We start from the raw sequence: 288,358 nt of genomic DNA, 5'->3' as shown, positions 1-288,358 counted from the left end.
AATAAAGAAAGAAAGAAAGAAAGAAAGAAAGAAAGAAAGAAAGAAAGAAAGAAAGAAAGAAAGAAAGAAAGAAAGAAAGAAAGAAAGAAAGAAAGAAAGAAAATATATTTATTTAGTACTACACAAATACACCACATACACAGAAAAACAATTTACATATACTTACTCTAATAACACAAACACAGATAGTACACAAAAAAATTAAAAATAGAAAAGAAACATACAAAAAATACAAAAGAAACTAATAAAGAATGCCTAGCCAGTCTGTGTTGGTGGTGCATCAGCGCAGCGCCAAAAAGGCCTCGAGCTCAGCATATGCTACACGTACATAAATGTACGTGCAGCGCTGATTTTCAGCAGGGACCCTTTACGTGACTCTTCAGCAGGGACCCTTTACGTGACTCAATGACGTAAGATGTGCAATACAATCAGCTCAAACCTGGAAGCGTTCCTTACACAGCGAGCCCCAAGAGAAACGGAAGTGCTGGCCAGAGCTCAACTTGCTGGCCACCGACAGAGAAGAACTGAACGCTAGTGTCGGTGGCCAGAAAGTTGAGCTCTGGCCAGCACTTCTCTTTCGCTTGGAGCTCGCTGTATATGGAACGCTTCTAGGTATGAGGTCATCACCCATGAATAGGTGCGTAATAGGTACATTATTTTAATAATAAACATCATTATGCAAACAGTTTTCAGGTATCGCAGTGTGTAAACGGCGCTGCCTGCATCTCGTGCTAGATGGCTATTAATCTTCGCACCTGCAAGTCACGTGTCTATTAGCTAATAACCCTCCTTTTGCTTTGCCGATGTCAGGAAAGTAACTTTATTGTGTCCCTATTTTTGGCTCAAAGTATATCGATTTATATCGACCTATTTTTTTTGCTTTCATTTTGTTTGAGGATTCATAATAGATATGTACCTACTTGCTTATAAATATAATATGAGATCAGAATATTTGCATAATACATACATACAATTTGTGTTACGAGTAGCTTCTAGGATTTTGCTACGTTTGGACCTATTTTATTGCAGCAAGGCCTTTTGAGGTCTTTTGTACTTGACCATTGCATTTTACAATCATTCTTTTCATAAAGCAATTAATTAATAAATTATAATAAAGTCAATTAGTAACTTAAAAGACTAATGAGTAATTATATCTTTAAACTATGTATATTATACGAAAAGAATTCATGTTCAGTGGTCAAGCCTTCTTTTATGTGTCAGTAAATCCAGTAGAGACATAATATGGGCTTGGAACTTGGTAGATAAATCTCAATATAAGGTGGAGAGTAGTTTTATAGCGGTCCCTTAGACCTCGGATTATCCGTAAAAGTTGGTAAGCTAATACATAAATTAAACTTGCAGCTTTTATACTTTCTTGGAGATGCCATATCGCAGAAAGTGGACTTAAGCTGTGGCGTGGACTAGGTGCAGTTTATTATATACATTTGGTGATTTTTTGTATGAATTTGATCGACTATCATGTACCTAAGTACTTTTGTCAGTTTATCTTTGTCGTCTGCTCACATTGAGTAAGAAGGGTCACCGAGTCCGTGTTGATCTACAATTATACCTACTTACAATAAAATATTAAAAATTATATTGCAAAGTAAGAATAAGCACAATAGGCGGCCTCATCTCTAAAAACTATCACTTCCAGACAACCATTGGGTTCTACGCTTCTCTCATAAAATGAAACGGCAAACATTTTGAAAGGAAGTCAAACAGCCATTTTCTTAAGGCAAAAGAAAAGAAATAACATTTGCGCCAGGAACTCTGGAGCGTTTTAATTAACATCTTACTTATTCAGCGATCCCAAACTTAGGTCATTCAGCAACTTAGGAATCTTGAACTGGTATAAAAAATATCATGATTTTGACCCTTTCCATTTAGATTTGTACTTACAAAATACTACTTAATAAAATACTTTTAAATAGCTTAGCTAGGCACGCGAGCCATTATTTTACTATATACACTCATATTTTTTAAATGTGACACCCTGGTATTACCTCAAAGTAAATACGTCTTAAAATAACCAAGATGATTAATGTATCTTCCTAAAATGTACAAACCCTAATTTAACGAGAAAGCTCGGTACAGTGCCAAGATTTTCATACACGATTTTGACAATGACAAATTATATTTCCAATTTCCAACGAGAACTTCAAAACAAAAAAACTAAGTACCTAGTATTCTATTCTTTTCTATTCTCTGTGGGGGTGTCAGTACCTGCACCTGGCTCTCTCGAGTGGAACCTTTGTGCATATCCCCAAGGTCTAAACTGCCTTCCTAAGCTTGGACCATTTCCTACCACGCTGGTCCATTGCGGGTTGGTGGGTTCACATATCTCGATTTAGCACATCTAGTGCTAAATCGAGATATGCAGGTTTCCTCACGATGTTTTCCCACACCGTTATAACGATGGTATACAATGTACTTAAATTCAAAGAACTCATTGGTAGATATCAGCGCCGCCGACAGGATTCGAACCCGCATCTCTGGCGTGAGAAGCGGGCGCTTACCGAACTGAGCTACCACCCTTGCTAAATAAATATCTTTATATAATATAAATACCTGGTAATAACTAGATATAAAAAAATATTTTGTACAAAACTTGTCTCATACTAATATCATATAGGTGGCCGATACCCATTAGCCCATTACCCATTACAGCCTATATCTAGCTTGGGGTCGGACGGCCGTTGTGAGATATATGTCCCCACATATTATTTTATTATTATAAAGAGGCTGGATTTGGAAGGCTGAGGACAGAGTGTTAAGGCGCTGATGATGAAATTAATTTGTTATTATGCTACTGACTTTATCTGTGTGGGAGATTATTTGTTAAAACAATACAATCCTTTCCTGTTTGTTATCAGCATGGAAGTAATACCTAAGTACGTTGTACGTAAGTACTATTACTTCCATGGTAATAAGTACTACCGTAGTACTTATTACTTCTATGGTTATCAGTATAGGTGTGTAATCATGTGTTTAGCACATAAACGCCACCCCCTTCATACTCAAGCCATCCCCAGTGGATTTTGATTCGATGTCTTTATTATTCAGAGATGCGTAATTAATAATAAAACTTAAAATTATCTATGGTTAAAAAGTCAAAATTATGTTTTTTAATAGAAAAAAAAACGCATGTTTACTTTTGGAAGGAAAAAAATGATGGGGAAAATCATGGGAAAATCAAATTATTAAAACAATAATGATAACGTACACAAGATGCCACTCTCGGCAAATTTCCGCAGAGGTAAATATTGTACCACTCCAATAATTGTTACCTAAGTTTACTTAAATTACCTTGTTCTATTGAATTGTAAACGATCATCGACCAATCGTGTAGAAACCTATACCTACCACCTATCGAAAATTAGATTGGTATTATTTAGGGCAAGGCACAGAGGGAGTACATTAGTACAAGGCACTCACTCACGCCTTGTACTAATGTACTCCCTTGCGGGGTAGGCAGAGGTGCATTGCTGCACCCACTTTTCGCCAGAGTGTTATGTTAGTCCCAATGTAATAGGGGGCGGGCCTATTGCCATTTTACGGGCACATCCAAGACCTGAGAACAAATATCTGTGTTTAAACAAATATCTGCCCCAGCCGGGAATCGAACCCGGGACCATCGGCTCAGTAGTCAGGGTCACTAACCACTACGCCATTCGGTCGTCATAATTTTCTGAATATCCATAGTCAAGTACTTAAGCGCTTTCAGCTTTACCGCCTCAGGTACTACTGTCGGGGAATCGACTGTGCGTTCCACTTTAAAGCTTAGAACCGTTGCACAGTAATCCACAGTACAATTATCCTCTCTATCATTTTAAAATCAGACAATCATAGCTGTCCCTAATTATACCTTTTAGTATAAAAAATATATTACTTGTCCTCATGCAAATACCAAAGTATCTCTTTTGATCGAAATTCAAAGTCTACCGCGGCTTAACTGAACAAATATACCACAGTAAACATAGCATGTCCCATTAATCCCGGATAACGCGTCGACACCCACACTTGGTATGTCGATTAGGGTGGATTTACACTGAAAATGTAAATTTAAGCCGACTTATACACATACGCGCTTATCACGACGCATAATTGTAACTTACGACGCAGATACCCCGCATTGTAGAGGGGAGTGAATGAAAATTAGTAGGTTTGTGCGGTAATGTACGATTTGTGTAAAATTTACAGATTTATGTAGTTCACTATAATAAATGAGTATGGAATACATGCTGATGATATGCAAATTTTATCGCCACACTGTATTTAACTTAACACTGCATTAACGGTAACGTGCGACAGTAAATTGTTATAATGATAATACTTGCATAATTACAGAGCATATACGTACATACTTTAACTTATATTATATGCACTTAATTAAAATTTCATTGAATGATATGCTTACAAAATACATAATGCGTTTTATAATGCTATCTACTGACTTTGCCCTTGTGCATGTGTATGATTTAAACCCGTTTAAATTTAATAAAATAAAGTTGACATAGCAAAACTTAGATGGCTAATCCCAAAAATAGATTACCAGCGACTTAAAAAACCAAAAACAAAATTATCATCTTCTATTAACAGCCCACGATTATTAATGTCCCACAGAAATGCTGGCAGCTTTGAAATCAGCCAAGAAGAATAAAGATGAAGATGACACTGCAAGTGACATGAGCAGCCAACAGTCAAGCGTAGACCCTGACCCCGCCACCACCACCTCACCTGGGGTCAAGGCCAGGCCTGTCACCTCACACAGGAGACTGGGGGTCAAGCCTGAACCACTGGAGGAAACCCACGATGAGAAGAAAAAAGAAGAAACCAAAGTTAGCTCGCCGAAGTGAACTAGATTAATCTGCTTAGTCATTGGGAAGTAATAAAGGCTGAACTGTTTTTTTTTTGTTTGAATTAATATTCTGCTTATATGAAATACTTAAGTACTTTCCTATTTTGATGTAGCAGCTATAACGTAAAGTTCATTTTATAAATAAGCAAGCTAGGGACAAATAGGGTTGTCAATTTATAACTAATTACAAAACAGAAAGTAGACAACCATTTCACCCCAATTTGGACTAAAAACTTCATTAGGCAAAATGAGCTTTATTTATTGTCACCGGGATTAAATAAATTTAACCCGCTTGGTTACTCAAACCTCTCTAATTACTGTGTAGTTCGAAATCCGTATTCTGAGTTATTGTTTGAAATCTAATTCATTGTTTATTGTTCTTCGTGCAAATGATCTATTCCAATAGGTAGGTATAGTGCCACAAACTTATCTGTTCCGGTGAGAGCGAACTAAATTGGTCCATATAATCTATGTCAATATGAAATTCATTTAGTAAGTAATGAGGTATGGACCAATTTAGTTCGCTCTCACCGGAACAGATAAGTTTGTGGCACTATACCTATAATCCCGCGTTGCAGAAAGGAACTGTCAAAACAAGGCATCAATACTACATTAACATAAAGTTCCTTTCTGCAGCTCTGCGTAAGTAGGTATGTAACAAAACCAAGATAGCCACATAGCTAAGAAATATGTATAATTATGCATTTAGTTAGAACCATTTAGTCATCAAAATTATAGAAGGATAACGCTACGGTCGTACATAAGTAAGATTCGTCTCATAATCGCTGAGCTCATTGAAATAGTTCTCCGGTTGATCACTAAGGGGTTGTATTGAAATTGATCGTGGCTGGGGCGGGCGGGCTGGCGCCACGCCAACACTCGTCTCTTGATAAACATAACGCTGTGGGACACTGAGTGAACGAAGGTTTAGTTCATTTATCGCAGGCAAGTTATCGATGATTATAAGTAAAGTGAAAGTTGACCATTGGCCGGTTGAGTAAAATTCGTAAATGGTAAAGTAGGCATGGGAAGCAGGAATGCGTTAACAAATTCATGTTTGGGCATAAGATGGGCATACATGAATACATAGTTACATAGGAAAATTTTACCGTTCGTGACCGTGACATGAATTTGAATTAAAAAGTTATGGGAGACCTATAGGCCTGCTATAAGCAAATGTCAAAAAAACTTTATTCACAAACGATCTAAGATTTAAGGTTTTTTCATGAATAAGACCGTAGTGTCTAGCACTATTCATGTAAAGGGGTAACAAAGTCGTCATGAAACTCATGATGAAACATCCAATATTACGTCAACATTCCTAAGCTTTGTTGGTGAGTGCTATCAGTGTGCAACATCTTTACGTGAACTTGAACTTACAATTTGTGTCGTCGCAGGACTCGTTAGTCAATATTTATTAGGCAAAATAGTTTTCTTTGGTTTCTTGCAAGGATAAATGAGTTTTAAAACAACATAACAATAAATTGTATTGGTCGGTCTTGAGGATTGTTTTGTTTGCTTTTTTTGGTAGCGACAAGGGACTAACTCGAATAGCTTTAGATAATTGTACACCTAAGGGTAAGTCTAGATGAAAGAAAACTATATTATTATTTAAGAAACGAAATAAAAACTAAGCTGTATTACCTAATATAATGGCTACTGATTCTTTACAAAGTTCTATAGGTAAGTTCTTGAAATTTTAGAACCGTATATATGTAATAATAATAATAGTGGGGACATCTTACACACAGCCATCCGACCTCAAACTATGCTGAGCCTGTAATATGGGTAACGGACAGCAGAGCTGATACCCATATATCCTACACAGATACAGTATATTAACACCCAAGACCCGTATACAAATATCTGGACGGGACTTACGGCATAGCCGTCCGGGTCACTAACTACAACACCATTTCAGTCGTTATACTTAGATATTTTTTCTTCACTATCTATGAGAAAGCTTTCATTTGAAACTTGAGCCGCAGACTTCACTAGACTTTATCAATTAAAGAGCATCAGTTTTCTCATAACAAAGGGATATTGGAGAAGCACTCCGTTCTAGCTGCATTTTCCCGCCGCCATCAATAACTCACTATCTACGCGGCATGTTCTAGAGATTTCTCGATTTACACTTTGTTCTAGAGAGGAAAAATATGCTTTGTGAATAACTATCGAAGTTTACAGTTTCACGTTTCAGTGCTGTTTTGTTATGTGTGAAATAGTAGTGGTTTTAGGTACGTGTTATTTGCAATCATGTTCTGGGTTTAAGACTTGAGATACCTACATATTAGTATACTAGCATTAAAGATAAATAGTTAGGATGGAATTTTAGTTTTAAGAAGGTTATTTTTATTTTATTGCTACAATACAGCGAGTTATCAACTATTACTATTAAAATAACAAAATGCTATGAGTATTAATTAATACAGGGTAACACACCAACTTTATGTAACATAATCAGGATGCTATAGTACATAGGTACTAAAAACTATCAGGAACTTATTAAATTGGTTTCAATCAAGTACGTACGATACATAAAAAAGGTTGGTAAGTAAATTTTAGATTTTAGAAATACTTACTCGATTTAACCGTAACACGAGGTTTGTTCTAATTGCTAATTAACTCTACATAATAAAGGTACAGAACTGCAGATAAAATATATTTATTTTATTGGTCAAGCTTTTCCAAAATCTATTCCTTACACTAAGGTCTTTGTTATTAGTCCGGAATAAGATCAATGTTTGTCCGCTAGGGAGCCAATTTGGGGAAATAACATCTTTCGGGACATGGACACAATGTGAGAATGGAGACAATGCATCGGCAAAACCTCTTAACAAGGTAGTCGTAAAAAATAACAAGCTGTCTCTCGCAGGCGCGTTATTAAGAAATTGGTACCTATTATTGGATGTTATTATGGATGGTATCTCTACGAAAAAGAAAAACGTAAGTATCCTGTGGGTTAATTTTATAAATTAAATGAGTAATGATGAATGGTGTAGACTACACCTTGTAGGAGACCCTTGACTGCTATGCCGAAGAATCCGGGTTCGCGCAGATATTTTTTTGTACTCAAGTCTTGGGTGTTATTATATTATTATTAATTACTAGCTGTTCCCGCGCGCTTCGCTTCGCCTTAAAAAGTTTTCCCGTGGGAATTCCGGGATAAAAAGTAGCCTATGTTCTTTCCCAGGGTCTAAACCATATGTATACCAAATTTCATTCAAATCCGTTCAGTAGTTTTGGCGTGAAAGAGTAACAGACAGACAGACAGACAGACAGACACAGTTACTTTCGCATTTATAATATTAGTTAGGATGTATCCGTCTTGATATATCGGTTGTCCGATCCTCATATTACAGGCTCTCCTACAGGGATCGGATAACCGTTTTCCTACACATAAAAATATAATATTGTTCGATTTATTTGGTAACTAACGGTCTGAATTTGCCATGATGAATATATAAATTAATACAACTACTTACTTTATTTAATTCAAGACGATGCACCCAATTTTCTTTCACCCAATTATATTCTTAATTCAAACTGAATTTCTCAACTGCGATTACGAGGCTGCAGTTTAGTGCAGATTTAGCAGAGCTCTTGCCATATATCCGAGCTTTATAGTTCCTCATTTGACAAATCCTATGATTTAGTTGGAAATTTGTGTGACTTGTGAACTATGTGAGAGGATTTTGCTGCTCGAGGCAGGCGCTTGCGGGTTTCTTAGCGCACAATTTGATTGTGGTGATTTGTGACTTTGTGACTAGGGCATCAAAAACTGGTCTAATTTCAAAAACCCGGGTTTTCGGATGAGAACCAGGGTAACCGGGTTTTTCAGCCGTTTCGTTAAAACTTTCGGTCTTTTTGTTAAAACTTTTAATAAATACAAAAACGTTGTATTCTAATATCGATTTTCTAGTACGAGCAAAATACAGGGTGTTACAAAAAGTATATTTATTTATTTATTTATAATTATGTAGGACTACTATTTATTTTGTTCAAAATAATGCACCTGATTTTCTTTTCTTCAGTTTATTTAGCTATTAATATACTAATACTTTTATTACTTACCCTAAGAAAGATCAAAGTACCTATTTCTTAATTTCAACTTAATTTCTCAACTACGATTCCGAGGCTGCAGTTTAGTGCAGCTTTAGCCATAATATCCAAGCTTTATAGTTCCTCATTTGACAAATCCTATGGTTTAGTTGGAAATTTGTGTGACTTGTGAACTATGTGAAATGATGGAATTATTCGGTGCAGGCGCTTGCGGGTTTCTTAGTTTCTGAGCGAACAATTTGATTGTGGTGATTTGTGACTTTGTGACTGAGCTACGAAAACTGTGTAAGGCGCATGCTGAAATTATGCTCCGTCGCGTGTTTTGAAACTATACAAGGCCAGAACGCAGAGGGTGGGACTGCTCGCGTATATTTTCAAATTAAAATGGTGCCATGATTTACTTGAAAGTATACAAGGCCATTACGCACTAATCGCGTATATTTTCAAGTAAGTTGGACCAAAATTATGGCTTGAAAATATACTGCAGCAGTTACCACTGCGTACTAATCGTGTATATTTTCAAGTGCCAAGCGGCAATGCGAGCACTTGAAACTATACCTACGTGATTAGTTACCAGGTAGCCCTTTTTAATTGTTGCTCTCTCTTTCTTTCATGCGAAATAGTAATAAGTCTATTGCTTTCTAAACATTTCGTCATCATTCCGCACTTGGCATTGTTTTCGTAGCGTGTTTTTTGTTTTTTGTTTACATCGTACAGTTAAAAAGTAAATTGATTTAAATTAAACTGTAGAACTGATAATAGTGAAAATAATCTCAGAATAGGGTGTAGAACCATTCATAAAAGATAATTACGGTGAATTCAAAACTTGATGAAAAATATGTCTGTAATAAGTCTATAGGGTAATACCTACCTGCTACACTCATGAGCAATGAATAAGTCCAAGTAGCAAAAAGTCAACACCAAATTACCCCAATTTTTTAAAACATTTAATTTAGAATTTGATAATCAGGAGCTATCGACACTGGACTTATTTCATTGCTCGTGAGTTTAGTAAGTAGGTATTAATTACTCTTAATTCATATAAATAATAATATATTAGTATTCTTACTTGCAAGTAAGATTGCTATAAATATAAATTTATCAATCAAATACGAGCTTGTTCATCTTTATTTATTAACATTCTATAGGTCATCACGACCCATTACGTTCCCACTGCTGGGGCACGGGTCTCCTTCCAATGAAGGAAGGGATTAGGCCTAATCCACCACGCTGGCCAAGTGGCAACATTCTATAGGTATGACCGGCAGAAGAAGTAAATTGTAGTCATGAAATAGTTAAGTAAATCAGAATGAGCATGTAGGTATAAATTATATGCGACAAGTATGCCAATCAAGCAATGTGCGTAATAGCAATGTATATTTTCAAGAACGATTCAGTAAATCCCAACTTGAAAGTATACGCGATTAGTACGCACAAATCGTGTATATTTTCAAGTAAAATATTATTTTTTTTCACTTGAAACTATACAGTGCTAGTACACTATGGGTGCGTTCTGGCCTTGTATAGTTTCAAAACACGCTGCTCCGTCTGTATCTGGAAAAATGTTGTAGTAAGTACTTTTCTATGAAGTTTGCGTGATGGACTCTTTAAAAATAGGCGGCCTTGCACGAGGGCTATAAGTAAATTTTCATTGCACCAAAAACAAAAAACTTAAAAATAAAAAGTACCTACAAAGAGACGGTCTTCTTGCAATCTCTACCCTTGACTTGATCGAAGTCTCTACCAGACAACCTTTGGATGAAAGAGAGATTAATATTATTTTGTTGATACTCTGATCTCTACCTTTTAATTTTAGGCACCGGCCTATGGCTAAATAGGCAGCATCCCAATTAATTTTATGAATCTAGGGTTCCTTATTTTCTGAGATCTATCTCTGACCATTACTTTTTCTGAGATCTACGCACTCTATGGTCATAAAAAAACATTGACATTACCTACTCTGTGGCTTCAATCAAGTTTGAAGTTTTGAAGTTACATAACATAGAGTAAAGAACACTACGTTTTTGTTACAGACTGTTACATAAATAAGCATAAATAGGATAATAAAATAACTCAGTAAAATAATTATTTTATTATCAAGCCAAATTAACAGAATAAACACTTCGGATTGAAACTTAAATAGACGATTCAATTTAGATCATATCACCTTTGCCAGTCATGACTTCCCCTGAACCCATGTTTGAGAGGCGTCGTCTGCCGAAGCTCATGCCTTGTATGACGAAGAACAGTTTGGAAACCATGAGGAACAAAGCTTTGTTCAATATGACCGTCCTCGATGCCAGGAGTGTCCGGAGGTACTAATAAATAACTAATTTAGAGCAATATTTTACGTATACTGTATTAAATTGTAGGCGCAGACTTATGTGCAGACACTGAATAAAATATTTTCTCTATGTCTTTAATCCATACCAAAGGGGAAATTCAGCATCTGCTATCTTCCCTTTCATTGGTGTATTTTTGTGAGGGTAGAGTTTAGGAGTCGTTCAGGAAACTGCGTGTTTTGACGTCACAGCGCAGTGTGTCTTGCAAGCTCTTGATGGATTATATGATAGTCATCATCATCATAATTATACCTAATCCACAACACGATATAGGCCTTTTCCCAGAGAGTGCCATAACCACACACTCTGTCCTCATCCAGCTACTACCGGCTACCTGTTTAAGGTCGTCAATCCAACGCACTGGACTGGTTGTCCCACACTACCCTTGCCTATTCGTGGTCTCCACTCGAGAACTCGGGGAGTCCTTTAGCTAGATTTTGATTCTATGCATCTTCCAACAAAAATAAATGAAAACTGTAGGATAGGGAATTTTTGTGCTAGATTAAAGGTACTCGGGACTTTGTAGTGTCTGTCCTTAGCCGTTGGTAGTCTTTTCCCCATGGTTTTGAATGACCTTTCACCCGTAGACTAAAGATGCCACTTCACGAATGTCTCATCCTGGAGCTACAGGAGTCTGGCTACACGGAGTCCGCGGCCTATCTCCAAGACCTCATTTACGATAACCTGCAGCTGATGGCCGAAGATGAACTAGGAATTATAACTGACTTAAGACAAAAACATGAATTCTTAGAACATATTTGTGCAGGGCTTCGGAACGCTGAAAAGGAACAGGATAGAGGTGTGTTGGGGCTTTTGCCGTGGTAGTGAACTGAGCGCACACACACACACAAGAGAAGAACAATAAAAATTACGATGATGTAACAGTATATTCTATTCTATTCTCTGTGGGGGCGTAAGTACCTGCGCCTGGCTCTCTCGAGTGGAACCTTTGTGCATATCCCCGAGGTCTAAACTGCCTTCCTAAGCTTGGACCATTTCCCACCGCGCTGGTCCACTGCGGGTTGGTGGGTTCACATATCAAGATTGTGCTAAGCCTAGATATACAGGTTTCATCACGATGTTTTCCTTCACCGTAAGAGCAGTGGTATACATTGAACTTAAATTCAAAGAACTCATTGGTACATATCAGCACCGGGATTCGAACCCGCATCTCATCGTGAGAAGCGGGCGCTTACCCGACCGAGCTACCACCGCTCTTATGATGTTGTAACATTATAATATACTAGCTGTCCCCACGCGCTTCGCTTCGCCTTAAAAAGTTTTCCCGTGGGAATTCCGGGATAAAAAGTAGCCTATGTTCTTTCCCAGGGTCTAGTCCGTATGTATACCAAATTTCATTCAAATCCGTTCAGTAGTTTTGGCGTGAAAGAGTAACAGACAGACAGACAGACAGACACAGTTACTTTCGCATTTATAATATTAGTTAGGATAGGATTAGGATTAGGATGAACGAAAAATACATAATGAACGGATAGGCGGTAGCTTGAAAACGGATGGACCTATTAGAACGCCAATAATTATTGTCAAGAACCTTTGACCTATGTTTCACTTAAAATTGTTTCAAATTGAATGGATCTCTAAGGCCCCCTACGCACAGGCAGGAGGTTTTCTTAGCGCCTAGCGCCTAGCGCCTAGCGCCTAGCGCCTAGCGCCTAACGCCTCTAGCGCCTAGCGAGTCACCCATCGAGTAGCTAAGTACTCGTAAAACAAACGTTCTATAATCTTCGTGAACGGCCGCATTGATGCACGCTACCGACTAGCTAGGCGTAAGCGCGCGAGCAAACCTCCAGCTTGGGCGGACGTAGCCTTAATATATTTTTTTACTATGGTCTCATTATAAGTGCAATCGAACCATTGCAAAGTGGTTTTCCTACTTTGACCAAAAACACATTATTCTCAGGAAACATAAAAGAAGAGTGCTTAGAGTTTTTGAACTTGGGTTTATATTTTGCGGAGCATGGCAAGGGGCTTCTTTGGTTGGCTGAGAAGTTGTTCTTAGTGTCCATAGCAATCGCCAGCAAATACCTTGTCGATGGCGGTCGACAGAAAGCAGTTAATAAGTTTCACTACGCGAAATTTCTTCTGGAGAAGTGTGAGTACTTACATATTATTATTATAGAACTTCGCACTCACGTAGTATTTAGGTACAAAGTCAATTTTACCTCAAAATACAGAGACCACAGTTGGTATACAATTTTATATTATCATACTTGTATATTTTAATGGTAGGTAGGTCAAATCAATCAAATCAAATTGGCAATATATTACGTTCTTTCCGAAATCTACAACCCTTGAGTCATTGAATAAATCTTTATACCAGATTAAACACATTTCCTACTCACTATGTACAGGATGTTGCAAAAAGGGAACACCTTTTGTTCTACGAGTTTTGAAAATTCATGAAAAAATAAAATACCTATTTTCCATAGAAACTTTGTTGGTCACGTCACTTTTTACTATGGAGAACGTTTTTTTTCGCGATTTTCCAAAACACATAGAACAAAAGTTTTTCAAAATGACCCTCTGAGTCAGCCCCTTTCGGCTTAGTATACCCTTTTTGCATCACCCTGTATATGTTCTGTCGAGCTATAGTTCCAGAAGCAGATACAGAGGAAGCATACCAGGTTTTGTCAGAAGTTCGCGATGCATCCAACGGAAAGGTAAATTATGTAATATCTCGTTACTGCTTTTAGATAGATAGATAGATAGATAAATCGTTTATTTGTTCCACTTAAACATAACACATATAAGTAGTTACAACAAATTAGCTTTTAGACAGAACCCTATCAAAATATTATTCAGACGAAGAAGAAGAGAATAGCCACAGGTACTATCGGGGAAATCCATGTTGGCCCGATTTCAAATCAATATCGCTTAGACCCCGTCGTAACAGCCCCACCCCTTCATCGACCTTGTAATAATAACGGCTTCCTTTGTATATACATATATATATTTCTTTTCTATTGTATATTTATTCTATTCTATTCTCTGTGGGGGTGTAAGTACGTACCTGCACCTGGCTCTCTCGATTGGAACCTTTGTGCATATCCCAAAGGTCTAAACTGCCTTCCTAAGCTTGGGCCATTTCCCACCACGCTGGTCCACTGCGGGTTGGTGGGTTCACATATCAAGATTGTGCTAAACCTAGATATGCAGGTTTCCTCTCGATGTTTTAGGCCTTCACCGTAAGAGCGATGGCATACATTGTACTTAAGTGAAAAGAACTCATTGGTACATGTCAGGGCCGGGATTCGAACCCGCATCTCTGGCGTGAAAAGCGGGCGCTGACCCGACTGAGCTACCACCGCTCATAACAATGTAAATACATATTTTTCTACAATCGACCTTACCGCATGCACTAAAAGACTTATTTCACCTAGACAGTGAAACAGCGCTTATCAAAAATATAAGCGCTGTTTTACCGGGCCATTTTTCGTGCGTTGTTGGTGTATCTTGGACGGCTGACTGGTGTAGTGGTTAGTGACCCTGACTGCTATGCCGAAGGTCCCGGGTTCGATTCCCGGCTGGGGCAGATATTTGTTTAAAGACATATATTTGCACTCGGGTCTTGGGTATTGATATTTATATTTAGTATGTATCTATCTATGTATTTGTGTAGATATATCAGCTGTCCGACACCCATAACACAGGTTCTACCTAGCTTGAGGTCAGATGGCCGTGTGTGAGATGTCCCCACATATTTATTTATTTATTATCTCGGATATATAATTATGATCGAAGTTTTTTGGTTTTGTTTTTGTGTTGTAAATAGACTAGCTCTGAAAATACTCTTTTTATTTTTGTCGTTGGTCACGTGTGTGTGTGGATGCGGCAGGTAGCAGGCTGCAAGCGGTTCTAACCTTTAAGGTAAGCCACCGGAACATTCCCCGATAGTACCTATCTGAAAATAATAAAAAAATAGATCATTATTTACAGAAATGGCAATTATACGAGGCAACACCTGGTGAGGCCGCGCCTACCAATAAGATAACAGTGTTTATTGCGACAGCCAATCAGCTACTGAATGTGCTGCTGCATGAAGCAAGGAAATTAAGGACAACCGACGTCGCTAAAGCAGAGAGGTTATGTCGCTTGGCCGAGAGGAGGGCTACTGACAGTATGAGTATAATTTTGGTATCCTTAGGGCCAGTTTCACATTGTGTGAGTAATAGCTACCTATGGTATAAAGACAATGCTGTGACATGAAGCCATTCTGCAGCGGCCGTTACACGGGTAGAGTCGACGTCGATAAACTCGTTGATGCCGTATCCATGGCGAATCCTGATATACAGTGATGTTTATCTACGTCGATAACGAACCCGTGTAGCGGCAGCAGACATTGAGAAACAGGTCCTTACGCTGTGTCTGTTTACATCCTTTAATTGTACAATTCCTAAATAACATCGTATTGTGCAGTTAAAAACTTCACACTGTTTCCTGAAAAGACTTTATATAAAACCTAAAATAGGTATATAATGTTTTACTCATTTGCACTTGGACTAATGCCTTAGTACTATATTTGTATAAGTAAATAAGGTCAATAGCGATGTACCCTGAATAATCATGAATGTATTGTTTTCTAATACGCTGAGACTATTACATTTACATGAATTTGCTGAAACTTAGCTACTTGTGTGTTTATTTTTATGAGTAGCAAGAAATGACTGGAGTACAAATTGTTCGATCATTAATTTAATGACTGGAGAATGATCGAGGACCTATAATTTTTTATGAATTAAATAGAATATAAGTAAATAAATATAACAATATTTTTTGTTCAGCTGGAAAAGATGAAAAAATATCTGAAGCCATACTTGAAATGGGCATATGCCAGTTAAAGATGAACAGCTTAAACAATGCTCAGAAATCATTCGAGAAGTCTTTACAGATTAATACAAATATTCATAATATCGAAGGTATCTGTGACGCGAGAATGCATCTAGCTGCAGTTTTACAAAAGTAAGTATGGTGGGACTTTATTAATGATCGAGTAATAGGTTTCCCAATCATTTCAGAAGTAAACGATTTTTGACCATTTGCGCAAGTATGAGTAACATTATAATAACAATTAATCAATGCCCATACCTACATTCCACAGGTCAGTTCACCTTTGTTATGTGAGTGATTTAACATTCATGTCCAAATTAAAATTGTAATCGTGTCATATTATGAGTTTATGAGTAAAAAGAGCAGGAAGTAAAAGTTAAAAATAATGGTAGGTATTATTACGCAATAAGTCGTCACTAAAAATATTTTAATGAAGAATTATTGGATTATGTGTTTGTATTGAAATATTTTTACTCACATTATCACCATCATCACCAGTATGCGTCTATTCTGCTCTATATACATAATTGCGTTACTATTAAACATGTCCTCTCCGATTCACGGATCTCTAAGAAAAATAAAAAAATCCTTGTCGAATTCCAAATTCAAATTGGACTTGTCAGGTGTTCTTACTACCTATATCCAAATCTAACTCCACAACCAAACCATCTTTCCCAGGTTAGGAGACCACGAGGCGGCAGCAGAAATGTTGACAGAGATGGGAGCACTAGCGTGGGAGCACCACATGAGGAGGCACCTGGGCACCGCGCTGCACCTCCTCGGAGAGTTGCATCTGAAGAGTGGAAGACCAGAGCTGGGCACCCAACACTTGGGGGAAGCCTTCAACTGCTTCATGGGAAAGGGATTTGAACAAAGCTACTGTCCTTGTGTTAGTATTATTTGTTGTGATTTTCTATTAGGGTTAGAGGAGTCATAGTTGGGCTTCTTGAATAGGCGTAAATAGTAGGGTGGTAGACAAGTCAAAAAGAGAACAGAAAAATATTATGTCTGCTTATGACTACGCTCGCTATGTAACTACTGCATACAATGGTCCAGGAAGAGCGGGGTCTCGTTATACAGATATTTTGAACATAATAATTCTGTTATAAATATATAGACTAAGTTACTGAAAATAAAAAGTACGATATGCATCTAATCTTGTTTAAGATATATATTTACATAGGCACTCTCGTAATTTTATTAGGATGGCAGTGAAGATCCTCTAGCCAGAATGACCGACCTCAACGTGGTTTACAAACAAGAAGCGGAACAAGCCAGACTGATGATGGCCGTTTCAGCTGGTACATTTCACGTTGTCATTATAAGCAATCCTTATTACCTAATATAATAATAATAAATAATAATAATATGTGGGGACATCTCACACACGGCCATCCGACCCCAAGCTAGGTAGAGCCTGTAATATGGGTATAGGACAGCTGATATATCTACATACATAGATAGATACATATCCTTACTAATATTATAAATGCGAAAGTAACTGTGTCTGTCTGTCTGTCTGTCTGTCTGTCTGTCTGTCTGTCTGTCTGTTACTCTTTCACGCCAAAACTACTGAACGGATTTGAATGAAATTTGGTATACATACGGTCTAGACCCTGGAAAAGAACATAGGCTACTTTTTATCCCGGAATTCCCACGGGAAAACTTTTTAAGGCGAAGCGAAGCGCGCGGGAACAGCTAGTTAAATATAAATATCAAAACCCAAGACCCGAGTCCAAATATCTCTGTCTTGAAACTAATATCTGCCCCAGCCGGGAATCGAACCCGGGACCTTCGCCATAGCAGTCAGGGTCACTACCCACTATACCAGTCGGCTGTCTATATGATATAATGTATACTGCCACAAACTTATCTGTTCCGGTGACAGCTCACGTAAATGTGTAATATTTCTTCATTCTATAAGATTTTAAGATTGCCTATAGTAGTAATTCGCCCTTGCGGTATTAATAAACCCATCTAATCCTTAACAATATATAATTCATTAGTAAGTAATGAGATATGGATCAATTTAGTTCGCTCTCACCGGAACAGATAAGTTTGTGGAACTGTATCTATGCTATTCTGTGAAGGGGTATTAGTTCCTAAAGCTGGATCTCTCGAATGAAACCTTTACGCATGCCCCCTTGAGGTCTAGACTCACTTTCTAAACTTTGACCATTTCCCATCACCACTGGCACATACTGTGTACGGGTTGTTACGCGTAGGTTTTATAGATGTGTAGGTTTCATCAGTACTTTTTGCATCATCAAATGAGAACGACGGTATGAATTGTAGTCACAGGTAGGTGCCTATTATCATTATAACACTTTATTGTATACAAAATACATACTTAGATATTATGACACTGGATTTGAACCCACGTCTCTTTGTGAAAAGCGAATGCATTATCGTTGAGCTACCACCACTCTTACTCTTAACCAATGAGCTTTCACCTTAAATCAAAAGAAGGATGTTATAAGTTTACGTTTCGTCAGTTAACGTTTCAGTATTTTGGTGTATCTGTCTGTGGAAAACAAACTCCCAAACGGCCGAGTGTTATTTTATCAAAATCGGCTTAGCTTATCAAAAGTTAAGCGGCTTTTAGGATTGAATATCGGGTTTTTTCGAACGTTGGTTAGGTTAAATGCAATGTTGTTTAATGATGCTTGACCGGTGCAGGCCAGGAGTTGATGTCGTCGTACTTCGCACTGATTCGCGAGGCTGGCTCGTGCAGCGTTGCCAGGATGCAAGTCATCGAGTGGAAGCTGAACCGCCGCCGGTGGACGGAGCCGAATGAGAAGCATAACTTGATCCCGTGCCCGTGCCCGAAGCATCAACGCACTGCTATGGATGTTTTGGAGTATTTATTGCTTTTATTTTTGAGTAGTACATGGCTTTTATATTATGAGTGAACCAAAAGTTGCAACTAACTGTACTTCTTCCTGAAAGGCATTCAGTGCCTTTTCGTCTATGTTGGAGAAACCTGTGTTCTATAATTTTACACAATTATCATGCCTTTGTATTAATAGAGTAACATGTTTTATTATTATTTTAGAAAAAGCATTAAAAAGACAACAAAAACTGTAAGCCTAGGTTTAACGGGTGTTTAAACAGCAGATTGTCTACAGAACTTTTATGTGGTACATACTAGCTACTGAAGAATATGATTTTTAAGTGTGTGATTTTATATTTTGATCTTTGCAGTTATTATCTCAAACTCAAAGGAAAGGAAGAAGAAACACAGGATTTACAAAACCCTTCGTCATCTCGTGACTTAAAACTTTAGAAAATATCTAGCTTATATTTATTTATCTACCTATGTATTATTTCAATTCTTATTTACCCATCTAATAATAAAATAATGATGTTCGGTTAAATTAAAGATAAATAGTTTAATTTGCCAATCTTTATTAGGTCATTAATGATATTAATTTAGGTTTTAAGAGAACTATTTACATAAAGTACCTACATTTGCGTTGATCTAAGCTAGCTTAGCCCAGCGCCTCACTCCGAGCGGTCATGGAAACTCTACCACCAACTATTAAAAACATCCTCCTTACGAATAAAACAAGTATGTAACAATAATTTAGTCAGTACAAACTGGTATCACAAGAAATGTTATCAACTATTAACTAGAAGATCTGTAAGAATGTGCACAATTGTTACAGTTAAAGGTTGAAAGTTAACTTAAATGTATTGTGTTGTTAGCATGCTTTGGCTGTTCGCTTGCGGGGTTGCAGTTTGACCTTGAAGCCTTCTGCGCGCTTGAGAATGATGTCGGCCTGCAGTTTGAAGTCGGACTCCTTCAGGTCTGACTGCACTCGGAAGTTCCTCAGGATGGTGGACAGGATGATCTTCAGCTTCAGCATGGCGTATTTGCGACCTGTAGAGAAAGTGCGTTTTAGATAAGTACACAAGTAAATGTGATAATAGTCAGCCTGCATTCTTCTAGATCATTTGTAAAAAACCTTCCCAGTAATTTTTTTTTATGGTTCAATCTTTTATGGTTCTAAAACACACACACACACACACACGCACTCACGCCTTGTACTAATGTACTCCCTTGCGGGGTAGGCAGAGGTGCATTGCTGCATTTTATGGTTCTAAAACGTCTCGTTAAAACATCTTCTTGGAAACCTTTTAATTAATGGTCTTATAATAATAGCTTGACGTGGATGGAATTTAAATAAGGTTCTATATTCCTCAGTTGCTTACCAACACAGCTCCTGGGTCCGGCGGAGAAGGGCACGAAGGCGTAGTAGTGGCGGTTGGCGGAGCGCTCGGGCAGGAAGTTGTCGGGGTCGAACTTGTTGGCGTTGGGGTACACGTCCTCGCGCCGGTGCAGCTTGTACGTCGCGATCACCACCGTGGCTCCCGCTGGCACCTTCTTGCCGTTCGATGCTGGGGGACACAAAGGGAGTTGTTGAATAGACTGGATGGATACATCACAGTAACACAATCAGTAGAGCCAGGTGTGGTCACTTACGCAGAGTAATGTCATTCTTGATGTGACGGGCAATGATGGGCACTGGCGGGTACATCCTGAGGGTCTCCATGAGGCAACGCTCCAAGTATTTCATCTCAAGGGTGTCCTGGAAGGTGGCGGGGCGGTCTGAGTCTCCGAAGATCTGGTCCAACTCCTCGATAACCTTGTCTTGGATGTCCTGGTGGACGCCCATCATGGAGAGGAAGAAACTGCTGCCGGCGGCGGTGGTGTCGTGACCCTCGAACATGATGGTGTCGACTTGTTCCTTGATCTCTTCATCGGAGATGACGACGCCGCTCTGGGAGCTCTCGAGGAGCAGGTCCAAGAAGGCGAGACGCTTCTTCTGGCCAACGTCGTTGTCGTCAACGTCCAAGTCGTCCTTGAGACCGGCGGACTGACCGAAAGACAGACCCTCGACGGAGGTGGTGGTCTTAGTGTAAGTTTCCTCAGAGGTGGACACATCGTGCTCGGGCAGGATCGGGGTCTTCTTGCCTGATTTGAACTCCTCCTTCTTCTTCTTGATAACCTGAAGTAAAAGTCACATATTATAGAACGGTTCAATAGGTAACACTCATAATATTTGTCAAAATTAATCAGTTAGAAGTATGTATTTACCCTCTTGGTCAGGGAGTGGATGGTGTCGAGCAGCTTGGTCTGGTTCTGGGCGTACTTGGTGAAGTTGAAGATGAGTTCAGGTCGCAGCCAGATCTTGGTCTGCCTCAAGTGGAGGATGTCACACATCTTCATGACGGCCATAGCGTAGTCGAAACCGCTCTGTCCTTGTGTGCTCTTGCTCACTCCCATGGCGGTTTCTGGGAAAGGAGATGCGTTTTTTAAATCCCTGGATAACATTAAGCAACTTGTAGTAAGAGGCTATTAGTTTTTATCGAAATGAAATCAGTTGTGAAATTAAATGCATAATAGAATGGCCCGCTGCTTGATATCATAGAAGGTGAACATTATCAATTATAGGCAGGTACGTGCGTTCATGGTGGGCCACCATGTATAGCCACGAGGAAAATAAAAACAAATGAGTCATTGTTTTTGAGAATGTGAAGTACAGAGATTGTAGAATGTTCGTATGGCCGTCGATACATGATTACTTTAAACGACACACTGTTAGCATAATAGCGATTGTTATGTTTATTGCTATAAATAGTCATTAGACTGCCGGTCTATATAATTTTCGAATATCAACAAATCATCTCAAGTGTGTTACGTTATTGCAAATGACTATTATTATGTGATATATGATTACATGGCACGTTTGGTAGTGCGTGCTGCGACATCGGTTTAGAGCAGCTATAAAGTACATACATAAAACTTCATCATAACTGATTGCAGCATAATGTGCTTAGTTGCGTAGGCAGCCGATAAGTAATAGATCATCATCATTTCATATCAGAGTTTATCACCTAATCTGGTAGTTGCATTAGCAGGTTGGAAATATCAACAGGACGGTTTGAGTTTAGCTGATAATAATTACTTAAAGGTCAGTTGCGAAAGGTGAATAATTTAGGGCTATTTGCGTGAAGAGCACGGAGAGGTTTCCGGCGTGTCACCTGCGACTCGCCTACGTGACGACGTCGCTAAATCGCGTTTTATTCCACTTTGCTTTTAGCAAACTCTCCTCTTATGATTTCCGACGAGGCCGCATAAGCTAATCCGTTTTATGACAGCGCCTTAGCACCCCCGATTTTATAGACAAACTTGAAGTATTTCTGCACATTATGCCCAAGGTCGAGGAAAAACTTCATCAGACTACATTTACACTCTCGTTGTAACTAGTTCGGCGTCTTATGTCTTTTTTTTCTGAAATAAAGTTTTAAGTGGCATCGTATGCACTGTTTTAATAAGAACCTCCTATCCGCGTAATCATTTTATAAATTCTGAATAATATTACAGATTTAGGAAACGATGTCTCACACCATTAATGAGGCACTTAGCACTTCTTTAACAATAATATAAAATATTTTATTGATATCCATTTTGAAAGTATGGACTGTTAAGTTAAATTGTATGATAATTTAACTTTAACTTGTTTACAGTTAAATTAAAATATTCACAAGTTACCGTAACTTACTTATTTACCTAGACTTTGTACTTTAAAGGTTGGAAAAGTTTGACCCGTAACAAATTTTCCCTCGCCTAGCATCGTATAATTAGACTGCATTGAAAAATAACTTACTAATCGATACAACACAAAGTAACTGCTCTAATGGAACCGCCACTTGTTAATGATTGCATATATTATTTAAGTACCTACTAACTCTTCTAGCGTACTCCTGAAAAGTAAGTAACCTAAGTATGTATATAGAAATAATACTAATAGCACTTTGGATCGCTGGGTTTACGAACTTAGAGATAATGCAGACCGAACATAACCCATCTTGCGGCGGTTGTATCATCAGCCTTTGTAACCTTAAGTCCAATTTTTGCCTGATGTCTCTTATACCATATAAAAAGGGTATTAGTATCCAGTCTCACTGCCAGACTCCGTAATTCTACAACCGAGTATGATGTTACAGCACTTACCCAGCTTATGAGGAAGGCCGGGGACCGAGTATTGTGACGCTCCTTGGAAGAGGCCTATGTGCAGCAGTGGATGATTATTGGCTGATGATGATGTTACAGCACTTACCCAGCAAGATCTCGACGGTGCACTCGCTCATGTAGTCGTGGCAGTCGAAGTCGGCGGTCTCCTTCTTCAGCTTGTCGACGACGGCGCGGGAGTTGGCGTTGAACAGGTCGATGAAGCTCTTCAGCACGTTCAAGTGGAAAGTGGGCGCGATCAGCTTGCGGTGGGAACGCCATTTCTGACCTGAAACAAATGAAAGTTTAGTCCAGAGTCGTGGGGGCTAGTCTTGTTTGATGAAATACGAGTTATGAAGAAATCGGAAGAAGCTTCGTTAGCATGGCAGCGCACCGAATCTTCCTATTTTATCAAGCAAGAGTGACCCTGCATAAACGCATCCTACATATACAGTAAGATAACAATCCAATGACGCATGAAGGAGATTGGAAGCTCAAGATTCGCAAAAAAACATAATAAATAAAACTAAAGAACCTTGAACACGTTTAACCTAAACTGGTTTAGTGGTTTTGATTCAAATAGGCTCAAACTTTTCCATAAAAGTCATCGACCTTACACAAATAGCTCGCTGAATTAATAAACACTTTTATTTTTATAGTTACTGACCAGTGCTGATGAGGAGACCGTTTCCTAGCCAGGGCTTGAAGAACCTGTAGTCTTCGGCCTTGTCGATGTGGACGTGGCTGCTGAGAATCAGCTCCACATCGCGAGGGTCGTACAGGAACACCAGCAGGCGGGGTCCGATCCATAGCTTCACCACTGACTCCTTGTCGTAGGGGTTCGACTTGGCGACCACGTTTTGGAAGATATCTGCGGATTGGGGAAATGTTTAGCGAGTGTTTTAACAATCTGCTGACTGATTTTTATCACGAATATTATTCTATTCTAGAATAGAATAGTAAATTACTTTATTGAACATATAAATACTTATAGACTAGAAACAGGCAGCCTTATCGCTTACAGACATATCTTACAGGCAACCTTTTGTCCAAAAATGTACTTTTACAGACTGGGGTACTACGTAAAGCGTAACTGAAAATTCAGAATAGTTTTAGTAAGTTCCCTCACCGTGAGAGCCACCGGTGAACTCGAGTGCGTTTCCAATGAGTGGCCAGCCGGGGGGGCCGCTGAGCTTCTCCGCCAGCTCGTACATGTGGCGGCGGGACATGCGCCAGTACGCGTACCACAGGATCGTGGCGGGCACCAGCAGCATGTAGAACAGGCTGGTGGCAGCCCACGTGCTGCTCGCGGCAACAGACTCGGCCGCTGTATAACTCATCTTGAGTTTTTTCGGTACCTGCAAAAAAAGAAAACGTTCGTAATTTGAATCGAGGGGACAACAATCTCGGCGGCAGAAGAAAAAAACAAAACGTTCCATTTTTAAATTGTAAAAGGACAACAATCTGGCCGGTTATAGAAACAGCTATTTATGAAGAAATCTTGTTGCAGCCGATAAAAGGTCTTGAATTCGATTCATCAGGAAGAATTGGAAGGAAAACCGCAATTACTTAGTTCTGATCTAGTTAGCGAAACTTCCGTGTATAGGCCCTTCAAATTAGTTAGACCTTATGGAGTGCTAGTGTTTGTAATTGCTTCTGCGGTATGTTTTTAGTATTCACGGAGAACGAGTCAATAACTGTCGCATGATATTATAAAAGCAGGCATAATGAGTGTTAGTTAGCATTATTCCGAGGAATCAAGTTTCTGCGGAGTTGCACATGTTGCGACATTCGCGATAAATTTTATTTAACTAAAGGCCGAAAAGATGGTTCATGTCAACGTTAAGGATAATGGTGTCGGGTGACATTATTGTTTTGCAATGACACAGAATGAGTATGGCAATACCTTGAACTTGAAACAGGTTTGTATTTCTTGGGATTTAAATTGTAATTTTATTTGTATATTAAGTAGTGCATTAAAATTGTTATTTATTTAACATCATTTCTGCATAAGTATTTAATTATTTAAATTTGCGTCAATTATAATCGCAATTTAATGTTACGTGCATTGATAGCTCAGTAGAGAGGACAATGATTATTATGAAGAAGGCTCAAGTTGAAGGAAGAAAACTTGAAAAGTCTTTTCGGGACTACAGACGTGTGTGTACATAATATTAAAACTAATATTAGAATTTCAAACATAAGGAATCGTAACTAAAGGCACGTAATTACTTATAAACTTGTGATAAAGTCTATAGGGTGTAGCTAATGTGTTATACTAAGCCCAAAGGGGCTGACGCATGAGATCATCCTGAATAACTTTTGTTCTACAACTTATGAAAATTCGCATATTATTTTTTTTGCTTTTCCATAGAAACTTTGTTGGTGCTTTTTAACCAAAAGTAGTTCAGAATGACCTCCTGAGCGTCAGTCTTTCGGCTTAGTATTCTACTTTTGCAACAGTCTGTATGAGAGTGATCGGATTATTTTTTGCAGAGGTGTATATTTTTAGCGTACCTTAATTTAATTTTATAACCGCATCTTTGTTATTTTTAACATTTGTGTGTTAGTTAACGTATAGGTATAATAATATGTTGTGAATATAATTTAAGTATATTAAGAGTTTTATTAGGTGATGAACAGGATTATTTTTCGTAATGATTATTATTCAATGAATTAATATTCAATGAAGAAATTGTAGGTAGATAATCGAAGTACTTACATCAATCAATGATAAATTAGGAAATATTATTATAAGGAAATCTAATAGTAATGAAATTAATTAACAACGTAATAATGACGGATCTGTAAAATGAAATAGGAAAAACTGGTAAGGATATCTTGAGATAATTGATTTTAGATAATAGTATGTTTCAGATAGTTAAAAGGTGGGAAAATTTGGGAAAAATTGTTTTTATAGCACTTTGGGATAATGTGATAGTTTTTATCATGTTTATAATATTAGTATACTATGTAAACCCTAATAATTTCACCTGATGATTATGTCACAAAAAATAACATAATTAAATTGCATAAAATCATCACATCTAACTTACTCTAAAATATAATTTTACTTAAAAATAAAATGCTGATTATATTTTATATATTTAGTGTTAACTTTTTTTTATAAACCCTCAAAATAATAATCGCTACCTATCCTGTTTCCCTTAATTCTAAAACACTTCACTAAATCACTATAATTACCTTATATTGGTCGGAACTCCTATTCTGGGTACAACACGTATAACACAGGGTATGTCTATATGTCGTGTGATCCCCAAGGGATGCCGTTCGAGTCTTGAAGTCGACTATTTACGAAACTCCCGCGCAGCTGTCTATATACAATACTGTGACGTCACGCGGGCCGCGATACTACGTGCGTACTCATCCATACTAAATTCTAATCAGTTTTTACGCAAATGACAATTAGAGTATTGATCGGCTACACGGATATAGGTTATAAGCCGTTTAATTTGAGGCTTTTTAGGTCAAATTTAGAATACTTAGTAGATAGAACGCCTCCTAAACATTCTCTACATTTGAGAGAATAAGTTTGTCAAAAAAAAATGTATTTTTTAGTTATTCTGACCCTAAATAACTTTACTAGTAGACTATCCTGACTCCCTGAAGGCCTACAGTTCTTACTCACTAGATACTTACAGGCAGGACTCGTAACAGAACTTTATTGCTTGAAGGCTTTAAGCCTAGTGAGCCAACTGCATTAGAACTGGAGTATTTTTTCTACGTACAATCTTTTTAGTATTGTAACCTACCTATATACCTATACTTACATCTACATAATTATGTAGGTACGCTACGTAAACAATGACTCCCATAAAGTTTTTATTAGAATGCGGCTAAGTGGAACTACCCTGTTCATCGAATGGTACCTATCGTAATAAATTGTTGATTCGTATCGATGGTTGGGGAGGGCTAAACCCTCGGTACATAAACAAACTGAATTCATGACTTTGAGTACAGCAACTAACCACAAAGTGAGAATTTAAAAACATTTACTGCACTTTCTTTGTGCATTAGAACATATTATTATTATTAATATTAGGAGCGGTGGTGGCGTAATGGATAAGGCCTCCTCCTCTCAATCGAGAGGCCGTATAGATTCAAATCCTGGCCTGTACCAATGAATTCTATCAATTGGGTTTTCAATTAAGGAGTTTAAGTAAATAATACGACGTGCTCTTACGGTGATGGAAAACATAGTGAGGAAACCTGCACATCTAGATTCTAGATGTGTATCCTAAGCGCATTGTACTTATCCCACCTACTTAAGTCCAAATGTGCTGCGAAAAGTGGGTGACTCGCTTGTGAGCCACCTCTGACTACCCCTTCGGGATTACAATCGTGAGTGCATATATGTATATAAATGTATTAATATTATAAAGAAATCCTAAAAACTGTATTTTCTGAACTATACAGGGTGTTAACTTGATTGCGTTGGAGCGGGAAATGGTAGATACAGCTGATGATACTGAACACGATAAGACATTAAAAAACGTATTTTATTTGCTTTAAGCTGACCAAAATAAACCATTTTTATTTGGTTCATTTTAAAATTTCATAGTCACCCTATTCATGTTTAGGTACGTTTGACAGAATGACCATGAACTTGAAAGCCAAGGTCAAGGCCAAAAAATCAAAGCCAAGGTCAATAAAAAAGTATGCGTGCATCAGCACCACACTTGGAGCCACATCGTCAAGGTACCTACCGAGATTTTGGGTACTCAAAGTACCCAATCCATTGTAGACATTTCATTTTACTCCATAAGTATCACTTTATTGATACACAATAATTATCTTTTATGAATACAGAACAGTTTCATTTTATGCCTCATAACATAGGTCACACGTATTCACAGCACAGCACAACATAAAACGAGATGAGGAACAAGGCTTGGTAATCAAAAGATAGAATTGTAGGTACCTTTTCCCTTTTAGGTAATAATTGTAAAAAATGATTGTAAACAAGTAAACAACAATGACTGACTATGGACTGACTGACAGACTAGATCCACAGAGAAGGTAATGACTATCATAAATAAATACTCGATGGTTATGATAGGCAAGATTGTTATTATTCTACTGGTATTCAAAGTGAGGCCATACTTATTATGAGGATTTCCGTACTATTCGTCATCAAAGACGTCTCAATCGCAAGTAAACAACACAAATCGAGATGAGCGAGTGTAAACCAATTCGTCATTGAAGTAGACCCTGTTATCATCCTGTTATGCATTGTGGTCTTTTATGTTTAGCTGTGTACAGACAGGCCAAACGAACGCCAACGAACGGGTTTTGTTGACCTTCGTTGCTCAATCTGCCCCTGTATTATGTATAAATGTCCATCGGTGGGCGTTCGTTGGGCCGGTCTGTACGCATCTTTAGGTAATAAAAGAAAAATAAAACGTGGTGAGTATCAAGGGTGAATACTAAACGCTTACCTTATTCTGAGTAAAAAGTTTTATTGTTCTGAGCTCCTAGAAAGTCATAAATTATATTCTGTACGATCTATGAAACTTTATGCACATCAGCTGTTTAATTGTTGATTAGTATGTCATTAATCACCATGAATAATTTCAATTTTATTTAATAATTGTTATTACCTACTGTGTAATTAATTACAATCATAGTTACATCAAATAAATTATGAAAAGTGAAGTTGATAACAAATTTAACGTGTGTGTTTTTTTGCAATCGAATGTCTCATTGGTTATGTGTTTGTGTAGGGTGACCATGTTTTTGATTAAGGCAAAACTTTCCACTTTACTTTAGACTTTAAACATAAATATTCGAGATTATGATGTTTTTTTTCTTAGAAACGTGCTTGGTTAGACTAACACTAACCCCCATTTCCCGCTCCAACGCATTCTAGTTAACACCCTGTATAAGTACCTATTTGCAATAGCAAAGGTCCTAAAAACTCCTGTATTGGCTGTCATGTTTAATTCAGGATATGACACGGACAGTGCATTTGAACCTCATTGGTATTAGAGTTTGACCCTCTTTTATATTAGATACTCTTTTATATTGGATATTATTATACGGTGTACCTGCACCAAGTCTCGGGTTTCATTCCTGACTACGAACGATATTTTGTCTTACGCTGAGTTGCATAAAGGAACTTTAATCTAATTGACAGTAGGTACACAGACAGAAAGAGACATACATAGATTTAATGCGGACATTAGCTTAAAGTTCCTTTCTGCATCTTACTTACTTACTTAGTACTAAAATAAACCAACACGTCACTGGTGAACTGTAAGTGCAGCAATACACCTTTGCAAACCCCGCGGGGTATAGAGCATTAGGAGAAGTCCTGATGGTTTATTAATTTATTATATTTGTAAAAATAAATAGGTTAATAAGTCAGTGCCTGCAAATAGGCCTGTATCCCGAACTACCTGCATATTTTGAAGTTTTTTATGTTTTATAACCGTATGCGGTGGTGGCGTAATGAATAAAGCCTCGTACTCTCAATCGAGAGGCTGTGAGTTCAAATCCTGGCCTGTACCAATGAATTCTTTCAATTGTGTTTTCAATTAAGGAGTTTAAGTACAATAATACCACGTGCTCTTACGGTGGTGAAAACCTGCACATCTAGATTCTAGATGTGTATCCTAAGTGCATTGTACTTATTCCAAAACGGCGATAAGGTTCGCATAGATACCTATTATACTTATATAATATTATAACCGTAATCATTTACTTATTCTGTCATATGGATAAACTCGTGTCTTGTGTCATTGACCTCGGATTGCAACGTTTCATTTATTTATGTTATTGTTTGGGATGTTCTGTAAGAATGAACTTGATATTTAAATAAGCTAATTTGACATTTCCTGTATGTTTTGACTAAATGCATTATAGTAAAACACAGCTTGTAAGTTTATATTTAACATGTCCTATATTTATGTAGTTGTAACAAAATAGGATAACATTAAATTTTTCCCGAAAGCTTTGTAGGTAAACCAGGTTATAAACACATTACCTATTCCCATATAAAACCTGTGTCAAATTATTTATAGACTTTACACCTAGCTATTAAAATTTTAAAATAACTCTTTCTTAGCGAATGCTGACGTCATTCATTGTAGGTTAGGTATAATTAGCACTAGATAATCATCGTCCACATCTAGAGAAATGCCTCTCTTATTGAGCCAACTGTCCTCATGAAACATCTACCGACTAAAATAATATAGCAGCAGGCTTGAGGCTTGAGGTAGGCCCATGCTCCGTATATTAGACGGGTATCAATATGATTTATTTGGCAAAAATATGACCATTTAACTTGTTCATTGTCACTTTAACAATTTAAACGAGTTGTGATTCATAATATTAAGTATCCTATGGCAGATTGAGAGGTTAACCCTAAGCTTAGGTACTAATAATTTTAATTCTATGTACATAGATACTTACTCAAATTCGCAGCCTGTATGGTTAAGGGTTATCTTGTACAATTTAGCGCATCTCCACTTCAACGACTTATGACTTATGACATGGTATTATTAGATATATCATGTGATATATTTCTTTACATGGAATATATGATCGGTTATGCTTATGAATTTATGATGTTATTACGTATTTTTTTTCTGTTTGCGTGTTCTACGTAATTCTGTTTACGTTATTACAATACCATACCAGTAAATATACTTAGTAGGGAAAGAAGATAGGACAAAAATAGCAAAAACCGTCACCAACTGACTCAACCTACTCTAACTGGCTAATCCATTCACTACGGTGACAACTCTAGACGTGCTATAGCATCTCCTGTTTGTCACCGACATGCTCAACAATCAAGAAGAAGTATTATATTTTTTGCAACATCCTGTATTATATTAGAAGCTGTGAGACAGAAATAGCGGCCTGTTATGTGGGTGAGATGTCCCTAAGCAGAGGCAGGCTATGTTTGGAGTTTGGCATTTTAAAATTAAACCGGTTTACTAAAAACAGATCGATTTTTGTGTGCATTTAAAAATAGGTACCTAAATTTATTTTTTTAGGACGTCAACCTTTTCACGTTTAATTGTGACCCACTGCTATTGTACGTCATGATTAAAAGGTGCCTACAGTACGTGATATATTTGACATCAGGGATATCAATCATTGTGATAATTTAAATCAATGATTTGATGATGAATTAACGAAATAATTTCTTCCTGGTTGATATTTGACCAGCCAGGTAGTTTAGACTTTAGACCTAGGGGATATTCACAAAGGTTCCATTCGAAAGAGCTTGGTGCCAGGTACTTACACCCCCACAGAGATTACAATAGAATAGATTGGATAGATTGGATTGGATTGTATTCAATGTGACCAAGCAATATGAGCAGGAGAAGATGAGTAGTACGATCAGGTGCAAAGAAACCTGACCCCCCTCTCATACAAACAATGCTTCTGAGGGGGTCAGGTTTATCTGCCCCTTACCTAAATTGCAAGTTCAGCGTGGGAAACCCGCCCGCCCGCTGGTCCGACGAACTTAGACTAGTAGCTGGAAAAGGCTGGATAAGGAAAGCCAAGTACATAGTGCTGTGGCGCTCATTTTGTTAGAGGCTTATGTCCAGCAGTGGATGAACACGGGCTGATGATGATGAAAACATATCCAAAGTGATTTTAATAAAAATATACGTCCTACTTAAAGATCTTTGATTACAACTTTAATTTGATAAATCTGGCATCCCTATTTTACAGAAAATGTAAAACTACATGAAGTGTGAACTACCTACATAATAAAAGTCCCAATTTTAGAATCATTTCTTTATTCTCGTGGCTTATGCACGTATACTAACATGTTTATTTGGAGTTATTTTACAATTGGATTCAATAATACGTCAGCGAGTGTCAAAGGTCTCGGAATTAATTAATTGTAATCGAGTAAGCACTTACTTCAACGAAAATGACCGTTTTGTGATAGTTTATACGCAGAACATTGGCAATGACAATGCTAATATAAATGAATTATTCGATTATGTAAATGTAATTGGACTGTATAAAGGTGTAACGTTACGGATTAGAATCAATAGGCATGTGCAGCGCGTGGTCATCAATGTGAATTTCTCACTCAATGAAGAAATCTTAATAATATAATATATGTATATGCTTATGTAGATTCGGTTTAGGCTAAAAACTTGGCACTGCTTGTACCTACTTATAAGATTTATAGAATTCATAGAACTAATTGTCAGTTTACAAAAGGTCATCGTGATACCAGACATAGAACAACGCGGACTCGATGCCTACCAGAAATTCGACTCTTTCCGTTAATTAAAGACAAAATAAATTCTGTTTGTATCACAATGACGATGACGCTTGCAAGCCTCTAGTGAACTCATAAGTTCGTTTGAACTACGAATTTAGGGGTAAATATAAACAACGCTGGCAAATTATCACTTTGCCTCAAATGCCATGCCTGTAAATACACTCTATTAACACTAAGCTTACTTCCTAATTTCGTCTCGCACATATATATTATACAGTTTAAACTGTTTTTTTTGTGGTAATACAGTTAAAGTTGACACTCAGTAGCAATTTAGTTTACCTTACGTTACATCCGTAATCTCGTTAACCGGCCAAAGCCTTTAAAACTCGTATTGCATTGCAATGACGTATGTGTATGAGTTGCATGCGAGTTAAGGAATATTCCTCTCGTTACAAATAGGTTAGTTTTTTTATTGCAAAAGTAAAGCACTTAAGTGAGTACCTACCTACGTCATGTGCGTCGATAATATTGTGTGTGCTGAGTGGGAAATTTACCAGTTACCAGAGCGGTAGCGAGCTCCATTTTGTTTGATATATACCATATTACGGATCTTGTGACATAATACTTAATTAGGTAGGTGTAACTTTGTTATAGCGCATAGTAATCAAATGCAATGCGCTTGTTGGAATTGAATTTCAATAATGATAAATTTCATAACAAACAAAATGTTTCTAGGGACCATAAAAATACTTAAGTAAATAAAAATTATAAAATTGCTGAACTGGACATCAAGTCCAAGATAAAAGAGACTTGGTCTTGAGACTGACTTGACAGACAGATGAACAGAAGGTTGGACAGACAACAAAGTGATCCTACTTCAATAGGAAAAACGCAACCCTCTTAGGGCAAAAGCCGTAAAAAAAATTGTTTGAAAATCATAAATGGCTTCAGGCAGTTTTCCAGTAGTTGCTAGATCAGGAAAGCTGCTGGTATCTATGGAAGTGGGTGGACGATTAAATAAATAATAGTATTCCAAGAATCTATAAAAAGCTACAAAAGCTGTTTATGTCCTAAAACGGTGAATCCTTTTAACCACGTTACATAATGTAAACAATAATTACTTAATTAAGAAATTTGCTTTTGACTAAAGCAAATAATGCGTTTTTTTACATGCAGAAATATGGACATCGGCGAAGTCACTAACCCTGCTATGGAAACTGGAAACATCTTTGCAAGGGGTTTTCCAGATACCATTAGAGACTACTGACGTCATCCTTCATAGAACTAGGGTGGCCGACATTGCTTTCAAAGTAGGTATGTGAGCTAGGTGTAGGTTTTCCCTTTCTCGCCATCATCTCAATAAATAGAAATATTGAAAATCACCCCTAAAGTGGTAGTAGGTATACTTGACACATCTAATTTGATAGGCTACAATTAGCTTCGACCTCTTCCTTTACTAAGGCTTTAATGTATTTATTTGTATTAAGCTTTAAAAAAAAACTAATTACTAATTGCTTTTCGTAAACTAGAGTGAGCCCCAAGCGACGTGCTTTGCATTTCACTATTTATTTTCCCCGCGCCTGCTTTTTATTGCCGCACCACCACTTGCAGTTTTATCTGTGTTTTGGTACTGAGACGGAGGTGACAGTTAGTGGCTGATGACAGGTATGCCTTGGTGAGTTGGTGAGGTCTTCCTCCACCAACAGAAGACTTTAGGTTACATTTGGTCAAAAATACAATTTTAATTATTTAAATTTAACAGCCTACCACTATTCATAAAGGAGTTTGTATCTTAACTTGTTAACCTATTCGCATGTAAAATTAGTTAAACAACCAGTTTTTTAATGGTACATTTGAACTAACCAGAATTTGATATACATTTTGGGATATACAGGGTGTTGCAAAAATGGGTTACTAAACCCAGACTCATCGCGTCATGTCATCCCGATCAACAACTTTTTTTCAACGACGATTAGAAATTCGCGAAAAAAAGTGGTTAAGTATAATTATATACCACTGATTCATTGATTTACTTCATCTTCCTCAACGAGAAACCACATCAAATACTGCCACTAACGAGTACCGATTGTGCAGACACATCATGTAAGGAGTCAAAGCAAAAGCCAACTATAGGACGAAAATAAGTTGTTGACCAAAAGTTATGGAAATTTTCTGCCAGTTTATTATGTCAGGATCGCTGATAGCTAGCAGTTTATACGTGATATAAATTATTATTAAACCAGTCAAACCCATGGAAATAATAATATTAATGGTCAACCCGTACCTATTTAACATTAAGTAGGTATATATAGTTTATTTTCCACTATCTCACAGTAGGTATACCTGCCTCAAGATTTGTTGAGGTGCAAAGGCATAATACCTACCTATTATTTGATATAATCGTAGAGAGATTTATAAAGAAAAAATATATCTAAGTAGAAGGTATAAGCAATACCTCAACTCTCTATTTGATCGCAGGTTTTATAATATTTTCTATTTATTATATTGATATAAATGAAGTTGGTCAAACAAAATACACTGGAAGTAAGATTTTACCTCACTGCATATCCTAATTATATCAAAACTCATATTTCAAGTAAGTGTGTAGCTAGGTACCTCTATGTATTTATTTACAGGATCATCATCAAAACAAGCTTTATTGTGGCAAATAGTGAGCAGCATTTTCCGACATAGCTGCCTCTACCTATATCTAAAATGTATTATCAAATCAATACCTCTATATTATTATTAATTTATCATACTGTTCATAAATAGCATCGGTCTAAATATAACTCACCGATCAAAACAAAAACATGCTAATGCAAAAAAGCTTTGGTATTTTCCCCTCGATTTAAATAAGTATATATTGCTTATACAGCTTATACTAAAGTAAGTTTGTATTACGAATTGCTTAACTTAACGGTAACATTCTTTATTAGGAGCAAAGTTTATTTGCAAAGAGAAAGAATTCTTTAAATAGGGCCAAAATCTGGTTTTATGCACGTGACGTGTGGCTGATGTTGTGTTTGTGACGCACGAGAACTTGTTTTTAGAGAATCAAAATAATAAACAGCTAAAACTGTGGCAAAGTGCAAGTCACACTAGCCCATGAAGGATTCCGCACACATTTTATGCTAGGGATGTAGGAGATAATTAAGAACGCCATGGTCGCGAGGTGAGTGAGATAGGTCAAGTCTCAAGTTAATTCTTGCGTGTAACAAATACATTTGGCATACCTAGTCATTAAAATAACGCTGGTGACTAAAGAAATAATTTAAAAGAAATACCCATAGACATGCCGACAATTAGAGTAAGATAGCATGAGTCTGTGCGCCATTTATGTAAAAATATAGTTTCTTTGTAAGATCATATTATCAAATAAACGTGAGATTTCGATTATATTGTAGGCGTGATATTTGGTTGAAGGAAAACAAAGTCCGCTACATATTGGTTCATTGGTAGCCTAGTCTAAGGTTTGTTTTCGTAATTTAGATACGTAACCCTAAACACCGTGATTAATGCAGGAGATAAGTGGTTCAGTATGTTTTGCAAGGAAATTATGTTTATAAAGCTTTAAGCTTAAAAACATAAAAAATGGCACAATAGTGGTGTAATTTTTACCTGCTATAAATAGATAAAGTGGTCAAGACATGTTTTAATTGAAAATTTACACGGCAAGTACTATTTCATTGCCAAGGTACGTGTGTACAAAGTACCTAGGTCTGATGACCTTGCGACTTAATGAACCAAAGACCAGATTCTCAATAGGGCATTAGATTATTTATCCATTTCCACGTGTCTTTTCGGAATATTGATGTGGCGTACTTAGCTAATAAAGAAGGTTATTCACTGTCTTACATAGGTAAAGGTAATACGTATGCATATTCTATTCTATTCTATTCTATTCTCTGTGGGGGTGTCAGTACCTGCACCTGGCTCTCTCGAATGGAACCTTTGTGCATATCCCCAAGGTCTAAACTGCCTTCCTAAGCTTGGACCATTTCCCACCACGCTGGTCCACTGCGGGTTGGTGGGTTCACATATCTAGATGTGCTAAATCTAGATATGCAGGTTTCCTCACGATGTTTTCCTTCACCGTAAGAGCGATGGTATACATTGTACTTAAATTCAGAAAAGAACTCATTGGTACATGTCAGCGCCGGGATTCGAACCCGCATCTCTGGCGTGAGAAGCGGGCGCTTACCCGACTGAGCTACCACCGCTTCGTATGCATATTAATGCTGTCTTGTGATCCTTCAGTTATCTTACCCTAATACTGACCATTTGGCATCTATTGGTAAATTATAATTATGTTAAGGGCTGGATGAGAGGAAAAAAGGTCATAGTTTCAAAGGTGTTCGCTGCAGAGAAATAATGCATAGGACCTAGATAGGTACTATACCTACATCAGTTTTGATATAACGTATAAGGGACGTAAGTATATGACCGAAGGACCTTTCAAAACCATATAAAAAGGTTCGCCACCTGATAGAATCAGACACTTCAATTCCACCTCTGCCATCCAAGTAGGAATCCTAAGAGATTATCTGGAACGCTATTTTTGTATGTGTATAAGTTTAAATGCGTTGTGCCTTTTGTAACCATAGAATCGTGGCCAACGTTATCAAAACAAAAGTTTTTACCATAAGCTTGCCATAAGCCCATAAGCTGTGTGTATTGTCAAATACATAAATAAATATACGTCATTTTAAGTTAGCTTTTATAGAACTCAAAAATATTTTTGGGAGAAAGTAAAATTTCAGTTACAGTTATGAGAAAAAGTAAATCGCATGTTATTTCCACGCTTTACCAAAATAAGCTTAATCACAAACAATCTCAAGCGAGTTCACTGGATTCCGCCCGTCCCATTCAAGAAGGAAATACAAATGCAATCAAAGCAAATGTAGTATCTAAATCAACTCCTCTAGAGCAGGACCCTTTGAAAGCACTTTGGAGTCCTCTTGATGTGGAAAATAAATCATGTATAAAGAAATTCAAACAAAAGAAAGAAAAACCCAAAATCGAAGCTATAACGCAAGTCACCTCGGAAACTGAAATAAGTCGTTTTGTCGAAATTTCCAAATATTTCTCTAGTCCGTTGAAAAAGACTGCATCCTACCTGTGTGAGAACATTCTAGTAACTTATCCCAACCACCATGTGGTGTCGTACGTTCGAGGTGAAACATCAGCACAACATATGAAATTCGCCAATTTAACCCTCGAGCCAGTCTACATAAAGTTGTACAAAGTAATACCAGAAATGGAACAAATTAAATTTACTAACCTGACCATATCTCGGTGCAAAAGAATCCCTCCAGGATTATCTCTTAATGTTGGCTTTATTTATCATGATGGTAAGGGTAAAAACACCAAAAATGGAGAAGAAACCAAAATGGTATTTGTGGCATCCAAAAAATCTTTGACCCCATGTTACCAGATTTGTGAAATAAATATTGAAATACTGCCTTCTCTTACAACAAAAAATAGGCAGTATGTACCTAGTTAAAAAGGTACTGTAAGTCCTTGGTACTGCATACTAGGGAGGGAAATGTGGGCATTTTCCAAATTTACATATTATTATTTAACAATAATAAAGTGTTTTTGTTTTTCCTCATCAATTCGTAACTTTACGTACAGACTGGGGCCATGAAACCTGACTCCAGAGTGAAAAACGCCTAGGTAAAGCAGCGTACAGACCGGACCAACGAACGCCAACGAACGGGTTTCGTTGACCTTCGTTGCTGCAATCTGCCCTGTATTATGTATGATAAATATCCATCGTTGGGCGTTCGTTGGCCGTTCGTTGGGCCGGTCTGTACGCAGCTTAAGACGATCCCGCGCTCCCAGCAACGATGGTGTACTTACCTATGTTTATGTATAAGTAATACTTATTTACTAACATAATATTATTTAGAAATACTTAAGGAACTATATGTAATATGTACTCAACCTACACATACTACTAAAACGATACCATAAGATAGCCTACATTACGATCTAAACGGAAGCACTAGGTCATTGAAAGGAAAACTCGTGGGCAAATAGGTACCATTATTGTTTCCTTTGAATGCGAATGCGCCAAACAGTGACTCTTATTGAGCAGTACGTAGATACGAATTTCCATTAATTTCATTAAGTACATACTACATACATATACTTATAAATAATATTTGAATATCTAACTGTGCAGCAGTTACAATTATAATTTATTTAGTTGTTTTCTGGAAAATAACAAGTTAGTCGCTGTGATCATCGTCGAAGTTTAAGATAAATATTATTTTAAGTAGTTGGGCCGCATCTTCAATGAGCCCTAATCGGCCAATGCTGGATAAAAGTCTCTCCCAAAGAATACCTGTCTGTCCTCGGCCTTCCTCATCCAGAGTTTTTCATTAGTTTGAAAGATTCAGCGATGGGCCTACGAGTATTTCTGACATAATCAGATAGCTTTACCTACCTGCTTCATGGTCACAACAACCACAAAGGCTGCTAAATAGTAAAAACATAGAGTGGCAATGTCTTGGCAAAAATAACAAGGACACGAGGACCTTTTTTAATGTCATAAAATATGGTCAAGTTCTTACTTGCGTCATACAGTAGGCTTGATTAAGCCCTGAATAATAAAGCTACAAAAACATAAATAACCACTACACAGTAACAAGTGAATTAATGAAATAGTGTACCTAGTTATAAAAAATACGATAAAAAACTGAATTTCTTGGTAACGCCATCTCTGGGTTTCTTGCCGCACTGCTTAGCTTGGTAACCGTTATTTAGAGAATCGTACACTTTGTTTATTATGACTTCAACCTAAAGCTTACTGTTTACGAAGAGCACGTAGTACTACAAAACATATAAAGAGGGCGTTAAAACATTTTTTTTAATAGATACAAAAATACTCTAATAGGTAGTAATAATTCTTTATGGCACTTTATGTTATACTGGAAACTCTATAACTATTATTATAACTATTCTATTACCGAATTTTTCTTCATTATTTAACGGTTCCTGTTTGTGCAACATGGCGTTCGGACTTGGATTCCCCGGTGGGCCAAGCTAGTAAGTATAGGTGCCTATACTAGCAAGTAGGTACCAACGATAGTTAAGTTTCTGTATTTTCCTAAGTTCTGCGTTTAAAATAATATTTATTTCTAATAAGTAAGTAGTTACCTAATCACAACACACGATCTATTACATACATTAAATCTTTTAGACCTGAAAAAGTCACCGTCAGAACAACCATAGGATGCACATTTCTATCATGAATTCATTGTGGGTAACCTCCACCTTCCTAGGTACCTATGATGGCTATGATTGGATGCTTTTCTCGGAAGCCAGTAATTGTCAAGGACGGAAATATCCAGTGGCCCCAAGGTCGTTGCCCCGAGGTTTGAGGGGCCGCAGGTTGTTTGGCAAACATTCGCGCTCCGTGTACCGTTAGCCTTATGTGGGACACGCGTAATGCTAGCCAATGAGCAATCAGCACACAGTGACACGCTCATGTCATAGCTATTTTTATGTGATTTATATACATTTTGGTGGTCATAATACCCAGACTATTAAAATTGGTAGCAGCGTTTTGAGTGTTCCACTCATCACCAAGTAACATAAGTACCTACCTACTTCTCTAATGAGAAGCTTATAAATCACAGTAAGTACTTACTTTTTCTCCACCCATCTGCCAAGCATGGAGACTATGGCATAGTTCCGCATAAACTTCCAGATATAGAGGAAGGATGATAATGGAGAAGTGGAAAACTTATTACCTACCTAATTTTTGCGATCATATTTTATCAAGTTTAAGGCAACACTTTCTACCTATGGAATACCCACATCTACTCAAACATTCATGAATGGTAGGAATATTCCTATCAAATTCCCCGCTGCCTCGTCCAATCACAACTCTTTCACACCCATTCATTTCCTCCTCAGCTACTAGTGAAACAGTTGTCATTGTTTCACCCTTCATTCTCACAGTACAACATCGCAGGTGTATTGTGCTGTGTGAAGTTCATCGGAGCATGCCCTTGTGTTCACTCTGCTAACATCACGATAAATTAGCCTAGTTAGAGTTTCCTTGGAGTTTTGTTACCTATGGCATATGAATATCTTGAGGAAAAACTGGCTTCCGGTAACTGTCTTTCGTGGCTTTAAAAGATTGTATGTGTGACTATAGTACTACCCCCAGACCACGGTTGAGTAGTTGAATTAGCATTCACAACACTGAATCGCAAGAAGAAAGATAGCCAGAATACCTACGTTAACTGCAAGCTTTCCTCAACAGTACCACCGGAAAAATCATGTTTATAATTTCAGTTTATTATAACAACTTTTAAGTTGCTTGTAAGTAAGCTTTTTTCTTATTACTCAACATTTACCCCGACAACACCCTAACCCTGTCCATGAAGCTTCACCTTTTCAGAGCTGACTAGCAATCGCAAAGCCGTTGCTACGACCATAGACTAAGTCGCGATGAGACTTTGTATCAGCGGCCCGCGTGACGTGGGCATGAACCGTAGTCTCCGGGAGCTTTCCATCTCGCGTCCAGGATAACGGGACCAGCCCTTCGGTTTCGAATGCCTTTCGTTTTCGAGCCCCGACTCCAGTTCGTCCGTTGCGTCACCGCACCAGTAATCGAGTTTTAGAAATTGAAATTTAGCGCGCTGAGACGACTTGTCTCCGTCCTTTTGAAGAATTTCTAGGACTCTGCTCATACATGCGGTACATTTGTCTCGCATGACTTTTAATAAGTGATCAAGAGAATATAGTAAGCCACAATAACGTGTTTGTACCAAGGTATGACTCTATTGTTTATTAACTTTTGTGTAAATTTGAATTGCCAAAAATATTGAAATATTTGTGCCCGGAACTTTTTGAGTAACGAAATTACAGCATCATTTTTAATTTTCAGATTTATTTAAACAATTATTTAAAAGCTGATGAAAACATCTGAAACGCAAGTGCTTATGTTCCTTGCTGCAGCATGCTGCCAATACCATATACATTATCAGATCTGTGCCATCATTAGAAATTTACAACGAAGTGCGGTGGTGGTACGGTAGCAAACCCTCTGAATTCAGAATTCTTCATACCTAGGTACCAGCAGTGTTATCCCCAAAGCTGTTCTTAAATACACCGGTTTCGTATCAGATGCAAAAAGTCCACAGATTCCGGTTTCAAAAATGGGTGGAATTTAAATCCTTTGCAAATTTTGTCCTGCGATAATGTCGACGAACCACGCTTTGCATTTCAAATGTATGGTTTGCAATACAAAGATAAAATGAAGAATTAATTAATTGCTGGGGTTATTATGTTTCCCACAGACGTTCATGGTATTCATATAGGTATCAAGAGTGTTTGGATTACATAGTTTCAATTTGAGTAAACGTACTGAAACTAGTGTTGGTAGGTTGTTTTATAATATTTAAGTACTGCAAAACCATAAATTACCATATTCCATACTTTCAAATATGTTTAATTTAAGGAGGTACTTCGTTAACCCATAACAGGTTACGAAAGTCCATGAAAATAACGAGATCAATTTTATTTTCGTAATTAATATCAAGCAATAGGAATCGTGCAATTCCAAGTTGCTCACCGGGTGACACATTGTCTACATTTCCTCTCACGAGAATCTTTTTCCGTCGGAAAAATAACCGCTCTAAGCGCTAAACAAACAAACAAGTAGCGGTAAAGTTAACCCTTAAAAAACTTTAGCGTCACACGCGCTGAGCTTGCTTCTTGGGCGCCATTTTCCGCCTGCCTTCGTGCTGCTGCGAAAATATTCCGGGAGTGAGCGAAACAGAATGAGTAGACCACGGGAGTGAAAGAGAGAGGTGCTAGGCTGGTGCGGAGGTCAGGGAACCACAAGTGGGTCGGCTTCATCCTTAGCGAGTCTCAGCGGCGCAGCACTGGCTGTTGAACTTGGACGCGATCATCGGAAAAAACACGGTTTTCAAATTTAGAACACAGTTTGACGTCTCATTCTTCTTGTTATTGAGTTTGCAAACATTGACTTTGGTATTTTACAAGTTGTTATTTGAATGATTTGAAGCTGTTTCACCACTTTGATATTTTACTCGAAAGTAGAGCTTGAAAATCATACTTTCAAGCAGGAAAATATGGAAATATAAATTTCCACAGAGCTATTTTAGTTTACGTTAATTTTACAATTTATTTAATACATTTACGTAATATTTTCATGTCGTTGTAGTTCTCTATAGCTAACATGAAAATATATCCAAATATTACACAAAAAAAACTGAAACATATTTTATAATAGCAGTGAGAAGTAGGCAAGGACTTCGTAAGAAAAATCCTGTGGAAAAATCTAATATAAAATACAATCCTAACTATGCAATAAAATAACATTAAACTTTTATACACGCAACAATTTTACCAACATGAAGCTAAAATGTATCAAAAAGAAGCCCAAGTACCAACTGGACCAGTGGACTGTCAAAAAGAGTTGAAATTCAAGTCTCGGTGGAGAATGTGGGATGACGCAACGTCCGCCACAGCCGGGGACCAGCGGTCATTTCTCTTTGGCCAACTTACGGGTTACGTGCGAAGAGCCGAGGGTTACTCTACACTGACGAAAAAGGAACGAACGAGAGGTATCGTGCAATCGGCTCGTTTAATACAACGAGATAAGAGCCGCGCGGCAGTGCTTCGAAACTTAGTTTTTCGTCATAGAGTAACCCTTCTGGACCTCTCTAGGGGGCCAGTGGCACTGGCAATAGTTGTGGGGCTTTTGGATATATATAAACCTATGTTTATATTTATATTTTAAATAAGAAATGATTCAGTACTTAGTAAAGGGTCTTAATTATTGTTAATAGCACCTTAGACCAATAATGTATTTATTTAGATAGCATATTGGTATTGGTGGTGAGATGAAACTTTGTAATTTTTATTTGTAGTGTAAAAGGCTATCTACTATCAAAATACTGTAAAAAAAATTGGTGTTGTAATTATGCAATTTTTCTTCTGCATCAGGCATAATATTGTATTAGAGAAATAAGGTAGTTTCCATGGTATTTAAATAAAAAATCCATTTAACTAGAGTGCGTATTTTAGATAATATAAAAGTAGCAAACACTTATTACACTCCGAAAGCGGTATAGGTTCTGTATATCTAGCAGCCATTAGTAACGGTATGTGTGTTATTTTCATGTTTCCAATTATTTGAGTGGACTGTCCCTTTCCGTAAGTAACACAATGTCGCCGCGGGTTACATTTTATGACCAAAACGGGATTGTTTAAGGCGTCCTAAAGAAATATAACATTTTGTGCACCAATAATTTACCCGACCTATGAAATAGAAAGTGCAGCCTTTAAAACGAAAGTTAGCTTTTGTTAAAAGAAACACTGTTTTGAATGGTTTTATGAGTAATTGTTACAAAACAAATAGATTGTATTGTTATTTGCTCTTTCGAATACTTACCTACCAATTCGTTATGGAAATATTCTGCCTTCTGTTTTCAGCTCAAAACTTTGAACAACAATAGATGACTAAACTGCATAAATTTATTTAATATGTCTCCTGTTTTCATAATTCAGTAAGACCATGGACTATTAAAAGATCTAGAATGTAAATAAAAGTAATTTTAAATCCAAATGTATTAACTAGCTATTTACAGTTATATTATTTTGTTTTGCAAAACCTAGTTGTTCTGTTAAGGTTGAATGTAAATTAGTAGGGAACTTACATTTGCATCTATTAATGCGTTCTGGTTTCTTCTTATGGGTTCGTAACATATTCAATTTTATACATGAAAGAACTTCATGTTTATTGACCCTTTTGTCCGCATATCATTTTATCAAGTGAAGTACAAATTTATAGAATTAGGACTAAATACATAAATTGAGATTTTGCGGTCACTATGTAGATACAATTTATCGATCTATAAAAATTCTAGAGGTTAAAATCACATACGCAATATTCCATTAAATAATGTGATTCTGACAAAGCTATTATTTTGAATTAGTTCGGTTAGACGATTTGGGACTTTTTTCATTGGTACAATGGTTGTCATTAGGTTGAACTTAAAACGGTTTGAGTTTTTTTTGTATGTCACACACCATTTTCTTCTTATACCTATTGGGCTCAAATAATGCAGACACAATATTATGTCGAATTTGACATTGAAATTAACGTATCTAACATAACTTCCTTACTTATTTATCTCTTCTAGCTCGGTGTTCCAATTGGGGTTAGTGGTGACGGCTCTGTCGCTGGTTCTGACGACATCGTGCGTGTGCGCAGGCGCATGCCGTGCGTACAACCGCTGCATGCACATCTGAAATGCAATGAGGCCTCCATCTACATCCACATTACAAATCATATCGCGGCACGGACAAACAACATAGTGTTTCCACGAATATTCCTGTTTTACAGAAAATTTTAATGATGACGACGTTCTATTAAACAATTAAACTCCTTGTTTATCATTTGGAATATCGTCGAATCATGATGAATCAAATTTCACGCAGGATTCCGTACATATAAATATTATAAAGACTTAATAAAGTCACGCAGTCCTTAGAATCATAGAAGTAAGTACCTAGAATAAGTAAAAGTCAGACCAATCATGTAAGTACTTTACATGAACATCATCTGGATTTTTCCACCCTGTATGAATCATATTAAGAGTAAGTCTGTTACATCTATTATGTATTCCGTGTTATATTTGGTTCTAGGGCAGCATGATGAAAGTAACTCAACTTGCTGTGGTTATCTCATAAATATATATGCGCCATTTTGGATTTGTCACGTTCGAATTTATGAGCATTCTCACAGAAACTAATCAAAATTCACACTGAAATCACTGCCAAATGCTAGTAGGTACTTAATACTAGCTTTAATAAAAGTAACGTAGAAATATATACACAATCTAAAAAATATCCACAGACATTTGTTGGATCAAAATAATACCAAAGATCAAGGAGGAGTTTGCTACATTTTAGGTAGCCATTTAGTATTATAAAAAAATATATTATTATATGTACTTACATAATGTAGCAAGTGAGAAGTGGCTGACCTATGTTGGTATTTATATAATATTAGTCAAGTAAAATAAAAGACTTGTTAAAAGCAGAATAATTACAGCATAAAGTAAACCATACATACGATAATTTATAAGATTCTAATGTCACGTTTTTGGTAATGCTAGCAACGTGAGATATTTTTGAATAATGTTTTGAAAAAAGGATTACCTATGCTGTCCTATTTCGGTAAGCGAATGGCATTATCCTACATCCACGTTATACCATGGTCAAATGCATACTGTTTCAAATCTATGAAAGCTACACCATTTTCTTCTTATAAGCGTACCCGTGGTCACCTTAGGAAAAGGTTAAGCCAGTCCATAAATATAGCGTCATTTGCTGCCAGCTTGGGGGCCATCTCCACAGGCGAGGAAATCGCGAAGATACTATCGTCGTCGTGCCACGCATGATCGTCGATCGTCTACAACTCTCCAACATAGGGCAAAAATTACTTCGCATCCTCAATGTCAATTCAAACATGTTAGTATAGACGACAAATACGACATGTCCAAAGGTTCAGATGAAGATGTCTTTACATAGGAGCATTGATATCAATAATAACCAAATTTTCCACACACACACACACACACACTTGCCCACCCTGATGACATCCACTTCTCACGCTATAATGGATGCAGGGCACGCCACCGTGGATGCCAGGGACGGCGCAATATCGAATCCATAAGTAACAGTGCGTCTTGTATTTGCCAAAATCGTGAGACTGACATGAGTCTTAAGTTGAGTAAGTATTATGTGATGTGTTTAAATAGATGACCGTGCGGTGTTCGTGAATGGTTTCAGTTTTTATCAAAAATCCATTACTGATATAAAAAATCTTGAGTCGAGCCATGGTGATCCACCTTCATCAACAACTACCCAAGACCTAGATAATTCTGAATACTATCTAAAGGTATGTATAGTAAAAAAAAATTACTTGTAATGTTCGTTGCCGAAAAAATTGCTATGTAGGTACTGGTACCTAGTCCGTTAAAAGATATATAAAAATAACCGACTTTTTCTTTTTATATTTTATAATTTATGTTGAAGGATAATTTTTAAAATTGTACATTTATCTATATAGCACATTTTACATACAGCATGTCCTGGAACTCTTAACAGTCCTGAAATATTTCCCAGGTTGCAAAGATAAATGATGAATGCCGAAGGTTCCATCAAAATGGCCGTCTCTAGTATACCATTAGACGTCGTAAAATCATCTGAATTATTGAGAGCTGTCGGACATCCTGAACCACTCAACTAAGTTTCTTTGCAGGTAGGTACAAGTTCACAAAATGTCTATATCAAGTTACTATGAGCTATACCAGTATACCTCAACTGGCTTCTTCCATATTCAATGAGTTCATTGATCTTTAGCATAAATATTTTTGGAACAAAATCTCTTATGGTTTTCAAATCAGTTGGATGAATGTGCAAATGTAGTTTGTACCTAAAAATGCTTTTTAACTGGTACATTTGTAAACTTAATTACCTTGGTACTTATCTTATTTTTTTTGTAATGGAGGCTATTATATTTATAATGTAAGTAATATTTAAATATGGTATCAGTTTAGTAAAAGATATTTATAATTTTTAGGACAGGTATATTCATAGAGTATTCTAAAATGATACATACAGTATACATTATGCACACACGACTGTAATCCCTGAAGGGGTAGTCAGAGGTGGCTCACAAGCGAGCCACCCACTTTTCGCAGCACATTTGTACTCACGTGATAGGTTGCGAATCATATCGCCGTTTTGGGATATATTCTCTACATAAATATTCTAAAATGATATGTTTAATCTATAGGTAGGTACACTTATGTAGTTATTGCTAAACACTGCATGGAATTATTAAGTAATTTACAGTTCTCTCCCCAGTTTGATAGAACTGCAGCTGTCCATAGATGCGGAAGGTTTAAATTAAGGTTAAGATCCTGTACTCATAAGGCCACAACTATGTCGCAGTCATCGCCCGTACTGCATCAGTCTTTAGCTCCATCCTATTTTAGAATTAGCGTTATATTCCACGTAATCTCGAGTTAGATCGATCCCGTTGGCTCGTGAAACACATTGAACACGGCAAAGAGGGTGGTAAAAGGTTTGTTTCAGTATTTCACAACATGGTAATCTTTGCATGAATTTACCTAAAAAAAAAATATTACTTAAGTAGTTGCTAGCTTCCCTTTCCCCTTTGTCCAAAAGTAAAGTTTGACCCAATGGGTTAAATAAAAATGCTAGCTGATACAATAGTAGCCTATATTAGTTGTTAGTATTAAGTATACCTAAGTATATCAAAAGCCGTCAGCCTTTATGGAGCCGCAATATTCTCCAATGTATAAATTTTCTGATTCGAGTAGATTCCTGATAATTAGGTACGGTACGCTAAATTGGGACTATTATACAAGAAATGTAGTCGACAAAACAGTATTTAAATAAACAGCACCTTTGCCAATGGGGTAACTGCAGTGTTTACTGTACCGGGCATCCCGTGGAGCGACGGTGCACAGGACGACGTGAAGCGACGGCGACATGTCGTTGCCGCCTCGTAAACCTGAAGGAGCCACGACACTAACACGACACCGACACGGCACCGACACGTAGATGACACGACACGAGGTAACGACGCGATTAATCGCACAATGCTGGCAGCTAAATTATACCCCATACCCCGTTCGAATTTCAAAATTCGTCACTGCGTTCCGTGTGGAATGTGTAATTGGTCAGTAGATGTGAGATATTAATGGTCTGTGTGTTTATCTCTGGAACTATGTGCGAATGCGCGTGATATGAATGCCTAGCAAGTTTACCTACTACAAGTACTTAAGTAAAACCAATTTCCATAAAGTTCCTAGGAGTATATTTTTCGAATACTTTAATAATTAATCTTGTGTAATGTATTTTATTTACATACACAGATAATATTTAGATAGAATAGATATATAGAATATTCTTTATTTGCACACACACATGAAATAAACTTTCATGATTTCATTCTAAAGTCCAGGCCATGCAAATATTACTATGAAATCTTGGGGGGTATATGTACCTTAATACACCTAACAAACAATATAGCTATAAATAACCCAGGTTTTCATGCTGTCAACAGTTATAAATAGCTAAATCTATTCTCTATAAATCGAATCTTTTAGCAGCCTCAATAAGTATCTCCATATTCCACCGACTAATTTAACTCAAACAGCATAAAAACAAATAATAATAATAAAAGGCCTACGCAACTCAATAACCCACCACAAAACTGTGACAATACCAACATCGATGAGCCGTGGATGTAACAGGAGGGTTACTCTATACTGACGAAAAACTAACGAACGAGTGCTGTCGTGCAATCAGCACGTTTCTTACAACGAGATAGAGTCATGGACTCGTAGCTCGCGCAACAGCGCTCCTAAACTTAGTATTTCTTCATATAGAGTGACCCCGCAGGCCGGCCTAGCGGTAACGCGTTATGTCATGGCGGCCTTGTCTGCTGACGTTACGTTGCGTTGCCAACAACACAACGGTTATCGGAACCGTTGCTGCCTCGCTGCCACTCTTGCCGCATTGTCAAGGTCACTTCTGCTTATGCAACAACTTTTATGGGTTATGCGAATAATTATGTTATTATTTATGTGGGTTTGTTGTTTAACAGCTTAACAGATTTTACGGATCATGTATTCTGCAGATCTTTGAGTGTCATTTATATTTAGTTTATTAGGGTTACCTTATTATAAATAAGTACTTAATCAATTTTAATTGCATCAGGTATTCATCATTGTCATCAATCCCCCTCTGCTCACCATGAATTCTGCATTGGGGCGCCACATAATTCAGACTTCGCTCTTTTCACCCAGCCACTGCTTGCTAGGCTACCCTAAGTACACGCTTGTCTTAATTTTCATCCGTCGAAAGTCTCATACTCTCTGAAATCTTTAACTTTCAGATTCAAGGTTATCGATAACCTTCGTTCTCTGACGGATGACCTTATTGTTGATATGAATCGGTTTACCGACCATGTCGTTCCATTGCTAATAATTATGAATCTGATTTATGTCCATTTTCTACCAAGGGATCTTGGTAGATTCTGAGATTACAGCTATTTTGTAAATTGTATGAAAGTAATAATTTACGGAGGTTTTCACTATCCCACCTTGCAGGTATGTATTATCATCTAATTGACATCAAATACCATTATCTTATTTAGTATAATTAGTCCTCAATTCATCAGTATCAGGTACCGTAGACTCGTGATTAATGAATTTGTCTATCTATCCTGTAAACTAGTAATCTAATCCAGGTAATCCAGCTGTAACTAGGATTACTAAGTTAGCTCAGATCGTTAGTCTAGCTAGAGTCTTGTCAATGTTACGAGTATGTCTTTATTAATAACGTAGAGTCTGATTGAGTCTCCGGCTTGTTTAAATTACATTGGTTCTTTCATTGGACGACCGAATGACGTACTTATAGTGTTTAGTGACCTTGACTACTGAGCCGAAGGTCCCGGGTTTGATTCCCGGCTGGGGCAGATGTTTGTTTAAACACAGATATTTGTTCTCGGGTCTTGGATGTGCCCGTAAAATGGCTATGGGCCCGCCCCCTATTACATTGGACTAATATAACACTGGCGGAAAGTGGGCGCAGCAATGCACCTCTGCCTACCCCGCAAGGGAGTACATTAGTACAAGGTGTGAGTGTTTGTTTTTTTTCTTTCTTCATCGTCTGTGTGATTATGAGTCATTAAAATGTAAGAATGGAAGATTTACTGAAATACAATGTCATGTATGGAGCGAGCTGGCGAGCACTGAAAAAGTTCCACGTACAAAAAGCCGACACCAATTGGCCTCAATTTTTTAAAACATTTAAGTAATACTCTGATGCGATGTTAAATGTGCATCAATATGCACTCACGTGCAAAGAAACAGTTCCACTTACAAAATTCCGACACTGCATGGCCTCCATATTTTTATACATTTAATAGGAAATATATGAACAACATGTTTACGTTTTTATTTTAGTTGGTAATATTCTCGTGAGCCTTTAAATTTTACTTCAATATTCTAGCCTTTCCCGCTTAGGAATAACTTGGTGATATTCTGACTGTAACTTTTTCATTTTCATTGCCCATCAGAGTATATTGCAGACGGCTTCATAAAGCTCGTCATCTTCCTTTAGGAGTAATTTTGGTTCTATGTCATTGGTATGTTTTCAGACAAAGTATTTTATAGTATATAGCAAGTACAATAGACAGGATATTGCAAAATGGGTATACTAAGCCGAAACTTACATGTGCAGCAGTTTTTTTTTTCGCGAATTGGAATTCTGATTTCATTTTCGGGCTAAGATAATAATAATATGACATGGTGCACATGTAGATTTCGGCTTAGTATACCCTTTTTGCTACACCCTGTATATGTATATAACACCAAAAATTACGTAATATCTTCTACCTCAATTAATATGCATAATATTTTGAACTACAGCAGCTTGTTTTAGCTGTCAGTTTGTGACTGTACCTAATTATAGCCTTTTAACAAAGAGCCCATTAGGACCAAGTGACCAAGGTAATACATTTTTGTTTGTGCCACCTACACACTCGCGTCACGTCCAATGAGAACAAAAAATAAATAATAGTATGTTTGAGCTCAAAAAAAGGCTTTGTTTGTACCCATCTCATGTCCGTGAGTCATTCTTTAAAATGTTTTTGCAGTACCTAGGTTCTTAGTACTACCTAGGTCTTCCTTCTAATCCTCTAACGAATGCATCGATTGAACCGTCTTAAATAATTTGTTGATATTTATTTTCGTTTTCGTGACTTTATTGATGGACTCTAGCTGAGTAAAAATATGTTTGCTACATATTTCTAGATATTATATAACTACAGCTATCGGCAATGTATGAAATCAGATATTTATGGTATATTCTTTATTCCTGGTACACTTTACCTTTTACATCTAAATATCCTTCCACCCAAAGGTTGTCTGGAAGAAATCGCTTTAAGCGATTAGACCGCCATTTGTACATATGTGTTAGATTAAGTTTTGTAATGTTGTCCATATTTTTGTGGGCAAATAAAGAATATCTTATCTTATCTTAACTTATTATATGGTATGCATCCGTATCCACAAAATGCCCGTCATTATAAGTATTTTCCGAACTTAGGAATGTAGGTAGTGGATTATAAATTGCAGACATAATATGGTCAATGACCCCACCAATCTCGAAACCAAAAAGATGGCGTCATTAAGTACCCAATAAAATGATGCTATTTAGGTAGTCTATGACTGAAATAAAACGCATTTACCTAAATAGCTCGTTTTTATCTTAGGTAGATTCAGGGATATTTTATTTGTAAACTGCCAAAGTTAACTCAATGTGCTGTCAGCATAATAGATAATTATATTTTCGTCTCCCAGCGCAAAGCATTTAATTTGTCCACTGACGGGTGACTTTAAAAAACGTGATTACAATAAACCTACGATTGCACTATCAAATCCACTGGAAGTCTATAAATACAATATTCTCTACCTCACTATTATTGTCATGTTTACTATAATAAAATTGTGATTATGTCATTCTTATTACATAAGAATTACTTACGTAGTGCTTCCGACAGAAGTCATATAATATGAGCTATTCTAACAGTACTAGGCACGCGATGCACATTATTAGAAACGTATTCTGATTCACTCAATAGATTCTGTTACGATAGTCTCTAGCGTACTAGACTAGGTACTTAGTAGATACTGCTTTGCCGAAAGAAGGCCAATTCATAGCATAACTAAATAACATAGAGATTTGGTTGCCATTTGTAATTCGGATTCAGACTACTGTATGCCCTTTGAATTTGCTAAAAATTTGTCCAAGAGTTTCAGCGAACAGAGATCGAACTCTCCATAATTGAATCTTAGATTGAACATAGGATATTAAAAACAGATGACATACTGCAATAGGATCACTGAGATATTTAGAATAGATCGCTACAATCAGCCATTTCCATCAGCACACAGGCCTTGACCGTGACTTGCGCCGGCGCAGCGATGCACCTTGTTGCACACTGTTGCACACTGTTGCACACTAGTGCACACTATTACACACTTATTATAGTAACCACACAATGTAACCGATTCTGAAGGCGCCAATTTTAGCACTGTCACAACGTATTCTTTATTCAAAATTCGAGTTTATAACTGGATAAATCTCATTTTTCAGTTACAAAATGTTTCATCAATTCAAAGCATTTTATTTCAAACTTAAATTCGACGCTTCTTCTTCTTGACCTATACGGTGTCGGGAATGCAGTGTCATCTATTGCCTTTTTTAAAGTGTAGTAGAGTACATCTTAATAGTTAGTATATCCTGTATAAACGTCTAATAACATACTTCGAAACTAGTGTTGAAGACATTAACATATTTTTATCAGTGTTTGCTGTGGATAACCAAGTACTAAACCTAACTTACCGTAGCTATAGCTATATTATTATTCACTTTGAATATTGGAGTCCTTGTTACAAGTATGTAGTAAGTATTTAGTAGAAGTAATTTATTACCCTACAATATCCACGAAACACATGTATTTTATTTTGAAAAACCAAAGCAATCCAATCTCGCTCATACATCAAGACCGGCCACGCAACCAATTAAAAGCGTTGAAACAAAGAGGCTTTTAACTTTAATAAGCCTTGTACATGTTTTATTAACAACATCTGTAGAGACGGTAACTAGCCCGGTAAGTACCAGTTTTTATTTGACCAAGAGGGCTGCAGGGCTAAAACCTATGATAATGTCGTGAAGATACGTATATCGTATATGGCAACGTAAGGTGCGTTTAGTCATAGATATTGGGGCTTAAAAACTGAGAGCTAATAAGACTAAGTACTTACCTACTTACTAGAAACTAAAAAAAAATTAAGTCACAATAGTGTTTCGGGAAATGCCAGCAGTACTACTTGGCGGGCTAGCACGGGGTGCAATTAAGACGTGACAAAAGTTCTCCGTAGCGTTCGCTCTTGAGGCTGCGCGATGTGAGTGAGCGCGATGCAAAACTTTTGTCACGTCTTAATTGTGCCTCGTGCTAGCCATTCTGAACTCAAACCCCCTTTATCACAATTATTCATGTTAAAATGTGAATACGTTGTTTCATTATTGTTCCTGCCTTGTCCTTTATCATATGAAATCCATCTACCTTATCGTGACATGTGACATCGTTGTGAGCGTGGACCGGTCGTATCTTGCAGGCCCCTCGCAAGGAACGGGTAGGTCCACTTGAGGAATGGACGTTGCAATAAAAATGTTACAGGCTTGAATGTCGCATCCGCTATGCAGTGTTTAAGAGACAGGTTGCGCTCGAGACATCTTGTTTTGATTCGGTGAACTGTAAACGTGTTTGAAGAGTCATTTTTGACATATTTTAGAGGTTGTGAGCAAAAGAGATTAAGAAGTAACCCCCGAATATTACTAGTCCCACGTTTAGTGCCAATTTCACCATTCTCGGTTATCTAACCGACAGGGATTGATTTATAAATTAAACGTCATCTCCATACAAAATTCATGACAGATGTGTCAAAAGTTAACATTACTCCCTGGTTATGCTCTAACAGAGAATGGTGAAATTGGCACTTAGTAATGATAACACTGTTTAAAATTTGATTCTTTCCTTAGACGGTCAGTATAAACACGTGTAGCATCCAGCCAGATGAAAAATGTATTATGTCTGATTAGTCTCAGCTCAGATGAACTGCAATTTAAATGGTCCAAATTGCACTGTTTACTTATGGTCTGCTAAGCGACCGCAGCCATGTTTTATGTTACTTTCGTGCGCGAGCGCTTAACCCCGCGTCTGTGACTAATCGGTCAAACTTTTATAGTTTAGGTCAAGTTTCAGATGCACACCTTTGCTATTGACAAAATATACGGTAGAAAGCTAATAATAAACATTAAAGATATGTTAAATTCTAATCTGAGCATCAGACCAGCATCTTATGTAAGTACCTTCGAATACATCTGAAAAATGAGCATTACGAGATATCAACAAGAGTTTACAAACATAACTTTACAATAAAACTGTAATTCCATCATCTCATCAGCCAAAGAGCACTTGTCACCTCGTGGTGCGGAAACGTCAACGAACCTATTTCGTCATCCAGCCAGCAGCAGCCAACCCTCGGAACGAAACAGTCACGAGAGGAGCTAACGAGACGGGGTCTTCGACCTTTCTGCACGGAGACGGAACTAAGTGCTAAATTCACCACAAACCACCTCACACCTTCTCGCTGGAGCGAGTCACCCGCACTTTCGGGACACGTGGGTTTTCATGTGTCACAAATGGTTAGTTGTAAATTGTAATAGCTAGGTAAATAAAGTGCGGAATACTTATGACCACTGAATGGAAATTGGGGTTTCTATGTGACGTGTATGCATGTGTTTACCTGTTTGTGGTACTTACAATGATACTGAACCTCTTACTTTCATAAAGGACCTGAAGCCAGAGATGAGATAGAGAGAGATACATATTGTAATTAGTAAAAATAATTGAAAAGTGCCCTCAAGTGTTGCTCGGGGGTTCGTAACCTCAGCTTGACTCATTGATATTGATTGATATCAAATAATTCCTCATTAAAATACTCCTTTCCTTTAAAACATAAATTTTCCTGACACCATCCAACAAAATCTTTTGTGGGAAACTTTAAAATGACATCACGGCCAAACAGGTTGTTTTTAAGTATGCGTGTACAAAAACCTGTGATGGTCTATACGAGTGAATGTGAGGTCAATACTCTGCGAAGTAGGTCAGCCATGGGCCCTAAGGCGTGGATATTGAACAAATTAATGATAACATTTAAATTCACATTTTATTTTAAGAAATTATGTGTGAGTGGAAAGTTAGGTTATTTTGCTGGAAGCTAAAGAAGGAGGGCAACGTGGTTGACATATCTCTGGCAACAGCAGATATCAAAAAGCTTCGAATTTAATCGCAGATAACAACCTAAATTGAAGATAATACCTAAAGAATCATTTTGTATTGTGCATAAACATACATAAGTATACTAGCACCTGTTACAAAATTCCCATTCAACATTTCAAAAGGAAACTCCTACACGTCAGAACAATCAGCCAGAAAGTTTTGGGTTTTTTTAACCGCAAATTTCATAACTCTTCTACAGAAGTCTCAGTGGCGTATTTGCAAGTGTATGAGAGGAGGTCAACATTCTGCCAGTAGGCCACCTGCGAGCTGGCAAATAACCAATCGCGGGGCCCTAAGTGAATTTGTCACCATTTTCTTTCTGCGAATTCCCATTATTTAGTCCTCATTGGAACCTCTTCTGTATTCTTGGCGCCTTGTTCTTGATTGTCACTTGAGATTTCAGTGTATGCAAAGACTATATAATTATGAGTGTATGTATGTGTTTGGTTTGTATTATTGTTGGTGTTGTGTTTTTCAATGACCTATTTAATAAAATCTTATGTAACCTTAGACCCGCTTGCTAGGATGCCTGTCTGACTTTTAGTCTCAGGGATAAATGTATAAAGATAACTCAATGTCATTTTCGTCAGAGTATTCATCCAATTCACATTAGCGAATGCCTGATTTAGGCTGTAACTAACATAGTATGGTGAAAGTGGGCCTGAACCTGAGTATTCTCTTGCACCATTGAAAACTATTCGATCTATAAAAAAAAAACATCAAGATGAGTTGTGTAGATTTATAGATCTAAGTATACATAAATAAACGTGAGAAGTGATTTTGTTTTATTATACTATCTCTATATTATAGTGATGAAATGAAAATGTTTATCTAATGTTACCCAAACAAAAGGATGCAGCAAGTAGAATCTGTGAAAACTATTATTCAGACACGCCTTTTTCTGAAATATAACATTATATTTAAAATAAGTTCATTGTTGTACTCATGGTACCTTGCTTACAAGTTACCATGCTATGCTATCACTTGTTATTATGCTACCGCGAAAAATTATGCTAAATATTAACTATGCCTGCTACAAAATTGTAGAAGGCAATTTATAAGAGTAAAGTCGGAGTAGAGTATCGCGGGAGGCCCCGAGACGAGAGGTGGTAGAGGACAAGAGGGGTCGTTCACCCCGACTGCCGACGACAACATAACGTAGAGCGGGCGTAAAATATTAAAAATATTACTACCTATCAAGTCTGCTAAATTGCTAATAGATAAACCAACACAAAAAAGTAATAAGTAGTTCTATTTTTAAGTTCGTAACGAAGAATTATTTCGACTATAACCGATGAGGCTTGCGAGATCTGCAGATCACGCCCAATGGATTTGATGTTCGATACATGATATTTAAGTATCTTTCTTTAGGAATTCTGTGTTACAAGCATTCAAGCCTATAAGGAGTGAAAATGTTTTTCAAACCAATGTAATTCGCGACAAAAACAATGAGCTTTCGCACCCAGTAGAGGTTGAAGAATAATTTGACCCAGCTTTGTCGAGCCAATGAATTTTAAACCCGCGTACAGGAACCTACTAGGTTCTTAGCTTAAATTCTATAAATTATCATGACACATCCATACATTTATACCGTCGCCAAAGCACTTGTTCGCTAGCAAAGGACGGAGCTAGCTCGCGGAAATGTTGCCAGACACAAAAACCATCATTAAAATAGCGCGCTGAGGCATTCGCTCCCAATCGATTCTGGCATTTTTCACGCCGCTCTGCCTTCACCGCCACTGCATCACTGTGCGAGCTATTTCATCATGACCATCGAAACAAATGCCTACGGTTATGTGATATGGAACATACAGTTATTGTTACTTCTGATTAAAGTGCGAATCAAGAATAAGTAATCAAGTTCTCAATAAATAAACCCATAATTTATAGCTGTTATTTTGTAGTGTCAATAGCATTTAAATAATCTGCGCTGTAAATAAACATAACCTATGTTATTTTACCCATAACTTTTACTCTCCTACCGATCGAACTCATCAAACAGTGTAGTTAGTATTTGTGAGGTAATTAAGGCTAGTTCAATACTTAAAGAGTCGTTTAACGTTTAACCATTATAACATGCTGTATACCTTTGTGAGTAGTTGGTCGTAGGAGGTACATAATTATTGACAGGGTTTGAACATAAATAATAGCATGCAATAGATGGAGGCAGATGCTTATAAATTATGAACGAACGACATAGAGCCACAACATAACCTATTATTTTTATATCACTGTCGTTCTGTTTATTTTATAAATTTATTATTAAACTAGTATATGCAGATACTAAACCGTTTTAACAACATAACCAATAACTTATATCATCATCATCATCATCAGGTCCTGGGATCCCTAATCAGGGACATAGGGCTCAAAGTGTAGCTTTCCACTCTGCCCCCCTACTCTTGAAAGGCAATTTATTGCGACTGTCTTGCGTTCTCAACATTTAAAAAATCATAACTTCTTCTTCTATTCAAATTCGATTTTACAAAACCACTGACCGGTCCTGTGCCACGCCTTTGACTTCGAAAAGGTAACTTATATACCAAACAAAAAAGCTTTTAGCAACGAATCCAACTACTCTACAAAGTTGTAATGAAATAGTGTAAGCGAGCGGTGGAAATGATGGAATTTTTCTATTTCATTTGTTCTCACGGATATTATCCACACTAAAACGCTTCAAGTTATAAAATACTACGTACAAAGTTGCCGTTTCTTTACTTGATGCGTACTACGTTTATTAATAATATTTATGGTACTATTACATTATCGTAAACGTGTATCCTTATATAAAGGAATAAGGTAGTGCCTCTATATTATGTATGACGGTGGATATATAAGAATATTAAATTATTATCTTTTTCACTTCGTATACCCTCTATCTATACCTATACAATTACAGATAGTATATATTGCATAAGTGGCTTAAAGTCTAGAATAGTAGTCCAGGAAGATATTTATTTAGGTTTCCATACATAAATGCATTCATATCTTGACGACTGTAATCCCCGAAGTAGTCAGAGGTGACTCGAAAGCGAGCCACCAGCTTTTCTTTGTACATTTTTACTCATATCACGAGCCATACATTATATCGACGTTATAGGTTTCAGTAGTTTTTTTTCACTTCATACACATTTACAATAATAATAGTTTACTTTATAATAGATCTTTGAAATGTTGGACTTTATGCAATATATTATGCACCTTGAGATACCATGTGCGAAATGCACAAGGCCCGAAGCCTGTAGGTCAACTATTTCATCTGGACATGGTACTAGCAAAAACATACTTTATTGTCTAGAAGATAAAGGTATTCCTAAACCACATAAATTCAAGTTCGTTGGCATTCACGCAATGTGTCTTGTCAATTGCGAAAATGTTCACAAATAGTTAAGTTTTGCCTATGAATAGCTTTATACACCTTTCGTGGACAATTCATTGTTATAAATGCTTACCTTCTAGATTTTTCTTAATATTCATAATAATTTTGATGGATCATCTTTAGGGTACCTTAGTTTGGTAAAAATCGCTACATATCTTTAGATTGTTAGCGTTACTATGTACTTACATATCTGCAATGAGACAGTGTTTACTGCTTGATGGTCCATAGCCATTTAACCTTACAGAATTAGGTTGGTAAGCTATTATTATAAGCCTTATCTTATTAGCGATCTCATATACGTTTTTGTACGCCCTGGCGTGTACTTTTACTGTCTAATAAAATGATAAAATCAAAAAATAAATAAATTTATCACAACGGAACCCACATCGAAAGCTATTGCTTATTCCAGCAAGCAGCCGCAAACATAAAAGCTCAGTAGAATCGCTACAATTTTCTGTTGAGGTTTGTAACATAATGCAATAAAATCATTTACTTTCCTTCATTCAATTGTCAGATTGCAAGTCATGTGGCGTGCGTTTGCACAAACACTTCAAAGGGTAATACGCATGTGCAGTAACGACAGATGTCAAACGTAAGTAAACTGATTGTCAGGTAATTTGGGTGCATTTGCAAATGCTGCGTATTGTGATTTGAAAGAAGCCTTATTATTATTATTTGTTAGTTTATAAAGACTTCTCTGATAGTCTGATAAAGGTGTATTAAACCAACTTAGTATGAATCTGAAACACAAATTGATGGTCCCACCCGGGAATCGAACCCAGGACCTCTGGGTCATGAAGCGAAGCTTCTACCACTAGACCACAGAGGCAGTTAGGTTCTAAGTTTGGTTAGGACATAGAAGGCTGATCACCTGTTGTCCGAAATAGTGAAACGATCCATGCTGTCGGATGGGCATGTAAAGCAGTCGGTCCTGCGCCTAGCTCTCTCCAGTCGTGTCGGTCAATCCGTCCCATTGGGTTATGAGAGTGATGGAACAGAGAGTGCTCCTGTGTACTGCGCACACACTTGGGCACTATAATCTACTCCTGCGTAGATGGCTGATCTCAATTGAGATTGGCCGCCGTAGTCGAAATTCGGCTAGGAGGACATTATTATATTATGAATCTGAAACGATCACTAGAAGCTTTCTGTAAACTTGTGTTATTTATTGTACCTACCAAAATTATCGCTGACTACCTACCTACTCTTTCGGAGATTATAGTCGCTACTAAGTGTGACACGTTCAGTAAAAAAATTGTTTTAAGTATTACTATATTTATCTATTTATTAGATGCAATACGTACCTACTAAAAAGACGCTAAGTACTTAGAATCTGTTCATCTAAATAAATAAATAAATAAAATAAATAAAAATCGTTTATTTCAGACAATGAGGTCCATATAAGTATAAAATCAGTCATTAATTATAAATCTTACATTAAATACTTAAAACAATTTAAAAAGAAATCAAATAATATAATATTGAATACTTAGATTAAAATTAATATATTAAATTAAACCAAATAAAATAAATTACATAAATTAAATTAAATTAAATTGAAATCAGACTAGTCTCTTAAAAGATCATATGACCCTCCTCACCAAGCACTTCCACAGGGAGGACGTCAGGTCATCAGCCACTGTTTTCAGAATGCTGTTGTGACTGTCCCGCACTCTGTTGATCAGGGATACTGTTTTTTTCCGAATGATGGCGTGGAAGCCATCCGTTTGGTATTCGGCAAACATCCCCGATGCACTGCAGAAGCGAGGCAGTCCCAGCAGCATTCTAAAGATGTTATTGTATTGGATACGCAGGATATCCAGCGATCTTTTAGTATGGTCTACCCACAGACTCCCGGTGTAGAAACTCTGGCAATACGCCTTAAACAGGGTTAGCTTAACCTCTTCACTACACCGGTAGAATCTGCGGACAAGCATGTTACCCCTGATCGCTAGAGCCCTACGTTCCCTCTCAATATCAGCATCGTCTTTAAGGTCCTCGGCAATGACGTGACCCAGATATTTGAATTTGTTCACCCTTTTTATACTTTTGCCATTCAAAGTGATATAAGGTGAACTATCCTGGCACTTACCGGGGGCCCCAAAGACGATGTACTCACACTTTCTTACATTGTAAGCGAGGCCATGTTCTGCAGCATATCTCTCACAAATTGCCAAGAGCTCTCGAAGACCACCCACAGTTGGGCTCAGCAGCACCATGTCATCCGCGTAGCTTAGGTTATTCACGCTTACGCCCCCTATACTACAGCCAACTCGGGTGCCGCTCAGCCCAACAATGAGGTCGTTAACATATACGTTGAAGAGCTTGGGAGACGTCAACCCCCCTTGCCTCACCCCGCAATCCAACACATATGGCTCCGAGAGGGAGCCAGCCCACCTCACATAGTTTGACTGACTAGAGTACCAGTACTGAAACATACTTATGATTTCCACCGGCACCCCCCTGTCACCTAGCTTACCCCACAGCACGTCATATGAAACTAAGTCAAACGCTTTGGAGAGGTCCAGGAAACAGGCGTATACCGGTGTACTTCGTTTTGTGTAGTACTGAACAGCATGCTTGAGACTTAATATCGCGCTTTCAGTGGAAAGTCCAGATCTGAACCCAAATTGCGCGTCATGTAAGTTCAGGTGTTTTTGAAGGCAAGAATCAAGCAAGCCGTCCAGTACCTTAGCAACAATCGTTGCCAGTGAGATGGGCCGGTAGTTCCCTCTGTCCGAGATATCCCCCGTTCTGTTTTTTACTATGGGCACAACTATGGTCTTCGTCAGGTCCTCTGGCAAATATGAGTGACTGATGCACATAGTAAAAAGCAAAGCGAGTACTCTCGGCAAGTGTACACCAGCATACTTGAGGTGTTCCACACTGAGTCCATCGTGTCCAGGGGATTTACCACCTGTCATTTTCCTAAGGACATCTGTGACCTGTCCAGCAGTAAAATGAGTGAAAGTTTTCTCCTTCCCCACACGGACAGACTCAGCGGGCACTTGCGAGGGCGAGAGACCAAGGAGAGACTGCACTTTAAAGTGAGTCCTAAACATGTTAGCAATGGCAGTAGGCTCATTTTTACCATCTACACACGCTGCGAGGCCAGGCTTAGCTTCTTGCTTCCCAGTAGCTTTCCAAAATTTGCCAAAATTTTTATTGGTCCTGTGTTTAGCCAAAATATCCATTTTCAGTTGGTCTTGGTTATTTTGACACCACTTTAACCGACTTTTAAAAACCTTTCGAGCCTGGCTCATCTCATCAAATACAACGCCACTGGTCGGTCTTTTACATAATACCCAGGTTTCGAAACTCAACCTGGCCTCCGCGTGTGCAGTGTGAACGTGCTTGTTCCAGCCGCACAAATGTCTGCCTTTCCTACTCCCACTGACACGCTCACCACTCGACTCTACGGCCGCGACACAGAGTATAGAGCTTATGTCGCTGTATAATTTGTCCAAGACATGCCTATGTTCAGCCAAGTTGCAGAGTCCACGGCTGCACTCCGTAAATTCAGTTGGAAAATCAATGTCCCGTAGTCTGGAGTTACATAGTTGGCGGTATTTTGTAATCTGGGACTCATCTCTCTCACGCCAAATTACTGAGCTGTGGAAGCCGCCGTCTGACTGGATTTTAGGCCTAACCATCCTAAAATCACACTTGGCAAATATAGGCAAATGGTCAGAGACAAAAACATTCTCCACAATACCTACATCTGTAATGGTTTGCCAAGCTGAGATGGACACTACAAAATGGTCCAGCCACCGTCTACATCCATGGGCCTCACTCACAAATGTATAGCTACCGGAGTCGATACCGAGTTTTTCAATGTCAGCACAAACCCAAGACTGATCACCACAGAAGTCTGACAGCTCCCTGTGGAACGGTTCGTGAGGGTGGGCATTGAAGTCACCTAAAACAAATACTGTCTCAATGTTATCGCTTTCAATTATAGCGTTTATTTTCGCCAGCAACTCAGTGTATAAGGGCAAATTATCTGACGAGTCGGTAGGCATATAAACGGTTACAACAACAATAGACCGCTCGCCAATTGTCGCTCTGATTGCCGCCAGGCGAACACTACTACATTCCAACACAGTTATGCTGTCGAAAATACCTTTTCGCCAGAGAATGGCCACACCCCCATGAGGTCTTCCAACCAGCAAGCCGGCTGACGTATCCACAGCCGACTTCCCAGTATAATCAAATTCATTTGATATAGTACCTAAAAGCGGCAGATCATGGGGAAATAACCAATGCTCCTGAAGAGCCACCAAATCAAAATTCTTACATAGATCTCGTACGTCATCCATTAATCTCTTTACAGATTTACAATTAAAACTTACTAAACTAAAGCATTCATTAAAATTAGAATTATAATTGTAATTAAGATTCATTATTATTAAAATATTAATTAGCTTTTACTACCTACATCCTCTGGTTTTGCATTATTATAATTACTAAAACGGACAAATCTTCTGAATATAATGCCATTTGGCCAAAAATTATCATTTAAAAACAAGTCAAGTTTACTTTTACAAACATACAGCTTGTAGGCATTATATTTTTTAACCTTCTTCATATTTATTAATTTTAGCGATACAGTTTCATTGGTTTTGTCCTTTATATAGCATACAATATCGTTTTCCGACGTCTCTTTACTAACGTTTGAGATTAACAGAGATTAACTAAAAAGCAAGTTCTCAGAATATGTGATTTGGCATTTAATTTCAGAAAAAAGTAAGTGACCACAAGCAAAAAGAATAAATAAAGTGAGTGTTTACAAGCTCCAGGAACAACCTGGTTATATTTAATAGAGATAATTTGATGTTATGTTTCGTTCCATCCGGTAAAGTAAAAATTATGACTAAGCAGATGTTTATAGCGATAATTTACGAAAAGTGGACATCTTTTGGTTCAAATAAGAACACGCTGGTATTAGTTTTTTTATTACATACCAAGTACTTATATCTGTTTTAACAAAAAAAAATAACCTGAGATTTTTTCAAAGTCAAAGCTTATGGCTACAAAGCGACTACTGCTTAACCATTACTCTAATGCTCTAACCACTGCAAATTTAGTAGAGTAATAAGGTAATGTTTTTAAATACGTAATTATATACGTAAACGAACTATGTATCTAAAATCACAATTTTAGTATTAAAATTGCGGTTTAAGTTTTTTATATTCTATTTACAATAACGAAAAGGTTAAACTTTTACGTGATTATTATTCTAACTTCAATATACAAAACTTGAACTTCCGACGCCAAGCAACGCGTTGAATTCTTTAATATGACACAATTATTCAACAGAACAGTCACGCATAATTTTATTTCAAATTTTACCGCTCGGTGAACCTAATTTCAATTAATATTTTTCTTAACAAGTAGATGTCTAGAGCCTACCGTTTGAGCGGCACATATAATATTGGACAAAAAAGTATAGTCAAAATGACAAAAAAAATTGGGGCCGTTGCTACCCCATAATCCTTTTCTCTTGCGTGGGAATCACGGCAGATGCGGTAACTGCCTGCGAAGGCTTTTTTTTCTATCCTTGCCGTGTAAGAGCACCATGTTTTTCGTTAAACATCGGGAATTTGTCTTGTTCATCTGGTTAGTTCGTCACTGATTCGAATTGCTCTTAATTATAAACTGATACTAAGTATGTACTTGATTTTTTTATACTTTTTTTTCAAGTGATTTATGAGCTGAAAAAGCCAAGATTATTATGTTATATACCTAGTTAATATTTACATTTATCATTTGTATCAAATCCATACTTAATTTGATAAATACCTACGTAGGAAGTAGTAGTAATCCATAACAACTTTCATTTATTTTTTACGGCGTAAAAATATGGACACTGTACCAAATAAATTTGAATCAATAACATAACAAAAAGGTTCAAACGTATCTACTGCTACTCATGTTTTCCCAAATATTAATATATTACATTACTCACTACTACTCGTTTTTGCTCGCAATAAGGGTTAAACGACATCCGGTGAATTGGATATTTGTGAGATTCCGTAGAACAAGAAATTCGCAAGGTTTTATATTTTGCCATTGTCGTACTCTTACATTTCTTTCACTATGAAGGAAGTTATTTTATGTCATTTTTTCAATCAGTTTGGAAGTATCACAGTCGATTCTATTTTTTTTTTAGTAGGTATAGAACACTTCTTCACTTAGGTTCTATTGTAGCTTTAATACAGGGTAGAAATTAATCATTGAACTTTCTGTAATCAGCAATGTATCCGACATACTGAGCTACTATCAATAACAATAGGGATTTACTCTGAAACCGCTAGTGAAATAAAGAGCTGTTATATGAAAGACCACCTTGTTCATTCCTAGCTAATTGTATATTTTGTATATTCACATCATAAAAACAGATATGGCATAACGGTCATGTCAAAAAAGGCGGCTTTTTTCAGAAGAAGTTTAAAACAAACATACCGAAAGAATGGGAAGAAAGTAAGTCTCTTTGAAGATAAAAGTTCAAGTTTTCTCTGTAAATAAACAAAGGGTTACCTTCTGTAACTTTATTATATATAGTTAACTAGTTAAGAAATAGGTGAAGGTAACTGTTTTCAAACACATTTCAACCCCATTGTTATACAAGAGATAAGACTCTACGAAGTTAAGTCTCTCTCTACCTGTGAGCATGTACTTTAGGTAAAGATTTATTTTGCTTGCTCATATTTTTACTATGTAAATCAACACGCGTATAACCTTATTTTCATTAAAAAAAACGAATCAAAGTTAACGCATAAAATTAAATATAAAAACACACTCATTGATAGATCCGAGGCTCTTCCGGTGAGATCCGGACGGATGAAAAAAAAACAAAGAATAAAGGCAGATGGCGCCAAAAGTTTGGGCGGAAATCGAAAGGGATTTTTTTAAATGTACTTTTTGCGTTTGATTGATATAAAAACAGTGTGAGAAACTTGGGAACAAAAAAGTGAAAGTCACAATATGGCTTATATTTAGGTATACTTATTGATTTTTTATGATTAATTTATTTTTTCAAAAATATATACATATTTAAAGTTTCATTTTAGGGATCGGTAACCATAAATAATCTACGGGATCCGTTTTCAAAACCTCAACTGCCGGTCTACATCTGTCAGTGAACTGCAGGTCTCAATAAAAGCATAAAGTACCTAAGTAACTATTTACGAACTATGGCGCATATGTAGCTTAATATAGAAGCGCGGCTAGCCTTTTAACAGTTTTAAGCACGTTTCGCAGAGCAGAATTTATTAATGACGTCTAATTACAATCCCAATTAAATCACCTATAATATAAAAATAAAAAAGACCCGAATATAGGTACAGTGCCAATGACTAAACTTTAAATCGCATTGAAAACTTTACCACTTTACCCTTTGCATCGCAATATACTTCCACCCAAAGGTTGCCTGGAAGAAATCGCTTTATGTGATAAGGCCGCCATTTGTACATATGTGTGAGATTAGGTTTTTGTCATTTTTGTCCATGTTTTTGTGTACAAATAAAGAATATCTATTCTATTCTATTGAAAAATAAAAGTGCTGTTCATATTGTATAGTTATGAGATATTTTTCAGATAAAAATACATACATATTATTGATAATTACCGCATGTAATCAAAACTAACTCGCCACTCTATAATAAACTATACATACATACTTAAAAAACTAACAAGCAAACAAGATTACACCTTAAATGATCTAGTAAAGTATTAAAGTGGCTATTACTTTGATTAAATTGCCTACTTCATTCCCAAGAATCTCGGTGGGACATCTGTCGTGTTTTTTAAGACATAATTTAATATGGTTTCCCAAAGTTTAACGATCTTAACTTTATGGGACCTAATTTTACTACAAAAAAATTTTGAATACGCTAATAGGGCTAACACGCGATCAAGGTACTTACAAGTGTATTGTGAAAGTTGTACCTGACATACCCTTGGGTAAGTTAAGTATGTATAGGATTAAGTATTTTAGAAGTAGTACCTATATTCGCAGCCGTTATTAAGTTTTAGACAAAATGGAAAACTCTTTAAGGAGATATTGCAAAGTTGGTTATAGTAAGCCGAAAGTAAGAGTCTTGGAGGGTCATCCTTAAAGACATTTGGTCTACAAATTTTGTAAACTCCTGAAAAATCTGCATTTTCCATTTTTGGCTTACTATAACCTTTTTTTAACAACCTGTGTCCTTCTAATATAATATATTTTATATAAATTCACGTGCAATGAAAACGTACCACCTGCCAATGGAGTTCTTGTATATGGAACTTTATCACAACTTTTGTATTTCCATACATATAGATAGATACATAGATTACGTCTCTAAACTTATATATGTAGGTATCATCAGATACATACCAGGAGTACATAGATGAGGGTAAGTGGTTGCAATACGGCACGGCACCGTGGGAGCGCGCCGCAGGTGCACGGCCGCTTCCTACCAGGAGCGCAGGACAGATGCACCTCATGTAGACCGGGACAAGTGTAGAGGTGACGAGATGTTTCATTAGTCAGCTAGATTGTTGTGATTTCAAAATAATTTTGTTCATTGTTTCTAGTAGGTGTATAATTCATTAGCATTTTTTATGTACTGATTTCAATCTTATATTTGTTGGTGTCGGTCGAGATAATATGTACATTGTATATCCCTTTATAGATGGCAAATACATAGTATAACTTTGTATAACGCTATTAAGCTAGAACGTATATCTTTAATTACTTATATGTGTACAGAAATCATCAAAAGGAGTTGAAGAGTCATCGCGAGCAATTGAGACTGATGATTCATAAAAAATATATGTCGTTTTTTTATAGTTTCTTTATATTACATACTCAATTTTTATTTCAGCAAATCAAATAAGTATAAAAATTATGTCTTATAGAATCAATGCTCTATGGGTATGATTGCACTTGAAGCTTTTTGCCACTACGATCGTTAGAAGGCTCGATACTAGTTGTTATTGTTTTATTTCAAATTCACCCTTTATGGACATAAAAACTACACGTATATAATTAGCATGGTGCTTGGAAAATGTAACTATATAGACATCTGAAGGCATAAACCCTTCAGAAGGCATGATAAAAATAGAAGTTGTCTGAGTTTACGTAAATTTATCAATACATATTACATGTGTACAGGGGATATGCCCCTGTATTATTCAATGATAAAATCTATTTTGGTTCAAGTAGGATTATTTTAGTCAAAATACAGAATTTTAATCTTATCTTACTATGTTCGCCTTGACAATAATGAAGTGATTATTTTATTCATGTAGGTCCAACAATATTAATTAAACTTTAGTTTATTTCTAGAATTACTTTCAATTACGGAACTCTCAACCCATTTAAAAAAAAACAATTCCGCCAAAAAAAGCTGGCTGCAAATAACCAGAAAGCGAAATTTAAAAAACGATATCAGCGAAACCCCTTCGCCACCTGTAGGACCGACCTTTTTCAATAAAACCTTTTTTCTGATGGCAACAGATTAGATAGCACAAGGTGCAAAAGACACAGAACACCTTATTACAACCCTTCCTCAGGCGATGTCTTCACTGAGAGCCGAAAACAAAGCAAATCAATACGTATCCGTTAAAAGCGTTTGAATATTATGGCACAGTTACAGTAACATAAAGTAGCGACATCATAGCATGTTTTGTAAAAATAAGTATTGAAATAGTCAGTATATCAATCTGGCTTCACATAGACTGTTGCAAGTATATGGTTTTTGGAAAGTATATTAAAAGCATTGACTTATACATATTACAAATATATTTGATTAAAAGTAGAAGAATATCGGGTACCTAGGTAATTTACCAATGTCCTTATGCTGAGGCTATAAAAGACATGTATAAGGATCCTGTACCAACGAACTTTACTGGACTAAGTTACCAACCTACACCGTTTTATACTGTGATGATGGTCCTCACAAGCCATTCCTGACCTACCCTCAGCTGCTCCTCGTCGACCCATATGTTACTAAAATATAGGTCAATTAGATGCCACACCCTCAAGCTATTATAACACTTATACTGTTCAGTTGAAGGGTTCTTTTCACCTGCGAGGCAGATTAGAATTCTAAACACGAGATTGGACAGTGGTAATGAATCTTCTAATACATGGCAACTGATTTGTATTATTTTATGGTAGGAAATTGGTGACAGGTGCCCGTGTTTCTACCCCGTCATTTGTTAAAACGCATCTAAATTGAGGATCGCATACAGAGTCATTATCCTGGTATTAACAATGAAAGTGGTTTGATTTTTGATGATTAATGTTCGCCAGAATGACTTCATTTTGTGAGTTGCAGCGGTTTAGTTTTTATAATATCTTCGTCAAAAGAAATATGTAATTTGAAGAAGTATTCCTCTATCCGTGATAACTTTGATTAGATATTATTTTCCGTCATTATGTTAATCTAATTAATTATAGCTTTGCGTCTGTAGTTTTTAGAACATCGAAATAATGACAATATTAATCGTGTTATTATTATAATTCTCGTATTTGTCCAATGTTAAGTAATATCGAGTCATCTTATAGAATCACTTATATGATCTTATAACACAAAACTAACAGTAAAATTAGCAGAAAACAGGGGCACACGCGGTCGCAATTATCATTTTAAGGTTCTATATTGAGAATTACCCACGATTAGAGCAATGATTCTTCAACAATGGGGATTCCCACGTCATAATGAGGTAATATCACATCAGATTCTTTTAGACAATACACAAGTAATAGAAAAATGCCACGCTTTATTCCCTAAGGCTTTATTGTTAAAAGGTTCAGTCGGAACAGGTGATTTATCAACTAGATAGATTGTGCCGTGTAGAGTAGGGACGTGACTTTGTCATGTCTACAATGAGTGTAATGTTTGCTCCTTATGGAACTTAAAGATAATATTAAGCTTTAACTTTAAGTGCTCTACTTAAAAAATCCAATTCCAATCGGTTTATAGATTTTTTCCTGTCTAACCTACAAATGCGTTTGGTCGTCCATTCTAAAAACGTAAATAATATTTTATCTCCGGATTATGGTAATGGTTGCAGCGTGAGTTGCCACTCCATTCCCAACTTAGTAATTCTGGACTAATACCAAGTTTCAGTACAATACGAATATACCTCAGGCTATCTGCTGCAACAGACCGCAGAGTTGTTTGAAATAACAGAATGTACCTAACTATCTATAGATACTTATTTGTTTCATTATTGTAATCTTGTTTGGCAGTGTCAAACAATAGGGCTCGTCTAGGGTTTGTGACAGTAGTGAAAGTATTGACCAATAGCGTTTTTCGCTAACAGGGTGTGAGTGGCAGACGATACAAAGTGGAATTGAAATGACACCTACACACAAGCACCACCAGGGGAGGCCTTTTAAAGTACCTACACCCAATAATTAACAATCGCTTAGGCTCGGTTACAAACTTCAGTTGTATCTATCTAAGCATGAACTTTACATCTACTCAACGATAATTCAGCCAATCACAGCACTGCATTCCATATTCAAACTCTACTTATCAAACGCTCTCACACATTTGATACTGTAAGATGCAAACGATTACATATCCAATCGGCTCTTATTATTAGGTCCGGCAACCCAACCTATATCACAACAAAACGCATTTGATAAAGTAGAAATGAAGGTAGGAACCATTGAGAAATATTTTCCTAAGGCTACGGAACCCCGATTTATTTTCTGCACAAACTTAGTGCAAATAAAGTTACACATTGTTATCAGCTATAAGTCTGAGTACCGGATGTTTCTCGGTAAATAACTGGGCGCTGGGACCCGCGATTGCTGAGTTCAGTGTCAAGTTCATTGAGTTTCTTGTTATGATGTGCAGAGTTTACCGTTCCTTCCACGTAATATGGGAAACCTAGGCATTGCGACTTGCGAGATAGACAGCAAAAATTGTTATTGTATTTCTGTAGGGGGTTTTAATTGATAAATAATGAACTGAAATATGTCTGAGTATTTACGATTTTACGATGACGACAATTTAATTATAAAATTTACTCATAGATTGACGTTCGTCAGACTGAAGTGTTGAAACTATATGATTGTAATTATTTTCAATGAAAATATATTTGTGTCTAAGTAGGTAGTTTGTAAAAAAATATCCAGCATAAGAAATCCTTACTAATCCTTACTTCCTTACTAATATTATAAACGCGAAAGTAACTGTGTCTGTCTGTCTGTTACTCTTTCACGCCAAAACTACCGAACCGATTTAAATGAAATTTAGTATACATACGGTCTAGACCCTGGGAAAAAACATATGCTACTTTTTATCCCGGAATTTCCACGGGAAAACTTTTTAAGGCGAAGCGAAGTGCTCGGGAATAGCTAGTTATTTATAAAGCGCATAGTTCAAAAATTCTAGCGTTCCATTGCGATGGACCAAACAGATAACGATTTTTTCCACATTTAATTTCCCACATTTTTTGTGACAATTAAGGTATAAATTAGAGATAACTAACAAGGTACCTATTACCTATTAATTAATTCAATACATTACTAATATCAACCTTAATAATTACCTACTTATCTTTACATACACTAGAAAAAGCCTTGGGCTCAGTTCAACTGTAAAAAGCAATCCAGCAAAAAATGCTCGCCAATCTCATCAAATTGCCGGTTAGCCATATGGTAGCGACTGCAATTTCCAGGCTGATAGAACAGAAACAGTTCTGCAATCACAATTACACAGTATTCGCATAATAGTAGTTGGCGACAACGTAACCGCGCCGTAATGGCGGCGGCGGCGGCGGCGCGCGCGCAGTCTTCCGTGATTGCGCAGAGCAGACGCGGCCAGTGGGCAAGCGGATCTGGGTTATTGTAGGCAGGAAGGATGAATAATAGCGATAGTTTGATGAATACACAACTGTTTTATTTATTTTACTTATTCTTGGTGTCCTCCGTGTCATAGATAATTATATCATACGCTTTGCAAGTAAAAATGTTAGCTAGAGGAGACGGTACGGGTGGCGTCTACTTCGGAAATGAAACTGGCCAATCGATATATGTAACATCTGAAAGTATGGCACTGTGTCCTTACGGATATTTTATATGCTTTATGTATCCAAAGTCCCAATCTTCCGAGACTGAAGTATACTATGGTTTTCCTTTCGAAAATCAAAGACTAGATAGGTACCTAAAATACCTACGCGAACGCAGTGCCACCAGTCACAAATTCTCCAACTGTGAAATATCCAACATCCACAATCCAGAACCTTCTTCGGCCTTGATACATCACCCACTACACTGCAGCGTACTCTGTGTTGATAGTGAACTTGTGTTTTTTCGCGGCGCAGGCGCACCGTTAGCTTGCGCTACATTCCGCGGTTGCCGCGCTCCGCCGCGCGGTGGCGACACCGTCGGTGCGGCCATCCGGTGCAGGCAATCTTCGATCGTTTTTGTTTCCTGGATTGCTGCTGTTCCATTTTTGTAGACAGGTTGGTGTTCGGGTTGCTGTAAGGGGCTTTAAGTTTTTATTTTTACCTACTGGAAAAAAAACATGAAGTACCTACTCGTATTAAGTAATCACAGAAAGCTGAGGTGAGGTGAGGTGAGGAGCTCTTTGAAGTCATATTGCTTTTCTAACCATCTTTTAAAAAATATCTTTCAGGCAGATGAATAGGTCTTAGATTGGTAAGAAAAACCAATTAAGTATGTAGGTAGGTAATATGCGTGGCGTAAGTAGTTTCATTTTCACTTGTAATCAACCTGTAAACCTCCCAAATAACTAGCCAAAAACACGGCAATTTACTGCGCATAGAAACAAAAAATAGAACGGAAAATAATACAAGCGTTCTAAGCTTGAAGGCTGGCGCGCAAGTTCATCGACCCCCATTGCCAATGTCAGCCATCTTGTTCCGCAGTCGCTTACGCTCTTCACGTAAGACTTGTAATGGCTTGCGCAAGTGTGCGTGCATAATGCTCGTTTTTCTATGCCTCCGATTCCATGTATGCGGCATAGAATCAGCCGATTGATAGGTAGCTGATGTATGTGCGGAGGTAGATAGGTACATGGAGGTAGGTAGGTACTTCCACAACCAGTTCTGTCGCCGAGTGTTTTTATTACTACCTATACCTTCTCAGGCTAGATGGCGTTAGTGCCGCACTTACAGATGATTTTCCGTTGTTGAAGATTGTGGAAGCTTTTCCGACGAATTAAATAAGTTTTAGTTCGCGTAGTTTTTATGACGTTTTGGAATTACCCATTTGGATACATAGATACGGTGTTGGATTATTGCAATAGACTGACGTTGTACTTACGACTTCCGAGCCCAGAGCTTTAATTGTCTCGGGAAACGCCTTTTAGTGGTTCTCTCACGGTTGCTGGTAGTTACAATAAAATATAAAAACTTTTCAGGTTCTAGGTACATCAATTAACAGTATTCTTGTAAAGTAATTATTCATTCTTATTACATATTAGTTAGATAAATGATATGTACAGGATGTTGCAAAAAGGTATACCCTTAAAACCGAACCCTACAATTCCTACACCTGCAGCATGGTATATCTAAGCCCGAAACATGCTGCACATGTAGGTTTCGGCTTAGTATACCCTTTTTGCAACACTCTGTAGACGTAAACAACGCGAAGCTAGCACTGAAACATGAAAAACGTTTCACCGGGTATTTTGGTTAGTGTAATGTAAGCTGAATGGAGGTTAATGTTAAGTTTCGTAAGAAAAGATTAACAAAAGTTTTTTTCATGACGCCTTCCTGCACGATGCGGGCAGACGATAGTTACCTACATAAAGTGGCTTGGCTAGACTTTAGATAAAAAATAACAGAGTGCTGAGTTTTTTTTAGGTAAGCACATAAGTCACGTACCTAGTTAGCTAGACGTTCTTGGCTATTCATAATAAGTTGTCTAGTTTGTCTCGTATTATCTCTTATCTAAGTCTACGCTCGCTCAATGCATTATACAGGCTGTCTATGAAAGTATGGGTCCACCAAAGTAGGGTGATGGTGAATATAATTATCAGAAACAATTGTTCTATAAAAAAAAATATGCTACGTTACGTTTGATCCATATGTACAAGTAATTGATATCCTATTATTGGAAACCATTAACGTCCCAAAATCTATCATTTACACCCTACAAAAAGCCACCATATTAAACACATGCCGCATCACCAGAAAATTCCTCACAACCTCCGTCATTTCATCCCAAAATTAGGCCCTCCTCACTTGGCTTACGCCCGTGAGATAGGGAATAAACCTCCAAAAGGAGTGAAAATATAAAACATATAATAATAATAATAATATATTATATGATAATAACTAACCTACTATATAATAATGATTGCTCACGTACCTATCTTTGTACCTACTTACCAGTAGATATAACAGGAAGGTTTATCTTTGACATAGTAATCAATTGTTCAGCCGCCCACAGCGGGGCGGGCCCAACCAGACACCGGACCGACATCGACACCGAAAACTCAAAAATAGACACAGATATAATAGCCAGCCCACTGTGCAGAGACAAGAAATTAATTATTGTCTTCTACTCGACCATAATAATTCATGTTAGGTAGGTATAATTTGGAATAAGATGGTTAGTTTGAGGTTCTATTGTATTAATAATTATTTCATCATGATCATCACTAACCCGTAATTTTACACTGTACACATAATGGCTATCTTAAAAGTAAATAGTAGTTGTATCTTAATATTATTATTTGCTTTTAAAGAACTATTATTACTATGGCCAGATTAATAGAGCACTAAAGGGGCCAAAGGTAAAAACGATATGACCCAATTTTAGCTCAGTTCTCAGAAAAAATACAAGTAAGTACCTAGATACCTATCTACCATTGATCATGAAACAAAAAACTGCTCAAAATAGCGCAAGCTTCAGCCAATAGCAACCTATGGCCTCGACTCTAGACCTTCACCGAAATGGTACGTGGGGTCGATGCCCCTCATTGTTCCAAGTATCCTATTTATTTATCACGAATTATATTATTTCCGCGTTGGCAACACTGGGGCGCTCAATTTAACACGATTTATGATCTGCTCGAGTTACATGCACAAATTATGCCGGATTGGTGTTGAAAATTGCTTACCGATTAAGGTTTATAATAATATGTAAGTAGAATACCTATATGTAATTGTAAGAGACAACAATATCGTCTAGGTAAGAAAAAAATATACCAATTTACACAACACTACACATACTATTTGACACGAAATGAAAATGTTCCCATTAAAGCAACTATCCCAAACCGACCAAATAATAATATATCTCCTAAAAAAACCTCCGTAACGGCCTCAACGTATTTCTTTTCATACTGTAGGTACATTCATGCACCTACACTGTAAGGCTCGCACACACCTACACCTCACCTGTAGAGATTCACCCCCGAGATCAAAGCTTTATGAAAGACCTTAGGGGGTGTGCACAATGGAGAAATGCTGTGGGACCGTGGGAACCGCATCCGTTCAATACATGTCGTACGTTCAATAAATGAATGAATGAATCAACGGTCGACACCTGTATTATATGTATGGATATGGGAGGGTAAAGATGTGGTCATTTGTAATTCGATATGTTTTTTTTATCAGTTAATTGTATTGTAATTTGTAATGGCTATGGCGTGTAAATTTTAATAATTTACGCAAACGGAAATGTTTACGTGTACATCTATCAACTGGACGTATCTTGTAATTATTTAATTCATCACAGTGTAACCGCTCCATATATTTATTTGCACTGGGATGCTGGTATTTGCAGTTTGAGTCAACCATGCAGTGATGTGGCGCTATTCCTTTCGAGATAACAATGTCCAGCAGTAGTCGAGCAAGGGCAGATTCTGATAATGATGATGATAACCAAAACCCCTTTACATTTTGAATAAATCATTCAAAAACGTGACCACTTAAAAATCGATAAATTTGTTAAAGAAATCAAGGTGTTCAGAAGAAAAAAAAGTTTATAATGAGGCTTATTAAAATTTATCTGAAGCAACACGTGATACAAAAGGTTTTTTTTTTCCAAATTAGAAAGTTAAACGTTTTGAATTTTAAAATATGGACTTATTTGAATCTTTACAGATTATAATCATCCATGATGATGTCACAGGAGCTGTGCTGTAAGTTATGTGCTAGACTTATGAAATCTTGTAAAAAAATGTTTTTGAAAAGTCCTCCAATGGCTCCAATATAAATTTTCATTTATTTATTCCTATGCTAAAATGTAGGTACCTACTTGTCTTAGCGTTGTTGTATTCATATCTTATGTTCAATTTAATACTTACTTCCCTCAATGAAAATTTTAGAGCTGGCCCTATAATGACACTATAATGGGGGGTTGATGATAGGGCCCAAGGCAGTCATAGGCTAACAAATACAAGTACCCAATCTGTCGATATAATCGATAATAATTTCCACGGTGATAAACCCTAACCTAGCTCTAGCTTTTGATACCGACTCTATATGAAAAATAAGTACTTACCTATGTTGGTCACATTCATAGGTAGCTATAAAAGTTAATTTATTCTAAATATCGTATACAAAAACATACTAAATCAAGCTTCATATTGTCTTCACATTTATGTATTTTTTTATGTATTAAACTAATACAATACAGAGATAGTCGGCACCGCCTACTTTATGTTTATCAATAATTTGGTAATCAAGAATAGATCATAGATTCTTCGACAATCCCTAAATATATTTCTCAATTAAAAAACAACACAAACACTTGAGAATCACAAGTGACTACGAGAGGAAATCCGACTGTGTTTAGAATCAAATTCATTTGCCTCGCTCTTCCGTCTGCGACCATTCGATCGCAGTTTTTCCGACGTTCAAATTTTGCCGGCTTACATCACACCGTACTCCAACCCAATCGAATCCCTTAGTACAAGCGTCATGGTTTATTTTCGTTTGTCGATCCAGGTTAGATAATACGTATTGCGTGGCTGAGGTTAGGTATTGCGCGTAGAATACAGTGAGGCCGGGGCGGGTCGTTGGCTCGGGACACGTGATCGGAGGTACCGTTAGCACCCACACCACCGCTCTGACACATACAGAGGAAAATCTGTGCGAGGTAGCGTCGGAAAAAAAAGTTCGGAAGTGTGGAAAAGCTCATGGTTTCTGTGACATTTATTAAAATAGATATCAATTTTTATACGAATAATAATTATGTTCTAATAAGTGCATTTTTTACCATTATAAATAATATACCTATAATAATATACTAGTCTTTTTTAACTTATAAACAAGCAATCAATATACCTAATCAAAACTATGATTTTTTTATTTCTCCATCCATATTAATTGGTTAAATTAAATTAAAATTTATATCAGCCTTATAAGGTTGTCTGTACATGAAATAACATTATATCAGTTTATTTGCGACTCTACATTGCAATCCATAAAGTTCAAAACATTTTCAAATATATTCAATGTTGTGTATTATTTCAAACGCAAACACATGCCAGTGGTCATTACATTGTAATACTTATGGGTTGACTATACATCTCTTGTTTATGAGTATCCTTGGGTGACCGACATTTCATATTCAGGGTTAGTAGTTATACATTAATTCAAACATAACACATAGCGCACACGACAAAATAACCAATGGCGCGTATACATCAATATTAACTATGTTTTTTCAATAGTTTTAAGACCTCAGTTATAATTATATTAAGGTGCACCAAGTAAATATTAAATATTACATACATTTAGTAAACTTTTCGAGAAAAAACTTTCTTAGTCCCGGTCTCCCGTTGAATTCTTTTGTAAGGAGCTTTAAAATTATGTAAATTGCATATCACAAAATCCGTACATGCATATTCATGTTGTTATAAAATATTTTATGGTTGCTTTTCGGACTTCACAACTTTGTTTTCTGCTTAATGGAAGAAGAATTTTGGGATGTTATAAAAAAAAAAACAAATAAATTGTATTATTATTTTAAACATAAAATACTTACTGCAGACCTATCTACTTTGTTTTACTATCTCTTTATATCTACATATAATAAATAAATAGGTATATAAACATTCAAAATTAAAGTTTCCTAGATATTACATGTAAAATCTTTACCCTCCTCCTTCGGCAGTCGGGTAAAAATGATAAATCGAAGCCCACGAAATCTATTTTTATGTAGAGGCAAGAAGGCAGCAGGAAAATTCATACCATCATAAAACTGCGAAGATTTAAGGCCCATGGATAATTGGATGATTAAATTCTATTACTTATCGAAGTTCGCATTCATAAATCAAGTTTAATGTTCGACATATTTATCGCAATAATTCAGAAACAGTTTCGTTATTTATAATGATATTGAGTTTTTTTTTCATATTTATCCTACATTATATATCAAAATTCAAAATATTAACTTTAGCTTAAATATAATAGATAGGTGCTTACTTAAATTCTTTAGTATATTTGACCCCTCTTTGATCATAAATATCCTTACACCCTAAGTTTGTCTTGAAAAAATCGCTTTAAGCGATAAGGCCGCCATTTTTGTACATATGTGGTAGTATTTAAGTTATGTAAGTTTATTTTATGTGAGTGTGCAAACAAAGAATATTCTTTCTCTCTTAAAATATTAACTCATGAGATACAGGGGGTGTCATAGACGTATAGTATTTTTTTTATAATATTGACCAGTTATTGCTGCGTATAAAAAACGTAATGACATACTCTGTATTTCTTACAAAATAAAAAAGCTGGTTCTACTTAATATACCTACCGTCCCCTTGATAATTACTTAAACTCTTGCAGTATAGTTTGCACATAAAAATATACAAAATAGTATGTTTTTGTCTATTATAACTAGTATAAAACAATGTCGTTCGACATTACAGTCTCCAAACTCACCGAATCCTCCTAACTGATGATAATTTGGCTAATAAATAACTAGAATACATTAGTATTATTAATAAAATATGCTTAATAATATATTAAATATATTTAATAATTAATAAAAAAGCATTATATAGTTAAAAGATTCGTGATTCACGAGCAAGCGGCCAAAATACAAGCCGGCCTCTTCGGTGGCCCCATTTTTTGCAACAAACAACTTGAGAGGGCGTTACCCTCTTTATATCGGACGAAAACACCTAGGCTCCAAGTGAGAGGCAAAACAATGTGTGAGAAAAACTTTAATTTGGATGATATAAAAGGTGAGCTTTTAATGCTATGGAATTAAAAAAGTTAAGATTAATTTTGGCTTTAATTACAGAGTGTTGCATTAATGGAATTGTACTTAATATGAGATGAGGTAAAATTCATAATTCTGGACCTGATATTCTGTCCATAATTATTATATTATTTGCAACACTTTACTTAACTTTCTTGTTATTAGATAATGGTACGTATTAGTGGCTAGATGATATTGAGGGAAAAATATGCTACGGATACCTAATAGGTAGAGATGGAAAAAAAAACTGTTTTTTTTACACGTTATTCGCGTAAACTACAAGAAAGGTAATATCGCGTCAGCAAATAAAATCTGTCTGAAGAAATAGTGGAATGGACCAAGTCTATTCTCCCATACCCAGAGCCTTACCCTAGACATTGGCACAAACCACGACGTAGAAAGGTTGTCGCCGGTCATCGGCCTCCCCTCCCGCGCCCCACCGGCCTCTTTCCAACACTACCCGACCAGTTTAAACCACCACCTCCACTTCCACAGCTCAACCAACAAGCGACCACCACAACTTGGCAAACTTATCTATTGCCGACGAGAATGAACGTGGCACGGGCTCTATTCGAATTCTAAATTTGAATTTGACGTTGTGGGTCTCAGTTAAGTGGGCCTTTTAATGCTAATCGCCGCTGTGACCGCATTCGGATTCAATTACATACTCTTAGCTTGTACATTACAATGTTTTTTACACTTCTTTATATATTCATAGTTGTTTTATAATTATTATAACATAGGAGTAATTGATTGGTTAGTAAGATATGTATAATGAAAATATTTTCTGTGTATGTTCAATTCTTCATGTCAATTCATACATAGATAGATATGCCTCGAAAAATATCCCTACCGTGACGGCAATAATCGATTATTGCACAATATCGCTTATAATTGTTGATAATTGTTGCCTCGTCGGATGCGCTCCAGTTGTGTGCGATTAAAAGTTTTTACGAGAACCAAGCTTTACAGTTATAAGAGTCGAGTTATTACAAAACGATTTTGTTACGATTATGATTACGTCGTCCGATGAATTTCGTTGCGGGCGGACGTGTTTTGTGCTGATTATCTCAAAATTATCATAAGTGCCAAAATAATTAATATCTAAGTGACCACAATTACCGGGGCAAACAATTCATTTTCCCGTGTCAATCGGCGAAACAAGCTCTAAACATCTCAGCGGGCGGCAGCGGCCAGCGGGCTGCTCTTCACCCCCTCGGGTGAAAGAGGCAGTTGCTATTTTTGATCTCCCTCATACACGGCGTACCGGAGCTCGGAGCGGCAAATCGTAAGCACCTTATTTTCTAAGCAATAAGACATATCAACAAATCAATATGATGAGCCGTACTCCGCCATATGAACCATGCCTACAGCACGCTCAATCGCAGCCCAATCTTGCGCATACAGAGCACCCTGAACTAGCAGATGAATATGTTAAAAGTTCACAACTAATAACAGTGAGAAAAAGAAAACAACCGGAATGCTGTGATGTTGGTCAATCCTTATCTCTGTTTCGAACAGAAATGATGGATTCTTTCAAGGAGTTTTTTAAATCTCAAAATGACAGCTTAAGTAAACTTTGTGATAATGTTGCCATCATACGGAACGAAATCAGCGAGATTAAAATAGCAAACGAAACGTTGTCTCAAGAACAGAACAACATTAAAGCTGAAATCACGGACCTAAAAAAACAGTCGGAGTTAAACGAAAGTAAGATTTTATCCCTAGAAACTGATTTACAACTACTTAAGAAACCAGTTCTATCTTCATTACCATCCATAAATCAAAAAAACTATGAAGGACTAGTAAGTGAATGTCAGGACAGACTACAGAGGGAAAAAAATATATTGGTTACGGGAATTAACGAACCGAAGAACGAGGACTCTGCTAGCAGGCGATCAAGAGACAAAATCGAAGTCATGGCACTCATTAGAACTATATTTGCCGACTGCCCAGAGCCTACATTGGTTCATCGTATTGGTAAATATTCTGCTGATAAAATTCGACCACTGAAAGTTCACTTTGATTCAAATACTACTGCTAAGAACATACTACGCCAAAAAAACAAGCTGGGACCAAAAAACAAAATTTTTTCGGACCAAACACCTGGACAGCGACGTTATTTTAATGAAGTAAAGGATGAACTGAAAGTACGTCAAGCAGGCGGTGAAGAGCATCTTATAATAAAGTACATAAAAGGAATACCCACAATCACTAAAGAAGTTCCAAAAAACTCCAACTGAATGCAAGCAGCAACGTTACATCAGGTACCACCGAAGAAGATGCCACTATTACCTATAAAATATTCGATGACTATCAAAGCGTCACAACTTGTTCTTCGTCCTTAAGACTGTTTTATGCTAATGTTCGTAGTATAGTAAAACCTGGTAAATTAGACGAGTTAAAATGTATTCTAAAGTCCATTCCAAGTACTGTTCATATAATATTGCTTACTGAAACTTGGATTAAATCACAGGCTGACGTAATATCATCAGAAATAGAAAACTATCATCATTATTATAATTTCAGAAATGATCGTATAGGTGGCGGTGTATCAATATATGTACACAATAGTTTGAATCACAACCTAATAGAAGATCATTACGTAGGAGGCAATAACTATTTGTGGATTCACCTTCAAAAATACTGTATAGATATAGGGGTAGTATATAAACCGGGGGATACCAAGCCCAACGAATTTTTAGAAGTATACGAAAATCAATTACAGAAGACAAAAAGGGCACTTATCTTTGGAGACTTTAACTTTGATTTGCTAAAACCAGACAAAACTACAATAAAATATAAAGAAATATTAAAAGGGGCCGGATTTAAAATACTAAATAAAATCGATAAGCTATACTGTACACGAGATTCGACATCATGTAAAACAATCCTTGATCACTCATGTTCTAACCTTAAAAATGAAAAGTTCTTATTTTCTATTATAGATTCCCCATTAGCAGATCACAAACAAATCTATTTGGAACTTAAAAAGTTCGTAAATGAAAAAAGACAAAAACTTCAATACAGTGCTATTGACTACAGTAAATTGTTTAAAAGCGTGGAGTCATCAATAAATACATTAGAATCAGAAAATTATGAAGACCTGAACAATTACATAAAGGATAAAATATGTGAAAATAAAGTCGAAAAAATTAAATATTTAAATCAACCGCAAGACGACTGGATAGACAAAACAATTATGAATGGCATTCGTGAAAGAAACGAGCTATGGCGAAAACTAAAACAATACCCAAAGAATACTAATCTTCACACAGATTTTATAAATAAAAGAAATTGGTTAAGTAAAACTATTAAAAAAACTAAACACCTATTTTACAAAAAAGCCTTCAACAAATGTATTAATAAACCAAAAAAGATGTGGAGTTTAATAAACGAGTTAACAAAAAATAAACAAAAACGGAATAGCATACCGGCAAAGATCATCGTGGATGGTAAAGAGATAACAAACGAAAAAGAAATATGTGACTGCTTTAATAATTACTTTTCTACGATTGGTTCTACCCTAGCTAATCAAATCCCACCTAAATTTCACAATAACAACATAAATATTATAACTAATGGGTCGACTAACACCACTAAACTAAGCAAAATTGAATTATGTACAACATCAGAAATTAACAAAATTATAGACAAACTAGACCCTAACACAAGTACTGGAATTGATGGCATAAGCGCTAAAAGCATAAAATGTATTAAAAAATTGGTACTAATTAAACTAACTAGGTGTTTAAACAACTGTCTTGAGGAAAGTCGATTCCCTGAATGCATGAAACTAGCAAAAGTAGTTCCTATTTTCAAATCTGGAAATAAGTCAACACCCGGTGATTACCGTCCAGTGTCAGTTTTACCCATGCCATCTAAAATCTTAGAAAGGGTTTTATATAATCGTCTGGAATCACATCTTATTAAAATTAACTTCCTGTCTAACAAACAATACGGTTTCAGACCAAAATCTAATACCCTTTCTGCTACAGTAGACCTCGTCACGGAAATAAAACTTAATATAGATAATAAAAAAATTGCACTGGGTGTTTTTATCGATCTAAAAAAGGCATTCGATACGGTAAGCCACTCAATTTTACTACAAAAACTAAACAGTATTGGCATAGTTGGCAACGCCCATAAAATATTCGAATCATACCTAAATAATCGGCAACAATTAGTTAAATTTGGTTTTGTTGAGAGTGCTTCCCAGCCGGTTGATTTCGGTGTGCCACAGGGATCCATACTGGGACCCTTGTTATTCCTGATATACGTAAATAATATAAACACAATAGGATTACATGGTAAGATCGCCCTATACGCAGACGACACATGCTTATTCTACTTTGGCCACAGCATCCAACAATTAATAACTCAGGCTCAGGAAGACTTAGACAAACTTAATATGTGGTTTCAATACAACCTGCTTACTATTAACGCCTCAAAAACCTGTTACATAATCTTTTCAGCTAAAAACAAAAAAATTCAGGAACATGACGATTTAAAAATTAATGGTGAAATTATTCACAAATCCAATGAGGAAAAATACCTTGGCTTAATACTTGACTCCAAATTAACTTGGAAAACACACATCGATAAGATTAGGAAAAAACTTATTTCACTCATGGGCGCTATGCGTGGAATAGTCGGATGTCTGCCTAAACAAGTAAGGTACACAATTTACAATTCCCTAGTCAAACCGCACCTTGAATATTTGATAGAAATATGGGGCTCAGCATGCAAAACATACCTGAAACAAATACAAATAGCACAAAATAAAATCATTAAAGTCCTATTTCACTACGATTATTTAGAATCAACCTCAAAAATCTACAAGGAAACTAAGCTTATGCACATTAATCAAATATTTACATTTAAAACATGTGTATTAATATATAAAATCTTAAACAAAAGTATTCATTCAAACTTAACCTTAAAAAAACGACAACATAAGTATAACACAAGAAGTGCAAACTTGTTAACCCTAATCAAAACCCGAACAAACTACGGGACAAAAAGTCTGGTCTTTCAGGGAGCGCAGATGTACAATAAACTACCCAAAATAATTAAAGAATCCAAGTCTTTACCTATTTTCAAGAAGCTATTGAAACAACATATTATAACACAAATTAAAACAATCATTAAATAGTAATAGAAAAAATAGTAATAACATATTAATACGATATACCTACCTACTTAATTTACAAGGAACAAACAAGGAAAATAATACTACTCATATGGGTAAATAATAATAACAAAAACAACATAAATAATAATAATAATAATAAAAAAAAAAAAACATGAACAATACGTATTTTTAATCATCATCATCATAATCAGCCAAATAAAAATTATCTCGCATCCCAACATATACTATCCTAAAATGTGCCATAAAAAATCACTAAACGGAGCAGATCACAAATATACTTCACGAACTTAGCCAGCAGTCGGAATCTTTGCTTACTTAATAATAGCCCTTAACACCAAGTATTTAACGAGCAAAATAATTAGTTTTAAAACAAACTACCCACAACCATTGGCCTATTATAACAACTTTTAAAATTATACCTTTTTATATTATTGTATACTAACATATGTATATAAGTACTTATATACTACTAGTTTTAGCTTAACTATAAATAGTAGATAGTACCTACCTACTTACCAAAATTTGTGGCTTCATTACTTTGAATAGATTATTACGATGTTTTAATTATCTGAAGTTGCATTGTATATCGGCATGATTCCGTCAGCCTGTGGGGAATCCATTGGTCGCGTTTTTTAGTAATAAGTATAATTTACTACAGTCAAACTATAAAGTCCTGATATCAAAGAGTGCGATTTTGCTAAGACTTTTTATGATCATCAGTTATTTACTTACTTTTACATACATTTTAAAAATAAAATATGGATTGATTATGGATTTTAACAGATAGTCCTTTAATAAATACCTATAACAGATCGATTAAATACGATCTTAAACGATTAGTTAGGATCCACTTCCGTTTTCACAACTTTGTAGTTGGACTGTAAGTAACAATAAGTATTTAGAATTTTAAGTTCTCATTTTGAGTGAATGTTTTTTATAATGTTCTTATGAGAAATAAAGTACCTTAAACCTTAAACCTTATTATTTTATTTATGAATCACTGAGTGATTCAGGAGGTCGCCCACACTCTTGCACCAGATGCTCTTTTTTGGTGTTCCTGCCATCCAAATGAGAATATCTGTGCAAGGGAGACTCTGGACTATATAATATGTGCTTACTTGAATTAGGTAAAATGTTAATATTTTATATTTACGTATTTTATTTCTATGGGATGATGGCGTCTAAATAATGTAAAGTGCCATACATAATATTATAAAGCAGTAGAAATTCTTATCAGTAAATTACCAAAATAAACTTAAGTTCTAATCTGACCCGGGAATCGTTCTCAGACCCAGAACATAGCGTTAATAGCGTACAGCGCAAGCAGCCTAGGTACAACTTAAGTGTGAATACAAACATGATGTAATAAAGCAGCTATAATAAAAATACGTCACAATATATTTTTACTTCACTTAAATGTAAGCAGTAAGCACCCTATCATTTCCATACCCATACATCATAATAACATAGATTTTCGTAACCAAGTTACAATTCAAAATATATTTCGTTTTCATTGGAGCATTTTTCACAAAGGGTACCGACTTTTATCATACGTCACGCAATGATTCGCCGCTGTACCGTTAGGGGCTATGATCTCTAATTATTGCTGAACTTGTGCAATCATTTTGGGCATAGCAACGTATTAACGCCATTCGCTGGGCAACTTAATTTGGTAGTTGAACTCTCATTTCACACCATTTTCTCTCGTTTGTGTGTTGATTTATGGATATGACTTCATAATAACACAAGCAGTTTGCTTACTCTATATTGACAAAAAACGAACAAATGAGAGTTGTGTGTCTGTTTTTCACTTAAGAGAATGACCCTCCAGAAACTAACTCCAATTGGGTAAGGAAAGAGATCAATATTACAAAGACCTTCCACACACTACAGCAAAATATATACCAAACCAATTATAAACACACGTATTATGTACATTTTCTACAAAAATGAGCATGAAATGATCATGACACTTGCGGTGCTGGGTTATTAACTTGTTCCGATGCAAACACTGTAGTTATCCAGTTTAATGCTAATAATACATGAAACATAAATGTAGGGCAAACTTCCTGCAACATGTGTGGGCGCCCGCATACAAATAAAAGTAAGTTTTCGCTATCTATCGATACATTTTTATGAGTCTACCTATTGATTTTTTCGAGGTTGCCAAGGAAAATCAAGGCAGACATTTCATTCTGTGTCTACAAATGTAACATGTATTTTAGTTTTAAATTTACTTCAAATATGGATTATTTTAATTTACATACCACCCCACCCCTCATTAAAAGAGTTTCATCGTATGAGTGGAGCGTAAAATATGGATCATCCATCGATCTTTACAATTTCAAACAGACTAGCTGTCATAACTTACTCGTAGATATATTACCCTACCCATCCTCCAGAAGGAAATAAAACTGTCATGACACACACACACACACTGGAATCAAATAAAATACCTACAAGATATTTATGTTACGCTAATTACGCTATGCTATCTACAGAATCTATTTGCACTCCAAGTTCCACACTATTTGGAAAGGTTTCTTAATTTCAAAATATCTGTATAAATGCATAACAGAATAATATATTCTATTCTATTCTATTCTATTCTCATAGGGGGTGAAGTTCCTGTACGTGGCTCTCTCGAGTGGAACCTTTGTACATATCCCCTTGATTTCAGCTCAGCCAGCCTAGCTCCCGAGTAAACTGGAGTAGCAGGCCTGGGTGTTGTAATAGCTGAGGTAGGCGCTCTGTTGGTCCAAGAATAGATAATCTTGTTTCTGTAGTAGGTGGACAAGCTAGCAGAATATGTTCAACCGTCTCATCTACTTCCTTACATGTCCTACATAAGGGACTAGTTGAGTTACCTATGGTATATAAGTGTTTATTCACGCAACAATGTCCTGTTATTAATCCTACCATTAATGATATATTACTACGGGACAGGTTGAGTAAGTAGCGTGTAAGTTTATGGTTGTGTGCTACAATAAACGCTTTAGTTTGTCTGCAATCTACACGATTTTTCCACTCCTGATTGTGTTCAGATAGTGTTTTATCGGTGAGACATTGCCTTATTGCCTTTGATGACAAACTAATAAATGGTTCTGGCCCTATTGGTAGGGTATTTGATCCCATTCTTGCTAGTCGGTCAGCCTCGCAATTTCCTATGTTGTCGTTATGACTTTTAATCCATTGTACTGTTACATTATTTGAAATGCTTAGGTTTTCCAGTGTTCTGTGACATTCTAAAATTAATTTAGATTTTGTTACAGTTCTGCCTAAGGCACATAAAATAGCCATACTGTCTGTGTAGAAGCAGATATTGCTATTTTTTGTGTCTTTTATTTGTGTAGCTCCGTCAAGTAGGCTGGCAGCTTCTGCCTGAAAAACAGTAGCTTTGTTCCCGAAGCTGACAGAGTATTGTAAATTAAGTTCCGGGCAGAAGACACCTCCACCGCTGCCCTTCTTGTTCTTGGCTCCGTCAATGTAGATATTGATGTCGTAATTGTTTTCGTCTGATGTGCCACACTGATCTCGCTGGATAGTGTAGCTTCTGTTGAAGATAAACGTCTTTATAGTAGTGTCGCTGCATTCAGTGGACCCGGGAGCCGACAACTTGGCAATGTCAAGTATGCGACTGTGTCCCTGTGCAGTGGTATTCGTTGACCAGAGTCCCAGGTTACTTAGCCTTATCGCCGCCGCTTTAGCTTCCTGCTTGATGATAATATCGAGCGGTGGAAGTCCTAGAATTATTTCTAGGGCTGCTGTTGGGGTTGACTTCATACATCCGGTGATTGAAACGCATGCAAGTCTTTGAAACTGTCGTAGTTTGTTTTTCACAGTGGTGAGGTTTGATCTTTGCCACCACACTACTGCTCCATAGGTTATTATAGGTCTGACCACCGCTGTGTACAGCCATTTGCATAGCTTCGGTTTTAATCCCCATTTAGATCCAACAAGTTTACTAGTTTGATAAAGAGATATTGTTGCTTTACTCAGGGTCTTGTCAATATGCTTAAATAATATAATAATATAATAATACCCAAGAAACATGGCGGCTGATTATAAATATTTCACGTATTTCCCGGGCCCCCGCGGACCGGACGCAGGCGCATGCACTTCCGGTCGCCATTGTGGATCGAAACGTGCTGCGCGGCGCTACACCACCACCAATCTAGACCATTATTTGAAGTAACAATAGGAGCATCAGTTAGCAGTTTGCCTACTGGAAACGCAGACTTAGTTAATTAATTTGTTAGTATTTTGACAGCCAAAATAACCAGCTGGTTTTCGTTAGTTTATAAATAAGCGTCTTTTTACTAATTATCAGTTTCCAGACAGTACAACCTATAATTATTCTAGAATAAATCCTATAATTATTCTTCATGGCTAATGGCTAGACAGAACATAGAAACTCATACATATGTAATGCATATTGTGTGATTACTTCCTCTTAGTTTCATCGTCTCGTGTTCAATGGCATTGTGCTGAAATGTACTAACCAAAATTCACACTAATAATTAGCACTAACATATAGTAGCATGTCTGTACGTTTCCGTTAATGGAAGGACTCCAAAACAAGGGGATATTTGGATCTTAAAATAAAAGAGTCTATAAAAAATCGTGTAACTAAAAAAACAACTAAATTTTATTTGATATTTTAAACTTTAATTGAGTTTTTTATTTCTACCATTTTTATGCCAAGTTAACTAGACTACATGTAGTAGTCCTAAAATAGTGTAGTAGTCATAAATAAAACATATATGTATATATGTTTTATTTATTTGTTGGTGGGAACTTTATTTAAATACTTACATATTTTCTAAAAAAACATAAACTGAAATGGTACCTAAAAATATTTTTTTATATTTTATGTAATATTGTTTATGTATGGGCAATCGGTCATGGCAAAAAAATCTTCTTCTTGAATGAAATTAACACTGGAATACGCTGTTACTAAGATTAGGTTTCCATTTTCCAAAGAACTTTACAAATGGAATAGAAATCAAATGCTGAGTCGAGACTCATAATTATTATACTCAGAAAGTGAATTGATGGAGAGGATGAGATCCAATAACTGCGATAGTTCATTGAACTTCCATAAATCATCACCTTTGTTATAATAAACCCTGTGAGTTCACCGACTTACTGCCAATGACCAATGAGGTGGAAAACTATACCTACAACTGACTAAGGCCCAGTTTCTCACTTTAATAAATCTACCTTAACGTAAACTTAAGATTGACTCTAGGAATATTCTGTTGTGTTCCATCATACACAAGTTCTGCTAACTTTTCGTTATTCATTTATTTATTTGATTACAAAAGGTTACAAAATGTGTTTCGCTTAACATAGTGATTCTCTAGGTTAAAAATTCTCAGGTGTGAACCTAAAATAATAAAAAGTGATCCTTAATAAGTAATGTTCCAAGCCCTCTACATCAAACTTACTCAGTGTGTCCGTTACACCTACGAGCAGACTAGAAATGCAATAATAAAACTCTACCCTGTATTAAGCAGAAAATAATGCACATCAATTTCAAAAGACAAAGGCCAATATTTCAAAACTATTCAATTGATTGGAAAACGCAACGCCATTGACCTACGAACGGAGCAGTAGGTACTTTTAGATTACAAAATATGTCATTAAAATATAAATAAAACAATCACAATTGGTTAAATTTACTGTATATATCGAAATCAACGCATTTGCATCAGTTTGTGACTCAACATTGTATTTACTTACTAGAATAGACTATACGTCTGAGTGTGATTAATTGAATATTTATGACTATGCATTTGGTTTAATGTACCTAATTATAGCTTTAAATTTACTGAATCTGGAAAGAAAGGAGAAAAAAACTATTTATATACATAAGTACACGCAAAAGTCTATTAAGCTGCTGCTATCCATACAGCCTCAACAGTGTTGGTGTATTCTTGATGTATCACCAATTTCGTTAAATAAGAAAATAAAAAACAATGACAACGAATTCATAAGTGCAACTATCAACGGCATTTATTTTAGTATTATGATCTAGAATACTAGAATCGAACGACTAATTTGTATTTTGATTGAAGTTCACTAGATGTTCTGTGACAAAGAGCATGCATATTCATGCGTGTGGCCCAAATACCGGAGCCAAACACTAACAATGCCCTTTTGATTCTTATTGTGTATGTAATAAGAGCTTCATTGACCTATAAGGGTATGTTTACAAGAGGTTGAATAGGAGTAATGTCATAGGACTAATATTACAGCGCCGTGACACACTTTTGCATTATTTGTACCTCTGATTGAACTAGATAATTATATGGCTTGCATCCTTAACATTACACATACATAGTGAAATTATACATAAGTATAATACTTTAACATTTATACAGCCAAAGATATATACACAAACTTTGCGATCAATAAAGTGAATCATTTTTTGTTCGCTTTAGCGGTAGTTTATCATCATCCTTAAAATAAAATATATCTACATTTATTTTCTAACCTGTCTGTTGGCCAAGGTCTCAAAGAAGAAAATACTACCCATTACCTCCTCTATCACCGGAAAGAACACTCTATACACATAACTATAACTGTCTATCAAACTACAGCTCGGCAATACAATAATTAACCATACATTCCCGTATAGAATCAAAGAAGCGTAGTTGCAAAATAAGTGGCTAAAAACTAAGAAGTCAATAATAAAATCAAATTGCCACAGCTGCTCTACAATTGAAAATGACTTGTATTCTCACTAATCTAAAGGTTATTTTATTCGAAATAATTCCTCGGACATCCATTAGACTTGGCGGGTCTCAATGGAGGTAGTAATGACATGACATCTTCAATCCAAGCATGTCTGGAGGACACAGTATATGGTCAGTGATTAGTATAATTTCGGTTCCAAGGCACCAGTAGCTAGAGGGTAAAATTGGTTTTGTATTTTCTGTTCGGCTACTTAATTTACTGATAATTACAAAGTGATAAGTTTCATGAACTAACATACTCTATAATAATATATAAAACATATAGGTACTTTTAATAAATTTTTGATATTAACATTGTTGAAGTTTAATCATGAAACTACGGGGAATTTCTCACTGAATCAATTAGCAGTCTTTAAGTGAAATCCGAAAGGAGTTAACTAAAATACATAATTCAGTGCACAAAACAAAATATGTAATAGAATGCGATGTCAATCTTAAGAACAGAAAAAATGATAATTGAAACATACGATCTCGTATGGTATTACAACGATATTCAGAGCTGCTAATTGGTCAATTAAAATAACATCATTAAGTGTAAAAGCATCCAGCCAATAAAAGTCTAATCACATTTCTTCAGGTGCAGGTGCCAGAGGCTTTTAAAATACACTTTATTAGCTACGACGCAATTTGCAGAGAACACTTGCCAAAAAATCATCATAACAAAATTGCACCTGCAAACGTGGATCACATATATACTGCCAGCCGCCAGAGGCCGCCACAGACTGCTAAATTAACTTTACAACTTCTAAATTACTGCGGAATTTCTAATTTCATTTTAGGAACTACAATTAAGCTGTAAGTAACCCGAGCGTGGAATAACGATACGTCCAGAAATTCAAATTAATGGATATAATAATTAAAAGTTAACAGGCTTTAGAGCAGCTGAGACTTTAATGTGAGGTTTGCTTTAGGTATATTAAATTGTATAAAGTAAAATGCATAAGTTTTGAGTTGCAAAAATAATAATTATGGTTTGCAGCAAATAATAATATATTTTTTAAATGTTTTAACAATACTAAATAATAAAATTGAGTCTTTAGAATTGCTCACTTTCCACCGCTCAGCAATAGCCTGCTAAAAGACAAACGGACTTAGTAGTTCCTAGTAAATTTTTCTCACAGCTGAATCGCTTAGCTTACTTACCTAAGTACCTAAACTATCAGCAAACGAGAGGTCGATCGAACGGTGACCAAAAAACTGTAATTATGTAAGAATTATTTAACGTTTCGTAAAAAAATATGAGACAAAATGACATACCATATAAAATGATATGTATTTTGTAGTTCTTCCTACTTGCTCTATTTAAATTCAATTGCAATGCGATTGTCAACCGCAAATTTCCGCCATTGTTCTGACTTTATTCTGATGGATTGCGTGCCAGAGTACTTCACGAGTTATTTCAGATTACCCCGTAGAATAGGCCGTGTAGGGAGCCAGCCAATCAACGGCTGTTATTGGAAACCGCAATATATCGAATCTAATTCATTTCACGCCACGAAATCATCGTGTACTGACATTATACAGGATGTTCAGTCCTATCCAACCTAATCGTACCAATGCTGAAATCAATCGACATTCAAAACTAAAATTCTCGTAACTTTTGACATAGCTAAGAACATTCGCGGTAACATTATCTATGACCCTAAAAACAAACGAAAATCAATCGTAGGTAGGGTTTAATTGTACACCGATAAAACAATACCGCCTTAGCAAACACCTTCTATATTTTCATTTACATTTATTATACATGTATCATCATTCAAACACCCTATATATAGAAAAATAACTCACTCAGTTTCTGGCACGAGGCACTTGGCTATTGACCGCTGGATTGGTGATCGGTGAGCTAAGATGGATTTTACATACAAATATAATGAATATATTGTGTTAATGTACCTATTCATTTAGTGTTAAATTAAAACTAAGAATACATTATAATACTAACAGCTTAAGAGCACTGTATGTATTATTAAGAAATAAAAATTATAAATAAATGATCAATAAAAAATAAACAATAACTAGTGATAATCTACAATGCGCGCCCGTCTACTTTTGGATTACACACGCCATCATTCACCTAGCCCATTCTGTTTAGGAGTAATTTGGTGCTATGTCACTGGAATTTGTTCATTGCTTTCGAGTGTACTTCTGTCATGGCGCCGAAATTCTGTTACTACATGAAATTTCTCAACAAACCAGCTTCATCTTACTAACTTGAAATTGCAGGATCAGAGGCTAGTAAATAAATATGATAAGGTTCCAAGTCGGTCCCAAGTGAGTCTATCTCTGTATCTACAATGTCGTGAGTAGAACCAGTTCCCAGCGATAGGCAATTTCGTAACATTTCGCCTCAAGAGTCTCGGTCATGGCCGCAGTTAGGGCCCGATTCAACTGAAATCGATAACGGGATTTATGTAGACTCTGATATATTTTGAAAATTGCCACTTTGACGGCTTTTCGTAACTACTCAGTTTTTGTATTAGGTAGGTATTAAGGAAGTATAAGTAGTACCAGTATAAGTAGGACTAGGCCTAAACCCTTCCTTCATTGGAAGGAGACCCGTGCCCCAGCAGTGGGGACGTAATGGGTTGTGATGATGAAGTAGTACCTACCTAGTTCTAGGTCAAGCTCTTTAAAATGTTCACACTTAGAGAATGACATTAGAGGTTAAAATTATTGCTAGAAAGAAAATAACCCAACATTATAATAATATTTGTCACCGACATCGACACGCAAAAAAGGAAACACCAACTTTCTGCAGTCGTATCACAATGTACTCGTAAACTAAAAATAGATATAAGTATAAAATAAACATAATCTATTTTAATTCATTAGTAGTATTAATACACACTATTGTTGCTATATTTACAATACTTAATGATTAATTTATTTATACATCTGCACACTTACGAGTATATGAATAGCTACATCAATAATGTTATGCAAAGAGTACCTATATGAAATCTATTTATAGAACCATGTTATGTGACCTTAAAGTCTCTTCTTTTACGGTATTCACATTCGACATCGAATCAGTCAGTCCTCAGTTCTGAGCATAGTCTGCTAGCAGAAGGGGGGTAGACGAAGGGACAATTCTACTACCTATGTACGTAAAATTTTATGAATAAAATGATAGTTTGCAAACAATAAAATTATTTTTTATTTTTTTATTTTAATTGTTTTGAATTATAATTTTAATTAGTATTGATTATGCTATGCACTTGCCATGTATTATGTTTTCTACAGGGTGTAGCAAAAGTGGCACAAAGAGGATGCTTCTAGGGGTCATCTTGAACAATTTTTGTTCTACGTAAGGTATTTTATACATTCACGAAACTACCAATTTTGGTTATATACTGATATATTATTTTGCCAACTGGAAATTCTGACTTCATTCAAAACCCACTCTGATAAATCTGCATCACAGTAAAGTCACACCGCCGCCCAACAACGCTTATAGCAGAATATAAATCCTGAGAAGGTGCGGTAAGGGAAGGGAAGGGAACGGAAGGGAGGGGAGGGGAGGGGGAGTCGCTCAGCGGAACGATAGATCGTGCCGCGCCGCGGAGCGCGACCGCGACCGCCGCGCGGACTTGCAACAGACATGGCCGGAGACGTCACACTTGCATAGCGAGTCCCGATTGCGACCTACGGGAAGAGGGACATGTTGATGGTTTCACGTTTTTTTAATCATATCCTAGCTAGCACGGACGGGGCACAATTAAGACGTAACAAAAGTTCTCCGTCGCGCTCGCTCTTGAGGCTACGCAATGTGAGTGAGCGCGTTGCAAAATTTTTGTCACGTCTTTATTGCGCCCCGTGCTAGCCCTTCAGGTCTCGTTCATTTGGCACAGCGTTCAAACGAAAAAATGACCAATGATAGATCACAAGCACTCTTGCTATACCTATACCTACTAATAATAGATGCTTCCGGGGTAAGCAGCGGATATTCGGTACGGCGTTAGATACATCCGGTCAACTATTATATTAAATTTAGAGCAAACAACTTTAGGTAGCGTAGTAGTAGTGTTTGTCACCGATACGAAAAGAGTAAATATGAATGCAATAGAATTATAAATCCTCACACTCACTGCCACATGTCGTCCTGATGGATGGGAATTCCTTGAGTAATGATAGAAATGAAGAAAACTCAAGCAGAAGAAACGTTAATAATCGCATTAATAATTATGTTTTACTATACAGATAAATAAAAAGGCATGGATGGAAATAATATATTCGCTCCATCTAAGGCATTGCAGCATTTGTAGCCTTACTGTAGTACCTATAATTACTTGTAATATTTTTCAGAAAGCACAAGCCATTTCAGCATTACTTTATACATTTTGAACGGTGTAAATATAATATTTTCCAAAAAATATGAACTAATTACGTAAGCTACGAATAATTGGATGAAGGTCGTTTCGTAGCCCCTTATAAAGACATCAACGCGCGCACCCGGAAAAGAAAGTTTTGTCCCAAAATTATAATGTAAGTAGATATTATATTAGACCAACAATTATTTTTACAACAATGTTATATAGCTATTTGTCCAACAGTACTTACACATACATAAATGCAATTAAATTTCCTAAATAAAATTATTTCAGACAGTTAGATACAAATCCTAGCTTTATGTTTTTTAGATTATCTTGTTCGATTTGTAGGTATGAATTAATTCAAAATTGATGGCTTTAAAGCCATAAAACGAGTTTGTGTATTAATTATGCATTCTTCAATATATTCAAGTATAAAAACACTCATTAATAGAAGAAGCAGACTGGGAGGCAAGTCCCTACCGACATTTCCATAAGTCAACCCAACTGCAGAGGTCATCGATCTTGTGGTCTATTCCACATTGATAACATTGCAACGAGTACATTAAAACTTAATTGCATAAATGTATTGATAATAGCGTACTCTTTAACTTTACCGTACTTGTGATTACGTCATTGCCAGTTTAGTTAAATAAGTACTTACCTACATGTACCTACTCCATTTTCTAAAGTAAATTATGAAAAAGAAGACAAATGTTTCGGCAGAAATGTACGTACTATATTATTATGAAACTTTCCACCAAAATGTAAAAAATGACAAAGCGAGGTATTAAGGATATCTTGAAATTTCTTAATAGCTTGGTAGAGTTGTTCACCTGGAATTGGTTTCATCAATCAAAACTGTTGGTTAGGTTTTCCACAAATCCAACTTCATCTATTCAAAAACTCACGCTTTCTGAGAGATTTCACCAATGTTATGGTAATTAGTATAGATAAACGGTATTTATAAAAGTTGTTAAAAGAGGAATGACCCTCCATAAGACCAACCAAAAAGACCGGATCTTCAGAGATTTTTTGACATAACCAAATACCAGTATATGTTTAAGCAAATCCAATATTATTTCACAAATGTTATCGCTGTGAGAAGTAGATAGATAGATAGATAATTCTTTATTGCAAACAAACACAGATATTACAATAGAATATGCACAACATAGACGGTACAGATGGCGGCCTTATTACTAAGAGTAATTTCTTCCAGACTACCTCGGAAGTTATGAATTTGTAGAAAAAAAATACATTATTGTAATATAGTAATCATGTTTTACTTACCCATGGTTATGTAGAGTTATATTTATGTATAAACTTTTCATAAAACGCAATCTTGAAACTTTATAGTGGAATTTAAATGAAGTTTTTGATAATCTACCTACATGAGTGTGCTGTAAGTGCTTACATAGCCATAATATGTAAGTACGAACTGGACACTCTTAAAAACTTGTTTCATACTCGTGGATTTTTTATTGGTGTAGGCACTGTACAGTGTAAGTACATGTACATGCTACACCGAAGGTAGGTATATACATATTGCCTTTATGTATGTATGTAATATCTATAGGAAGGTATGAGCTGTGACTTCGCGTCTCCCACCTCGCAAATTTAATCAGCAGACGTTTGCGAAATTATCACCCAAGAACAAAGTTGGCTGTATTCATTGTTTACATACCGGGTACAGGTTTTATTGATTAAAATCAATATTTAAACTTCAATTTATCAAGTACCAAAAATGCGAGTCCTTGCTCGATAAGACACCTGTGGATGTCATCATTATTGTCCAAATCTACCAGACTCCCTTTCGATTTAATTTCACTCGCTAAACTCAGTGGATCCCGCTACATGACCCATACACATTAGGGCAGTGTGCGTTGGTCATACCATAGACATACCTACACAAACATATACAGCGCGGGCACAAATCGTGCAGCATTCCAGCGAGACGGGCAGAGCGAGACGGCAAGCGCTGCTGATGATCGGACCTCCCGCTCTAGCCTCACAATCCTTTCTACCTGTTGCGGTATTACAAAAACCCGGTCCTTAGAGCCGCTACCTTTTACGTGTATTGAATAGGGATTGCGGGAGAATACGGCTCAGCCCATATAAAGTTGGGGCAAGGGGGCTATTATACATGGCGATGCAGACCGATCCTCTCGGAGACTATTCAAGATGGGATGCGGGGGAAAAAACGACGTAAGTATTTATGAGCGTTGATTGCGTAATAGTGACCCGTTTGTTTGGGGAATGAAACGGGAACTTTATGATTGGTTTATTGAACAATATGTAGGTGAGGTACAGCTAATAGAATGATGTGAGAAACCCAAAGAATCAAACCAGATTTGGGGTGTTTTTGGTAGATGAAACCTGTTTTGAAATAACGTGTAACGTGGTTTAGAACTCTACATTGGCAAGCACAAAACATAGCAATAGTAGGTTCCTACATCAGTACATGCTAATTTAAGACACACCTACTTGACATTTGTACGCCCAAATGAAAAACTTAAAGAGTCAAACGCGCAATCTAAAAATCATTTGTAGCGACTCTGAGCGCTCGCGCTTTTTTCGACATCGATCAAGTTGCCATGTCATTACAGCATTTCAAACATCGCATCGTGATTCTATTCCGAGTTGGTAATTCGATTGTATCGCGATAGCACAAAGGCTGGTCGTGACGTGGCTGGCATTCGGCGCGCATGCGCGGCCCGTGATCTTGGCAATGGCGGCTGCCGCGGCTATTGCGGTCGCTGTACTCCGCGCCACCCGCCCCGCGCCCCGCGCCCACACCCGCGCACTCCCTCCCGCGCAACCTTTTGACAACCGGTATCCGTGAATGTGGTCGCATGAGAATTTTCTGACGATCAAATTCACGTAATAACCGCAGAGGTTGTTACCTCAGAATCAAGTTTTAATTAAAATTGACACGGATCGTTGAGTAGGTACAATTCGCGAGAAATACGGCAAAAAGCATTCAAAATCCAGCTATTCTCATAGTTAAATTGGTTGCGCAAAAATGGATTTATTCATGGATCCTAAAAGCTCCACTCTAAAAAAAATCCGTTGTATGGAGTTGACGAGCGATTATATCGCATTGATTAGTGACTCTGACTGACTGCTGTGTGAGTCCCGGGTTCGATCCCCGGCTGGGGCAGACTTTTTTTAAAGGCAAAATACCCATTTATTTTCAGGCCATGAGTGTATGAGCTGTGAGAAATTTTCGACCCGCCTGCCAAACGTGGAGATTACGGAAATAACCCTCTAATCTTAGATTATTTATTTAGTTGTAAGAATAGTCATAATGGCTGTCCATGTAAACCTTAAAAAACATAAACTTACATATTCATGGCTTCAGCAAATCAGCAGTGGACCTCTATCAGTGAGTATTGTAAGGTAAACCAACGCTCTACACTATAATACATCAGGGTAACTGTGGATTCCTTTAAATTTAATTACATGAAATCAAAGCAGGTAATTCAGCTGTATCTATTCCACAAACGGTCTACAAATAGGTATCTTAAAGAGGTTTATCAATGTCAGATTAGTCTGTTGGTAATTTACCAAGATCTGATGGCCCCGATGCTACTGTCTGATACGCTCTTTATAGCAGACATTTTAACAGGTAGGGGGTATTGGAAAATCATTACTGCTCTTAGAATACGGGATTTGCGGAGGTTTGTGATTACGTTTGCTTTGCTTATCTGATTGGGTGGATTGGAACAAGATATTGGATCAATAATAGCGGTTATGCAGTCAATTTAATTAATATCTGTTGGTTTTGCCGTACAAATCTGACTCTATACTGTTGACTTTATGTTTACAGTAGAGATTAAGAACTAAATAATCTAAATCGTAGCTACTTACGTTATGGGACGGCTGAATTTGTTTTGCCATTTTCAATCTAGCACAGTGGCACATAAATGTATAGATTTCCTTACTAAATAATTTTTCATCTTTATGAATATTCTTCAAAGGTATTCTCTACAAGTGTAAGGGTCAGGAAAATGGAAGAGATTCGCTTTATTATACCATGATTTTTGCAGAGAACAGTTATGTACTATGATTAATTCATTATGTAGATAAACTACATAACACGCTCGACTGTAAACCCTACTAATCACCATTAGAAGTTATTTAAGACCATAAAAAACTAAACCGGAACCAATCAGTACATACATTAACATTACGAAGGGTGCATTACTTGTATACGTGACGCAGAAGGAGTAAAACGAAGATGGCGCGTGTCCGAAGAATTGAATAACATCACAGCACGGCTGCCCAAGCAATCAGCCGACCGGTTACAAACATTAATACTATTGCAATTTATTCACCGACTAGTTACGTTACGGGTAATGCCGCCCCATCGCAATCATTTCTGCTAGGACAAAATACTCAGCAAAATTCACCCTTGTTGTAGTGACGCTTGGGTTGTGGGATTCAGTGGTGGTATTGGTAGGTCTGTACCGTTGGGCTATCTGCGATGCTATGCACGTGCGGGGTAGAGACTGATGCTCAGGATGGGACAGGCTGATGTAGACCGAGCTGGATGCGAGCTGCTTTAATTAAGAAGCTTCATGGATTTATCAGATTAGTTAGTTGGGCTTTTAAAGTAAACTTTGTTTTGGTATTCCACACTGGTAGAGGGTAGACTAGAGCGAACGGTGTACGCTAATTGGTAAGAAAATTTTATGGAAATAGTTTTTGATGACTAGATTAATTAACAGGATATAGAAATATATCTTTTTTAAACTTTTTTGAAATACGTGAGTGCCCAATGAATGATATGAACGAATACACAAAAAAATCTTACAACAGCCTACAAAGTCTTCGAATTCTGATTCATTCTTAAACTGCAATATTGCGTGAATTAAGGGTAGTGAATCATATTTTGCTGTTCATCATGAAATGTTATATGACTCATTTTTTCAAAACTTTGAATAATAACGGCCTCAATATCGATAACCGAAAAGTCAAAGAATAATTTTGTTGGAAACCAATAAATACATTGTTTTTAAACCAGTTCTCATAGCATATAGCAATAGCATCAAAACGCATCAACAATTCCCCACAACGCATTCTAAGACCCACTTCTGCCCCACCAGTGGGTTGAACTTGAGTAGCCGAGAACTTGAGGCGGTGAGGCAACGGCGTGGAACGTTGCGCAACTCGCGCCAGATACGGTAACCACGCAAAGAGGTTCCACCGAGAACTCGTGGTTTGTATTTCCAGTCAGTATCGTGGCTTTTTGAGGAAGGAGGTTTAGAGCATGTTTTATTTCCAGCCAGTTTCCTGGCTTTCTGACGACGGAGGCTTAGATATTTTTAGGTTTTTATTGTTTCTTTTAAACGGTGTGATTTCAGGTTTGTTACGGACGTATTCTCAATATTTCTGCTGAAATAATCATCAAACATCTAATTTCATATGAGCTTATTTGAGAGTCTACGGTTTGGTTGAAAATCATTTCATAATCTTAAGAAACAAAGTTACGTTTTACTAAGACTCTATGTCTTAACCCGAGACAGGGGTTCCGCTCATCTGGCATAATCTTTATTGACCAAAACTCATTTCGCATAACTCGTATGGTCTAAACTTTTTTGGCCGAACCATCACTTTGCCAAGACTTATGTGGCATAAGGCTCGTTTCGTCTAAAACTCTTTAGGCACAATCTTTAAACACCTAAGTTTCGTTTGCTCAAATTTATGTTCGTCTATACCTATGTAGGTATAATCTTGTTTCTCCTAATGTTATCTTAATAAATAATATATTAAGAATGTAGTAAATGTACAAATTGTGGTATTTTTCTCCTACATCCCGAAAATCACGATATTGTATGATCAAAAAATCGAAAGTTAACGACCAATATAATTATTACAAACCCCATGAGATCGAAACCTAAAAATAGGTGCGACGACGAGCAAAGCGAGGAGGAGCGTGTTAGGTGCACATGTTCATCAAAACCAAAGCGGAGCGCAGCGAAGCGGAGCGGAGCGTTTTCCAAACAGCGGAAACAATACAAGGCACCAGTTTGCGCTATGTAGGGAGACGCTCCGTCAAAGTTAAAGCCAAACGTATATTATTACTTTGTATAAACCTATGCCATAGCATTATTAGTCTATTCAAGATTTGGCCATACCATTATTGCAGTGCGTCGAGCATGTTCGCCGAGGCGAGGGTGCCCGACTTCTTCGCCATCATGAGGTCCCGGATCGCCTCGTTCTGGCACAGACTGCGCAGCGCTGGGAATGCAATATTAATGAACGTTGCTAATGACTACAGGTGCCCAATCCTTAAACATTGGCTCTCTGTACAGCTGACCGCAAATCGAAAATGACCCTACCTACTTCTCAAGTTTTATTTAGGTAGAAAGCTTTTTATTTTTATATTTTATAGTGTATTTTTAATTTTATAATTTGACCATTTTATTGTATTGTATTTTATTTGTGAATTTGATGTATTTAATTTAATTTTAACTATGGGTATACACCTGCAATAAAGAATTATTATTATGTTGTGTCTTTACCATCTCGGGACCATGGGGTCCCGGACATTTGGAAGGCGTGCATGGGGCCGAAGCCAACATGTAGAGGCCCGTTTGACAACATTATTATTATTATTATTATTAGGCTAAACAATGTTATGCGAAATAACTTTTTACTAAACGAGATTTATGCCATACGATTTTCGGCGTAACGAGACTTTGACCAAACGTTACTATGCAATACGAGATTAGGCAAAAAAATCTTATGCCAAAAAAGGTAGAACCCCGAGACAGACACAAAATGACTTCAACTTCAATCCTTCTCAGGTCTGAGAGAGACCTGAGATTCTCGCAATCTCATTTGGAATTCCAGGTAAAAAAACGTATGAAATATAAGTCACATTAAGTTTATTACCATTTAGTAGTTTAAATTATTCATCAATGCTGGCCACCTATCAATCTCAAACACAAAACATCACATTTACAAGCCTCCATTAAACTTTTGAAAATGCTGATACAAAATTAATTTTCGTGTGCAAAAAACGGCAGTAATTTAAAGATAACTGATTATGTGGAAGACGAACAAAAAACTAAATGAAGAGTTAAACAAGCGACTTTTTGAGAAGCATAAAAATTGCTACCATTTTTTATTACAAGGTTCAAACAACAAATAAAAGTTTTTCGGTAGCTCGCGACTTTGGTTTTATTGTGATGGCCATTTTGGCACTTTATAGACTCGTTAGCTGCATTTCTGACATGGAAGAGATTTATGACCTCTCAAAAGCTTTTAGTTTCTCCTGTTTATGCTGAGAACATTAGTTCTCAACTTGGTGTCGACGGGTTATAAGAGTTAACCAATAACAAACAATATTGCTTTGTAAGCCAAAAAACAAAGATGTTATTTTTAATAGACTTCACTAAATCCCCAAATAAATAAGTAGGAATACGATACAACTAAAGTCCTTCCACGTATACCAACGAATGACTGAACAAGAAAAATAAAACTTTGCCTAATCCGAAACGTAGACGAAAATCTTACTCAGCTAATTCAGCTTAGCTGTAAGTAAGGATCAAGACAAACAACAAAAAATAATGTAACCGTTTCTCAGATCTACGTAAGGTTTTTTGTCCCCTTTGTGAGCAAGTTCTTCGCACAACATAATCTGTTCTTTACAAAGTGACCGGTTAGTTTGCAGATCACCATTGTACTTCGCAAACAATTTAACAGCTCGTTTCTCAATATTCAACATCCTTATTTGTCCGCCTCTTATGTTTATGTTATATTTCGTTAACATAAGACCGCTTGCGAAAACCTTGTTAAAAATGAGTTATTGAATCTTTATAAGTTGTGGGTCGTTTTGTCGCGCCGCCTCAATGCTCGCTCAAGTAACCGCCGGAAGTGTGATTGAAAATGGCTCAGGAAGTTCATTCATTACAGGCAGATTTAGGTGATCAAATCTCCGCTAATGTCCACTTGAAAGCACGTTTACGTGTTCTAGATACGCACTTCCAGGTAGCACGTAAATGTGATTCTTATGAAGCTAAAGCCATAGATAATGAAGCTCATAGAAGAAAATGCAAAACGGCATGGCGTCACCACTGTAACCTGCAATAACCGAAAGGATGCCTTCAAAGCCGCCGGCGCTCCCCTCGCGATAAACTAGACAAAAGATTATAATTTAAACGTCAAAACTATGTCTGCCAACAATGGACACTGTAAACTTTATTGTTCTCACATTGTAACTGGGAATTTTGAAAATATCTCTTCATTTTAGGAAGTTCCGTCTGCCTTGCAGTTGGTGTTGGTTGGTCTTTTGTTTTGCAAATTGAGCCTTTACTCTTGATTGGAAGAATGCCGACAAAATACTTGGGCGGTCCGTACCTGCAATAACGTTTAAACCTAGATACAGATAGATTTGTAGAACATCCGCCCCTTGTCTGGGACAAAAAGGGTCTAAAGATCCGCTGGCTGCGCCTCCCAGTTCTCTGGATATCCTATGAATATTCATACATAGTATGTCTACAGGTCCTTTTTTCATGTTTTCAAAACCCATCCATTTTATTATGAAGTACGTAAATTGATGAAATTGGTATCATAGTATATTAAGACGTTTAAAGTAGCGAAATTATTAGGTTATATGAAATGAGTAAGGTATGCAATTTCAAAAGGATTTGTAGAATCTTCGGGCACGTTGCACTTGCACCCATAAAATATCTCATTGAACAAAATCTTAATTGCAGCAATCACCTTGGACTAGAGCAAACAAAGGATACGGGGAAAGTATTCATCCAACGTCGCCAGGACAATGTCGGTACACGAAACAGCACTTTTACTGGAACCTATATTTGTGTAACTGATGAGCGGTGCGGCGGCGGCGGCGGCGGCGGCGGCGGCGGCGATGCGGCGGCTGTAGCGAGCCGGTCGCGCGGGCGCAGCGGGCGGGGGCGGCGGGGGCGCGGGCGGACCTGTTCCCGCAACGGTGTCGCCGCCACCGCACGCACTCACGCTCAGTCCTCTCGCAGCGGCCAACGGTACCACACGTGCCGCTAGCTGACACGCAGTAAATAAACAACAGCGACCCGGCTTAACTGACCGTGTAGTGATACGATGCTAACAAGTGTTGATGAAGCACCACGGCTTTGGACGGAGTGATAATTAGAGACCGAGTGACAGAGACGAACAGGATCGTGTGAAGTGTAAATAAGCGCCCGAAGATGCCGAAAATCTTCCTGATCAAGAAGCGGCTGCACGAGCAGCAGCTGGGCCTGCAGGAGGGGCAGGAGCTGCTGGGGGCGAAGGCGGACGCGCTCTGCCCCGGCTCGCCGCTGGACGAGCCCCCGCTCGCGCTGCTCTCCAAGCGGGACAAAGACTGCGGTAAGTGCCCCGACCAGCGCCCTCCCGCGAGCCCGCACAAAGCTCCCATTCAAAGTCACAACACCACTTTTTATTCTTAATCTTCGCTGTCATCCTTTTAAATTAACTTTATAACGAAGCTATTCATTGCAATGTCTTCATCGCTCAGTTTGGATGTAGGAGTATGGACCAAGATGAACTCTGCGGTTTTTATGCGCGTCTTCCTTAGGATGTTTTTCGCAGTACTTCTATCTAAATCATTTACTATCTGTGTATCATCTGTCATTACAAAGGTCATTTCATCTAACTAAATATTTAAGTATATGACCGAACATGTTCATTTAGGCAAATTCAACATGTTCAGCAAATACTTCGCCAGGAGAGGAAGGTTTAGCTGAATACCCTTCAAATTTTCCGTCTACCTGGCCGCTAACGTGATCCTAATCTGCGGTTGTCATTGTCGCAGGACAGATCGTATAACGGCTAGCTATACCTATATGGGTCTTGTATCTTGATCTTGACTCGATAAAAGAGCAAAAAAAGTTATTGACATTTGAATAACGGTTATAAAAAGTCTCGGTCCGCGATAATTGACGTCGGGTCGGACAGGACAGAAAAATATTCATTGATATTTTTATTGCAAAACCTTATTGAATGTTTCATCTCACAAGATGACAAATGATCTTGCTATCTTGAATATCATAAATCTCAATGGACGGGTTAAACATATTCGATTGTCAGGATTATGGACAGAACTAAGAAGTAACTTTGATTGCATTTATAAAAATAATAACCGGACGATAGGACTTTTAACGGTCCGTCGCCAGCGCAGGTAGTTGAGCTGTGAATCACAGTAACTGTCAAGTTTTTTCGTTTCTCAGAAATGTTTGCTCTCGACCACATGCTAAAAGAAGTAGTTGTCAATTGTCAGGTCCCAAGTGGTCATGTGTGTGAGGGTCACGTCACGGTCCCAGTTAGGAGCTGGCCGGACGCAGCGCGAGGTGTCAACGCTTGCAGCACAATAGCGCTTCCGCTCACAGCTCGACGTATCGCTTTGTATTTAGGTTAGTCACCGCACACTCGGTACAATTACATCAACTCCAGCGCTCGTCCGAATTAGCATAAGTCATTTTAACACTATGTCAATTAATTGTCTGCTGTTTAATGTTTTATTATTCACCCATTTCCATATTTTTACCGAGTAACGGCTTTAGTACGCTGATGACTAACTCTTTGTTGTGTCACCGGTTCTGTTACGTTGCGCGATTCAAGTTGGAGTTCACTATCGATGCCCTTCCTTTCTTGGTTGCCGACTTGCAACGCGTTAGTTTTAATGTCTTTATAACGCTGGGTAATTAGCATTAAACAATGGCAGTTTAGTGCGGCTTCTTAAGCCCGCATCTGCATGGTAATCAGCAAATATTCGATAACGTAAAGTGCGTTGAAATTATTGCTGGGTGTGCAGGTGAGCCCTTGAGACACCTGTGGCAAAAGGGCACAGGCATGGTGCCTTGAGTCAAGTGAAGGTCACTAGACCCTAACCTGTGAGTGCAAGTGCATGAGGGGAACCTTAGAAGGGGAGCGCATACAAAAGCCCTACAATTTTTGGTGTCCCTGTTGATAAATAGGACAGATATTTTATTCTATTGTGTGCATGTAACACATAAAACATTTAAAAAAGTCACGATCTTGTCATAGTGTTATTATTTAAAGCAAAATATGTATTAAAAGTAAAATTGTAAAATACACGCTAATTAAACAGCCGCGCCATACAAAAGACATCAACGCGTTGTCACGTCAAAAATAAAAGTTCTGGCGTCCGCCCGAAATCATTGTTTTTAAATTATTGATTTTGATATTAATGAGTAAAACCGCATACAAATATTAAACGCGAAATAGAATTGAATGTATAAGTAATTTGGTTGCTAATTATTTTGTCAATTTTAAGTTAATTTTATTTAGGTACTTAATTCACAAATAACTGTACGTTGATGACCGGTTTTCGGACAGTTAAAACTGTTACGAAATGGAATTGGTTTGTTTTGAAGGTTGTAATTTAGATGCGTTTGTTCAAGGCAAACATTATTATAGTTTATTTAGGTACAATGTTATCATCTTATGCAATCTAATCAATTATAGTAGACACCTGGCTAGTTTAATATGCTTAAAATTTCTACCAATGCAGGCTGCTAATTGTTTTGCGGGACCGAGTGGACATCGGCAGCATGATCTGTCAAGTGGCGAGTCAACATGCGGACCCTTGGCCTTAATGCATGCGTCAACATTGCACTCTCATGCGCATCACAATGCACCTGACAAAACGCTCCTCCGACAAACGTTCCACATTTAAACTGCATGCAATAACTTACGCAACTGTGTATTTATTCATGTGTAATAGAAGTATTAGCCTTGTTGCTATGTGTCGCTTGTTAAATAATTATTTTACCGACACGTATTCACGATCATCCATTTTCCTCACTATAAATTACATCAAGGTGTACAAAGTCAAGTATCAAGTTCCTTCATAGGAAATTCAAGTGTGGACTAATATTCTTAGACGGGTTTTTAGTAAATTCCAATCCTATACTGTAGTCTTAAAGTTGAAATTCAACGTGTTTGTTCAGGCTCGCTGATGTTCATCCGCGGACAACCGCAACTGGCTAGTCCATCCAGGTGTGGACTAAAGGTTTTGTGGTTCAAGATGCATTTATTGGTCGTTGATGTAACATAAATTCTTTACAAAAATCAGCCTTACCTAGTAAATTAGATAGCAACAAAACCAATCTGATAATCGATAATGCCATCTTTGGTTACTTTTATTGAAAAACTATACATGTAAGTACAATGTTACAATAACACAACACAAAAGGCACATTTGGCATTGATTGCTATCGCATGTTGCCATTTTTGAACAGTTAAATCTGCATCTTACTTTAGTCAAAAAAACGATCATTCCCCATGTGGCCGCAGACAAGCTATTGTATCTGAATACGTCCATTGTGCTTCTGTTACCTTTTTAACGAAATTTAAACAATTGATGGTCATAAAAAGAAAGAAGATTAAGCTTCACAATAGGCGCAAATCTCTTTCCAGGATTGCTGGCTGGTTGTAATGAAATTATGAGAATTATTTTTCAAATTCAAAATTGGAACGGGCATCTCAGCCGCTGTTAGATAAGAGGTGGCCGTTTTTTGCCGATCCTTGAGTCAAGATGTTCCGCACATGAGGTGGCCGGCTAGCTGTATGCTTCTAGGAATGGCCCTTAGTGCGGCACATGTTGGTACTCGCGGCACCGGTTCCACTGCGACCATGCGGGTCGATCAGCCTGCCATTTAATTTGCTCCACGCCTATTTTAAGACACTACAGCTGCCTACTAACAGTGGACATCAAAGTATTCGTCCCTGCATTATACTTAATTTAATCATTAAGTTTAGATATAATCTTAATTGCAACATTTGTTTGTTTACCCATGGCCTTAGGTTATAAAATACGGCAATTCACGTCACACGCCGCTTCTTAGAATTTGATTTAATTACTGTTGCTGCATTTTCCTAGTATTTTTTAGCCAATAAACATATTATAATATCTTGATGCGGCAGATAAGCAGATGTTGGTGGCCGCAGTAATAATAAATCGGTAAGAAGAAGGGCGTAGTTCATATCATAATTTAAGAGCAACATGGCGACTGTGTAAGGTCACTTCGCCCATTGTGCTGCGTGCCTCCGACTGCAATAAAAGATAATCATTTCGTGTATTTTGGAGCTATTTAATACAGCCTTTAAGATGCCGCCTACATGCTACATGCACACGTATTGTTTGGGACATTTTATATATTTAACGATAAACGTTTAAATGGAGGAAACAAAGCATCACGTAAATTACATTATTAATATCCTAATGTGAATCTTGGCAAAAACTATTCCGTGTTCAACAAGTTTTATAATTGTTATATCGTAGCTTAAAAAAAGATAACATTTCAAGAATATTTCAATTTTTATTTTACATTACATTTACTGTAATTTCAGGCAAATATACTTACCAAAACCAGCATATTTTAAGATGATAAAATATACTTAAATATTAAAAATTATCATAATCATAAAAGTATAAAATATTGTCCATAAATAATTATTTGCTTAGACATAGATAGTATATTGAGAAACACTTTGAGTTATCCTCAAAAATTTGAATAACGGTAACGGTCTTTAACGGATAAACTCGTAATAAAATTCAAGGTAGGTATAGGCGCGGGCACATGAGCGCTCAGACGGACGAGGTTTAATCGCCTACTCAAGATACTGGTTTTTTTAACATCTAGCCAAATTACTTGCCATAGCCTTGAGCACAAATTTGGGGCATTAACCCTTGCCAAATCTAGTTGTGATTCACGACGCGAACACAATAATAATAAAGCATAGTTTTTGCTGGCATTCGCTTTGAGCAAAGTGTTTTTTATTGCGCACCGCGAGCAGCCTTAGAAGCCTTAGCATTCGATTTAGTTTAGAGTAGGAAGCAATTTATTTGTAGACGCGATAACTGAAAACTAAGTTGCAAATTGTTACTTCAATGTCAGTCGAACTCATGTTTATTTATGTAAAACTTGAAGAAAATATGCATGAATTATCTCACCGTTAACAATGCTGCTAGATTATCACTCAGTTTTAGTTTGAGCAAAATTTATAGACGAGTGTATGCAGTGTTAGTTTAAAAATAATTCGTGTATTCAAAACACAAGATGTCCTTGGCGTCGACCTTTTAACCGTCGGTTGTCACCGAGTGTGCTTATCGGTACGGAAAAAAGGCTGCAACGGAAATTTATGTGCTCTTCGCTGGAGCGGTTCTCGGCTGTCTGCTATGTTTTAAATGCTATGGGCGTGCGATAACCCCGCGCGCAAGGACAGGCTAGCGCGCATGCGCACAGCCCGCCCATTCCGGGACCAAACTTATAAGCCGGTTCCATAGAATAAATCAACTATAAAAAACTATAACTAAGCAACAAGCCTCGGGACATTACGTTCTTTGTACGAAAATGTAATTATAACATTGCACTGTGACCATGAATATTCGACATGGATATAAGCTGTAATTAATCATTTCTTATTAGACGCACATTTAGCCAGTGATTAATGTTTGGGTAATTACGGGGAACACACGAGCGCAGCACAGCCGCAAACATCGCCATGAAACGTGTGAGGTTATTATTGCCTTAGTTGACCGTCAAAACATTCAAAACTAGTCTACTGCAGATCAGGGTTAAAAAATACATAAACAAGTATTAATATTTCATAACTCCATTATGCATTTTTTAACCACCGCTTGAAGGCATTGGCTAGCATTCCGTTGTTACGTGCCTCATCATTTATCGAAGTCGCAAGTCTGATATTTAGCGGCTCTTGCCATTGGTAAAATATAATGGCAAAAACCGATTCAAAAGGCGGTCTTTAATGATCAAATAATGAGTCTACCAATTCTGGCATCAAGGTTACCTCAGTATTCGTCGGCAGGAAGCCGCGAGTAACTGAATAGAGATATGAACAGAGTAATTACGGGGCCTTGACTTACCGTTTGAGAAAAAAATACGCTTTTTTGTATGAACTACATCTAAGATTGGGTTTTATGGCAATTATTTTTTAGTTTTGAAAGGACCTTCAGCATACGGTTTAAAATCTGCATTAAATCATGCATATTTTTTTATATGAATTAGAGAAATGCATGTTTTTTGTTGTACCTATTTATTTCATCTTAACGTGATTTTGTTCTGAAAGGGGAAATGTAATAAATTACTTATTCTGCTAAATATACTGGGTACTGGCTAATATCTATGTACCTAATACCTACATAAGAAAAAAATAATCTAACGGTGTTCAAGAAAATTAATTCTGAATCTTTTCCACCTCTATGATGTGCCCTCCATGCTATTTCGACTGGTTGGCGCCAACAGAAATTGATTCATTGTCACCCCGCATCATTGGCTGAATACAAAATAAGACAAGAGTTGTGTCACTAGCTCTTTAAAATTCGATTTTATTCTGTCTTTAAATCGAACGGTGTTCCTTTTTTAAACCGAGAGATCAGACATATCAGTATGAGTCGTTTATTTTATAAAAAAAAAAAAAAAAAAAAACACGCACTCACGCCTTGTACTAATGTACTCCCTTGCGGGGTAGGCAGAGGTGCATTGCTGCACCCACTTTTCGCCAGAGTGTATGTTAGTCCCAATGTAATAGGGGGCGGGCCTATTGCCATTTTACGGGCACATCCAAGACCCGAGAACAAATATCTGTGTTTAAACAAATATCTGCCCCGGCCGGGAATCGAACCCGGGACCATCGGCTCAGTAGTCAGGGTCACTAACCACTACGCCATTCGGTCGTCGTTTATTTTATACGACCAAGTAAAATAATTATCAATCAGATCGAGTCTTTAAAAAAATGGTACACAATTACTTGTATAAATTTAGAGCTTTCAAAATCAAAATCCAAACCCTGAACATTATAAGTCATCTCTACAATAAAGTAGGTATGTTTAACAAATTTTCATGCTTCCATAACATCTACTTCTGTTAAATATACAGTTGGTATAGTTATTTTGATAATAAGACAAAGAATATTTGAACTCACGCATGCCCTTGGTCTAGTAGCATTCACATGGTCAATGGTCACTAACCATAGTTCGTTATTCACTAACACTTCACATTTACCATGGCCTGTTTTTAATGCTACCATTTTCTAACGCACACTTCCTTTTGTATTTTGTTTAATTTGCATAAATTGGGTAATTTTATGTTTATAAACACTTAACTACTAACGCAATTTGTAAAAATAATTATGTTGTTTCATTATATAATAATGTAGTTTTTACTTTATTTTTCATTTTAATACCTTTCACCACTTTTTTTAATTAGTATAATATTTGATAGATATACTTAGGTAGAGGTACTTACGTACATTTAATATTACTACATACTTTAAATAGCTGATTTATTTACTAGGACCTGACACTTTATGCTGCAACATATTTTACCTATACCTTTGTCAATAAGTATATGCATAATATTCCTTTTAAAGATATGTCTTCTCGAGCATAATATCTCACCCTGTATCGATTTGCATCTGTACAAAAAAGGCGTGGACCATATAGGTGCATCTCGCTTAGCATTCCAGGCCTTCTTTGCACATTTTATTCCAAATTCGAAAGGTTCCTAAGTTGGCCGAGTTTTTTTTCTTTTTTCTTATGTAGATAATGGCCAGTTCTGCAAGGCATGCGTGTCTGGCTACACAACTATAATGTTCGTAGTTTTTTTTATCTAAATTCAAAATTAAGAATATGAATATTGTTAAAGTTATTCTCGTATCTAGATACGTGCTGGAACCTTATTACCTAAATGCATGTTGTACTACAGTTAAGTAATGTACTTAATTAAAAATATTGTATACTTCTTCCTACACATTTCAAAAAGCATACGTATACGAGAAATAAACCATACCAACAGTATTTTAACAAGTGTTTCAAGTTTGCCATACGAAAACGACATGCCTCACGTTGACTAAGGTCCATTCGAATTCTAATTCCAAGAAACATTCACTCAAACAGTATTTAAATTTTCAAAAACTGAACATAAAATATTTACGTTACCATAAACTGCAGCTATTACTTAAAGCTTGTCAAAAGAGGTTCGGACGGTGCTCTATGGATAGAGCTGTTCCAAAGCCTGTCTTCACGGTCGGGTGCGCAGACGCATACAATTACTGGCAACACATAAAAAAGAGTCCCAACAATGCAGGCCTCGTCCTTGAGCCCCGAACAAAGACGAGTAAGAGCAAGGAAACTCGTTTAGGGCAGCCTCGCCACTTTCACTCACTACCTACAAAGAATTTCGCTAGATTTCTGCAACTAATGCGTTTTTAGATTTAATTTTAATTCGGAGTTAGGAGATGACCTGAAATGTATTTACTTTGAAGTATTTCATAACATCTAGGATAGCGTTACTAATATTCCTGAAATATACATTCAATAGCAATAATGTATAAGGTTAGCTGAAACCTAATATTTTTGGTATGAATACCTAAGTACTCGTACTTGCACACAGATTCCATTCACGGGGCGGAAGCGACATTGTATGAATAGCTTAAATCAGCCGGCGTCAATGAATGGGTGATTTTATGTGGAGATTAGATCTGACACTTTGTTCGGAACCGCGCCAATTATTGCGGCAACACAAACAAGCATACATACATAATCATATATTATACATAAGTTTATAATTTGTATGTGTGAGTGAGGTGCGGAGGCGAGCATTACCGTTATGGAGGCACATGCCACTGACGTCAACTAGCCTCATACCTCCGACGCCGCTTGAATACGATAATAAAAACCGAGGACAAAATGTTACCATCCAATACTTCATTCAATGTTCTTAGACATATAGGGAGAGAATTTGAATTTTATTTATTTATCGGAACATTTTCTATATTTCAGATCGCGACGTCTTCGGGGAAAGCAATGGCAAAAACACACAGGACAGAAAAACAAGAAGATTCATCTCATCAATCCTCGGAGGCGACATTCCCTATGGCAGCCAACGGGGACACGGCCACATCCTCACACCGGCAGAACGAAAACAGTATTCCCCAGTTGTCACAGAAGATAAGAAGAAAACAGAAAACAAACCCCTCATAAAAGAAGAAAAAGACCTAACAAAATCAGACCCAGTGGTACTCCCCTCGCGAGAGTCCCCCTCCCCCGGCCGCGCGCCCTCCCCCGGCATCGACCACAGCGTGCGATGCCAGAAAGTTTCCGTCATCCAACGAACACCTTCCCAATCACAGTTTGGCAAAAAAGAAGAAGTAAGCATTCCACAGACACTGCCCAGTACAGAGCCAGAACAAGACCAGCCGATCGATTATGTCATAGCCAAAAAGCGCGGAGAGTCGGAAGATGAGGAGATGGAAAAGAAAATCAGAGAACAAAGACGAACAAGCAGCTCCAAAATAGCAAATGGCATCTTAGCCCGACCAGTATTAGTTCTCCGGAATTGTCCGGCGAATAAAGTTCCCGGGATACTTAGTGCGGCAGCCGGGCACGGGCGGTCGACGGGAGGCAGCGGGTCGGGCGGCGGCGCGCAGAGCAGCGGCAGCTCGGGCAGCTACAGCGGCGGCGGTGGCGGCGCGGCGCCCGCGCCCGGTGGCGGTGGCGGCGTAGGTGGCGGCTCCGGCAGCGGCGGGAATGGCCGCGACGGACGCTCCAACTACGGACCCAACAGCCCACCTACTGGCAGTCTACCACCCTTCTACGAAACCCTAGGGCCATCCACGAAAGGAGGCCAAAACGCTTTCAATGCCACCGGCTCATTCTCAAACGAATTCAACCTCATCAATGGATTCAACATGGACTGTGAAAGCAACGAAAACGGCGCCAGTTTTCCTGAACAAAGTAAACAGTATTCTTTAATGCAAAATGCAAATTACGGTTTAGCTCTAAAAGATGAAGATAATATTGATAATTATGATAGTAAAATAGAAAGCCTCGGATCGATGGGGAATTATGGAAGTAGCTTTGACGACTCCATGGTTGTCGACATGGGAGACGGAGACGTGATCGATCAGTTCACGCAGACGCTCACATTCGCGCAAAGTAACGAAGGATTATTAGGAAATTTATCAGACAACGAGGACTTCACAAACCTGCTCAACAACCACGAAGCCATCACCGACTCAGACTTACGAGAGTCATCCTCCATCTCCCCGGACTCGGTCCACAACCCGGTCGACATCGACTCGCTGACCGACCACGTATCTTTAAGTAGACAGTATTACGACACGAAGAATTACTTGGCGTTTGCGAGTCCGGAGCAGAACCCGTCGTTCGCGTTCGGCAAGGAGCGGCCGGACCTGCTGATGCAGCTGAACCCGGCGCTGCTGCAGCACAACGAGGGGCAGATGCAGCAGCTGCAGATCCACGTGCAGCTGCAGCAGCGGCAGCAGATCCTGTCACCCGGGTTCCCCTTCAGCCACGCGCTGGAGCTGGACTCGCCTGGCGCCGCGTCGCTGCCGTCGCCCGGCGGCAACTCCTCGCTCGACGGCAGCTCACACCTCGACAGCTCCGCGCTCAGCCCCGCCGCCGCTGTAAGTCTCAAGAAAACCGTCGATGGCAAAGGCCTTATATTGCAACAAAGGGTAAGCATTACTTGATTTTAAGGCGAAGCTTTGATTCCTCTTTCCTTGTTTATGTCGTTACAAAATGAGTTTGTTGACATTGGAATTGATAATCAAACGGCATTCTTTCGAGACGCTGAGCCTGAATCAACTATGCTTTAACTTACTGCATTTATTCTTGTGTTTTTTCCTAAAGTTCCCAGGACAGCTATAATTGATTTAGCTCAGCTTTAATGGAATAAATATTCATTATTGTGGAATAAACCAATGATAGTTAGCTGTCCTAAGTCTTCGAGTCTAACATAGGTTTTCCTTGTCTACAGCTGGGTCTGCCGGCGGAGCTGCCACTAGAGTTCATCAACGGCGGGCACGGGGTCAAGAACCCGCTGGCCACGGAGGCCAACGCACGGCAACGCGAGGAGGAGAAGAACAAGCAAGTGCTGGTCAGCGAAGACGACCCCTCCAAGTTCGTGTGCCGAGTGTGTTCCAAGAGCTTCACGCTGCAGAGGCTGCTCAACCGACACATGAAGTGCCACTCCGACGTGAAGCGGTACCTCTGCACCTTCTGCGGGAAAGGGTTCAATGACACCTTCGACCTGAAGAGGCACACGAGGACGCACACGGGCGTGCGGCCCTACAAGTGCAACCTCTGCGAGAAGTCCTTCACGCAACGATGCTCGCTCGAGTCCCACTGCCTCAAAGTCCATGGAGTTCAGCACACATACGCGTACAAAGAAAGGAGGACAAAGGTAAGATACATTCAATTTTGATACATTCATTAAAATATTTTATCTTTGAGTTTTTAAACCAGAGTCAAACCATCCATCAATGTACATTATTAGAAGTAGGCACTAACAATACCGTCTGTTCTTGCAGGTGTACGTGTGCGAGGAGTGCGGCCACACCACGTCGGAGCCCGAGGAGCACTACATGCACCTCAAGAAGCAGCACCCCTACTCACCCGCGCTGCTCAAGTTCTACGACAAGCGACACTTCAAGTTCAACAACGCCACGTTCGCCAACCAGCTGCTGGGCCAGCTGCCCATGCCGGTCCACAACTAGCGACCACCGACTGAATAAACATTTAAATTTTGTACTTAATCACGAATTTATTCCGTCCGCTAGTGTAGGCCGCAGTCAACCCCAGTGAACCGCTCCGCTTCGCGATCCAAATTCCCGTTCGATTTCACTTACGTCTTCCAAACTCAAATTTGATGCTCTTTCTTTCAAACAAATGGATTTTTGACTAACGGAACTTTTACATCCTCGTTCCTTTTAAAATACCTTAATTTTTTAACAGTCAATATTCAATATGACGCTGCCTTTACTGAAAGGCATGACTGCAATTAAAAAATCAAAGTATCGGGTATTATGTGCAATCTTGGGTGATGGTACGGGATTATGTTTAAGTTAGCCATAAGTTAGACTAAATTTAGTGTAGATTTAGGGTTATTGATAGTTTTATGGAAAAATGTAGGCTTCATTTCAAATCAGCCTGAAGAGGTGAGTGGTGGAGAGTGCGGTGCTAGATGCGCGAGGCGCTGGCTTGGAATGAAGCGGGAATGAGTCGGATGACACTTCTTGTCCGGTTCATAATATATTATTGTGAGGCAGACGCCTACAACTACTCAACTCCATGTTAGGAAATTACTTTCCTCGATATAGTGATACTAGCTTCTAATTGACTTCTCAAATAAAACAAATGTCACAATTTTATGTACGTACCTAAAATGTTATGTTTGTTCTTTGTACTTATAATTTGATGTCTAAATTTTTTATTTGAATGTGACCCTTCAACGGGCTTTTAAGATGTCGTACCAAGTTTAAATGCATTTCTAGAAATATTTATAATATTTAAATGAAAATAATAATTAATTCGGATTAGTCTGTGAGTGTGTGAGATAGTGTTGTGTAACTGATCTATTTAATGTTCGTTTGTTATATTAATAATATTAAGTCGTTGTAAATCGATATGAACTATGAAGCGCTTCCGAAATATTTAAATGATTAGAAAATTATGAATGCTCACTGTTGGTTCATGGTCTCCTAGGAAGAACCAATATTTGATTGTAAATAGTGTATTTCTAAATTAGTACCTATTGGTAGAAATTCTTCAAAAATATTATTAGAGTTAATTTGGTAGTACCTAATTAGTGTTATGAGATTTTTAAAATGAAGTTGAATTTGTTGAATGTTTTGAACGAATCGGTTTAAGTTAATTTTGATAGAAGTGTTTTATATTGGCTTATCATTATCATATTGGAATGCATAATATTATTGTGATAGCGCAAGCCTCGACTAGGATATAATAAATATCTGTTGCATTTACAAGCATTTGGACTACACTGTAATACTGTACCTTCATAATAATTTAAAAGAAACTTTTGTTACTCTATATTGATAAGCAATATATTATGATTAAAATTAATTTTGTATTTATTCATTTCACCCATTCAATATAAATATACCTACATAGAATCGTGTGGGACCGTCTACAAGTAAATTAAAATATTCTTATTATAGGAAAAAATACTACTTAAAATTACGTTAGACTTCAGTAAATTTTAGCAAAACTATAGGTACGGTGGCCTGCGCCTAAAAGTATACAGGCGGAGTTTTAAAAATAGCGATCCCTGATGATGAAGGGACCAGCTACATCTGTTATAAATCCGGGGACGTGTTGTGTGTGATGTGTGTAGCAGTGGTGTTTATGTGGATGTGCTTGAGCAGCATGTGAGCTTGAAATCGCTATTTTAAAAACTTCGCCTGTATACTTTTAGGCGCAGGCCACCGTACTTCAATTATAAGAAAAGTAGTTTAAGTGTGCTCGGGATGAATTACATTAGACTGACTTCTAAAATCTAGGTATTTTTTTTCTACCAAAGGCATATCGTTTTAGTGCAGTAATGGAATGGTGTTGATCAGGGTAGTAGTGACGTAGGTATCAAAATGTAGGTACTGTAACTTAATTATGTACATTAGTTCGGCGCACCCTGTGCAAACAGCAACTGAAGGTAATCTGACTGGATAATCCTTTCACCTCGGTGACAAACCCTATATCTCGTGTTCGTAAACCGCTGGGACCAATGGGGAAATGCCATAATCAATACATACTTATTATAAAACAAAATCACTTTTTCTGCCCCTTTGTATACAGGGTGGCCCAAAGAGTGACGTCCAAAGGAAAATGTTTGATTCCTTAGGTCAAGGGGTAGCCAAATCACCCCCATGTATGTTCAGCAATTTTTAGTAGTTTAGGAGTTATGATTTTTTTTCCTAATTTTCTACGATAATCGACCTCAGTGGATTAATAATGTTTTTTTTTTTGGATAACTTTTTTAAAGTATTTTTTATTTTTGTGTCATCCTCTTAAATTGTTCTTTTAACCATAAAAGTTTCAGCTTCCTAGCTGTAATGTAAGTTAGTTATTTTTATGTCGAAAGTTCAAATTATATCATCGAGCTAGACTGCTCTGAATTTTCTACTTGAAATTAAAAATTGAAAAGGATATTCTCATGGTCCCTTATTAATTTTAAAAACTCCGCAAGGTTCCAAAATAGCATAAAAATAAAAATAAACTATTGCTTAATCGGGTATTATTTGCAGAAAACAGCCTTCAAAGGTACTTGGGTGGAACTTACCTAATTAGTAAATTGTTTCAGAAAGTTGAAAGATTCCTGTTATGTCATTACTAAGGACTAATTCAGTTAGAAAAAGTATCAAATTAAAGGGAAAATAAAATTATTTACAATTTTTTTTAATTTAAGTTACATTTTTGAATTTAAATTCTTAGTAAAATGTTTAAGTCAGAGTTGTAAGATTTATGAGATAATTGTATTATTAATACTAAGTTAATAAACTCAAATAATTATTTTACACATTTACTCACAATAAATTTTCAAAATGGCGACCTCCCACAGCAATACACAACCTACATCTACGCAAGAAATTTTCTTTAAGTCGACTATACGCTTCTGTGTTTCATTCAGATGTCACTTTTTGACAGATGTCACATTTTTGAGAAAAGTTACTTTTTTGACATGTTTAACTTTTTGACAGATGTCATATTTTTTACATTTGTCACTTTTTTGACTTAAAGAAAATTTCTTGCGTAGATGTAGGTAGTGTATTGCTGTGGGAGGTCGCCATTTTGAAAATTTATTGCGAGTAAATTTGTAAAAGAATTATTTGAGTTTATTTATTTATTATTAATAATACAATTATCTCGTAAATCTTACAACTCAGACAAAAACATTTTACTAAGAATTTACATTCAAAAATGTAACTTAAATAAAAAAAAATAGTAAATAATTTTATTTTCCCTTTAATTTGATACTTTTTCTAACTGAATTAGTCCTTAGTAATGACATAACAGGAATCTTTCAACTTTCTGAAACAATTTACTAATTAGGTAATTTCCACCCAAGTACCTTTGAAGGCTGTTTTCTGCAAATAATACCCCATTAAGCAATAGTTTATTTTTATTTTTATGTTATTTTGGAACCTTGCGGAGTTTTTAAAATTAATAAGGGACCATGAGAATATCTAGTTCAATTTTTAATTTCAAGTTGAAAATTCAGAGCAGTCTAGCTCGATGATATAATTTGAACTTTCGATATAAAAATAACTAACTTACATTACAGCTAGGAAGCTGAAACTTTTATGGTTAAAAGAACAACTTAAGAGGATGATACAAAAATAAAAAATAATTTAAAAAAGTTATTAAAAAAAATAATAAAACATAATTGATCCACTGAGGTCGATTTTCGTAGAAAATTAGTTAAAAAAATCATAACTCCTAAACTACTAAAAATTGCTGAACATACATGGGGGTGATTTGGCTACCCCTTGACCTAAGGAATCAAACATTTTCCTTTGGACGTCACTCTTTGGGCCACCCTGTATATTTAAATCTTGAAAACTACGCAACGAATTTTGATGCGGATTCTTAAATAGAGTGATTCAAGAGGAAGGTTTTTGTATAATCATCACAGTTTTTCTGTAGCGTATTTAGGATCCGCATTGCACCCGTGCGATGCCGGTCAGTAGTAAAGTTGATGAATTAAAACAATTAAAAATATCCCCAAGTTATTACATTACAATAGAATAGAATACGTTTAGTGATCATATTACACCTACGATAAACGTTCATAGCTAGAATATATTCAGCGCCTTCAAAATAAGCTACACTAATGATTATGTTATGTGAAGTCTGAAATGTTTAAAAAATACTCCTGACTAATATGATATATCAATATTCCAAAAAATACACTAGCGGTGGTGCTAAATTAAGGGGCACGTTGCGTGGTCTAATAAAACTGTTGGAACAGGGAGCTCCTGCACTGTACCTATACATAGTATACAAGTTGTTTTAATTACTATAAAATGAACTTATTAGAATTATTATTGATTTTTTAGAATTTCCAACAGTCGTTGAATACGACTTGTTTGGAATCTATAGAACCCGTAACCGTTGGGGTAATCTACAGGTTGTTGCAAAAAGGGTGTACTAAGCCTAAACCTACGTGTGCAGTATGATATAATATATATTAAGTATATAATATAAGCCCGAAAATGAAATCAGAATTCCAAAATTCGCGAAAAAAATAATACTAAAGATATACCATGCTGCACATGTAGGTTTCGGCTTAGTATACATTTCTTGACCACTCAATGAGCAAGGCGAGGACAGAATGTTTAGGCGATCACTAGGAGAAGAAAGTACCTATACCAGGAGACGTGGGTGATGATGTTGATTAACTGTAATAATTAAACATGATACTTACTTATAATTATAATGATACAGTCAAGTACGACATAGTACCTACCTATATACTGTTTATACCTACCTGCATAGTTTTCATACGTACATAGGTACAACGGCTACGAATGCGAATTTCGTAGCGCGTAGCTACGTAGCCCGTAGCGATAGTTTCTTCTTTATTTCCCCAAAAATGCAAATAAAAAAGCGATATCATTGCCTGACATATATTTAAGGCATTCTTCTTTCAAGTACTACATACATGTTGTAACTAATTTCTTAAACATCGTTGTAAGTGATTAACAGCTCGCCCCTTTCGACAACTTTTGATCCACGATAAATTTTATGACAACTTTTGTAACAGTATGTATAATTTTTGGATTAAGTACTTAAATCTTCCTTTTTGTATAAATCATTAAAGAAGAGTTTAGCTTTCATTTACTAATAACTGTAACTAAATAAGTCTGTTCTAGTACGTAAGCTGCAAACTAAGGACAAAATAGAAAAAAAATAACGTAAATCCTTTGTCCTGATTAAAATCCTTTTGGCTTACTATGTGTACCAATTTTGAAACCGCCAGTTAAAATTAAATACAAAATACCAGATATATAAAACCATAAATGGACTCGTCTCTCATCGCCTAGCATCGCGTAGCTCACAACAATGGGAGGTACTCTAAGTACGTATATTAGATCTCAGTTTATCTTTTAATAAAATACCTACCTACCTACTTTAAAAAAATAAAAAGCGTTGACTTCTTATCTAGAATATCATAGACACATAAATTAAATCCGGAGTACTTATCTACAAATCCAGAACAAATTATTATACAAGTCGGTATTCTTTTGTTTTATCCGGTATTGTTAAATTCTATTGACTATACGTACCCACGCTAAGAGCCTATTGAGTAAAAATTTACAAAATTATTGTGATTTGCATGTTTCAAGTGTTTTTCAGTGACATGCCATTGAAAATTAAGAATAACCTTAAAAAAACTGGAGTACCTACCTGACCAGCTACAGTACGTAACGTATCGTTACGTACTAGAAGTGCGTAACACAAATTAATATGAATCTTCGCGATGTAGACTATAAGACTTATTTTCAAACTTACTACAAATAGCTTACCTAGATCTCTTAGTAAGTTTCACTTTGCAAAAAAAAAAAATACGGTTATTTTGAAATCTGGACCACTGAAACAATAAAGAAACATTTTCTTAAACCGTATTTAAGCAGGAGTATTTTTCAAAATATTATCAGTAAGGAGTCGATTTTCCAGAACTTGAGACCTCTTATTTTAAAAATGTCGAACCAAATTCTAGTGTTTTTACTTTTGACTACATTGATAGCTACAGCGGTGAGTATTATTCGTTTTGTTATTTTCAGTAAATATATTTATTTATTTTATACTTTAAGAAGTATATTAATTGTGAAATTGTGTAACATGGTGATTCTTATTGTTATTTTAGGGTTGTAGGTATCCTCAACACTCAAATGTTCAAAGAATTCCTTGGATCATAAATAAAATTTAATTTAATGTGCTTATAGGTTGTTTCACCACTGTTATAACTTTTAAACCTTAGCGCTGTCCTTGTGTTTGTCATCGACTGCCTATTGTAGGCTTGACTCAAAATTTCGCTGGTTAATTACTACGTTACAATCTCGATACTCGATATCTTTAAAACGTTAAAAAGACAATTATAAAAACCAAGAGTATCCTCCTATCGTAGCTTAGTAAACAAGTAATGTATGTGTGTGAAAGTATCAATCTGATTTCAACCTTATAGCAATATACATAATACATATAACATCTAAGTAAGTACCTATTGTACGGTAGCCGTAGCCCGTACAATTATTAGATACACACTACCGTCCAATGCACCTATTCGCAGTACGAAGGACGACAAGATTGAAGTTTTTAACTTGGGAAACTGTCCGCTGGAGGGTTACTCTATACTGACGAAAAACAAATGAACAAGAGCTGTCGTGCAATCGGCACGTTTAATACAACGAGATAGAGTCGTGGCTCACGCAGTTAGAAGCACTACGAAACGAAACTTCGTTTTCCACCTTAGATGATGAACCCTTAGAAATCTCCCCAGCCTTTAGAGTTAGATAAATACTTAAATATTTTTATAAACTAAACACACATTTATATTTTGTTTCAGATTGCTAGACCTGCTGATGATGGTAATACATAATTATGTTCATAAAATAAACCAAATTGATTAAGTAGAGCGCGTAACTATAAATATATTATGTTTTATGACAACTTGATTTACACAAAATAGGTGCAGTATTAAGTAGGTATATTATATCCTTAGTAACTAAGATCATGACTCTTATTTTTCAGTCGAAAAAGACGCAGAAAAACTTAAGGACAAAGTTCCAAAAGACCCAAAAGGCGAAGTAAAACCTGAAGACATGAAAAAACCAGGGGGTCCAGATGCTAGTAAAAATAATATGCTAACTGACGGCCTGCAAAAGATCCGTAAGTAGCTATAAACTTTACTTATTTTTACAGGGTGTCACACGTCATAGTTTATAATAACGTATTGTATCATTATCTTTCCGACGGAGTGGAAGTGGAGTGAATTCTGAAGGCTCAAATGTAAATTTTAGTGCTGTTAAAACCTTAAAACAGTAGTGGAAAATTCGATTGTGTACCTAGTATTCGAAGTTTAAAGTACCTAATAATGGGTTTTTCTCTTTACAGCTATATTTGGCAGTTTTGTGAGTACGGGCACAAAACTAGCCCAGCCGTTATTAGGTAAGAATATACAACACGACATGATACTTTATTATTTAAACTTATAACATTGACTATACAGGATCTTGCAAAAAGGGTAGACTAAGCCGAAACTTACATGTGCAGCATGGTATATCTAAGCCCGAAACTGAAATCAGAATTTCAAAATTTAATTTTCCATTGATACTTTGTTGGTCACGTGACCTTTTACTATGGAGAATGACTTTTTTTTCTCGAATTTTTAACCTTTTTGCAACACCCTGTATAATACTTGGTGAAATTATATCAGTGATGTCGATATACGAAAACATTACAAAAACATCGCTTACATTTTATAGGTACCAAATAATCGGCAATGAATATTTCATACTTTCTCGACGCGACGGTGACAAATTCTAACTAGTGGCACAGAATAATAACTAGTACCTAGTGGCTTGTAATGCTAACTAGTCTAACTAAAATTTGTTACCGAGTCTAGATAAAAAATTGTACGTAAATTTTCATCTTGTTTTAGGTGGTCATTTCTTCTGAGATAAGTCGATGACGACGGCTCCAGAATTACAAGTATAAAGGGTCTGTAACTCTGTATACTTATACTTACTGAAATATAATAATACTTTAGTATTTTTTTTTATAATAAACAATTTTTATTTCATACACTTATTGTTTTATTTAAAAAAAAACCAGCCTAGTGTGAGTTGGACTCGCGCTCTGAGGGTTCCACATAGAAAACAAACTTAACTTTGCAGTTGAAATAATATTTTCCCATACAACGATATACGTCATGGTCAATTCTAAATGTAAGTTTGTGATCACAATAATGACTATTACTCGTAAACTTGTAAAGTCTACTTACCTGAGAAAATTTTTCCTTTTCATTTCGTCATTATGTAGGTACTACATCTGTGAATTTTTTCATATTTTTTGGACGAATCATTTAGCCAGCAAAGGGGGGGGGGGATACTTGAGTCTAACCTAATGTCTAATCTAATGGAATACCCTCCTCTTTTGCTGACTGTACCTACCCTGCAGCGGGTTGGTGTAGGCTGAAAAGGCTCCGCAGGAATCCCTTCTTAATATATTGTAAACGACACACTAAACCACACCACTGTGGTGTCGTTCACATTTCTTTACAGGTACTTGACGACACTGCTACTGACTAGTGATGTAATGAGTTATAATTATCAAAAAACTATTCGGTATGTGTAAATTTTTGACGATTTGTATTAGAACCACATTAACGTGGTGTGTTTACCTGAAAAAATTGCGATCGACACTATACAGTGGTGTCGTTAACCATTCATGGCGGCTACATAGTAGCGGCTACCCGCTAGCTTCACTTCACCTTTTAAAGATTTTATGTGGGCAAATCTGGGATGAAGAGTAGCCTAAGTATAATAGGAGATTTTCAAAAGAAAGTGGAGATGAACACATCACTAGCTTAAAAGACCAGAGGTCCAATCTAATGCTCCTTTGATGATATTCGCCACAGTACCGTTAGATTGGAGTCCGCCGCAGGGTAGAAGACGCAATGGGCGACCAGTAATAACTTAAAGGACATCCATCCTCAGCGACCTCAATTGCGTCAGAATCTCCTGACAGAAGCCAAGGAAATAGTGCAGGAAAGAAACGTCTGGAGAAGAACTGTGGGGCCCCTACGCTCCTCGTGGATTTAGAGGAATAATCTTCAAATAGGTAGGTATTAGTCCAAGATATCAGCTAGCCGCACACCAAATTCCCACATATCAAATCCCTTCAGTAGTTAGGTAATACGTGAGTAAGTTTGTATAGGGGCCGTCCATTATAATCACGTGAGGCTCAAAGGGGGGGGAGGGGGTACGGAAAACCTCACGAAACATCACGGGGGGGAGGGGGGGGTCTCGTTAGACATCACGTGTACACTATTAATTTTTTGTCAAAAACCGCTAGGTATTTCTGAACCGAAATTTTGAACGCTGCAAAAATTTGAACGATTTTTAGTATGACCTTGATTGACTCGCCCGCCGTTGCTAAGCAACAACCGCCCCGAGTCGTTGCAATTTTCTTTATATTTTTTCTAGTCAAAAATAGCCTTTACATAGGTTTCCAAAAAATAGTGATACATGGGGGGGAGGGGGGGTAAGTCCCAAACCTCACCAAATATCCCCAGGGGGGAGGGGGGGTGTCAAAAAATGAGAAAAACGACCTCACGTGATTAATGGACGGCCCCTAACAAACATTAACTAGGTAAATACAGAAAACTGTCGTGTTTATAATATTAGTATGATATTCTATTCTCTGCGGGAGTGTAAGTACCTGGATCTCTCAAATGGAACCTTTATGCTTATCCCCAAGGTCTAAACTGCCTTCCTAAGCTTGAACATTTCCCACCACGATGGTCCACTGCGGATTTGGTGGATTCACATATCTACATTTGTTATGTCTAGATATGCAGGTTTCCCCACGATGTTTTCCATCAACGTAAGGCGCGAAACACACAGAAAAGCAAAGCACACGCCTTAAGCCTTTTCTGTGTAATTCGCGCCTAAGAGCGATGGTATACGGGATTCGGAGCCGCATCTCTGGCGTGATAAGTGGGCGCTAACCCGACTGAGCTACCACCTATCTGTATTTGTAGGGTAGTAGAATTACATAAATAATGCGGATATATATACCTACCTATATAATACACTTTAAAACTTACTGAATTTTTCATTTTGAAAATGGTCACGGTCATAAATTTTGTTTGTCTCTACTGAAGATTTGAGTAACAGAGGCAATTATTTATTTATTCAAATTAATATTGAAACACGCACGCAGGCTGTATTTGAATAACTGAAACATATTTAAAGGCGTCAGTTCCGAAAAATTATCAGTGTTGAAGTTAAGGTTATTGAAATAGTTTCGTTGAAGACATCACAGAGGAAAATTCAAAATGTTGAAGAAAATATTTACTATTGTATTAATCAGTGCATTATTCGTTCAGAATGTAAGTAAATAGATATTTTATTGTTTAAGTTATTGAAATCATAGTATTAGCAAAGTATTGAACTAAAACCAACATTCCTACTTGTGACCCAGAATTTATGACCAACACGGTGTTACAAAAGTGGTAATTATAGTAAGCGGAAATGGTGATTCAGGTCAGGAGGTCATTCTGAACAACTTTTGTTCTACCAATATTGCAAATTCGCGAAAATCGTGACCAAGAAAGTTTATTTAATTTTAAACAGGAAAAAGGTAGGTAAATTATGTTTTTGGTTTTTTTTGAAAGTCATAGAACTATAAGTTGTTCTGAAAGATTCCCTGAGTAAACCTAAACATAAAAAGTAAAAAAACAAAAAGTATTGTTTACAGCTTGGAATTTTATCCGTGCCGTTCCAGTTGCAATGTGCTAGACATACTGAGAAACTTTCATATTGGAAAAATCAAAAAGCGTGAAAAAAACATGTCATTCTATTCTATAATTATTAGGTATAAATAAATCTCGCTCAACCAAATTTTTGTGAGCATCTACGTCTGATATTGATATATGATTATGATTGTGATAAAATTCCACCCTAGGTATATTCTTACCGATATGGTCTCTATCACGGGTTGAAATGAGGTCCAACATTACCGCACTAACGTTTTTCTACTACTGGCGAAGCTCTTGTAGGGCCATTATCAATGATTTTAAGCAATTTTTTTTTTTTTCAGATTTCTGCTGGTGGTAAGTGCCAATGTTTTTCTTACTTAAAGACTGTACAAATTTAACTAAAAGGCTAACACGGGGTCCAAGACCCGCACGTCAAGTCGTGACAAAAATTTGCGTCGCGCTCACTCTCATCGCACAAGTTCGACATTACTTTTGTCACGTCCTGGGCCCCGTGCTAGGCCCTCTGCGCGTTTAGATTCATCACAACATGTAGATGTGTGAACCCACCAACCCAGAATGGACCAGCAATACGCTGGTGCAAAAGTGGTCCAAGTCACAATAAATTGTTCTAATCTGAGTGTTTAATCCTTTCAGCACAGAGATAAAATGTTGTGCTTGTCGCAGAGACGATAAAAAGGAGAAATAAGCGTTGTGGTTTTATATTATGCTACTTAGATTTTAACCGCTCACGTCCGACCCATTGGTAAACCAGACACAATAGATTTTTTACTGTCTCAGATTTCTCGGGATGTGAGGGATTAAGCACAAGGATTACATTCGAGTCAGATAAGTGCACGAACTTAACTTATAGTATACATTAACTTAATTTTTTGAGATGACGCCACGACGGAGGCCGCTACAACAGCTAAGCCGGATGAGACCACGACGCCAAAAGTGACTACACCGCAAGTGACGACACCGGAAGTGACGACACCAAAAGTGACGACACCAAAAACGACACCCGATTCTGGAAAAGGCCTTGGTAAGTATAGTTTTAACCGAGTTCGAAAAAACGAGGTAGGGGAAAAGGGGTAGTAACTGGCCACTTAAGCACCTTGGCCACTTTACGTGTGTGCTCCATCTAAATGCATGATCTGATTTAGGTGATTTATATATCTAATGATTCACTAGATCCTGTTGATTGTTTTTTTGATCAATTTAATAATCAATAAGAACTATTTATTTAAATATCTTTATTTAAATGAAAAGTATCACTTTTGTGTAGTAACTGGCCACAAATTTTAGTAACTGGCCCTCTTAATTTGCAGTAACTGGCCACCTAATATAATTAACTAAAATGACAAGTTTTAACCTTATAACTACTGCAAACATTATAAAAAACCTATTTCAATTAATGTGTTATGACGTAGTTAATGTGTTAACACTTAATAATGAGAAATATCTAATATTTCTTAACAAATAAACAGTTCATCATCATCATCACGTCCCCACCTGCTGGGGCACGGGTTTCCTTACAATGAAGGAAGGATTTTGTAACAAAATTTAATATAAAACAAAAATACTTCTACAATTCAATACTCCTTCAATGTATTTTCACATATTATTATGACAAAAAATAAGTTTCTTATCTATAAATCATCACAAATCTTTATTAACAATCATATTGAATTATTTCAAGTTTATATTAAGTCAAATCCTGAAATCTTAACTTCTTCTTGAACTAATTTTAAGATTGTATAAAATACAACTTGCTACATACTTCGCACGGACACTGAGAGAGGACGAGAAGATGGTGTAACACGAGGTAGAGCTGGGCAAAAAAATAAGGACATCTTAGGGCTATCGGAGAGCGGTAGTAGCTCAGTCGGGTAAGCGCCCGCTTCTCACGCCAGAGATGCGGGTTCGAATCCCGGTGCTGACATGTACCAATTAGTTCTTTTAACAGATTTTAACTTAAGTACAATGTATACCATCACTCTTACGGTGAAGGAAAACATCGTGAGGAAACCTGCATGTCTAGATTTTGCACACCTAGATATGTGAACCCATCAACCCGCAGTGGAATGCCAGCATGGTGGGAAATGGTCCAAGCTTAGAAATACAGTTTAGACCTTGGGGTTATGCACAAAGGTTCCATTCGAGAGAGCCAGGTGCAGGCATTGACACCCCCACACAGACTATAATAGAATAGGGCTATCGGAAATCCTTAGAGGGGGACACGATGACCCTGAAGTCTGGCCACATGCTCTACCATCGGGAGGGTAACCAACTGTTCCAAGGTGGTGTAGGATTTCTTGTCAACAAGATCCTTGTCAACAACGTAGTGGAGATCAGCAGTGTGTCGAATCGGGTAGCGTACCTTGTACTTAAACTAACCGAGAGGGATTCCTTGAAGGTCGTACAGGTATATGCACCAACCTCGACACACTCTGACACAGAAGTCGAAGCAGTATAAGTTACGAAGATATCTCTAGGGCTATCAAGTGTACTGCTAAGACCCAATACACCGTTGTGATGGGGGACTTCAACGCCAAAGTGGGAGTACAAGAATGCAAAGAATTGAGGGTAGGACCCCATGGCTTTAGAAGCAGAAATCGGAGAGGGCAAATTCTTGTTGACTTCCTTGAATGAGACAGACCAGAATGGGCTGTACTTGATGAATTCTTTCTATGAGAAACATCCCCGGAGGAAGTGAACATGGTCAAGCCCCGATGGTGTAGGACGAAAAATGAAATCGACTTCATTATGACTGACAAGCGGCACATATCCAGAGATGCCTCAGTGATTTACACAATATAATTTATACATTTTAAACTGGGAGTAATCACCGACTTCTTGAAGGCACTCTGAATATCAACTTCATGCTGGAGAGAAGACTGATGAAGCAGGCCCTTCGTCCCACGCTGCACCAAATTGAAGTTGGCATGGCAACACCAGCTTCCAAAGAGAACAACAGAGCCGATTCGAATCGCTGCTAACCACTACGGATATTGACGAGAATACAGTCCAAATAGTGAAGGCTGTTTGTGGGCTGGGCCACCATTATTTTGAAGAGATTTTAGCATATATCCTGAAACATAAAATAGATCTCAGTAACTGGCCATGTAGTAACTGGCCACTAGAATACCTATGCCAGTTACTACTAAATATTGAACGATTTTTACAAAATTTATACCACAGAAAATGCTATTTAAAACCAAGGTAATAAGCTGTATTTTAAGTTAATTTACTTGCAAGTAGCAAATTGGGGTAACTGGCATAGGGGGGCCAGTTACTAAAAATACTATAAAACTGGAACCAGTAACTGGCCAAGTCGAAAAATGCAATAAAAAATCAAATTAAGGATTAAATCAGTACAAATTATAATTGCTTACCTCAAAATCTATCGTTGTCACTATTTAAAGTCACTCACAGAAACTGGGGACAAAAAATATCGCCTCTCGAAATAATGTCTTCGCTTAACGTTTTCTTAGCGCACAACCATTTTAAAAGACGCACTGTCGCCGACTATCAGAAAATTGCGGGTATTTTGAAGACCAATCCTTCAAGCGGAATGAGTGTGAACTAAAATGAACGACAACTTACTAGTGGTTAGTGTCAAGCTGTAACAGATGGCGTGCTGTCATCGTATTTCTTATTTTAGGCGAATAAAAAGCTGTGTGGCCAGTTATTGGGGGTGGCCAATTTCACCAATGTTTACCCTACCTATGTGTGTTCAGAGTCCACTATTTATGGTCCGATTTTTATCATATTCTTCTGATGTAGGTATTGGGTTTAGGTCAGGGGTCCCGTTTTGATTCCTAAAATAAATTCCTCCCTCAAGGGTGAGAATAATAAAGGTAAAAATTTGGTATGAAATTTCAATTATGAAATTAAGAACCTTAATCAACGACTCGCCGTCCTAACAAACTGTTGTATGTAGGTATACAGAAGTATCTCGTACCAAATGCTGGAAATTGAGCTCCTATTAATATCTATCCCATTCCCACAATGACAACTTTCTGTCAGTACAGTTGTTTAACTTATCAAAAAATTGTTTAAAAATAGGTATATTATTGTTAAAGTAACTCATTTTTTCATAAGTGTTTTTTTATTCTTAAAATTCTGTTAGCTCATGGTAAAACTGAATTTTTTGTTGTATATAGCTTCATGTACTTAATTAAAACTGCAATCTTTTTAATGTAAACAAAAATCTTACTTGCATTTTGATTTATGTTGAGTGTGTTACACACTGTGTGTAAATCCTTATCTTGTAACTTTATTTACACAAGCATTATGTTCTTAGTGTTAAACATAAACGGTACGTTACGTACGCTACTTTTTATCCCGGAATTCCCACGGGAAAACTTTTTAAGGCGAAGCGAAGCGCGCGGGAACAGCTAGTAATTAAATAAATATGACAGTTAAAGTATTGTGACGCAATGGCCCCGGTTGACTACATGACAGGATTATAATACATACTTACTACGGTTGTCTTGAAAAATCGCTTTAAGCGATAAGACCGCCATTTTTGTACATATGTGTTAGTATTTAAGTTAAGTAGTTAAGTTTATTTTATGTGTGTGTAAAAATAAAGAATATTCTATCTATCTATCTATTTATATATATACTTACTTAATTTGTTTTCAGTTTCAACATGGATGCAAGGGGGGAAGAAAATGGTTGATGATATGGGTATGTTAACTAGCATTAAGCGGAAATATTATACTTAGTGTCGTGAAGCGCGATAAGCAATCGGTTTCATACATTTCGAATAACGTGTCGAGACACGAAACGACGTGCAAATGTCGCAGTCATCTGGTTAAATCTTCTATTTGATTGAATCACTAGCTCGTTCATTGAATGACACTATTCAATTGAATGACTAATGGACAACTCGTCAAGACGTTGAATGTAAACGTTCTACGTCTTCACTGTACGTCATTCAGCAAAGTCGTTGAATGGGATATAGCCGACTTTGTAATGTTTGGTTAAGGTGAACATGAACAGACCAGAGTCAACAAAACACTTTGCTACAAAGCTCTTATCTCACAAATTTACTGAACAATAACAATCAACGTACCTTAATTTTGTTGTTCATAATTATTAGCCAGTTTCACCTCATTTTTTCCTTAAAAGTAGCCGACGGCGGTGTTACAATAGGTAAATTCATGCTGTCACACTATTTTACCAAAAAACGCGCACTTATAAGCTAATAAATTAGCTTATAAGTGCGCGTTTTTGGTAAATCTATACAGATGCTTTTTGTGCAAGCTGTTTGACGCCATATTTGTTTCGGTGACCGCAGTGGGAAAAAATGAAATAAATTTTATCACCTGACTGATTTTATGTCCGCGCATTTCAAACGGCTATGTTCAAGTCCGCTAACTTACGTTAACTAACGTTTCGTGACGCTTGCTCAATCAACGTTCGGCCTAGTTATACAACTGAATAGCGTCATTCAGTGATCGAGCTAGTGATTCATCCAAAAAGGAGATTCAACCAAATGCCTGCGACAAAAATATTATGTGCCTCACCATAATAACTATTATTGAACAAATTATCAGACAAGCTTAAATCGACCTTATTGAAATTTGGAGTAATAACTGTTAAATAAATGCTGCTGTAACTTACAGAACTTATAGAGCCAAATCTCTATGGCGCCATTACTCCCAATAGCACCCATTGATGAAACATATTTATACTGATGTGTAGCCCATGACTACAGTATTTCTTGGTATAAACTTTATTATTATGAGGCATGGGAGAACGAAGATATAGGTGCTGAAATATCAAGTCTTTGTACTTACTGTATTAGATTATGTTTCCCTCGAACTAAGTACTTATGTATAATTATTAAAAGTGGTTTAGAATTTTTAAAGTATTTTTCCCTCATTAAAACACCTTTATCACTGAATAAAAATAGGTTTCGTTAGTGGCTGCAAAGCGGGTCAGATTTGGCCATTCTCTTTTACCAATAGAACAACTTTCTTCAGAAAATTACACTAGCAATATTCGTCCTTTTGAAATGTTATTCTAAATTATTACTTTCTTAACTTTCCAGATAAAGTGGCAGAAGATACAGCGAACAAATGGTTGGGTATGTTTAACATATATATTATTATTATAAGTATACATAGGTACTGAGGTCACTTGGTAGGTATTTATTTTTGCATTGATTGTTGGAGTCGAGTAGGTATAAAATTCGGTTTCAAGGTAAGTAGGTACCGATACCTACTTACTACTTACGTTTTTATTTACTGTATAAACCTACCGGATCCAAACCACTTATCCTGTATTAAAGATGCTATGTGAATGAACCCTTCGGCTCTTTACGGTTAAAGGCAAGGTCAAATAGCCCCGCCAATTGAAAAAAAAAACATAAGCTTTTTTCGCAAAACTAACAGGTTTCATGCTTTTTCAATTTTTAGACAGTACACTTCACTGCAGTTAGTACTCAACTCACATGTTAAAAAGGTTTTTTTCTTTTCAGCACTCTGGGGATAATTAGTGATTAACGACAAAAGGAAGTAACGAGTTCGTCTGTATTTGAAAGTATTAGTAATAAAAATAAATAATAATTACATACTTAATCTATAACTACCTACCTATTCTATCCCGTGTGACCAGACTTTTCGAATGGAACCTTTGTGCATATCCCCATAAGATCTAAACTGTAAACTGCCTTCCCTAGCTTGGACCATTTCCCACCACGTAGTACACTGCGGGTTGATGGACCAGAAGGGCTAGCACAGGGTGCATTTGAGACGTGACAAAAGTTCTCTGTTCTCCGTCAATCTCGCTCTTGAGGCTGCGCGATGTGATGTGAGTGAACGCGATGCAAAACTTTTGTCTTAAATGCGCCCCGTGCCAGCCCTTCAGTGCGTGGAATATTTAATTGTTGCAAAAAGGGTATACTAAGCCGAAACCTACATGTGCAGCATGTAAATTCAAAATTCGCGAAATAAAGTATTCATTTTCCATAGAAACTTTGTTGGTCACGTGACTTTTTTACTATGGAGAAAGTTTTTTTTTCGCGAATTTTGAAATTCTGATTTCAGTTTCTTGCTTAGATATACCATGCTTCACATGCAGGTTTCGGCTTATTATACCTTTTTTGCAACACCCTGTATAATATTATACCTATACATAAACATTTAGTTAAATAACTATACATAATTAATAAAAAGAATAAGTAATATGCAAATTTGTAACTAATTTAAAATCTGATGTATACCTACTTAAGTGTAATAAATGTCTTATATCACAGTGCGTCTATATCATTTTTTTCTTGTTAGGCCCTGTCCGCACAGCGAATATTTCGCCGCCATACAAATTTGCGTTTTTGATTTCACTTCTCGATAGGCGAAAAAACTCGCACTCGCGGCCGAAGCCTTGCAGAAGGCGTCAATAATTGTCTCTTCCATCCAAAGGTTGTCTGGTACAGATTGCTTTAAGCAATAAGACCGCCTTTTTTGTACTATTTTATATATCAACCCATTACGTCCCCACTGCTGGGGCACGGGTCTCCTTCCAATGAAGGAAGGGTTTAGGCCTAGTCCACCACGCTGGCCAAGTGCGGGTTGGTGTACCCCAACACAAGCAAGCTTGTGCTGAGAGAGTTGTCGGGTAAGTGGGCAACCCGACTGTCAGATGTTTTCAAGCCGCCCGAAGAACTCTGACTAGGCTTAACGACTGCTGCCGAAGCAGCAACCGGGACCCACGGCTTAACGTGCCGTCCGAAGCACGGAAGCGTCCAGAAAAGCACCACTTGAAATTGGTCACCCATCCAATGGCTGACCGTGTCAGTTGTTGCTTAACCTCAGCGATCAGTTACGATCACTGAGGCCCGCTCGACTACGGACGCTTCTATATATAAGTTGTGATATTGTAATGTTTTTTTTAATATAATAAATAAATATAATAAAGTATTCTATACTATTCTATTCTATTAATTTGGTGCTATGTCAGTGGTACGTTTTCATTGCTCGCGAGTGTATATTTTTTATTGATTCTTGTAGGTAGTAGGTAAAGGTATTATACAGGTTTAATGTTGGTCCTCTTCATTGCAGGCTGTCCTTTGCAAGGGGACGGTCGATGCTGCAAAAATAATAATTATTGATATTAAGTTGATTATTAAGTTATATTCATCGTTCATTTATACCATGACGTGTAAAAAGTATACATCGTGAACAGGCCATAAATTAAATTTTTGCAGGTCAAGCAGTTGTTGGTGCTAGGTAAAATAAAAGTGCGGACAAGTATACAAAACACATTGTTTATTTACAGAAATATAGCAAAGCCATTCTTTACCTAAAGAGTATGTATACAAGAGTAAAGTTGGGTAGCGATTAGAAAATATTATACAGTGGCAATGGCAATGTATCAACGTATAATTTATAGTTATAAAAAAGGCACTAACTGGTATGTTTCTACATCATGCGTCACAAAATTTTAATAATGTGCGTTAAAACTTGTGCAAACGGGGCCCTGAGTGCGAGTTTTTTCACCGTTTGAGAAGCGGCGAGTAAACGTGAATTGGTATAGGGCGTGAGAGATGCCACTTATCACTTATCGGTAAATAGGTGCAATAGCTCCGCGCCTATAATTTTGCGCTAGGTTTCACAGCTCGATTGGTATTGAAAAACTCACACTAAACCCCCAGATTTCGAGAAACTCGTTAAAAAATATAAGAGCTAAATAAGGACTCCTTTCCTGTCACCGCGCATATTAAAGGGTGCGTTCACACTGCTGGCGGGTGCGACACTAGCGCTACTGTTGCTGGGTTTGCTCACAACCTGCTTAGATAGGGCGTGGTCTCCGTCGCGTGTGGACACACGCTTGTCTTTCGTCATTTGGGCCACCTGAGGAGAGAAACAGTTTTTTATTATGAACTTATTATACTTTGTCAAATATAGCATGAGCCCTATGATAGCAGCTGTCAAATCCACATCCACATGAAACGAGTATATCGAGAACTATCGCCATTTGCCCCCTACGTAGTAAGTACTCGACTTAACGAAAGTACAGCCAACAAAAGCCAATAAGTATGCCCGCTCAGTAAACAGTCACGTGACAGATACACAAGAGGTTTCATCGAAGTCAACTTTATCAACAAACGTGTACTGAGTATGTCTCTCGCACATTTCCGATATTGATAGTGGGCGATGGACCATTCTTAAGGGCGCGGCCAACGATGTTGTTCTTTCGTTCAACACTTTATGGTTAAAAAAGGTATTATAGTTCGGTACGCGTTTGTAAAAATAATAGACTATAGCAGCTACCACGTTAAAACCACCACTCTAAGGGCCACTGCGCATTAGGCAGCCAGGCTGTCGTAGGTAATCCTTATCCTTACTAATATTATAAATGCGAAAGTAACTGTGTCTGTCTGTCTGTCTGTCTGTCTGTTACTCTTTCACGCCAAAACTACTGAACGGATTTGAATGAAATTTGGTATACATACGGTCTAGACCCTGGGAAAGAACATAGGCAACTTTTTATCCCGGAATTCCCACGGGAAAACTTTTTAAGGCGAAGCGAAGCACGCGGGAACAGCTAGTAAAATATAATAAGAATTCGTGGCTGCCTAGTGCGCGGCCGGCCTAATACACTCACGGCTGTAAATCGCGATAAAGTGACGTTAACCTACGTCGATAACTCACCCGTGAAGCGGCAACAGCATCCTAGATATTTCTAAGGACTCGCACGTCTATCTGGCCCTATAAAAATACATCGGAACTACCTAGAAGTCATAGTGATATACGTTGCTCTACACTGTCCCTAAGAGATGGCGGTGGTCGAAGCGGTTGTCGTCTGGACTGTAGCTCTCCGCGTTTGACACCATCGTACCCCCACAGCGACGTGTCCCATGTTACTATTGCTGCGGCCGTGGCACGGGTTTGTTATCGACGTTGATAAAGTCGTTTAATACGCGTTCCTCCAATCACAGCGTAGTGTTTATGGCGAATCGGGATAGTGACGTTTATCTACGTCGATAACGAACCTGTGAAGCGGCAGCTGGTTCCCATGTATTTCTAAGGACGCTTCGTCGAGTTTCGTGTCGCTTATATATAAACACTCACGGCGGCGTCGATGGCCCGGAACTGCCAAGTCCAGTGCACGCGGTACAAGAACGGGCGGTGGTCGAAGCGGTTGTCGTCGGGACTGTAGCTCTCTGCTATGGTGGTACCTACGAGGGATCATACCCCCATAGCGACGAGTCCCAGGTTACTATTGCTGCGGCCGCGGCACGGGTTTGTTATCGACGTCGATAAAGTCGTTTAATACTCGTTCCACGAATCACTGCGTCGTTTTTATGGGGAATTGCGCTAAAGTGACGTTTATCAATGTCGAATCAACCCGTGAAGCGGCAGCTGGTTCCTATTATGTGTATTTCTAAGCCTAATAATCCCATATTTCTCATATAAACACTCACGGCGGTGTCGATGGCCCGGAACTGCCAGGTCCAGTGCACGCGGTACAGGAATGGGCGGTGGTCGAAGCGGTTGTTGTCTGGACTGTAGCTCCCTCTACTATGGTGGTACGAGGGATCATACCCCCATAGCGACGTATCAAATGTTACTATTGCTGCGGTCGCGGCACGGGTTGGTTATCGATGTCGATAAAGTCGTTTAATACGCGTTCCTTCAATCACAGCGCCGTGTTTATGGCGAATCTAAATGGACGTTTATCTACGTCGATAACGAACCCGTGAAGCGGTAGCTGGTTCCTATGCTTCTAAAGCCTAGCCCAAGGCCTAAGTTTAAGCCTAATAATCCCATATTTCACTCACGGCATTGTCGATGGCCCGGAACTGCCAGGTCCAGTGCACGCGGTACAAGAACGGGCGGTGGTCGAAGCGGTTGTCGTCTGGACTGTAGCTCTCCGCGTGGTACGAGGGAGTCAGCACGGTCATCTTGTGCCGGTTGATCGCGTAGCAGCGGAAAAAGTGCTTCACTTTCTCGCCCACCTGTTTGACATATTAAAACAAAATTTAGGAAATACAAGTGGCTTAATAGCAGGGTCCACAACAGACGATACCACGTGATCTGATCGCGTGCGATGGAACGAACGGAGTGGACACGGCTATTGACTTTCATAATGGGAAAGACTTTTACATGTCGTTAGGGAGATAGATTGGCCATTGGATAGTAACATACATAATACTAGGTATATTCTAGGAATTCTGATCATGATAATAATATAATAACAAGATGTCGGCTATCAGCGCATGATCCATAATAAAGCGTCGTTAACACCCTGTTTTTGAGTTTTACAGCCAGCAGCGCCCCCCCCCCCCCGCGTCTCTGCGTGTGCGGGCTACGTGTGGGCACCTCTCGCGGCGTGCAGCGGTCGGCCCAGCGGCGCGCCAGCTGCTGCTGCATGGAGTAGGGGCCGCAGTGGCGCGTCTTCCTCAGCGCGCCGAACACCGCCAGCTCCGCGCACGTCATGCCCATGTCCTGCTCGTCGCTCGCAGCCGTCTGACCCGGTGTCTTAGTGTACAGGGTGTTGTGAATGGTATAGCAAGCTGGAAGGGGGTGTCTTAATATACAGGGTGTTGCTAAATGTAACAGAAAGCAGAAAGGTGGTGTCTTAATATACAGGGTGTTGCAACAGTGGTGTAACAAGCAGAAAGGGGTGTCTTATACAGGGTGTTGCAAAAATGGTATAACAAGTCGAATGGTGGTGTCTTAGTTCGTCATTCTGAACACCCTGTATAAACACCCTTTGAAGACACCCTGTATAAACACCCTGTATAAACATCCTGTATAAACACCATGTATAAACACCATACATAAACATCCTGTATAAACACCCTGTACAAACACCCTGTATAAACCCCCTCCCTCGACCCCCTGTGCAGCCAGCAGCGTCCCCCCCCCCGCGTCTCTGCGTGTGCGGGCTACGTGTGGGCACCTCTCGCGGCGTGCAGCGGTCGGCCCAGCGGCGCGCCAGCTGCTGCTGCATGGAGTAGGGGCCGCAGTGGCGCGTCTTCCTCAGCGCGCCGAACACCGCCAGCTCCGCGCACGTCATGCCCATGTCCTGCTCGTCGCTCGCAGCCGTCTGACCCGGTGTCTTAGTGTACAGGGTGTTGTAATTGGTATAGCAAGCTAAAAGGGGTGTCTTATACAGGATGTTGCTAAAGTGGTATAGTAAGCTGAAAGAGGGTGTCTTAATACACAGGGTGTTTCAAAATTAGTATAACAAGCTGAAAGGGGGGGTGTCTCAGTATACAGGGTGTTACAAAATTGGTATAGCAAGCCGAAAGGTGGTGTCTTAGCTCGTCATTCTGAACACCCTGTATAAACACCGTGTCTGAACACCCTGTATAAACATCCTGTATAAACACCCTGTATATATAAACACCCTGTATAAACCCCCCGTCTCAACCCCCTGTACAGCCAGCAGCGCCCCCCCCCCCGTGTCTCTGCGTGTGCGGGCTACGTGTGGGCACCTCTCGCGGCGTGCAGCGGTCGGCCCAGCGGCGCGCCAGCTGCTGCTGCATGGAGTAGGGGCCGCAGTGGCGCGTCTTCCTCAGCGCGCCGAACACCGCCAGCTCCGCGCACGTCATGCCCATGTCCTGCTCGTCGCTCGCAGCCGTCTGACCCGGTGTCTTAGTGTACAGGGTGTTGTGAATGGTATAGCGAGCTGAAAGAGGGTGTCTTAATATACAGGGTGTTGCAACAGTGGTGTAACAAACAGAAAGGGGGTGTCTTATACAGGTTGTTGCAAAAATGGTACAACAATCTGAAAGGGGGTGTCTTATACAGGGTGTTGCAAAAGTCGTATAGCAAGCCGAAAGGTGGTGTCTTAGTTCGTCATTCTGAACCACCTGTATAAACATCCTGTATAAATATTCTGTATAAACACCCTGTAGAAACATCCTGTATAAACACCCTATATAAACACCCTGTAGAAACATCCTGTATAAACACCCTATATAAACACCCTGTATAAAACACCATGTATAAAACACCCTGTAGAAACACCCTGTATAAACACCCTGTATAAACCCCCCGTCTCAACCCCCTGTACAGCCAGCAGCGCCCCCCCCCCCCCCCCCGTGTCTCTGCGTGTGCGGGCTACGTGTGGGCACCTCTCGCGGCGTGCAGCGGTCGGCCCAGCGGCGCGCCAGCTGCTGCTGCATGGAGTAGGGGCCGCAGTGGCGCGTCTTCCTCAGCGCGCCGAACACCGCCAGCTCCGCGCACGTCATGCCCATGTCCTGCTCGTCGCTCGCAGCCGTCTGACCCGGGGTCTTAGTGTACAGGGTGTTGCAAATGGTATAGCAAGCTGGAAGGGGGTGTCTTAGTATACAGGATGTTGCAATAGTGTTATAGCAAGCTAAAAGGGGTGTCATATACAGGTGTTACAAAAGTGGTATACTAAACCCCATTCTAAACACCCTAAATAATCATCCTGTATAAACACCATAAACATCCTGTATAAACACCATAAACACCCTGTATAAACACCATAAACACCCTGTATAAACTCCATAAACACCCTGTATATATAAACACCCTGTATAAACTCCATAAACACCCTGTATATATAAACACCCTGTATAAACATCTTAAATAAACAACCTGTACAAACACCCTGTATAACCACCCTGTCTCAACCCCCTGTACAGCCAGCAGCGCCCCCCCCCCCCGTGTCTCTGCGTGTGCGGGCTACGTGTGGGCACCTCTCGCGGCGTGCAGCGGTCGGCCCAGCGGCGCGCCAGCTGCTGCTGCATGGAGTAGGGGCCGCAGTGGCGCGTCTTCCTCAGCGCGCCGAACACCGCCAGCTCCGCGCACGTCATGCCCATGTCCTGCTCGTCGCTCTGCAAGCTCTGACCCGGTGTCGCTGTATACAGGGTGTTGTAATTGGTATAGCGAGCTGAAAGGGGGTGTCTTAGTATACAGGGTGTTGCAACAGTGGTGTAACAAGCAGAAAGGGGTTGTCTTATACAGGGTGTTGCAAAAATGATATAACAAGCTGAAAGGAGGTGTCTCATACAGGATGTTGCAAAAGTGGTTTAACGAGCCGAAAGGTGGTGTCTTAGGATGTTGCAATAGTGTCACTGGTATAACAAGCCGAAAGGTGGTGTCTTAATTCGTCATTCTGAGCATCCTGTATAAACACCCTCTGAAGACACCCTGTATAAAACACCCGGTATAAACACACTAAATAAACATCCTGTATAAACACCCTGTATAAACACCCTGTATAAACCCCCTGTCTCAGCCCCCCGTACAGCCAGCAGCGTCCCCCCCCCGTGTCTCTGCGTGTGCGGGCTACGTGTGGGCACCTCTCGCGGCGTGCAGCGGTCGGCCCAGCGGCGCGCCAGCTGCTGCTGCATGGAGTAGGGGCCGCAGTGGCGCGTCTTCCTCAGCGCGCCGAACACCGCCAGCTCCGCGCACGTCATGCCCATGTCCTGCTCGTCGCTCGCAGCCGTCTGACCCGGTGTCTTAGTGTACAGGGTGTTGTGAATGGTATAGCAAGCTGAAAGGGGGTGTCTTAGTATACAGAGTGTTGCAATAGTGTTACAGCAAGTCGAGAGGTGGTGTCTTAGTATACAGGATGTTGCAACAGTGGTGTAACAAGCAGAAAGGTGGTGTCTTAGTTCGGCATTCTGAACACCCTGTATAAATAGTAGTTTCACTATTTCAGCTTACTAAACCCATTTTCAACACGCTGTATAAACCCACTGTATAAACACCCTGTCTCAACACCCTGTATAAACACCCTGTATGGACACCCTGTATAAACACCCTGTATAAACACCCTGTATAAACACCCTGTATAAACACCCTGTATAAACACCCTGTATAAACACCCTGTCTCAACACCCTGTATAAACACCCTGTATAAACACCCTGTATAAACACCCTGTATAGTGTATAAACCCCCTGTCTCAACCCCCCGTACAGCCAGCAGCGCCCCCCCCCCCGCGTCTCTGTATAAACCCCCCGTTCCAACCCCCCGTACAGCCAGCAGCGCCCCCCCCCGCGTCTCTGCGTGTGCGGGCTACGTGTGGGCACCTCTCGCGGCGTGCAGCGGTCGGCCCAGCGGCGCGCCAGCTGCTGCTGCATGGAGTAGGGGCCGCAGTGGCGCGTCTTCCTCAGCGCGCCGAACACCGCCAGCTCCGCGCACGTCATGCCCATGTCCTGCTCGCCGCTCTGCGCCGTCTGACCCGGTGTCGCAGTATACAGGGTGTTGCTAAAGTGGTATAGCGAGCTGAAAGCGGGTGTCTTAATATACAGGGTGTTGTAATTGGTATAGCAAGCTGAAAGGGGGTGTCTTATTATACAGGGTGTTGGTAAAGTGGTGTAGCTAGCTGAAAGGTGGTGTCTTAGTTCGTCATTCTGAACATGCTGTATAAACACCCTGTATAAAACACCCTGTATAAACACTCTATATAAAAACCCTGTATAAAATAAACACCCTGTAGAAACACCCTGTAGAAACACCCTGTATAAACACCCTGTATAAACACCCTGTATAAACATCCTGTATATATAAACACCCTGTATAAACACTCTGTATATATAAACACCCTGTATAAACACCCTGTATAAACACCCTGTCTCAACACCCTGTATATATGAACACCCTGTATAAACACTCTGTATATAATATAAACACCTTGTATAAAATAAACACCCTGTATATATATAAACACCCTGTATAAACCCCATCCCTCAACCCCCTGTACAGCCAGCAGCGCCCCCCCCCGTGTCTCTGCGTGTGCGGGCTACGTGTGGGCACCTCTCGCGGCGTGCAGCGGTCGGCCCAGCGGCGCGCCAGCTGCTGCTGCATGGAGTAGGGGCCGCAGTGGCGCGTCTTCCTCAGCGCGCCGAACACCGCCAGCTCCGCGCACGTCATGCCCATGTCCTGCTCGTCGCTCGCAGCCGTCTGACCCGGTGTCTTAGTATACAGGGCGTTGTGAATGGTATAACAAGCTGAAAGCGGGTGTCTTAGTATACAGGTGTTCCTAAAGTGTTATAGCAACCTAAAAGGAGGTGTCTCAGTATACAGAGTGTTGCAAAGAGATAAAGCAAGCTGAAAGGGGGTGTCTTAATATACAGGATGTTGCTAAAGTGGTATAGCGAGCTGAAAGGGGGTATCTTATACAAGGTGTTGCAAAACTGGTAAAACAAAGGTGGTGTCTTAGTTCGTAATTCTGAACAACCTGTATAAATAACCTGTATCAACACCCTGTATAAACATCCTTTATATATAAACACCCTGTATAAACAACGTGTCTGAACATCCTTTATAAACACCCTGTATAAACACCCTATGGAGACACCCTGTATAACCAGTAGTTTCACTCTTTCAGCTTACTAAAGCCATTCTCAACACCCTCTATAAACACCCTGTATAAACCCTCTGTCTCAACCCCCTGTACAGCCAGCAGCGCCCCCCCCCCGTGTCTCTGCCTGTGCGGGCTACGTGTGGGCACCTCTCGCGGCGTGCAGCGGTCGGCCCAGCGGCGCGCCAGCTGCTGCTGCATGGAGTAGGGGCCGCAGTGGCGCGTCTTCCTCAGCGCGCCGAACACCGCCAGCTCCGCGTAGGTCATGCCCATGTCTTGCTCGTCGGTTTGTGTGATCTGGCCGTCGGTCAGGGGCTCTAGCTCGGCGGTTGGTGGAGCTTGGAGGATCTCGGAGAGGGATGGCAGGAAGAATCTGTGGGGTGAAGATATTAAAGGTAGAGTCTGACATCGATTTGCAATATTTAAGGCTACTAGGTTCTGGGACATGGGTCCTTTAACGATATAGAATCGTTTCATCAATATATTATTTATTTATTTATTTATTTATTTATTTAATACTTTATTGCACAAATATGAGATATACGTGTACAAAAGGTGGACTTAATGCTAAAAGCATTTTCTACCTAGGAGGTACAAGTAAAAAGGTGAAAAGGTGCATATATAGCATCGTATTTATGACAGATCGTGATATAGTGACGTTCATCGTCGTGGATAACAGACCCGTGCAACGAGGAAAGTTAAGAAAATAATTATCTTTCATATTTAAAGGTATTTAGACAGTGCGTACAAATTTCATGCTCCCGAACTTGTCTCATGAGTTTTATTATTATTTTTACACTTTAAAATATGTATTGGAATAGGTTAGGTCTAAGGAATTAGCTTCGGTAATAATTTCCGCTGTCGTAAATAACAATTGTAGTAATTTGGAATAACATCCTAAGATAACAAGTGATTCTGACGCAAGTGGAGGATTCAATAATTCGTACTACGCAGTTTAAATAAGGCTAATCATAATTATATTTCAGCTAAACCAAAATATTATTTATCCTTGAAGACTACCAGCATATAATAGAATAATTATAATATGTACCTAGCTGAGAATTACCTAACTAAACATCCAAAATTCAAAGTCAACTTGAAGATAATTATCAGAACGAACAGAGAAAAAATATTGCCAGCTGCTAATGTGTGGTGTATGGATATTGCGGAACAAGAAACATACTCGTAATTTTTGTATCTTCTTATTAGGGCCAGTTTTTTGATCCCTAGTTAACTCAACCATTGGTCAAAAATGGCTACCATTAGTTAAAAACCAATGACAAAGGAATAAAGAGAAGACCTGGCATAAAAATCGGTACTTAAAAATATATCGTCGTCTCTTTTTAACTTATTGGTGTTATCCTACGTAAAAAAGGACAACAGTAGTTTTGTATTTGCCTAAAATTACAACATTGCGACCGGTCGCCATGTTGATTGACATCCAAACACAAGGTACTTCAGCTGTCAAACAATTTGTTTGTTTACATTTTTCAAGAAAAAGCCGCCATTTTAATTGAAACCAAAGTTTAGGTAGGCGCATTTTTTACGTGAATATGCCATGTCCTCTCTTTATTCCTTTGCCAATGTTAAAAACCAACGAAATTCGTATGCAGGTGTCATGCTTGACACGTGATTTGACTAATGGTTAAAGTTGACTACGGATCAAAAAACTGGGCCTTGGGGTGTCGGTGACCAACGCCAAAGATACGCTACCACAGTCAGAAACATAAACGAACGGTTTAGTTAAGCTTACTACACCGCTATTTAAGTTTCGTCGGGGGTCAAAAAGCGCATAATAATATTATGTACGAAAGTACTCACCTGCTTTTAGCGTACTGTAGGAACGACTTCAAATCAGTCTTGGATATGCCACCGATAGGGTTCACATCTGCACTGGAGCAGTCATATTTGGTCATGTAGCCTCTCAGAGCTTCGTCCACATTGGATGAGCCCAGCACTAGTAGACCTCCCGGCCTGCCTTGAGCCCAGAGCATTAGTTGAGCGAACAGGTATGATAGCACCATGCGTAGACGAGCCTGAGAGAATGAGTTATATGTAATTAGTGAAACCCTCACAATGAATGATTTGAGTGGAGGTAAGGATCATTTCAATCAATATCAATTTGGCATTGTATATAGGTACATGTACACAGCCGCCCTAGGCAGTCAGTAACTAAGAGCTAATCTGACTTCCTCATTCTCTCAAAATTGCAGGGTGGTAAACCCTAGTCCAGCACCAGTGTTTGTCACTGATCGCAGATGCATAGAATTATTCGATGCGTCCAAAAAATATATTCAAGTCTCAAATTGTACTATTGGTGCAGGATTTTTCTAGGAACTTGGATTATAGAGTAGAGGAAATAACATAATTTTTAGGTCAAATCTTAAACAGAAAATAGGAAACATAATTATGCTAATATGTATTAGGTATACCTATTTGTAAAATAATTTTAGTTATGGTTGTTTTCGTTACTGTAACTCTTGTTACAGTTATAGTTACATTATGATAATTTATGTATATGTAAAGGAAGTACGTAAATACTACATAACTACTGAAATATATTATAAATTCACACATTTGGTACCTTCCTGCGTATTTAATACGCAGATTATGGTATACAGTTTGTGGGTATGTATTGTATTAGCATAACATGCGATCTAAATACGCGATCAGTGTTGCCATTAGCGTACATTTTACACATTTGACGTACTATTTTAGCCTCCCATGTGTAATGTGTATATAATTGGTCCATGTAATGTACCATTTAAACTTAACTTCCAATATCATGATTATCATGTGTAAAATCTTTGTTTATGGACTATTTTACGTATTTTTTTTGGAATCGCAGCAAAAAAATTATTAACCACAATTAGTTACGATTTTGATTTTCTTGTATGATTATTTTCTCAACCAATATGATTATTACATGATTACAATGAGTATAAGTATATCATACATAAAACTGCGGGGTACCTACTCTGAAGGTTTTAGGACATTGTAACACTTTTTAAAATGCTATAATAAATATAGGTACGTTTCTCACGACTATGAATGATGGTCATCTCATGGTATTCTTCTTAGCGTGTCGATGTCGGTGACAATAACTAGAAGTGGGCTAACGTTTGCCACCGAAGTAAAAGGATTAGCCAGTCACATAATATTAGTGGGGGAACACTAAACAGTGTCATGAAACTATGTCAAACATTTTCTACGTCATTATAATACAATAAAGAGTCATAACGATTATATTTATAGCAAAAAACTTTTTTTTAATTAGGTATATTAGATCCTTTTGGTATCTTAAGTTTTTGCTGCTATTAAGTATTGTATTAATATTGTTAAGATTCGAGCATTAGATTAAGCATCGAACAGCTGAAGAATCATGATTATAAAGCATGAAAAGCATATTCAAGAATATCCGAGTAAATAAGCCACGAATCAGGCATAGGTTGAACAATTCCGCCATTTTTGATTCAGACTCTGTTCACCAAATATTACCTACATAGTTCATTTATAAACATCTGTGTAAACATTAAATTATCAACAAGTAGACTGTGACTATTAAAAATGATAATTAGCACGTAATAATAATACGTCATTTGTTTAATTGATGTTACTGGATGACAAATATTGCGTGAAAGCATTGTTTTATTTGACGACATTCCTAAAATTTTATTTTATCAAGTGTTCCACAATGTAATTTATTCAAAAGCTATATTAATATTAAAGGATGTTGTAAAAATTGTATCATAAGCCCACAGGGGATGACATCGATGGTTAGCTGAGTTCTAGAAATTTGTGCTAATTATTGCGATTTCTTATACTGAATTCGTCAGGTAAAAATTAGTGATCTTCAAATTTACTTCTATTTGTTGTTATAATTAGCTATACTTATATCCTTAGTAAATGTTCTAGAAAATGATATATCTTCATTCGAAAGCGTGTAGGTACACAGTAATTAACATAGCAGTCACACCAACCTGTATATTCTGAAGAGCTAGATTCTGTCTAGCGCATCCTCCGTTAGCCCTAAATTTGGGCACTAGGCCGGTGACGGCTGTGAATATGCCGATAACCGCACTCACTGCTGTGTCTATGACGATCGAGAAGTGATAACTACCAATCTCACTTGCAAGCTGAAAACAATGATTTTGTATCAGAAATGTAATCTGAAAGTGGTAGTAGGCAGTTGGAGGCAAACTTAGCTTGGATTCGTTCCAGCCCACTCTGGACCGACAACCTTAGGCCTCCCACACATAAACATGATAGGAAGTGGCGTCATGCCACTCTCTCGCTCCCTGAGAGGGAAAAAGTTTTCACGACGCAACGTCGTATCGTGTTTATGTGTATATGCCCTTAGACAGCCGCCCGGTGGAGATTGCACGAGGAAGGCCAAGGGGTTGTGGCAGTCCTTGGGAAAGCCTTATGTCCAGCAATGGATGTTCACAAATTATGAATCATGGTTCAAAATTTAAAATTTACACCCTTTGAGGCAATAGATCAATAAAAACAATAACGCCGATGGTATTTATTCAGCTTGAAACGATTATATTTAAACATCCTTTATTATTTGAATTATTACTTGTAATATCTAACTTCCTTGTCCGAAAATAGACTCTATTGAAACAAGATACATTTTGTAGGTTAAATAAGAATCTAAACTGTTACATGCCTTAGAATAATTAGTACATTTACAAACATAACAATATTATGATGCGTGCCAATGACGTCAAACGCTACTTAGCCACTTAGGCCCGGGTCTCCTATTTACTCCGTAGGTCGCGTCAAGTGTCACCGCCGTAGGCCGCGTCACGATTTTCACTACGTCTATGCGTCAACGTCGGCGTGTGAGGGAGACCGCATCAGTACATTTCTATAGTGAGCATCGTGACGCGGCCCACGGCGTGACGCTGGACGCGACCTACGGCGTAAATAGGAGACCAAGGCCTTAGAAATTACTAACGACGTATGTGTGTTTTTACCTTAAGACTATTGTAAATACTTATTTAAAATACATTATACCTGCATGGCCCTCTGTTTGGTTTCCTGGCTAGAGTTCTCAGTTCCCATGTAACATGTCACTAGCAGTCTATTACAAAGTTCCATTGGATCTTGCGGTGTGTAGTCTGATTGGCATAATATCTTTCTGACGTCGTATAAAACTTGACTTTCTGGAAAAAAGATATTGGTGATGGTGGTTCGTTAAGTAGGCCTAGACCACAGGGGTATAATCGTGACAGTTCTGACATTGCGAAAAAGAGACGCTTAGCTACATTAAGCGTAAGAAAGAAACGTTAAGCTGTAAATGTTTTTTGTCCTTTTTGCTGTGGCGCCTGTTTACGTCAGTTCTCTGTGCCAAACAATGAAACAAATGAAAAATCTGTGCCAAACAAAGGCTGACAGTTACAACAAAATTTTCTAAATGCTATTTATTTTTGATTTGCTAGTGATTTGTGGGTGTTTATTAAGTTTATTAGACTATTATCATCACTTAACGAGTGTGTGACATGGGTGGGTGGATTTTGTTCGGTTGTACAGAGCATATTGAACGAAAACACGATGGAATGATGGATGAGATATATTTTCACATGTAAGTAGATACTATCAAGTTTAACAAGCTTACATTCATCATAGTACTATCTATTGGCTCGATTTTAATATAAAACGATACTAATTTTAATACTGTAAGGTCTTTTAGTATCAGTTTTAAGTAAAAATTACGAGGTACCATATCATAACAAATCACATGGGGTTGCAAGTTATTGAAAATTTATTTTACCCACAAATATTATAGTATGCAAAGAAAATACTAGAAATTGTAACGGACTCTGGTTGGGTTTACAAATGGGGCGCACGAATTCGGTTTTTGTGAAGATTGTATTTTGTAGAAGTCATTCTCCTCTTTCAAATGAGGTGCCTCTCATTGTGAGGAAACGTTCGTTTCTTTTTTTTTCTTCCATGTGTGATTTCTTCTGTATAATATAAAGTTTATTGTATTGATACGAAATACGTGTTTCCTTTAAAAAAAACCCCATCACATATTTGGCCCACGATTATAATGCTCATGCTCATCTATTTATCTCTTTCATAGGTTTCCGACAGAAAAAAAAAATATCAAGAAAATGGATAGACATTACCGGTCGCACAAATTGGGAACCAAGGAAACATACAAAAATTGTGTTCGGCACATTTTGAAGAGGATTGTTTCGATTGGACGAAGACAATGAATTATACAATCCACTCAGTTTGTGTATATTAAATAATTATATTGAAATCAAATAAGTATGAGTAAAGTTTTTTTTCTTATATCGTCGGTTGACAGGAAAAACTCACTAAGGCTGATTTTTCAATATTCAGATAAATGTTATCTGGGTAATACAAACATTGAGAAACATTGAGACGCAACAGGGTATTTCTTAAAAAGAACAAAAAAAAATTATTTTTTTTTAACTTTTTTTTTTATTTTTTTTAATAATGTTATTGGAAAGTGTATTGAAAATAATGATTTTTAATATCTTCAATCAAGCTTAACAGGCTTTGCATGGGGTAGAAAATGAGGTGTGAAAGTATGGTTGTGACAAATTAAATTCCTTGTTTAAAATTCGACTTTATGACTGATGGCGTAAATCTCATTTTCAATATTCCAAATCAAAGTTTTCACAGAAATAAAATTAAAGTTTGTGCCTTCAGAATAACTATATATTTTTTTATTGGGTAGTTATGTCACATCCATGTTCGACATGGATGTGACTTTTTAAAACATGTCACGACCATGGCCTCAGAAAGCTATGGCTGTGACTGACATGGTTGTGACATTTTCGCACCGTGCCTGACATTATTTTAAAATTCGTCATTATTTTTGCAATTTGTTACTTTTATCTGTAAGTACATTGTTTAAGTTTTAAATTACGAAAAACAAACTGACAATACAGTTGAGCTTACCTTATATAACTTGAACACGGTCTGGACAGGTTCAGAGTGTTAATTTATAAAATAAAACATAAAAAAAATTTATTCATTTACACTCCACCATTCATGCCGGCCAAGAAAGGGTAGGTCATACAGTGTTGATATAGCAGAAAAATATATAGTTATAGCAGATACGTGTCGCAAACTTCTACCCTTTTTTCAAGTGTAAATATTTCAAGCCACGGCTGTGACAAAAAAACATCAGACAAACTTTACGAAAGGTTTTGGTTTAAACTTACTTAGCTAAACAACATGAAATATATGTATTGTGATAAGTTAATTGCATATAAAATGATTATATAATGATTTTTTGTCTGAAAAAGCACCAATTAATTCCAGAAAAATATTTTGTTGAGTAATTCGGTGAGCGGACATCGCACGGCTGTGACATTTTGGGGGGGATATTGATATCTATAAATACAAGGCTTATGTATTTTAATGCATAATTAACTTGCCTGTATGATAAAAAATATGATTTACTGTTTTAATTCATACCTAACAACTATGAGTGCTTCCAGCTAGCCGATTCTTACGTAAGACAGTATTTTTTATAAGAATAAGAAATACCCAACAGCATCAAAATTATTTCCCAGCAAAACTTTTGTCTGGCTATTGAAAAATTAGCCTTTAGTGTCTTTTTCCTATCAACCGACGATATACTCAAGTTTTGTTTTTGTTATTATGATAAGTTAAATTTCCCCATATTTAGGTTTTTAGGGTTCCGTAGCCAAAATGGCAAAAACGGAACCCTTATAGTTTCGTCATGTCCGTCTGTCCGTCTGTCCGTCTGTCCGTCTGTCACAGCCGATTTACTCGGAAACTATAAGTACTACAGTGATGAAATTTGATGGGAATATGTGTTGTATGAACCGCTACAAAAATATGACACTAAATAGTAAAAAAAAGAATTGGGGGTGGGGCCCCCCATACATGTAACTGAGGGATGAATTTTTTTTTTTCGATGTACATACCCGTGTGGGGTATCAATGGAAAGGTCTTTTAAAATGATATAAAGTTTTCTAAAAAACATTTTTCTTAAAGTGAACGGTTTTTGAGATATCAGCTCTCAAAGTCGTAAAAAGTATGTCCCCCCCCCTCTATTTTTATAACTACGGGGTATAAAATTCTAAAAAAAATAGAGGTGATGCATGCTAATTAACTCTTTCAACGATTTTTGGTTTGATCAAAGTATCTCTTATAGTTTTTGAGATAGGTTGATTTAACTGTAATTTTGCTGCTACGGAACCCTTTGTGCGCGAGCCCGACTCGCACTTGGCCGGTTTTATTTTTTTGTCGGCAACATCTATGGTTTGAGTGAGAAAGAGAATAGTGCACACGGCGATTGCGAATCTATTTGTAGTTGATCTGAGGCCTAGACAAAAGTAGCAAGAATGGCCATATGTTTTTTTTTTTTTTATAAATACCGGTTGTTTTGAAACTTATTGTAAAAAGAGTAATGTGGCGCCATCTATCGGTCTTACCGTATACTACCTAATTCAAAAACAACCCTAGCAGCTTTCCGTTAAATACTTGCCCGAGTTGCATGGTATTGTTAAACTTTTAGCACCACTGCTCCAGAAAATCCATAGCTTTAATAATTATTAACTGACCTCCTTTCTGTATAGCGTCACATATCTGTGTACACATTGAGAACACGATGCAAGCCGTGCTTGTGGAGTCCACGCCTCCGCTCAGAGGCAGGAAGAAGCCTCCTTGCCCCGACCTTCGTAGGTAGTCCCATAGCCAGCAGGCCGGTCCTGGGGAGTGAAAGCTGCAGTTATAGAAATGAGCACGAGTGTAAAATGTGCTGACATAATTATTCATTCAGGCAACTCTATTTTTGGAAACATTTTGTAATTTGTATCAACAGCCAGGCAGTGCACGAAAGTAGCCTCCCTTAGTGACTTATGTACTGTACCTTATATACCCTGGGCAGTCAGCATGTTCATTACGGTGACCCTTTTAACAAATACTAACAAGCTTAATAGACTCTCAAAAATGTATTTTCAACCTAACAGTTATCCATTATTCTGCAGATATAACCCATTCCCTCTAGCACTCCCACTTTACCACCACAATCATTCCTCCACCCCTTACCAAGTTCAATCTCCTCCTCAGGCGTCAGATACTTCCACTCCATGGGCATTGAGACGGGCATGTTGTAGTCTTCATCATCAGAGAGCGCGAAGTCCACGTTGATCCTCGGGAAGGGCGGGTTGGACGCGGCCAGGTGCGTTCGGGATCTGATGGCGTTGCGATAGGAACGAATGTCTTCTAGGTCTATTGTTGCTGCTATTACTTCCTGGAATTGAAAATGGAAATTGGATTTGTGTTCAATATAACTACCTTCATTAACCTTCAAAACAAATAAATAGGCTTTATGAAAGAAGTCTCTTCGAGTGATGTATCACCTGTTCGCATGTTGCTTATAAAGGATGCGTCTTTCGTAGATTCACATCCGAAAGGAGTCCACATAGCTCGTCATTCAGAACAACTTTTGCTATACCACTAGGGGTATTTAAAGTAATACCCTCACACAAAGTCACTTGAACCACATTTTTTAATAAGAATAACTCTACTTCGTCAAAAACGATGGCATTGTACCTTCTTTAATCAACCACAAACATACCACATCATGCAAGGCGAACTGCAGTCCTCTATTGACAATATTCCCATTCACAGCGACACAAGAACAACCGTTGAAGTAAACTCTTTGTCCGTCGCAGCCTCTTAAGTTACTGAACAGGTAAGCCCCACCACTCTTGAATGTGGCACTCTTGACCAAATCCACTGTGATGTAGGCCTTACGTAGTTCCATGTAGCTTCCTGAGCCGTTTGCTATGATTTCAACACCGTCCAGGCCTAAGGGTATGTGGCGACTGAAAGATAAACAAATTATTGGATAAAATATGTATTAAATTAACTTTCTGTTTATTGTAGTAAGGCCTCAAAACGTGGATTTGTAGCTCTCATAAAAGATCACTCATCAATCAGTCCACTGTAGAATCAACACGTACAGACAGCAAAAGAGAACAACATTTTTTTTTTACAATTTATCGACCCGTCAGTTGATCATAAAATTAAAGTATTAGCGCTCGAAGGGCATAGATCTCCCTTTTGCTGACTGTCTAATAACTTGTTCCATTTCTGTTGGCAACACCAACACAAAGTTATATTTTTAATATTGTTATTTTGTCGTCTGGCAATACTCACTCTCTCTCTACCCACCTACCTACGTGTGTGCATTGTTAATCATCTAATAATTAATAAAAGTGCAGTAAAATACATAATCAGCGTATAATTCAAGCGTATACAGTCCCGCTTCGCAACATGGTCCTTCAGCTTTAAAGGATCCAACGGGGGATACACAATTCACGAGCTGTTGGCAGAACAAATACGGCGCGACGCGCTCACCAACTCGTTCCCGCCACTATTTCTACGGGTCTTCGGTTCGGCGAGTGCGCGATTTCGTGTCGGTCCAGCAAGCCAGTGCATAAAAAACTAGACAGTGCAGTGCGTTAGTGCCGTTACGATCATATAAAGACATCAAATCTGGCAGATTTGACGACGCGACGACTTCGCGCTCATCATCAGGTTCCCGCCATTACGACAGTGAATCGGCGCGAACGCGCTATTTCGTGTCGGTCAGTGGTGTCGGCCAAGTTACGAGGTTCATAGTCTGTGAACGCGACACGTCAAGCAAGCAGGGTGAATATTCTGAGCGCTAGGGACAGCAAGTTCGACAACTAGCGCCAGCGGCGAGCCTTGGAACTACGCGTGGCGGCCAAGCGGCGAACATCGGCGGCCATTCTGACGGTTTACTTTTTTCACTTGTCAAAAATTTTCTCGTTGGATTCAACAACTTTGCGTCGAAGTTAATTTATTAGTTTTTGCGATTTAAATCATTGAAAAAGTAACTTATATTGTGTAAATTTGTTCAGAACTTAAGTATTTGTGTTATAACCAAAGATTTAACTGTGTTCTGTTGTTTGTAAATAAGTAAAAATGGAGAAGTTACAAGAGCTTGTGTCAAGAAGGCGTTACACAAAAGGTAACATAACTAGGCTTTATAACTTTGTTAGCAGTGACGAAGATGTGGCAAACTCCACAACCGAAGCTCTGCTCGTCAAAAAGAATCGTGCTTTGGAATCGTTTTCGAGCTATGAAAAGTGCAATGTCGATATTTTACAACTTGACGAGAAGGACGATGAAGACGTTTCTGTCGTGGAGGAAAGGTTTTTCCACATCTTAGCCACACTTGATGCAGAATGTAACAAACGCAATAGCCAGGAACCAAAGCCTTCAGCTCCATCTGCTCCAATTTCCAAATTAAAACTACCACCTATCAATGTACCTATATTTAGTGGTAAGTTTACTGAGTATATACCATTCATCAACTTGTTCAACTCAGTGATAAATGACAATGAGTCAATAGACTATGTACAAAAATTGTATTATTTGCGTGCATATCTCAGGGATGAGCCCCTGCAACTAATCAAAAACTTACCTTTGACGCACGAAAGTTATAAAAAAGCACTAGGATTGTTAGATGATAGATATAACAATAGATTTAGGATAATTAATGAGCACATTAGCACACTGTTGGATCTGAATCCTCTTACAAAGTCGACAGCAGCAGGTCTAAGAGAGTTTAGTTCAAATGTTGGGCAAGAGCTTGCTGCTTTGACAAACTTAGATCCTAACGTGAAATATTGGAATGCTATAATTTTGTGTATACTTTGCCGCAAATTAGATCTCCTAACATCGAGAGCCTACCAAATGGAGAGAGACACCGCCATGGACCCTACCGTGGAGGACCTGCTCAAGTTTATTGACAAGCAAGCACTGGCATTGGAGAATGTGGGGCCGGCCTGTGGCCAGTCGCAATCACCACGACACACCAGTCAGCAGCAGCACAAGGAGCAGCGTCCAGCATCCACGGGCAAACCGGTAGCGTACACTGCAGCGCAGGAGGCATCATGCTTACTATGTAAGTCAAACCATAAGTTATATCTATGTAAGAGCTTCCAGTTAATGCCTGCCACTAAAAGGGTACAGTTTGCAGAGGAAAAGGGAATATGCAATGTATGTTTAGGTACGCATTCAGGAAAATGCAGGTTCCACTTTAGGTGTGCAGAGTGCAAACAGAAACATCACACTCTGCTACACTGCGATAATGATAAAGTGGAGGGACCGCAGGCCGCTGCGTCACCCGCCTCATTAGCGGCAAATAAAAAAATGACCACTAATAGTGTACTTTTGCCCACAGCACAAGTAAAGCTTCTCGCTCGAGATGGCACAGAGATGACTTTCAAAGCCCTACTAGACAGTGGCTCGCAGCTCTCTTTCATTTCTGAAAGAGCCGTTCAGCTGCTAGATTTAAAGCCCCTGCAGAGTAATATTAATATAGTAGGGATTGTCAACACTCAGGCCAGCGTGAAGCGCTGTGTGCCAGTCGATATACACTCGTTAGTCAATCCATTTAAATTATCGACTACTTGTCATGTAGTCGAAAGGATCACATGTGAGCTGCCACAGAGGAAATTTGATATCTCAGACTTTGTGATACCACCATATGTTAGGCTGGCAGATAAAGACTTTAACATCCCCAGTCAAATCGATTTACTCATGGGAGCGGACTGTTTTTTCCAGGCTATGCTGCCACCGGAGTCGACGATCTACGAGTCTGCAGCGCCGCCTAGCGGAGCGCAGCCCTCGGCGCCAGGTGCCCGGCATCCACAGCTCATCAACACGCAGTTCGGCTATGTAATCGGGGGAAGCCTGCCTACACAAGTCTGCAATAAGGTAGCAGTTTTTAAATGCACATGTGAGTCAGATATTAATGAAAATTTAACGAATTTTTGGAAGAGTGAGTCCGTTCCAGAAATTTATAATGAAAAGTCTTCAGAGCAAGAGCTCTGCGAGTATGTATTTCAAAAGACTGTTCAGTTGAAGGATGATTGTTTTGAGGTTGCTTTGCCCTTGAAACTGCCATTAGAAGATGTAAACGATGCTCTCGGAGATTCATTTCATTTCGCGTTAAAAAGGTTTTTAAACCTCGAAAAGAAATTGCACAAAGATCCCAACCTTTTCATAGAGTATCAGAAGTTTATACACGATTACATAAACTTAAATCACGGGCACTTCGTAGACATTGAGAGCTACCAGCTTAGTAAGGACGCAGTGTACTTTCTGCCGCATCATGCAGTACTCAAGCCTGACAGTAAGACCACTAAGTTGCGTACTGTTTTCGACGCCTCAATGAAAACAAACAAGAAGGTATCGCTTAACGATTTACTGCTAAACGGACCGACCGTACAGAGAGATCTTTTCGACATACTGCTCTTGTTCCGTTTCGGTAACTATACGTTCACTACGGACATAAAACAAATGTTCCGCAACATCCGCGTAATACCTGAGCATACTTCCTTACAGAACATTCTATGGAGAGACAGCCCCGACGAGACCATCAAGTGCATTAGGCTGGATCGAGTAAGCTACGGGCTGAAGAGCTCTAGTTATCTAGCTACGCGGTGTTTGAAAGAACTTGCTATGCATAATGAGCGCGAACTGCCCTTGGCTTCGTTCATTTTAAACAACTGCACGTATGTAGATGATGTACTGTTCTCAAATAGTGATTTAGACTTGATAGTAGAAGCAAAATCACAGCTTCAGCAGTTACTGAAAAAAGGCAGTTTCAAGTTACATAAATGGTCAGCAAATGACAGTAGAATATTAGAAGATATTCCCTCAACTGAACGGCATTTTGACGAGTTAGAATTTCAAAATGACAACTGTAGTATAAAAACCTTAGGTTTACAGTTGATTGTGCATCAGGACAAGTTTAAGATAGTAAGTCCAGAATCATGCGATGCAGATAATATTACGAAACGTGAAATATTGGCGTACATAGGAAAATTCTATGACCCGATGGGTTTTGTAGGACCTATAGTTGTACAGGCTAAGTCTATAATGCAGAAATTATGGTCCAGCAAATCAGACTGGGATTCCACGCCTGACGATAACATTAAATCAGAGTGGACAGAATTCTTATCTAGTCTTGCTAAAATGGATCCGATTTATATAAATAGAAATGTACAGTTCTCTGATTTAGATACAGTTGAACTCATAGGCTTCTCTGATGCATCCAGTTCGACTGCATACGGCTGCCGTGTGTATCTGCGCGTCACCGACAATGAAGGTAATGTACATATGCATTTACTCTGCTCGAAATCCCGCATAAATCCTCTCCAGAATAAAAACCTAACCGTGCCACGCTTAGAATTAAACGCTGCGCTACTCTTGTCTGTGTTGATTGCTAAGGTTACAAACACGCTTAAATTGAAACTAAAGATAAGTAGAATTTACTTGTTCACTGATTCCCAAATCGTGTTGGCTTGGTTACGGACTGAAGTGATGAAGTTGACGGCTTATGTGGCGAACAGAGTGAAAGCTATAACTAACAATACTGCTGACTGTCAATGGCTGTATGTCAACACCAAGGAGAACCCCGCCGATTATATAAGCAGGGGCGTCAGTCCACACGAGCTTAGTGGCTGCGATATGTGGTGGCATGGGCCTCGATTTATGCATGACAGTAAGTACAAGTTTGATGAAAATATAGAGTTACCTGCAGAATTACCTGAGAGCAGAGCCAGCGCAGCGATCTCCTCCAACGTAGGGTCTGCGGCTCGTCCAGTGACCGACATATTGCAAGGTATACACAAATATTCTAGCATCCAAAAAATGGTACGTGTCTTAGCCTATGTGTTAAGATTTATTAATAATTTAAAAGGCAGTAGGGTCTCGCATAACTTTTTGTCGAGTACAGAATTAAACTCTGCGCTAATGTTGCTCATTAAGTATGAACAAGAGTTATATTTTAAAGATGAAATTGAAAGTTTAAAGAAAAATGAATGCGTCAAAGGCTCGTTATTAAATTTGCATCCGTTTCTAGACAACCTAGGTATTTTGCGTGTAGGCGGCAGGTTACACCACGCTAGTATACCGTACGCACAAAAACATCAGGCTATATTACCTAGAGAATCGTACGTCACAGAGTGTTTGGTAAGATCAGAACACGAACGCTTACTACACGCCGGACCTAGGCTGTTATTGTCAAATATAAACCAGAAATACTGGATTACTAACGGCTTATTGTATGTTAAGAAAATTACAAATAAATGTATAAAATGTTTCAGGCAGAAGGCCACAGCTTCCAAGCAGCTGATGGGTTCCTTGCCGGCCGGCAGGGTGACTGCTTTGAGCCGTCCCTTCGAGAAAGTTGGAGTAGATTTCGCAGGACCTATAAATGTAAAGCTCTCGCGCGTAAGACGATCAGTCATAGGTAAAGGCTACATTTGTGTATTTGTTTGTTTTGCCACTAAGGCAATACATCTAGAGCTAGCCTCAGATCTCACAACCGATACCTATCTCGCGTGCCTACGTAGACTAATATCAAGAAGAGGCCTGCCGAAAGAAATCTACTCTGACAATGCTAGCACCTTCAAGGGGGCAAGGAACCAGTTGGTTGAACTTTATAAGTTGTTCTCTTCCAAAGACCACCAAAGTAAAGTTATGCAATTTACAGCTGAAAAAGGGATTGACTTTCATTTTATTCCCAGTCGTTCACCGACGTTCGGAGGCCTTTGGGAGGGTGCTGTAAAAAGTACTAAATACCATTTGCGAAGAGTAGTACAGAGTCACCAACTAACCTATGAACAGTTGAACACTGTGTTAGTAGAGATAGAATGTGTACTTAATTCTAGACCTTTGCTACCAATGTCTTCAAGTGATGTAAATTTATGACTATAGTTATCTGACCCCAGGTCATTTTTTGATAGGAAATGCCCTCACAATGTACCCAGAAAATGATGTAACGAATGTTCCACAAAACAGGTTAAAATTTTGGCAGTTATGTATGCAAATAAAGCAATCATTCTGGAAAATGTGGCACAAACAATATCTCAATGTGTTACAAAATAGACCTAAGTGGTTAAATGTTGCTCCTAATATTAAGATAGGTACATTGGTAATTTTAAAGGAGGATAATGTTCCCTCCATGTTCTGGCCAATGGCTAGAGTGGTAAACACATACCCTGGTCATGACGGCCACGTTAGGGCCGTTGAAGTAAAAACTGCTAATGGGAAAACCCATACTCGATCAATATTAAAAGTGTGTGCTCTTCCTTTAGATGTATAATTGTTATTTTTACTATGTACTTAATGTGTGTTTTCCTTATGTGTAATAATTTAATGTGTTTAGTGTCTTATGTATAGACCGTGCATACCAATAAGTCAATGTCTCTATTGTAACTTAAGTGTAACCTAACTTTAAGCAGTAGGTACAGATTTTAAAAATGGTTTTCATTAACTATTTGTTAGTAAATTATTGTAGGCGGCAGCATGTTGGCAACACCAACACCAACACAAAGTTATATTTTTAATATTGTTATTTTGTCGTCTGGCAATACTCACTCTCTCTCTACCCACCTACCTACGTGTGTGCATTGTTAATCATCTAATAATTAATAAAAGTGCAGTAAAATACATAATCAGCGTATAATTCAAGCGTATACAGTCCCGCTTCGCAATAATTCAGAATTTAATTCAATAGAATCAATTACCTCTGTGGATTCCACAACTCCTCACATATCTCGAAGCCTATGCACGTGTCTCTGGTGGCGATGACCGCGTCTCCGATGGGCACCGTCGTCTGCCCCGTCACCGCCGTGATCATGCGAGGCAGGTAGTAGTCTTCTGTCTGACGCTCCTGGAATTACGGATTAATTATGTAATATTTGTTTGGCAGTCAATTTCCGAAAACCAATAGGTACACGATCGTTAAGACTTATTCTGACTAGCTTTTCCTAAGCCATATCATTACCTAATCAAAGCAATCGGAATAAATACTCCCCCATTTCTGAACAAATTTTGATAACAATATTTCCGTTCAAGTCATTTTAAATACGACAAAACAGTCCGGATCGCAGTTATAGACAGACAAACACACACCGTTAAATTAGTACTAACCTACAATGACGGTTGACCCTAAATAGATGCAGTACTGCACTTCAAAGTCTTAGAGACTACTAGAAGCAAAATACCAAAAAAACTCAAAAAAACAGTAGGTACCAACCTTAGTCCAACAAGAGAACCAGCGCGACTCTCTATAATTCCCGTCCTCACACAGAAACATCTTGGGCCGGATAAGCAAGATCTTCTTATTCAGGAACGCCACTCTGCAGTTGTACGACACGTTTCTGTGCTGGACCGGCATGCCGACGTCTATCAGCATGTCCTTGCAAGTGGGAGACTTGAGCAGTTCAGCTAAGACTTCCCAACTGTGCAGGAATGTGTCTGATTCGTGGAAGTGGTCTTCGCAGCTGTAGCCGCTGTGGAGGTGATAGGGGTTGAGTTAGTTAATGTGCAGATAGATTGGAAGGGCCCTAGTAAACTTGCAAGAATTAGGAATATCTAATAGGCTCATAAACATGCTTCTCTTTTTAACTGCTGAATATAACCGTCTATCAAAGACCACCAAGTGGTCATCGGCTTTTTGCACGCAACCATCGGCTAACTCTCTAAGTTCTATCTAAGTAATGTTTTCTGGTAGAAATTGCTATGAACAATAAGACCGCCTATTTGTACTGTTTTATTTATAATTTTTGTCATTTATGTTATTGGTTCAAATATTGTATTGTTTATCCTACTAATGGGTTCCCCTCATCTCGCATAATCTTTATTGACCAAAACTCATTTCGCATAACTCGTATGGTCTAAACTTTTTTGGCCGAACCATCACTTTGCCAAGACTTATGTGGCATAAGGCTCGTTTCGTCTAAAACTCTTTAGGCACAATCTTTAAACACCTAAGTTTCGTTTGCTCAAATTTAAGTTCGTCTATACCTATGTATAATCTTGTTTCTCCTAATGTTATCTTAATAAATAATATATAGTATGTAGTAAATGTACAAATTGTGGTATTTTTCTCCTACATCCCGAAAATCACGATATTGAATGATTAAAAAATCGAAAGTTAACGAGCAATATAATTATTACAAACCCCATGAGATCGAAACCTAAAGATAGGTGCGACGACGAGCAAAGCGAGGAGGAGCGTGTTAGGTGCACATGTTCATCAAAAGCAAAGCGGAGCGCAGCAAAGCGGAGCGGAGCGTTTTCCAAATAGCGGAAACAATACAAGGCACCAGTTTGCGCTATAGAGAGACGCTCCGTCAAAGTTAAAGCCAAACAAATATTATTACTTTGTATAAACCTATTATTAGGCTACTCAAGATTTGGCCATACCATTATTAGGCTAAACAAATTAGGATAATGCGAAATAACTTTTTACTAATCGAGATTTATGCCATACGATTTTCGGCGAAATGAGACTTTGACCAAACGTTACTATGCAATACGAGATTAGGCAAATAAATCTTAGGCCAAAAAAGGTAGCACCCCTACTAATATTATAAAGGCTTGTAAGTTCGTGAGTTTGTATGTTTGTTACTTCTTCACGTCAAAACGGCTGAACCGATTTTAATGAAATTTGGTATGGAGTTAGCTGACACCCTGGATTAACACATTGGCATTTTTATCGCGGAATTCCTACGGGAAAACTTTTTAACGCGAAGCGAAGCCGGGTGAATAGTTTCTTTACCATATCTCGAGCTCCGGGCCGGTCCGGTACGCGGCGCCCGCCTCCTTGGCCTCCTGCACGGACTGCAGCACGCGGCTCATGTTGCCCTCGAAGTCCAGCGCCCACTGGTTCAGCGTGCACACCGCCACCGTCACCCTGCGACCCATGGCTGGAGTGTTCTGCTAGCCTAGCACGGGGCGCAAGACACGCACGACAAGACGTGACAAAAGTTATCCGTCGCGCTTGCTCTAATAGTCGCGCGATGTGAGTAAGCGCGATGCAATGCATTTGTCACGTTTTGACATGCGCATCTTGCAATCCATGCTATTCTACTGGAAGGGGAGGAATGGTAGTTGCAATTACCACATCTCCAGCTCCGGTCCGGTGTCTTGATATGTCTCGCGACCCGTGCTAGCCCTACTGGAACGGAAGGGATAGTGGTTTCAGTTACCATATCTCGAGCTCCGGGCCGGTCCGGTACGCGGCGCCCGCCTCCTTGGCCTCCTGCACGGACTGCAGCACGCGGCTCATGTTGCCCTCGAAGTCCAGCGCCCACTGGTTCAGCGTGCACACCGCCACCGTCACCCTGCGACCCATGGCTGGAGTGTTCTGCTAGCCTAGCACGGGGCGCAAGACACGCACAACAAACGTGACAAAAGTTATCGATTATCTTGCGACCCATGGCTGCCGGAATGTTCTGCTAGCCTATCACAAGGAGCAAGACCCGGGCGAGAGAGCGCGATGCAAAACTTTTGTCACTTGTTGTCGTGCGCGTCTTGCGCCCTGTGCTACGTGACAAAAGTTTTTCATCGCGCTCGCTCTCGTAGCCTCGCGTTGTGAGTAAACGCGATGCAAAGCTTTTGTCACAAACGCTGATGCAAAGCTAGCTCAACTGAAAGTGGAAGGATAGTGGTTGCAGTTACCATATCTCGAGCTCCGGGCCGGTCCGGTACGCGGCGCCCGCCTCCTTGGCCTCCTGCACGGACTGCAGCACACGGCTCATGTTGCCCTCGAAGTCCAGCGCCCACTGGTTCAGCGTGCACACCGCCACCGTCACCCTGCGACCCATGGCTGGAGTGTTCTGGAAAGGGAGGTTGGAGTTAACAGCCGAAAAGAATAGCATAAGAGTTGATAATTTGTTTTTCTTCACCATAAAGGTTGACTGGATGAAATCGCGTTAAGGCGATAAGTCCGCCTTTGTGTACATAGACTGTGAACTGTAATCATCTGTACCTATTTTGTATGTTTCTATGTGCATGCAGTAAAGTGTTTAAATAAATAAATAAATAGCACAAGTCACAAAATGAGTTTAGTGCCTTTGACTGAACGCAGTTCCTCCTGAAAAATCTTTGATTAAAGAAAGGAGGATTTTTTTCTATTCTAGCTGAAAAATATCGACTGCGTGAGTGCAACGGAAGGAGTAATACATAATTGGTGCATGTAATCTAATAGACGAAAATCCGCACTTGACATTTCCTAATCGAAACGGGTAAAATGGGGACACACAATCTATAGGTATCATTATAAAACGTTTTAGTAAATGGCATGGTCATATCTGAAGATAAACAGTAAGTGGGTACCTACGGGTACAAAATTAGCAACTTTTACACAGAAGCCTACGCAAACTTAATACAAGAAAATATACATTATCTTGGATGTATAAATAAGCTATACAAAGAATCCCACCGTGCATAACGTAAAACAACGCTTCCTTTATATTGGCTGCTATTGGGCATGAAAGCTATCCGAGGCAATATGGAATTTTCCAGCTCTATCGACAAGCGTGTCTTGAATGTGCAGTTTAACTACCGACGGCGGCACCAGACAACAAAAAGATCGTGCCATCGACATCGTCCAGAAACGCAATCGATCCAACCAACCCGTGTCGGGTGGTCATCGCAGCGACTGGCAAATTTGAGTCAAGGAAAGAAGGGGATTCATAAGAAATTACTAACGCATACATACGTCACGCGTAATAACGTATAACGCCCCGATATCACTTTATCGGCCTTCTAATACCTCCGGGCTATCACATATTTCATTGGCTGGCGTTTACATGAAAACAGGATTACCTACCTAGCAGTTGGCAGAAGTTTTATTTGGCACTGAACGTCTAAAACTAACTTCAAAATTGTGTTTTGAACCGCAATAGTTTAGTCAAAATCTTGATTCCTGCGAACTATTAAAAGTTTCGAGGAGAAGACTAATGGAGAGCCTAAAATGAAAGCCGAACTAGAACTCAATTAGAACTTAGAAGGTTACAGCAATTTGTGGTACTTTTAATTGTGGCGTTGAAAGCTGCTAATATACTCAATATCATCATATAGGCAGTTGGCCGCTAGTGCATCAGTCAATTATTGCTTGGTATGATCCCATCGCATGGAATTATTAACTTCATTCGGATTCCACATTATTCCCAAGTGTAGGAATGTTGGGTGGGTCTCATGTAGCTTGAAAGACAAAAAAATTGTATGAAAACAACGTTTTTTCACGCATATTGCAAAGTAATTGCTACAGGTTAAAAAAAATGCAAAGTTTTAATCAAACCTGGCCGAGTCGTTGCCTTCTTGCCTAGGTTCGGTCGATTGGTTTTCTGCATATTGTCTATACACAGAGCTTTTATTAGCCCTACATGCCTATTATAGGAATGAATATTATAGGAACTTATAATGGCGGTGGTTATATAATATATATTATGTTATATTAATAGATTAAGTAGGTTTTCCCTCGATCATCGATGTTTTTCTTCCACAGCGTTTTTCAACCAGTGACCCGCCTGAATTTATCTATATTTGTGTTTTCGTTTTATAAGGAATGCATGACTGAAAGCCTGTTAAATAATCACATAATTGAAGGCTCAAAACGGTTGAATCCCCCCTCCAAACGTTTGTATTTATGAATGTAAAACATGGATGCTCTATTTAAAATTACTGAAATGTAGGTCATGGCACATTTAAAAAACAAAAGAAAGTCTTTAAATTGTTTGGAATGAAACTGGCTAAGAACTACTAAATACTGATATCGATATAATAAAGATTTAAATACCTCTTAACAAGCTTTTTATGGAGAAATCACTTTTTAACCAACACTGAAATATTGATCACACGAAAGTGATGTTGCCTGGGCAACACTATTGAGAATAGATCGCAAAATACATCATTATATGCTGCTCTAATGAGTTAAGTTATTGAATAGACATAATTATTTAGCGCTATGTATTTGTATCTCTGACGTGACGACATTGTAAATGCTAGCAAAACATACATCTAATTTGATAAGATGTCGTTTTATCTACACTCGCGAGCAACCAAATCGACTCAAGCCTTCACGGCGCACATATACATTGATTTTCCTAAAACGATAAATGGTAAATATAAAAGTGATATGTCATTCGAAAGCTGAAGAATTAGGCTTTCAATTAAGATCAATACCATAAAAAAAAACTAAGCGCAGATTTAATGACGCATTTTAATTGCCCGTCAGTGTTAATTACCTCATTAGGAATCCACGCCTTGCGCTACCTGATCCCGCTATAAAACCTTTCCACATCCGGTGTACCTTATCAGTCGCTTGTTGCAAGTTGACCGGTACACATCTCGTTGCATTGTATTCCTTGTTTTCGCAAACCCATGGATACCACACCAGAAGAAGCTGCTCAAGTTGTTGCCTTGCTGCAACAAGGGTTAAGTCAGCGAGCAGTCGCTGCCCAGCTCCACTTGAGCCAGTCTGCTGTATCCCGAGTATACAGACGGTTCCAAGAGACTGGTGCCTTCAATCGAAGACCAAGAACGGGCCGCCACCGCTGCACTTCAGAGAGAGACGACCGCTTCATTGTCTCAACCTCGCTGCGCAATCGACACCTTACGGGCGTTGATGTGCAGCAAGAACTGAGACGTGTACGACAAGTGGCTGTCAGCGAGTGGACAGTGAGAAGACGCTTGAAGGAAGCCAACTTGACACCAAAAAGACCTGCATCAGGCCCCAAATTGACTGCAGGCCACCGACAAGCGCGTCTTCAGTTTGCTCGAGAGCATCTCGATTGGAGCATTGCGCAATGGCGGTCGGTCCTGTTTACTGATGAGTGCAGAGTGTGTCTGCATGGCAGTGACAGGAGAGGCCGGGTCTACCGGCGTCCGGGGGAACGATTTGCCCAATGTTGTTTCGCTGAAACAGTAGCATATGGCGGCGGTTCCTGCATGATGTGGGCTGGTATTTCTCTAGAGGGAAAAACCGCACTTGTTTTCGTGCCTGGAGGCGGCCGAGGAGGCGGGTTAACAGCTGATCGGTACATCACCGACATTCTACTCGGTCATGTTGTGCCCTATGCAGAATTTGTCGGTGAAGACTTCGTGCTAATGCACGACAATGCCCGCTGCCACACGGCACGAGTCAGTCGGCAGTTTCTGAGAGAGAAGGAATTGCGCACGATGGACTGGCCTGCGCTCAGTCCTGACCTGAATCCCATCGAACACTTATGGGACGAGCTCAAAAGAAGAGTTCGGGCCAGGAATCCAGTCCCTGCAAGCGTGGACGAGCTGAAGACAGCTTTATTAGAGGAGTGGGACGGCATTCCTCAGGAAACTGTCAAAAAGTTGATAAGGTCTATGAGAAACAGGCTGCAGGCTGTAATTAGGGCAAGAGGGGGCAATACAAAGTATTGATTTAAATAAATAAATTTTTATCTTAACATTTTTTGTTTAATTTGTATAATACGATACCCATACCCTTTTTTCCTAAATTCCCGTTTTTCCTACAATTGCGTTCAGACATCATTTATTTCAAAAATGATGAATGGATTTCAATAATAATGATATCAAATTAAAGCTGACATCTTAAGCTTTTAAATGACATATCATTTTTATTATTTCTATTCATAATTTTACTTGTATTAATGTATGTTTGCGCCGTCAAGGCTTGAGTCGATTTGGTTGCTCGCGAGTGTACTTTACTACGTACTTGCATTGCATTATGTAAATACATAAATGTGTTAATGTTATGTCTCGTAATTAATCTCATTATTTATTCATTCCACGTATCGAGCCGAAGATGAAAGCGAACTTACAAGTCAATACATTTACTGCCAAACTACAGTAGTGGAGAGGCACTACATAGAAGAAGAAGAGGAATGTAGGGTACCTTCATTTCAGTGTATGCATCTACACTATTCGTGACCTATTCACGTGAACACAACGGCTGCTAATGTCTTACTTGTGATGCGAGTCACCAGGGGTCAACTCTTCATCCACCTACTCACAGTGGACCAGCGTGGTGGAAATAAATCATCCATGCTTAGGCACAGAGTTTCAAACTTATGCAGGTCCAGATGCAGATGACCCACGAAGAGAACATGGCTCAGCCCCTTCGCCGATTACATTCGTATCAGCCTTTTTATTATGTTTGTAGGCAACCCCCCACATAACAAGGCGTGTGTTTTTATGTAACAATTCTAACAACGAATCCCACCAGTCATTGGCCCAAAAACGGAACAATTTGAATAATCACTTTATTCCTGGGCGAGTTGCACATGTAATTTCCTTCATGTTGATGGATAGCTAAAAGAGTGTGGAATCTGTAAGACATTCCACCAACTTAAGTTCTAACCGGCTAATAGCTACAAAATATATTCAACTTTACCAGTGTCTACAGTTGTAAGAAAGGATGTACGCTTAACCCCTCGTAAAAGAGCAAAAGAATCATGTTATAAGCAAGCGACTGAAACTTCAACGCATTAAACAAAGGAAGCCGTTAAAAGGTCTTCAACCTTCTTAAGTCTATGGCTCAACTTTTACGGGCATATTAAAAACTAGGCAAGTTGCAGAGTTGGCATGCGAGGGGCTAAGTTTCATTGGGGGAAGTTTAGTCACTTGCTTGACTGAAAACCTGCCGAAGAGTTCTGTGAAGCCTATTAGTTCACACGGACTATCGTGAAAAGGTGTTACGTAAACTAGTGATGGAATAAATCGGGCTATCAGCAATAGACATTTCTGGGAAAGTGAAAAAAATCTTATCTGTTATTGTGCCTGCTTAAAATTTCATATAATATAATTAACTAAAATAACCCAAATATCGTACTGAAACAATGAGTGAATAATGAAATAATAAAGCTCGCTAAAGCTAAACAATTTAATTTCATCGAAAAAATAAAAAAACTGCCACATAAAAATGAAACGTACAATATTTAGTACCAGCATTCTCACCAAACGTGCATGGTAATAATTGCCATGCAAGCGTCTCGGCACAAACATCCAGGCACACACAGGCACACATAGCGGTCTAGACACGGCATATAGAACCTAGGTATCTAGATTTACTCCACGTGAACGGCCCCGTAGACACACTTGCCTGTGAACGTACTGGGAACACACGGTACCTTTGAAAGCACAGTAATTGTTTCATTTCAATCACATTGATGAGTGTTTTGCAAATTGTGAAGATTGTTATGTGTCTACAAAAGGATAAAGTGATGTGAGAATAACTTCTTAATCAACCCTATATTGTGCTCTACCACAGGCGGGATTTGCCTGGATCCCGTGCAAACAGGCTCTCTATTATGCAAAGACACGGATTATAAGTACCTGCGTACTGCTTATTTAGTCATTCACATTATGGGGTCAGATACGCGTTACTTGGAAACCTGTGCGGACCTCATTGTACTCAACGAAAAGGACATACAAACAGATGATAAAGGTTAGTTTAAATATGTAAGTCTATATAAAATGTAATGCATGCACCGCATCGAATGCATGAAAATATTATAATCTAGCCACTAAATAAATAATATATCTATCTAAATGCTAAAACGGTTGTTTTTTCGTTAAAACAATTAGGCACCTAGGTAATGTGTAATTTGATTAACCCTCTACCTAGTAGTCGGATTAACTTGGCCTCAAATATTAGGTAGCATGTTTCACAATGACCTAGCTAAGTCGAAGAAGCCGACAAAGGCTTATAAATACTTTAGTAAGTCATTGACCGTGACTTGCACTTGAAATGTTTGAACATGATTACTCGATAAGCATTACGCTCCGGAAAAAGTCTTCTAGACGCTAAACGCGGGTTGACTATGAATTGCTAATCTACTTTAACTTGGGCCTAAGGTTCATCGAACTACCTTAGAGTGCGTGACATTCTAGAACCCCATTAAGGAGTAGCGTAACTTGAAACAACGAGCCAGTACCGCGAAATGGAAATAAGATTTCTGCGAACCCTCCCCGGTATCGTCTGACGTCACCGATCAACTGTCGCGGCGGTGCTATAAGCTGACACATCAGTAATCCTCGTAGCCGAATACAATCGACTTGCACGATACCATCAGTTCCATTCTTGCCGTCGCGCAAACCAGTGGGGTAAACGCCGAAATCCACCCACGGTAAACAATACGGAATAAATCGAATCGCCATGGAGACAGCGTGCTTTGTATCACTGATAACCGTGATAAAGGATAAGTAATCCGCGTAAAGAAGCTAGATGTTGCAAACGAAGCCATATCCTAAAATGCTATGGTGGAAACATCTAGACTGTGTTCAAGAGAATCTCATGATGATAGAGAGAGAGGAGCAGAGGAGCAAAGAGTACTCTGAGAATACGACGGTCTCGTTTGCGATCCCCAACGCAAGGGACCCAGTACTGCAGGACAATCTGCTCATAGCTAACATAGAACAAGTGAAAACGTTGCAAGCTTCACTTTTCCCAATATGCAACAAAGGTAAAGATTCGCAAAACGGATCTAGATTCTTCAGTGACTTTCAGAGATTGGGTAAAACTTTTTGTCAGAAGAAAGTATGGATGTATTTAGCTAATTCTTGAAGTCACTTGTTTGGTAGAGATTATAATTCTAAACGTAGAAGGCACATAATTAAATACGTATAATTTTAAAATGAGTTCATCCGTAGTATTATTGATTGATGGTTATTACTTTTTAGACTGTTGAATCGATCGAAGTTGCGTGCTTATCAATGAATCTTAGTACCGCCAAAGTAGGTTTTGGCATACGAAAATTGTGTCTGCACTTGTGTTACGTAAAACTAGAATAGGTATTTGGTAGGTAGTACCTACATTAAATTTTTTCTTCCTTGTCTATAAAATTATCTAAAATATAACATAAGCAGAAAATCTATAGCAGTAAAAAGTAATTTCTTCAGTTCAAAAGTATTTTTTATGTGCAGGAACATTCATAAGCAGTTTTCTGCAAAATAACATCAAGACAAATCAATTAGAAATCAACACTGATGTGAAGACATTCAGGACTGTTGCGAAGCTTAAGGAGCCCAGAGAACTATTCGCTTTACCCAAGGAACTAGACTGTCCACAGCAAGCACCTCGATGGCCTACGGAATGTCAAGTATGATCTTAAAAATCATAACATCTATTCAAGAGGAAATTCATGTATTTGAAGGCTCTTCGTTTTTTAGGTAGTAGAGGAGAGGATAAATCATTTGACGTGGTGTCCGGCTGTACCGGAGCCGTATTACGTCGCGTCCGGTAAAGAACTGAAGCCGCAACCGGTCGGAGAGGAGGCTGGATCCGTCACCTTTCAGTACTACCCGATGAGCGCGGTAAATTACGTGAGTCTTGGCCGATGCTTCCACTGCAGTAGTGTATTGTCTTATTTGCACGCGAAATGGTTAAGGTTTCCCCATCTTATTGGTTGTCTCGTAGACATTGCTTTAAGCAATAACTCTTTATATTTTTACGAAAGCATGTATTTATACATTTCAGATGGTAGGTATATATTTTTATGTAGTACAGGTAAGATAATTATGCATTGTAGCTAACGACAATCTCCAGCCTCCTTCTTTAGATAACGACTCTCTGCAAAATGTCTCTGTAATTTCCAGTTCAGTCGCTCGACAGTCGGTGGTTCCCGCCTATATTTATCAGCCTGTGCCAGCGCAGGGGGAGACGACGAACTGAGATTCGAGTCGAGGTTCGAAAGCGGAAACCTGGCTAAAGCTGTGCGCATCACGTCCGCATACTACGAGCTTCATCTGCGAACTGATCTTTACACCAACCGACACATGCAATGGTTTTATTTCCGCGTCACTAACACAAAGAAACAAATGATGTACAGGTAAGGGTATAGTGCAATAGTGCATTAATAGTAGAAGAATCTAGGTACTCAGAGTATTCAAGATAATCAAGTTGCATGCATAGACGAAATTGACATTGCACGACGAAGTAATCATGCAGCGTGGCGATTACTTCGGAAGAGGGTTTATTTTCCCCACGCAGTTCAGAGTTTTGAGCTTTTACCTGAATAAGCCTGCTATTTATAAATATGCTATTCAAAAATAAATAAATAAATTTATGTTTGAAATGAATAGGGCCTATAAATAGGGTCACAAAGCATGTACGGATATAGAAAAGCCTTTTAACCTTGACATAATGCAAAAATGATGCCCTCTTTATTAGGTTTTCCATAGTGAATTTGTCGAAGGCGGAAAGCTTATACAATGAGGGCATGCGACCTCTATTATACTCGACCAAGGACGCTCAACTGCATTCGATCGGCTGGCGACGCTGTGGGGACAACATCGCCTATTATAAGAATGATCCCACGTAAGTTATAAACATATACATCTGTACCTTTCAGTTATTGATCGGAACTGGATTTTAAATGCAAACTTGGCTCTTGGCTTGGCTTGGAGGTATTATAATGATGGCTAATATAGAAATATCAACAACGCAACACTGACGCCTGTAAATATCCACGGGGAGGACACACTGTGCCCATGTATTAGATTAGAGCGCTGGCCATTTTTAGGCCACTATTTAATAATTAAGTTTAGTACAACTTAGATATTTTATGAAACTTTTACCTACAGTCAATAAACATATACTTAAACATCTATAATCAGAGTTACACTCTTTATCTTAAAAGGAAAGCCAGACACTACACTCATATCTTGTTTATTTCCAGATGTGAAGAGGAGGAACAGTTCCCCAGCTACACTCTAACCTTCAACATAGAATTTCCCCACTCAGACGATGCTGTCTACATTGCACATTGTTATCCATACACCTACTCAGACTTGCAGGAGTACTTGTCTAAGCTGCAAGCTCACCCTGTCAAGTCCACATTTTCAAAACTGAGGCTTTTGTGTCGGACATTAGCCGGAAACAATGTGTACTATTTAACTGTGACTGCACCTCCGAATCCAAATGAGGCTGAGCAGAAGGTGAGATTCCTACAAGAAAAACAATCGATCATAATGTTATTTTCATTACGTGTCTCCTAATATATCTCTAGCAACGTTGGCAAATGGTTCCTAGGCTAGTTCTAGAATAACTCTTGTTTTCTTTCAGAAAAAGAAAGCAGTAGTAATAACAGCCAGAGTGCATCCAGGTGAAACGCCGTCATCATGGATGATGAAAGGCTTTATGGACTATTTAACTGGAGATACGAATCAAGCGCGTGAGCTGCGAGAGAAATTCATTTTCAAATTAGTGCCCATGTTGAATCCGGATGGCGTAAGTGAAATAACCGACAAACAATAAATACTAGTTTATATTTTTAACAACAATGGAATATTTTATCGCAGGTTATTGTCGGAAATAATAGATGTTCATTGACCGGAAAGGACCTGAATAGACAATATCGAACAGTAATAAGAGAGACCTACCCCTCTGTGTGGCATACTAAAGTAATGATTCGCAGGTAAGTGTTCAACTTAATGTAGACTTAGAATTACAAACTTCTTGCTGAAGTACTGCCCTGTGCCCTGCTTTTATTTCTACAAACACAAACCAAAGAATAGTTTACTAATTTAGATTACAAGAAGAATGTGGAGTAGCGATGTATGTGGACTTGCACGCTCACTCTCGGAAACATAACGTCTTCATCTACGGCTGTGAAAGCAGAAGATTTTCTGATAAACGACTACAGGAGCAAGTATTTCCCCTGATGCTGCACAAGAATGCTGCAGACAAGGTAAAGTAGGCTTATAAAACCTGCGGATAATTCTGTGAAATATTATTAGTAAGCTTTCTTTCTAAATTTTACGTTCCAAAAACCGTTTTTCTTTCAGTTCTCGTTTGAAAACTGCAAATTCCGAATACAACGCAGCAAAGAGGGCACCGGCAGGGTCGTAGTTTGGATGTTGGGAGTAGCCAACAGCTATACGATGGAAGCTTCGTTTGGTGGGTCTGAATTAGGCAGCCGGGTATCCACGCACTTTACCGTACAAGACTTTGAGAGTCTCGGAAGAACATTTTGTGAAACTCTACTAGACTTCTACGATGAGGATCCGAGTAAGGAAAGACTGAGAAACAAAATTGTCACGAGGTTGCTGAAGGAGGGATCTAATGCTGATGAGCCTACTAATATTGAACTTTCGGATTACTCTAGGTATGTTAAAGCGGATAAAAAGTTGCGTCTTCTCATACCGTCTCCACTGCTACGTAGATTATTTAAAAAAAAATAGTGCAAATAATAATAATAAATGGACACCAGAAAACACTAAATAGGTAACTTATCGTAGAAATTCCATACTACCTATCTTTTATTAATTAAACTATCAACTCTGCTAACATACCGACGATTCGACGATCGCATGGCGTACTGGTTAGTGGCCCTGACTGCTATGCCGAAGGTCCCGGGTTCGATTCCCGGCTGGGGCAGATATTTGTTTAAAAGACAAATATTTGTACTCGGGTCTTGGGTGTTGATATTTATATTTAATATTTATCTATCTATGTATTTGTGTAGATATATCAGCTATCCGATACCCATAACACAGGTTCTGCCTAGCTTGGGATCGGATGGCCGTGTGTGAGATGTCCCCACATATTATATTATATTATTATATTTATTATTATTATACCTGACGTTGATTCAACGTTTTACTCTCTTTTTGTTGGCAGTGATGAAGGAGATACGTCCAGCAGCAGCTCAGAGGCAGCGGCACCGAGAGACAGAGCTGATGCGAAGCACCCCGCACCGCCACCGTCTCCAATCTTCCCAGATATCAACAGGAGCCCCATTGAGGTACAGTTCGGTTCAAACAACTTGGTAGTCCTGAAGTTGGCAGCGAATGCACTTTTGTACCATGTCAAACTAACAAACTATTCATTCTTTCAAACTTGTTGACAGTAAAGTTGGTTCTTAACTTCAGAACTATCAAGTTGTTTAGACCGAACTATAATGACTAATCTTTTCAACACGGTGACAAACTCTACACCAGCCCTAGTATTTGTTGCCGAAACGTAAGACGATGCATTTCGTTATCATGCGTGTAAGGTTGATAATTTTATATGGATAATTTTTGTGCTCTTTTTAAGATTTAATAGTTATTTTCACTATTGCAGAAGCCGAGGAAGCTGCGACCAAAGTTAGAAAGAATAAGCCGAATTGAAAAGAAAACGAAACGAGAAACGTTGCAGGTACAATTTTTACTTAACTGAAAATCATAAGTTTTAATTTTAAAATTTTCATCTATCAACATTATTTTTTATTCCTTTCCTTGTCCAAGGTATCGACTGCAACGATTGATCTGACCTCCGATGCAATGACCGATCCATCTTCCGAAGGAGAATCTTGTGAAGAAAATCTTAGCCCCATAAGAAGAGTTCACAAACTCCTCCATTCTTCATCAAAACAAAAGCCACGGCGGAAGAAGAAAATGCCACCAGAACTTAAGATTATTCCTGCTCCAGTAAGTGTAGTAAACATTAGACATGTCTTTAAAACCCCGAGATAAGTACAAATAAATTTACATACCTCTAGATGTATTTTTGTGAAGCTCCTTAGTAACAATTTCAAACTGTTTAGGTTTAGACTAACAACTATCTCAATAGTTGGAATGCCCGGCTGTATGTGCTCACTTTTGTGTTAAAACTAAGCACTCTTACGTACCTGCTATTACCATAATGTAAAATATGGATAACTAATACCAAACAGTCTCTCGGTAAATATTGTTACCTCGAAATTCTCATGGTCATTTACGCTATTTCTGAGCGTCTTGTTTAGTATGCCTCAAAACATTTTCATTTAATTAATACCTACATAAAACTTACAAAGAGACACTAAAACCTTTATCTGATAATTTTCAGACTAGCGATTCCCCTTACCATTCAGATCGGGAGAAAAAGGGTCAGAAAATTTGCAGACCTCGTAGCGTATCGATGTTTAATGAAACAATCGAGAAACCTAAACTAAACCCTGCGTCGTGGCATCAGTTTCGGAGGCTGCCTCCTCCCAAGTAAGTTGGCATAGAAGTGTGAAATCACATATCAGAAAGTACGAATTTCTATTTGGATTTAAGGCGCTCTAACCAGCGTGTACAACAGTGTTTAGCTGTGGCCGTTATGGTCGTCGTCGAGGTCACCTCCATACAGACCTGCGACTGGTGGGTATGAGGCTATTGAAGGATGATGATGATCAATCTTAGAGGTATTATTACCTATTTAATTTTTATACTCTCCTCAAGGGTATAAGGGGTATCACTTTGGCAGCATGGAAAATATTAAAATTGTTTATACACTCGCGAGCAACCAAATCGACTCAAGCCTTGACGGCGCAAACATACATTAATACAAGTAAAATTATGAATAGAAATAATAAAAATGATATGTCATTTAAAAGCTTAAGATGTCAGCTTTAATTTGATATCATTATTATTGAAATCCATTCATCATTTTTGAAATAAATGATGTCTGAACGCAATTGTAGGAAAAACGGGAATTTAGGAAAAAAGGGTATGGGTATCGTATTATACAAATTAAACAAAAAATGTTAAGATAAAAATTTATTTATTTAAATCAATACTTTGTATTGCCCCCTCTTGCCCTAATTACAGCCTGCAGCCTGTTTCTCATAGACCTTATCAACTTTTTGACAGTTTCCTGAGGAATGCCGTCCCACTCCTCTAATAAAGCTGTCTTCAGCTCGTCCACGCTTGCAGGGACTGGATTCCTGGCCCGAACTCTTCTTTTGAGCTCGTCCCATAAGTGTTCGATGGGATTCAGGTCAGGACTGAGCGCAGGCCAGTCCATCGTGCGCAATTCCTTCTCTCTCAGAAACTGCCGACTGACTCGTGCCGTGTGGCAGCGGGCATTGTCGTGCATTAGCACGAAGTCTTCACCGACAAATTCTGCATAGGGCACAACATGACCGAGTAGAATGTCGGTGATGTACCGATCAGCTGTTAACCCGCCTCCTCGGCCGCCTCCAGGCACGAAAACAAGTGCGGTTTTTCCCTCTAGAGAAATACCAGCCCACATCATGCAGGAACCGCCGCCATATGCTACTGTTTCAGCGAAACAACATTGGGCAAATCGTTCCCCCGGACGCCGGTAGACCCGGCCTCTCCTGTCACTGCCATGCAGACACACTCTGCACTCATCAGTAAACAGGACCGACCGCCATTGCGCAATGCTCCAATCGAGATGCTCTCGAGCAAACTGAAGACGCGCTTGTCGGTGGCCTGCAGTCAATTTGGGGCCTGATGCAGGTCTTTTTGGTGTCAAGTTGGCTTCCTTCAAGCGTCTTCTCACTGTCCACTCGCTGACAGCCACTTGTCGTACACGTCTCAGTTCTTGCTGCACATCAACGCCCGTAAGGTGTCGATTGCGCAGCGAGGTTGAGACAATGAAGCGGTCGTCTCTCTCTGAAGTGCAGCGGTGGCGGCCCGTTCTTGGTCTTCGATTGAAGGCACCAGTCTCTTGGAACCGTCTGTATACTCGGGATACAGCAGACTGGCTCAAGTGGAGCTGGGCAGCGACTGCTCGCTGACTTAACCCTTGTTGCAGCAAGGCAACAACTTGAGCAGCTTCTTCTGGTGTGGTATCCATGGGTTTGCGAAAACAAGGAATACAATGCAACGAGATGTGTACCGGTCAACTTGCAACAAGCGACTGATAAGGTACACCGGATGTGGAAAGGTTTTATAGCGGGATCAGGTAGCGCAAGGCGTGGATTCCTAATGAGGTAATTAACACTGACGGGCAATTAAAATGCGTCATTAAATCTGCGCTTAGTTTTTTTTTATGGTATTGATCTTAATTGAAAGCCTAATTCTTCAGCTTTCGAATGACATATCACTTTTATATTTACCATTTATCGTTTTAGGAAAATCAATGTATATGTGCGCCGTGAAGGCTTGAGTCGATTTGGTTGCTCGCGAGTGTATAAACAAAGCATTTTGATATGGAATCTATGAAGGGAATGTCACATTTTCACTTCTTCAAACTTCACAACTTTATCTACTCTTTACCATATTGGGTTTATAAGCATAAATTTTATACAGGATCCTTTTTTATTGTATGACGTTTTTAATTTCTAGTAGCGCTTTCTATTATTTAAATAAACAAACGAAAATCTGTATGTTGGGAGAATCACTCTCCTCCATTTAAAATTTATCTCTGTTTAAATCCAGATGTCTCATGGATGTGAAGAATAGAAGCAATCAGCCGTCTGAATTACAAGTTAAACTGAACTCCCTGAAGAAGAATGTGTGGACCGGGGTGCAAGGGGACGAGAAGGGGCCCTTGTCGTGGGGCATCTCCAGCTTTGCCATGAACTCGTACTTTACCGACAGTGAGGCATTGCTCAGGTATTTATTTACTATTAAAATAACATACATTTGTATGCTCACGCCTGTCTCCCAGAGGGATAGGAAAAGAATATGGCCCTACTTACTATTAAAATAACTGTAGTTTTAATTTATAACTTAAACTTTTTATTAATAATTAATGATTAATTTCTTTATATATTCTTTATTAGATCCTGTTCCAAGAAACTAGAAGAATTAGAGGGTGAGCAGAAGAAATGTAAACAGGAAAAGAAGAAAAAGAAATCAAAAGTGAAAAGCAAAATAACTCTGAAAGTGCCAAACTCACTGGATGACCTAGAACCTATAAACAAATTACCAAAGCCCTGGAAAAAGAAGGGGAAGTATGTGTATTTCAATTTATAGTTCTTGTTTTTATAGAATACTCACACTTCATGATGATGATGATGATGAAATCCTCTTATCCCTCATCAGGGACATAGGGCTCGAAGAAAGGATTTCCACTTCTCCCGATCCTGCTTCATAGTATGTTGCAAAATAATTTTATTTATTTCAGATTAAAACATACAAAGTCGGAGAGTGCTACTTACATCACTAACACAAGTTTCTCAGATGTACCAAAAAATTCTCAACCCATCACTCAGAAAGTCAGCCAGAAAGATAGCAAGCAGGCAAAACTGCGATTCAGAAAATCTGCCTTTGTCACAACCGCAGTTCAAAGCAAGAAGACAAATAAAACTAATAACACTGCAGCATCTGATGACTCAGAAAGTGATGATTCTGTTGAAACTACAAAGAAAGTGAAGAAAAAGAATACAACAACAAAAAGCAAATCAAAGAAAAGTAATGTGGAAACTAAAAACAAAAACTTGTAACTAACATAAGTATAATAGTAAAACTTTAGAAATAACTTTTAAAAGTTAAAGACTTAATGCAATAACTGTACCAACTAAAACATACTAGGCTGTATAAGACTTACATTTATGATTAAGTAACACAGTATAATAGGTTTATGAAAACAATGGAGAGTTTTTTCTAGATTTTTTAATAAAGAGCTGATAATTAAAACTTTCTTGTTATTTTGTGCAAAGGTGTTTTCATTTAATCACCAAAATTATAGGAACTTTTGCTTATATTTTTCATACATTTATGAATTTGAGCTTTTGATAATTCATTCCAAGAGTTAAAAGGAAAGAAGAAGATTGGTTCACCTACATAATTAATTACATAAAATGTTTTTAAAGTTTTGAGGTTACTTACCAAATTCTACTGACTCTGAAACTAGGTTCACTCCATTCACTGAATTCAACAAAATCTTAAAGATTATAATCGTTCAGTTCAATACCTAATTGATTAAAACTTTATAAAAGCTTTCTTTTAGTAAAAACTGAAAACATTCCGCAGCGGTATTGTTTATTTTATTTCACTGACAGCTGACTGATCTGTCAGATGGCAGGTGATATTATGACAGACGCAGAACCAACGTTGAATTTACGAGCGTATTTTTGTTCGGTTAAATGAGCAATAATCTCAGGTGATATATTTTCGTTTGTTAAGGTGGCACTACTTATTTAATTAAAGGTACTTTTACATGTTTTGATAGATGGTAACTTGGTAAGATTATTCTGAAGGCACCAAATTAAATTTTATGACAAAAAAAATATAAGAAAGTTTAGGTGGCAAAATTGAAATATAGTTCCTTTAGAACCGTTATGAGTTATTCGTTACAAACGTATTTATTTAAAATTATATTTAAACATTAACATACATTTGTAAGCCAATTTGTCTGAGTTAAATTAGTACTAGTTGTACAAAAAGTTGCCGCCACTTTTGTATTTCCTGAAAACGCAATAACTCGTAGGTCACCAGCCGCAGTTATTTGAAGCGCATTAGTGACTCTTATATTATTTCCCATGTATCCTGGTATTTGTGGTGCACCCGTTATTGGGTTAAAGTTTCCGCAACGGGACTTGGCCAAAATACAAGAAGTCACATTTGTATAAAAACGCAGGTTGTCCGCATCCATCATAATGTTTATACCCGTTCTTGCTTCCCTTGTACATTCTATTATCTGTAAATGTATTAAATTATTAGGTGCCTTAAAAAAAATGGTATGTATATTTAAACTGGCAATGTATCTACTTACAAAACAGGCACTTACCAAATTTTGAGAGTTTACTCTTCTTAAACATTTAACGAAGTCACAGTATCCCATGTAGCATCCTGCTGTTTGAACATTTAAAGCTGATGACGCCAATACCTGTAATTTTGAGGTAGGCCTAATTTTAAAATCCACCCTGTGTACCTACTTAGGAAGCTGCTGCACATGTCTATATTATTAAACATTAGTTAGGTGGGCACTCAGCGTAACTTTGAAGTGCTAAGTCACAATATTTAAAAGTACATGAAAAGTACTTATAAGTATTTACCTAACTACTTACATAATTAAAAAAAACTTTATTTAAATTTACCTGTAAATTTTCAGCACATCCTGCATAGGTTGAACCAGTAAAATATCGTGTCGCGCATACACTCAAGCCATTAAGTTCTTGAGGCCCCTGTAAATATAAAAAATAAGTACCTAGAGGCATTTTAGCCAATACTTCGCATCAGCCGATTGTAAGACAGAGGATAAAAAACTATGAGTTATACTTAAGTGTAATAACTTAGGAGATAGTCGGTGGTAAGTGTATTTCCTTACTTGTGGAGCTGTTGTCAGTTTGCTGAAGCAACTGATGCACGCATCTCTCGACGTAGTATTAGTGGGCTGCGCTGTGCTGCAAACTAGATTTAGCAGGTTTTGTAACTGAATGCTAGAAAAATGGTTGAAAGTTTTAACCAAAATATGAAACACACGTAACCGTACTGCCTATCGATGTTTTTAAATGCTAAGTAGGTATCTTACCCGTTGGATGGGCAAAGAGCAGCCAATTTCTGAGTCTTCCATTGCAGAAGCTTGTTTTTTATTTCACTCAAGTCAAAAAGTCCATCGGAAATAGCACCCACCTAGAATAGAAGAGAAATCATTTTGGTACCTATGTAGTTATAAGTAAGCGTTTGAGACATTCAGCAACTAAAGGTTTTAGGTACCCTTCTCCCTTTAGCCCTTCGAAACCCAGCATCAACTCCGTGGGTGAGACATAATTATATAGTTTTTTTATTATGTCTGGTTACACGGGATTAAAGCAGTTAAGGAAATAGATTGTGCAAGTAGCTATTAAATATTCATGGCTAACCTCGTTTATATTCGAAAAACTTATGTTCTTCAACTGTAATATGCTATTCTTCACTTCATTTAAATCAAGAAAAGACCCATTGATCTGAACCTGTTGGAAAAATTATATGACTAGTAACTAAGACCATTTAGGTATAATTTAAGAACACTTTGACCTACTTTTTGAAACTAATGTAGGTACTTAATATGTGCGTTACTGTTCTTTCACTATTACTAAAGTACTTTATTAAATTCTGAATAGAACCTAATTATTAAGATGATATAGGTAAAAAAGAGGTGAACAACTGAACAGTAAATGTATATAATCGTAGGCGATTATTATAAAGTGTTCTTTCCTTAGCAATTATACCAGCAATAGTAGTAGGTAGGTATACCTTTGAAACTATTATGCTTACCGACTTTATGGAATGGTGTGTGCTTCGACCATGAATGTGTGTTGTACCTAATTCAAATTGATCCAGACTTACCAATATTGCCAGTAGAATCCCATAGTGTAGCTCTTTCATAGTAAGTATATGAGCAAAATGTAAATATTACTTATATTTATTTTGTTATTTTACGAAGTTTACAAGTTTTATAACAGTCAACACAACCAACATCTTTAAATAACTTGCGGTGAATGTATTAACTATAGAATACATTTATTTTGTCAGCTGTTATTTTAATAATCACAATAATATTAGTGTAGTTATACAGGTACATCCGCTTGCTCTCATGAATGAACCTTTTCACGCATTTTCACTGCGTGAATCAAACCGTGAAATCTGCGGCAGTTTTAATAATTGTCTTTATTCAAAAGTGCGTAGGTACCTACCTATTCGTATCTTTGTATAGGAAAACTGTAATAAATACCTAGTTGCAACTAAAATAATTACCTTACTAGGTAAAATCTTTTGTTTAATGCGTGGCGGTAAAGTTTAAAAACTGATGAAACTAAGTAAAAACTTACTGCATCGTTAAAACAAAAACAATAGCAAGGTAGATCGTGGATGATCATTATTTGATGTTATGTGTATGTACTTATTTACATACTATAAAAGCTTTATCAAAGGTATTTTTAGAGCTCATATTTAGAGGAAGTAGGAAAGAAGTTCTTACTTAGCCCTTCTAGCGAACCTTGTGTAATAACAATCAGTGCGTGCCATAAGGCGATTCACACACGCACCGCCTCACCGCGCGGATTGCGGATTTTACCATAGCAAATTTCCGCGCGGTGAGGTGGTGGCATAGTCAGTGTAAGCGGGTAAGTGTTTTTTCTATAATAAACTATTATTTTTGCATACAATGATAATCCGCCTACCGATACCGCCGCGGTGCGCGGTCAAGTGTGTAAATCGCCTAAGCTAGTTATTACTCCAAAAATAATCGAATTATTAAAAAGCTTTGACTCAGAATAATAACTTATTTCCGCAGTGGCCTCCTCTTTACTAGAGAGTAGCAACCTAGTTTAATACAATCGATCGATTAATATCATGACGACCGAATGGCGTAGTGGTTACTGACCCTGACTACTGAGCCGATGGTCCCGGGTTCGATTCCCGGCTGGGGCAGATATTTGTTTAAACACAGATATTTGTTCTCGGGTCTTGGATGTGCCCGTAAAATAGGCCCGCCCCCTATTACATTGGGACTAACATAACACTCTGGCGAAAAGTGGGTGCAGCAATGCACCTCTGCCTACCCCGCAAGGGAGTATATTAGTACAAGGCGTGAGTGCGTGTTTTTGATTAATATCATAAATATTATTTAATTATAGCAACATCCTATATGTTTTGTTTCCCTTTCATTCATTAAATTCTGTTTCATTCATTCATTCATGTGATATTGATGAAATCGGGATTTGCATCAATTTATTTTAATTTTTAATTTGATTTTTCAGTTCTATGATGATTGACGGTCGTGCTAATGTAAGTTTCAAATTAATACATAAATTAGTTATATTGTGTTGTGTTGGGTTCTGTGGTGTTTTGTAAAACTTATGCTTAATATCGATTCCGTGTGCTTTCAGGAACTACCCGATTTGCAGGTGTTCCGAACAGTGATAAAATACTGTTTATTCATCATAATTGTGCCGGTATTCTCGTTCTTCACGGCTAAGACTGTTGTTTTCGACGGTATCCTCCGGCTCGAAGCAATCCCCAGCAGTGTTTACTCGGCAGTAGTGGCCGTTCTTGTACTCCACATTACGCTGGGAGTATACATATTTAAAGCGTACACTGAAGCAGAGAAGCCTACTAAACCAGTCAAAATTGATTAATTCCCCTACGATCACAAATACCGTAGTAGCTGATAAGATAAAATGGATAACCTATATCTAAAAGGAGAACTTTTGCAAGTTCACACTAAGAACGATGAAGTAGTTGAAGGTAGATTTTACGGAATGAACAATGACAAGTCAAGGATATCCTTGTACGGCCTGAAAGAGGAAGGGGGAGAAAATGAGGGTATTACCCACTACTATGACTCTGAGGTCCGCAACATCGTCAAGTTGAATGACCCCGATGAGCTGGCCAATACATTTAAAACACATTTAAAAATATCACAAAAAGAATGTCAGGACATAATAAAGATATCAAAGAAGTACATTTTCATCAATCAAGTAGACAACACTTTCCATGCAGCATTGGAGAACTTGAAGCAGTATAGCTACATAGCTGTGAGTACAGATGGAGCCAACATGGGTAGAAAATGTAAGATGCCATTTCTAGTGATATCTACTCCTCAGCAGATATACATTTTTGATATACAAGTCATGCAGTTCCATGCCTTTGATGCTGGGTTGAAGGACCTGCTGGAAAGTGAAAGCCCAAAAAAAATAGTTCATGACTGCAGGAAGCTCTCAGACTGCCTGTCTCACAAGCACAATGTCCAACTCAAGGCTGTTTTTGATACTCAGGTACACACCTGTTTATTATAACATTTTGTGGTATAAATCTAATATTTGGTTAAATAAAATATAATAATAAATATTTTCCAGGTTGGTGATCTCATCATTTCAAGAAACAAGATAGGCCGTCTGCCTACTGAGGTCAAGTCACTGCAAGACTGTTTGAATACTTACCTGGGATTGCCAACTAGTACCATTGATGATAAGGTAATAAATAAATATTTAATATCTCCTATTGTTTTGTTCTTCAAGTCTTTTCAAAAGTACGTTATTATGATCCTCTGCTCACATTTGGCTACTCCTTACTGGTGCCTAACTGCCTATCCATCAGAGATGTGCTATATTGCTGTATCCATCAGTCATATGCTATGTGGAACAATGAATTTGATAATTGGTGGATGTCACACATCCATAGGTTGCAGCATAGCAAATCTCTGATGAAAAGGCTCTCTAAAAGAGCTGATGCTGTCCATATCTATATCATCAAGACAATAATTAAAATGCCACTAACAAGTATGCATGCACTATAATGAAACTTTCTCTTTTGATTTCAGCTTGACATAGTGCAATGCACTGAGCGCCCCCTTGCAGTGAACATTAAAGAGACACTTGCAATGAACATTGCATACCTTCACTTACTTTCTGAAGTGATCAATGAAGAGATGTCACTGCCATTTGTTAGAGGAGTAGAATGCTATGTGGAGAACCTTCGGTCATGTGACGACTTCAAGGCTTGGGAACTCAGCGGAAAGACAAAACAACCCCCAAAAGAATTCAAAAACGCCATTGAATATTGAAACTATTGACATTCCGCTACTGCTATAGGTTTTTTTATTTTCTTTTTTTTTGTTGGACAATTACTATTTTATTCCTATGCAATGGAAAAATTATATAACTAAAGGTTGGCTTGAGTTTCATAATGCTTATGAGTGAAGGCAGTATTATAGTCCATCTCTTGTAGTTGTAGGTCAAAATAATATATTTTCGTGATTAACGTTCAAATGAAGTGCAATATTTTAAGTTATTTGTAGTGATATTCTACTTAACTATAAGATGCTGCTTATAATAAGCTTTATGGAGTGGAGTTGAGTTATGCCTGCTCAAATTAACAGCTTAAAATCTAAAGTATAACCTACAGCAGTTTTTGTTTCAAACAGGAGTCCCTATTCTATTGTTACTGGTAGTATTGTGAATGTATTTTACCAATTTCTCTCACTTTTATATCAGCCTAAATTATGATGTTATAATAATGCTTTATAAAAAATAAGGATTATAATATCTCACTTTGCACTATCATTGAAGAAGTAGGTATAGGTACTTAAGTTAATATTATGTGAAAGAAAATATTTTGTGTATGAATTTTACACGTAACTGTAAGGTATCAGTAACAAAGTGTGCCCTAACAATATATCACAACATGTTTTTTTAAATAAATACATAGAAATAAGAAGCTTAAAGCTTTTGTGACATGAGAAGCCTTTGCCTGAATAAATTATTCCAATAAATATGTATTTTACTTTCTTCCACTTACCAAATATATGTACATATATTATTTCTGACTCTGAACCCTGGAACTTGTACATATTTTATACTTCCTAAGTTCCTACTTTAATTTCTTAGACATAATAGTCAGCTATATTAAACAGTGCAACATCTAGCTTCTACCTATAAAGGTGATCCAAGAAATAATAGTAACATACTTTCAATTAACGCAATATATTGATATATTCATTTAATACTTTTTACAGCATATTATATTTACAATCTTACACAACAGCTTATGCAAATATTTAATTCAACCAATCTGATAACGCGTAACAAATATAACATACCACTACGATTTAACATGGCATCTTAGTTAAAAAGCACTTGCATCACTGTTATCTATCACAAATCACAACAAATTTAGTCCTTTCAGAGAAAATGATTATGTGGCTATTTCCACCAACAGAGTCCCATTGAAGTCATTCACATAAATGTCCCCTTAGGGATGTGGCTGACGACAATGAACCTCTGTTTTCTCTTGTGCTAGGAGGGATTAGTGAGGAACAAATTGGGGTAGAAAGCGAGTCCCTCAATGGACTCGTCCCGGCACGCCATGCCCAGCCGCTCCGTAGTGAACAGTTGCTCGCGAGCCAGTAGGATGGAAACATTCGCTATTTGCGACAACTTCTCTGGTGTTAGCACGTCATGTTGATCCAACTGGAAACAAATAAATTTAACGTAAAAAACTGATAATAAGTGCTGCCAACTGTAAAAATATACTATATTATATAAAAGGTCTCTATAATTATGATTATTGGACTCAAAACTAAGTTCAACAAGTTTTATACTTCATAATAGAGTCAGGATAATGATAGCATCTATAGTTTTTTAATGCAGGGTGAAATTATGAACTTACCAATTCCTTAGTTGTTTTGGCCACTTCATCATCTTGGTGGCTGTTCAGCTGTAGAACACACGCACCGCTGGGGAACTTGCGTAAAGACATCGGAGCACCTATTGTTTGCAGTAATCTGGAAGATATTAGGAAAAATTTGAAGTGATAAAGACCAAATACTCTTTATTGCACACTAACAGAAACAGTTCCACAAACATTAACAAAAAATAAATAGTACAATCGGCGGCCTTATTACGTACCTACTAAAAAGTAATCTTTTCCAGACAACCAAAAAGATAGAAAAAAACCTGCCAAGAGCGAGCGTGTCGGACACGCACATGATAGGGTTCGTGTCGGACGCGCTCTTGGCAGGTTTTTTTTCTATCTTTAACAATACGAGGGGCGGTCGGTCCCTCTGGTCCAGAACAAAGACCTTAGACAGGTAGCTGGTAGTGGTTGGATGAGGAAGGCTTGGAAGTGTCAAGGGCCATGACCAGCAGTGGATGATTACGGGCCGACAATTGTGACGTCAGGCACAGTACTTACTTGCAAGCATTCAGTAAATCCTCTGGTGATACCAGCTCGAGACCTCTGGCCCGGTTCACTCTGCACCAGACATCAGCCAATGACATTATGCCACCACAATCCTGAAGAAAATGCAACAATTTACATGTATCTAAATGGTTTTTCTTTTAGAATCATGAAAATACTATCTTCTGTCTGTGGTAAAAATAAATTAAAGGTGTGACCATAATATGTTCTGCTGACTACTGCTGGATAAGATATGCCAAGGATAATGGTGTGGCACTTATGGAAAGAACATTTTGTCCAGTATTTGAGATTTAGTAGCTTGTTTATTCTAAAGATTAATCCAATTTTTATTTCTTTCATCAATGGTCTGAGCTATGATTAATAATTAATGTGCCACTTACCAGCAAAACTGCCACCATCATATCAGAAATCTGTTGGGCCAGCCCCATATAGTAGTCAGAGTCGGACCTGAATGTATCTCGGGTCACTGGGTCGTCTATACCTAAGCTCATGAGGTAAGACTTGAATCTCACAGTATCATCTTCAGAAATATCACCTTGTTTTTCCTGATAACAAAATTGCATTAAGTAATTTACTTTAATGTAATAAAGATAAAGAAAGCTTAGATTGTTTAGTGCTATATTTCATCAGTCTTTGCAGTAATATTTTACACTCAAGATGTCTCTCTTGATTTTGGGCATTTATTGGACTTGAGTCATGTCTCATAGAGACAGGTTTGTAAGCCATTGGAAAGTCATGTAACTTTTTTATTTTACAAACATACATTTTAGCTGTTTGTTATATTCTACTGAATAGTTACAGTTAGTTAATACAAGGATTGTTGTAACTTTTAACTCACCCTAATTTTAGCAGAAATAGTTTTTGATATTCCAACCATATCTTTAGCTTTTTCCATAAGCTTTGTCAAGTCTTGAAACGCAACACTGATGCTCTGGTCGGTGGCGCGGTGCTGCTCCTCTATACTTCTCTCAATTCCAACTATACCAGACCGAATCTTGGAGCTTACAGGAGTTGCTTTATTTTGAGGACTAGTGTTGGTGCTGGATACGGTAGCGGGTGTCTCTGAGGGTAGAGGCTGCTGCTCCCATGCCTTCGTAGTGACAGCTTCATTCAAAGCATTGAAGAATGCTGGATCAATGCCATCTTTGAAGGAAAATTTTATAAAGTGTGAGGGGCTGCCTACATCCGGACCTGGTCTTTTACCTGTGAAAGTAATTAAAACCTATCAAAATTTAGTCAATATGATTGTGCAGTTGTATTATGTTTCTTAGTTTTAATTCCTATTATAGTCATCCTAATCCTAACTAAAATTATAAACGCGAAAGTAACTGTGTCTGTCCGTCTGTTACTCTTTCACACCAAAACTACTGAGAGGATTTGATTGAAATTTGGTATACATATGGTCTAGCTAGACCCTGAGAAAGAACATAGACTATTTTTTATCTTGGAAATCCCACGGGAAAACTTTTTAAAGCGAAGCGAAGCTCGCAGGAACATCTAGTATAGAATGATACAAACCTGGAAGAGCTGGTCCCAGGTGCAAGATGATACGCTTTGGGCCACCGAGTCCAAAAACGCCTCCACTTTCCTCTTCAATGCAAAAGACATAGTAAAGGTGAAGTGATAAACAAGTTAGTCCTTTAGGTATATCACCGGGCTTGGCCCATAGGATCCTGTGAGTTGTGAGCACCACTTCCCCATCCACAAAACGAGTCTGAAACGCATATTATTAATAATATGAATCCGTACTTTTCTATAATGTAGAGCAGAGTTGAGAAAATTAACAAACCTTATCATCCCCGTTGTAAATTTTAACATTTTTGTCACGTTTTAAATAATTTTCCCCATCGAATAATCGGGCTTCTATATATTCAAACCTGTCCATTTTCAAAAATCGCCATAAATTTATTATAATATATAAATACTTGGAGATAAATAAATAATATATTTTTATGACTATTTTCGTTTCGTTGAATACTTTAAACGTCAAACGAAGAAACTGTAAAAACGAAAATGACATTATTACATTGTAATAATCTGTAAGACATTCACAGAACACTACAGTGTCCTGAAAACAACATTACCAAAAGAAACCTTTCTTCAGAATAATAACAAAACGATTGTACGGTGTGAGTTTGACCTCAGCGTGAAGCGTCTTTGCCAATCTTTTGGCATGTGTCCTTGAGGAAACCCAGCTGGTCTAGCAGAAGGTGGCCCAATCCTGCTGTAAATCCAGCTGCTCTCAATAACAATGAATGAATAAATATGAATATGAATAACAAAACGCTAGTTCACAGAGTATCGGATGTGACGTAATGTACCAATTTTACTTTACTGTGTTACTGTGGGATTTTTGTTAGTGTGTGTGAGTGCGTTGGTTGAAGAAGCGAAATAATTTGGAAACGAGAAAGAAAAGTGTTTTTTGTTTATGAAAAGTAATACATAGGTAGAATTAAACTTATAATAATAGGTAATTTAAGTTTGTTACAAGTTTTCCTTCTTTCAAAGTAATTTAGTGATAAACACAACAGTTAAATTTTGAAAAGAATACCTTGCTATTCCTGAATTTTAAAGTTGCTAAATTCACTTTCTTAGTTGGCTTTGGGGTAAATTTATACTTATTTAAGTGTAATTATTTGTTCTTTAGTTAATCACACTGTTGTTGACGATGGAGGTATCAAGTGAGCTAAAAGATGATATTCGCAAAACTCAAAATGAGCTTAAAAACGCGATTCGAGTTCATCAGGTAAAATTTTATTTTTTTATTACTTGCGCACTACTATATTTATGTTTGCTGAAAAACCTATGAATAATGTAATTATTGTAACTTTCAGATGTGGGTTGCGCGTCTGCATGAAGATGAAAACGTAAGAATACCTACTTTTCAAAGTATAATTTTAAATCTTACGCGTTTTTGTTTCAGTTCTAGTTTATCTACGTGTATACTTGTAATTAAATTATTGCCTAATTTCTTTTTCAGAATATCAATTTAAAATCAAAAGTGAGGGAAGCAGAAAAGGATATCATTTCCATTGGGCAGAACCAGGTACATTTTTTTTGTAACAACATCATTAGGTATATTTGTTTTCAGTGACCTTTTGCTACATTTCATTGAGTTATTTTTAAATATACTGAAATTGTGGGAAGGTCAACAATTTTAAAACACATAACTAAAGACAATAATATATTTTAGCATTTATTAGTAAGATAGTAGGTAGGTCTTGTTTAACATTGCATAAACTTTCACAATAACTAAGATAAAAATAATGACACCATACAAACTATGATTATGAAACACAAAATCTTGATAAAATAAAATATTACTTATATTTCTATTCTTGCATGTTCTTGATTTCAGAAAAGAGTTGTTGACAGACTGAGGAGGGAGCTTGAACTATACCAGCATCGACTCAAAGCCAGAAACAAACAAGTCAATGTGGAAATAGATGCCCGCTACATAGCACAGCAGCTAAGAGAGCACCAGATGCAATATCGGACCAAAAATAGACCTATATCATTGTTAAAGCCCTCAGTGTTGAATGAAATTCACATAAAAACTGAAAATACCAATGGTAGTGCAAGGCCTAATGATATATCAGATTCAGAAAATGAGGGAAAGTCCATGCATGAGAAAGAAAACTCCAATCATAGTGAGATAGAGGATAAGGAGAGATATCCTAAGAGTTACCATCAGAATGCTGTGCATGATAGTCGGAACAATTTTGCTCATGCACTGAACAAAGTGAAGGAGTCATTCATGTAAGTTATTGGCAATTAACCTTCATAGTCTTTGTACTGTACTAAAGAATGATGAATTGATGTCTTGCTATCATTAGTCAATTAATGTTAACAGGGAGAAGAATGTAATTTTCTCTTAATTTGCTTTACATTCTCTACATGTTTAGTTATCACTCCTATTTAATCCCAATCTCTTTTTAAACCACATACACAAGGTATGATAAATGATAGAAGTAATTTTCTATAAATTATACTCCACATGATTTTGTTTGTTTGGTCAAAAGTAATAGGTAATAAAAAGATATGCCTACTTGTTTTTGATGTCACTTGTCTAATTTATTTTGTGACCTTAATAATTAAACCTTTTCCACAGAGGAGTAAAGCTTCAAGAGAATGAGTGGCAGACCCGCCTCGGCACAGACTCGGACTCGACTCCTCCTGACAATAATGACGACATGTCTCCGTCCCCATCCCCACCCCCGCTGCCTCGGCAAGGGGAGCATGTCTCGCAGGAAGTATTCCTGAGGTTTGTTGGTCTTGATACTATCAAATGAATATGGTGTGTTAGAAAATAGTCATTGTAGCTGAAATTGACTTTGGTATAACATCTATTGGAAATGAATGATTTTTGCAATCCCAACACAAATGCATACAAGATACGACCCTGAATAAGGAGCGGTGGTAGCTCAGTCGGGTAAGCGCCCGCTTCTCACGCAAGAGATAAGGGTTCGAATCTCGGCGATGACATGTACCAATGAGTTCTGTAACTTAAGTACAATGAAATATACCATCGCTCTTACGGTGAAGGAAAACATCGTGAGGAAACCTGCATATCTAGATTTAGCACAATCTAGATATGTGACCCACGGTGCAGGTACTTACACCCCCACAGAGAATAGAATAGAATAGACCCTGAATAAAACTGAGCTACTTACAGATATATATTAAACACAATCAACACAGGCTTGATCTATTTACATAAAGAAGAATGGGCATTGCAAAGCATGCCAAGTAAAATTTTCATTTACTTATATCTCTCTACAAGAGAGACTACTTTAATATACAATGTATTGTTTTTCGGACCCGATAACCAGGTAGTTTCATCGAGAAAAAACCCCCTAGATTTCTAGAATATTGAGATTTGACTCCACATTTGGGGGTTTTTTCTTGATTAAATTACTCGTAGAATCTACCCTTAAAGTTTGTCGGGTCCGAAAAACAACACATTGTAATTTACGTTCCTTACATATATATTTTGTTGATTTCCAGGTTCATAGGACTAGTGACTCCGCAGCAGAAAGAAATATTAGAGAAGAAGAGGAACGAGCGACGGAAAAGATCAACTACTAGCACTAATAAGAATGACTTTTTATATGGAAACTTAGAAAATAGTGGAGTAAGTTATTGTATTACCATTATAGTATTATAGGTAACTTAAAAGACTCGTTAAAGCTATCGCAAAAACAATAATTTTCATATTATGAATATTCAAATACATCAATTATAAGTACTAGAAGGTGTACGTAAATGAACATAATAATTATTGTTTTCAGAAACGCAAGAAATATAACCAGTTCCCGTACTTACAAAGTCACAGTGATCCTCCACAAACTCGCTCCGCCAAGTTAAGAAAACAACAGGTCAGTTATCCATTTCATCTTTAAAAATAGATTAGTACTTTTTTTAAAGATAAATTACAAGGGAATGGATTGGACTATCTTTGAATGGCAGCTAACAAAACGCCCGCATTTTATTAAGTTTTAAACAAAATCTTGTCATCATAGAAGTAATAAATGATTGTAATCCATGATTCATTCAATCATGTGTGCCAATGTCAATGCCCAAAACCTGATGGAAGACAGTCTGTCTTCCATCAGGTTTTGGGCATTTGCTTTTCTCATCTAACCATTACTTACCCTTTTACTACTGATTCCTGTAATTAAATTATTTAAAAGTTTTTCATAGATTAAATTTAAGAATGAAATCACTCAAAGCCTTAAGGCAGCTGCAACTTTCCCAGTCTACACCTCTTCTGAAACTGAACTCAGTAACTCCCAATTTTTTGATTCAACTCAAAAAAGGTCTACATTGTTCTTTGTACACGCTTAATTCAGTGTCCAATAACACCTTTCTTACACCTAATTGCAGAAACAAAGCGAGAACTCCCGCGAAGGCTCCCCATCAGGCTCGTCGACCGAGGCGCGGGGCTGGCCCAACAAGCCGGCGTGGGCGGCTTCGCTCCCGCCCGGTCTGTCCGTCGAGCCCGTGTTCTCGCCGGGCAAGAAGGCCTGCCACGGGTGTGGGAGGAATGGTGAGTCATTGTGTTTTGTGTACTGGCTTTTGCCCGTGGCACGTTAAATTTGTAATAAATCCTGCATCTTCCTTCGCTGAATGATAGTTTTAGGAGGAGTCTGATTCTGGTGAAAAATATCGGTAAGCCAGATTTTGGATGAAGAAGCTCAAAGATAGTGCTGTTCGCCTCCTTATGGGGCCCTATGTCCAACGTTGTACAGTAATCGTCATCATCATTTCGCAGTCTACTGCTGGACCTAGGCCTCTCCCAAAGCACGCCACTGGATGATAGATCGCATTTTTCCATATCGCAACTTCCCTTCCTTACAATAATAATCATTGTAAATGGCGATAAAATTTATCTTAACATAAAACCCCCAGACGTCCCCTCGCTGCTAGTCCGGTGCAGTTGCGGCGTGTACCTGCACACGGGCTGCGGCGCCGACGGCCACTGCACCAACTGCCAGGCGAGCCTGCCCGACCCGTCGCACTGCGCCGCTTCACCGCAACACGACGCGCAGCTGTTTAGAGGTTGGTATGCCAGTATGGAATCATCATCATAGATATATGAAGCGTCCGTAGTCGAGCGGGCCTCAACGATCGTAACTGATCACTGAGGTTAAGCAACAACTGGCACGGTCAGCCATTGCATGGGTAACCTATTTCAAGTGGTTCTTTTCTGGACGCTTCCGTGCTTCGGACGGTACGTTAAGCCGTGGGTCCCGGTTGCTGCTTCGGGAGCAGTCGTTAAGCCTAGTCAGAGGCCTTCGGGCAGCTTGAAAAGGGTAAGTAATACGAGGTATAAAAACGCATGGTATAACATTCACAAGGTATACGCCCATATGATATAAATTTATTACGTATAACGATCACTGTGCATAACAAACGAAAGGCATAATTACTAAATACATAATTTTGTAAATAATAACGTTCAAAAAGTATAATTTCAATTGATATATCGATTAAAATATATAACGTTTATAACATATATTGTTCACCGTATATAATAACATTATGTATAATGAACAAAAAAATATATTATTATTGGAGCTATGTTGGGAGACGCTCCGCTCCGCTTCGCTGCGCTCCGCTTTGCTTTTAACGAACATGTGCACCTAACACGCTCCTCCTCGCTTTGTTCGTCGTCGCACCTATCTTTAGGTTTTGGTACTAGTGGTTTTCACAGCATTATTATTATTGAAGCTATGTTGGGAGACGCTCCGCTCCGCTTCGCTGCGCTCCGCTTTGGTTTCGACGAACATGTGCACCTAACACGCTCCTCCTCGCTATGCTCGTCGTCGCACCTATCTTTAGGTTTTGGTACTAGGGATTTTCACAGCATTATTATTATTGAAGCTATGTTGGGAGACGCTCCGCTCCGCTTCGCTGCGCTCCGCTTTGGTTTCGACGAACATGTGCACCTAACACGCTCCTCCTCGCTTTGCTCGTCGTCGCACCTATCTTTAGGTTTTGGTGCTAGGGGGTTTGACGGCGTTGGGTAATTAAACACAGATTATGCGATATGAGAAGAACTTTATACAAAATTATAGTATATATTTTAATTGATATACGTAATGTATGTTATACGAATCGATATTAGTCCTCGTGAGTGTTAGTTATTTTGATATTATATGATATATGTACGATATACCAATTGAATCTTATACCTTATGAAAATATAGATTTTGTTGTTATACGTAACGTTCATTATATGTTGTGAACGTTATTAATGTGAAATTATACATTTCGTTTTTATACGTCGCAATACGCACCCGCTTGAAAACATCTGACAGTCGGGTTGCCCACTTACCCGTCAACTCTCTCAGCACAAATCTTGCTTGTGTTGGGGTTCACCAACCCGCATTTGGCCAGCATGGTGGACTAGGCCTAAACCCTTCCTTCACTGGAAGGAGACCCGTGCCCCAGCAGTGGGGACGTGATGATGATCATAGATATAATTCACAGTAAAACGCCTCATTTTTTACTGGTTACACTGAACGGTCATGTTTTCAATAAAACTCCAATTTGCATTATACAATTCATAACATTTAAATAGTATACAAACTTGCGCCAAACTTTTCCAAAAACAAAGCCACGATCAACCAGCCATACTAAACTTATTACAGCCGACCGTTTTCCAGACAAGCTAGCCGAACGGAAACGCCTGCAAGAGAAGAATATCCAGCTATGCGTCGAACTACGCAAACTCGAGGCGCGCGCTGCGACCCTGAAAGAAAACCTGGATGACCATCACATGGAGAAGAGACAACTGCTCTCCGACCAGATCAAGACTCAGAGGAACTTGCAGAAGCTTCTAGACTTCATCAGTCAGTTTAAGGAGACGTCCGTCAGTATACAGTCGACGTCCATCAGTGATACTGGAAGCGAGATCAGCAAAAGCAATGAGGATTGAAGTGGTGAGTTGCTTGTTATAATACCCGAATCTAGAAATCGTTCTAAAAATATAAGGGAAATCAGCTTTCTGCATAGGAGTACATCATAGTGTTCAGTGCTCAAGAGCTCTTTCTGTTCTACAGTTATCCTTAATAATAAAGGACGGATAAAAGTACCCTATTCTGAGTAAAATATAATGAAATTTTGGTATTTTTGTTACAGGTAGGCAGCTTTTGTCAAGTACCTTTGGAGTCCTGTGCCGTTGAAGAGTCCAGTAGTAGACTGTAGTCCAATGTATGTAGTTATCGAATTTTATACTTACCACTTAGCTAAGTTACCTAATATAAAATGTTTTTAACATAGCCCAAAATAACCGAAAGTTGCTCCTATGCGCCATAACACACATTTTCTATTATAGGTATATTTTTTACCAAGTGTTTGGCGTGAAGGGAGGAATAAAGTACTGATATTAAGTTCTTAGTTAAAAGAATGATGAGGCTCCATATCCGATCCTGGATTTCAGGAGCTAGAACAATTTACGCTGAGGCTTGTAGTGCATATAAGAAAAGCTCTGACATCATTTTCAATTACGCAGGCAGACTGCTTTTAAGTATCAGCTGAAAGACCTATGAATTAATAATATGCGTGTATGAATTTGATGGCGCATTGTCATCAGAAATGGATTTGATAAAGCATTTAAATCACTACATTTTCTAATCGGGATATCCTTGAATGGGAGACAGACTGGAAGTCGTTCAAAGGTTTTTACACATTAGTAATGCAACTGACAGGCAGTGCTATAAGCTATAAGTTTTTGTCTTATTAATGCAGGGATAGCTTTTTAAAGTACCCTTCGTCCTCTTAGAAAAGCATGCCAGAGCAGTTCTTATAATAATAGCACTACATATTACCTAAATCTAATCATAATACACAGCTTAGTAAAAAAAATATATAAGCGAAATAATAAATTAGATCAAATTGAAAATGTGAGTTTAATCACATCCGAAATGATTGAATTATTTTAGTTTTTTAAAGCAATTAATGGATTAAGTAACTACTTTTACGTTTTTTTTTCGAATAGGAATCACAATTTTTATTTTGGGTCTTTATCTTCACATATTTTTTTTACTGTCGTTTAAGTTTAGTGTCTACATTGTAATCAATTTCTTTCTGTTCCATAATACATAATTATAATTTATATTTTATCATAAATTATCATTAACATTATTAATACTTAAATTAGATTAGGATGCACGTATGTATGTTTGAATAAGTTACTAAAATCAAATTTAGAAATCAATTTAATTGCCAAAAGAAGTGTTCAGTATTGATTCCTAATAAATGTAGAAGGTACTTACGTCTTGTCATAATTTTAAGTAATTTTAAGGTTTTCCTATACCTAAGTGTTTGCTAAGTTTCTAAATCGTAGCTCGAATCGTAAATGTTAATTTTTAATTCTTCTCTGTGATATGATTAAGTTGATCTTTTTCGAAGTAACATAAGCATCGTCGTAGCATAAAATTTAACCAGGGTTGTTAATAAATAGCCATGATTTGTATACAAAACACTAATCGATTTTTATTATCGCCACCATTTTTACAGATTCGTTAAGTCTAGGCTACATCTAGACGCAATACTAATAAACTTACAATTGCGTCATTTCTAACATCTTCTTTCCCTTTAAAACGTCTTTACGCAGCTCGCCTAAGCTGCACTCTAGGATGTGGCATTCGTAATGCGACAAGTTATTATACCGCAGCATCTCGCCAGCGCCCAAGTGGTCCAATTCCACCAGACCAGAGAAAAATGACGTTCCAAAGTCGTTGTTCTCCACAAACGCCTGTATATGAGAAGGCGTACCATCCAACGCAAATACCGCGCTTTTAGCGAATATCAGACCGGCATACGCGGCTGATAAAGTTGGCACTTTACCGTAGCTAGATCTAGCTATCACGTAGGCACTTCGACGAACCTTATGCGTGAACTCTTGGATACTTCTATCAGTCATTGTGGTCTCGGTAACCGGCAACGCCTGGGACACGAGAGGCACAATAGTTTTCTCCGAATGTCCACAAATCACTGGGATGTAACAATCCGATACCTTCAGATGATGATGCTTTGCGTACATAGCCTGGGCTTTTAGATGATCACAGCACGTTATACCGAACAACTTCTTAGGATTATAATCCCCGTGGGTCTTCAAAATTTCTGCTGCCATCGGTACTAAAGTGTTGATCGGCTCGGTGACGATGCCTACAAACGGCTGCGGGCGAAGTTTCGCGATGCTTGCGGCAGCCATCTTTATGAATTGAATGTTAGTTGTTAGGAATTCGTGTTCGGTGACTTCGGGCGTTCTGACGAGGCCTCCTGCTGCGATGATGACGTCGGCATCCTTCAGAGCTTTGTGTAGGGTTTCCATGCCGTTTAAGATGGTGAGGTTGTTGTCTTTGGGGATGTGTGATAGGTCGAAGAAGGCGGCAGGCGGGGTGTCCTGGTCATCATGCAGCACCAGGTTGGATATGTAGGACTGGGCTCTCAGGAGAAGGGAGAGGGTTTGGCCGACGTCCCCGGCCGCTCCTAAAACCGTCACTTTGTGGTCACCCTTGTGTCCGCGGCCTTTATCATAAATGTGCGTGTTCCTACACTGTTTCCACAAGCTCTTGGAGCCCTGAAATGCGGTGATTGATTTCAACATGGTGAGGTGTTTTTGTGGTTTATAATGTTATATCTGATGCATGACTTGAATAATTTACACTTTGTAATGATTTTATTTGTTAAATATTTTTGTATTGATTTTGATTTGAAGGTGCGGTAATAGTGGGGAAGTTGACAATGTGTCATTGTGTCCAATTATGTCATTGATGGACAGAGATTCAGCATAAAAAATACACAGAATATCAATGATGAAATCACGATGAAAATGAAATGTATAATATAACCAGTATAACCTAAAACACAAAATAAAATAAAATATTATTTAATACTAATTTTGGAAGTGATTTTAGGTCTGTCTTACTAATCACAACAATCAATGATGCTACCATTTAGGTCCCACTGTTTGCTAACCAGCCAAATTAGAAACGCTTTGTTGAAAACACCGACCAGGAATGTAACAGTGTCGGTAGTGGGTGCGGCTAGCGATGTCGGATCCCACGTATCTCTCATGCTGAAGCAAAACCCTCATGTAAAGCACCTGCATCTCTACGACGATGATCTGTCGGTTACGGCAGTCGGCATGGAGCTAGAAGCAATCCCTCAAGGGCCCGAGCTCTCCATCTACTCCGCGCCTGATCTAAGCGAAGCCATAAAAAAGGCAGACCTCGTGGTAATGCTCGCCAAGTCTTACACCCCGGCAGACAAAACCAGCGACCAAATGCTCGTCACAACCGCACCGGAGATTCAACGTCTATGTAAAGCTTTTGCAGACAACAATCCTTATGCGTTCCTAGCGATATCCACGAACCCAATCAACTCGGTCGTACCTTTAGCAGCCTCGCTCCTTCGGAAGTACAATGCGTATAATCCTCTCAAGCTTTTAGGCATAACTCAAGTGGATAATGCGAGGTCTCGAGCGATCATCGCGACGTCTCTACGCGTGAAGCCCTCGACATTGGATCTGCCGGTCATATGCGGACATTCCGAGCAGACCATCGTGCCCTTATTCTCAAACTTGACTGTACCGAACTTCACCCCAGATGACCCACAATCTGATTGGTTGACTCGGCTAGTGAGGAAAACTGGTGCAGACAACAGCTTGAAAAGGAAAACCGATAATGAGACGCTTGTGCTGGCGTGGTCAATCGCACAGTTCGTTCTGGGCGTGGTCACTGCTATACAGGGGAACCGTAGTTTGCTCAGCTGTTTCACGGAAAACAAAAACTTTGGCACGAAATATTTTGCTGGGCCCACTCTACTGGGCGGTGATGGGATTGTGCAGTTGGTTGAGCCTTACAATATGTCTGATTATGAGAAGAACCTCCTACATTGCGCCCTACCAGTGTTGACGCGAGATATTGCCGTTGGAGAAACTTACTTTCGTGATCTAGATGGCTCCAAAGCCCATTGAAATGCACCCACACTTTGCATTAGGTATTCTTGAAATTTCCTATACTATTTATTTTTATATCGTCTATTTTACAGTATCGTCTATGACAAGAAAATATAATAATTTTAATAAATATTCTGAACTGAATAACATTTAGTTTTTTCTAATATTCTCAACTCTTAGTTTAACTCATACTTGGAACCGACGATACAGCCAACCAACAAGTGCTTGAAATAACTTCTAGTCTTCTAGTGGCTATAGTAGTTAAGTTCTTTGCCAGATACGTACGATTAAAAAAAAGCTTCGGTCGAAATTACGAATCCCCTTACACACGCAGCCAAAGGAAACTAAAAGTTCATTCCAATACCTTCGTAGCAAGTTCATCGTCTCAAAGCGGCGTACCGGGACCACTGTCTGAGACAGTAACCGTTCTATCCTGGGCGGGCTCTAGACACACGTTTGTGAGTTAAGTACGTAGGTACCCAGCATGTATGGCGGCACAAAGTGGCCATCGGGCCCGCATCTCATTCAAGACAATGGTCGACCGTCTGTCTATACCTTCCAAGCTGTCTATGTATAGCACATTTACCGGTGTGTAAGTTAAGTGGTAAGTGGGTTTTCGGTGTAAACTGTTCAATACGTAGGTAGGTACAATACACAACAAAAATAATAATAAAGGTAATTTATTATTATCGAGATTCCTGAACCTCCTGCAGGTTGATTATTGCTGTTGTAAACTGTACAATAATTAAAGTATTAATTAATTAATTAATTCCTACCACTGTGTAAGAATATATAGACAAATAGAGAACTCTTTATTTGTATAGCAAAAAATAATTAAAATTTCAGTGGACCACAACAAAAGGCACTAAAGTTTGACATCGTCCAAGTTTTCGTCTGAATGAGCCACCAATAAGGTTCATAACGACGGGTTAACTTTAAGATAATCGCTCTGCGGCCTTAACTACGGATACGTTACGCATCCGAAACATAGAGTAGGGAAAGGTAGAGTGAACAACACAGTGTGAAAAATTTATACATCGCATTCAGTGCCGTGCTTTGGGAGAGGCCTCCATCCAGCAGTGGATTGTTATAGGCTGAAGAAGAAGCAGAACGCGAGTCATCCTAAAATAGATTATCCTGGTAATTTTTTTTAGTGGCACATATTTTTATTTTTGTTAAGGAAACATACAGAGCAGATGGATGCATTTAAAGTTAAAATACATAAATAGTACTTTTTCCAATAAAGTTTCCATTAATATTTGAAGACATTTTAGTTTTAAAAATCCACAATACAATTTTTCTCTATTTTTCCATGACTCGAGGTGTAATCTTGAACTTTCTTACACTGAATCTACTGTTAATCAGTAATCTTTCCATCCTAATGTCTTGAAGCCCCAACGGCCCATCCGGGTGTTAAGCTAACGAGTCCATGTAAGGGCCACTGCCGCGATGTCGATTATACGGCTCGAATGAAGCCCGTATGTTGGGAACCCGCGTTTATTACCACCAAACTGTTTGTGATTGCGTGCCGATGCTCGTTTTGAGGCCTTTTATTTGCATTGAATTTGTATTAAGTACCCATGTTGTGTTTGAGGACCGTTTCTGGAGCTTCGGAGTTAGATAATATTATTATGTTTGTTCTTTTTCGATGAAGGTGAAAAGTAGGTCTAAATAATAATATGTAGGACTGTTGGTACTTACTGAAAATTAAGTATTTAAATTAAACATTTTAAAATATTAAAGCGGCTATTAATTATGAGCTATAGAGATATTATTCAATCTGAAAAGATATATGCAAATCGCTTCAATCGTTACGCCTTTCGGTTAAAACTTTTAAACTCTTTACGAAAATCCTTTTTCATCCAACAGTTCAGCTCCTTATCTTTCAAACTTGGAATCTTTCGGAATTCGAAGGCAAATTCGCGCGTTCAAAGTTGGGAACGGGAGGAATTGCCGTAGTCTCGAAGTTGCAAGTTAAATGGCGCTGATGTCTCCCACGGGAGTCATCTGTCGATGGAAGATGCGGTGTGTATGGCAACACTGAGTGGGGTTCCGCAGAAAATGGTTTGGCATTGGTACGGTTTGTGCTGAGAATAGAGGTATGGGGATGACGTCAGATGACTGGTTTGGCTTTAGTTGGTGATGAATTGGCTCGGATTTTCGCTGTCTATGCTTGAACAGTCAAAAAAGCGTAAGTTTAGGGAAGTTTATTCGGAAAGTACCTACCTATATAGGTATACCCTTCCATATTATACATAAGTTAGCTTCTTGCTTATAAACTGATATGAAGATTTTAAAATTCAAACTGTCAAGTAGCGTGTAATAAACAAAAAAAACAATGCAAACAATCCGCAACCCTCCAGTTGGCGAGCGTGTCACTCCGGCCCAACAGTCGTTATCTGAGTACAAGTTGTTGGCTAAACCCCGCCGCGGCAAGAATTGCAAATGGCGATAATTCTAACTATGCCGATAAATCAACCAGCCATTCTATGCCGCTTGTCCTCCGCTAAATCCGAACGACAAAGAAAATCTGCCTCTATTACAGAGCAGTAGGACGCCGAGAGTGTTGGTGCTTAGTGAGTTCTGTGGCACTTGTGGTGAATGGGTTGCACTGAAGTTTTTTTCCCCAAGGGTCCCAGTTCGGTATTGTTCGTGATTGATCGCGACTTCCTACAGTTAGTTACGGCAAGGATTGCGAGCATATGTTGGAGCGTTGACGCATTCAAATTCGATTTAAGGCTAAATTGTTTACGATGATTTGTTTATGGTCGTATAAGGATTTAGGTTTGATTTAGAGGCGTATTTATGACATTCCGGATTTGACAAAACAGCTTCAAAAAAAGAAATATGACGACCGAATGGCGTAGTGGTTAGGACCCTGACTACTGAGCCGAAGGTCCCGGGTTCGATTCCCGGCTGGGGCAGATATTTGTTTAAACACTGATATTTGTTCTCGGGTCTTGGGTGTTGATATTTATATTTAGTATCTATCTATCTATGTATTTGTGTAGATATATCAGCTGTCCGACACCCATAACTCAGGTTCTGCCTAGCTTGGGTTCGGATGGCCGTGTGTGAGATGTCCCCACATATTTATTTATTATTTATTATTATAATATCTTTGCGCTACCTGCCTCTTTATGATCCCAATACTTTGCCTCTTCACCAGCTACTGTAATAAAGTAAACGTTTCTGATAAAAATTGCGCACAATTAATTCGATTACCCCACGCAGCTCGACCGAATAAGTTTAATTACCTTGCTCTCATGTATGATATGAGAGCAACGTCCTCAACCAGCAAGAAAGGCCATAAATAACCAATCGATGATGCCCCAGGGTGCCACAGCAGCCAAGGAGTCGGCTGGTGGATTTATGACCCGGCTAATTGCCCTTAATTCATACCCTGGGCATTGTAGCTGCGTTTATCATTGATAACTAGCACATAGCGCGCTGGTGTGTCGAGTGGGCGATCATGGTGAGGCCATATCTGTGATACTTATGTGCCAAGATGGTGTAGCAGGCATGTGCTGTCAAATAAAAGTAATCTAAGAGAGGTTTAGAATCTTCGGCGCGGTGTCTTGTTTATGCTCCTCTGTTGCGAAAGCTGTAAACAGTTATTTAATGTACGTAGACTTATATCTCGGTATATTATAGGCTACTTTAATAGGTATCATGCCATAATATGTAGGTACCTACTTATTATAATGAACTTAACATGTCACGTTGTACAGTTAATTTCAAAGATAACTGGTTAGCGTGCAGTGTGTCAGTGATATTAATTAAATAGGCAAAGACGTCGGAAACCCACAAATCGAGTTTGTTAGGCCCCGGAAGTATCCCGTAATGAACAGACTTCGCTGAAAAGACACTTCAACTGTAGTGCTGAATGTTCTGTTCGCGGTTTCGGCCTATGTTTAACGTTTAACGTAATTAAATACATGTGTTTTATTTATAGGTTTTATGAGTTATAAATTTAATGTGTCTAAGATCTGCTCATTTTTACTTGTTTTGTCTTAAACCTATAGGCATGGTTCGTAATACTTAGCCCCTTATTCATAAAAAAGTTACTGGACGGATTAGCTATTGAACTGTTTTGTCACTCTCTGTCAAAGAACAAATTGTTCTCTGTCAGAGAGGGACAGAACAGTTCAATAGTTAATCCGTTCAGTAACTTTTTTATGAATAAGGGGGTAAGTATTTACGTGGTACTATACACCTCCTCTGTATGATTAATATGATTAGTACCTAGTTACCTTATTCCTGTACATATAAGCATCTCACAATGCTCGCTACTGAATGCATGAATACTTATTGCATAGCTTTGTGTAGTTAACTAAATAAGGCCCACTTGCGTGGATCACAGGGTTAAAAATATAAACTCAGAGGTAACTAACTCAGGGTTAACTTTGTAAAATTTTAACCCGGACTTTTGATTGCGCTAATGGAAAATAACCCTGAGTTAGCTAACCTGACGTTTCTTTTTGCACTCTGTGAATCTATGTCCCGTTCCAGGCTGAAAGGGACCAAGTTTCTATTCCGTAAAAAAACATTGTCTTCTATCTCGTTTTCACCTCACGTCTTTGGATAAAACTATCCCTCTCTATTTCCATTTTCGCAATCTGTCAGTAATTTGTATTTTGTCAATACAAAGTGTCATATTTGTGATTTCCTTGTAGATACATTACGAAAATTATAAAAAATTGAAAAGAAGCGGCGGTAGCTCAGTCGGGTAAGCGCTCGCTTCTCACACAAAAGATGCGTGTTTGGATCTTAGCACAGACATACCAATAAGTTCTTTGGAATTTAAGTACAGTGTGTGGCAACTTACAACCACACATTCTACTTACCACAAAACGTTCAAGAACCTTATCATAAGCAGCTCTCTTCAATCTAACCGTAACAGCAAGCAATACTCAACCAATAACAACAGCAAGTATTGATTTTATTGAACACATCGCGGTTGCAAGTTGTGCTTTAGATAACAGCAAAGATAGCCCTGAAAAGAGCTGTTTCTGGAAACAAAGAGGGAGTTCCGAAAATAACTGTTCAACAAGCTCAAGCAAGCAGCAGCAGCGACCACCACCGTCACCGCGGCAGCTCGGAGAGGAGAGCCTCCGACAGGAACGAGTCCCCGTGCATTCCCATCGCCACGAGTATTTAAGTTAGGACCGCGCATATAAGTAGGCTTATTTTCTGTAAATAAATAATTATTATTCTGTCCACTCTGAGTATTATTTTCTACCTACTCTACGCAATATCTCCAAAAATGTATACCATAGCTCTTACGGTGAAAAAAACATCGTGATCTTGATGTGTACCCTAAAGTGCATTGTACTCTTTCAAAAACGGCGATACGGCTCGCGACCTATCACGTGAGTACAAAAATGTACAGCGAAAAGTGGGTGAGTCACCTCTGAGTAACTACATTACAGTCATAGTCGTGAGCATATATGTATGTAACCACACCATCGTGCTCTTAATTTCACAAGTGGGACCATTTGCTACTTTGCTAGATAGTGGAAAAATATAAGAATGATGAGTTAATCATCATAATCAAACATTTCCAACGAATACAAGAATATTGATAAAAACCTTTTCTTTTGACGTAAGCCGGGTTAGCGTCTTAACCCTCCAATATTGGGGGGTTAAATATTTAAGAGTTTATCCCAAGGTTAGCGCTCATATTTCAGCGATGCAAGACAAATTAATAATCTAACCCTCCTTATGTCAAATATCTCCGAGTTAATTCGCTAACCCAGGTCTGCGCAAGTGGGGCTAAGAATCTTATATGAAAGATGAAAAAAAATATCTACTTACCTATTTAGAAACTACCTATTTACAATGAACTTCTAAGTAAGTAAATAAATAGATAAGTATTAGTTTTAACATTTCGGCCAATATCCGTGGTACTTTTCAACGTTGCTTCAATTCAACCCTATCCCTTCAACTATGTTAGTAACTGAAGAAAGGAGGCGGGAGTCTCATAAAACTAGTTATTTGCCTTGCTAATTACTCCACCGATCGAGTTACTGGGAAATAATGTGTTTATAGGAAGAAATGCTAGGTTTGTGGGAGAGTATCGAGTTTGTTTTTCACGGTATAATGTAATTGAGAACGTCTAGGAATTATTAATCATGTTTATGTAGGTACACTATGTACAGGATGTTGCAAAACAGCAACAACCTAATGCAAAGTACTTATCACATATCGGGATTCATCATTGATATTATTAACATTCATAATTATAACCTACTGTGCAAAATTTGTTTCTATAGTTAGCTTTTTCTTTTTTGAAACTCGTGTATCTCCGGCCGGACGGACTTCACGATCATATCAAAAACTCATGATCACGAGTTTTTTTTACTAAAATCAGTCGTCATTCTAAACAACTTTAGTTCTACCACATTTGTAAATACGTGAAGAATAAATTATCCTTAAAGCTTAAAGTAAGCTAGTAAAAAAAGCTACAATTAACTATTATTATAGTATTATTATGATAGCAAGCTAGGCTTATTCAATAAGTAGGTTATTACTGTACATACCTATGTAGGTAAGTACTATATTTAGTTTCTTAGTAACAATGGCACCACAACGTCGACTTATTATAAGTCGATTTAATTAAGCCTGATCGCTTTAATTAACGCTCTGAAGACATGGGTTGAAGCTATTATGTTGCAGTCAAGTTACATGAAAGTATTTTTTTAAATTACTACATTTATATTTATAACATTAGTACTTTCAGAATGACCCCATTCATTATATTTAGTAAATACTTTTAAAAATATCATACAATGTTAATAAATCAGCGTTAAGCTTACAGTGTGCAATAGTTCTGTTATGATAATGTGTGTGTGTGGTTACAATAGCAGTGGTAAACGTTATACTAGATTTGTAGACAGATAATGTGATGCGTGCTAGAGTAGCGTGTGGACGGCGCACTGCGATCGTTTCTGCGTACCGTAGTACATATAAATACAACTATCACAATAGATTCAATGGATGTTGAGGGATTGATGCTGATACCTAGTGCATGGTGGCTTGGTATTTCATACCTGTTACTATTGCACGTTCCTAGGTAACCTAAGTAAGAATAAGTAGGAAAGTAGGTAGTAACATAATTTTCATAAATATTTTGGTCCACCAAAAACTAAAACTGGATTCATTTTCATAATACTTTCTAGGATACTTACAAAAGTTACTTTACATTTTGTACTTACGAGTATATACCAGGTTATAATGAAACTCAAAATCACTGCAATAGGCTCAATCGTACGCTCTCAGATTGCGAGCTTTTTATGCCGACCGTACTTGGTAAGAGCACTGCAAATATTAGTGACGTGATGATTACCGATTCACTGGATTATGAGTTTTTAGTTCGGCTTAGCTCTGAATGTGGTCGTTGGTCGGTTGTAATGGTGAATGTGTTTCCACGATAAGCTCACAATAGCTTTCGATTGTAAGGAGTGAGAGTAAAAACTAATTGGAATTTATAATGAGGTTTTATTTTAAGCACAATATTTTTTTCCACATAAGTAAGTATGTATGCATAAGTTATTTGGTAGGTGTGTATAAAACAGGGTATCTACGAGACGAGTATATTAGCTATCTCCATTATTTTATGTATAATTATAAGTACTTTCTTCACACTAAATTAGTAAGCAGTAAAATAATTAATAGGTAGCCTAAAATTGTCTTTATCCTACTAAGATCACAGAAGATACCGATAATTTACACCGAAGACTGTGTTTTGTAGTACCTAGAGTATTATTTAGGAAACTCTTCTCTCTATCTTTAGTACCTATGTTCATTATCATGAACCACCTAGTTACTTGCTAACAAGACAAAACATAAAAAACAAACTACTGAAAAATGACGTGACCATGACACAGCAATAACTACCCCTAATCTCAAACGGCAGTGTTAATATGAACTGCGGCTTACAGACCATTGAGCTTACTGATGGTCGCCTAAACCACAGAATAAATAAAGATTAGTCTAACGATATACTAAGTGCCGTGAGAACAGTCAAAGCTCATTTAAAAATCGACCCTATACGTCATCCTTTAAAAGTTGTCCCCTTAAATAAGCTCTGAGTTCTGCCTTTTAACTTTTATGTGTGAAGTACTAGTGGCGAATTTTGGGTGTAACAGTATTGCTAAAAATGTCCTGGGGTTACCGTATACAGGGTGGATTTTTATAAATAACAGTTGTTTTTTTGGGATTTAAGAGTTCTCAAATTGAAAAGTCATACTTAAAAATTCTCAGAAGGTATTTCGCCGTGGCCACGGGAAGTTATTTAAAAAAACACACACAAGCAAATTTATTTTCGACAAAGTGGTAGAACAAAAGTAAAGTTAAATTTATCACTTTACTGACAATAATGTCCTGCCTTTTGAACTAAAGTGGCTTAGAATTACCTCTTAGCTAATTATACCACTTTTGCAACACCCTGTAGTGAATGAAAGTGTAGGGGATTTTGTTCGGTCAGTGGTACGAATATAAAATATCAGTGACTTTGTAAGAGGGTGTCATAGGAGCGAATTAGTATAATGCGAGGATTCCATCCAATAAATTGTGGGACGTCGCGTCGCTTGGATCAATTTCTATTGTTAAAGTGTTACTGATATGAAAGAAAACAGTAAGTAGTTCAAGTCTCAGTAGCTGTAAAACGGACACTTACGAAAAACTAAGTTTGGGACGGCTGCTCAGCTAACCATGACTTGGGGGCTTGCATGACAAATATGTCGTTCGTTGGTTTTTTGTAAGCCTAGGTAGAGTAACCCTCGCGATTCCTGACAAAACAGCCGTACTAACTAGGTACTACGACTACTCCTATACAAAATACATAGGTAAAAAATAATAATTGGATAATTTAACGGCGATATTATCATCTCATTGTGTTATTTTTCAATTGCTTGCTAAGACATCTCATTAACCTCTGTAAAAAGGCACAGACAAAAGGGACGACAAATAAATAAATAAATGCAAAATGTCTTAAGACGAGGGCAGTTGTCAGTAGTTGGTCTTGGGACATAAATCTGAGATCGGCCTTATCATTTAATTAGATCCCTGTAGGGACCCTCTGGCTTCTATTTTATTTTATAACGTCATACACACGTCTCCTCGCGGATGTCTTTACATGCTGGACGCTGGTTTCGGGGAAATTATTAGGGCTGTCAACACCAACAGGGACATTTTTTGACACTGTATTGGTGTAATGGAGTTTGCCAATACTTGCTATTTCTGACTGATTGAAGCAGGTTAGGTTATAGATAATGATTGTGTTATAGACTGGCTGGCTTGGGGGCGGCTGCTGGTAGGTTAAGTAGGTTAACTATTAAAAAAAACAGGAAAATCTTAGTGTAGGTAGTCCAAAAAGCTTTTGGTTTAGTTTTTTATTCACTAAGTAGGCTCTAAATAAGTATATAATTAAATTAAGATATAATTAGGTACTATACGCTACGCTAAGTTTTTTTTAATAGAATCCTAATTTAATAACATAAAACCCGCAACCCTAACAAACAGATAACATTCAAAATGCATTATGTCTTGCGCTTCCCTATGCCGCCGGATATTAACCCCCGAACTTAATCACGTCCCCACTCACAATACTAAACATCATAGAGCATTTTTTGTACAACTCATTTATTACAGAGAATTTAATTCCCACGAATCACTTTTTTAAACCACATTGTTTGCAATTAGTTTTAGTGACGTCACAAATTAAAGAAGAAATGTGTTCACGCTGAATAATTACGGCTTCTCGCTTCGAATTTCAAAATTCGAACCTTTTAAAAGGCGGGCAGGGTATTTTATTTTTAAATCGCATCTATTGTCAGTTGCCAGTTGTATTTCAATAGCCATAACACGCATATAATTTATCTATTCTTTTGAGTCAAATTGTGTTGCTCCTCATACTTACGTGCCACGAAATTTAATAATATTAAAAGCGGGAGAACAATGGATTAAACTTTGGGGTGTATTGTTACGAAAGGGTAAGTGGCATTACTGAAATGGAATTTACTTTTATAACAGAACAGGTTATACATACTAAGATGATGATAATAATCACAAACAGGGAATTAGTGAAGTTGTTGTAATTAACCAGATACCCATCATTTTAAATAGATAGGCAGACTTTTATATGCCCACAGTTTTGATTGGATTGTACTTAATTGCTCTTAGTTTGGTGTGTAGTTATTGTTTTTGTGTACGTTATAAGTATTAAGCTGTTCAGTCCGATAAAGTAAAAAACGTGCGTAACGTAAAATTGCACCGCAGGACCCTGTAAAAAAGAAGATTTTAAACTCGGCTCAAACTCGCATCAGGCGCGGTTGTGATGCAGATGAGTGACGTCACGTGTCGCCCCCTCCCCCCCTTCACTAATTGACCCTCCCCTCTGGAGGGAGAAGAGAGTAATTGTAAAACCCAGGTGCCGCGTTTTTTGCAGAATTGGGAAATAGCATTTTAATTTTGTTCGGAAAACTACCTACGTTTCAACATTATACCTAAGTATTTATTTTATTAATAGATTAACGTAAACATAATTATGATGTCTTATAAGAGGAAAGAACAACAAAAGGAAAAAAGGGGAAATAAAATAAACACAGCTATTACGGAACTAAAGTCTGTAATATTTGTCTTGGAGCAGCCGCTGGGGTTGCCAGATCTTAAAATCAATTTTCATTTATTTGCAGCTTATCCCGGCCGTGCGTGGTCTAACGTCGACTGCTACAAATAGTAAGGCTTAAGATGGAAAGAACAGTACAACGACTTCTTGACGAGACGGTAAACTTTGTTCTATTTCATTTGTGGTTCGTGGTATAAGTGGATGTTTTTATGAAGCGACTCGTCCCCTTTTGTAATTTGAACGACCGATTGGTGCATTGGTTATCAACTAATCAGAATCACAGTCCTGTGTTAGAAGGCACCAAGAAATATACCTACATGTTATAAAAACAAACAAAATATAAGTAAAAAAAATATTATCACGCTGCCAGCCTACTGTACCTACCATTAAGTTCACTCAGCCTCATGGGCAGGAAAATCTTTACAAATGTCAGCCGTTATCGTCCCGGCCGATTGACCGGCGCGCTGTCCGGCCGGCAATTTCTCAGTGTTGCCACCCTGAAAAATTACGGATTTATTTAATTTTATGAGCTTGCCGCGTGCTGAATGGTCGATTGCCTTTGCCTGGCTGCGGTTCAGGGAACTTCATTTATTGTAGCCGTATCTTGATTCCCGTTTTTTGGTGAGTGATTTAGGCATGATTTAGGGGTTTTGAGATTTACTGAGGCTGTGGTGTAAGTGAATGGAATGGTCTATGGTCTGCAATAAGTTGCTAACTGTATGGCCCGTAAACTGTTTAGAAATGAACTAATTTAAGGTTTAGTAGGCTAGAGTAGCTAGGAGCAGCTAGCTTACTAAAAACGAAGTTTCGTAGCTTTAAACACGACTTTAAATTGTGGGTTAGTTTTTTGTCAAACTAGACAATACTTATTTTTACATAGGGTTATTTACACACACGCACTCACGCCTTGTACTAATGTACTCCCTTGCGGGGTAGGCAGAGGTGCATTGCTGCACCCACTTTTCGCCAGAGTGTATGTTAGTCCCAATGTAATAGGGGGCGGGCCTATTGCCATTTTACGGGCACATCCAAGACCCGAGAACAAATATCTGTGTTTAAACAAATATCTGCCCCAGCCGGGAATCGAACCCGGGACCATCGGCTCAGTAGTCAGGGTCACTAACCACTACGCCATTCGGTCGTCAGGGGTCATAGGGTTATTTATAGGTCCTTTTTGTAAATTACACACGTCACCACGTGTCCCATAAACTGTTTATCAACTAATTTGAGTATGAGTATACGTCTCAACCCCATGTTTGCGTTTCTCATGGCCCCACGGCGGCGGGTAAGCCGGCACATCTGATTTCTCGATTTGTCATGTTGCCGGGATCGATTCGATGCGGTCGCTACTTTAAAAGGTTGACTTATTACTAGTTACTGAACTGTATGAATAACGTGACCATACGTCCCGCTTTGGGCGGGACAGTCCCGCTTTCAAGCTGTCCGTCCCGCTGTCCCCCGCGAGAGCAAAAATGTCCCGCTTTGTTAAACAGGTCTAACGATAATTTAAATTACCTACATTTTGTAACTTCATCCCATATTTCCTTTCTTTCTTTTAATCACTTGAGACAACTATTTATCTTCTTATCACTTACTCACATAGACTAAAGGGAGTAATATGAGTCCGAGTTCCACCGAGACTCCGCGAGTAACTTCGTTCAGTGACGATCATTAACTCGCTCTTGCTCTATCGTGTATGCTTATATAAATTTATCTCGCTCACCTACCGCTTCCTAACAAAGAAGAAATGTGTGAGAGTACATGTTTTCCAAAAAGTAATCTATATTAACTTTTATGAATGTGAAAATAAGATAAGATGCACTATTGATAAGAACTTTAAATTAAACTTCTCAAATTATTGAAAAAATCAAAGTATTGTTTTATAATTTAACTCCCTCTATTTGTTATAAAGTTATGTGTATTTTTTAGATTAAGTCTAATTATAGCTTTAGTTAACTCTCTCTATACTACCTAACTAATCTACCTAGAGGTGGAAACTTGTGAAACATAAGCTACCCGGACATTGTTATCTACAAAATAAATTAGTTAAGTTTTCCTAATATAGTAAAATAAAAATAAAAAATAAGAATTTTGTAGCGTCTGGTATGAGAACACCCAAAAATTGCGAAAAACTTTTTTCCGTAATATTGCAATAACGACTTTTTAAATATGGATTTATAAAAATCGAATAGATATTATAATGACGAAGGTTTGTAATTACGATTGTTAAATACACGAACGTTAAAAAATACGATTACTTTAACATGAAAACTATTTTTAGTAGTTGTTTTTAAGTTACACAACAAAGCAAAACAATTGCTCGGATTTTTACGGTGTTTAACCTTAAAAGCCTTAGGATCTAAACCTAATGATAGGTGCGACGACGAGCAAATCGAGGAGAAGCGTTTAGGTGCACATAGATGTCGAAAAACAAAGCGGAGCGCGGTGAAGCGGAGCGAAGCAAAAAAAAAGTTAAATTATTTACTAAGTTACATTCGGGGATTTGTGTTTTCGGAATATTAAAACTTCGGGATTCGTTATTTACACAATTCGATATAATAAAAAATCGTACATTTAAAACATCGAAATTATAACATTAGAAAAATTGACTTTGGTCATTTTTATAAATCTGTTGTTTGAAATTTCGTTTATCAACTTTTAGTAATTTTTGTTATTCGGAAACTTAAAATTTACTAGAACTATGAAATTCATAATTTAAAAAATCGTTATTTTCATATCGTAAAAAAGTAAAATATCGTAAAAAAATAATTCGGATTTATGTAGTCTACCCGTCTGGTATATTTATAAAAACATAGTAAGTACTTAGGTATCCTAAATATACTAACTTTTCAAGATTATTAGATAAATATTAAAAAACGGTCATTCACCATTCATTTCATCTTTCACATTTCACTCTTTCATCGTAGGGATTGAACTTTCAATTGATGCACTGAGCAAACTGAGCGAAAAGATAAGAATATAAGAAAGAAAGATAACATAAGTATCTTTGAGGGATATGAAATTCCGCATTATTATTTAAGGACTAACATAGATACTTAAGTTAATTAATTAACATCTCATTTTAAGTGAACAAATGTATATTATGTTCTTATGAGAATAAACGTTTAAACCTAAACCTAGGTGTCCCGCTTTGACAAAAAAAATAAATGGTCACGTTATGTATGAATGACAGACAAATTACGACCACGAGCTAAGAAGATAATTTGAATGGGGGATTGTTGTGAGCAGCTGAGAACTTCTTTCAATAGCATAGTTGAGTAAATAATTGTTATGATATTAGTAGGTTAGCACCATTGAACTAATATTACTAAGTACATTATACTTCAATGATTATTTAGTACCTATTGCAGCCAAGCGATGCACTCTTACGAAAGTTACTAGAAAAATAATAGATAGCTAACAGTTTAAAAATAAAATACCTACTTGGTTTGTGGCAAGATTAATTAGAAAATAGTTATTGTTGTCATGGTCTAATTAGTATTTTTTTTGCATTTATTTTCTAGATTTGTGTCATTTAGCGAGGCCAATGATAAGTATCGAACGTAGTGAAGTGTAAAATTATTATAAATATACTTACTCACTTCGTTATTAAGGTTTAGGTTTTCCAGTACTTACCCACTACCCAGGCTAGGTAGTATGTAATGTATCTGTACCTATTCTACAACATGTTTTTTTAAAAATAATATTATGTTTGCTTGGTTTAGTAGTATTTTTTACATATCGTGTAGTCATTCGAATTCAGTTAAGTATATATCTTTAAAATACGAATTCATGCCTGTGATAATTATAAATGTTTTCCATAACAAGAACGTTCGCCCTCCTTTTGTTTTAACGTAAGTCGAGTAAATCTTTATAAAGGCGTCACGTGATTCAAAACTCATTCGCATGAACTCACGATAGGCTTGCGTCCTGTAGAAGCGAAACAAGGGATACTTACTTAAAATTAATTACACTAGGTACTTACTTACCTATATCTAGTACATTTGTCTTATATTAAAATAGTAAATATTAGTGTAAATAAAAAAATGATTCCAATGGAAAATCCGAAATCAAAAGTAGCTTCTTAATTTTCACTGTTCAGTTGTTTTAACGTGGAAAGATAACGTACATTCATAGTTAGGATGACATGCACGGCATGCAACTAAGTGTTAAATTTAGATTTAGTGTATCATCTAGATTTGAGAAACGTCAGCATACATAGTAATATACATTTATGGCATAAATCGAGACTGAACACTAAATCTAGATTTAATGTTTTGGTACTAGTGGCCCTTAAAAACGTTCGCGTTTATATTATAACTTAGCTTGCACTGTACAAGCGGCCCTGATCCGTCATTAGTCGAAGAATGAGCAAAGAGGTGGCAACTGTTTAATTTATGTTAAATCCAGTTTCGTTGTTTCTTCACGAAAGCTTAGAACAAGGGAGGGTTGAAACGCACCGAATTGTTTAAGTTATCATACGACAATGGATGAAAAATTACTGAAGCGATTAAATACCTTGGGCGCAATTTCCTTTGGTATTTATTCTAACTTATTAACTGTATTATTTAATAACGTCGTAATTTACGTTGATATCTTAAAACGTGTGGCGGGTTATTTTGTTTGAAATATAATTAAGCGTGTATTTTATAGTCACACAGGTGTATAAATAATTTATTCTAACTACTATTGCCGTTCGTAAGTAGAAAATAAGTAATTAAAATAGTTAATTTTTTAAGTAGTAAGCAAATTATGCATTACAGAAGAGGAAAAATCTTTCAGTAGGTACAAAGCAGCAAACTGTATCACCGCCTTAATCGAATCAACACCCGATACAAGACTAATCGTCGAGAAACGCCGATAGGTCGAGCAAACCATCAGTTTAGGCCGAACAATGGCCGATACTGCTTCACAATAGCCGAGCATCGGATCACAATGGGCCAAGATCCGGCCACAAAGCCCCACTATGGCCGAAAAACTCCAGTTACTGCCCTGATAAGGGTGATTAATCGACGTAAGCCGAATTCAATGAACGAAGAATAAAATGTAGAACTTTAGTTATGTGGATTTTCGGATTTAGTTTTCTTTTTTTATGTTCTACCGACTGATGAAGAGGAGTGTTAAAAGTCTTAACTTATAGGTACTTAACTAAACTATATGTATAGTACGTACAGTAATACTTCTCTGATCTGCTACTGCACCTCTGTGCCACCACCACCATTGGGCGGTTTTGAAAAGCAGTTTTATGTAATAATAACTACTAATTGTCGATACTATCAAGTGTTCTAAGATTTTAAAGACCCTGTTTCACAGTGTCTGTATAAGGGTTGTGTAAGGGATAAAACTGATAACGTCACTCTTTCAGACAGCATCCTTTTTAACACCGTAGGTACTGAAAGAAGATTTTTATTGTTCATGTTATTATGTGCATTTAGTCCTATCCTATCTTAAATAATAAATTCAGCCAATGTTCCTCATCCTTACCCGACTGTAGCAAAAAACCTGCAATACCCTCTACATACGGGTTGGATAATACAAACTAATTGAAATCACAGCTCAATAACTCAAAATGAAGACCATTCAATTGGCCTAACCCTTTCATAAGAGTATTTCACTTATAAAGAGAGGTGATGAAAATATGATTTGTATGCGTCTCAAGTTACATACAAATACAAAGGCTACAAATCTAAGCTGCATGTACCTATGCAATTTTGGAAGCTCGAACTTAGGTATATAGGCAGAAGGAACAGGCAAACGCAGCGTGGGACGCCCTCCTGCCCGCTGGACTAACGACCTTAGGCGGGTAGCCGGTAGTGGTTGGATGAGGAAGGCCGAGGACCGAGTGTTGTGGCGCTCCTTGGGAGAGGCCTATGTGAACCAGTGGATGATGAACGTAGGTAGTCACTTATACCGAAGCTATTAGCGAATTAGCAGTAGCATTTATGATGGCATTTTATTTGTAATATACATTCATAAGATAAGCATGTTTTTATTGAAATATTTAAAGAGTCATATTTTTGAAGTGTGGTCTGTTAGATAATATTGAAGGCAATAGGTCGATGCTTGAATACTTGATACTTGATACGTATGACATAGGTATACTGATACCGAGTAGGTAAGTTCACTTCAGAGGGGGCGCTATGAATGGGTTACAAATTGTCATTTAAAATGGCATGTCTCCCCTCGTTTTGTTTTGTTAAAGCACTCAAATAGGGATGAACGAACTTATATCTACGTCTAACTGTACAAATTAGATCACATAGAACCTACATCCTACTTTAACACACTCGCGAGTCATGAAAAAGTTCCACCCAATTTAAATTTTTACGTTTTTAGTTTGTAGGTAATATTCTGATGCGCTGTAAAATGTATTTCGATATTGCAGACTGTGACATTAAGCTAGTACCTAAGTAGCCATTTCGTTCAGGAGTAATTCGGTGCTATGTCACTGGAATTATTTCATCGGTAGTTAAGAATTATAAATTTGTAAGGCAAGCTGCCTCTGATTGAATGGGAATCGACAAATATGTAGTATTGTTTCAAATAACTTTATGTAGTACGTAAACAAATGGACTCCTATGCTTATTATGTAATTTAAATCCATTTCCAGTACTGGCTAAATTAATTAGGACTATTTATTATAACGTATATTATTTAAATTGTGGATTGAGTACTCAAAATAAGAGGTATTGACCAATATACTACTGCGAGCCAATACGATATATTTCTATCATAATAATAATTCCTTGGACTGAATTTACATAAAATAGAATGGTTTATTCATAACTTTTGTAGTATGTTCACTAGGCACTTGAAATATTAATTAAAAATTATGCAAAGACGGTAATAAATCATATTTTATTGTACCCCTTTCATAGTGGTTAAATTGATTCCTTAAAGAAGTAGAATGAATGGGAAGATGGATGACAAGACTGCAGTGAGGTTATAATCGAGGGGACAACTTCTGTAGTATTTTTTGTCATCTGAGTCTGTTTCCATTGCTCATGTCCGGACGATTATTCTATCAGAAAAACGTCCTCGCGCTTACACTATCTATATTTATGGTTGTCTGGTTGAGATTGCCATGAGCAATAAGGCTGCCTTGTTGTGCTGTTTTTCTTTATAAGTATGTATACTTTTTTGCTTTATTATAAAGTACCTCAATTTAATAGAGTTTACTTATTTAGATTCATACGTTCAGGCAGTTCCCAACTTAAAGTTGAAGTAAATTTACATACTTTACATTCAGGAGAGCCAGATGCATGCACTAACTCCCACACAAGAATAGATAGAATAGAATTTCTGGTTTCAGCAAACCAAATCGGAATCGTATCGCTTGAAGCAATGCAACTGAGATCCAAACTAGGGTTGTCACTACCCCATTGCATCCAGGGCTGTCCCTCGCCGCGGCCGCAGCAATGAATGAGGTGTCGCCGACCAGTTTTATCAATGATGAATGGTTAGTTGGCCCTTTTATTTGCAATCATACAATGCCATCTTATGAACCGCTTAGAGCAGCCTTGGAGAGGCGCATTTTTAATTAAACGTCATCTTTATAGTGTAACTAGATAGGGTTTTTTCGTGGATATATTGGTTCAGAGTTCGGTGATATGATAATAAAGGGAATCAGCGCAGCAGTTTGGTTTAAGTAAAAAAGGTGTTTTTTTATTGTAGTAAGTAAGACTAAAAAAAAATGATTACGTAATTGCTGGAAAAATGCTCCGTCCGTTAAATATAAATTCAATCAGACATTCTTTTAGCAAACAAAACTATTTCTTGATAGATTCCCCAAGTCTAGAGCAAAATACAATTCGATACGTTTTTTTTCTACCTAGCACATTTATTTTCATTCAAACGCGAAAACGTAATCGGCCGGTCATCATTTGAAAGTCGTTTCTTGTAGTTAGGCCTAAATGTAATACCGCACAAAATCTGCCCACTTACAGCGTTAAATGCCGGCACTGGGGTAAAAGGGCGTAAGCGCAAAATGTGGTGCGAGCGAAAAGCTTGTGTTGGGCAGAGCTTTAGGAGCGGGCCGGCCGCGGCTGAAGGTTGGGCGGCCCTCCCCTCGCGTCACTCGCTGTAGCGCGGCCGAGCGGAGCGCACGTGCCACCAGCTAGTCCGGACCGGCGCGCCATACATCGCGGAAAAACTTTTCAGTGCCGTCAAAATATTTCACCGATCACTTTCCTACACCATATATCTGTTCACAGATATGAACTTTCCATACTTTTTGTGTTGTGTTTTTGTTTGATCGCTCAGTGCTGAGACTCGTTTGAAGGGGCTAATTAGGAGACGCAAATTGTTGGGGCCATCGTTTCATGAAGGTGAGCTGACTTTTATTTCCGTTCGGTGTAATCCCTCTAATTGCTTCAATTAGTCTAATGTGGCAACACAGCTCGGAGGAGCTTCGCTAGTGAATTACACGAGCAACATTTTGATTTGAATTTAAAATTACGAAGTCTTATGGATAAGTATTTTTTTTAATTAAATGTTTTGTATGAAGATCTATAATATATCTTTTTAAATAAAATTGTACATAGGTATGTAGGTGTAACTTTATTTTTTGTTAAAGTGATAACTTTAGACCAATATTATAAATTGAACTATCCATCATATTCAGTTACATTGCAATATGTTGATTTTTTAAGTTATTTTATCTTTAAAAATATTCAAAAAATATCACAAAACTTAAGTATTTAAAAACTACAATATCTACACACTATCATAAGACTAACACACAAATAATGTGTACCTAAGTACCTAGATCATAAAAAAACTAAATCACTTCACAAAATCATCAAAAACTGAATTAATTAAAAGAAATGAAATAAAAAAGTGCAACAGCTGCGTTGTATTATTAAACTACCCCGAAAGCCAATTAGACAGAACCGCGAACCACTAATAATGCCAATTAGTGCTCAACCTACCTCATTAGGCAGACAAATAACAATTTCTAGCTAAACCTGGAGATAATTATTCAACACTATCTTTGTAATGATCAATTAAAATTGTGGGTTTCTCTGTCAAATACGGTTACATTCTGAGTGTAGTATACAAACTTTTCTATTAAGAATTATATTAATTTCTTAATTGCACAGAAAATTTAAATTTCATATTTGGCTTTTGCTGAAATATTGTTCATCTGTCATGTTCACTAAAATAAAAAAAAAATCTAGAATTATTTACCATGAATAATGAAAACTATGAAAATTTTCGGATTTTTACTTGTGCCTTTTTATATCGTACGCAAGATAAGGGGCAAACCATAATTAGTGAACAAAAGAAAACATACGTTTTTAAGAGCGTATTGTTTCTCATTGTTAAAAAGTTTAGATTTACACTTTACATCGCTTCCGTATTTGCCCCAATTTGAAAAGCAGAGCTTTTATTGATGTTTAAACTTCAAGTGCTTACTCGTATCAATCACTACAAACTCTTTAGTTTTCAGTTTGATAAAACTGTAAGTAACTCCAAAATCTTTAATACATGAATGTTAAATAAAACTACTTACACTATAATTTTATGATATACCTACGTAATCTATGACTTATTAAAGATTTAAATTTTACAAAAGTTGTGAACATCTGATCATAAAACAGATCACATAAAACTTTAAAACAGGTTGTCATATTGTTTCCTATTTCATATTGTTTCCTATTTCATATTGTTTCCTATTTCATATTGTTTTCTATTTACTAATACACATAACAATAATATTACACTAGAACATGAAGTTATACCGATACTTTTACCCGACTACTTTTACTTATACAAAATACACTTACCGCTAATAAGTATAAAAATATTTCAACTGGTTGCAGCTCCTGCTAGCCAATTAGAGAAGCTTTCAGACGTCATATGTCCAAGTTATGGCGGATATAATAAACTGAAAAAAAACCTAACTGATTCGAGCAAATGCAACGTACAAGAGTATTTTTCTCACATTAATTGATTAAAAGCAAACATGTGGTCTGTCTCGTTATTGCTGCCGCAAAGACTTCGTCGCCTCATCTTATATTAGGGGACATCGTACACGTTTTAATTTAAAATACCATAATTATAGCTACAAATAAAAAAACCTCTGCCAATTAAAATAAAAAAAAGTTTTCTATTCCGAAGAAATAAACCTACACGTGTTTCCAAGCTTATTCTTCTAAACAAGAATATATTTTAAAACCTAAATACCTACCTACGCCATGACGTTATTAACTTTTGTCAATACACATCTCGACTAATTGGCGGATACAGCTGTATACTCTTGTGTCTCTCTCTTTCTACAAACAAATGGCCAAGCTTTAGGAACATCAGGGCTTTTCCAACATGACCAATACCTGAGCGCTGCCAGGGAATCACTATCTTTATAGTATTGTGATAAAGTGCTTGTTACCATTTCCATGAAGTGACCGAGGATTTATGAGGGGCTTGCTTTAAATATTAGAATTTCGGAAACTTTTTTCCTAAAAATGTGAATTCCTTCCTGTGAACATTTAAATTTAGAAACACCATAAGCTGGAATACACAAATTCTTAATATTATTTTCCCCAGCCTCAATCCCTCAATATTATTCCAAAGCAACGGTTTTTAGTTCTATGACATTTCCCACATAATTAAGTATAGAGTTTTGATATCATTCGCACATTCATTCATCAGTCGGGGTTGGGGGGTCGCACGACACTCGTTGCGTGGGCGCAACAAACAAAACATACGTATTGACTGACCCCGTGAGCTTGCGTGGCGTGACTACTGTGACGCATGTTTGTGTAAAATTATACGCTCTATCTCTAACACTATATCAACAATAACTTATACGGTTTATCTCATTAGAGTCGTTATTATGCGCCGGCGCCGGTAATGACGATCGAGACGAAAGTTCTTATCACGTATTGTGACTTACTGAGTAACGACATCCTTCGCCAGAGTTGTTGGAGTAACAATTTATTCTGTGCTTATCAATTCTGTAATTAAAGGCCGAGATTGGTTAATGATCTAAGCCAGTGCTTGCGTAAGAGTCGATAAACGACTTGGGATAATGTTAGTAATGGAACACGTTAACTAAAAACTTGAAAATATGTGTATTTAGTTAACATGGAAATGAGGTAGCTAACGGTGGATAGTTGGAAAAGGTAATGAGATATATAAATACAAACACACCTACGACTTGTACTCCTGCTGCTGTACATACTCTCTTAAAGGGTAGTGGCATTGCTGCAGCTTGATACTTTTTGCCCATTAGACTAGGCAAGGGCGCGAGCCTATTACCATCCTTGGGATATAACCAAGACTCAACAAAAATAATAAGACCTTACCACAAAAACTTATATAGACAGTATTTAGCAGGTGTTTAGCGCTGTCGAACGCCTACAAAATCCGTCAAAATTCGTTTTACACACTTGTGAAACGGTGTTTAAAGTTTTTTGTGGTAGTGCCGTTAGTAATTGAGCAAATTTCTGCCTCGGTCGGGGATTCGTTAAAGCAGAAGGCCTAGCAAGAGGTGCAAGACGCGCACGCCAAGACGCGATAAAAGTTCGTGAGTGATACATTGAATGTGATAATGGTTAGGTACTCAAATACAAGAGAAATGTCTCATGCTCATGACATGACGCCCACGCAAGTCAGACGTAACAGCTTCACCCTCACACCCACATGAGCCGGCCCAACGCTTGTAGCTTCTATAATTTCACTAATGAACCATAAATAAATGCAGGTAACAGTAATGAAATAAAAAAATAAAGGTTCGATTGAGAGTCTGAGTGTAGAATACTCGTAGGTATTTAAGATTTTTGCTATTTAAGAAAACGCATAGGAAAACTTAAGTGCGGAAAGCCAATCGCTAAAAAGTGGTGGGGTGCGGTCTTTGTTTTCCTTTATAAATTTCAATTTAATTGTTACCGAATTTATACCGATTGTTTGAGCGTTGTTATTTGTATTAAATAATGCCTAATATTGGCGAATGCATAGGTACAGAGATTTCATAGCGCTATCTATAGGAGACGGTGAGAGTTTTAAGTTTTTTGTAAGTTTTCAGCCGTAAATATATGTAGAGACATTCTTAGTGGACTCCTCAACCTCCACTACGCCTCGACTGTACTGTAACAATACTCTTCGCAGCAAACAGACGGATGGACTTACACTAGGTAATTAATTATTGAATTTCTCAGAATACCGCCAATGAGTTAATTAATTGCATTGTACGTACACAGACAAATATAATGAAGCTTGCACTTCCCCAGTGGGGAGGAAGTAGGGTTAGCTAACTGATTTTAGTATTAATATAATGTTTTATAGACAGCTACAGTTTAATATGTTTACTTATGATAGAAAGTGGTTGGAAATGGAATAGATGCATTCAAGTCTGGGGCTGGCAAGTCTAGAAGCTGGAGTGGAGAATATCAAGATATCGATCTTTCTGATCACTAGATTTCTGAAACAGTTATTTATATACTGACATACCTATTACCTACCATAAAACAATCGACTTTTGCATTTATGACTCAATTAAAACACCTTTTTCGTTTCTCTATAACGGCTAAAAAGCCAAAAGTTGCCAATTCAATAACCTACTTAAACATATCCGATCAACCTCGCAGCTCCTAATTGGTTTTTCCTTGCTTCTGAAATGCAAATACTCTGTTATTAAGCAGGTTAATTAAAGAGTTATCGGTTGTAATTAACTCGGTTCGGTGTATGTGGCCCGCGGCCCGTACTGTGGGCGCCTCTGTTTCCCGCCCACTTTTTATTCAACTTTGGACTCTATTGCGGGGGTCAGAGGAGCTGTAATTTGTAATGTAATTTTCTGTGGTGGATTGTAGGTTTATTACAGACTTAGTGTACGCTACTAATTAAGACATTCCACCCTCATTAGCTCAATTAGACATACATATTCACATATCAAGGCAGTAGCTGTGTACGTCATCGTCAGTGCGCTATGTTTTTTCTCCGACTCCGGTCTGTCTTGGGGCTTTCGCTTCAATTAAAAGTAATTTATTGTAAAGAGAATCTTAATTAATTCACTGCAAAATATTTTTAAGATTCGTAATTTAATTGTTGTCTTATGTAGAAAAATTTGTATTTCAAGCTAAATAGACTATACCTACTTTGTATTTTTCATTAAAAAAAATGTGACATATTCTGTAGTTAAGTGGGAAGTGTTTGAGTTCAGAAAAGCTATCTAATTAAATTAGTAATGTTACGATGACAAACTGCGACCCCTAACCACGGTTATCTAATCGCAGTTTGACGGGCGGTCTGACGTACTCACAATTCAGTAATTATCATTCATTTATTTGTACCTACCTACCTACTCCTCTCAGAAAGTATATATTACTTAGGTCTTTTATTAACCCTCCCACTTATACTGGAGAAAATATTTTTTGTTCTCATAAATGTCACAATATCGAGTGGGACCGAATCTTCGAATACTCATTTTGACCCGGGAGATATGAAAAAAGTTCAAGCATACTTTACAACTTATTTTTGAAACTTATCATGTTTCTGCATCCCGAAATAACTTGGGATCACGTTTCACAGATAATTATGTTTACTTTTTATCTCGACAATGTTTTCTATTATTGCTTGTTTAATTTGTTTTTAATGAATGCCAACTACGCTAATGATATTTTTATCTGTTACATAGGATAATGGCTAACGTATCGAACTTAGGTATACGAAGAGCTGTGTTAGGTCATATTTAGAGCTTAATTACTTATTCAATAGGTCATTTCATCGACTGAAGTAAAAAGTCAATTAAATTGTTGCTAAGGATATAATATCTTCGTGCGTCTTAACATACTTTTGCATACCGACTACTCTTATAATGTTACACCGTTTATACCATATCTATTAGTTATTAATGTGACATTACGAACGTCAGCTGAAGAATAAAATAAAAAACTCGATTATAAATGTTGACTGTTCCACATTGCTGAAGGCATGTTTCTTGGAAAAAATCTGATCAGTAGATCATTGTGGTTTCATTTATCGGGAGCGTGTCTTTAATTTTTACACCCATTAATGTAGACGGCATCTCATTATAAATAATAATAATTACCTATAAATATTTAAAACGATGTAGGTATAATCTAACAGAATATTTTATGAATAAAGGCTCCTCCTTAGCCACAAATAATGTGAACAAATTTTAATATCCAAAACTTCAACAACTTCATTTTGGGCTCAAAAATTGGGGTCTTCCATTTAATGACCGTTTCGATTTTACAGCTTTTAAAGTACAGTTTTGTAATGAAGGGTCCTTAGCAGATTTTATGCAAATACACTTAAAGTCATGTTTAAGTAAGGGACAGTCTGGCCTTCTTTAGGTTTTACAAGCCAACTTTGAACAACTTTTTTCTTTAAACAGTTTTTACGATCTGTACCTACAGTTATTAACTTATTACCAACCTTATATTTGAAAAGCCATGAGCGTTTTAATAAGCTACCTTGTTAAATACAACAAATTAGCTTTTTACAAAGCAGAGATCAGTTATTTAATAATTAGCAAACGTGTAATGCAAATACACTCACGGGCAATGAAAAGGTTCCACTGAGAAAAACACCAAATTACTCCTAAACGGGAAAAGGCTAGCTTAATGACGCCTTCTGCAACATTGAAGTACATTTAACAGAGCATCAGGATATTTAAAACTAAAAACAATAATGTTTTGTTCAAATTTTAAATGAAATGTTTGAAAAAATTGAGGTCCTTTGGTGGTGGCTTTTTGTGAGTGGAACTATTTCATTGCCCGTGAGTGTATTACTTATTTTATCAGTTAATTACCTTCATTTAATAATCTTGTTAATTTTTAAAAGGGTAGCATTTCTAGAAGATTCGATATTTTTATGTTGCAGTTGCATCAATGAACTTAGATATTCCAAACCAATCTTACCATTCTCAGAATCCACTCTCAAGATAGAAAGATCCAGAAACCTAGTCTATTAGAAGTCCTTCATTCATTCGGTTCCTTTGTGGAAATGTTACCTCGGTGGCGACTGACGATTTCTCGATGTAAATTTCTGTCTCTATAATGTATTGCGAATGTCACTATGCTAACAAGTATAATGTTTCGATAAGTCAGCTCCTAGTTTCTAATTACTTTGATTGCGTTAGGTTCTTAGAACAACGTCTGCGGTCATCGTATCCAAATACGTGACGAGTTATATATATTATATCTACACACTATTACTCTTTTAGTCGGTGCTCTCTTGTCCTAATAACAGTCTGGATATTATGTTATTATAGATGGGCCATATATGGGCACCACCCGAGTCCGCGTTGATCTGATACCAATGGATAGCCATGGTAATACACTCACAGGCAATGAAATCACTCACGGAAAGCCAACACCAAACGACCCAAATTTTTTCAGACATTTAATTTGAAATTCGGAACAAAATATTACGGTTTTTAGTTGGTAATATCCTGATGCTATGTTAAAATGTAAGTACTTCAATGTTGCAGAAGACATCATTAAGCTAGCCTTTTCCGTTTTGGAATAATTTGGTGTTTCTCTCAGTGGAACCTTTTCATTTCCCGTGAGTGTATAAGAGAATCTGTAATTTTCGCACTAAAACTGTAAAAAGACTTTTCTTTTACGCTTAAATTTTGGAAGGTCCATTCCGTATCTTCCTCTTTTTATATTATAAAATCATAGCTGGATGTTCGCAAAACTGGTCGCCGGTGGATAGTTAGTTTGGCTATTAGTCAAACAGCCGACGCCAATTAGTGCGCTAAGCTGAGCGTGCCCACTGCCAGTTACTTGTTACCTCCTCCTAATGAAAGCAACACTAATTATTATTGAAACAGCCTTTGTGTTTACTCAAGTCCTGGAATATGAAAATAGAGGACGATTTTCGAGAAACATGAGCGCCGGACGCGGTGCTTCCCCGAATATGTAAAAAGGATTTTGTTTGCACTTGAGTACGTACTTAGTTGCTTATTTGCAATGCGATTTTGGATTTGGATATGTTTACCGTAATTTTGACTCTACGATTTAGATTCGATCACGTTTCGGCAACCGGTTGAGGTTGATGGAACGGTTTAAAATCGATGATTATTCGCGGTCGATCGTAGACAAAAGCCATTCGGCGCGTAGCAAATTTTAAGACATGATTTAACTTCTGAACTGTATGGGAATTTTCAAAATAAAATAACGTTTTAATAATTACAGCTTATTCATTGTTAGCGTACCTACTTTGTAAGAAACACGATTCCATTTATTTTATCATAAAAAATACTGAATTATTTAATTAAGTGGGTTGAAATTCAATACGTTGTCAGTTGAAAATCAAACTATCAACAGTTTAACATTGCCGCCCACTATAGATCATTCCAGGGCCACTCAACCCGTGACACAAGCGGGCCACACAACCTATAAAGAACTGGCAATACGCGGATCCATTTCCAGTGGTGCTTATGTCCACTCGCACAGGAGTTATATTCGTTAGTCGCTTTGAATATGCAGGTACACAAACGGCGTGGAACGAACCGGCATTCCGCGATTCAATTACAGCGCGCATGCATCATCGGACTTGTAAATCTAGATGACCAATATCTGCTGCGCTTCGGTCTCTGCCGCGTGCAGGCTGAGCGACGAGCGGTAGCGGGACCACATTTACCCACATCACCTTCTCGTACTACCAATGCTTATTATTGTCTGAGCTAATACATAAGTTTACTTATATCTGAGCTAATACATAAGAAGCACCTATAATTTTTAATAATATTTTATACTAGCTGTTCCCGCGCGCTTCGCTTCGCCTTAAAAAGTTTTCCCGTGGGAATTCCGGGATAAAAAGTAGCCTATGTTCTTTCCCAGGGTCTAGACCGTATGTAGGTATACCAAATTTCATTCAAATCCGTTCAGTAGTTTTGGCGTGAAAGAGTAACAGACAGACAGACAGGCAGACAGACAGACAGACACAGTTACTTTCGCATTTATAATATTAGCTAGGATTATGTACATTTATACCTCTACATCTCGGTCCGTGTATGCTTGTGTAATATCTTTGGAAAACGAAAATACCTAGTCAATTTGAACCCGACACGGCCGATTTACGAGAATCATGCATTAAAGTCCATTGAAAGACGTAGTTATCGTATGCAATACACGATTGTTCCGAGAAGCAAGCGAAACATTAACATTGTCCCCAGGTTGCTGTGTCAAATTCTAAGAAAACAATGGTTTCCCTTCGTTTACTGAAAACATCGACTTAACGGAATGCATAATTGGCGTAAAAATGTCAGCCGTAAAGGTATTAAAGTCGGAGCGGGTTTTCCGCCGCGAGCCGCGCCGATGCCGATGTGTGGCGCAAAGCGACAAATTGGAACCAGCGGCAAATGGGCCGGCACTCTGCCGCTTTACCTTCATGTCGTTGATTATTAATTTATCATGCTGTATCTCAATTTATACGTGTTTTATGTATCGTAAGAGTTAGAATTGCAAAACTAACATTAGATTCTAAAACGTTCAAAGTTGTTATCTATCAGTGGGCATTAGAAATAAATTGTTAATCCACGAGTGGGCTGGAACAGTCGCGAATGCAAAGCGCGCGTTGTGGAAGGTGTTTTCTATTGGGATTGTATCTTGTATTCAATAAAGAGTTTCGGTGGCGCAGAAAATGGGTTGCGGGCCGCGTGACTGACTCCCCGCGCTGTGGGGGCCGCATGTATTCAACGTACAAGCTGCGTTGGCGAATACTATGTACCTAGGATAGGAAGTCACACTCACAAGTCACACACAATTTTGTAGTATAGAAACATAATAATATTATCGGAAGCCTTTAAATAATAGCCAATTATACTATAGTCATAAGAAAATGTACAATATAATAATATGTAACATATTTTTCGGCAACTTCTGAAATTCAGAGGCTAACTGTAACTGTAACGGCCTTTTCAATTATTTTAATAGTTCTTTCAAATAAGGTAAACATTTCAACCAATACGGCAAACTTCCCCGTATCGTTTATAAAGGAAAGTACTAGAATTAGGGGCGTTTGTCCCTCGCAAATAGTTAGATTATATAAATAAGACGGTCAGAAATTCGGCCCGATAGCATCGGTACGGGCCGGCCGGGAATGTTCCTTATTAGTATCTATGGCTTTGGCTCTGCTGATGTGTTCCGCTAAAAACAAACTTTATCTCTAAATAATAAATAACTTGTATGATTGTTCTTTTAAAGTTGGTTGACAAATAGTTTTTTAAATATTTTTTTCTAATTAAAACGTAAAAGTCGGCTACATTATGTCTGAGGGTAAGCTTTTTTTAAAAAATTTATTTATACTTACTATGTGTATGCCTGCAATACGAACGAATGGCATCAACGGTAACTGATATTTGTGGTCTCACGCCCGTGTTGTGAAATAAAGCTGGGCTGACTCAGTTTCATATCCTGTTACAATATAGCGAATATTTACATACTTTTGTTACTAGGCAATCTAGATAAGATTATGCAGTGAAAAGGTTTTTCAAACTTTAGTGCACACATTTTAAAACTAATGGGGAATACCCTAGTGGTAAAGACCTGTAGCAAATTCACTCGCACATTTTTTAAACTACACTCAAGTTTGAGAAGTTCAAATGGAGCATTGCTCACGCTACCCCATGTACATATTTACTCATGCGTATGCGAATCCAAACGGGTATTGCTTCAATGCAGATCCGGATCTTCATGACACAGATATTACGGCGTGACATGGCTGCCACAAAGAACCTTGCATTTGTCTAAAATACTTTTATATTAACCTTTCAGGTGTCCTTTGAAAACCATTAAAAGACTTGTTTGATGCACACATCCTATTTGTTACTTTTACAAAAAACATTGCCGATATTCAAACCAGCCCGCTCGCTCCCCTAACTGTACCCGAATCTTGTCTAATAATCCCGGGAAACACAGCGCAATTGTCCAAAGAAATAGGAATGCAATCTGAGCGAGGAATCAAGCAAATATCAGCTGACCATTCCACATTGTGCGGCGGGGTCCATCCAATCAGCGCAGCCCGCACCGCGATGACTATCGCCACAGTTCCACATTCAAAGATTTGTTTCTCAAGATTAAATCAAAGGCGAATTACAGTGGCGGCGAAAAAGAAATATAGCGAGTCCGGCCGTGCTCGAGGGCCGGTGTCCCACTGAAATTGCTTTTCAATCCCTCGGACTTTGGACTTGTAAAGAAGTTATTACCTCTACGGAGATAGCGGCCGGACGATACGGATATATGTCTTTTTCATATGTAATATTCCTTTTTCGCGTTTTATTAATGGAAAATGTTTCGTGGGACAGTGCGGCTCTCGCCTTGCTGATATTAAAAAGGGAACTGTCGACTTACAGCGGTTTCTTTTATGAGATTTGTATAAGTGGCTCGTGTTGGCCTCCCCTGACTCTGGCACTTTGTTTATAGATAGTATTCTGCTGGAATATTTGGTTGTTGCCTTAGGTTATGTTAACATTTATGAATTATCGGAGTAATTTTCTATAAGTATATAACTTGGTCTATCAGACACACTCGGAGTCGGAGCATGAGTTTACATAAAAAATACGTCAGAGAATTTTGCATCACCGTTCAATATTTCTTAAAGACAATTGAATCATAAAACAATGAATATTTGAGCACCTAGTTACCGCTGAAATTATTTCCTCGAACTGAATACAATAATGAAACATCAAGAGTTATTTAACGTACTTAAACCATTGTGGATCCAACATGCAGTCTATATGTTTCCCTGTCTAATTAAGTCCAGTGCACCAATGTTTGGAATTAATTAGTGTATTGTTTAATTGGTATCTCTTGTTATCTGTTTGTTTGTATTACTTATTCATTAGTGGAGTTTGCGATGCTGAGGCGGAGGCAGTATTATACTCGGGGATTGAATGACATCAACAATTTATTGTAGCGAACAATGGATAAATATGATATCTGTTGTTGATAATTAGTCGACGATATGTTGTTTCTATTGTAAGATTTATTGATTTTGTTTGCCACCATTTTGTTTAAGTACGTTCTAATATTGAGTAAGTATCTATGTATCTAATATTATCTAATAGTAAGTTCTAATATGAGTAAGTATCTATAAATTAAATGATTTAGGCATATAATAATAAAGTGGTAAATTAGTCTGAAATTTTACTGAAAATAAATAATATAAGTAATGTTTTTAAATTTAAAACATATTTTTTACTTTAACATGTACTCACTATGTATTTGGCAAAAACAAACAAAATTAAAACATTACAAAGGCAGCCTTATTGATTAAACAATCTCTACCAAACCACCTTAGATAAAAGCTAAATTACCTATAGGTATAGAAATACAATCCTTATCTGCTTGACATAACGAATTAGTCCACACTTATCAAAACCAAATGATTGATTGTCAATTTCATACATGGCACGGGACTGACACATCGGTTATTATCCAGGGGTGTCACACGCGGGGCTAACGGCTTAGCTGACCAATCGCAATAGGGTTGCCACTCGCCACTGCATATCAAAAAATGCCGCTGAGTTACGAGATTAAATCTAGTATTGGTAGTAGTGTGATTTTCGGCGTATGATGTTAAATTTTTTATTGATATTTTTGCGTTGTTGTTTTAGTGTAGGTACGAAGTATATTGTCGGTTGGGAACCCTAGCGCGTGGGTCGCTGGTGTAGCTTGATTACACCTGTCCGTCACAATTAATAGAATATTGTGTATTGTGTTGTGTATGATTCAAATTGAATATGCCGCCATTGACGTGTTAGATGCGGGTGCGTTTAGTAATACACGCTACTTTGGTAATTGATACCATTATTAGCTTTTTTGTTTCATTTGTTATGATAGCTTTATGCTTTATGCTAAAATATTTGACATACGGTTCACAATCACAATGCTATCTCTTCAGTAAGTACCAACACTTATACAAAAATAGGTATAGTTTACTTCTGATAGGTAGGTAACTAGGTACTCCTGAAATAGACTATCCGATTTCACTACCCAAAAAGGGTTTCTCTGTAATCAGACTGATACCCACTTAAACTTATAAGATCCCTTTTTTCGGTAGCGTTAATCATTAAAATTATAGACACCTGATACATTGAATCAGGTAATGTGTTCCGTGAATCGAATGTTGCGTAGTACGTAGTATGTACCGCGGCCTATTGGTTTTGAATAATTAGCAGCCAATTACTGTATTGTGATTTGGGAATATAATTTAGAGATAATATCGAACGGCATACAAGGATAATAGACGCTAAATCAATAACCCGCTTTAATTAATTGTTGATGGATATTTTTTAACTTATATTAGCTCGTTTCAAATGAGCTGAATATTTTTTACAATTAATGTAAGTTTGGTAAATTGTGTGTGTGTAATGTAGGTACTTAAGTAGATATTTAGGGCCACATGCACAAACATTTAAATCTAGATTTAGTGTCAAATCTCGATTTAAGAAACGTCAATCCATATAAAATTTGACACTAAATCTAGATTTAATATGTTGGTACAAGTGGCCCTAAATTTAGGGCCACTTGCACAAACATGTTAAATCTAGATATAGTGTCAAATCACGATTTAAGAAACGTCAGTCCATATAAAATTTGACACTAAATCGAGATTTAACACAAAATCTAGATTTAATATGTTGGTGCAAGTGGCCCTTAATCAATAACTATCACAGTAATCATGAGTGTACGGTACGTACCTAGTAAACAAGAATTATAAAAGCTCTACAAATATTTTCTACGCGAGCGACCACGCCAAATTATGTTCTATGCATTACATGCAGTAGCGATGTTTGTCTAAAGAATTAAAAAAACACAGCTGGATGGCCGAAATTCGAGAAAAAAAATGTTTAGGCAGCTGCTCTATAGGCCGGTATGTGTATGTCTGTTTGTATGTTTAATTGAGTGGATGAAACGAAGAGGTGTGCTTGCTTGGTTTTAGGTTTATTTGTTGGTTATTGGGGACTTTTAACTGTATTTTGCGGAGCCTGTATTAGATCGATGAAATGTATCTGTAATATGTTTACCGAAAACAAAGCTCAAAACAGTCGATTGGTATCTAGGTACTGTTTTAGCTTTATTTAGGTACCAAAATATTCTAAGACGCGTCAGTCGTTAACTTCGGTTAGATTACGTTATCCTGTTCTGAGGTTCATGATTAAGATATGCTAAGCGTTGTGTTTTGTTTGTTTCAGGTGAGTCACGAGAGAGTCACTTACAAGCCACAAATCTTATCTGCTAATAATTACGGTAAGTAAGTCGTAAATAAGGCTGCGTCCTGAGTGGGCGATCTGTTCGACAATTTTAATAGGCACGCTGCAAATTGCAAAGACCGATTCCAAAACTAGCAAAAGGTGAACACTCGGCCTATTTACTGCATTTAGGTACATAGTGCTAAAACCAAGTAAATAATTAAATTATCTAATACTCAACCCTACAAAACTTTCCAAGCCCCGATACTTGGGGTCCTATTCCTAAAGGCGATTGTAACCCTAAACGGCGTCAAGTCTAATTACCTGAAGATCATCCAGTAATTAATTCACTTATGAAGATACTCTCGTGTCTGCACCACTTTGAAACTAGAAGCGCGCTGCCTAGTGCCTGAATAGGTCCCTCTTTTGCCAGTTAATATTACGTTATAATTAAAGGTGTCATTATGACGGGATCTCTCAGATTTAAAACTTTTTTTGTAATGATATTTTAGCAGTGTCATCACCAGCATTGCTATTTCTACGAAAAATAATTATTCAAAATATCGTCAACAGCAATCGTTGCACAATGGCACTACAGATTGCAGATCAATTCTTAAATTCCACGAAGTTGAATAGTAATATCGTTGCGTTCTCTGCCTATTCAATTGTAAACTCTGGAGCTTTTCTAATAAGATTCAGTTTGGTTTTATACGCGGCTGCTCAGGGTGCGTTGTAAAGGAAAGGGTCGGTGCCCACAATGAACTATTGTGTCAATCATTTGCGCCTCAAAATAAGCGTATAATTAAAAAAGTATACGGCGCGACGCACACGGGACATTTTTTCACTGTACACTTGAACACTTTATTGAACGTGAACCTCCCTGATTGACTATTGACCGTGAATGTACTCTGATTAAGTTGATTCATTCGTTCATTTTGAATTCGGAATTTACTTGAATACTTCCTAATGCGCTGATTAATCACTTGTGTGCACAATTGTACTCATTCTAAGGAGTACAATGCGCTGTAATTTTTCTAGTGCTTCATTAGTAGAGTACTTTATGTTTATTATTGTAATGTCGTTATTGTTAAAGTCTATGTATAGTACTCGCATAGTTTCGTTTAACAATGTTTGTAAAACCACAATATCAATAATTTAGGTAGCAACTTAAATCAATATTTTATATCTGAAAATAAATAAAAATACTCTACTTCCATTAAAATGATTCTCCAATCTAAAAACTCTCTTGCCAAACTTATTACAGCATTTTTTCCCGCATCACTTAAAAACTTAGCAACATTACCCCAACACTATTTTAGGAGTACACTCGCTCGCAAAACACTCAACCTGTCCATTCCCGCGGGACTAAGGCTGGCTACACACAGACTGCATTGATCCCTGTGACGTTAATTAGTTAAGTACGACGTCGCTACTGACGACGACGTCAGTTCCCATTGCCCACGTAATTGTGCGTATTGTGTGCGTATTGTGAGCGTACTGTGTGCGGACCGCCTAATCGACGCGGTTATACGCAAACGCCGCTGCCTAATAGGTTTGTGTTAATCTGTTACATAATGGTATTGGGTTACGGCGCTGTTAGGTTACATTGAGTTGATTTTGACAGATCATTATGTAGTTCGACTCAAGTTGTCAAAATAATTCGGTTCATTAGATTCAGAGTCGATAATAATAGATATTTTATATCCCCTACAACCTTATTTTATCGCTCTATATTAATGTACTGTAAAAAATTATTTAAAAAAATAAAACTGTAAAGTACTCGTTACATTGACTTGAAATCAAACCCTGTCGACCTGTCGTATAATTTTATTTTTATTAATTACGTATTATTTAAAATCAAGAAGGTCCGCGGTGTTCTACCATAATTATGAAGTTAAAAATCGCGAACTTCCAACTATCCTACGTAAGTACGTACCTAAGTGTGTTATTTGACCTTTAAGTTTCACGACTTCGGTCATACTTCGGTTTACTTCATCAATCAACTCGGTATTGTATTTGGAAATAATTAATTCAAAAGTACTTTGAATGCTTTGCTTATGAGAGTCTAGAAATTTTAATTGGGTTTTGAGCCAATTAATTGTATGTGTACTGTTAGGTTAGATTAATATGTAGCATTAATAGTACCTACGTATTTACACTAACAGTACAATGTACACAGACACCCTGACTAATATAGTTGTTTTGACCTATCATGGATCTTTTTTTAATGCCACAAAATTCGTTGAACAATCAAAATATAAATTTAGCCACACACGTCGACAGCCACGTCGCTGCATTGTGTCGGCCAATTATCAGTATCTGTATAAACCAAACATCAAATTAAATTGCCGTATTCATTATTTTAATTAACTCATTCCACACAATCAGATTACATTTAATTGCTTTTCTAACGCCGCAACGACTCACAATACTCACAATTGAAAATATGAGTGCGAGTTTAATATTAATATACAAAGAGGCGCACCGAAATCGGGGGTAGAAGGGAGCAATTTAGCAGCAATTTTAATAAGTCCCCGTCGGTATTTCTATTATACCTGCGAGGCGATCAGATGGGCCGCGAGGAGTTTAATAACTGCAGATTAGCCTATTGGATTTGCCATGAATGTTTGCTATTTTTTCCATATTGCACCCCGGATCTGCAGCGGGCGGCGCGACCGTCGACCGTGCTTATTGGATTTTACGAATCAGTTAAGTCAACATTTTGGAGGTTAAACCAGGTGTTTAAAGGATTTAAGTATCGTTTTTTTACTCATCAGGCTACGCAAAGTTAAAAGCGGAGGCTTCTCTTCATCGCGTAGAGAGCTTACGTCTGATTTGCATACCAATATTTTTTTGCATAAACTCTCCTTAGCTTACTAATTAAAAATCGTTGAAAGTGAACTAATAAACATTCCGATTGGCATCAGAGAGCGGGATCGGTAGTCGGATGGTTGTACAAAACAGTTAAATAGGTGGCCGGTAAGAATTTTTAATTAAAAATGATAACGCGTAATATGCAGTGTGAGCCCTCATGCTGGGGTGATTTTTAATTATTAAATTTTCTACGCCAGCGGCTCTCGATATTACTTTGATATGGGGCGCTGTACAAGTGCCTATTTTGTTATACTTGTATGCAGCCGATGCCATATTGATATTGTCTGCCGCTTCCCTCATTGCTTTATTAATGCGAGACTAGACTATGCCGGTATTAATACGTCGTATTGTTCAGTGTCAGGTGATGCTCTCCCATAAGCTCGCGAAGGTTCATATCAAAATTCCGACACAACGCATAACTTGGCGAAAGTCGTCTTATATCACAAATATTATGTTCTGGCGCAGGAAGCGAACAGCACTCGAAATTTAATTAATCCCCTCCCCAACAGACAGACGGCCCGAAGATATTTATATTAGTATAATAACAATAATGCGTTTGCGACAGCCCTCGCTTCATCTCGAACTGCCAAGCACCAGATTATTTTTTAAGTTCGAAAAAAGAACACCGTTTCAGGTTTTTATTGTTTCCGAAATATTGTTTTCCTTTTATCAGTTTCGTTGAGACAGATTACTTAAAGTTGAGCTAGGGTTGCCAATGACTCATAATACCTAACACAGCGCGCATTTCTTATATATCTTATATATAGGTATATTGTTAAAAATACACAAATAAACCATTCTGTAAATATAATCGTAACTGACACGTCTCACTGGCTCCAATATTCACTCAATAACGCAACTCAAATAATTAAGCGGCAGTAGTCGGCCAGGCGTAGGGGCGGCCCTATGCGCTTGCAACTATAGCAGTGAAATACTAACGGAATGTTTTAATTTCCCTGCGAGTGACAGGTCACGTGCCCCCCCGCGCCGCACCCCGCCCGCACCCCCGCAACTGTCATAATCACTGCCGTGGACAATTAGCCTGCTCATGAGATTAAACAAGAGACGGACTTTTTACTTACTTTTTTTTCTCATTCGACCGGTTTGCTTTGTCTACTCGCGACGCGTGTAGCTACAGAGTGCGGGGTAATTGAATTATGATCGATAGGGCGAGCAAGAACGATGTTGACCGAACCATTATGCGTTTAATAAGTTGTAATGGAAGTAGAAGGTTCCCACAGTCAACGATAGGGTATTTGTTTGTCGATTACGTTTATGAACTTTTATAATTTTACGATATTATTTTGTGTACTATGTGGATAAGTACTGAGTATGTATACCAACGTGTTTAGTTTTCTATGGCCTGTGTTCTTCTGTTCTTTTTCTATTAGTTTTATAAAAAGTTACAGAAGAAAAGAAGCAAACAGTAAGTGGAAACTGTCAAATAAAGGTTTCATAATCAGAAATAATTTTCCTTATTCATTGGGTAACTTAATTGAATAAGTGTGCATTTTATATCCCGAAAAGGCAGCGATAGCCATCGAGTCGCACAAGCGGAAAATTAAAATGTAATTGTAGCGAGTGCCTGCGCAGTGACAACCCTGAGAGGATTAAACCAAACTCTAACTAAATTCCTCTAATCTGATTAACTTCTGATTGACTTGTTAAATTTATTGTAGTCGCAACACGTAGCTTTAATAACATTAATTAATACGTTCGCAAAATGTCAGGACGAATGACGAAATTAAATAATGTACGGATTTATAGGAACGCAACGTAAATAATATCAATTTTGTCACGTCCTACTAGTCAGTATATTATACTGATATTTGTTTTTTTTGCAGTCAAGCGAAGTGTTTTATTTAATGTGTTTGGGAAAAATATATACGTAAAATCTTAAAATAATAAACGAAACTAAGTTTTGTTATTTATAAGGCGATTGACAGCATCCAGACACCGTTTACCCTGTGTCTAAGTTTTATTAACAGGTATAGCCCATAATGTGTATCATTTAGCTTTTACACAATGAATCGCAAACATATTTGTGCAAAATATTAATAATTATTTATAACAATTGTGTCCGCTATATATATATATATATATATATATATATATATATTACAGTTCACTTTGCCGAATGGTTTCTCAATACAATTGCACGTCAGTTCCTACAATGAAAGCGATGGTTTCCAATTAAAATTAATTATGTTCAGTATAGCAGCCGGCTAATGACGAAGTGAGATAAACAAAACATGCTGTGTACAGTGACATTTTTGTAGTGTATTTTGTAAACCTGACAAGGATAAGGGAATAAGAAAAAAGGCTATATTTGTTTTGCTGCGCAGACATTATGTCGTATACCAAATCTTTTGATAAAATCATAAATTCCTAAAAATTAAGAATTTTAAAAGGATATTACATATTAGCAAAGCAACAATGATGCATAAGTTTAAGTATATTTATAAGTGTGTATTAGAATATACACGTGCATGCAAAAAAGTAGCTCATTCAGTAAATAATTTAAAATCTCTACGAAGGTCATAAAGCTCATTTATTCCAACGAACATGATTATTTCTCATACTAATTGGCAGTTCTGTCTCCAAGTCGTATGTAAATTGGGTGTTCTATGTAAGCTATTTCGGTTTGTCGATTTATCATTATTCAAAGATGTGTCTCTGTTTATCATAACTAGTGCTGCTATTGCCAAAATAACTTGTTACTGTTCATGTTGGAAGGTGATTTATTTGTGAAATAAACCTGTTTTCCCGAGGGGCGTGGACCTGGATGGATATTCATCATCACCTACTTAGATGATTCCTATTCCTATCCTTCTTCTGAGGGTTCGCTGCGCTTGGTCTGATATTAAGAATATAGAAACTTACGTCTGTGTGTTGTAAAGCTCTGAATTGGTTTTATTTTATTATGCATATGATCCAATTCCACTCATAACAAATTTTCACATAAAAGAAACCGGTTATACTTACGTCACGGTTTAACCTAATTAGTCGTAAAATCTATTCTTTGTTAAAATTAAATAAAGGCGGTGACACACAAGGCCGATAGTAAAATCTCGAGCATTCAATTAGCGTTAAAGCGCAGGGCGGTACAGTCGCGGCCAGCGTCTAATAAACATCATATAAATAATCTGGGCGATAAATCCGCCGTGCTATACGGCAGGAGTGGGTTGTCACTTTATCTAATTAGTGCTCTGGTGTGCGTGATGGCAGTTAAGCGCTTTTGACATTTTCATAAATCTAATTTAACTGTAGTAAAAAGAAAAGCTTTTAATTAAAATGCTTGATCTATTGTTAGGGCCAAAAACGTATTAACAACTATAATTTTAGGATGCTGAAAATCGTCAGCCAGTATTTATCTAAATACTGCTAGACATAAGCCACTCCCAAGGAGCGATGCTATGTGATCACCAGGATTAGTTAATTGCAATAAGTGAAGTTTATTTCAATTTAATTAAAGGAAGTCCTATCGACACTAAACACTAGTGGAGTGGTGGCATCGGTAATGAGATTAGCAGTCCGCCGTCGCACGGATACCTTACAAATAACATTCACTTAAGGTGAAGTGTAATGCCAACTAGCGCAGCCAACGGAAAAAAATAGTAACTTCCGTTTGTTAGCGTTTTTCCCAAAACTGCCATGTTTTACGTCCTCTTCATGATAATTAAAATTTTTAGAACCAACCTGATAATACCCAGTACCAAGAAAGTAGAAGCTACGGCGAAGTTTTTAGCGTTTTCTACGTTAACTTCTACATTTAGAAAATAAAAACAATTCCTCACTTTTCAACGGTTCCATTGTTTTTGTACTTCATATTCATAATTACAATGGGTGATAGAATTCAAGCCATAATGTAAACGCTCCTTTCCACAAAGCGGGTTAAATCGCGTCCACCTCTGTTTTGCGCCACGCGGCTCGTCAAAGCACTCTTCATCAGGCTTAGTTAATTATGGTAGCATATTAGCTTTATTATAATTACTCATTTTAATGTCGCTGCGCCTTGCCGCGGCCCTGCCCGCTCTCTAATGGCTGAGGGTACGTTCTGATGCAATGCGTGATACGAAAAACGGGGTTTTTACAACTTTGCACAAAAAAAACTATGTTTAATCTTTATGTATCATTACTTTTCTTGGCGAAATTATGAATTTCAAGCCCTGAAAATACGTATTGATATGGATTGAGATTTGTGTGAGGATAAAAACGAACACAAATTTAAATGAGCATTAACTTTACACCACCAAATGTAATCTGGTAATAACGGCCACCATAGGTGTCCTGAATTCTGTCTATGGACTTTATACCTGCTCACCTGTTTGCAGTGAACTCTCGCCTTTATGGTGCTAGTAATAGTGGCTAACACTACATTGTCACGTAGACATGTGGCGGAGTGTACGGGCGCTATGACTAGCATGCACCATTACCTCGATAATTTAATTAGTTTCGAGAGATCATTGCATTAATAAAGTCGATATTTGGCGAGCACTCGTAGCTCGCGGCTTTGTCAATTTTAATTAAAGCCCCCGATAGGTGGACCGAAATGTTGGAATTCTTCATTAATTAGTTCCGGGCTCGAGATTTCTAATTATTTAATTAATGGACAGAGTTAATAAGGCTCAACGGAATTTACATGAGCCAAATATGTACCAACATCGGTTATACTTCTGCCACCTACGTCGCTCGGCTTATCGTTTCTAAATGATAATTGCCTGTTTCAATTGGATGGTTTATCTCACTGAAGAGGCCGTAAATAATAATTGTTACCGAGTTAGATTTAATTACTTCATTTTTGAAGCAATTATTGCTCTTTACCTGGAACAGTTGCGAAACATTGTAAGCTTTTTAGCACTAATTGGAGAAATAACTAGAACGCTTATGTACAATTAAAAAGCGGTATAGACTTGTAAAGTAAAAAAACTTGGAAATAGTGTCTCTAGTTCTTAGCGGAGACTATAATAATCATTATCACAAATGACTGGTGGCTTTATTAAGAGGTCATTAAGTTAAATACTGCGCCTGACAGTATGTAATGTACATTTAACATGACAAACTTGTCTTTAGCTCTAGGCGCAGTTTTAATTGAGGTGCAGTCGTCAGAATAAAGATCCGGTTGCATGTTTTGACCATACCGTAAATATAGTATAATATAGCAATCAAAACATTAATATAATATAATATAATAAACTAATAATTAATCCCACTTGAAGGGGATTTTTAAATAAAACTAAACACATCCCTAAAAGTGTTATTAAGATCACAGGAAACTGTGACAGCTTCCGCAACCCTTTATCTACACATCTCTTAGCTTTTCTGAGCGCCTAGTACCGTGGTAAGATCGGTCGGTACAAAGAAGGGCAAACATCGGGTAATAAAATGCGCTAATATTGAACTTCCTCGCCACCCAGACGGCTGCTGCTTTGAGCTCCGCATAAGACATTGTCAAGTTGTTGTCTTACAATTTTGTTTACCCTTCTTACTGCTTGTATCTCTGTTAGTTATAATAAACAAACTGACATCATTATTATACATATTATTATGTAGAATGTATGATCGGATGGATAGAAATTTCTTTACAAGAACATTAAGTTGATCCTATGTATTGATGTATACAGAGCGTTAAGGCAGAAGTGGTGTTAAGAGGCCGTAAAAATTTGCAACGCGCGAAAAGCCACAACTGGCCAGTATCAGCGATTCGAATTTTAAATTGAAAACGTGCACTACGCTCGTCACTCAACGATTATACGCAATTAAGCACCTCGCTTAAAATTTGCATCGCCCGCCAACATTGCGGGATTGCGACCGAGGCTGTCGGTGTAAACATGCCCTTACGGTGAATCTTAAAGCGCTTTCACGGTAAGTGTACCTAATACGTTGATTTGATAATAATTAGTTACCTATCATTCTTTATGATGGTTATGACTACTGCATAGGTATCATTCGTAGTATAAAGTCTGGTTGTAAATCTGAACTGCCCAGTCCGTTTTAACTGCGCAACAATAGCTTGATTGGTTCCATATGCGTGATGCAAATTGGGGGTTAGATAGAGCAATAGATGTATAGAGCAGACAGGGCAGAGTGGAACTATGAGGATCCGTCTCGCGACCTAATCCACGAGCGGCGCGCGGCGGCAAAATGCCGGAAATTGAAAATAAACATTTCATCTACGCCGGCGTCGACACGCACTGCCCAAATTGACAATACAACCAATTTGCCACCGGCCACCGACCACCTTTGTATGGGAATTGAAAAATAATATTACGCTCTTTTTTAACAACCACTCCAAGTGAGCAATCTCAAAAATAAACTGCGTTTTTTCAACTATTATCTTTTGATTGATCGACGCAAATTTGATCGGAGGTCGGAATCCTGTTGATAGGAGGCCCTCCACCCGCCGCTGCTGTAGGTATTTTTTTGAAACAATTTCAGTAGTATGACATTTGTGTGTATGTCAGTTCAGCCTTTAAATGTTTCTTATACTTAATTATCATTCACAAACTTCAAAATCATTATAACAATTATCAAACTTAATTAGTGTACTTACATACTCAATCAATACTCATTCATGAGTTGAATTTACTAAACAAATATGTTTATCTCAGACAGGATGTGGTAATCACAATGATACTAGGAAGAACTCAAGTTAATTATATAAATTATATTTATGAAACAACTGTGTTATCGAATATTAATATTATGCGTCCATTCATTCAATTTGTAAATATGTACTGTATAATATAAAGGATATATTTTTGTAGATGCAAGAACTCGTAATGTCATTATTGTGTGGTAATCGATAGATTGTTCTATAGCAAGTAGTGTATTGTAAAATACCATAGTGTATTGTACATGTCACTTACAATGGGGCTATAATACGTAATTGGAATCTAGGAATGACAATTTGTTTGACTAATTGAATGACTGATTCGTGTGAGAAGAATTTCTGAAAGAACTAGTCTCTAATTAGATTATTCTGTCTTCTATATACCTATTTATTTCCATACATATATGGAAAATGTATTCCTAGGCACATATACCATTACATGTTACCATTACTCATTTTGTACATATAAAATAAATTTAAAGTAGGTAGTCGGTAGGTACATAATTAAAACTAAACACAAGATGTTGCTAGTACCAAATTTTCAGTCATAAAAAGTGTTAAAACATATAAATTTTAATGAAGTCTTTAATACAGATACAATTATATTACTTTTTATTACTGCAGGTAATGAAAACCAATTAAGTAGGATTTTAATATGATTATTAATTAGAATTCGTAATGACGAAGTTAATTAATGGACATACTTTATTATTAAGTATTAATTAAGCCAACTATACAATGTAGGGGTGTGCATTATGGTAAACTTCATATATATTATACACATTCTGAAGGTTATAATCGGAACGATATAAAGCCTCAGAGTTTCAGGAAGATCCCATGTTTTTTTTGTTTTATACAGGGTGTTGCAAAAAGTGTATACTAAGCCGAAACCTACATGTGCAGCATCGTACATCTAAGCCCGAAACTGAAATCAGAATTTCAAAATTCGCGACACACTCTGTATTCTTTTCAATACAACTAGTATTTATTTATTGAATAGAAAAGCACAAATTCAAGACATTTGTATCAACAAATGTTCTTTCTTTCTATATTTTCAGTAAATTAATTTTATAAGTACCCTAGAATTTAATCATAAATCTCCATACTTTTTTATGAGGCCACGCATGTCGTATAGTGCCACAATCTTATCTGTTCCGGTGACGGCATCGCTGTGATCGAATCCAGTGGTGCCATCGATTAAATTTTGCCTATTTGTGGTTTAAACGACAATGCATTTCTGCTATTGCCTATTTTATAATTAGGTAGGTACATTCATAAGTATAGATAAATCAAAATATTGGGTCGATAGTAAATGAAAGAGGATATTATACAGGGTGGCCCAAAGAGTGACGGTCAAAGGAAAATGTTTGATTCCTTAGGTCAAGGGGTAGCCAAATCACCCCCATGTATGTTCAGCAATTTTTAGTAGTTTAGGAGTTATGATTTTTTTAACCCTTAATCAAATATAGGGAAATTATTTCCCACTTGGTCTGAATCGAAAAAAATATTTTTATTTTTGTACTGGTTACTCTGATCAATATCAACATTAGAAACAAAATAATCTTGATTAAGTTTTAAATTTTATTAATGCCATCACTTTAAAAAAAACCGCAAGCTGTCATCGTACGTCAATGTCAAAATCACGATTTCAATTTTTCTGTATCAAAAACCGGTTCTCGTGACGATATTTCAAAATTTTTGGAGAAAAAAATCTGCTAAGTACCTAACCACAATACTATTGTAAACTTAACTTGTTTTACAAATAGATTTTATGGTGATTGGCACGGCAAAACTGGTGTTTCTTGCTTTTTCGTAGGTTCAAATAAGTGGGAAATTATTTCCCACTGTTTGTTCCTGCAGTAAAAATATACTAAATTTATCTATACATAAAATATAATGTTACTTTATTGAACGAACTAATATGTATGGTTTTTGATAAGTATAAGCGGTTTACTACTCCAGATTCTTCTTATTTATTTGCAGCATTTTGAAACAATTATTAAAAAGAAACGTAATATTGCTTAATACGAAGAATTTAGAAGAGACTGTCGAAAACATAGCTGACATTTCTGATTTATCAAACACAGATTCGGAAGACGACTCATGCTATGTCAACAGTATTAATTCTCCTTCCGATAGTTACCTCAAACTACTTAACGACTGCATATTTCCTTATTAAAATATTGTTCTTAATATTATTGTATCATTTTATAGATTTTTTTCTAAAACAAAAAAATATTTATTAAAAAACAAGCAAAGTAGCGGCAACTAGCTTGTATAGAAACTGTAGTAAATATTAATTAAAATTTGTGATCTGTACCGGATAGTGGGAAATAGTTTCCCACTTGATATTATTTTGCTTAGCAATCACGAATAGTGGGAAATTATTTCCCATAGCAAAACCCCCCTTTCCCCCCACTAAAAAAAATTTTAAACATTTTTTTCGTAATCTACGGACCCAACTTACCTAAAAACCATACATGGTTTACATTTTTATCAAAAAAAATCATCCATTTGATTAAGGGTTAACTAATTTTCTACGAAAATCGACCTCAGTGGATCAATTATGTTTTATTATTTTTTTGGATAACTTTTTTAAATTATTTTTTATTTTTGTGTTATCCTCTTAAGTTGTTCTTTTAACCATAAAAGTTTCAGCTTCCTAGCTGTAATGTAAGTTAGTTATTTTTATGTCGAAAGTTCAAATTATATCATCGAGCTAGACTGCTCTGATTTTTCTACTTGAAATTAAAAATTGAAATAGATATTCTCATGGTCCCTTATTAATTTTAAAAACTCCGCAAGGTTCCAAAATAAAATAAAAATAAACTATTGCTTAATGGGGTATTATTTAAAGAAAACAGCCTTCAAAGGTACTTGGGTGGAAATTACCAAATTAGTAAATTGTTTCAGAAAGTTGAAAGATTTCTGTTATGTCATTACTAAGGACTAATTCAGTTAGAAAAAGTATCAAATTAAAGGGAAAATAAAATTATTTACTATTTTTTTTATTTAAGTTACATTTTTGAATGTAAATTCTTAGTAAAATGTTTAAGTCTGAGTTGTAAGATTTATTATTATTAATACTAAGTAAATAAACTCAAATAATTATTTTACACATTTACTCACAATAAATTTTCAAAATGGCGACCTCCCACAGCAATACACTACCTACATCTACGCAAGAAATTTTCTTTAAGTCGCCTATACGCTTCTTTGTTTCATTCAGATGACACTTTTTGACAGATGTCACATTTTTGAGAAAAGTTACTTTTTTGACATGTTTAACTTTTTGACAGATGTCATATTTTTTACATTTGTCACTTTTTTGACTTAAAGAAAATTTCTTGCGTAGATGTAGGTAGTGTATTGCTGTGGGAGGTCGCCATTTAGAAAATTTATTGTGAGTAAATTTGTAAAAGAATTATTTGAGTTTATTTATTTATTATTAATAATACTATTATCTCATAAATCTTACAACTCAGACTTAAACATTTTACTAAGAATTTACATTCAAAAATGTAACTTAAATAAAAAATAATAGTAAATAATTTTATTTTCCCTTTAATTTGATACATTTTCTAACTGAATTAGTCCTTAGTAATGACATAACAGGAATCTTTCAACTTTCTGAAACGATTGACTAATGAGGTAATTTTCACCCAAGTACCTTTGAAGGCTGTTTTCTGCAAATAATACCCCATTAAGCAATAGTTTATTTTTACTTTTATGTTATTTTGGAACCTTGCGGAGTTTTTAAAATTAATAAGGGACCATGAGAATATCTAGTACAATTTTTAATTTCAAGTTGAAAATTCAGAGCAGTCTAGCTCGATGATATAATTTGAACTTTCGACATAAAAATAACTAACTTACATTACAGCTAGGAAGCTGAAACTTTTATGGTTAAAAGAACAACTTAAGAGGATGACACAAAAATAAAAAATAATTTAAAAAAGTTATCCAAAAAAATAATAAAACATAATTGATCCACTGAGGTCGATTTTCGTAGAAAATTAGTTAAAAAAATCATAACTCCTAAACTACTAAAAATTGCTGAACATACATGGGGGTGATTTGGCTACCCCTTGACCTAAGGAATCAAACATTTTCCTTTGGACGTCACTCTTTGGGCCACCCTGTATATATCAAACGACATTTGTTGTATGGAAAATTTGTACACGGCGAACAAAAATAAAATAAGCTCTGATTATGTTCTGATATAGGAGATTAAATCTAGATTACAATGGTATAGGTAATATCAGATCTGTGGGTCATGAAAATACCGAGATAGACAGACAAAAAAAAGTATTAATTATTATTTATTTATTTATGAACACTTTTATTTTACATTTTCTAAAGTAACATGAAATAAGAGCATAAAATTAAAAGAAATTCAGACAAAGAACAAAAAGCAATTTCTTCCGATGTCATAAATCATCATTATTTCGTCTAAAATCGCTGCAGGTGCGCGAAATTCTTCTTGGTATACTGCCTTAGATTTAAAGTGACATGTCACCTGTAATCAAAGAAAGATAAATATTATATACTTTTCATTATGACCCATCCCGTCCCCACTGCTGGGGCACGGGATGGGGTGAAAATATTAATAAAATTACATGTGAGACACATGTAAAATTATATGGGTAAAAATATTCGTCATATTTGGCAACACTAACCTGTAGCCGCTGCAACTCGTTCTTCCAATTTTTCAAACGGAATTAAAGGCGTCTGAATACGTTATTCTTCCTGCATAAAAGCCAATAATCTAGTATTACTTTTTTTGCATCACATTTTAGCGCTTTTGGCATTATTTTCACGCAAAAAATCACAAAACATATTAAATAACGTAGCGTCAGCCTCTTCGCAGAAATTGACAACTCAAATAACGCACAGATTATGAAATGACTTTTGACAATGACGTCTCGTTAGTTGCACATTTTGACCACCGGAACAGATAAGATTGTGGCACTATACTTCAAAATGAATGTCATTAAGGGCCCGTACAGGGTGACGTGCCGCGCCAATTTTGGGTTTTCAATGCTCTTCACACAGCACACGCAGTGACACGCACACATGTAAGTTTGCACAGTGGGTCGATAAATTTTTACTCGCCAACTTTATTGACAATTATGTTCAAGTACATTTTGGGTGATTTTAGGCTAAGTAAGTATAATTCTTACTTACACTGGTAGGCACCAGGAAAGAGTAGAAATTAATAGGGGTGCCACTTTATACTCGGAACCCGATTAGCTTTCTCAAACAAATGTGGTATTTACTTGTAGAAAGGTAACTACAAGTATTAAAGTGTAGATAATAAGTTTCGGGCATCCTCCAGCCAACTGAACCCCGACGACAAAGCAAAGTAAATAAATAGTGTCGCAAAAGGGCTATACCTACTAAGCCAAAAGGGGATGACTCAAGGGGTCATTCTGAACAACTTTTGTTCTACGAGATTTGCAAATTCGCGAAAAAAAATATTCGTTTTCCATGGTAAAAAGTCACATGTCCAACAAAGTTAATTTCCAAAACTCGTAGAGCAAAAGTTCAGAATGACCCCCTGTCTTACTCCTTTTTACCGGACTGCCGAAAGAGGAGGGTAATGTTTTTTGATTGTATGTATGTATGTTTGTCTGTTTCTTTGTTCCCTCCTGTAGCCTAAACGGCTTGATAGATTTTGATGTATGAGGTATTGTTAGAAGCGTATTGATGGCGCGATGGTTATAGGCTATGTTCTATTAAAATGTACATAGCGCCCTCTAGAGGACATAACGTGATGATCGAAAAAATAATAATCCAACTTTGCCGTGTAAGGTATCAAATGAAAGGGCTTGATTTTCACATTATAAAAATATGCATATTGAAGGTATTTAAATAACAACACCAAAATTATTGAAATAAAAAATGATCATGAACTACTGACGTAAAATTTCATAAAATAAAAACAACTAAAAAGTTACAAATAAAAAAATACAAATATAAACAAACGAAAAACCCGACTGTACGCTAAAAACATGAAAACAAGTCCCAATGTTAATGGAAAGTATCGCAGGCGGGGACCAACTTGACTGCCACTCAAGGCCGTTTTCTAAGTAACATTCAGCTAAATGGTGAACCCTCTGCTGGTCCCCGCCTACGATACTTTCCATTAACATTGGGACTTGTTTTCATATTTTTAGCGTGCAGTCGGGTTTTTTGTTTGTTTATAATTTGTTTAGTACTATATACCGCTTTTTCAATACCTGTAAGTAAATTTTTTGGTAGCAGCATAATATTTTTAATTAATTTTAGGGTTTCGAATGTCAAAAGAAAAAAAGCAACCGTTATAGGATCTCTTTGTTGTCCGTCTGTCACCGCCCTTTTTCTCAGAAACGGGTAAAGATATCAAGCTGATATTTCACATAGATGGGGAGTAACCCAAAAAAAATATTATGGTACTCCCTGTCCCACACAAGTAAATTGGGGCTTATATTTTTTCCAGTTATTTTGATGTGTATCCTTTTTTTTCTTTGTTGTTTTGTATAAGTATGTGTTTGTTTTCTTTAAATCTGTATTTTTTTTGTTGTTGCTGTCTATGTGTCGAATAAATGTATCTTTATCTTCAAATCACGCTATCTATCGTTTGTTTTTTTTGTGGCCACTGTCTATAGAAGAAATTCCGTCATTGACAATTTTACGTTACGAATTTATTTTTATTTATTTTATTTTTATTTTTACATTTTCGTGGAGAACCAACAGCATTTTGTTAATAAATAATTATTACTTATGAACACATAACAACTTGATGCCATTAACAGAATGAACTTAGTAAACCCAGTAAACCTAACACATCCAGAGGAAAAATAAAATCTCTTTCTCTCTCTCTGAAAAACATACTTAATAGCCCAAACTCGATGCTTTTAGCTATTAACATCTTTGAAATAAAATTGAGCCACCACCGTGTTACTGCCCTCATCAGATCCTCACGAGACCATACCTCAACCAGCACCAAGAGACTGTATTTTTGATCCCTAACCTAATGTTCGTGCGTATTGTCGTCACTTAGATCCATTCGCTATATTCCTGCTCCTCATCAGACCTTTACGAGACTGTAATGTCACGAGAATATTGCACACTATCTAATTTAATTTAATGTATTGAATATACTGGAAGAATTATGCTTCCTCAATTTCAAATCAAATTATGTTGGTGTCATAAAAGTTGAAAAAGTGCAATGACAACCAATGTGCAGTGATTTTGTATCTGTACACGATAAGATCGCGAGCTGTCAGTGCTGCCTAAACCGACGTGACCCTTCTTTGGAGGCCAGCGGCCAACTGAGTCAAACGTCACTTGTGTTTATGATTTTATAACACAGAAAAAAATTGCTCAAGTTTGGGATTAATTTACACAAAATAAGTGTGTGTTTATTAAAAAACAAGGTATTTAGCGCCTAGTCCAAGCCTTTAACTTTATAATTTGATAAGAATCATATGAAAATTCTTGATGATTACGACACAGTTGTTACAATACGGGAGTGGTTTTTCGTCATATTCTGAATTTAATTTACAGTTATCCATAAGCATTTACTTAAATTCGAATGATTCAGCACCTAGCTAGACTCTTCGACTACCGGTGTGATTTTTTTCAAGGCTGTAGAGCATCATTTACTACATAATTCTATGACAATGCCAACCCTCGATTACCTATTGCCGACCCTTAATTAAAATAGTGAAGTAGTCGGCATAATGAAATTAAGTTAATTAAATGATCTCTATTAAGTCTATGAGTCTGTTCTCTCGCTAGTGAATATTTTTGTTATCCGTAATGTAACATGTGACTCATGTGAGTAATAAAATATGGATGTAAATACGTACCTCGTAATGAAACTATTCTATGTCTAAATTGACTAAATTGCAAAAACACAAAAAAAAACTTCTTTCAGTACACAGTTTTCTTTTTTAATTTGTTATTGTATATTGTGTTCCCAGTCGTTGGCAGCGGCGAACAAAAAGCCACATAAATTTCTACCTAACAGCAAATCTGTACAAGTAAATAACGCTAATTATCATTTTCTATCTATTAATTGTGTAGTTTCCGAGCCAATTACCCAGTTTACACGTTGCCGCAATCAATTGGGCTTAATTTCAACAGAAAACATTCATGAAAAGCGTCAAAAAATACCTAATTAGACATAAGTGAAACAGTAGTGCCATTAATTCTGCGCCATTCATTATATTCACACGTAATTACTTATTTTTCAAGTAGTTTGTTCCGGACCAGTGCGCGGGCGGCGGTGGCGGCGGCGGCGGCGGCGGCGGATGATAACAAATGTAATCAGCGCCGTGTGTGGGCAGTGTTGCCAGCAGCCCGATACCGCTAGTTACTTGTCTGCCGAACTTACGTCTTGTTGCTTTTTAAATTATTTGTATGCTGATTTTATTTGGCATCTGAATCATTTTTAATAATATCTGTGTTTAGGAACATACCTCAAGTATCTGTCTCTTGTGTGCACATAATATATAGTTTCAATGATATTGAACAAATAAAGTAATGTGAAGTAACGTAGGTACGTTACATTATTTTCTCGCCTGGCAACCCAACTAGTTACGGTCAATTTACTAAATAAACACTGCAGTTCCATTGAAGAGGCATTTCTAAATTAATAAATGCTAATTAAATGTAATGGACGACGTCGATGGCTGCAAATTAATGAAAGTCGGCATAAATGCGAGATTAAATAATTAAATAATGACGGCATAGATGAGGTACAGGTTACAGACAGGATATCCTGTTATAAAGTGTTACCAAATTAATTAATGATTGCACAGGTACACATTGATGTTTATTTATTTAACGTAATTAATGATTATTGAAAGTGTAATTAATGAATTATACTACTTAATTAGAAAAGAACAGCTTTACAAACAGAGTATACGTAAACATACAATTATATAACAACCATAGGTAGTATTAGGTACTTAGATACCTAATAATACTGAATATATATGAAAAACTAACATTTTGTTTTTCCCGCAATGATCTAACGTGCATGACTCTCCATTCTACAAAATAAATTGAATATTCGTATAGTTCAGGGGCTCTCAGACTGTTATTTAATTAATGTATCTCTGATGTATCTACACAATACTTACATTAAATAATTTAATGAAACAATGCGAAACCTTGATAATACAAAGTTGTTTTGTATAACCAATATAACTAAAATGCTCTCAACCTTCCCTCGCAAACAATTTATCAGAAAGTAACACTAAAACCAAATAGGAAATAGCAATCTTATAAGTGACCTATAAATAAGTCATAGATAGGTAATACTGCAATAGGTTTTCTCTAATGTAATAAATGTTTAATAGGATTAGGTGGCCGGCACACCCAGCCCCTATATTGCATTAGAGGTGACTGCATAATGTCAAAATTGACATCTAGTGGTGCCCTCTTCGGCTACTAATATTCTTTAATGGAATTTGCCTCCGTGCAGCCACTTATAGACTGCCAGTTGTGTAGTGTCTTAAAGTTTTTGTCTAAAAAGTTTTGGGGATGACTTATGACATGGGCAAAGATGGTTTATAGTAAGAATTCGTGCTGAAATATTTTATGTATTTTAGTCGAGCTTTTTGTTATAGATTCGCACTTAATTTAATACATCACAGTTACTTTTATTAATGAAAAAATATTTAATAACATTTCGAATGCAATAACAGTGAAACAAGATCACTTCGTATCGGGAGAACAATTTATTTGATTACATCTGCAACAAAAACTTGTTATTAAACACATAGATTTACATCTGGATTGAATTTTAATTGAGTAAACGATCGTGTGCACTCTAATAACCGACTCCAGTTAATTATAAAAGGCAATTGATTCAAGGAGCGGCGGCAGTCGTAGTGATGTGCCACGGATCCGGATCGCCTTTACGAAAAGCTCCAAAAGCTTTCGGAGCTGTTACCGGAACTTTCGCGCGATTGTTTCCAATGGTTTTACATTTTATACTCACTTTAAATGTGTAACGATTATTAATCATAATGACTTTCTGGGAATTAATTGAAATATTTGTTTAAACAGAATCTTACGTGCCATACATTTACGTGTCATACATAATTAAATAATATTTATCCCTGCTTAAATAAAATTATTTATTCAGCATATTTAAATGTAAAAAATAGGCACTCAGCTTCTTATCTGCATTTAAAGCAATACTAAACCGTTATAAACTTAGCACAAGCTTTCGAAAGCTCCGTCCCAACGCCCACAAGTCCCATCACTAGTAGGTAGTATGAGTAACAGAAAAAGTTTTCAATTTCACTAAAAGGGACTGGTTTCTGTCTCAAGTCTTGTCTGGTTATCGGCTTGTAATGTATGAAGTTGGTGGCTTTATTTTATAACTCACTTCTCCTAATAGGCCAACTCGTTTTAATTCACTTTGCGATGAGTTACTCACTTTGTTAATTTCTCGGGCTTTTGTTTATTGCTTGAATACGCCTGGAGGTTTGTAACATATTTTGCGAATATTTGTAAGATTTTTAGGGCGTGCTTTCCAAAACATATTATTACAAAGGTGTTTTAAGTTATTTACGTGTGTTACTAATGTTTATAACTAAATGTGTATTCCGAAATTGGCATTCAAAAATCTTATCAGACATAGATTTTGAGTTACTAACACATAAATACGGAATTCGTCATAAATTCGTCCATAAACATGCTTCATAAATTATCATGACAGCGCTTTGGAACATTTTACAACAGCTATGAAACAATCTTTACGATCGATAGGGATGTTGCCGAATTATCTCTCATTAATTATGAGAGATGACTCCGTACGGGACGTTTGTTTTTATAATGTAATAAAATGTCAGCTGAATAAGATGCGTCCGCCTGTTGGGAAGAGCCCGACAATGTAGTAAAGTTGTTACGGGACATTATCTTTTTAGTAATCGTTAAGGATGTTTGTACCTCACTGGCAAATTTGGATAATTTGGTCTGAGATTCAGACTCCAAAGTGTCTGTATATAAAATTTAACATTTCATTCAGTAAAAATGTCAGCTACATTTGCATGGTAACAAAAACAAAACAAAGTAGTATAATCTAAATTAGTGAACGCAATCACGTGTCAACTTTTAATTAACTCGACATTTCATAATTGCTTCATTACATTTGGTGTACTAATTATTACTTTTGCCGAATTAATGGATTCAATTGGTTAATTGAATTTTAGATGATAATTGTTCCGTTGCAACTCAATTAAGCAGGTACTTAAATTTATAATCCACTAGCTACTGTGGAATTAAAGATCAAAGATAAGGGAAATATTGGCGAAGAAGAAACGGGTGATTCCAGTCCGCCCCGAGTCTGACACATCGAATAGATAAAGTGATATCTATCAGTTTTAAAGCTAAGTTTATAGTTTTGTTTTTGGCAGTTTTGACAGAGCTTCTATCTACTTATTTGTTCCTTCAGTAGCATCTAACTGAGGTGAAACTTTTAACTTGTTCGACGTCTATTCCACGTGAGTATTTGCTTCCGTTCCCTTCCATTCTTGTTTATCGCGTCCGGTGTCCGGACTTTGTTTTTCTCGCCGCCTCTCCGACTAGTCCTTTATCTTTCAAATATAAAGCAGACTCGAGAGTTTGTGGCTTATTTTATTAGAATTAGGTGTCAGTGTCACTTAGCATTTCATTTCACTGGTGGAACTTGAAAAGGTGAAGTCCATTTTACAATAATTGTGCCGTACACTTTCTATAACTATTGTTATAAATAAATAGCCATCACATGTAATAAAATAACACTAGCACATAATGGATGAACAATTATTATGAAGCTAGAACAATAGCGAACCATAACCACCCCGATAAACTATTGCTAAGGGCCATCTCCATTCCTTAAGGGCGCTGTAATCCGATGACACCTGAAAACAATGGTCGCGAAATTGCCATCGTAATCGGCCCTCATGATCAGGACAACTGTCAGACAATAGCCCGATTACGCGATACGAGTTTAACCGAATATCAGACTAACTTGATTCATCCATTCGTGATCGCGTTTGAGTCTATTAATGTTTGAATTGTGTTATATTATTGCGGTGGCTGGTAATCCAATATGGGTCGTTATTAACGAAATTTCGAAGCGGGGCTTGCGAGTGGTATCCATAATGGCGGTGACGGGCTTAGTGGAATTAGACAAGCGTGCTTCTTTGCTTTTCTATTATTATAGAAATAGTAGGAATGTCAAAAAGTATTTTTAGTTAACTTCTTGTGTCAAGATTGTTTAATCTTAGGTTGGAGATTTTCTAATTTTCGCACAATTTTTGAATGGTGGAAAATTGAAAATTCCTTACCATAAAAGCATGTTTGATGATGCGTCCAATTGTCTCCGAGTTCCGTAACTCGTAGCGCGAAGTGCTGTTCACCAAACGAGGTGAATATTGCAGACAGTGCTCCATCTCGTATGATTATTCTGGGCCATATTCTACTGTTCAACAGATTTATTTATAGAAATTTTATGTTATTGGCTCATAATCTTCTTACATACTTATTCGATATCTTGAAATCCTGAACTTTGCTGTACTTATATGTATATGAGCCTATAGCATATCCAGTTTAATCATTAACTACTGCTTCAATGAAGTACCGCAACCACTATTGATGGCGACGCCACAGTTATTAGGATATTTACATAAATACAACGAAATTTTAGCCCAAGCACGATGTGGGAAACACATCGTTTTAAATTTTATCCCATTGAGTTAAGGCCAAAAACCAATGAAAATGATTAAGAACTCATGCACTCAACCCTTAATGGTTACGAAAACTCTTTCAGTCCCAAAGAAGAATGGCGAAACCTGACCCGCTTTGCATAAGTTCGCAGCCACTAACCAAACCTATTTTAAGTTATTGATAAAAATGTCTACGATCAGGGAAAAATATTAAAAAAAATCTAAACCATGGGGTTCTTGAGATATTAGGGTTCAAAAGTAAATTAATTAAATATATTTTTTTCGTTAAATAAGATTTAGATGAATAGTACACGCACAAATAAGTTTTATAATCTAAATCATGGAATTCCCAATACATAGCGCATCACAAAATGTATTACATGATTTTATTTATGCAAATAATATCATAATTATTTTTGCACATTTCACACTCAGAAACCTATTTTTATAAAGAGACCAATTTCAAAAATTATTTCATTTTATTCAAGTTCCCGTTATCCCGAAGTAACATAAAATACTTTTTATCCAGGAAGTCCCACGGGAACACTTTTAAAATTAATTTTTAGCTCGAGGGTAACATCTAGTACAGTAGAAAGACTTGATCTTTCAGCACCTATATCTTCGTTCTCCCATGCCTCATAATAATAAAATTAATACCAGTATATGCTGTAGTCACGGACTACACATCAGTGTATGTTTCATCAATGGCCGCTCTGGGTCATGGCTCCATAGAGAAATGGCCATTCTCCTTTTCAGTAAGTTTCGAGCTGTAACACTGTCTGCAACACACCCCGCGCCGACGGCGTAGCGCCGACCGTCGCTAGATTAAAGAACAACTTAAAGGAAAGCAATCTGCTAAATAAGTGCCGGTGCCGCCCGCCGCCGGGGTAGATGCTCTACTTCGCTGATGCAGTGCAAGTGTGTCGTGAAGAGAGAAGTTCTTAACTCATAGTGGGTTATCAGTTATCATTATAGGTATCTGTAGTTAGCATTTTCGTGAAATATTTCTCATCGCATCGTGTGCTTTTCTTTGGAAAAAATCCTATAACTTACAGTGAGGCCCCATTGCTACGGTTTCCCATATATTTTTTTATTGATAGACATGACCCAAAAAAAATTATAAAACACTACGTAGCATTGGGGTCTAGCCATTATCTAACCTCGAACTTTTATTCAATTAAAATAACTATCATTAAGTACAAAAATTACAAATAAGGTATTTATAACCTATTATGGGTAGACACATCGCGGTATTAGGGATATACCTACCCAATTTTACTTAAATTGATTATTTACATAAGTGATTAGTTTTCTCACATTTTGTCTGTTTCAGTGATACTTAATTTAATGAACATTTTATGTTGCCATGTAATAAAGGAAGAAGTCAATTACTACACCATTAGGTGCCATACTTTTATCTTAATTAAATTAGTTTTATTAGCCACTAAAAGTTTGTGGGGAGCTTTTACTGCAAGAATATCGATACTGTTAATGGAGTCTTTCATCATTCATAATTATTAACGTGTTATTTTAATGAATTAGGTAGGTTAAGTCCCTTAATTCCAATATCGGGTAATTAGTGATCTTCACATTCTCACGTTCTCAATTGTGAACTTACCAATAAGTCATTTTGATTGCGATCGGTGCCTAATTGATTTTAATTTAATGCATATGTGGGCCCTAGTAAAAGTCAATGACAACACCAACCAAAGAAGTAACTATAATAACAGACTTATTTTACTATTCAAAAATTCTGTACAAGCAAGTGCAAAGACTGAAGTGGAGCATTTTTCAGTGCGGCGGTAGTTGCGTGAATTATTTAGCTTCTCGTCTCGTTACTTTAGCCGGCGTTTCCGCAGGTGTGGCAATCATATTGTTGCTCTCCCACACGGGTGCGGGGCGCGGGGCGCGGGGGACGCGGGGGGTGCGGGGGTCGCAAGGGGACGCGCGGGGGGCCCTCGTCGCGCCGCTTATTCTTTAATCTCGCTGATGAATTATGATTAGCAGAGTGCACTCAATCCCATTAGTGCTGTCTGCCGCGAAGATTTGCTTTGTTTTGCTCAATTAACGCCTTTGACTCGATTCACTCCCAATTTCATGACCGACCGAAATTCTCCAGCCTAATTCGAGTCGAGTGCATTTGCGAATTAAAAAAAAATGAGCAACAAAAGGTCCGAGCGACCGCCGCGGGACCACAAACTACAGTTACCCCGGCGCAGTGCTCCCGAAGCGGTGCTATGAAATTTTAACACGTAATTGATTATGAAGTTGGCCACTAATGGGCGTTAATAGTTTCTAATTTGGTGGTGGACTGGTGGTTTATAATTGGTCTCGCTGCGGAGTGAATCATTAACGCGTCCCGGGGCGCCGAGCATCCTTCAATTTAGACGCAGCAGTCGAGTGGCTCCCACGACGCACCGGCGGCAGAACTACTGCCCACTATGCAACGCAGTTTTATTTTCACATGGACATTGTGAATAAACCGAGCAGGCATGTTAAAAGCTGCTGCAAATTTTTGGCAGCTTTGACTAAAGGTCTATAAGGCGTAATGATAAGAAATTCTAAGCAGTTCTTCGAAGAACAAGACAGATAGTCTTCAAACATCAATAGAATAGATTCCGATTGATGTAATAATACAGAGGCATCCAAGTGACTGTTCAGCGTCACCTCCGATTGGCCGGGACGGATCGATGGCTCGTTAAATAGTAATCCGTGCGTATTGACGGTTCGAAAGTCGAGTCTAATGGACGAATGCTTTTTTGTTCGTCAGTCTAATCTCGGCCGACGGATTTCGAGACGGATTGTTTAGTGGTGCGTTCCCGTGGAAGCAGATTGTTCTGATCACAGATATCATTTGAAATCCAAGAGCGAAGATAGGCAGAGTTCAGTGATTATGGTATACCTAGTATATTGTAATAGGGCAGTTTGTTGAAATTTTCAGGGACTTTCAAAGCTTACTTGATTATCATCATGGTTGGTTACAATAAATAATTAATTAATTACTTGTCAGAACACCTGACGAACCTGTAAGATCAACATTTTTATATGTAGGTAGATTACTGACTTCTGTTCTGACAGGTTTCTCCAAAAAGAAAAAAATACGCTTCTAAGCTCAATAACTGAGTTTATTTATGTCCTTTCTTGACCAACCTGCCAGATCCCTTACCAAAGGAAATGAGCGTGGACCCATTGCTGCGGTGCGTCGTTATGTTTTGTATATTTTTCAGGGTCTTGTCAACTCATGTCTGTCAAATTATATGGAAAACAACGCAACGCGGCCACAATAGGGCATCACGTTAATAGCAACGAGATACGAGCACCGTAGCGGAACAGCCCAGTTGACGGTGGCGAGCGGAGCGCTGTCGGTTGTCACGGGGCGGTAATTATTCACGACTCCGTCCACGGACTGTCGGCAAAAAAGTCGCCACTGTGGCCCGACGTGCTGCATTGTTCTTCGAATGTGTACAGGTGGCGCCACTGTTCAGTAGCCATAGGGAGTTCGGGTATTGGGTGTGGGGTGCAGTGGTGTTTGAAAGTGAAAAATTGTGACGATTTTAATTACATTAATTAATATGAACCATGAGACTATACTTGCGCACATCAGACTCACAGTCTCTACTTTCCATGACTTAAGCTCTATGTGAATCAGAACTTCAGAACGTAACTAAAGGCATGATATTCAGCGCTGTAATTGGGTGAATTATTATTGAGTGTTACTTTTAATACAATGTAATGTATCAAGGATATGATTAGGTTAAATTATTGAAATGATAAACTGGCTGAAATGATAAACTGAGTTTCATTACTATTTGACTTGATCCAGATGATATCCATCAAGTAGAGATACGATGATTGTTATTAATTTACATACTGTACTTACTTATTTAAAATTGTAATTTTCTCAAACACTTTATACCGTTATCCTTGAAGTAGTTTCCACCAGTTCAGCTTATGTATAATACTGGCGTCACCTGTACCGAACTGACTGCGGAGCGGAATCTGATTTGACGACCGCGGCTCGGAGCGGATTGCTTCGAAAAGTACTTTTTTTCTTGTTGTCGTTGTCAATAAGAGGTGATTCTGAAGAATCTATTTTGGTCAGAGTATTTTAGAGCTTTAGAAAAATGTTTGGTACCCGAAGAGTACCTACACAGTACTGATTTACAGTATTAAGCTTAGTTCATTTCACATTCTATATGAATCCCAAATTAAGAATTGATTGTAGGTCAATAAACAAGCAATCATGTCAGTCTTCATAACTTTATATACTCTCTTTTATATATTCTCTTTAAGTACTATTACTTAAATATACAAGATAGAAATATCGTAACTATACTAGAATTTTTATAAATATACTTACTGTTTAGGCTGATGTAGCAAGCTGCATAGGAGTCGATTGTCTGAATACAAAATTACATTATACATAAGACTTTATACATTTGCTATCATTAACAGCAAGTATCCTCTGTCTCTGTGAATCGCTCTCAAAAAAAAGTGAAATAATTGTTTCCTGGCGATTTATTCGGTCCATTTGCGCGAATTACCACTAATTAGTAGTTTCCTGCATGTGTTGCCATGATTAACATGCCCTCCGAAATTACCACCCTTTTTCATTTATTTTAAGCTTAATTTAATCTACATATACGAGTATGTACCTACCTACTAAAATAGAAGTGTTAAATTCTCTGAATATTAAAATTTACTTTAGCTAATGGTCAACAAAATTTTCGAGTAAGTAATAGTTAACTACATAAATAATTTATAATTTAAACGAGACCGGCCTAAATAAAAAAATGCATTGAGTTATTACTATTATAATTAGGCCGCCTGAAAGAAAGCTGGAGACTTAGGTATATACTTTGCCCGGAGACTTAGGTATATTTTAGATATAACTTCGCCGAACCAGTGCTGATAATGGATAAATAGTATACGACATTATTGTATGCCTTCGTGTATTTGACGTATTTGGCATTCAGCATAGAAGCCGCCGTAGTCTAAACAAATTACCTGTAGGGTAACGTAACGTACCTAGGGTCACTTTCGACTACCCCAACTTTGAATGAAGATATCGCAGCGTACAACTAAGATATTAATGTGAAATTTACACTCCCGGGCAATGAAAAAGTTCCACTCACAAAATTCCGATTCCAGACGACCCCAATTTTTTAAAAGATTTAATTTAAAATTGGAATAAAATATTACCGTTTTAGTTGGTTATATCCTGAGGCTCTATTAAATGTACTTCAATATTGCAGTTTAGAAGTAATTTGGTGCTTTTCTCAGTGGAACCTCTTCATTGCCCGTGAGTGTACGGACTGTACGGTGGCCTGCGCCTAAAAGTATACAGGCGGAGTTTTAAAATAGCGATCCCTGATGATGAAGGGACCAGCTACATATTTTTTGTTATAAATCCGGGGACGTGTTGTGTGTGATGTGTGTGATGTGTGTAGCAGTGGTATTTATGTGGATGTGCTTGAGCAGCATGTGAGCTTGAGATCGCTATTTTAAAAACTCCGCCTGTATACTTTAGGCGCAGGCCACCGTACATACCTACCAAATTAAATTTCTAATTAAACGTCGCCCAAGTGTCACGGTACTCATGGTATAATTGAACCGTCGGACAATGATACGGCTTCCTTTACCGGTAAACTCGTTTTATTGACAGACAGATTTGAAATTCGAACCATATTTCCGGCATCACTATAGTTCGTTTGTTTGCCGTACATCGGGCTGGTGTAATAACTACACTATTCGACACGGGCCGGGCGACAATAGGCGAGTTAGTGTTGTTTCTATTGATTGGGTTTGTATGGTCGTCTTTGTAATTTCCTGTTGACTATTTCAGGTGCAGTGCAGTGGTTAAAATGGGGACTTACCTAAATGCAGTGCAAATAATTATTTGTGTGATTAGAGAAACAAAGTATAGGTTTATTGAGTAAATGGATAGTATTTTGTATTTCACTTTAAATATATATTTTTTGGACTTAGTAAGTCGTAACGGAACTTTATAGCGTGAGCGCCTATTCTAAAAAAACTTATTTAGTATAATGATTAAGCGTTACCCAAGTAATTAAGCGTTACAGCCGCGCGTTTTTATCATGATCATGACATATTTTTTTCAATCTCAATTTAAAGTGTTTTTATATTATTTTTTACCCATAACTGTGTACAGCCAGCTCATGTTTCGCGTTCTCATTAATCGCATGACTTGTTGTGCTAATTTTGCCAAGGAATTGCATTTTCATGGCTATGACTTTTATACTGAGGCATAAAACGCCTATGACTTGCACTGGGTGAAGATTACTGTGACGTAATTGTTGGGACCGGCAAGGGTGACCACGTGTTGTGATCCAGTTGCAGGCGTTGCCGGGAAGTCTGTAATGAGATCCAAATTATCGCCACCGTTTTCGTTTCGATTACGCAGTACGGCTAGTGTGATTAAGCGATCAGATTTAAGTGGCGCTTTGTTTTCGGAATATGCTAACGAGTAGTGGAAACGTTTGGTTCTAATTAATGTCTTAAGAATAGCCTCAAACTAAAGTCCTAAACAATCGAGCAATGATAAAGTTCCAGTGAAATAGCACATGTCAATGGCAAGTTGAACTTTTTAATTGCTTGTGATGTATGTGAGCAGCAGATACAGCCAGGCTTCCATAAGATCTTCTTTACTTACTCCGTTCACACTTAGCTTAGGTATAGTCTTGACTTAGTAAGCATACTTAGTGAACACTCATCATCATCAAAATCAGCCAATAATCATCCACTGCTGGACATAGGCCTCTCCCAAGGAGCGCCACAACACTCGGTCCTCGGCCTTCCTCATCCAACCACTACCCGCCACCCGCCTAAGGTCGTCAGTCCAGCGGGCAGGAGGGCGTCCCACGCTGCGTTTGCCTGTTCGTGGTCTCCACTCGAGAACTCGTCTACCCCAACGGTTATCGGTTCTTCGGCAGATATGACCAGCCCACTGCCACTTCAGCTTGCATATTTTGAGTGAACACTCGACATCGATCTATTCCTCAACATACTTATGTTAATCTGAGCAATAGTAGGTATTCCTTGACCTACGCTAATCTGAGCAACTACTAACCCACACCCTTCTCCCTCAGTGCGAGAGGCGCGGGCCTGCGCTGGGTCGCGGCAGCCCCCTGCCCGGCGGGATGCTCGCCATGGACGTGACCAAGGAGGCGCGCGCGTCGCCGCTGCCGGCCGGCGCGCAGCCCCCGGCCGCCGGCGCGCCCGCGCAGCCGCCGCAGCAGCCCCAGGTTGGTACCGCTGTTGTTAGTGTGACGCTAGGGTTGTCACGTGACGGAGGCGCGCAGCCCCAGGTAGGAACCGCTATGTTGCTGTGAGGCTAGGGTTGTGACGTGACAGCGGCCCCAGAAGGGCTAGTACGGGGCGCATTTAAGACGTGACAAGAGTTGCATCGCGCAGCCTCAAGAGCGAGCGTGACGGAAAACTCTTATCACGTCTTAATAACGCCCTGTGCTACAAGGCCAGGTAATATCACGTCGGGGTCACCAATTTAGGGTTGTAGTAACTGAATCTACAGCCCCCCTCCGCCGATACCACTGTTGTTTATATCCCATCATATTATTCATATAGCATAGTCGTAGTGAAAATGGTTTCAACGAATAGATGTTTTTTACATGGAAAAATGTTTGCTATGGGTATGCGTGCCATAGGGCGTCGCGAGTGGTGTAGCTATTTATACAGGGTGTCCCAAAAGTCAACGTCATCCCTTAAAGGGCTGATAGATCAGCTCATGAGAGGCCAGAATATCACAATATGACCTTAGTAAAAACTCTATAATTTTCGAGATATTGACACTTTTATAAATTTGCTGAAAATCGACACCTTGGATCAGTTTTTGGCGTGCCGCCGGTACAAAAATCCATATTGTTAGAATTTGTTTGGTGTTGCATCACCCTGTATAGCCCTGCTATTGATCGCAGTCAAAAAAAATATCGAATAATGCTGTATGTTTAAAAAAAACACGGTTTTCAAAGTCATAAAAGGTAATCGTATTTTTTTATAAACAACTTTGACTCTACATACTGTAAAAAAAATATACCACGTAAACCTGGCACCTTATTTAAAAAGATTGCTCATTTAATGCAGTTTCCAAAATGGTATGAAACGTTGCTATTGTTTCAATTAACAAAAAAGTTATTGCTATTTTAGTACAAAACGACCTCGATGTAAAATTGTTTGAAGGAAATTTATCTGACTGAATTTATTAAGGGTAAGTCATGTTGGAATGAGTAAAAGTAAAATAGGTGGTGGGGTCAGCCGTGGCAACATAGATGACGCAAAAATAGCTAAGAAAAAACTTACCACACTCTTATAAAACATATTTTGCGTTTTTAACACCTTATTTAAAAAAACAAACATTTATTGACTTTTATTTGTATTTCTCAAAATTATAACACCACATTATTATATTAAGTACATAATCAGCAAAAAATAATACTCATTAATGGTCATAATCATAATTTTGAGAGTTTTGTTTTGTTTAACAATAACTTTAAAATAAATTACAAGTAATTAGAGGTAATGTTAATGACAAACTGATCTGTCCCTTTTTTGGATACTGTGGGTGTACAATGTACATGTGTAAGCGTTTTACTTGTACAATATCACACATTAGCACTACTCAGGAATGTACGTTACCATGCATTTATGGGGAATGTGAAGTTGCTATAGTCCACTTTTTTCGAGAAAGATACTCAAAATGCGTTTTTTTTGTAACTTTGACAACGTTGTCTATTTTCCCACTCCCGGCCACACCACCTATTTTACTTTTACTCATTCCAACATGACTTACCCTTAATAAATTCAGTCAGATAAATTTCCTTCAAACAATTTTACATCGAGGTTGCTTTGTACTAAAATAGCAATAACTTTTTTTTAAATTAAAACAATAGCAACGTTTCATACCATTTTGGAAACTGCATTAAATGAGCAATCTTTTCAAATAAGGTGCCAGGTTTGCGTGGTATATTTTTTTGACAGTATGTAGAGTCAAAGTTGTTTATAAAAAAATACGATTACCTTTTATGACTTTGAAAACCGTGTTTTTTTTAAACATACAGCATTACTCGATATTTTTTTTGACTGCGATCAATAGCAGCGCTATACAGGGTGTTGCAACACCAAACAAATTCTAACAATATGGATTTTTGTACCGGCGGCACGCAAAAAACTGATCCAAGGTATCGATTTTCTGCAAATTTATAAAAGTGTCAATATCTCGAAAATTATCGAGTTTTTACTAAGGTCATATTGTGATATTCTGGCCTCTCATGAGCTGACCTATCAGCCCTTTAAGGGATGACGTTGACTTTTGGGACACCCTGTATGTATATAAATAGATAGCTACTTTGCGGCGGCACATCATCATAACGTATTTTACTCGAACAACTACATAGGTAGATTAGTTAGTGGAATAGATTACTGTCTTCAGTGATTCTGATCACTCACCCAAGCTCTAAGCTCTTATCAATCAAAAAGCTAACCTATTTCCCTCCACAGATCTGCGCAGGCTGCAACAAGCCGATAACAGAGCGGTACCTGCTGAAGGCGCTGGACCAGCTCTGGCACGAGGACTGCCTCAAGTGCGGCTGCTGCGACTGCCGCCTCGGCGAGGTGGGGCACACCCTGTATACGCGCGCTAATCTTATACTGTGCAAGCGGGATTATTTGAGGTTAGTATTGTATAGGTGTAAGAATATTAAAACAGCATGTACACTCACAGGTAATTTAAAAAAATCCTCCTGCCATTGACGTTCCATATATGGCACTGGAACTTTTGATTGCTCGTGAGTGTATTTTAAAACACAACTTTGGAGCTGCAGGAAAACTGTTTTAAAAGATATTAGCGTAGGTGAGCTTCGCTTCGCCTTTAAAGTCATTCCTGTTCGAATTTCGGGAAAAGCCTATGTGTTAGCCTAGAGTAGCACCTTATTACATACCTAATTTTACAAAAAAAATGTCTACCGTTTTCCGTAAAAGAGCAACAAACATCCATACTCACAAACTTTCAGCCTATATAACATTAGAAGCATTCTAAAACCATTCCCTCTCTCTTTCCCTCTCTCACCGTCTTCCTCTCGGCAGGCTGTTCGGCAACACGGGCTACTGCGCGGCGTGCAACAAGGTGATCCCGGCGTTCGAGATGGTGATGCGCGCGCGCACCAATGTCTACCACCTCGAGTGCTTCGCGTGCCAGCAGTGCAACCACAGGTAATTACAACCCTTAATAGAAGATTGTTGTAGACAGTGCAACCACAGGTAATGCAACCTAAAGGTCACCGCACATATAAGAGGCACGTAAACGGAACGCGTCTTTTTCTTCTGTCAACCAAAACGCGAGCTCGCGGACGCCTGGTTGACAGAAAAAAGGCGATCCGTTTATGTTACGCCTCGTCTATATGACTGATTGTGCGGAGACCCTTATAATGGCGACCGAATGGTGTAGTGGTTAGTGACTCTGACTTGTCATGTCGAAGAATGCCCGGCCGGGGGAGATATTTGTTTGAAAGACAAATCAGAAAAGAAATCGTAGGCGGTACGGATTTTATTGTTGTATAATTAGGTCTAATTAGGTAAAGACATAACATTACCCTCACGCATAATATCATAATCAGTCATTTTATTGTAAACTATGAATTAATAATAGGTAATTATAATATTACGTGCACTCTTTATAGATAGGTACAGAGCAAACGGAACAATGTGTTTCAACACAATACCCTCCAAAATTGAACTATATCTATTAGTAAATAACACATTTTAATAACAGCAGTGGTTTCATTAAATTAATGAACAAACACAGTGATATTGTTTTCGTCGAATATTGAAATATTGTGTTGCACAAAGGCCCTCGTATCAATCACTGACTCAACGATAGATTCGTAGAATTTCATCAACTATATTTCATGATTGATCGTCAAAGTTATTGTAAATTTGAGATTGGGTTGGATATCTATCTACCTAATCAGATAAACTATACAAGTTGTTGCAAAAGTTAGCAGAAAGGGGGTGACTCTGGGGGTCATACTGAACAACTTTTGCTCTACAACATTTAGCGAAAAAAAATTGCTCCTCTACATATAAAAACTTTGTTGTTTACGTGAGTTTTTACCATGGGCAACAGAGTTTAGTATATTACAAAAAAGCATGCTATTTAAGTAGCATTGTGTCCGAGAAAAAAACATAAGGCAGCGTTTGCCCAGTTATAGGCGCATGTTGGGCCAGCAGTGAACACTAAACAATATCATTCTGATTTCCCTGGCGCGCATTCTCCGCCCTCCTCCAACGACCTTTGTGTAAATACAATTTATTGATACCGTTTCTTGCCATTCACACCCTGTATAATCTGCACATTCAAATATTGTTGTTTTGTTCTACTCCTTTCTTGGTATTCTCGAGTTCATTGCGCTTATTGTTAAGTTAAGTGCGCAATTATGTAAGTATTCAATGGTGGTTCTTTTGATATGTACTTACACGGGTTTTAGTTATTTTTACTAATATAATTACATTTTATAAAAGTTGGCGTTAGCAACAGAATCAATTTTTACCTTCAATATTTTTTCATACGAAAAACTAAAACTTGGGCGCAAAGTTGCAGAAAACTGTCAAATGTGCAAACGGCCATATTGCATTCAAAGGAACAGAGCAATCCGAGCGGCACTACTTGAGTGTAAATAATAGAGAGGTCTCCGGATTGAAGTCGTTCCAAGTCGTTCTGCATGGTTTATACGTCGCCCGCGCCTCCTGGCGGCGACATTACGAATTTATCCGACAGCCTGTTGCCTACAACGAATCTTTGCCGAACGACTACTAGCGCGATTGCTCGCCAGTTGCCAACCGACACGCACTTACTTGACGCGATTTTGCTTCAATTTATCACGCAGATAAGTACAAGTAACTGAAAAAAAATATTTTATGTTATGAGCCATTGATGCATGAAATAAAATATTATTATGATTATAAATAGCAAAATCTGGTTCGAAACTGCTGTTTTCTACGTTAAATTGGATAAGACAACGATTGTTTATAATCCTGTCACGGTAAAATACGATCACTTAGGGGATAACTTTGGGACTTTTTTTTATTTTATTAGGTGTCAGGAAACCTCTCATTGTAACGCAACGGCATTGAAACTAACCAAAATAAAATTCAATTTGCTTTTTCACGTTCCTCCAATACAAAAGTAAAACAAACAGTGAAATTAAAAAAATACGCACACCCACCGCCTGCAAACACGGATCCCGGCACAGAATAGAATTTCACCGAATAGCTAGGTAATTGGATTTACATATCGATATCAATATCTATGCTTATTAAACACAGCACATGTTTGGATTGCGGCATGGACGGCAAACTATTAAATATCACGTACAAATCAATTTCGAGGCCGCTAGAAATTTGAATCCAATTTGCAGGCTGTCCGTCGGTCTGGCGTATCACGGGAGAATATCACTAAACGGCTAAATAATTTAGTAGCAATCTGCGCCGGCCCGCGGCGGAAGACCGCGCCCGGTGATACGCCTCGTCGGGCCTAGGGATGCCCGCGGTGTGAGATGTGAGCTGAGGTCACGTTGAAGGTTACGTTAATCAACTTTACTTAGCAAAAAACTACTGTCACCCAAGCATTTTTTCATTTTTTCGTTGCATTATTTCGTGCATATCGTGTATTATAAAAGGTAAACAATCTTATCGTGTATTTTTATTCGGGGTAATTTAAAAACTAGGTTTTAAATAAAACATAAGAACCATTTAAATACTAACGTCCGTTTTTGATAAGATAAAGTAGTTAGTAGGAGGGTTATTGTAGTCGTGGCCGCTGTATAAGCAGAACTATGTAGGTATTGCTTAATTTCAGGTACATGAATACTCGTTATTATCACGGCACTTTTTTAAGCATATAAATAAATAAATATTCTTTGAAGCCTATTTAAATCTATTCAACTCAAAATATTTAAAAAAATAACTATTTAAACCTAAGTCAATTGCTCAACTCAATTCAAACATACAGTGGTTATTTCACTTAACGTGAACGGTTAACGCAAGGTTAACGCAAACCTCAACTCGGCTGTCCCAACACTAGCAGATAAGGATAAACTGCAGCGGTGCAGCTTCTGCCAAACTTTGACATCCGCCGTCATATCTATTGTGATTCCGCAACTGAAGATTTAGCAACTTATACCGACCAACTGAGACTCTGGTTAATAATCTGTATTTAGAATTTAGAACAATCACGGTAAATTCGCTACAGTTTAAAGAGGTTTAGCTCTATCACAAAATAAAATAATCTTGATCTTTGGCATTCACGGTCCAAATAAAAAGTTATAAATTGTATTGGTTAATTTTACATTATTTTTTGCAAAAAATGTACCAGCTTTATCGTTCACGCTTCAGTGGTTCTTTAACAAAGTAAGCAATTTTATTGACATCAACGAGATAAAAGTGTCTCCCCGAGTTACTGTTCAAAAAGTTTTTGTTTTAGGCCCGAGAAAGTGTCCGACGAACACGTCCGCTTCACGAAAAACGTCAAACTTCTAGCCGGTGGACACAATGCCGCGCCGAACAAAACGCAACTTGCACCCACTCATTAAATTTTCATTTTACATCTTTTCCATTACGCGGCGGCAGACAAAAAACAAAAAGAAATACCCAAAACAAAAGTCGGAACGGGGAGAACAGGAAATAAAGTTAATTAAGAGCGGCGAAATCGACTGAGCTGCGGTGAAAATTGGTCTCTTAAAAAAAGACATTTGTAGCGGAGCTATTGCGCTTAATTTTTGTGACAAGTGTAACAAAGAGTTGCGTCCCCCTCTCGCTCACGGGGGGAAGACGTGGGCGGTGAGAGGGGAGATAAGAGGTGATTGCGCTTATCATGGTCGGTTCCGGCGGTCAGTGCTTCGAAGGAATACCTTTTGTTTCTTGCGCGTGCTGGCGTGACGTTATCGCGGCTGGTTTAAGTTGACCTCTTGACTGGTGGTAGTAAATTTTGGGGGTGTTTTTTTATGGGGGTGATCTATTAGATCTAATAGATGTTTTTGTTTGTTTTAGGTTTTGCGTGGGTGATCGTTTCTACCTGTGCGAGAACAAGATCCTGTGCGAGTACGACTACGAGGAGCGGCTAGTGTTCGCCAACATGGCGTACAACCCGCCGCCGCTGGCGCACCTCAAGCGCCAGACCACGCACCTGCCGCCGCCACCGGTAATTTAATTACCTTCACTAATCTTACAAAAACACTTTTGAGTCTTATGACTATGAGTCTTAGAATTTCCCCACGAGCTTTCAATCCGTTTTGTAATTTTAAAGGTTTATTGTAATTGTAAAATAAATACAGAAAGACGTGAAAAGCGACTTCGCTTTGTACTATGTACCTACTTACTTAGTGAAGTGATGAGTAGATATCTAGCATTACAGCTATGTGTAAAAATCACAGCGAGATTGTAACTTAACTTGTAATAAATTTATGCAACTGAAACTGAAAGTAAGCCCTAAAATCCCTGACAACTGGTGATTTTCATTAGGTCCACTTGACAATCAATACTCAAAAAATCTCTCCTTCAGCAGACGAACAACGCTATGGGCGGCCTGATGAACGGATCCGGTCGGTCCGGCGACCTGAACAACAACATGTCGTCGAGCTCGTCCCCCGCCGCCTTCGCCCCTCCCCCGCACCTCAAGCCCCTCGGCCTGTCCGCGTCCAGCTGAGACTACCGCGCCTGAGACAGCGCCCACCCGTACGCCAAGTATCAAAACTGAACGCGCCGACTACACAAGTGTCAGCGCGAGCGTGCGAGTGGTAGTGATGTGAAATGCCAAAACTCAAGTTATTAACGTGGTATGAATGATAAACTTTATAGTATTTGATGACTCATTTTACGATGTTTGTGTAATCGAATCTCAAAATGATCTCAAATGTGGACTAACTTAGTAATGTTTGAATAGGATAGATTAACTCGTTTTTTTATTCCTATTCATTTTTAACGTGAGCGGGTTTTAAGACTGCTGTATTTAGTTTTTGTTAAAATATAAATTCTGATACGTAACAAAATAACACATGAACATAAAAAGTGCCATAGAATAGACTATACAGTGTCCCAAATTTAATTAGTTTTCTTTAGTTATATTTAATTATTTGCTATCTGCATCTATGTGGCTAAGCCTTTTTAAGTTTATCTTTGAAAAACAGAAAATTTTCTAAGTTGTTATATTGTTTTGTATTTAAGTAAATATTATTATCGTATTGTAAATTATTGTTACGTTTACTATTAATAGTTGAACATTGTTAAAATGTTTGTATTATCTATTGTATATAGCACTAATTAGATTTAAGTAGAGTAATAGTAGTTACTAAATAATTACATTCTTGCTGTAAATGATGTAGAAATATCAAAATGTATAATTATTTAAAATGTTTAGATAATTAAATAAAATTAGTTTAGATTTAATAGTACTCCCTATGCATATGCAATACATATTATATACAATTTAAAAACAATTTGTAATTCGTGTTGTACAATGTTTGGAAAATTCTGTAAAGTCTTGTGTAAATAAAAAGACTACGATTTAAAGTAAAAAACTGGGAGGTACATAATTATTAGTTTGTGAAATGCATTCCTATGATTCATCGAACTTCATAAATGTCTAATTATGATTAAATTTCATTAAAATCAGGTAAAGTAGAAGGTATTTTAAATGTGACAGGTTTTAACCAATGATGCGACCAAAGATGTAGCGTATTAAAAGCATTGTTCTCAATTATATCGTTTTTTAATTAATTACCCTTGGGTACTTCCTTATAGGATTATGCTTAGATTTCTAATACCGTACATGAAAGTAGAAAGAGGGTTTGAAAATTACTGAAGAATAACTAAAAAAACTTATCATAACATGTAAGAACATTAAGTACCTAAAACATCTAGTTGACTATAACCTCTATTGATTTAACACCACCACCGAGATCACTCGTAAGAACCTTTATTTTATTTGTATACAATACATTTACCATATTACCAGGTTCCAGGTACTTTTATAACAAAGTCGTGATAAAAATGTGTTGAAAAGGTGAGCGGATATTTGAAAAGGTGTCCCCTCTGGCCTCTCCTTCCGGAGATCACCAAGTCATGACATGTCCTTATGATGAAGATAAGAACTTACGATCGTTTCTGGGGTTCACGAAAGGAGCATTCCCGATGGATGTATCGTTATTTTATACCTCTGGTGCACCGTGGGCAGTAGGCTACTGATAACTATCCTGACTGGCTAATCCTCTCACTACGGTGACAAATCCTAGTTAGGCTCTTGTGTTTGTCACTAACATGCTAAGGAGAAGAAGACCACTCTTTTTTGACGTAAATATGAGTTCCTATTTGGGTTCTATTTCTATTGTACATAAATGTAGATTACTCGTTAGTAAGTTTGAGTTAATGTCTGGATGTAGGTATTTGAATTTCACTCTAATTTTTATAAAACCATTGAATTAAACTTCATTCTTTAGTGCCAATTTCTCCATTGTCGGTTAAAGCGCAATGAGGGAGTAGTGGTTGACTTTTGACACATCTGTCATGAATTTTATATGGAGATGACGTTTAATTTATAATTCAAAGAGAAATTGGAACTTACTGTCACAAATACTAACAGAAATACAAATGAAGTGGTTACAAAAATCTGTCATTATTCACACTGTCTAACAAATCCAAACAGTAGGTATCTACTTAACACTATCAAGATCTCAAAATAGATCTGCCTGCAGGGGCTGCAACAAACTGCAAACATTGCGGCTGAATGTCGACGACGGAGTAATAGCGGACGTGAACGGTGAAGAAAAATCGCCCTTATTTCCTCCAACGCCGCCCTACGAGCAATGCGGCGCCCGCCCTAAACAGGACTGTTATCGATGCCATCTTTAATTTTCCTCACAAACACAACCGCCACGTAAATAAACACGCAATGCTTCATACTGGTAAAATTTAAATGGTTGAAACTGATACTAACCATCGATTTAAAGAGATTATTAGGTATGGTATATGCAGCGCTTAGAACCTACTGACTGAAGTGCCGCAGTAACCGGGTTCGATTTCCGGTCGGAGATGTTAAGACGCTAATATGTAACTCTACCCTAAAAATGTTAGGTCCTACCTACCAATGAAAGTATTTTTGTGAGTACAGCAATAAACCACGGCCAACCTTGCAATACTTTACCATGTAGCGTGGGTATTTATCCTGCATTCTGTTCACCCACCGACGCAAAGAAAGTTTATCAAAAAGCCGTAGATAATCCAAAATGGTGTCCGATTCGGGTGGTAAACAAAGAGTATTGAAATGGAAGCCGATCACAAATAAAGGCGTGACACGAGAACAAACCTGCGCAGCCTCCCGGAGCGTGAACTGAACAATGAGGCCCGTGAAAAATGGCACCGACCGGCGGGCCACAAATCAAAACTGCAAACTGGCCGAAAATAAAATAAAATGCGCCAAGAGCGAGTCGCGGCCAGAACACAGGGCTCCGCTACAAGTTGAGGAAAATCTGATGACGTCGTGGCTTATGAAGCCCTGACTCTCATTAGTATGAAGTATGATATCGTATAAGTACATAATTTTTTTTCATTACGATCCTTCACGTCCCCACTGCTGGGGCACGGGTCTCCTTCCGATGAATGACGCTGGCCTAGTGCGGGTTGGTGGACCCCAACACAAGCAAGCTTATATGCTGAGAGAGTTGTCGGGTAAGTGGGCAACCCGACTGTCAGATGTTGTGAAGCCGCCCGAAGGCCTCTGGCTAGGCTAAACGACTGCTGCCGAAGCACCAACTGGGACCCACGGCTCAACGTGCCGTCCGTAGCACGGAAGCGTCCAGAAAAGAACCACTTGAAATCGGGCACCCATCCAATGGCTGACCGTGCCATTTTTTGCTTAACCTCAGTGATTAGTTACAATCACTGAAACCCGCTCGACTACGGACGCTTCTACAAATAGCAAGAGCATATATGTATAATTACGCAACTAAGTCAAAAGTTCTAAGGCAACATAAATTTTCCGTGTAAAAGCTTTGGGTGGCGGTCATGTCAAGTTGATGACAGCTACAGATAGTAGATCAAGCTGATGTCACTACCCTATGAAAATCCTTATGAAAAGTGCGGGTAGATGGACAAAAGCAGCTTGTGACATATTCCCAGTTAGTCAAACGCCGTGGTCTGAGCCAGTCGATACCGTTTGTCCTGCAGCTCCGACCTTAATAACGTAGTGTTAGGTAATGTTAATATAAAAGTAGTGTTACTATTTTGTACCTTCATTTCATTACCTCCGCCGAGTTAAACTATACTCAAGAAGCGGTACGTCGCGCCAAGGACATCAACCTGAAAGTGAACTGTGATGTGAATCGATTATGTGATGTTATCTTCGAAGACGTAAGTATTCACAAATCCTTTAGTTTTCTCCTCCGTTTTTGGACAAAAAATTTAACCGAGATTAGAACTCGGCAAAAAATGCGATAAATTTGCGCATAAAGCTTTATATTACGACCATTCAACACCATAGTTTAGGGGGGTGTTAATTAGGTATATAAGTATTTCGTTTGCTAGGTTTACCCACATTGTCTTTGCGTTAGGGTTGTACATCATTGCGGGATTGCGGAACCCCAAAACGAAATAACACCGGCACACGCCGCCGCCGCCGCCGCCGCCGCCGTACCCACTCGCCAGTGATGGCTTCTTGCAATAATTTCCGCTTTCAATGATCGGAGTTTTTCTTTTTCTTATCACCGCACGAACTAGGATGGTTGGGAATAAATTGAAATACAAAATTGATTGTTGACTTTCCCCGGGTGCTTTATTAATGTCACAAATGGGAAAAAGATTGGAAATTGCCTACAGACGTCCGTCGGTAGATTTGACGATTCCGTTACTTTTTTGTTTTCTATTATTTTGATAGATAGGATTTTTTATGTTTCGCAGGAAATGATTTAAAAACAATAATAAGTTTCCATATTATGTAAACTTACACAATAATTTATCAATAAAAAATATATTTTATTATATAAATATATATTATTACTACCAAGCATAAGGTAAGTAATTGCACTATGTTGGATGTACAAAATAGAAACAAGTACACAATAATCATTAATAAGATGAGGTGGACGTATCAAAAATGAAAAATCTGAATCATAATTATTAACAAAGACCCAGCGAAGGCCCTCCGGCGTTTCCTCTCAGAGATTATAAAAATAAATAGGCGAGCTATTATTTTTATGGGCTATTCCCTGTTTACACTGGTTAATGCCCAGTCAGGATGAGTTAACGACAGTTGTCAGTTCTTTTTACCCTCCAAGTGGGGGCTTTACTCAGAAAAACGGGTCTTGATCACCGACCACATTACCGTGACCTCAACTCTTGAACTTTATTTGCTTTTGTCTCTTACTTCCTAGAGAAAGTGGCGGGCTTGTCTTATACTGGTCAACAAGTATCCCTGGGTCCTTATTTTTATTCCAGTTTTAATTATTAAAAGTTTTATGAACTGCTTATTTCTTTTTATGGGATTGTTGAATTAATTTCTTTTGTTTGTGAACTCCTCCTCGGATGTTAATTGCTGACAGTTACAGTTGAATGTGATTTTTGTTTTGTTTCTTCACACATAACATCGTACTTTAATTAAGTTTCTAACGCGCATTTTAACAGTGTAAAATATTTGCTGTGATAGCAAGCAAAGGCGCTACAAAATCTACCAACTACCACTAACTTATTATTCTCTAAGACTGCATAAATTTTCAAATACATCGTTTAGTATTCATCACAAACCGATCCAACCATTGATGAATACTGTTATCATGCCTAGTGGAGAACATAAACCATTTAAAACTTTCCAAAAGAGATATTCGTATTGAATGCTCTCCGCTCGCCGGCGCGCTCTGTAAGTAAATTTTACTTTAAAATATGCATAACAGTTCCCAATGCGATCCTCTTGCGGAATTTAAAGACTCTCCCGTCGTATTAAGATACATTTCGATTCAGTCCGCTCCAATAGTTTGGTAGGGAAATGATATCTGCTTGCAGTTTATACTTAAGAGTCAAATCGACTGCAAATTTTATTGAATTTCAATGGTTCACTGTAAAATGTTACGTTACTGGAATAAAGTTTATGGTGCGCCATATAAATAATGTATAGGTATTTTCCAACGGCTTCACATTATTTATTTTAATACCATGCTAAACAGAAGTCACAAAATACTGTTGCGAAATCGCAACAGAATATTTGGCCCAAAACTTGTAGAAACAAAATTAAAGCCAGCTTTTGGAGACTTGCAAGTAAAGTGGAGTTAGGCTCAAGTTGTGAAAATGCAAATTGTCAGGAGCCAGGGCTTCAGGCGACTCCGGGGATTAGCGGCCGCCACCCGATATGCTAATTACGGTCTTATCGACATTATAATAGCCGAGAGGCAGCGGCGGCGGCGGCGGCGGTGCGGCGACAGCGTATGAAAATGTTCCTGACTATTTTTAGTCAAACTCGGAGGCACACGAGTCGGCAGTGTTCGATCAAATAGGTTTATGTGCGTCGGTTACCTAAAATAAACAATTGACTTTCAATGGTTTAAAATTAGAATTTGTAACTAATGACAACATTTTCGCATTACCACTTTTGTAATACCTACACGCTTCGTCATAATTAGGTATGTGGTTTACGGTTATTTTTGTATATTAATAGTAAGATTTTCAATCATTTATTTTTAATTTATTGATTTTTTTTTCCAATTCCTAGATTCTTACCAAAGTTACTTCAACAGCTTATACGCGAACAGTCTGGAAACTTGTTAATGCTATTAGCAGCAACACCGCGAGGCGCGCTTACTAACTCTACTTACAGGAAACTTCCCCCCACATCTTTAAATAACACCACCAACAAAGTCTTATCAAATCAATTTATTCTATCGTAAACAATATTTCAAGTCCATTACAGCAACAAAATACCAATGTACAAATACATATCTTTCCCGTCTATCTAACATGACTACATGAGAATGAAACTCTCTGTCTTTGACCAAACAGTGATAAGATTAAACTGCAAGTAATAGATTAGCAATTACGATGACCAGCTCTGCAGAAATGGCGACAGGGTTCTGTTTGGGGGCGCTACCGGTTTGTCGCCTGTGAATGTGGGGGGAGTATCTGACGCTTCGTTCTACTTCAGTCTTGTTCATCACGCGTCGCTCGGTCTCCGCGGGGTCCGTGCTGTTACTCACCTCGATGTCGCTCGTCTCATTACCAGGCGAGTGCTCAAAGTGGTCAGGATGCACCGTACTACCGCCTTCTGATGTGGCGTCTGCATCCGTGCTGTTTTCTGTTGTGGTAGCGTCGGCGTCAGTTGACTCAGTTTCGTTGTCGTGCGAGCTCGCGTGAGCATCTACAGTGGTATTCGCCGCCGTTGAGTTGTCTTTGGAGTCAACTTCGGCTATAGATAAGATAAAGATAAAAATTATTTATTCGGTGTCGGAAATACACACAGCAAACAACAAATAAATAATTAATAAATATAGTTGTACCATCTAAGTCGTTGTAAAGCCGTGTGCTCCCGCCAAGCGGGCTGGTGACTCTAGGCTCGTCCTTGAGGGTCTCTCGGCAGATCTGGCTGCAGTACTCCTCACTGCACTTCCCCTCAGTCCCGCAAGTCGTGAAGCTGCTCCAACCAGACAATAGTTGGAACAGGTGCGGCGGCTTGCACTGGTTGTTCAGGTACGTCTGTAGGCCTACTACCAAGTTGTCGCAGATGAGAGGGCCGCCTTCATTTCCCTGTAATATTTGTCGATGTTAATATATGGAGCTTATTTCATTGCTTAGTTTAGTAGGTGCATAAATATAAAGCATGGTTAAAGACAAAGGATACAGTACAAAAAATATATTAATGCGAACAATTTACATTCTCTTCTGGTTTTGACAATGGTCCTTGTATCAAATTAATAAGAGAAGAACGGAGGCCAAGAACTGCTGAGACATATTATAAAAATTAGTCACTTGCGCCATAGTTTCCATTGCAACATCGACAAAACAACCATCATCATCACAACCCACGTCCCCTCTGCTTTGGCTCGTCTCCTTCCAATGAAGGAAGTTTTCAAGGCCTAGTCCATCACGCTAGCCTAGTGCGGGTTGGTGGACGAAACCGTCCGACAAAACCATAAACTAGTCACATTTAATGACAACATACATGGCAGTAGTCAGCGGGCACGCTCGTGTCAGCCGGGTCAGAGGCGCAGGTCATGGTCTTCTCCGCGTACTCCGCACCACAGGTAGCCGCTGATGGTGACAGCATCTCCACTGACAGATGGGTCAGCACCTTGTCAGTACTCGTATTGGTGGACTGCTTCTGAAAAGAGGTGATAGATATAGTAAGTTGTCTAGAGCTGAACAAAAGCATTGGTGAACTGCTTCAGGATGTGATATGTTTTTAGGTGTTGAGCTTCATGTAGTCGTCTTAATAATATTCATACCAATGACGCTATTCAAATACAGTGAATAGTGTTTCTCAGTAGCGCCTCGGCCTTCCTCAGCTTCTTCATATGGCATCGGTGATAAACAAAGGCTTATAGAAATAGGAGATAAGCAAATATATCAGATTAGCTCCAGTCAGATTATTTTATACGTCACTGGACGATTCTCTTTTCGTCCATTTGAATCCGCAGTTCAGCATAGCGTATTATAAAATACTATTCTCGCGTTTACTCACAGATAATTTTTTTCACTTACCGTGAACACAAGTATAGTGCAAACTTTGTCAGTGTACGAGGTGGTAGCGAGCGCCGCGGGCGCGACCGCAGGCGTCTCCTTGAAGGCTTCGAGAGTCTTCAGCAGAGACACATCCGTCAGCCAGTACTTGTACATGTCGTGGTTGGCTGGACGCACTATCCTTATCACCTGTGTAAATAAATAAGTGAGGTAAATAGACCAACAGATATTCAGATTTCACAAAAATTGTGACAAATATGCTGTCTCAACTAGACAGATTTGGTTGGAAAGCAAAATAGGAGCTCCAGATACAGCAGTAGGTCACTAAAATAGACCAACGAATCCTCACCTCCCGCTCCTGTTCATTTTCATCTTCATTGAGGGTGATATTGGCATCAATAGTGACGGCTCCAGCTCTGGCCAGCAGGGTCTTGGCGGGGAACCCCACGGCCACGTCGTTGGCCTCCATGGGGTCAATGGCCGCGCTCACCAGCCAATCAGGCTTCAGCAGCACGGCGTCCTGGATGAACCGGTTCCCGGCCGTATCCACGATCGTGTCGTCCGGGTAGTATAGGAATGCCTGGAATTTGCCTAATGTTGTTTACAATATTCAAATCAGGGTACCTTAAAATTTGTAGCTTTGTTTGTTTTTAAATAATGTATTTCTCTTAACATTATTCTATTACAAGAAATATTCTGCCAAACTGTTATAACAATTTAGTGGCAGAGTGAGGCAATTGAGTCAGCAGGGTGAAGTCTGCAGTGCCACGGTTGCGTTTGTGCTGTAAAAATAACGTAGCGGGAATTAAGTAGTGGTGCCACCGCACTTTTACTCAGTGATAGATTAAACACAAATAGCTATATGGTATAAATAAGAACTTATGTTTTCAAACTGCAACGCCACAAACTAAACCGAAATGAACACATATTAAATCTATATTACGCCTTATTTTCGTCGGGAGTTTAATTTTAAAGTATGCCTGGATTTCTATGGACTATGAACTATCCCCCAACATGACTCATCAACCTATTTGAAATAACACTCACGGGGTGGGGTTTATTGAATACTTAGTACACAATTTATACAAAATGGGACTCACCATGTATGGGTACTGACCCCTCTTGACCTCATTTTCAGCAGGTGTCCTCTCACCTGATATTGATTCACAGCTATATAAAACTGAAAATAAATTAAACAGATGTTCAATTGTTCATATTCATTATTTATAAATGCAATCACGTTGGATAGTCCAGGAGGCTTTGTGGAGAAAGGGTTCCAATTGACACACATAAACCTTTAGTAGTTTTCCTGGAAAGGCACGCCACTTTTGCACATTCTGGGGAGTTTATACACAAATAATATAACTAAGCTTACCAAAACAAACTGGCACTAAAACATTAATTAGCATATTTTCTAGATAAACAAAATATAAATATTATTTCTAAAATTTTATGAAACTTATGGCATGTGATCGAATTACTTCTGTCAGGTCAGAATTCAAAGACGGAATGAAGTTTTATTTTTTTATGCTTCAAATATGGCCTGACGTGCAAAGAATAGAGGTTCAATGTATTTGAATACCTCAAGAACAATGGAATATCAGAAGTGTTCATAGGTTTTTATTCAGGTATTTACAGTTACAGCAATGGGAAATTTAAGTTTTTAAACTTACTTTTGGTAGGTATTTTATTAAAAAAAATACATGCATATTATATTTCCTATTACCGACGTACATTGAAGTTTAAACAGGTGCTTCCATCTCCGATATGAGCGCTGTCATAAAACAAGTGTTCGGTAAGTGGAAATTACTCTTTTACATCCCGTCCCCTCCTCGTAAAGAAGAATTAGTCGACTCACGTCTGTTATTTTTCTCCGCTATCTGTGACAAAGTTGCGACGCTCCAAGTCGAAGGCATTAATCAGAATACAATCCGGACAAGATGTATTATCCGCAATAAAGAGGAAAGAATGACTTTCAGAATTTAAAGCCCGTGTTCTACCGATAACGGCTGAGGGAAACACCTAGTTATTCATGTAGGGGTGTTTAAGAGCTTGTATTAATATGCCCGAGGCGATGGCGGCGGGTTTTTGAAAAATAAGCCAAGAATTTCAAGAACCGGCGCATTTATTTAGATACAGTGGACAGGGACACGGCAAGGGCGGGCGTGGGATGCGCCCGCCGTAGTCTTTGCTGTTTTTAAACTGGATAAACGCATAAAACAAAGGACAACAAAAACAGAGATTTATTGTTTTTCACAATGTTTCTTTTACTGTAGAAAAATTAAATTAAATGCAGATTCAACGTTTTAACTCGATTAAGACTCGTTTAAGATCAACTTGGACAAAGAAATGTGGCAGTAACATTGTATGACGATAGTGTCCACAAATGAATCGATAGAAACCGCTGATGCGGGCACTATCGCCCGAATGACTGGCCAGACGCGTGCAGTCTTATTATACGTCTAATATAACAAGATCCCTGGAACCTATCGGTCCCGTTGGCTTGAATAGTGACTTGTATGATAGTGAAGGAGGTCAGGTTGGCCTGGTGATGTGGTAACGACTTGAATGAACGAGGTACGTGTTTTGGCGGCGATCCGCAATTGTTTTACGCTTCCGGAGACTCGAGTTCATTCGAAGATTCCTTAAATGACTTGCTAAAACTTATGAAGTGCCTTCAAGTCTTGAAACTTGAACAGTATTTTTATACATGGAGGTATTTTAGTCAGATATACCTAATTACTAAAATAAGTCGTTAACTAACTCAGTCAGCACCGGTACCGTAGTGTACTTTTAATTCAATACACTCACGAGAAATGAAAAAGTTTCATAGACAATAGCACCAGATTACTCCTAAACGGAAAAGACTAGCGCAATGACGTGACGCCGTCTGCAATATTGAAGAACAATGAGCCGTTTTCCTTGACAGCTGTCAGTTGAGCTTTTGGGTAAGCCGATAGATGGCGTGAAAACGCAGTGTACCAACTGTCAAAAATTACATAGAGAGCAAAGAGTACTAAACTCAGAATAAGAACTCACTAGTTGTGATTAAATGTCGGGTGGTAGCGCGAGCCATCCTTCCGAGGCTCAGACTGCATGTGGCTTGGGATAGTGCTAAGTATTCTGTGAATAGTTCTACCCGCGCCGTCACGTAGTGTTCTTTTCTCTATGCGCGCCGTTTGAACGGGTGCTGCATGCGAGAACTGATTTTCTATTTTTATTTATTGTATGATCCTAAATAAGATCCCAAAAAAATACTTACAAGACAAGATGTACTTGCTACTATATTATTATTGTAAATGCTTTGATCAAACTTACCTCTGAACCAAGACGGCTTTCCGTCCAGTTAGTTTGGCATTCCGTTTTTGTAACTCTATCTTCAGATTGGCAAGGGACCATGATCCATAGTCCTTAGGCATTATTACAGTATAGCAGTCACTATCACAAGAGTCACTATCTCACAAGAGTCACTATCTCAAGAGAGTCACTATCTCAAGTGCACTAACTCTACAGTATCAAGGGAGGAGGAGCAGATAGCTCAACTACAACTCAATTAATACAGGAGAAACACAAGGAAACTGAGAAAACTTGAAAAGAACGGCTGTACGCACAATCGCACTGAACGCTGAAGAGACAGTGACATCGACATCATAGAGAAAATAATACTACATTCTACGCTACCTTAGAGCCAAGCGGGATCATGCGGGACGACGGCAAGAGACCCGACGGCATGAGTCTGGTGCCATGGAAGAGGGGCCGGCTGCTGGTGTGGGACGCAACATGCGTGGACACACTAGCACCGTCCCATCTTCCATCTACCTCCAGAGAGGCTGGCGCTGCGGCCGGGCGGGCGGACATGATGAAAGGCCGCAAATATGCATCCCTAGGAGAGGGGTACATGTTTGTGCCTTTCGGAGTCGAAACCCTAGGGCCGTGGGGACCGGAGGCACGTCAGCTCTTTAAAGAAATCAGCAGCAGACTAATAGAAGTCTCAAGGGACCCTAGGGCTGGCTCTTACCTCGCACAAAGGTTAAGCATCGCTATACAGCGGGGTAACGCGGCCAGCGTCTTGGGTACCCTACCCGACAGTGGCAGCGATCTGGCCAGCATTTTCTTTTTAGTTTAATTTTAATTTTATATTAGTTATTTAGATTGTATTGTGTACATAGATATTTACATTTAAATAAAATAATAGTACCTAGGTATTAATTAATTATGAGCTAACAAAAAGAGTATCATACATAAATCAATATCATACTACAATTCTACCTACCTACGTCACTTTCACATTTCGTTAGCCTCACAGAATAACATATTGTGATCTGAGTGTGTTCTGAGGGTTTGAAAGTTGGTACAACCCCAGACAACGCCATCTATTTCTCCAAAAAGGAACTTTTTTTTTTTTTTAACAAACGCCTCATTAACAGCGCATCAGAATATTACCAACTAAAAACTTTAATATTTTGATGAAATTCTAATTAAAATGGTAAAAAATGGAGTAATTTGGTGTCGAAATTTTTTAAGTGGAACTTTTTCATTGCTTGTGAGTGTATTAATAAAGACGTGTCCACACACAGTGTCGGTGGCATAAATGCAAATGATCTGTAACCGCTCAGTAGCGGTCGTAAAGATTAAGTGCGGCTTGCTGCCAGATCGGCTACAAAGCGAGTGCGATCAAAGCACTAACTGTTAACGAGCTGCACTGGACTGGACTATCTAGACTAGATTACAGATGGAGGTAACCTAACACTAATTGTTGGGACTTCACTGGTCAAACAATTAACGGAATATTATTATTATGATGTGCATCTCAGAATGATTCCCATTATATTTATTATTATATTATATTATATTATATTGATAGTTATCCAGTTCATCTTGACAATAAAGTGTTTGTCGGGTCCGAAAAACAACACACTGTATACAAAAGATTATATTATTATACTTGGCCGTGATCGAACCAGAAAAAATAACCCTACATACAATAAGTACAACAAGCTTTACTTAACTTTTACCCATACCTACTACAAACATTATGACAAAAATCAAACCATTTTGTCTCCTTCGTAGTCGGGTGAGAACAAACAGAGCGGCGGCGGCGCTAGGCGAGCGCGGCGCAGCCGATATGAATATTAAACGCTTGAAGAATTAGGAGATTTATACGACAATTGGAAACTTTGGCCCCGCACTTAAATGAATGTTTAACATTATCCCCGGAGTTTTATGGCACTTGAGCCTCTTAAAGAACTCGAAGAAACTTTAATAGAGAGAAGTTCGTGGACGATTAATTCCTCGAGGAAAGGTGTAGGGAATCTTTAATGTGGAAGGGTGACGGTAATTTGAATAACTCTGTAAGAATTAGACAAGCTGCCTACCTCATGTAGGTAGGCAATATACATGCTCTATAGGGGATCTTAAGAATAGGGTTGAACGAAATAAGATGTATAAAATGAAGGCAGTTAAATTATACTAATCAAGTATGTGCAATTATTGTACACTCGTAAGCAATGAAAAAGTTTCCCGTGGCTTTTCATTGCTTGCTAGTGTATCTTTGTCAAAATACTCTGCATTCATATCTAATTATTTAGGTAGAAATAATATATAGAATATTACATACAAATAGGAGCGGTGGTAGCTCAGTCGGGTAAGCGCCCGCTTCTCACGCAAGAGATGCGGGTTCGATCCCGGCGCTGACATGTACCAATGAGTTCTTTTAACTTAAGTACAATGTATACCATCTCTCTTACGGTGAAGGAAAACATCGTGAGGAAACCTGCATATCTAGATCTAGCACATCTAGATATGTGAACCTACCAACCCGCAGTGGACCAGCGTGGTGGGGAAATGGTTCAAGCTTAGGAAGGCAGTTTAGACCTTGGGGATATGCACAAAGGTTCCATTCGAGAGAGCCAGGTGCAGGTACTTACACCCCCACAGAGAATAGAATAGAATAGAATAGAATACATACAAATACCTACCGAACTCTCAAAAGATGACTTGATGAACCCGTCAGCAGCGCTATCGGCGGGCGACACGGCCCGCTTCCCGCGGGTGTAGTTTCACGCCGGCATTGTGCACCACTTTATTGAATTTGATTTACGCGCCAATTTTTATAGGCTTCGGGTTTTATTAACCGACCTCCGCGCCGATGTAAACTTAATTGAATCCAGCAACAAAAGGCATGCAATGAAAAGAGCGTCCAGTGATGTGCAATGCAGATTATAATAGATTTTTCCCGAATTTTCATTCGGACTGCGTTCCAAGTTTTCACTATTGAATTTCCGCATATTGTTTGCGGGCGCCAATTTCGATTTTTGCGTTCGATAACTCGATATGTTTTTATTTGCATCGATAATGTTGTTCTCCGTCGTCTGATTCTGTGTCAACATTGTCTTCTCATTACGTTCATCGCGTCATTCCAAAAGAGCATTATCTGAGTTAATTATTTGTAATTCGGGCATGCATACGAACGCCTTCGTGGAAAAACAACGTTATTTTATTACATTCAGTGCAGTCCTGTACTGATATAGTACATAAATTACAGACATAAACATATGACTATGAGGAAAAAATTACAAAATCGCTTATTTTAATTTTTACTTATGTTATATCCTTGTTAAATATTTTAATTTCACATAATTTAATGTAAAATAATGGTATAAAAATAGATTTTTTTATTTTTATTTTACCTTCATGCTACGCCAACGTCTACGAATCCTCGTAGCAGCTACGTGGCTACGCGCTACGACGTAGCTCCCACGTAGCGAATCCGAAATCGTTATAATTATTGCAAGTCGTATTCTCAGATATAAGATCAAATCAAGAGTTTAACAATACCGACGCAATTACACCGCGTGGGTCGATTCTTGTTCGTTAACTGTGGCGCGCTTGAGGTGGAATGCCTTATTATTGTTGTTGTTGGGGATTAGGATTCTTTTGTTTATTTTGAGATGCGTGTGTAATTTTCATATGTGATACACTACAGTTTTCCGTACTTTAAATAGACGAGAGTTCTTTTTTTATGGCGCGTCATGAATAAAATATTTGTTTTCTTGTCCAGTTTAATTTTATTGGAACTGCAATGCATTGAAATTATTCTCAACGAGCATGCAGCAATTGTCGAATTTATCTTATTTTAATTTGCGACATAGTATTAAATATATAGGTCCTAACCTAACCTAGACTTGTACCTACTTAAATCATTAAGCGGTATTTCCAAAGCCTCGTTTGGGAACAATGTGCGTCCTAACGGAATTAAAGTGAACTCTTTCTTCATTGTCAGTGTAATGTAAATGCCTGGTTTGAATGCGAACTGTTTACTTCTTTGCCCCTTTGTTTTAGCGGGCTAGGACTCATTGGACCTCTACTTGCATCAAGGAATAAACCAATAGTAGTAACTGATAGTAGTTTTTTGTAGGTGGCTAGCCTGGTAAAAAAATGATTTTTTTGAAGTTGTGTGTCGACTCAATTTGCTGTTATTTTGTGTCAACTGTATTTATATTTATTTAATAAAGAATTCTAAAAAAAAAGTAAACACGTGAAAGCAGCACTGCCTACGTTTGTATACCTATTTCCAGACAAGGATTTTAGGCGTAATTTTGATGTTTGTTTGTTGAAATATTTTTATGTTTATCAATATAAAATACGTTATTTATTCAGGACAAAAAATATTAAGCACACAAACTCACGACTTGTCGACTTTGTAGGAAATCTTTAAAGTTAGATATTTTTATACCAAGTTAGAAGATAGTAAACCAAGGAACACAAGTAAGTACTTTAGTCGACTAGCTATATCCACGGTGAGTCGGACCGGTCGGAAACCCTTTCGGCTGTAACGAGCAGAAAAAGGGCCCATTCAGAACATCCGAACCTAATTACCAGCGCCGGGCCGGGACAAAGGAGGGTTTCTAATTAACGATATTATGTCAAATAATTTGTTTGAGTCGACGTCTTACTCCGCGGATTGGATTAAGTGTTTGCCTGGTGGGGCAGTTTGTCTTAAATTGTGATTCGGAATTTGATTGCGACGGTTTTCTTTATGAATAATACCGTAAAAGCCTGAAGGCTGGTACGCGTCTATTGTTTTTCAGAATGGCTAATGCGGTTTAAAATTTTGGTTTTGTTTTAATGTGCCCCATTTGTGTAATAAAATCTTTTGTTCTTATATCCTTTACTTGAGATTACATCTTTTCCAGTATCCTAACTATTTCTGCGTACTAGAAAACGAATAATTAAATAACTATTTTGAAATACCTAATTATAAAAAATACAATAATAATATGATACCGAAACTACCCATCTATAGGTACTTAAAATGTATACCTCACAACTACAAACAGTATAAGCGCGAACACCGCATGTAACTAATGCCCTCATTCTGTCCGAACAATTTGTCAGATCAAATCTGTCTAAACACACGGCGGCGTATTGATGGATGAGTATTGTCAAACAGCTCGTGTCTCTGAGCTGCATCAGCGTTTGTTGCTAATCTAATCAGTCACCGAGAGCAGACTGTTTGTCATTACGCAACTTGATGGCCAGTATTAATTATGCCAACTGATTCGATTGTCATGTAATGATGTGGAAACTGGAGTGAATGATATGTACAAAACATGTTGGTTCTAACTAATTCGAACTACAAAGGTGGTGATGCTTTGCAGGTAAATATTTCCGAGACAAAAAGTCACCAGTTATTACGCCTCCCATTGGTAGGTAAATATAACTAGTATCTAATAAATTTAGCACACTAAAGTATACAAACCAAAAAACAATTAATTTAACCCAGGACTGATCATATAGTAAACGTTTCCTAACCACTGCACCCGTCGTTTCCACGGTGACAAATGGCCTATCGTTTTTTAAATAAATACCTATCAAATGAATTCCAAATTTTATAAACATGTTGCAATTAATTAAATTAATTAATGATGCTAATTGTAATACCACGGTTCGTCACTAATTATCGTAATTATGTGGTAGCCGCTAAAGCTGCGCCAACTAATGGCAGCAACATGATATGAATACAGGGTGTTACAAATGTGATATAATATGCGAATTTCACTGAACACGGTAATATTGATTAAATGTTTCAAGCTCTTATTTTTAATTTCTACTACAATAACTTAACCTAGATAAATAGTGGTTAGTGATCCTGGCTACTGAGCTGATGGTCTTGGGTTCGATTCCCGGCTGGGACAGATATTTGTTTAAAAACAGATATTTGTTCTCAGGTCTTGGATGTGCCCGTAAAATGGCAATAGGCCCGCCACTATTACATTGGGACTAACATAACACTCTGGCGAAAAGTGGGTGCAGCAATGCATCTCTGCCTACCCCGCAAGGGAGTACATTAGTACAAGGCGTGAGTGCGTGTGTGTGTTCGGCATTAAATATAATGAATATAATGATGTACTCTCTTTCTGTCCTCACACTGTCAAAGCAAGGCAGCTTGTACATAATATTACGTGTGACCTTAGCTTACTTAAAGAGTATTCGACATTTTGGATAGTTATCCTGAAAAGCTTCTATTACTATACCTACATCACCAGCACATCACTGAGTACGTCCCTGTCCCGCAGAGCGCAGGGCCGGATTAAGAGACATTAGAATGCCGCCCGGACACGTCTAGAGGACTAATTGAGTTAATATTTGGTTATCGGCGGCGACCAGCCCGCGACTAATCCCGCACAAGTAATGACGCAAATTTATCATTATTAATACGCGACGGCCCCGTGTGTGCACCTGACTGGGTTTTGTCTAGTGGGAGGGTTTCAGGGTTGAACTCGTCGGGTGATATTATTTTGGGGTTGAGCTATCGCTTGTCGGTGACAGCCGTGTGTTTGTACCTATCGTTCGTACGTGTGAGGTACGTGTGCTTGGTAACTATGGTATGTGAGATTTATTCATCTGTACCTACGTCTACATATAATGTAGGTATGTGCCGAGTGTTTCAAAAGTGGTCGTAGAGCAAAAATGTTCAGAATGACCCCCTGAGTCACCACTTTTCGGCTTTGTATATACCTACAGGGTTTTGCAAACCAATTTTACTAATAAGTGTATAATACACGGTGTAACTTTCAGAACCGATCAACCCGAAGGAGCGCTAATAAAATACAGATAGTGAAACTTTTTTTCAAATAAACATGACATAATTATTGAGTATATTAATAACATAATTTTTAATAAGCGGACCAAATCATCCGAGTACAGTGGGCCCGACGGTCGCGTATGTAAACGGCGATCGCAGGGCTATTCGGTTCGACAGTTTTACGATAGCGTCCGGCGTTTATTTAGCGCGCCTCGCTCCTTTATTGGCTTTACGCCGGTTTTTTATGACACCACTAGTTCATATTTTTGGCGCGGCTTAAGGATTAAATACCAGCTTATTGACGCTATGCGATGGAACCGGCGAGAACGAAGTAATAGTTAAATTAAAATTATATTATGGGTTTTGATAGTGTGGGTTCGATAGCTATTTCATAACAAAGCGGCTATAGTGGACAGATTTGCCAATCATATAAGGTAGCTGTCCGTCGCTTCTTTAACGCTAGCAATTTTAACGTCATTCGGTGTATCTCATATCTGCACGGATATCTACTAAGGATAAGGTTTTTTTTTTTTAATCTTTATTTATTAAAGAGACTTAGGTCACTTACAATAAACTGTGACCATGTCAGTCTCATCGAGACATACACTATTTAAATAAATCCTAAACTAGGGTTGTCTTAGGTCTAAACAATATTTTACATAACTATACAATATTTTGGAAGGATAAGGATCTATCATAAGATGTGGAAACTGTAACATAAAGGTCATAATGTATTAATATTATAGTAGAGGTTGAACCATGTTTAACATAAGCCGATAAGTAATTTATTTAATTACCTTGTAAACAAGACGATTTGATGAATGTAAAATATTTATATGTAGGTATTACATAAAATTTAAAAACCAAACAACTTACTTAAATAAATATTTACCAACTGTAATTCACAACCTACCCGATCGACGGTATATGGCGATATTTGTTGAGCGTATGTATATTTGTAAAATATCATCGTTTACGAGTATTAAGTAAAACGCTCGTAATACGGGACTTGTATCTTTGATAAACTAAATAATAATGACTATTCATGACAGAGTATCAATAAATAACAATGTTAGTTTGGTTTCATGCGTTGCATGCCTCTTCAAATCCGGTTGGGGCTGGTCAAGCATATCGCGTGTCAAACGGCCGGCAGGCACCGAGTACCGAGCCTTCCATGCAGATATGCGCATACTATTTTTATAAATTTTGAATAGTCGTCCATAGTTGAATTCATTACCAGGCCCGTAGAAGTCGACTGCTGGACTTAGGTCTCCCCAAGAAGCGTCACTACGCTTTATCACTGCTTCCTTATCTAGCCAATATCAGCTAATTGTTCAAGGATGTTAGCGGTCCGGCGCTACGCTTGCTTGTTAAGATTAGTAGTAGAAAAACAAAAACTCTATGGATCTGTTTTACTGTTCTTTAATCTGTGACGTTTGATATACCCACTCTTAAAAATATCTTCAGGCTGGTTTTAAATATTTCGCAACATGAAAAATTACACAAGGTGGTTGCGGGTCACAATAACTGCTATACAAATGATCGCAAACACTCATTGCGTGAATAAGGATTCTGTAATCACTGATACGGCTGTGTTCCCACTAACGAGCAATCAATGCGCAATCACGCGACACGGGGCGCGGGAGAACGCAAATGACGGCCGTGTAACGACGCCCTAATCTATTTGCCATATGACACTAATTGATGAACGGATCAGGGCGAATTTTTAAACCAAAAATTTAAGGTTACCGGGTTTGTATAGTCGCTTTTTTCTGTACATTCGAGTCAATGGAATATAAACTGAATGAACGACGCCCTCCTCAGCCACAATAGTCGCCGTGACCGAACCCGGACTGATGGAATCATCATCATCATATTAAATATAAACCTGCATATTTAAGTAGTACTTAAGATAAAGTTGTTGTACTCGGGCAATGTTTTGTGGTAGATATTTCTGCCTATGTTTAACTGTGTCAAACAAAAATATTCATAACTCAAGTTTTAGCATCTTTTTCAAATCGGCAATATTAACCCATCTTATTTTGGCTTCACCTGACCAGTTCTAGGTACAAATATTCATA

General features: G+C 37.8%; 17 protein-coding genes across 25 annotated transcripts; 10 read left to right on the top strand and 7 right to left on the bottom strand.

Annotated features, from left to right (window-relative positions):
• Nucleotides 1-10,994: 10,994 nt before the first annotated feature.
• On the top strand, nt 10,995-19,444 carry LOC105391071. Its single transcript, XM_038111903.2, has 10 exons — nt 10,995-11,238; nt 11,853-12,064; nt 13,187-13,378; nt 13,879-13,946; nt 15,223-15,403; nt 16,068-16,245; nt 16,792-17,002; nt 17,318-17,414; nt 18,793-18,973; nt 19,318-19,444. The coding sequence occupies exons 1-10, from the start codon at nt 11,102-11,104 to the stop codon at nt 19,397-19,399; spliced, it is 1,539 nt and encodes a 512-aa protein (XP_037967831.2). The 5' UTR covers nt 10,995-11,101; the 3' UTR covers nt 19,400-19,444.
• A 60-nt stretch (nt 19,445-19,504) lies between these two features.
• Nucleotides 19,505-26,810, bottom strand: LOC105391053 (cytochrome P450 4g15). Of its 2 annotated transcripts, none has more exons than XM_038111902.2 (8): nt 26,792-26,810; nt 24,261-24,489; nt 23,799-24,002; nt 23,241-23,420; nt 21,215-21,411; nt 20,600-21,125; nt 20,329-20,514; nt 19,505-19,996 (listed from the first exon to the last, which is right to left on the bottom strand). In XM_038111902.2, the coding sequence occupies exons 2-8, from the start codon at nt 24,469-24,471 to the stop codon at nt 19,818-19,820; spliced, it is 1,683 nt and encodes a 560-aa protein (XP_037967830.1). In that variant the 5' UTR covers nt 24,472-24,489; nt 26,792-26,810; the 3' UTR covers nt 19,505-19,817. The 2 variants fall into 2 exon arrangements, with proteins under 2 accessions (XP_037967830.1, XP_011560759.1); XM_011562457.3 differs by lacking the exon at nt 26,792-26,810 and adding an exon at nt 26,336-26,488.
• A 33,289-nt stretch (nt 26,811-60,099) lies between these two features.
• On the bottom strand, nt 60,100-63,048 carry LOC125489376. The gene has a single exon (XM_048625176.1). It carries the CDS (start codon nt 62,755-62,757, stop codon nt 60,319-60,321), a length of 2,439 nt encoding a protein of 812 aa, XP_048481133.1. The 5' UTR covers nt 62,758-63,048; the 3' UTR covers nt 60,100-60,318.
• A 41,079-nt stretch (nt 63,049-104,127) lies between these two features.
• Nucleotides 104,128-117,079, top strand: LOC119692238 (transcriptional regulator ovo). 2 transcript variants are annotated; one of them, XM_038112052.2, is made up of 4 exons: nt 104,128-104,521; nt 112,980-114,676; nt 114,979-115,404; nt 115,532-117,079. In XM_038112052.2, exons 1-4 carry the CDS (start codon nt 104,362-104,364, stop codon nt 115,715-115,717), a joined length of 2,469 nt encoding a protein of 822 aa, XP_037967980.2. In that variant the 5' UTR covers nt 104,128-104,361; the 3' UTR covers nt 115,718-117,079. The 2 variants fall into 2 exon arrangements, with proteins under 2 accessions (XP_037967980.2, XP_037967981.2); XM_038112053.2 differs by having other exon boundaries at nt 104,129-104,521; nt 112,980-114,625.
• Nucleotides 117,080-125,993: 8,914 nt separating this feature from the next.
• On the top strand, nt 125,994-133,089 carry LOC105388973. Its single transcript, XM_011560021.3, has 6 exons — nt 125,994-126,132; nt 126,843-126,855; nt 127,397-127,543; nt 131,152-131,196; nt 132,566-132,601; nt 132,995-133,089. The coding sequence occupies exons 1-6, from the start codon at nt 126,079-126,081 to the stop codon at nt 133,006-133,008; spliced, it is 309 nt and encodes a 102-aa protein (XP_011558323.3). The 5' UTR covers nt 125,994-126,078; the 3' UTR covers nt 133,009-133,089.
• Nucleotides 133,090-134,763: 1,674 nt separating this feature from the next.
• Nucleotides 134,764-161,618, bottom strand: LOC105388976 (glutamine-dependent NAD(+) synthetase). The gene is made up of 12 exons (XM_048624821.1): nt 161,439-161,618; nt 159,912-160,167; nt 159,400-159,545; nt 152,403-152,652; nt 151,871-152,075; nt 151,384-151,530; nt 147,827-147,975; nt 146,785-146,940; nt 144,626-144,840; nt 142,955-143,177; nt 137,297-137,473; nt 134,764-135,365 (listed from the first exon to the last, which is right to left on the bottom strand). Exons 1-12 carry the CDS (start codon nt 161,582-161,584, stop codon nt 135,198-135,200), a joined length of 2,238 nt encoding a protein of 745 aa, XP_048480778.1. The 5' UTR covers nt 161,585-161,618; the 3' UTR covers nt 134,764-135,197.
• Nucleotides 153,406-156,806, top strand: LOC119693438. The gene is made up of 3 exons (XM_048624820.1): nt 153,406-153,824; nt 154,527-154,763; nt 155,426-156,806. The coding sequence occupies exons 1-3, from the start codon at nt 153,779-153,781 to the stop codon at nt 155,473-155,475; spliced, it is 333 nt and encodes a 110-aa protein (XP_048480777.1). The 5' UTR covers nt 153,406-153,778; the 3' UTR covers nt 155,476-156,806.
• A 7,132-nt stretch (nt 161,619-168,750) lies between the features above and the next one.
• Nucleotides 168,751-177,801, top strand: LOC105388974 (cytosolic carboxypeptidase 2). The gene is made up of 17 exons (XM_011560023.3): nt 168,751-169,122; nt 169,583-169,758; nt 169,829-169,981; nt 170,255-170,487; nt 170,829-170,975; nt 171,337-171,595; nt 171,723-171,887; nt 171,959-172,074; nt 172,188-172,347; nt 172,445-172,764; nt 173,280-173,403; nt 173,724-173,798; nt 173,888-174,070; nt 174,468-174,616; nt 176,792-176,968; nt 177,139-177,309; nt 177,483-177,801. Exons 1-17 carry the CDS (start codon nt 168,885-168,887, stop codon nt 177,799-177,801), a joined length of 3,165 nt encoding a protein of 1,054 aa, XP_011558325.3. The 5' UTR covers nt 168,751-168,884.
• Nucleotides 177,802-178,639: 838 nt separating this feature from the next.
• Nucleotides 178,640-180,949, bottom strand: LOC105388990. 2 transcript variants are annotated; one of them, XM_011560038.3, is made up of 7 exons: nt 180,629-180,949; nt 180,163-180,252; nt 179,832-179,932; nt 179,628-179,739; nt 179,398-179,484; nt 179,088-179,186; nt 178,640-178,997 (listed from the first exon to the last, which is right to left on the bottom strand). In XM_011560038.3, exons 1-7 carry the CDS (start codon nt 180,665-180,667, stop codon nt 178,686-178,688), a joined length of 840 nt encoding a protein of 279 aa, XP_011558340.1. In that variant the 5' UTR covers nt 180,668-180,949; the 3' UTR covers nt 178,640-178,685. The 2 variants fall into 2 exon arrangements, with proteins under 2 accessions (XP_011558340.1, XP_037968215.1); XM_038112287.2 differs by lacking the exon at nt 180,163-180,252.
• A 981-nt stretch (nt 180,950-181,930) lies between these two features.
• LOC125489337 (vacuolar ATPase assembly integral membrane protein VMA21 homolog) lies at nt 181,931-182,418 on the top strand. The gene is made up of 2 exons (XM_048624990.1): nt 181,931-182,068; nt 182,170-182,418. Exons 1-2 carry the CDS (start codon nt 182,045-182,047, stop codon nt 182,416-182,418), a joined length of 273 nt encoding a protein of 90 aa, XP_048480947.1. The 5' UTR covers nt 181,931-182,044.
• Nucleotides 182,419-182,460: 42 nt separating this feature from the next.
• Nucleotides 182,461-184,553, top strand: LOC105388977 (piRNA biogenesis protein EXD1). The gene is made up of 3 exons (XM_011560026.3): nt 182,461-183,057; nt 183,139-183,255; nt 183,603-184,553. Exons 1-3 carry the CDS (start codon nt 182,461-182,463, stop codon nt 183,843-183,845), a joined length of 957 nt encoding a protein of 318 aa, XP_011558328.3. The 3' UTR covers nt 183,846-184,553.
• Nucleotides 184,554-184,748: 195 nt separating this feature from the next.
• Nucleotides 184,749-187,975, bottom strand: LOC105388978 (vacuolar protein-sorting-associated protein 36). Its single transcript, XM_011560027.3, has 7 exons — nt 187,770-187,975; nt 187,499-187,694; nt 186,819-187,183; nt 186,361-186,525; nt 185,975-186,075; nt 185,450-185,564; nt 184,749-185,250 (listed from the first exon to the last, which is right to left on the bottom strand). Exons 1-7 carry the CDS (start codon nt 187,863-187,865, stop codon nt 185,077-185,079), a joined length of 1,212 nt encoding a protein of 403 aa, XP_011558329.2. The 5' UTR covers nt 187,866-187,975; the 3' UTR covers nt 184,749-185,076.
• A 359-nt stretch (nt 187,976-188,334) lies between these two features.
• LOC105388991 lies at nt 188,335-195,971 on the top strand. 4 transcript variants are annotated; one of them, XM_038112145.2, is made up of 12 exons: nt 188,335-188,450; nt 188,628-188,726; nt 188,815-188,847; nt 188,961-189,026; nt 189,339-189,739; nt 190,092-190,244; nt 190,988-191,114; nt 191,272-191,358; nt 191,867-192,029; nt 192,392-192,541; nt 194,152-194,427; nt 194,627-195,971. In XM_038112145.2, exons 2-11 carry the CDS (start codon nt 188,649-188,651, stop codon nt 194,421-194,423), a joined length of 1,530 nt encoding a protein of 509 aa, XP_037968073.2. In that variant the 5' UTR covers nt 188,335-188,450; nt 188,628-188,648; the 3' UTR covers nt 194,424-194,427; nt 194,627-195,971. The 4 variants fall into 4 exon arrangements, with proteins under 4 accessions (XP_037968073.2, XP_037968069.2, XP_037968070.2 ...); XM_038112141.2 differs by having other exon boundaries at nt 194,137-194,427; XM_038112142.2 differs by having other exon boundaries at nt 188,340-188,426; nt 194,137-194,427.
• On the bottom strand, nt 195,957-197,215 carry LOC105388980 (malate dehydrogenase 2, mitochondrial). Its single transcript, XM_011560028.3, has one exon. It carries the CDS (start codon nt 197,097-197,099, stop codon nt 196,050-196,052), a length of 1,050 nt encoding a protein of 349 aa, XP_011558330.3. The 5' UTR covers nt 197,100-197,215; the 3' UTR covers nt 195,957-196,049.
• A 352-nt stretch (nt 197,216-197,567) lies between these two features.
• Nucleotides 197,568-198,470, top strand: LOC105388981 (malate dehydrogenase). The gene has a single exon (XM_011560029.3). It carries the CDS (start codon nt 197,568-197,570, stop codon nt 198,468-198,470), a length of 903 nt encoding a protein of 300 aa, XP_011558331.3.
• Nucleotides 198,471-217,353: 18,883 nt separating this feature from the next.
• LOC105388992 (LIM domain only protein 3) lies at nt 217,354-269,237 on the top strand. Of its 2 annotated transcripts, none has more exons than XM_038111996.2 (6): nt 217,354-217,409; nt 260,560-260,715; nt 262,985-263,157; nt 263,570-263,695; nt 267,530-267,680; nt 268,044-269,237. In XM_038111996.2, the coding sequence occupies exons 1-6, from the start codon at nt 217,404-217,406 to the stop codon at nt 268,182-268,184; spliced, it is 753 nt and encodes a 250-aa protein (XP_037967924.1). In that variant the 5' UTR covers nt 217,354-217,403; the 3' UTR covers nt 268,185-269,237. The 2 variants fall into 2 exon arrangements, with proteins under 2 accessions (XP_037967924.1, XP_037967923.1); XM_038111995.2 differs by having other exon boundaries at nt 268,041-269,237.
• Nucleotides 269,238-274,375: 5,138 nt separating this feature from the next.
• On the bottom strand, nt 274,376-277,694 carry LOC105388982 (serine protease sp-Eoc49). 2 transcript variants are annotated; one of them, XM_038112308.2, is made up of 7 exons: nt 277,566-277,694; nt 277,291-277,370; nt 276,540-276,770; nt 276,212-276,379; nt 275,673-275,831; nt 275,011-275,257; nt 274,376-274,919 (listed from the first exon to the last, which is right to left on the bottom strand). In XM_038112308.2, the coding sequence occupies exons 1-7, from the start codon at nt 277,597-277,599 to the stop codon at nt 274,525-274,527; spliced, it is 1,314 nt and encodes a 437-aa protein (XP_037968236.2). In that variant the 5' UTR covers nt 277,600-277,694; the 3' UTR covers nt 274,376-274,524. The 2 variants fall into 2 exon arrangements, with proteins under 2 accessions (XP_037968236.2, XP_037968237.2); XM_038112309.2 differs by having other exon boundaries at nt 275,673-275,828.
• Between the last annotated feature and the right edge of the window lie 10,664 nt (nt 277,695-288,358).

This window comes from Plutella xylostella, chromosome 13 (assembly GCF_932276165.1).
Source record: "Plutella xylostella chromosome 13, ilPluXylo3.1, whole genome shotgun sequence".
In the NCBI taxonomy this organism is placed as follows: domain Eukaryota; kingdom Metazoa; phylum Arthropoda; class Insecta; order Lepidoptera; family Plutellidae; genus Plutella; species Plutella xylostella.
The sequence above is the reverse complement of the archived record's forward strand: the minus strand, read 5'-3'. Positions and strand labels throughout refer to the sequence as shown.

Excerpts from the sequence above, each read along its gene's own strand:
- LOC105391071 (XM_038111903.2), top strand. The coding sequence starts at position 11,102 with ATGACTTCCCCTGAACCCATGTTTGAGAGGCGTCGTCTGCCGAAGCTC. Across the intron at positions 12,065-13,186 it reads TGAAAAGGAACAGGATAGAG|GAAACATAAAAGAAGAGTGC; the intron begins GTGTGTTGGGGC and ends CATTATTCTCAG. Across the intron at positions 13,379-13,878 it reads GAAATTTCTTCTGGAGAAGT|TTCCAGAAGCAGATACAGAG; the intron begins GTGAGTACTTAC and ends GTCGAGCTATAG.
- LOC105391053 (XM_038111902.2), bottom strand. The coding sequence starts at position 24,471 with ATGAGTTATACAGCGGCCGAGTCTGTTGCCGCGAGCAGCACGTGGGCT. Across the intron at positions 20,515-20,599 it reads CAAGAATGACATTACTCTGC|CATCGAACGGCAAGAAGGTG; the intron begins GTAAGTGACCAC and ends TGTGTCCCCCAG. Across the intron at positions 19,997-20,328 it reads CGGACCCAGGAGCTGTGTTG|GTCGCAAATACGCCATGCTG; the intron begins GTAAGCAACTGA and ends CTTTCTCTACAG.
- LOC125489376 (XM_048625176.1), bottom strand. The coding sequence starts at position 62,757 with ATGCCTACCGACTCGTCAGATAATTTGCCCTTATACACTGAGTTGCTG.
- LOC119692238 (XM_038112052.2), top strand. The coding sequence starts at position 104,362 with ATGCCGAAAATCTTCCTGATCAAGAAGCGGCTGCACGAGCAGCAGCTG. Across the intron at positions 114,677-114,978 it reads GCCTTATATTGCAACAAAGG|CTGGGTCTGCCGGCGGAGCT; the intron begins GTAAGCATTACT and ends CCTTGTCTACAG. Across the intron at positions 115,405-115,531 it reads ACAAAGAAAGGAGGACAAAG|GTGTACGTGTGCGAGGAGTG; the intron begins GTAAGATACATT and ends CTGTTCTTGCAG.
- LOC105388973 (XM_011560021.3), top strand. The coding sequence starts at position 126,079 with ATGTTGAAGAAAATATTTACTATTGTATTAATCAGTGCATTATTCGTT. Across the intron at positions 127,544-131,151 it reads CGATTCTGGAAAAGGCCTTG|TTTCAACATGGATGCAAGGG; the intron begins GTAAGTATAGTT and ends ATTTGTTTTCAG. Across the intron at positions 131,197-132,565 it reads GAAAATGGTTGATGATATGG|ATAAAGTGGCAGAAGATACA; the intron begins GTATGTTAACTA and ends TTAACTTTCCAG.
- LOC119693438 (XM_048624820.1), top strand. The coding sequence starts at position 153,779 with ATGGAGAAGTTACAAGAGCTTGTGTCAAGAAGGCGTTACACAAAAG. Across the intron at positions 153,825-154,526 it reads AAGAAGGCGTTACACAAAAG|ATCTCCTAACATCGAGAGCC; the intron begins GTAACATAACTA and ends GCCGCAAATTAG. Across the intron at positions 154,764-155,425 it reads GGAGGCATCATGCTTACTAT|GCTATGCTGCCACCGGAGTC; the intron begins GTAAGTCAAACC and ends TGTTTTTTCCAG.
- LOC105388976 (XM_048624821.1), bottom strand. The coding sequence starts at position 161,584 with ATGGGTCGCAGGGTGACGGTGGCGGTGTGCACGCTGAACCAGTGGGCG. Across the intron at positions 143,178-144,625 it reads CTACAGTACGCTAAAAGCAG|ATTCTTCCTGCCATCCCTCT; the intron begins GTGAGTACTTTC and ends TTCACCCCACAG. Across the intron at positions 135,366-137,296 it reads TCCGGGCCATCGACAATGCC|GTGGCCCAAATGACGAAAGA; the intron begins GTGAGTGAAATA and ends TTCTCTCCTCAG.
- LOC105388974 (XM_011560023.3), top strand. The coding sequence starts at position 168,885 with ATGTTGCAAACGAAGCCATATCCTAAAATGCTATGGTGGAAACATCTA. Across the intron at positions 170,488-170,828 it reads AAGAAACAAATGATGTACAG|GTTTTCCATAGTGAATTTGT; the intron begins GTAAGGGTATAG and ends CCTCTTTATTAG. Across the intron at positions 172,348-172,444 it reads ACAAGAATGCTGCAGACAAG|TTCTCGTTTGAAAACTGCAA; the intron begins GTAAAGTAGGCT and ends TTTTTCTTTCAG.
- LOC105388990 (XM_011560038.3), bottom strand. The coding sequence starts at position 180,667 with ATGAAAGAGCTACACTATGGGATTCTACTGGCAATATTG. Across the intron at positions 179,187-179,397 it reads GATGTGCTGAAAATTTACAG|GTATTGGCGTCATCAGCTTT; the intron begins GTAAATTTAAAT and ends TCAAAATTACAG. Across the intron at positions 178,998-179,087 it reads GAGTAAACTCTCAAAATTTG|ATAATAGAATGTACAAGGGA; the intron begins GTAAGTGCCTGT and ends ATACATTTACAG.
- LOC125489337 (XM_048624990.1), top strand. The coding sequence starts at position 182,045 with ATGATGATTGACGGTCGTGCTAAT. Across the intron at positions 182,069-182,169 it reads TGATTGACGGTCGTGCTAAT|GAACTACCCGATTTGCAGGT; the intron begins GTAAGTTTCAAA and ends GTGTGCTTTCAG.
- LOC105388977 (XM_011560026.3), top strand. The coding sequence starts at position 182,461 with ATGGATAACCTATATCTAAAAGGAGAACTTTTGCAAGTTCACACTAAG. Across the intron at positions 183,058-183,138 it reads AGGCTGTTTTTGATACTCAG|GTTGGTGATCTCATCATTTC; the intron begins GTACACACCTGT and ends AATATTTTCCAG. Across the intron at positions 183,256-183,602 it reads CTAGTACCATTGATGATAAG|CTTGACATAGTGCAATGCAC; the intron begins GTAATAAATAAA and ends TTTTGATTTCAG.
- LOC105388978 (XM_011560027.3), bottom strand. The coding sequence starts at position 187,865 with ATGGACAGGTTTGAATATATAGAAGCCCGATTATTCGATGGGGAAAAT. Across the intron at positions 187,695-187,769 it reads TTTACAACGGGGATGATAAG|ACTCGTTTTGTGGATGGGGA; the intron begins GTTTGTTAATTT and ends TATGCGTTTCAG. Across the intron at positions 186,526-186,818 it reads CTATTTCTGCTAAAATTAGG|GAAAAACAAGGTGATATTTC; the intron begins GTGAGTTAAAAG and ends TTTTGTTATCAG.
- LOC105388991 (XM_038112141.2), top strand. The coding sequence starts at position 188,649 with ATGGAGGTATCAAGTGAGCTAAAAGATGATATTCGCAAAACTCAAAAT. Across the intron at positions 190,245-190,987 it reads TCGCAGGAAGTATTCCTGAG|GTTCATAGGACTAGTGACTC; the intron begins GTTTGTTGGTCT and ends GTTGATTTCCAG. Across the intron at positions 192,030-192,391 it reads CCACGGGTGTGGGAGGAATG|ACGTCCCCTCGCTGCTAGTC; the intron begins GTGAGTCATTGT and ends TAAAACCCCCAG.
- LOC105388980 (XM_011560028.3), bottom strand. The coding sequence starts at position 197,099 with ATGTTGAAATCAATCACCGCATTTCAGGGCTCCAAGAGCTTGTGGAAA.
- LOC105388981 (XM_011560029.3), top strand. The coding sequence starts at position 197,568 with ATGCTGAAGCAAAACCCTCATGTAAAGCACCTGCATCTCTACGACGAT.
- LOC105388992 (XM_038111995.2), top strand. Across the intron at positions 260,716-262,984 it reads AGCCGCCGCAGCAGCCCCAG|ATCTGCGCAGGCTGCAACAA; the intron begins GTTGGTACCGCT and ends TTCCCTCCACAG. Across the intron at positions 267,681-268,040 it reads CGCACCTGCCGCCGCCACCG|CAGACGAACAACGCTATGGG; the intron begins GTAATTTAATTA and ends TCTCTCCTTCAG.
- LOC105388982 (XM_038112308.2), bottom strand. The coding sequence starts at position 277,599 with ATGCTAATTAATGTTTTAGTGCCAGTTTGTTTTG. Across the intron at positions 276,380-276,539 it reads AAAATGAACAGGAGCGGGAG|GTGATAAGGATAGTGCGTCC; the intron begins GTGAGGATTCGT and ends TTATTTACACAG. Across the intron at positions 274,920-275,010 it reads GCTTTACAACGACTTAGATG|CCGAAGTTGACTCCAAAGAC; the intron begins GTACAACTATAT and ends TCTTATCTATAG.